The following is a 243793-nucleotide window of genomic DNA, read 5'->3' as shown; positions in this document are numbered from 1 at the left end:
TTAATGTTGTAGTCATGTGAATGTTGAATTAATTTTACAATTTAATAGTTATAATAATTATATTAAGAAAATTAAGCAGTAATGAGTGAGTTTGGATTAAACTCGAATAAGGCTTAAAATCCGAATATTGTGTACGTTGAGTATGATTTTCACATTTATTAACAAAAAACTCAAAAATATTATAAATTAAATGAGTTAAATTTGAACTTATAAAAATCCGATTTATATGGCTCGATTGGCCGGCTTAATCCAACTTAACCATGTTCGTTCTTTCAATAAAAAAGAAAAACTTACCCATATCCAGAGCGCGAGGTTGACCTAAAGCTGTAGGGATCATCCATCAACAAAGAAGTACGACTCCCAAGTCCCAACTCAAAAAAAAAAAAATCAATCGTCTGGTCCGGATGATCTTTCAAAACACCCCAAACCTTATCTCCTGTACACCAATCCCTATCACTCTCCTTTCTTCCCAGCATATCCACAATCCCTTTTCCCAAACCGTATAGTGCGCAGCCGAACAAGCCGCAGTAGGCTAGTGGAATTTCAATTTGCCACTTCCCCCGTTGTGTTTCATTCGGACCAAGAGCCTACTACTGGATGCGGGTATTCTTCTTCTTCTGTTAAATTACGCGCTGCCAATAGCTGGACTCTAACTTCAATGGCAGCCATCATTTCCTGCCACCAATATTCTTTTGTTGCCACATCTCCCCTTAAAAAATCTGTTCACCATAAGCTCTCCTCTACTGCTACTCGCACTAACTTCCACTTTGCTCCCTCTCCTAACAATGCTCCCATTCAACCGCTAAAGCCCTTATGCTGCTCCCAAACCCCACCTCCATTTCGGTCTCCTCCTAAGCAGGCAAGCTCCCCATTTTTGCCCTTTTCTATCTTACTTCGCTTGGTTTATTTGAAAATTCTTCGATTTAGATTTCAAATGTCTGGGTTAACTTTTATGAAAGTTTACATTTTTCCTTTTTTTTTTTTGTTGGGGGGGGGGGGTCTTTGAACAGGAAAACTGGTTCTTCCCATCTCTAAAGGGATGCGCGATCTCTATAGCATTAGCAGTTGGGTTGTTAACTGGGGTGCCAGCATTGGCCAATACTACCAGCAATCCAGCATTGCCAGATGTATCGGTTTTGATCTCTGGACCGCCAATTAAGGACCCCGGGGCGCTCTTGAGGTACGCACTGCCCATTGATAACAAGGCTATTAGGGAAGTTCAGAAGCCGCTTGAAGATATTACAGACAGCCTCAAGCTTGCTGGTGTCAAGGCCCTCGACTCTGTTGAAAGAGTGAGAGAATCTACCATTTTTCCCCCCTCTTAATTAGATCACATTGTTATGGAAATGAATTGTGATCATTTTTGTTGGTATGTGATCTTGTTTATTTGTAGAATGTCAGACAAGCATCTCGGGCTCTCAAGCAGGGTAGAACTGTGATTGTGTCAGGATTAGCAAAATCTAAGGTTGACCATGGCATTGAAATGCTTAACAAACTGGAGGCTGGGATGGAAGAACTTGAACAAATTATTGAGGACAGGAATCGGGATGCTGTATCCCCTAAGCAAACGGAACTGCTCAACTATGTGGGAGGGTGAGTTGGAGAAACTTTTTTGATTTTCTTCATCACTCATGCTTGCTCATTGACTATAAGTTGATACTGGTGTTCTTATTGGTCAATTTTTTGGGTTGTGAACTTTTCTGCATTTACTATACGCTGAAGTACACTTAAGAAATGTGTTGCACCTATAGAATGCTGGCGCTTGCACTAATCTAAGAAATTGAAGGAAAAACATGGACGAATTAAAAAAGTTGCTTTACTCTCAAAGACACAGAATGTGGTCTATATGAGTAGGTGTCATCCACCTTTCTTGATAATAAATCAGGGCCAGGAGAGGGGGTTTTTTTTTTTTTTTAAATTGCCTTTTAGAAACTCTTGGAGTGTGATTGGAACTCCTTGAGTACAGTTTCACCGTTGAATTTTCCCTCAGGCACAATTGTTTGCAATTGCTTGTTGAAAACTGTTGATTTGTTCATTTTATTATCCTGGATGGAACAAACAAACAAATAGATAAAAGACGATGCTTAGAATTTTTCCAGAAAAGAATTGAGAACTCCAACTATTTACTTATCCCAAGAAAAGAAAGGAAAGTGGTCCATCATCAGTTTACACATGCATTTCACATTTTGCACTTTTGTGCTTTAACAGCTGCCTCTAGCGGTTCAGTATTTCCCCTGGATTGGAACATCCATAGCAACGTCTCTCTTTGGGAAAACAAAAATTATATTTATTATTATTATTCCCTTTTGGAAATGGGGCATGAAGCCTTAGAAAAGAAGGTTTAAATTAAAAAATTTTAGAAGCCCTTGTTTGCTTTTAAGCAAATTGACTTGTAAACATAAACTTGGGAAGGAAACGGAAAAGTAAATGTTTAAGGTACAGTATTCTCATTTAAGCCCTTGTCATTGACTGCAGCTGAGATCTTCCTGCGGCATTGGGTTTCTGCAGTGTTGAAGAAGACATGGTAGATGGCTTTCCATATGAAGTACCAGAAGAATATCAGAATATGCCTTTACTGAAAGGGAGAGCAGCTGTGGATATGAAGGTCAAGGTGAAAGACAATCCCAGCCTGGATGAATGCATATTTCGTATTGTTCTGGATGGTTATAATGCCCCAGTAACTGCTGGGAATTTTGTAGACTTGGTAGAGAGGCATTTTTACGATGGCATGGAGATTCAGAGAGGTAAATAAGTTGTAGATAGTAAATTTTTAGTGCCATGTTAAATATTCATGTTGAGGTGATGTTAAAAAAAAATGACATAACAAACAAGGAATTTATGAATCTTTAAGTGCATGTTCACATTCATAGATATACTTCTGTTGGACATTCTGCAGCGGATGGATTTGTAGTTCAAACAGGAGATCCAGAAGGCCCTGCTGATGGTTTCATTGACCCAAGTACAGAAAAGACCCGTACAATACCTCTGGAAATTATGGTGAATGGAGAGAAAGCACCTTTTTATGGAGCCACTCTGGAAGTAAGTTTCTCAATTGCCATCCTTATTCCTCGTGGTCATCACTTCCATATAAAAATGTATTCAAGCTCTCGAACCAAAGATAAGATAATTTATGCATGTAAAATACGAGAAACCGAGGACAAACACAAAAACCTCTCAAAGATTGGTTTCCAGTCTCGTCTTGCTGCAGTTTATTCATCCTCTTTTGTCAGTTATGTGCATATCATTGTTAACAAGTTTGATAATTGTTTTTTTAGTGCGTCTACCCATCTCGACTTGGTTCCAAGTTCCCCTGTTTTGCTGTGGTAAACATTAACTTGCTTTGGAAGAAATTGATAGTTTAAGTATTGTGACTGAGCAGGAATTAGGTCTTTACAAGGCTCAGACTAGGCTTCCTTTCAATGCCTTTGGAACAATGGCGATGGCTAGGGATGTGAGGACTCCACGCGATAAGAATTTATCTTTTAAATATTGAATGTATACTGTAAAATCTCGTTCTAAGTCACTTAACTGTTGGTTACAGGAGTTTGAGGACAATTCTGCTTCAAGCCAAGTATTTTGGCTATTGAAAGAAAGCGAACTAACTCCCAGCAACGCAAACATTCTGGATGGCCGCTATGCAGTATTTGGTTACATAACAGAAAATCAGGATTATTTGGCAGATCTCAAGGTAGGAGACGTTATAGAGTCAATTCAAGTGGTCTCTGGTCTGGATAATCTTGTCAATCCAAGCTACAAGATTGCTGGTTAGATGTCCCTGTTTGTTTGTTTTGGAAGGACAAATAATCCGCAACGGATCGGTCCGGAGTCATTTGGGAAGGACAAAATATTTCACTATGGATCAGTGCGGAGTCACTTGGGAATTTGTTTGATATCCATTTTAGGTCGTTTGTATTCAAATGATTTTGTTGTATTCTTTTAATAATAGAGAGTTAATATTGGAGTACTGCGTATTCAATAATATCAGTACAGATTAGTTTAAAAGCTATGCTGCTGCCTGATGGATACTATCTTCTTCTGTCCGCTTCACAAATGATTGCGATTCATTATGCTTAAAACAAACAGAATTCCACCATGAATTGTATGAATTCATATCTAAGGTTACGGCACATTGATTTCAATGAAATAGTAAACCGCAGAAGTACCATCATATGTTATTCACAGCTCCAAAAGCATGATAGATCAAACTGACTTTAAGAGCATAACATCTCTAAATAATAATGCAACTATACTAAAAAATAATACTATACCAATCTTGTGGAGGTGATATTGCGGTCTTGCAAAGGACCACCCAGATAATTAGAAAAGGGAAGAATAATGCTAAATAAGGCCTACGGAAAGCTTTACAATATCCATGCCAAAACAAAATTCTACTTGCTTTGCAGCTGCTTGATCATCTATAAGCTAAAAGGTCATTGTTGACAGCCCAATCATGTCATCTAATTTCTCCTTCAACGCAATTTTCTCCTCCTATGTTCAATCCAACCTGGAACCTTGGTTGCCAGTTTACAGCTTTCAAACCTGTCACAGTGAAATCAAAATTTTCAAGGCCCTCGATGTTTGCGGAAGCAGAAACAACCGTGAGCTTGATCATGAGGAATCATTCCCCCACCCCTTGATGTGTCAATCGCCTCTATCATGGAAACTGCCTCATCCATCTCAGGCCGCTTGTCAGGATTTGCATCCCAACATCGCTTCATCACATTTGCAAGAGAGCTTGGGCAACACCGAGGTATCTCTGGCCTTAGATTCTGTAGTTGCAGAAAGGAAATATGAGTATTCAACCACAACAAAATCTCAGCAACAGCAACCTTAATAGTTGTTTGCGCACATGTATCTTGAGCAATGATAATTTACGAAATTGTTTGCACACTTCATCCTGAAGTACTCAAACTCAGGCAAGGTAATATTCTTTCCTAAAAGGCTGATAGATTAAGTATTTTCGTAGACAATCTTGTCAATCCATAAAGAGGTCATGGGCAGCTAATTCTTGAACCCGCGTTTCTGATTAAATTTCTATAGAAGCATTTAAACATCTTCCATTAAACAAAATGCGTTAACAAGTGCAAAACCATCTACGAAGTAAAAGTTACTTACCTGGCGCACAACAGCTGAAGTTACTTCTGAGAAGCTGAGATCTGGATATGGCATGTCACAGCAATATATCTCCCAAAGGCAAATGCCAAAACTATACACGTCGCATTTTCTGTTATAGGGGTTACCATTCAGAACCTGGGTTTACAGGATTGGAAGAAATTTGAGTGGTTAGAGGATGTGAAGGTTCAAGCTGACAGAGAGCAACATGATCTTTTGCTATAAAGTGCATGTCAAAGCTACGAAATACATACATGCACTAGAAATATGCACCCTAGCTGGATAATTGGGTTACCTCAGGAGCCATGTAACCAAGGGTTCCAGTCTCACCAGTCATGTCGTTGGGATTTGAAGCCTCAACACGAGCAACCCCAAAGTCAGCTATTTTCACAGTTCGAGTCTTATCAAGGAGCATATTTTCTGTTTTTACATCTCTGTGGACAATCTTTTTGGAGTGAAGATAGCTCAATCTGTAAAAGATTAAGAAAAGTTCAGTTCCAAATCCCGGAGAAACCCAAGTTGCAGTCTCAAGAACATCTCTGAAATTCAACCAAGTTTCTAAATTTGCAAAAAATACCAAATATCATATTCTTAAATAGCATAACAAGAAACAGTAAATTTCACCCGCGTGCAAGATCCAATGCCAGTTGGATAACAACTTTGAAAGCCAGCTTCCTTCTCCGATTCTTAATGAGGTATGATTTCAAAGTTCCTCCAGGAAGATACTCAACAACAACACAGCACATGTTACGTGGCATGCCAACATGACCATTATCTGTCAGTATGGTTAGGTCTGATGCGCCCATGGTGGCTCCTATAAACTGTAGAAGGAATTTTAAATTAATATCAGTCTATATAAACAAAAGATGATAAAAGATAGCAGCATATATACGAGTATCAAGAAGTAAAGTCTTGCTGAGAACTAAACTCTTGAGCTATTAAATAACCAAACAGCAGGAAAAATGAAAAAACAAAAGTGCATGAATAGATAGCTCCTACCTTTGACACGTTAGGATGATCTAGCCTGTGCCAAACAGAAACTTCTTGAGTGAAGGCAGCCCTAAGGGAAGCTATTTCAGCCTCAGTCCTTTGACCCTCTTCTCCCCAGTCAAGAAGCTTTACTGATGATACAAACAAAGGAAGAAGGTAACTTGTATCTCAGCAGAACCTTAAATCACAATCCTACAGGGTGAAAACTCGTCAAACTATGACCTCACCAGCATGGATATTTCATTACATTATTCCGCTTGACATATCAATTTTTGTTGTTATAGTAATTCGTTAAGTTTTCCAAGACAGGGACTTGTAGGCAAAGGGTTGCTTGGGTAGGAGAGCATCTTAAAAAACACGAAAAACAAAATAAAAACGCGATATGCAGATGACGGATATAAACGAGATTACTCCTGATAGACACTAATTCAGCTAAATGGCATGACCTTATGGCACTTAACATGGGCAACTTGGCATGCATATACATACAAGGAGAGGACCAGTCTATAACGAACATGCCAAGCAAGGCCTGAACCAGAAGTGACCGCGCCAATCAGATCAAACAAAATTATACACTTAAAATTCTTGATAGCAAAAAGCAATGGAAAACGCATTACTATTGAAAAAGGCAAAATTGTAATGCAGGTACAAGAAAGGACAGAATTTGCCCAGCCTGAAATGTAACCAAAAGTAGGGCAATCAAACATATTAAGATGAGGTGATCTTATTGAACGCATAAAACTTAGAAATAATTAAAAAGCAAAAAAAAAAAAAAAACAGAGGAAGAAAGTGGGTAGAATGAATAAAAAGAAGAGAATTGCGGGGGACCTGCGACGTCAAGGCCATCATAAATGCCCCGATGAACGGTGCCGAAGGTGCCGCGAGCAATGACGGACTTGATGATGAGCTTGGAGGGGTCGATTTCCCAGTCATACGTGATTGGTACCCCCCTCCCACCATCTTCTCCTTGTCCATTATCATCAGTGTTTTTCTTGTTCTTCTCCATGGTCCACGCCCTGCTGAGATGCCTCTGAAGCTGCTCGTCTATGCTCTTCAGATCTATCTGGTCCGCCCTCACAAACCCCACACCACCATCCCCATCACTGGCATTTCCAGTTCTATTTCCATTTCCCCCCTCATTCATCTTCGCTTCTCTCTCTCTCTCTCTCTCTATGGCACTATGGGTGTGGGGACGGGGAATGGGAATTATTAGTAGCAAGTCCTAGTAGTAGTCTGATTGATTACTGGGTCTGGGAGTAAACTATTAAATACACAATTATTACTAGGATTATGAGAAGCAAGCAGCTAGAGAGAAAAACCGAGGGTAAGTCGGGCGAGACGGGAAAGCGTAGTAAACATCCAGGATCGGAGGGAGAGAGGGTTTAAACTTCAAACGGGACCTGGACTTAGCCCTAGCAGCAGGAGAGTGGAAATTGGAGTACCAGAGTACTTGGCTTTTTGCAGCGGCTGCTGTCGCTTTCATTCCCTCATTCGCTCTTCATCACTCTTTAGAAGCAGTAGGCTAGGCGCTGCCGTCTGTCCTTTAGTACCATCTCTGGCACTTGGGATTTGTGGTTTGGTTTACGGTTGCCTGGTTCCGGCTACTAACCAACTATTTCTACTAGTACTGACTACCGTTATTATCAATCACTATTTAGTTTTTGGACTGATCCTTGTGCAAAATAAATAATGAATACTAACAAATACTAGTAAAAAGTAATGTACACACCCGTCTACCGTATCCCTCGTATACTCTTTGATCAGGTTCTTTTTTTAAATATAAATGAAAAGTTTCGTATTCAAATTTCATATTTACAATCTTTCTTCTCGTATCATCCAACTCATCTCTTTTCCTACGATTAAATTAATTATACTTACTCGATAGAGATTTTTTATTTAAAAAAAATTACCACTAGTACCAAGCAGCCAAAGTAGCCAATAATATCAAATTATCAACTAGTACCAATTAGCCAAAGTCAAGCCCCAGCCCCTCCATGTGGCAACATGGATTACGACGTATGCTCCCAGAGATTTCCTTATTCCCTCTTCTATTCATTTCTTGTTCTTGCTCTCTCCACCTCCTTTCCTCGTCAATTTGTCAAATTTTATATACATGCCGGAATAGTGCTACTAGTGTTTTTTTTTTTAAAAAATTTTTTTGGGTACACAGACCAGCAATATGTAAACTGCCACTGGCAACGCCATTGGAGATTATCGAGTAACATGTAGTTGTATCATATATATATATATGTATTATATCAAACTAATACATCCCAATTAATGAGTTAGTACACAAGATTTATTGTGGGGTGGGGTGTACTTTCTTTACAGAAGGGCCCATTTGGATTGCATTTTCTTGAATTTTTGTAAAAAAAATTACTGTAACGATTTGATGTATGTTAAAAAAATATATAATAGAAAAATGTTATCACGAAAAACAACGCAATTTTTTGACGAAAAAGGTTGTCCAAACGGAGATTTTCCAGAAAAGCACTTGAATGAATTTTGCTAAAGCTAGCTGTAAACAGACTTCCGACTTCGCCGGAATTTTGATCCTAATATTTAATCAGGTCCGTTAAACCTTCTTATCCTTTAGTTTTCTTTTAACGAGTGTGAATTGTCAAAACTACCAGAGGCAAGACACGTCCGAAATGCGGCATATTGTGGGCGGATGTTTGGCGTAAGGATCAAAATGCTGTGCCGTACAATCAATCCTTTATTCTGGTGATGTCTACCGGAATCGCCAATTACATGAAAGGAACAGATCTTGAAGATATATGGTCAGTGAAGGCTGATATTGAATCGCGGCTTGAAACAAGTTTTTGTCTTTGTTCTTGGAAGAAAGAGAAAGTAGTAGTAGTAGAACTTAAGAACAAAGTCTAGTCAACCGACAATAAGTGAATTACCAGATCGCATCATCAATGCCTAACGTAGTTGTAGCTCGACTCAGACTTGCAGCCCTATCTTTGGATCTCGCAGTCATTTCATGCAGAGCCGTGGAACCAACCACCACAAGATACAGAGTGATCCCGCCCCTTTTTTACCATTTTCTGCTTTTGTGTAGGGATCTAGATTGCAACTTACAAGCCATCCAAACAACAGTCTTCACTGTCTCTAAAAAAATTGTACGCAACTATATTTTTGCCAACTCCACGGGGTCTGAAGTGCCTAAAAAACTAGAGCTCATACGATTGCAAGAGAAAAATGCGGGCTGAGCGAGCCAATGTCTTCCCATTAGAGGGCAACTCAAAGCTATAATAGCTTTAGAGAGTATATTAAAATAAATTAGAATAATATGTAGAGACACAAACTCAGTGTTTGAAAGAGTGCAATAATACCCGAAAACACGAAGGGAAGGTTTGATCTAGAAGCATTCCAAGCTAAGCAAGGAATACAGAAAGCTAAGCAAGCCAATGTTTGGATTGTAAGTTATTTGGAATATTTCTACTGTAGTACTTTTTGTGATGTAATGTATGTGAGATAAAAAGGTAATTGGGAAGATAAAAAGGTGTATTGAAAATTGTAATGATGATGTAAGTAAATAAAATTAAAAAAATAATGCTCAATCCAAACAAACCCGCATCCTCCTCCTTTGTACTTCAACAAGTGTGACCACGATTCCACTGTGTCAATATTCTATGTGGTAACAGGCCCAAACAGTAACAAAAGCCGTATAGCCCCATGGCTCCCCTGACATACAAAATGAATACAACTACGAGAAATATTTCCAATGGCTTAGACAATTTTTAAAAAGAAATACAAAGAAGGAAACATTCCCCAGTCCACGATGATATAAAAATGATTTTCTCTATTTCTTGCAATATCATGATTCTATTAATTTGGGCACAAGTAAACTTTTGTTTGAGTGCATATCATCATATAAACTTGAATGCTTGGATGGAATTTTTCTGGCTTGTGTTTTGGTTGAAAAAAGAACTTTCAACTGCTCCTAGACAAAGTGCACACTAGTATCGTTTAGAAAACTTTGCACTATACAACGGTTTCCAATTGCCATTTCAGATTAATCTACTACACCAAATATGACTGACTAAGAGGTTCAAAAGTTACATACTCAAGTCTAGGGGAAGTAGCCCGCATGCAAGCTAAAAAATGTAACAACAATCATCTTCACTCAAGCAACCAAGAGAAGATCAAATATATTTATCACGCAGGATTTAGTGATGCTGACAAAAGCAGTGAGTTGTACAAAAACAACAATAGATTGTACACTACGCTAAAGCTTCTTCACACTGTTATAGTACACTAGCCACAAATATCTGATATCAGGTATACTAGACAACATAGAAATTTTAGCACCACACAGCAGTTTCCATTTGCCATTTCAAGTTAATTCACTGCACCAAATATGACTGACTGAGAGGTTAAAATTTTATATGCTTAAAGCCTAACAGAAGTAGCAAACATGCAAGATCAAACGTGCAACAACAATCATCTTAACCCAAGCATTCAAGAGAAGATCAAATTGATTAATCAAAAAGGATTTAATTATGCTGACAAAAGCAACACAAATAGTTATATAAAAACAAAAATAAATTGTACACTGCACTAAAGCTTCTCCGTGCTGCTATAGTTACACCAGCCACATATATTCAGATATCAGGTATACCAGACAACTCTTGCAGTTGAGATGAGCCAGAATCATTAAAAATAATTTTTTTTTTAAAAAGATTATATCTAGAACTGCAGCACAAAAGTAAACAGAGAAGAATTTACATAACTTAGAATAATTTCAAATGGCAAGGCATAATCCAAAAAATGATCAAAAGATTAGAGAGTGCTAAAAGCTAAGTGGGACAATTCAAGCTTTTCTGCAATGATCTTTCCCATCTGGCTGTACATGGTGGAAGTGTACCATTACAAATTCATTTGAGATTTTTTGGCAAGAATGAGACGTGCAGAAGGGGTTCATGTACATATTTGGGCAAAAGTCTTACAATCAAAAGAACTTAAGAGTAATAAATAGAGGATAAATAACCCAAACCGTAAATGTCATAACCGGACAAGGATAGATAACCCAAACCACATATGTCATATCCGACGTTTTTTCTTCTCTGGTGTTTCGTGCACTTGAGCTTTAGTTCCATAAGTATTTAACTGAAAGTTCTCAAATGCCTCAGAGACAACTCTTACCTACAAAGATATGTAGCAGAAGTTCGTTCAAATTACAGACACTGAAAATCTTCCAGCAAAATTAAAATGTTGGATACGTACCAGTTCTGGCTTTTTGGAGTACACTCTGACTATCATATCCTGATAAGATGTTGGTAACAAGTGGCTGATGCGATCATCAGCAATGGAAAACTTCTCCTCACTCTCATAATCCTGAATACGTTACTATCAGGAAATGCAGTGTGGAAAGCATCAAAGGAGAAATAGGTATAAAATCTGTGACCCAGCATGCTTGAAAAACAACTGAAACATTATTACCTTGAAAAAGTGGATGCTGCAAGAAGGAACACATATTCAGGAAAAATCATCAGTGCTAGAGATAGATTAATAACTCAGGCAGCATAAAAGCCTCATGTATTTCAGAATACCTTTCTAGAGGATTATGCCTCCCACGAGTCAGATCTATTCTAACATTGCTAACAGCAATGTCTTCCTCTCTTAGTATCACCCCACCATTTTTCTACGCCAAAAAAGAAAGGTACACATTCTCAGTATTCAATAAAACAAATTCTGTTCCAGCAAAGAAGCCTGGATATCATCTTTACTGTAGGATATGATATCTAGTACCTGGGAACAGATAATGTCTAGTGCAGTAACATCCTTAAAATGTTCCAATTTATCCTTGGGAACTGCATACTCATTGCAGAACTGTACACAGATTTTAATCAAAAAAAAAAAAAAGAAAGGAAGAAATGAAGCTTAAACTGCACTTTCGAAAACACAATAACTTCTAAAGAGAAACCAAACGATGGGTGAAAAAAAAATAAGCAGATATGTAAATTATAGCTCATTATATAATTCTTTAGCCGTAATCTAGAGCTTCATTACCTGGTACAAGTTTCTTCTTCGAATACGAATGATCAGATCCCTAGATTCCTTTAATTCTTGGTCTGGAGCTGTTTCAATAGTTTTGATTATCGTGTCATCTAACTGCAAACATAAGCATGACAGAGATGCTAAGTCAATTAAGAAGCCTCTACAGGAATAATGACACACATTGGAAAATCATTCTAAACGGGTCTATATACCTTCCAATACTCAGAAGGATCCTGTATATGAGAAGTTATATTTAGGTAATTATTTGCCTGGAGTAGGGCATCCACAACCATTAGCTCAATTGCCTGCAAGTAATCCAAATATTTCAAATGCCCAAAAAAAAAAAAAAAAATAATTTTAAAAAATAAAAATCACATGTCAGACTCTACACCAATCATTTGAGTTCTTTTCAGGTGAACAAATAGGCTGTAGGCACGTAAGAAGACATCTACCAGCACACCTTCACTTTTGCATGAGAATAAACTGTTCGATGCAAATCAGCTCGAGTGGCAAATAATTTGTGGATGGTCAGATCTGCAGATTTTCCATATGGAATTGTCAGTTTATCATAAGGACAGATTTTAACGACAAATCCGAAATGTTTCAAAAGGATATTTACAATCCTTGGCCAGATAGCATATCTCATCACCCAAAACTCTCATTGTTTCCATTAACCTACAAAAGGGAAAAAAAATGGAAGACAAGTTTCAACATTATTGCCTGGTCTGCTTTGCATCAATTCTTTGCAATCATGCTGCTATGTATCTTTTTGGAAGTCAAAACAGAATCAACTATACCTCTGATACAGAAAGCTGCATCCTAGACCACATGCTCGGGAATCACGGACTATGTAATCAAACCTGCCAGCGAACATAGAAGTCTCATAAATACATCAGACACTTGAGAAATTAACAATCTGTAGTATAAGAAATAGCACAAAGAAGATGAGAATTAGCAAAGCACGACTTTCATGAAGATAACGCCAATTCCAAGGAAATAGACTAACTTGTCAACATCAATTCCATTTCGACCATTTGCCACTATGTCATACAAAAACTGCTTTTCCTTTGCACTCTACAGATTGAAAGAAAATAAACATAATTAACTAGAACAAGTTAGATAACTATCAATCTAAGCAATAAAAGGTTATTGCAGGCACCATCAAGAAAATGTGAACTAAACTAAAGAGATTCAACCTTCGGCAAAGCAAATTTGGAACTTGCAAGTATCATCTCCTGTGAATTAATGACAAAATAAACAAATAAATAAGTGCAGCTTCTATATAATAAGAAAATAAATGTCAAGAAACATGCCAATAAGTCAATTGAAGCATCTTTTACATTATGCATGAAAATTAGATTGCTTCAGCAATCATGATCAGGAGAATTTGGAGAAAGAATCTCATGCCAGTCAAAACTCAAAAACTTGATGATCGTCCATCAGAAATGTTGTTTAGTGTATACTAAGGGATACAAAGGTAAATGCTTTTCTTTTGATTCAATAAGTACAGTAGCTGATCAAAAACCACAATATACGAGATATTACTAGCAGTAAAAATTGGCAAAAGCACTGTAAGGCAAAAATTCGTAAAGATCTAGGTTAGATGAATGTCCTAGCAGCTGGTTGGTGACATAAAAGGTAAAAAATTCGCTCAAGTATCTTTCCCTTGACATCTAGTATTTTCAAATTACTATAACCAAGTTTTCGCATAAAATGCTTGTCAACTACAATTTGCAGATGAACATTTATATGAAGTTTCATAAATAAGCTGCCTTAAAAATTTCCTTTAAGCCTTTTACCAAATACAACCTGGGGCCCAAGAACACAAATCATCCCAGCCAAGGAAGAAGGAAATTTGTGAGTAGTAGAAATCCAGAATAATTGATAGGGTGCATTTTAGTGAGATATTTTGCTAATATTGCATAATTGTTTTGACTAAATATTGCACTATTTGGGGGACTACTCAGGTTTTGTGTTAATTACAGGAAGTGATGAAGAAAAAGTGCTGAAAATCAACATTCCAGAAGACTTCCTGACAGTTAGGCGTGCCCACGCCTAACTCCAACCTTCAAGTTTGGAATTCTCAGGATTATTTGCACAAGGGAAGCTTCCTAAAATGAGTGAAGTAGCGGACTTCAATTTTAGAAATCAGTGGAGTCACTCCAAAGGAAAGTAGAAGCTGAAGAAAGTGACTTGTAATAGGATTTGTTATTTAGGAAGTGATTGGTATTTGGATACCAATTAATTAGGAGGAAAACTAGGACTAGGGTGCATTTCTTTCTCTGGTGGGCCTGGCCGTAAAAGGAATCAATTCATTTACCTTTTTGGGTGGCTAGAAATGCAGAGAAGAATTGTACTTCTTTTGGATCTTTGACTTTGCTTGCTTCTTGGCACAACTAGGAGGAAACAAACGAAAAAGCCACAATTGTTGACTTGTTCTAATTCTTTTCCCTTGTTTTGACCGAATTGGAGAGACATCAGACTCTCTTTATGCTTTTGCTAGAGACAACCGAAGGAAACGATATTCCTTGTTCTTTTCTTTCTCTGTTGACCGATTTTGGGAGACAAGAATTGACGGCTTTTCTCAATTGTTATGCATGGCTTGTTCATTTGAGAAAAGCCGTCAAAATAATTGAGAAAAACCGTCAATTCTTGTCTCCCCAAAATCGGTTAACAGAGAAAGAAAAGAACAAGGAATATCGTTTCCTTCGGTTGTCTGTAGCAAAAGTATAAAGAGAGTCTGATGTCTCTCCAATTCGGTCAAAACAAGGGAAAAGAATTAGAACAAGTCAACAATTGTGACTTTTTCGTTTGTTTCCTCCTAGTTGTGCCAAAAAGCAAGCAAAGTCAAAGATCCAAAAGAAGTACAATTCTTCTCTATGTTTCTAGCCACCCAAAAAGGTAAATGAATTGATTCCTTTCGCGACCAGGCCCACCAGAGAAAGAAATGCACCCTAGTCCTAGTTTTCCTCCTAATTAATTGGTATCCAAATACCAATCACTTCCTAAATAACAAATCCTATTACAAGTCACTTTCTTCAGCTTCTACTTTCCTTTGGAGTGACCCCACTGATTTCCAAATTTGTAGCCCGCTACTTCACTCATTTTAGGAAGCTTCCCTTGAACAAATAATCCCGATAATTCCGGACTTGAAGGTTGGAGTTAGGCATGGACACGCCTAACTGTCAGGAAGTCTTCTGGAATGTTGATTTTCAGCACCTTTTTGTCACCACTTCCTGTAATTAACACCAAACACAAAACCTGAGTAGAGTCCCCCAAATAGTGAAATATTTAGTCAAAACAATTATGCAATATTAGCAAAATATTTCACTAAAATGCACCCTATCAATAATCAACCTACCTTGACTCTTTTAATCTTCTCAGGGTCGACTTCAATATGATGTGCATCAACAATATAATCAATCAGATCCCCTGACATTTGTTCATGAGACCTATAATGAAATAATATAACAGAATATTATGTTCAACAAAGCCTGAAAGTGGTCCTAAACATTTTTATCATGTAAGGCTGATTTTAAGAACAATCAGAAACTAGAAAGTTACCGCGAATAGAACATCACAATGTCTTTACTCTCTTGTTAAACTGTCAGTTACTATTTCCGGTCCAGACTAGGAAAGCAACAGCCCGCTAACTAAGAGACTATAGCATCCGAAAGTGAAAACTAAAACTAGACAAATATAAAAATGGTGCGTTCAATGAATATGATTACCATTCAGATCCGTTGAGAACTTTGGGAAGAAACTCGCGTTCAAATAAGTGACTAAAAGGCCCATGGCCAATATCATGTAATAGCCCTACCAATTGAAATGAAGTATCAATAAAGTAGCAATAGACAATCAAAGTAAGGCAAAATGAGTACGTATTCAACACATACTATTTAAATGAATATGTTCGTTACCAGACAAGGACGATAATAATCTAGAAACCATACTTACCAGCAAGTTTCACTGTTTGTAAATCAAAGTTATCAATATCAAGCTCCGAGCCCTACAAAAGGACCATTAACTATGTTAAAAATACTTGATTGCAGGATTAAAGCTTGGTTAAAACAATTACTGGACTATTAGAGATATCATACTTGGTGGCTTTGGAGTCGATGAACAGCCTCACCAGCAAGCTGATAGACTCCGAGTGAATGTTCAAATCTAGAGTGCACTGCTCCTGGATAAACCATGTGTGCCATACCTAAAACATGCGACAAACTTTGACTAAGTAATTTTTAGAGGCATGATTTTAGAACAACCAACCAACGGCTGGTGATGGTTACATGTAGGAGAGCTTACCTAGCTGTTTAAGATCGCGAAGCCTGCAAGTAGACAAGAAAATATCGAGTCAGAATATACCATTCTCATAACAGTCACTTGGATAGCTATGATGAGAAGAAAATGAAACATCAGCACACTGACTTGGAAAAGGGGGAAAAACAAGGAACACAGAATCATATCAATACAGGAAACACACGATTGACATATATTTACAAACTTGCCTTTGAAACTGTTCAGTATCGATAAACTTCAAAACAATCTGCAACAAATCGGAAGGAGTCAAAATTACTCAATGATTTGCAACACATTTACAACACTACTGCGAGATAAAAGTTTTCCAAGCCGCACAAAAGAAAGTACCTATATTTCAAAGACAGTAGTGTACTACTGGCAGAAAGCCTTAAAAAGATAAGGTGATGTTGGCTAAGTAGCACAAATTCCATTCAAATCCATCACTCACTCTAGTTACACAAAGAATCAATTGATTTTAGCACTACAACTGCAGCGGTTAAATTTACTGAGCAATCCACAATTTGTTGTAAATACCAATAAAATCCGGACAAATTTTCACGGAACGAAGTAATTTACCCAAAAATAAAAAAATTTAAAAAAAAAAAACAAATGGGGGGGTGGGAAAAAAGTAGAGGAGATTACCGGATCAAGATAAATGTTGCCGTGGACATTATCGTGAACGTGCTTGGAGAATCTCATATCTTGAGAGGGAAAGAAGTTGTAACTGGGCGATGAGGTGACGCCATCGTTGCAACACGCCCCCATAGTCCTTTCTCTGCTCCTTGCCTGTCTCCGACTCTGACTCCAACAAGTAATGATTGACAGAGGAACAACAAAGCACAAAAATTGATTGTGCCATATGAAATTGATATCGGACGATCAGCGACTCAATAATAGTACTAGTTATAATCATCACTACGCCTTCACAAAAAAAAAAAAAAAAAAAAAAAGTTGCAAGTAACATGCGCAGACCTTTTTTTTTCTTCTTCTTCTTTTTTCGCGAATTGTGGTGCAAAAGAGCTGGAGGGAGAGGAAGTGAGGAGTCAGTGACAGTAGTGGAGTGGACTAACTTCTTCCCTGTATCACTTGATTTGATATTGGAGCAGCTTCTGCATTTTTCCCTAATTTGATTGGATTGCGGGGCGAAAGGCAGAGGAGTAAAGCGAAGTGAAGTGACGTAAAGCAGTGCCGCCAAATGTGTCGTTTGTATTTTTTTTTTTTTCCAACCCAGGGACTAGGAGGTACACAGAGAGTTCTCTAATATCTTTTTTAAATTTTTTAAATGTTTGAATCCAAAAATTCAATTTTTTTAAAAAAATAGTTTAGGTTAAAAACTAATTACTTAGGTGAATAAAATGTGAATAATTAGTCATCTTTAATTAATTGGTAAAAATCATTAATTAGGACTAAATGTGAATGAAAACTTAAACATTTGGAACTGCATTTGTTTACATCTAAACTTTAGGGACTAAAAATGTTTGAAATCTAAATATTCGATACCAAAACTGCGATTCTCTCCTATTTTATTTGCACCAATTGTGGGGTATTTAAACCCACTTTGCCTGAATAATCCTATTTTCCAGGTTTAAACTCTTATGTTCAACTTAGTCATACTTTTCGTAATAAAGGAAAATTGATCCAAAAAGAAAAATGGAAAGTTATTACTAACAGCTACGCTTGTGGAATGTTCAAGGATACGGCAATCATTTTGGGTGCGATACGCTTGTAGAATGTCCTAGGTGTAAGGATGGCAATGGCGGCGAGGGTTTTGGGGCGGGAGCGGGGGAAATTTTTTCCCCCCATTTAAAAACGGGGCGGTATACCCCCGTCCTACCATCTGTTTTAAAAAAAATAAAGATATATATATATACATAACTATATATATATAATATTTAATTTAATTAGTTATAAATTTATAATAATGATATTATTAGTTATATGTATCATTTAATGTATATTAGTATATGTAATATAATTGATATGATCAATTATACTACTAATTATATATGTCTATTAATAAAATTTATTAATTATTTATACTAAATTTATTAATACATTTATATTAAATTCCTAATTACACTTAATACAATATCACTTTTTCTAAAAAAAATATTATAATAATTTAGTAATTGTATTTGTATCAAAAGTGAAAATTTGATTATTTTAGTTATATTTGTTATATCATATTAGATTATATTCAAATAACTTTTATTTAATTATTTTTATGAGTTTCAATTGTGAAGTTATAATGAATAATAATTTAGTGATGTGTTGATATTTTAGTATTTGATTATTTGCTAAAATTTAATTATAATAAAAATTTTTAACCCCCTACGGGGGAAGCGGGGCGGGGCGATTTAATAGGCAACGGGACGTGGGATGGGGGAGGGGAACCCGCCCCATTGCCACCCTTACCTAGGTGTGTAGATAATAAAGGAGGTTTTGTAGGTTGTTAGGTTAAGCGATAAGGAATTTAACACACTGTTGAACTGAGATCTTGGGTTCCAATCGTATAGATAGAGAAAAGAGTTTGACATCCCTTAAGGTTGGTTTCGAGTCCAATCTTGTGCATGGAAAAAATAATGTTGAGAGAATCAAACAGTGCTTGAGTCCTAATTAAGTAATTAGTCGAAATTCAATGCAATCACGCAATATGGGGAGGATTACATAAAAAAAATAAAAAAGTAAAGGAGTGGGTTATTATCTCGAGGGTGGTGTTTCTTTTTTGTTTTTTAATGTTGGGACCGAATAACCTTTAGCACTGAATGTATAAAAAGAAAATTTAAAAGATAACAAAAAAGTGCTAATACCACATAGCTTATTCTATTACATTGTATGTATTGTGTATATAGACATAAATAATTTGAATATTAAAGAATCGAATTTGCTTTAAAAAATTTACTAAATTCCGGATGATTGACAAATGAATATTGAACAAGCTGTTTTAAATACTTCCTTTCCAAACAGAACCTTCATTATTTTAAACTTTGTCACAAATTATGCTAGACTATACTCTTTATTTTACCCTGCATTGAGTGGTAGCTATTCTCTAATAGATTGCTAAAGTGAATATCTAAACTCAATCATTATATTTTAAAGGGTTAGTCTAATTGGAGCTTTTAGAGCACTCATTAATACATCTGATATTCATCTAACTTATCATATATATACGCGTATTAATAATTATTGTCCTCTATTGTATATGTATATTTTTTTTATTTAATCTTGCTTACACTTTCTTATATTTATTTATTTTTTTTAATTAATCTTATATTTTTTTAAAAATATAACACCTGAAATATATTTTAATGAATGCCTTATAGCCCACCACTACACAAAATCGTATTTTAAATATATAAAACATGCAAATATAATGTAGAAAAAGAGGAACTTAAACTCTTACAGTTGTTTAAAATATTTTCTTCTACATTGCCGAATATCTAAATATCACGCAAGGGAGAAATGAGAGGCCAGTATTAAACGAGACTATAATCCTTTAGCAATCATGGTGGTGCTCTCCTCTCTCCAAACGAATCTACACTCTACTACTGCTGCTACTGCTGCCTGCCCAAACCATACCTGCAAGGCCGTCTCGCCGTCTCTCCTTTACTTGCGCCATCTTTACGGAATCCCCACTAGGGCTAGAGCTCCGAACTGCAATGGGGTCTTACTCGTCAAAGCTTACATGGAAGAAAGCAACACTCTCTCTGGTTTTGCCAATAAGGTCATTGGTTCACTCCCCGTGATAGGCCTTGTGGCCAGAATTCTCAGTGACGAAGGAGGCGTTGGCGGTGATATAATTGATTTTGCTGAATTTAGGAGGAGGGTCGGAAACAAGTGTTCCGTTAATGATTCAAGAGCCTTGTATGAATTTCAAGAACGACGAGGCCGAGTATGAATATCTATCAACCGTCGTTTCCCGTTATAACTGTCATAAAATGTCGTTTGCTTTATCTTGTTGCTCTGTCACATGAAAATTTTCCGGTTTCATTTGATTTAGAATCACTTTGTAGTCAGGGGACCCTTTGTATGTGCTGCTATGCTGCTGGTTGGCTGCAGTAGGCGCTGGTCTGCTTAAGTCGGAGGAAATATTGGAAGGGGTAGCTAGGCTGCGGATATCCAATGACATTGAATTTGAAGAGGAAACATTCATAGCGATGATGAATGAAGCAAGGGAGGTCAGTCGGCCTTTCACGCATTTTTTTTTTCTTCCTACTGATGAGTCCTCCTTTTGTCAATGTTCGACATGGTCAATTTTGTACAGCTCTTTTGGAGTCTAAATCCTCGTTAACGCTAGGTTATCTACAATATGATCTTCTCATTAAATGTTGCTTACTCCATAATATTTGTTAATACTAGGTTATCTATAGTATAATTTTCTCATTAAATATTTGCTTGATGTCCAACACCCAGAAACGGGCAAAATTAAGAGCTGCGGCCCCTACAATCCCAATGGAAATTCGAGCTGAGAAAGCTCTTGAAGCTATTTACGTCTGTTGTTTTGGAGGGGATCCAATAGAAGACGACGACGAAAGACTACTGTTTATCATGCTCAATGCTGTCTTTCCCAGCGTTGGGCAGCCAGGGATTGAGAAGATTGTGAAAGACAAGATAAAGAGAGTGGCAGAAGGAAGTGAAGAAATCAAGTTTCCAACGCCTAAACCCTTGTCAAAAGAAGCTGTGCAGATGCAGATGAAGGACTTGCAATTCCTCAAACAGATAAACGAGACACAATAGTCATCTTACCTTGGTAAGATAATGTTGTACAAAAGTCATGCTGCCAATGGATTTGAAAATGACAAACCATGTACTCGGATCAATAAGATTTTGAAGCGCAAGAGATTTTCTTATGTTTTGTACCACAGATAACATCACGCTATTGATGCCCGTCCTTCTGCAATGTAAAGGCGGGAGTCAATTGGTGTTCCACTTTCATTTCATTGCAGAAAATTATGCGATTATCAGAGAAGCTAAGTCAAACTCCATTAGTGGCCCAGGCAAATATGAATGATTTCCTTTCTTGTGAGGAAAGTTGTTTCTTATCAGGAGCATCTACAAATTATGGTGAAGCCCAAAATCATGAAGGAGATCATTCAACAAAATGGCACAGAAGAGAGAACGAAACCAAGAATATAGTGGCACTACAAATGCATAAACCGCTTTCTGTAACAAGTAGGCCAATGATCTAAAAAGCAGTATGTGGTTAATGAGGAAATGAATACAATGATATGCTCCTAAGACTACAAGCAAACAGGAGATGTCGATCTCCTGATGATACAAGCACCTATAATGATTATAGATCACCGCCTTGAACATGAAGACTGCTAATTGCAACCAGCCATATGACTACAGACGGAAATGAGTATGAAACCAGTTGGAAGAACAGCTAAATTTAAAAGCATTGCTGCTAATGAAATTCTCCTTATAAAGGAGCATGTACATCACGAGTCAGCACCTCCTGAAATACACAAATTTAATTTTCACTGGGGAGTTTTACAAGAATCTTATTCTTGCGCTAGAAAACAGAAAAGAAAGAGAGCAATTTTCATTAATATTGTTCCAAGTGTTTGTGAGCTGAATGATTCAAAGGCCCTGCTATAGTGGTGTTGCAAATCCTGTCATGGAAGAAGAAAACAAAGAGTATAACCAAAACCATCAAGCATAACTTGTAATGTCCTGAAATTCTCTCATTTCATGGCATTCATTATATCCACATAGCATAAGTTTGAAGCACAATAGTTTAACATTCCACTGCACTCATTTCATAATAAAGAAACAATATGACAATCAAATGCAATGTTTGAACATGATTACTAATAAATTTGCAGAAACATGCAATGATTCTTCAAAGCTGTCCAAAATCCTTATAACACACACACGCTCTCTCTCTCTCTCTCTACACACAGACACACAATCACACAGTAGCCACAGAGACACACCATATGCACCATGGACCATAAAGTCCTTTTAACTCTGTAAGCCAGATAGACTGAAGAGGCCATTTCTAGATTTTCTCCCGTGTACTGCATAGAGTCAGATTACATTTTTCACACGTTCGACCTTGATATTCCCTTATCAAAGAGGTACAAGGAATCGAATTCCCACATTAAAGCCAACCTTCATTCTTTACACAGTCCTCAAAGAGAGTTTAACAGGGCTATTTACATGAAAATTAATCAACAAATAAACATCAGCAATGAACTGAATGGCTCATAATTGTATGAACCAGGTTCCAAAACAGAGGGCAAAGTTTTACATAGCCATGAACTATTCGAAATTCGGTGACCCTGAATAAAACACTTAGAAGAGTTCTAAAATCAGTCCTCAAAATCCTATCTTATAAAATGTGGCCACCAACCTTGAACAGAAACGCACCCATACTCTGGATCGTTAATAAATTGGAAGGAACATGAAGGGATTAACGACTAAACATCGAGCCTTGGCAAACACCCATTGCATGTGGAAACTAATAAGTCACAGGCAATAAATGATGTAATAGGACCAGGAATGAGTCACTTGGCAATCGCAATTCATCGAGTGATAGGAGCAAGAACAAATAACCATGATGACTCCATGAAGACAAGTGCTGAAAATTTTATATAAAGACACCAAAACAAAAGAAGCTGCAGAAATGCATCGCCCGAAGTAAAAGAGCGAAGTAAGTACCTTCAGAGAGACGACCCCACTGGCCCACTTCTGAAGACAGCATAGATTTTAACAATGCAGAAGCAGTGACGGAGTGCAGAGGCATCAATGACTCACCGCAAGCCAGTTCCATTCGTACCCTGCACCCATCAATGACAACCTATCCTTATTTATCCCCAAAAAAAAAAGAAATATAAAATAGAACATTAAAATGGAAGGTATATTGCTTTAGAAATGGGATTGCAAATAAGAATCAGAAACATAAACGCATTCAAAAATCTACCAAAAAGCATGTTTACAACGTCAAAGGGGTACCTGGACTTAGAGAAGAGGTTGTGGCGACGGGAAAGGCGCGAGGCAGGGGAAGGTAGTCCCCCAATCTTAGTTGTACCAGAGGCAACGGAAGGTAGAGATATTCGAGGGCCAGAACTCAGGAATGCCTTGGCGGAAGATGAAGATTGCTGAAGTAATCTTCTTGCGCAATTGGACGACATTTCCGTTTTGATTTCTGCGATTACTAATCTTTTCTGTAGTACTGCTATTTGTTAAACTTAAACCCCTCCGCTCGCCAAAAACCCTAGCTCATTTCCTCCGCGGTGATGAAAGACACCACCAGCGCTACTGGGATTTTTGGGCCATCGTTTTGGGCCTTGGCCCAAAAATAGTCCTTAAATTTTATTATGAGCCAATTTAGTCATCATCAACTATCTTAATTAAGTTCAAATAGTCCCTTAATTATATTTGCATGGCCAATCCTTATATGGTTTGATCCATCCAATTTCTCAACTTTTTAAGTTGACGATTAGGGGCAAAATAAGAAATTCAATCATTGCCCTCATTGAAAAAATATGAAATAGATATTAGTCAGAAAATTGACAACAAAATTGAATCATGTGAGGACTAAAAAAAATAGAGCTTCTCGTGGAGAAATAAATGAAGCTAATGCCAAAAAAAAAAAAAAAAATCACACAGATCCAACTCACTCCATTAAATGGAAAAAAGAGAAATAAACACAACAAGAGTATGCAAAAAGCTAGAAAAAAAATGTTGGCATTATTATTACCCTTTTAATTAAACAGAAGCTCAATTTTTCTGCTTTTCAAATGATTCCATGTTGTTTTCTCCACAAATATCTGTTTTTATATCATTGTAATAAAGGTTATGGCTAGATTTCCTATTTTGCCCTCAGTTCTCGATCCCAAAAGTAGATAAATTGGGTGGATCAGCAATATAAGGACTAGGGCTGTCAACGGGCCGGGTCCGGGCCGGAATTCATTATTCTGGACCCGGACCCGGACCCGAATTACTATGCCGGATCCGGATCCGACCCGTTTACCCGACGGGTCTTTTTCCTATGTTCCGGATCCGGATCCGGCGGGTCCCGGATCCGGATCCGGGTCTACCCGAACAAATTTACCAAAATTTATAATTTCTAATAAAAATGAGAAAAAAATATATTTGTAAACTAATTTCTAACTAATGCAAAGAAAAAACCAAATAAGAAAAGAAATCAAATTAATTTTATTAAAATACATCACCCTAATCAAATTATATTGATAAATATATATTTTTTAAATTATTAATTCATTTATATCCGGATCCGGGTCTAATACGGGTCGGAATACTATATTCCGTATCCGACCCGTTTTTTTTGTTTGACAAAACGGATCCGGATCCGGATCCGGGAAACGGAATTAAATTCCTATCCATACCCGCAATAATTTCACGGATCCGGTCCGAATCCGGGTCTAGACCCGACCCGTTGACAGGCCTAATAAGGACTGAACTAACCATATAAATTCTTAAGGACTATTTCGGTTTCGTCAAAAAAGTTGAAAGACTAAACTATTTCATAATAAAGTTCAATGACCTTTTTAATTTTAGCCAAATAGTTTAGGGACTAAATTGATGTTTTGCTTCGTACGTTTTGGCACAGTTAATACATGATTTTTGGGGTTGAAAATGAGAGTTTTAAAACCTTAATTCAAAAGAGTAACTGCCATGACCATGAGGGGAAAAAAAAAAAAGATTCACCTCAGCATTCCAAATCTTAGGCCTAGTAAATTCGGAGTTACAGAAAATGCTCACATAATTGAATTCCCATTGGACAAATTCAAAGCAGAAAACAATAAAATAGGCTACCGTTTTCTGCAGAATTATACATAGATTTCAACGAGTCCTTTCTGGTACAGCGAGCATGCTCCGGAACTCCGATATAAAGTTTTGGTGACCGACCTAGAAATATTTATGACCGACTACGTCCAAGAACATCGGCAGGGTACACTACATTGATCTCGTCTACAAAGGATACCCTCCTAATCAATTGAAGGAGGAGAACTATCACTGCCTTTACCGTTGTGCATCAAAATTGCTAACTACATGGTAGCCTGCACTCAGCCAAATGCATCCCTGGCGCAAATTCAGGTATACAAGAACAGATATATTGAGGAGTATAAAAAGGCACACAACAAACTTACAAAATTTAAAATTCATGTATTGCACAAGATTCAGGCCCATGCTATCTGAAAAAACCAAAAAAAAAAAACTTCTTTATCCCAATTCATTATAACGATCAATCACCAAAGGTGCAAGGACACCATTTCATACGACCAGCTGCCCTGATAGCACTCGTGCTATGATCACATTTTCCCCCCTATGCAATTAACCTCACGAGAATCTTCTTCCTAACCAGAAATTCCATTCGCATCACGCAAAACAAAGAGCATTTGGAGAAGAACAACGTATTATCACTTTGCCAACCTCCTAAAACCACAATGTCTGTATCATGCCAGGTTCACTGATTTGATTCCAGCAAGCAAAGGGGATCATATTCGAATCATCATTCCTCTACCACATTGACAAGTTCATATTCAACCAAGGAGAGGTTATTATCTTCTTTGACTACGAAACTGGCTGGTTCAGCTACTTCTACTCGACCCCACTTGTCCACAGCAAGCCTCATCGACCCTTTGAACATGTCAATTTTTGCATTGCGCAAAATTATAGTAGCTCCAACCTTCATCATATCCACTGCAAATAAGAAATATAACCCAAAAAAAAAATATCAACCTCGGACTAAATATCCAATTACACAGAAACTATAATTGAGCATCAATTAAATGAGATACCGACACGGACAAATTAAAAAAAAAAAAAAAAAACAGCTGCAGCTTGCTCTCATGCTTCCCCAGACAACAGAACAAAAACAGAAGAAAGAAAGATAAGCCAACAGCTTTCAAAATCCCAATGAAGTAACAGAGGCTGATACATGAAGTAGGGACCGCTCAGAAGTCACTCTTAACTCTCTCAATTCATAAACAAACCCAAAATCCAACCCCCTGCCGGGCCCCCGGCGGAGACAGGCAGCAGTTGCGCCATTGCTCTAAAGGGCTTTCTAAACATCCTTTACATATTAATAGTGGCATTAGCATAAATTTAAATAACAGTCATCAGTTCTTATCAAAAGATAAATACATTAACAAATCTAACATATGACTACTTGCGTATAGTAAAGGAACAGCAGGTGTTACTTCATTTGTCCTACACTCTCCAGAAACACACAAACTACCCAATTACTCACAAGATTTAAAAACTTTTGCAAATCTATAACGATCACAATAATCAACAAGAAGAAAATTGCCAATAAACAAAATAGAACCTTGCTCATTCCTGGCAGTAAAGACAATTGTCCCAGTTTCATCTCCAACCAAACATTCAGCAATTCGCATTTGGCGCACTTGGGGTCCATCTGGACGGCCCTTTTGTAATACCATCTTAGAACTAACCACTTTGGCAACGAGATTATGACCGTTTGTACCAGGCCGTAGCTGATCTACCTTGGTAAAAACTGGTTTCCTCATAGTTTTATTCTCCGCCATTGTGGAATAAAATCTAAAGGACATGCAAAAAGGAATATACTCGTCAGTTTTTCATTGCAAGATGAACAACAAGATAAGCTCTTAAAGGTAGCCTAAAACCAAAGAGTTTTTTTGGTCCAATTGAGCACAAACCAAAACCATAAACAATTGAAAGGAGGTGCACAGAATTAAAACAAAAACAGAGAGAACTAATGAAATTGATAATCGTTCATGTGACAAAAACAAGAAATTTACAGACAGTTATTAGCTAGAGTAAAATAACAATAATGGAACTGAGTTAGAAAGTAGAAACTCCACTACATGCGATGTCCTGCACCTCATTCGAGTACGTTCCAAAACACATGTCAAAACAGTACCATAATTCTTCCCAGACACTCCTATATTAAGATCACTAATATAACTATATCCCACATGGTAGGTAGCTGCAAAATATTTTTAACCAAATGAAAGAAACATTCAAATCCCAAATGCAATCAAAGAGTCTTAGTTCTCAAACACTGTGCTTGAAGCAAATTCAACATGTTTTTGAACAGTGAGTATGACCACCTAAACAGTATTTAAATAGTCGCTAACTGCAAAACGTTTCTTCTAAGTTCCATCAGTCAATACATGAAATTCCATCAACTTTGATGCATTAAAAAATAAATGATACATCAGTTCCCAAAACCAGAAAATTTTCAAAATAAGCAAATGATTACATACAAGCGAAAAATATGAACGAAGACCCTAATCTTCAGATCGGGACTTCGAGATGTTTTAGCAGTTTGGCACAAGAAATAAAGAATAATTAGTCCATCAAAAATCACCTTGAGAAAGCTGGAAAGAGAGGGAGATATAGACAGAGAGAGAAGGATGCCGGAGATTAGAGGGAGGAGGCGATCTGGCTTCTGATTTTTGTTTCTACTTTCTACTGTTTAATTGCACAAACATCTGGAGCGACCTTGTAAGTCGCTCTTTGAAGGAAAGGTCGTTGGATCTCCGACCGTTGATCTACCGCATCCTCTCAGGCAATCGTGACTGTCCACGTTTTGACCCACTGGATGGGCTGTGGCCTACCCGATTTCTGCATTCTAGTTTGGATCCCATCCTAGCAGATCATCAAACCAAAAATTTTATTATTTAAAAGAAAAAGTAGAAGGGAAGTTCCTCACTCAGAATTAAATTATTAACCCTAAATCCCAGGTAAACCTCAAAAGCCGGCAACTCTTGAGGCCACCTCACTTGGCATGTATCAAAATCAAAGCTGAGGGTGTCGGATTGGGTGGTACTGTATAAAGAATTATGAGTAGAAAATTTTGGATTTAAAACTTTTCATCTACCAAAAAAAGGTTCAACGCTAAGGTTTCAATTGGAAATACACAAATTTGATGAAATACGCCTTAAGTGCAAAAAAAAAAAAAAACAAAAAGGAAACTTGAATTATCAAATGTGGTTATTTTTTGGTTCCTTTTTTTCAGTAGGGGAAGAATAGAATTTAAAAGACTTCACATTAGGACGATTTAAACCTGAGATCTTTAATTTCTGTAGTCTCAACATTAATCATTAGGTCAAGGCCTCAGCCCTTTTATGATTTTGCATGTAAAATTAGCTATAACTCAACTACGATTTTTTTTTCAGTCTGTACTAACCAAAAAATTTGAAACTACAATCACGGAAAAGGAAATATGGTCAAATAACTTCTTTCGAGAAACGAAAATTTGACTAATTAAACCTAATCCCAGAAGTCAACCCAAAAGTCGGCAACTCTTGGATTGCTCCCAGGGACTTAACTATCCAAATCCCAACCCCCCCAAAGCCGATGTGGGATAGAAACCCCGACAAGGGCCAAGCCCATTGGACCGCTGCTACTAAGCGGTGAATACCCCCCACAAGCCCAAAAATGGTCAAATAACACTACTGCAATTTTTTAGTCCCTTTAAGAAAAAATAATAACCTTTTATTAAATGGTTTTTTTTCTTAAGGATAATTAGAATATGCTACATTCTGTCTCAATTTACAGGTGCAAATCCCGCAAAAATCGCACAGAACATAAATTAACTCAATCAATCGAATTTTGTCATCATAGGTTTTATTCTACCTTGCTTTAGTTGTCCATTTGAAGGGTTTAGCAACTGTTTGCTTCGTATTCCAGCTCAAATCCTAAAAGTTATGCGTGGAATACTAATCTTCAATCCTCCTTTTGTAATAGAGCAAACCGAAGACACAAAACTCCATTTTTTAGCACTAGCGCTTACGGGTATGCTTACTAATTTAAAGGGTTTAATCTATTTTAAGAAATTATTAAGGGCTTCTACGCTATAAGATGTGGACCGGAAACACAAAATGGGAAATGGCATCTTCTCTTTCCATGAAACATTTTGAAGCGGCTCAGACATAGGAAGTCGACCAAAAAAAGTCTTCCTTTTCACGAGATCGTAATAAAACCAAAAAAAAAAGAGGCCTGCCCCAACGATGTTTTATCATTTATGAAGCCAATTACCTTCATCTTGCCCAACCAATGGCGTTAACCTACTAGTAGTCCAAAAAAGGCTCTCCTAGCTCTTTTGTGTTGTCAGGATCAAAGTTCGAATCTTGTATCCGATATAATTGAAAGTAGGAAAGGGAGGAAAGGAAAAACCAAAACGTCATTAAATCATCAATCGAGCTATGTGCAGGATTTGAATTCAAGCCAAACAGAGATGGTTTTCACACAAAATTTCTTAGACATCTTTTAGGAATGATCTAGAATAGCCAACCAGATTATTCTGCATGCGTCTTCCTAAGTTGACACTTATTGCACACACCAAACTCCGTGAGCTAATTTTTTATTCAACGATACTGGCTTGCAAGCTCTCCATCCTTGACAATGTAATGTTGTGGAGGGAAATCTTCTCCCTTAAAGTACCTATCCAGCATGTCCTTGACTCCAGCTGCATAGCGTATCTGCAGCATTTTCTCATCATATTAGAGTTATGTAAAAGGCTGGCAAATAAAGATTGAACATGAAACATAGCAGCTGTGTGTGCAAGTATGGGTTTTCCTATGTAACAATTTGAAAGCACTTGACACGTTGGAATCTTGAAAAATATATGTAAAAGATGAATTGAAGTTCCAACTATTATTTGCGAAAAATCAAGCAAAAAGTTGAAGAACAAAGAAGAAAAAATTCAAAACATGGGAGGATACGACACTAGAGGAATAGTACCTGTGCATCAATGGTAGTACCAGAAATATGGGGGGTCATAGCTTGGTTAGGCATGTAACGCCAAGGATGGTCCTTTGGAGCTGGTTGTGGATTCCAAACATCCCCACTGTAACCTAGTCTTGTGAAAAAACAGCGAGAAAGAGCCAGTTAAAGAGGGAGGTTGATAAAAAGTTAACCCTTTTTCCTTCCTAGAAAAAATAAACAACTTAACGCCAACAAATTCAAATGCTCACCCCTGGAAAAGAAAAACAAAAAAAAAAGGAAGAAAGAAAAACAAATCTATTCATTGACCTCTATCAAAGTAAGAAATTTGTTCATTGATTTCTATCAAAGTTGGCGCATCAGACATACGCTATCAGAAAATAAAAGTTACAAGGAAAGTCACATCTTTGTATCATTTGAAGTGATGAGAAAAACTGAATGATAATATCACCTCCAATTTGTCCGCTAGAACAACCATCAACAACTGCTTGTGTGTCCATGATTGCTCCTCGAGCATTGTTTACAATCAAAACTCCCTTCTTTAGCTTAGCGATCCTATCTTTGTCAAACATCCCTCTGATTACAAAAAAAATCATTTTTTTTATGAGTAACCAAAGAAAAGGGTAATGTCCCTGATTGTCAAGCAACAAGATTCGGTGTTTCACAATAAAGTAAGGTACAAGTCCGCCCCATATTAGCTCAAACACAAACAGCGATGGTTTCAAAATATAGAGATTGATTCAAAAGAATTGAGCGGTTCACAATTCTCACAACAATGTAAAGCATGACCACAGCTTACCTAGTTTTCTCTGTAAGAGGCATATTAATAACAATTATGTCACATTTTGGCAGCATCTTATCAAGATCTTCCTCGAATTTGGCTCCAGTTTGATTTTCCAACTCAGGATCCATCTTGATCCGATCATGATAAAGAAGATTACAGTTGAAAGGTTTCAATCTCTGCAGCAAAAGCCTGCCTATACGCCCGGCACCAACAGTTCCTACAGTCTTGCCTTCAAGATCATAAGCTCTGTAAGCAATACCTGCAACATTCCAATCCCCACTTATGACTTGATGGTGTCCAGGCAGGAAATTGCGAACAAGAATGAGGATCCTCATCAATTCGTCTTCAGCAACCGACACAACGTTACTCCCAGTGACCTCTGCAACTGTTAACCCAGCATCTGCTGCAGCTTTCAGATCAACATGATCTGAGCCAATTCCAGCAGTCAGCAAAAGTTGCAGATTTTTGGCCTTCTTAATCCTTTCGGCCGTGACATATGCAGGATGAAATGGGGTAGTTATCAACACATGGAGGTCCGGAATATGTTTCTCAAGTTCTGCAAATGATACATCAGAAATGCCAAAGTAAGTGGTGTCATTTAAACAATGTCAGAAGTCACTACTCTAAAAGCTTATAGGTACTTGTCAGGGAAACAAGCTAACTTGAAGTTGATATTCATAGTCCAGCGCTGCTTTGAATTTTAAATACTAAAACATGAGGGTGAGATCCAGTAACAAATTGTCCTCAAACATGATTGTTGAGAAGTTGAACTAGTGGTACATGTTAGAAAATACAATACTCACCGAGAGAAAAGTACCAAAACCCAATATACCAAATGCCTAATCTACAATCACCAAACAATCTCCACAAAAACAAACGGCCAAGCGATGTACTACTTGGACATGGGGCAATTGCAACACAATTCATTCTCAGGAACCGAAAAACTGTGCGACTTGTAATAGCTAATCAATGGCAACATACATGTTCAAGTTCACTAAGCATTGTGCTCTAACTGAACATACATGTTCATTTACCATATGATACTGAATTCCTTACCACAATGTGGTCCTTCTTTGTCCGAAGTGACTATGTATTGATGGCCCTGTGATTCTAGCCATTGGCGGATACCCAATGCATTTTCTGTGCAGCCAAGAAAATTGGGATTCTTTGCAGCATATTCTTTTGCATCATAGAAAACACCAACAATCTTTTTGCTACCAGGAGAGGCCTGTAATTCAGCGCGAGCTTACTTGTTGAAAGTTTTATTGCATTTAAAATCAATGATTTGATGTACAAGTGAGATTGAGAGTCAATATTGCAAGAGTTTAGCCGTTAGTCGAAGCGTAACAAGCTGAGACAAATTTTGGTTCAGAATTCTTCTTTTTCGACTAAGTTTTTTTGGTACAATAAAATTAAACACCTAAAAAAAAAGGGTTGGGGCCATGAATAGAGGAATAGGAGGTCATGGCCCTCATGGGTTGATGTCCTTAGTTAGGGATTGGAACCCAAACGATGGTAGGAGAAAAAATTCAAGCACTACAATTTAATAGTAGAAGAAAGTAATAAATCACCCTAATTTCGGGTTGTTCTGTCCATGTACCTCAACGTCATCGTTTCGGCGACAAAAATACTAGACGAGCACAAGCCGTTGCAAGTCAGACCCAGATATGGTTTTTAACAAATAAATAAATAGATAAAGGTAGAGTCAAACACCTCACGCAACTATATATGTATGTCTATACCCCAGTTCATTGCCGATGATCGTGATAAGGAGTGAATGTTGTATGATCATAGTAATTAATTAATCACACTTTTCCCCTCCAGGACGGGCTAAGGGATGAGATGAAGACGGGGAAGGTCAGATCAAAGAATTCAGTTGTCAGAAATTGACGACAGAAAAGAAGGTTGTGCTTTTCTTCTTCTTTTTCATTTATTTATTTTTTTTGGGTAAAACTTAATAACAACAAAAAGAAGAGGCGACTTACATGGAGGCGTCTGGTGAGAAGTGATGAAGTTGAATTCCCCGAAGAAGTAAAAGCACGAAGTGCAGAGGCAGCTACACGCTTCATCGCCATCTCTGATCTCTCACTACTCTTACCACTTCACCCCACTCAATACCTCCTTAATTAAAACCAAAATTGCTTGCAGCATGTATCGACCGGATCGAGGCAACTTTTATATTTTCTAGTAAGCGGATCGCCAACTAAGATCTCGTTTGTGTACCTCTGTGACTGGCCAGTGGCTACAGGCTTCTGAGCTGTGAGGGTGAGTGACGAGTCCTCAGTCCTCACTCCATCCATTTTATAGGCGAGTCAACCCTTTCTCTACCATCTATTATGATTATCAGCTCGTCTCTATCCATATTTTATGTAGCAACAAAGTATTATTTAAAATAATTATTGTAATATTTTTTTGATATGATATAATATATGTGAAAAAAATATAATAAAATATATTTATAAAGAAAATAAAATATTATTTAAAATAAATGTGCTATCCAAACACTATTATGGTAGTACGAAGAAAAAGTATAGAGTATCAAATAGACCCAGAAACATAAAGATGAAACAAAATTGTACTTGACTAACAAAGAAGATGAAAAAAAAGGGGAAAAAAACTTGTTTTCTGTTATGATCCTTCTGTTTTTCAAAAATTAATTTTTAAATACTATAAAAATTTTTAAAAAGTACTCTAAAAGATACTCTAAAAAATAGTTTAAAATTTTTTTTAATACTCAAAATATATCTCAAAATATATTTTAAAAATTCTACTACTCTTAAATATTCTAAAATATTTTTCAAAAATATCCCAAAATATACTCTAAAAACTCTGCTGCAGTAAAATTTTTTAAAAACACCCCAAGAAACAGCTAATCCAAACAGATTCTTGACATGCATGGGCATCTGCTGTAGCGTTCTGGTAATTAAAAATTCAAATCACCTTTTTGAGCCTAAGTCAGGTGATCGAGTGAGCTGTGTAGTGCAAGGGACCAACCAGCTAAATTGAAACTCTTGCGTGCCAATCCCGGTTTAGCTTTGAGCAAATCCCCGAAACAATCTTTCAACTATTTCACTAATTCATGTTTAGGCCTCTATCTTAAAAATGGAACCCATGGTCCTCCAACAAAACTTTATGGACCAATTTGGTCCCTATACAGCAAAATAGTCAAGAAAATTCAAATCCATCACCACTTTAGTCCTACTTTTTCTTGACCGCTCCGTCATATAGGAATCAATTTTATCCAAAAATCTTTTATAAAGAACCATTCTGTCCTATTTTTAAGATGGAAAACCAAATGTAAATTAGTTAAAAAGTTAAATGACTATTTGGGAATTTGCTCTGTAGCTTTTAATGAGTTTGGATTCTTTGGAATATTTATTCAATTTTAATTTTTAACTAGGTTGGCAATTTTGCTGATCAAATTTTGGGGTCCATTTACATGATGTGTTTTTTGGTGTTTATATAAAGAAAAATTTATTTAAAACATGTCTCACATTTAATTAAATAAATTTTTTTGTCATTCACTTTTAAAATATGAATTTTACATCCTTTTAGAAAATTTTAGTCTTAATCCAAGTTTTCATCACTGATTAGTTTGAAATAACTATGTGATCCACATGTAATCATTTTTTATGTATAAAAAACTCAAATCCCATTTTTTCAGAGATAAAAATGAATATAAATTTGATCATATTCCATTTTTTAGGAAAAATGAATATAGTTCATGCCAGATTCTATTTTTTTAGGGATAAAAATCAATATGAATTGAATCATTTGTTTAACTATAAATAGGATTTAATCTTTTTTATCTTAAAAATATGACGATATGTAGGTTACATAATAGATTCAAGATAAAAAAGTGGTCGAAATTTTATGTTAGGATCAACATTTATTGATTTAATTTTGTAAGAAATGTAAAGTTATTTATTTTAAAAGTGAATGGTGAAAATATTTACTTAGCAAAATGTAAGGGATGTTTTGACTAATTTTCCCTTATATAAAACTTTATTGTATCTTACTGTAAAATTTATAAATAAAAAAAAAACTTTTGTGTGTTCGAGGGTTTGGAGAAAAGATGTTTTATTTTCTTTTTTCTTTCTTATCATTTTTTCCTCTTTACTTCTTTCTTCCCACACCCTACTACCCCCAACCAGTCCACCTTCCCCTGATTTTTCTCTCTTTCTCTTAGGGGTGGGCAAAATTATCCACAAATCCAAAAAATAGGTATATCCGATCTGATCCTATTCAAAAATTATGGCCACCCAATATGTATTATTTGATCTGATTAAAAGAGGGTCGAGCACCCACTAAAATGTGAGGCGGGTTAAAGTCACGCAATTAAGAATCCGCGAGTACTTGACTCACCCCATATATATTTTTTTTATTATTTTTTATTTTTATGCACATACTATAAAATAATATTTTTAGAACTAAATAAGCAATTTCATTGAACAAATTGCATTACAAATGTGAGAGACTATAGTTTGTTTACAAAATTTATTTGTAGAAGTCGTGATTTTATGTTTTATAAAAAATAATTTAATTAATGTGGAACATATGTTTAAAAATGTGTAATTTATTTCAAACTTTTATTGATTTTGAATTCTTTGAATGTTTCCCTTTTCCTTGTGTTCTCTTAGCTTGTTTGTTTATTAGTACGAGACTTTGTTTGAGAAAAAAATCTTTATTAAATTTTAGATGAATATGTAAAATACAAAATTAAATTAGTATAAATTATTGTTTTTAAAAATTTTAATAATAAGCATGGCAGGGTAGGTACCTGTTGACCCTACCCTTATCCCTAGTTATGTGTGTGTGTGTTTTTTTTTTAATAAATAGATATCTTGAATTCAATATATTTTATTTACAATTTCTCCTACCTCACCAATCAACCAACCCTTCACTCACCCCTAAATGTGATCGAATAAGAATTTCCCAAACTTGTTTTTTCTTGGATAAATACATTTTTAACACAAGGTTTTCTAAAAACTATAAATTCTTCCATTCTTTAATCTAAATACACATATCTATATCTACACCTACACTATATATAAAATGAGAGAGGGCTTTTGATGTAAGCAGAAATCTGCCATTTCATGTATTTCATAAACTATCCTTGATAATTATGTACTATCAATATGGCTTTCTATCAAGCAACATGTATCTCTTTTTATTTTATTTTTCAATTTATTTAGCAAATATCAATTATAGTTATCAATTACTACCAAAATAACTATTTATTTATACGTTTTAGATTGGTGAATTTTCTACATATCTATTGTGAAAATATAAAATCAATTATTCTGAAAAATAATTTCAATAAATATAATAAAAAAATTGTATATTACTTGTACACAAATTGATGTATGCCTTGACCACTAGCATGAATTAATCTTATATATACATTGTCAAGTTTCTATGTATAACAGCTAATCATAATTTAAATTTAAAATCATACATTATTAAAGTATAAAAGATATATATACATATATATATTATATATATGTGTGTGTGTGTGTGTGTGCGCGCGTGTAACCGGGGTTGAACTGGTTAGAGCGGTTCGACAACAGATTGGTTCGCTCAACGTCCCGAGTTTTGAAATCCGATTTAGGAATTAGGGGTTGGGACTTGCGATTGACCTCCGTCTGCACTCTGCAGTGAGAGGCTGAGAAGAGAAGCGAGAGGTAACTGAAAACGAAACAAAAAAGAGAAAGGTAAAGGAAAGGAAACCAACAAAAAGGAAAGTTTTTTTTTTTTGGTTTTAAAGCAGCAGTGAGAAGGAGCAATCGATCGTGAGATGGAATCGTCAAGGAAAGCGAGGGGGACGAAGACTCAAGAAGAGCAATGGATGGTTGAGAACGATGTCGGCCAAATTTATTCATCTGTCAGCAGTATTCCGCCGAATGCCCAATCCGTTTTGTTAGTCCGCCGTTCCCTCTCTGCCAATCTAATCCATTATTGAGTTTTCGGTCTCATGATTATATAGTCATTGTCACTGCTTTTATAGTACCTTTTTCTTTGCATTAGCAACGGTATATCGTGTTTGCTTCAAGGAGCTGACACTTTTGGTATGCTTAATGACTTTTCTTCCTCCATATGCAATAGCTTGGAGATCCGACGGGATAATCACATTCAATATCTCATGCACGGTCTAAACAATCTTGGCCCGTCTTTCTCAACTCTCGATGCCAAGTATTCATTCTACTCTTCTCATTGTTATACAATACACTATATGTTTTTCATCTTCATTCAGAAAATTGGTTGACTGCATACGTGCGGTAAAAAAGTGAGGTAAAGAGTAACTTATGCATTGCAACTATTAGTTATCGCATTTAGTCTCTGATGAAATTTACTTATCCGTTTATTGAGTTTGAAGAGTCGCTGCTGTATAATTCGGTGCTCAAATTATCTATTTGCAGTCGACCTTGGATTTGCTATTGGATCCTTCACTCAATTGCTCTATTGGGAGATTCGTTAGATGAAGAACTGGAGCATAGTACTATCGAGTTTCTTAGTCGTTGCCAGGTTTCTTCTTCTTGCTGCAATGTTATTCTATTTTTGATCTTTTTCGTTTCTTATAATGCGATTGGATTGGAAGCTCATTTAACTTATTGATCTTTGCTTATAGTTTAGATAAACACTTGCTTTAGAATGTTAGTTGACCGTGGCTGTTGGATGGCATTCTCTAGAGTTCAACTGACTTTCTTGGTCTTCACAGCCTTTATCCTCGTAATCTCACTTAAAGGAGCTTTCATCCACCTCCATTGCCTCACCCCCTCGCTGCACCTTGGTTCTTAAAAGAGCTATCTATTTCATTTTTCTCCTTTCTTGGGATTATTTTAGATACTTTGGATGGTGTTGTATTAAAATTCCTAATCTTACTGTTTGCAATTCCACTAATAGTGTCGTTTGAAATTTGCACTTTCACTCATATCCAGCATCCAGTTGACCATGATGACCTAATGTCTAGATGCATTTTTCTCCCTTAAGCTTGAAACGCATTTCAGATGTGTCACAATTTAGGTTTATGCAAGCGAACCCCTATTATTATCTGTGGATATCCTCGTGTATTTTTTTCCCAAAGTGAAAACAATCTAGGTCAGTCAGTACATTATCACTCTTGTACTAAAGACTGATTCTGTTGTTTCATTCCTAGCTTACAAGTTTCTGACCAACAAAAGATAGGATGTCATTTTCTGCCACACAGGGAAAGTGAGAAGGAAATGAAAAGAAAAAAAGTGAATGAATAGATGTACATTACAGAAAGGGAAAAAAAAAAGATAGCCAAGAAAGGGATATCGCCACTTTCTGAACTGAGATATGCAATTTCATCATTACAACTGTGAGCAGTGTCGTACTAGTATATCTGAAAAATTCAGTGAAACACCCTTTATGTTGTCATTTTTGAAATTGTATAACTCGTTGGATGCCTTCAGAATTTCTGTAATATGCACGAGTTTGCAGAGCATAAAACTTAGATCTGGAGAATCTCTATGTATCATAGCTTCTGAGATCTACAAGACTATTTTGTCTTATAGATTGTTACTGAGTTTCACATGCGCTGTTATGCCATAGGATCCGGACGGTGGATATGGTGGTGGACCTGGTCAGGCAAGTTCTTTTTCCTGTATGGCAATGTTTTACCCTTGCCATTGCTATCTTAGTATTATCTTTTTCCTCAACTTGTTCTGGTGATATTGTGGCTTATCATCATTTAAAATAGCTGAACTACTAAGTAAGATTTCCGGATTTGTCGTTTTCGTTTCTCACTCTGTTTGCTTACGTGTCTCTCCAGCTAACCTTTATATGGGGGATATGATGAAACATGTCATTATTCTGAGAATTTTTTACATATTTTCTCCACTAGTACTGTAGACTATAATTGAAACCAGCTGCCTAATACTAGTGAATTAGTTGGAACAGAGTATACTCTAGTTGCCATTGTTTGCGTTGGATGGATATGCTCATTTATCATTTCCCCAGTGAGCCACACATTTTTTGAGATTTTGTTGATCTCCTCATGCTCTCCTATTTCATTGCTACTAAGAATATCAGAGTAGTTTGTAGAAATTTGTCATGTTTGTTTATTCCGTCAAAAGTCCAACAAAGTAGCCAACAATGATTAGTTGTCGGATTCAAAATTTTTGTATTAAGCAATGATAGTTGTTTAATCTAGAATTTTTCTCTTCATAAAGTATTTAGTTGCTTTCTTGCTTATTCTCAGATGCCTCATCTTGCAACAACTTATGCTGCAGTGAACTCACTTATTACCTTGGGTGGTCCCAAGTCTTTGTCATCAATTAATAGGTCTTCCAGAATCTATGCTTGTCATCATTAAATTTTGCTAGTTCCTTTGCTATTGGGAAAAAAATCTCAGTTTGATTGTTTCTTATGTTACAGGGGGAAGTTGCGTGCATTTTTGCTGCGAATGAAGGATGCAAGTGGAGGATTCAGGTTTAACATAATTTATCATACGAGTATATAATGAATCTTGAAATTTTGCGAGGGTGAATTTGAAAAGTTTATTTACAGTTTGGAACATATTTTTCCCCTCAGGAAATCATCTTAGGATATAGGGGAGGAATTTAAACTGCTGCTTAGCCAATCTTAGCTTTTTCTTATTGTTCTTTTTGCCATGCTTTCTGTATGCATGCCTCAGTGCTTCTACTTTATGAGATAGTCATGCAAAAATGAGAAACATTCAAGGAGAACAGAGCATATTTACATGTTAGTTTGTATCGTGCTGAATAAATGCAAGTGAAAAAGGTTCTGGTTTTTCACATGGCCCATTTCAGTCTCATTTACCATTTAGCTAGTGCTTCCATGCTTCACTTGTAGATGTGCTTATGTTGTCTGTTTGATTTTGTTGGTTTTTACACCTTTTTTCACAAGTTGTCTTGTTTCTTTCCCTGCACATTTAGCTTGTTAGTTCTTTCTTGTCTTTTGACTAGCATTCTCTTTCCATCCTCTCCCTCCCTCCCTCCCTCCCTCTCTGATATATAATTGCGGAGGTTTTGGCATTTGTCATTTTTCCTCCAAAAGCAACTTTTCCAACAAAATCAGGACAATTGCTAAAGTTGTATTTAATTTGATTATAATATTTTGCTCACTGCAAAATTATTTCTTATAAGTAGCTTATCCTCAGGATGCATGATGGTGGAGAAGTGGACGTTCGTGCTTGCTACACTGCTATTTCTGTAAGTTTAAGCACTCTCTGAGGTATAGAGTGTACTTATGCCCGTACACTCGCATACAGAAGCCATGTCCTTTATTTCCTTATTGTACTAGGTAGTTGAAGCGTGCAAATGTAAAACCTTGAGGGTAAATAGACTGCTGATTCATTTGGGCTGCCAGTTGATGACAATATCCACTGGCAAATTTTGGGAGATATTCTCTCTCTTGTGAAGTATTCTCATCATGTGGATTGTACATGTTTCATTATCTTATTTAACTTCGTTGCCTTGGACTTATTATTTTCCACTCTTCATGGGTTGCATTTTTTGCATCCAGCTTCAATTGATTCCACCTATATCTTTTGATTCTTTTAGGTTGCCAGTGTTCTGAACATTCTGGATGATGAGCTGACACAAAATGTTGGAGATTACATTTTAAGGTTGGTTTCAAGTATGTCTGCTTATTGTCATTTGCAATTTGTGCCTGCAAATTCATTGTCAGGTTGGCTGGTTCTCCAACTACTGTTTTGGATCTTTTGGAGTTAATGATGAATGCCTGAGTCATATGATGTATAGATGGTACAATTGCTTATAAAGTTCCTTCCAACCTGCATTCTTACTATAGCCCACGCAGTACTGTTGATTATCATGCAAAACCGGAAGCCAAGGTGTGATATCTTGAAGATTTAAATGTATTGTATTAAGCTTGTATATATGGAGGGTCTGCTTTGATGAACATGTTAATATCTTCTTTTTTGTTTTCCATTAATAAATTTAAGTGATCTAGTTGATTTTACCGTTTTCATCCTGCCTCATTGTTCTCCTCTGTGGAGATGTTTGTTCTTTCATAGTCTGTGCATGGCTCTACTTTTGTTGTCTGATTAATACTCTTTCAGCTTTGAGCATACTTTGTAAGCATGGAAAGCTTTTCTGCTATGGTGTGATAACAAGGTTGCTTCAATTTTACTCATTAATTTATGCATTACCGATGGTTTATCTTCATAACAAGGCTGTTTCAGACAATCATGGAATTGTCTTTGCGTTTTGCATCTTGGCTATGTCATGTCTATAGTAAAGTTTACTGGCTTGCAGTAGTCAATGTATGCGTTGCTGATTGAAGAAGTTGAAGAATTTGGATGATGTCATCTTGTAGCATCAGCCAAGTCTTTTGTCCAATCTGTACCCTTGTTAAATCAAGTTTTGTTCGACTTGCTTGGTACTAGTCTTCCTTGATTCAAAGTCATGTTTACATCTGCAGTTGCCAAACTTATGAAGGTGGAATAGCTGGTGAACCAGGTTCTGAGGCTCATGGAGGGTAAAGCTACATTCTCCTGTTATATTAGTTATGTCAATGTCGGTCATATACTAAGTAGATACTCTAGTGCTAAGGTGTGTAAGATCCACTTATGAACATGAAAGATGGATGGCTCCTAACCCAGAGGACTTGGAGATAACACATCCTCATTCTTTTTGAGAAAATTGGAATATGACATGTTGGATGCACTAGATTATTGTGACATGGATAAGTTCAACTATGTATGTTTCCGTGGAAAGTCATGAATGTTTCACTTATGTAGATTAATGGTTAGGTATTGAAGTATGAAATTCTTGTATAATGATTTATAATTGTTTGTCAACTATATTGACATAATTGTCTTAGAAAACTCCTTGGTGTCGTGTTTGATGTTTAAATAACTTTTCTTTTCTTCATCCGCTATACGTAGATTTTATACTAGATCACCAGTATTTTAGGTGCTCACATACTTGATGCAGCCATCCAGGACCTGATTCCCTTTCTTGGGTTGCATTTTAGGTACACATTCTGTGGTTTAGCAGCGATGATTCTGATCAATGAGGTCCATCGGTTGGATTTGCCTTGCTTGATTGTAAGATTCTTTTTTGTTTGAATTTTGCCTCTGAACTTGACTTTTTTCTGTAGGTTTCAGTCTAAAGTCTGGACTATTATCAACATAGATATTCAGTATTTTGTGTTTTACCATGGTGTAGTTTACCATTTTCATGGTGTCTTGAATGTAGGCTCAGGTTGATTAGTTGTGGAACATGCATCTTCTTAACAATATGGAGCTCAATTTTATATGCCTCTTTTCGGGAGTATTTTTGCTAGATGTGTTGCAAATTAATTAATTCTTTTATTACGTGATGGCATTTACAACTGTGCCAGGACTGGGTTGTCTTCAGACAAGGTGTTGAAGGTGGATTTCAAGGGAGAACAAATAAACTGGTTGATGGCTGCTATTCCTTTTGGCAGGTAATTGCCTGCTTGATTTTCTCATTTGAAATTTTTATTTCAACTTATTAAAATGTTTAATACATTACATTGCAGGGAGGAGTTGCTGTCATTGTACAAAAGTTGCATTCAGTTATCTGTGAACAGTTGGGTTTGTCAAAAGTTTTAGACTCTGAGTGCGACTCGGAAAGTTATCATGATTATGAAACATCAGATATATCTGATGTAGAAGAATGCACTGTGGAAACTTCTTGCCCTCTTGGTGGAACTTGCCATCGTAGAAAAGAAGGTACACCATATTTTCATAATGCTACTGTCTTCCATGTAAACAGGTTTGGTTAGTTTATCTTTACTTTCTGCACCTTGCAACCTTTCTTTCATGAACGCTGCCCCAACAAAATGAATTGGGACACTGCTCAGCTTCTTTTGATGGAGCTATACATTTACTACTTGCATCTTTGTGTTTGCTTTGCTGCTGGCAAGATAATTTTTCTTATGCAGTTAGTTTTGCAGACATTGGTGTTGATTTCATCAGCAACAAGAGGGCAATTGCACCTATTTTCAGTAGCATGCATTTGCAGCAATACCTTCTTTTGTGTTCACAGGTACCAAATCCTAGTTTTAACCAGTCACGGTGTTATTTGCTAATAATGTACAAATTCTCTTCTTGTGAAGGCATATTCTTGCCTGTTTCCTAGCCAATTTTGTTTAAATGCAGTTCCTGTCCTCACATTACGTGGTTGATGCAGGAAGGGGCTGGTTTCAGAGATAAACCTGGGAAGCCTAGGGATCATTATCATACATGTTACTGTCTAAGTGGATTATCCGTTTGTCAATATTGCTCATCTGCAGATGCTGATTCTCCACCACTGGCTAGAGATATACTGGGTCCTTACTCTAATTTGTTGGAACAACTTCACCCCTTATATAACCTTGTCTTAGACCGTTACTATGAAGCACATGATTTTTTTTCAAAATTTTAGGCAACTTATCCAATGCTTGATGAGAAAACATGGGCTGTAGCATTTGATGGTGTTCATATGGGCTCTCTCCCGCGTAGCAGTTAGTGTAAAAACATAGTTGTTGGGGCTGACGTTACGCGAGACTTCCTACCACCTCTCAATTTCTTCTGTTATTTATACTACCTCTCTGGTGTCGGGTAGGTTTGGGTCCAAAATTGACCGTTGAAACTTTGTAAATTTAGGCAATTTTGTCGGTGTCCGGTCAGGACGATTTAGTAGCTAAGGATATCACTTAGTTTGTGTAATCTTTATATAAAGTGGGTGATTTCATATTTGATATTTGGAATGTGATGCCATTAGTTACTGAACTAGCTTAAAGAGCTGTACTTGTTTCGACCATATTGGTGCCACCTTTGTATCAGAAACCATTTGGTATTTGTGGTTTCTTAACTTACAACTGGCCTGTTGCATTACATGCCAACTCCTGTATCACCCCGTCCACAGGCAGAGGTACATTTTGCGCCTGGTACTCAAAAGAAAATGTATATTTTAGTTATGGTTTCTTGAAAAGCTTCACTTGTGCCTCCACTGATTTGTGAGAAGTACATGCAGTACCGACTAAATATGCATTGGTGGCTGCGCTGTGTGAATGTTATTAGTGTGTAAGATGTGTCTAGAAAAGAAGGAAAAATTTACTTTTGGCCCCAGTGAGAAATAATTCTGGCTCTGGTGCTGATCCATCCCAAACATTAATGATAATAAGAGTAAAGAAATAGTGCAGGCTTGGATTATTTTTCTTTTGTTTTATTTGTTTATCTATTCCTTTCCTGTGAGAATCATGGGAATAAATACGTGCTTGAACTCGTGTTTAAAGTTGAATTTTCTTTTCCTTCAAAGTTAAAAAGAGAGGTGCAAATATGTTCTTTGCTGGATTTCGATAATTTTTTGGCCCCATGTTCTTGAAAGCAATCCCAGGAATCAAGTATAAGATGGATGATGGAAGCGGTTTGCCTTTTTAGTACTAATTAAGCCACGTAATAAATTGAAAGACTTATTTGGACTGAGGGATTTGATAAAGGATATAAAATTCTCTCAGATTCCTCTAAGTTATTTGGATTATTAGGGAGTTATTTGAATTTATAATGATTGGTGATTTACAAACTCCAAATAAATACCTTCTAAGTCATTCATGCAACGTAAGAGGATTTGAGAAGATTCAGATTCTTCCTTAAAACTTTCAATGTAAGTCTATAATCTAAAAACAGCCAAAAGTAAATCATTGAACTAATTGCAGCTAGCGTATCAATTTTGTGGGCAGTTTTGCAATTATAGCTACTTCACGGTATGTTGGTAGTAGGTAACGGCAAAGAAACTCATTTAATTAAATTTATCCATATTCGCCTATGAATAAATGGGTATGAATATTTTAAATTTTTATATATGGGTATAAATGAGTTACTCAATAATACCTATTTATATCTTAAATTTTTGTATATGGGTATAAAATTGATTACTCAATAATACCCACCCATTAAACCCAATTAACTTATTTAGAATTGTCTTCCCCCAAAACCTCCTTTCTTTCCCAACCCCTTTTTGTTTTTCAAATTTTTCATTTTATCACGATGTTAACTACTTTTATTTCATTATTATTATTATTTGTTAATTTTATTTTATCATTTTATTTTCTCTTAGTTTGTTAACTTGCTTATTTTTCAGCATTATCAATTTATGACAAGTTTTAACCTCTTTTCCTACCTTTTCAAAATGAAATTTTAAATTTACACATGAAAAAAAATGTAAGGGGTTCAAAATTTTGGATTAAGTTTTTATGTTAATTTTTATAGTACTTAATTCAAATTTTTATATTCTTATTGTTCAATTATCAAATAGTACGTAATTTTGCGACATAGAGTACGGACGTAAAAAAAATTAGAAATTAGGCTTATTGAGTATTATAAGTAAATATTTAAAACTAATGATGGGTGCAAAGCGTGGTATAAATAATTTAGTTTGTAAAATAAATTTAAATGAGTTTATAAAAAGTTAAAATAAATGGGTTATAAATGGGTAATTGGGTTATCCAATTCATTTTTTAACTTACCCATTTAGATCCATCTAATCAAATGGGTATAAATGACTTGATTCAGTTATGCCCATTACCCATTTTAATCAATCCAAACCCTTTCAAGTCACCCATTTTAACACCTCTAGTAGTGGGTATGTAAAAAAGGTTCCTGAACACTCATGTGAAGAGTAATAATAATGAAAAATTATATATGGTCCTTTAAGGAACTATTTCCTCATAGTTTTCTATATTATATTTTAAAAGGTAAATGTCATATGCATTATCAATTTATGTAAAAATGCGCGAGCAATACACATAATTTGATTACAAATTTAAATTTCAGGTTTTTCGTAAAGCAAAACAGTAAAATCGCACAAAAAAACTAAAGTCTTGACCCATTTAGCTTTCCGGTCCAATTTTACATCTTCGTTTGGAGGCGAGGTAGAAGCGTCTTTTACTGTAATTTTTTCCTTCAGGTTCAAGAGACTCTTCTTCTAAATAATTTTGTTTTTTTGTTGAAACGATAGGCATACAATTATTTTATACTACAGCCTACGGGGAGGGAAGGATTTAAAAAGGTCAAGAAAAAACAGAAGAGATGTCAAAAAAAACAGAAGGGACTGAACCACCTACCGACTCAGGTGAGTGCACTTGTCTGGAAGCCACTTGAAATGGCTCGCCATATTTTGTGGCCAATGGTGCCTCAGTGGTTTCTTCTAAGTAATACTTTTTTTTTTTTTTTTTGTCATCACTGTGGGTATTCGGGTCTACACCCGACTAATCCCACAGCGCTACAGCAGAGCGGGCCCGACCGATGCTGAAGAAGATAACAACTGGATTGCTGCCCGGGATCGAATCCAGGTGAAACTCACCTAAGGAGGCTACTTCAACCAGCAGACCAACCCAGCGTGTGCTTCTAAGTAATACTTGAAGCATCGAATCTGGTGGTTCTCTATTCCAAATTAAATACTATATATAACAATTTGTGTAGAGCAGTCGGTCCAGTCATAGTCTCTCACACACATACGCCCGCACAGTCAGACACCCGTGGGGATCGAAATCTTTAATTACAAATTTAAATTAGGTAAATACAGGGGGCGGTCGGAACCTGACGGATCAGGTATTTGCAATTGGTCTTCGAAAGCATGAGTGCCAAAACCGTCGTTGTCTTCGGCCTTGGGCTTCCGGGTGGGGTCAGGACTCAGGAGGGCGGTGCTGCGTGTTTTTTCCATTATTCAAAGGTCTTACTCTTCACTCTTCATTCCTTACCGCCTTCGAATTAATCATCTAGCATTCCAATTCCGCGCTACCAAAAGCTAATAATTCCAGATTCACTCCAAATCCTGAACTCACTCGAACACTAGTAGTAGAACAAAACTATGGACAACTCGAGAAAGTCGAGCATCAGCTCCGACAAAGAAGATTTACATGTGGTGGATTCCTCCAATCGTGATAGCGAAGAGTTTAAGCCACCCTCGCTGCCGACAAGGTCTCCGGATTACTCACCCGAGGGATCATCAATTTCCTCGGATCACACATCTCTTACTCATGGGTCCTCCCCAATTCCAACCCCGAGAGAGGACCAAACCTCCCCGCCGCACAGCCCACCTGGAAAATTGCCTCCTAAGCCTCGGCTGCCAGCGCCGGCTATCAATCGCTACGTCGTAGGCGAGCCCTTCTCAGTGTCCAAGATGGCAGATTCAGGTGGGCAAGGAGGAAGGGTGGAGGACGGTCATGAGCAGGTTAAAGCAAGTAGCGGACGCAGGTTTCGACCGTCTCTTTGGATTCCGAGGAGGGCAAAGACAGAGCAATTGATGAAGAAGGCGGCGTTGGGGTTTAGGGCTTTTGGGTTTTTGTTCTCATTGGTTTCCTTTTCCGTCATGGCTGCCGATAGACATGAAGGTTGGGCACTTGATTCATTCGATCGTTACAAGGAATTCAGGTCTCTCAACTAGAATGAGTAGTACTCTCTCTTTTGTTAAATTATATCATTACTTACTAGTTAATATAGCTGGTATGGTCTAGTATCGTATGTGACTCTGTTAGTCTGCTGAAACTTTGTACCATAAAGTAGTAAGAAGCATTGAAAATTTTTTGCAACCAATATATGTCAGGTACTGTATGACAGTGAATGTGATCGCATTTCTGTACTCCGGAGCACAGGCCGTGGATCTGGGCTACCAGTTATGCGCTTCCAAGTCAAGGCTTCTGCACCGTTTTCGACACCCTATTGATTTTGCTCTTGACCAGGCAAGTCCATATCATTTTCATTATTCCCGATGGCTGATCATTTAGTTATTGAACTTTCTCTTGTTTCTTTCTTACTACTTCCAAGAATTCGTTGTTAATGTTTTTGTTGCATGCTTTATAGGAGTTTTTTTTTTTGAGTATCTAGGGAGTCTGATTACTTGTTTTACTAGGCACTGGTTATTTTGCCAAGGTAAATTGGGGGCATTTGAAGGAATGTTAATCAGGGACCACACGGTAGTGGTGATGGTGTTCTCTTCATTTAATGTCCAAATTATGATAATGGTAATCGATTGAGTAGAAGAAAAGGGGACACCTTGGATTGGGTCATTCGTGTGGTTTTGAGGTGGGTGGAAGAAATAATTGTTGCCGTGTTGCAACGTTCAAGGGTCTTTCGTAGGCCTTAGTCCGACCTTAAATGGAGTTTTAGTACTAGTAACCTTGTATTTTTCCTATCGCTTTTATGTGGGTCATAATACACTTGGCTGATATTCCCCCACAGCATTAACAGTGGCTGGAATTGGAAGTTGCTACTTTTTGCCGAGGGTCCATGCTTCTAGTTCTAAAACTATCGCTTTTGCTGGTAGATTCTCTGCTTCGTGAAATTATCTAACACGGGATACTGCATTTTTAAATTCTAAAATGATGGAAACTAGTGACAGGACTAGTTTTATAAGCTTTCAAAAGAGAGAGATCAGCAATAAGCAGAAGGCAAAAGAAGAAGGAAGAACCTGATCTTTTTCTTGCAATGTTTCAAGGGTCCAATGATGCTTTAGTATTTGCACCTTTTCCATGTTTCCGTTGCATGATATAAGTAACCTACTTGCTTTCTGCACTTCCTCATCATGGTGCTCTAATAATATTCTCTTGGTTGTCAACACCGTTTGATTTAGCCTGGTTTAGAACGGCAGACTTTAAACAATTAAAACTTGGGGCAAATTTTCACCTGCATCGGGCAGATTGTTTCTAGGATCTTGTATACAGGAGGACAAAAGAGGCTGCTCTGTAAAGAGTACTTGTACAAACTTTTCAAGTTTTATTTATTCAGCCTTCTGTTATTTACCAGACTCCAAGACAATTACATCAGTCTGATCTGCCGGACCTGCCTTCAATTCGGAAGCTTCTAATCAAAGCTTTAATCTAGAAAGAATAATGATATGTTTTACTAGGCGTTTCTTTCTTTTCCATTTTGTTGGATTAAATGAAACAAGCTGATCTTCCATCTTATTATGGGCCAAAACTTAGTGGCGATAGAAATGGTTTGAAATTTTCAGATGATATCGTATCTTCTAATATCAGCATCATCTTCTGCTGCTACTCGAGTTGAGGACTGGGAATCAAATTGGGGCAAGGACAAATTCCCAGATATGGCAAGCACGGCTGTGTCAATGTCCTTCCTTGCATTTGCGGCCCTAGCTTCCACTGCTCTCATATCTGGCTATGGCCTTTGCACGTCCAGACAGATGTAGTATTTAGTTTTTCTGGATATATGTGATGTTCTTTTATAGTATATACAACCGGGACTAAACTCTTGCTATAAAGGATGCCTGAATTGTGTATATCTAGGTGGATTTTTCTTCCTTACAAATGGTTTTTTTTTTTTTTTATAACGAATAGGACGACTTTAATACAACTCTGATAATACAGTGCTTTTTCGAAGATGTATACCAAATTTTTTTTTTGGCTATTGCTGCCTTGTGAAATATATTTTTGTGTTGATAAATGCAGTTATTTTAGTTGTTGAAGAAATTTTGTGGACAGTTAATATTGTTGGTTCAGAAGGAACCAGCCGTGTTGAAATTGCAGTTTGTAACTCAGCTACTTGAGTTGCGGGCTGAGCTTCGGACACTCGCACCGACTCACAGTCACGGGAGAGGGTTGTGGATGTGGAGCAAGCAATGTCGACCGAGTTCGCCTTCCGTTTCCAATTTCTCAGTCCTCGATCCTTCTTCCTCCTTGAACCCGCCATCTCCGCCACCTCAGCGGCAAAACACTACTCCCAATTTCCCTGAAGTTAAAAAAATCAACGATGAAGATCCCCTTCTTGCAAAATCAAGCCTTCATCTCTCCGAATCATCAATAAATAGCACATACTCTGTCATCTCAAAATTACTCTCTTATGCCTCAGTCTTTCTTCCCTTCCTTCACAAAAGACAGCCCTCTAAGGTAAAGAATTAAAAAATTTAATGTGTGAAATAAAAATTGAATTGTGTGGTACGAAATACTAAGAGAGATTAAACGAAATAAAACTATGTCGCAACAAAAAAAAAAAACCGCATTACATCAAGTAAATGAATGCTTTCGCAATTGTGAAAGAGCATTCAAGCGTAATTATAAATTGCAAATGGCCACACATTCTAGTAGTATGTGTTAAGTAAATAATCATTCACTAGAGCATATTGATACAGAAGTTGGGCTTCCATTCTATTTGACAAATGAGCTTAAGCCCTCAGGCGAGTGGGCACTGGGTGAAACTCTAAACAAGGCAAATTCAAGGCCCAATTCTAGTAGAAGGGCATTGGGTGAAACACAAGCGGAAAAACAAGCAAATTCAAGACCCAATTCTGACACCAGATAAAGAAGTTGAATTTCTATTTCAAAATCAATTGGCAATTAATGGGAGATGCTCAACATCTCAAAAACAAGTTGTTAATTGTTCTTTTACAGCCACAACGAGTCATTAATTCGTGGTTCTGTTACTTCTTGCACAATTGTTCTTTCACAGCCACAAACCAGGCATTAATTCATTTTACTCTCAATTTCTTGTCCAGCCACCGTTTGATGCTCATTCCCCATTTCCACTCAAGATTGATCCGGGGGCGTGGCGCTGGGGAAATTGCACAAAAAGCAATGATAAAGTGAAAAAAATTGATCTGCGAGATCTGAATCTCTTTCCCACTAAGTTTCTGCGGCGTGTAATGAGGCAATCAATACCTTGACAGCGTAAACGAAGGAAGCAGATGAGGGAGGTGAAAGGCACGGGCTAAGAGATTCGTGTCACCATTATTTTATTTTTGCGATAACTTCCCCACTTCAGCTTCTATCTCTGTTAGGTATCTGCTACCTCCGTTCCTGTCCCAAATCGAAACTCTCTCTCAGTTGATTCTGTTCACATACCTTATCGCCTAGCCAATGGCAGTTGATTATTGTTACTCTCAAGTGATTCTTCCCTTTTATCCATCCCACTTCGAAAGATTGTGGGGTAGTTACCCTGGGTTTAAGGTCCTCAGCCGCACTTTCAATTATCAATTGGCTGAATGGTATTGGTTTGTGAGCTCCACCTTAAATTGTGTTCTGCACCAAGATTTCGATTATCTCTGAGTGTTAATCTAACTTTGTTGTGTGTTTTCCAGTAATTTCGATTGTTGAAAAAAAGTGATTCTTCCCTTTTATATTTATTTTGTAATGACAAAATTAGTTAAGCCAAAATGCTCTTCACCATAGCCGGGAAATCTTAAAGAAAGCCAAGATGTTAAATTTTGAAGCAAAAAAAGGATGATTTTGCTTTTACAATTTTTGCAGCAAAGAAGATGCTAGTCGTCTTGATTGCAGGGAAGAGGGATATTTTCTTCTTCCATTCAGGGGTTGGGGTACTTCAACAATTTTTTAGATCAATCATGGGAAGCTGATGGGAAAATATATAGTAGAACCGACTAGAACAGGTGACTGTGATTTTGTGAATTTACATTGCATTAGTGTCTGTCATCAAACCATTACTACTCTCTGCATTACCATCATTTAGATAAACTTGCAGTCCAATCAAACTAAAAAAGATTCTGGCACTGATTTGATAAGGGTACGGATACTCGATCCACTGATTATTAAATTATTAATGAGTCTCTCTCGAAAGAATCTCTGTCTCGATATATAATTATTATTGTTATTATATGGCCAAAAACTTGCACAGACACGTTCGTCTTAAAGCAAGTCGCGCGAAATATAACTACATTAATTATTGCGAGGTGTCGATTTTGTTCACTCAACTTTTTCATTAAGAAAAAATGTTATTGAATTAGTAAATTTGTATCGTTTTAGTCACTTCGTCCGTTTATACTGTTAGGAGAGACGGAAAATAACTTTTTAAGAAACAATTTTATCTACACAACTTTTGTGGAAAAAATTTCGTCTGATAAATGAAGAGACAATAGTGGAGTTTTGAATGTTGGTAAAATTTTTGACAAAATAAACAATGGATGAGAAAAGTTGCAGTATTAATCTAGCAAAATCAAAGTAATCAATGAAAAGAATAAAAAAATCGACCAAAGATGAAGATTAGCAGTAGCCATCAATTTGCAGCCTTCCAAACTTGTGTCCTTGCTAGGCCCCCCAAATCCACATTGATGCATTAACAATTGTCCAGGTTCTAACAAAAACAACAATGACCATTTTTTTCCTATTCTTTCTTCCAAGTTTCTCATTCAGATTTTTTACTTGAACCTCCATTTTCTCAACTTTGTTTTGCAACTTGAGAACTTGCTGCCGCAAAGTTTCATTCTCAATTTCCAACCTATTTACTCTCCTTAAAAGACCAGGTATGACTTGTTTGGAACGCTCACACATTTCATCATCATACCAATTCCAATAACCACAACCATCAATCTATAAAAAAATTGTCCAAATTCTTTTTAGCCGATAAATGTCCAAAAAATTAAACATAAACTTAATTTAACGAATTTCTTACATCTTCACACACTTACCTCGCCTTTAGCACATTCAACATATCTCCTTACCGGGTTCCTATCAATCCATGAAATCTTCAAATTGGTTTTAGTACCACAAGAACAGATCGCGGTTGTTTCCTTGCGTTTTTCTCTCATGAAGCTTAAACACATTCCCAGCAAATTGCAGCTGCTTGTATTGCTCCTCCTACTCCATATTTGAGGACAAATCTATTAGAGGGTAAGGGTTTGTACTTTCTAATTGAACTTGAGAGTTGTTTAACACATTTGAGAGCAATTTATGTTGAAGAGATTTAAGGAAAAGACTGTACAAATGAAATTGCTCCTCAAAAAGTTATTTTCCATCTCTTATGATAGTATAAATATACGGAGTGATTAAAACGATACAAATTTATTAATTCAGTGATATTTTTAGCTAATAAAAATATTTAGTGACTAAAACCTTCATCTCGCAATAGTTTATTGACATTTCGCACAATTTGCTCTTCGTTTTACGGGGAGCGCGAAGCACACAATCTGTCCCCCAAAGGGGAAAAGGAAGAAAAAACAAATTCCCGGTTTGACAAAGTCAGTCGACAACTACAAATTGAAAGCTGCAACTGCAAGACTCATGCATAGTTTGAGGCATTTGCCATCCCCCAAATAACATACATAGAAAGAAAGAAAGAAAGAAATAGTAGCAAGTAGATCTCAGCCAAATTATTCGGCCATGGCAACCGGTACTCCAGTTAACATCCCCTCTAAAATGAAGGCCTGGGTCTATGGCCAACCTCGGTTGATGTTCCTGACGTAAATGATGACCAGGTTTTGATCAAAGTAGTTGCTGCGTCCCTGAATCCAGTCGACTTCAAACGCATGGCTGGATCATTCGAGGCCACTGATTCTCCTCTCCCGGTAAACCTCCTTTTTTTTTTTTTTAGCTTTTTGTTTTAGTCACTAGATAGTCCTTGTGTGGATTTACTGTGTTTTTTTTTATCAGGTAGACTGTTGCGGGATATGATGATGTCGCGGACGTGGTAGTTAGAGTTTTTTTTTTTTTTTTGAAAAGAAGTGGTAGTTAGAGTTGGGATCGAAGTGAAGGAATTCAAGGTCGGGGATGAAGTATATGGAGAAATTCACGAGCATGCCCACCACCCAAAGGATTGTGGGTCACTGGCGGAGTACACTGCAGTGGATGAGAAGGTTTGGGTTTCGCCGAGGCAGCTAGTCTTCCTCTAGCCGTTGAAACAGCGTGCGAGGGCCTTGAAAGCGCTGGCTTTTCAGCTGGTAAATCAATTCTTGTTCTAGGTGGTGCTGAACTTCCAGTACTTTAAAACACCTAGTGAAAATCAGCTCTAATTGGTCAGTTCCAAAGAATTCGTGATAAATGATAATTATTGAGAATCAATCAACAAGAAGTGGTAGCAGTACTGTACTAAGTCATCCTTGGCAGAGACAACCAAAATTTTTTTTTTTTTTTTTACTTTATGTATCAATGAAAATTTCATATTTGGCTGAACCTTCATAGCAATTTTACGTTTGGCTTTTGAGTTATTAGATCAATTAAAAGTAGTTCTGAAGATTGACCTTTGATCAGAACACGACGATAATTCATGCATTGACTGAAACGGTTTCTTGATCCGAGGCAGGTGGCAAAGAATGTGTTTGGTGCATGCAGAGCGGCAGCAACTTGTAGGTGCTGATTTTGGCAATCGACTACAGGAAGAACAAGTATGAAGATTTGCCAGAGAAATTTGATACCGTTGGTAAGAATGAATCCTAAGCAATCAAATCAGTCTCTTGCTCTCTGTTTACTGCAGCACGTAAAAGTTTCTGGTGCTAGTAAATCAAATGAGCAGGTGAGAGTGGCAGGGGTATCGAGGCAGTAAAAGAAGGCGGAAGGGAAGGGCGGTGACAATCTGGCCGGCGGGGCCAGTGGTTCCCTTCCCCCTGCTAGTCATAACGTGTTTGTGGTCACTTCAACCGTCTCCGTCTTAAAGAAACTCAAACCTTTCATAGAGGAGGAGAAGCTGAAGCCGGTGATTGACCCTAAAGGCCCATTTCCCATTGAAGCATTTTCCCATATTCAAAGTGGCAGAGCTACCGGCAAGGCGGTATATATCCAATGCCCTGATCTCACGAATCATTGCCCTCTCCAGTCCCCGGAGTGGACGCATCATAACCTTTTTCACTACACCTATTAAATAGTAAGAAGGATTCTAGATTGCCTTTCTTTCTTTTCTCTTTTAATATGCTGCCACTAGTAGTTTGGTAAGAGACACGTACCGGAATAAATTTTTTTAAAAAAAGATAATCGGCGGTTTCTGCTTGTGCACTAATAATAATATAGAAAAGTAATTGCTAGCTAGTAAGTAGTTCTGTTAAGTACGTGTAATTGCGACCGGTTCAGTAGCCTCCTCTTCAGGAGCAAGGTCCCGTGTTCGACTCTCTTCCCGTATCACGCTGAAATCTTTGGGGCGGGCTCTTCCAGGGGGATTAGTCTGATCAATTGACCAAGATACCACCAGTCGGAAAAAAAAAAAAAGAAAGTACGTGCAATTGCAAGTTTGCTAGTCCTATTTCTTTTTATATTCTGTAGCAAAAACGCCAAAACATTTCCTTTTCAACGTGTCTCTTAACTTTGACTACCTGAAATGGCATTCCTCCATTTCAAGTATTATCCATCACATATGCGGCTCGCAAACTTTTTTTTTTCCCTTTTGCTTCTTTTTTTTTTTTGTTTGTTTTCCATTCCCCCCCCCCCCCCCAACCCCCAAAAAAAAAAAAGAAAAAAGAAACTCCCCTTTAACGGAATGAGTGGGGAGTAGAGTCCGGTTGACTTTTCCAAAGTTAGTAGAATCCGTCAGACGAACAATAGTAGTATAAGTTACGTCATCGTGTTGCTGCACTCTAAGTCTAAGGAAGGAAAACAAAACAAGAATGAGGTGGCAGTAAAAATTTATTATATTGATAAATTGGATCAAGCAGCATGTTACATGATGGATGCTGCATCATCCGATACTATAACAGAGAATATAATGACGGATTAAATGCTAAGTTGTAGTTATTGGTGTGTAGATCAAATTTTGCGGCATGAAGCAAATAACAATCTTCACTTCTTCTATACATAATGCTTCAAGAATTGGTGTGGCTGGTTCTGGAGTCCAAGCACCAGCAATAATAGTCAGACCTTGAGATCTCTAGCAATTTTTCAGGAGTCATCCTCTCGAGCTCGTTCTGTCGCCATGACGCAAAATTGTTGCGGTTCTGGGGGTCGGTAGCAAGAGGGCAGTCCTCCGTATCGTGATTCTGTGATCTCATTCTCATGTAGAGCCTCAGTGTAGCAACGCAGTCTTCATACGGATCTTGCTGGCCCGTTTGAATGTCATAGCTGCCCACCACCACCACCAAAAAGAAAAAAACATTTTCCTTAGCAGAGTCCCCAAAAAAAAAATAAAAAAAAAATCATGATGTTGTTATTCTTGATGTAATGTACTACTAACATCCAGACTTTAATTAAGCTACTTACCCAAGGTATGCTTTTGTCAAATACTTGAGCGAGTTGCTAAGCTTGCTGGTTTTCATAAGTGGTGGATATTTGGCCGTGTCCCTGCCAAAAAAATTTTTTTTCAGAAAAAAAAAAGGAGTTTCATAGGCGTCAAAATTGGTGTTCCTGCAGCAAAGTATATATATATAATTGGTGGGCGGCCCCGTAACTAGCTAACTTGCCTGATCATTATCGGTGGATACTCCATTTCCAAACACTTAAGATCGTGATCCAAACCATGTCCCACAAGGACGCGAGCTCTTCCTCCTCTAGAACGGATGTGCCATATTGGTTCCCCGTTGCATAAATAGTCCTGAATCCTTCTCTGCACTTGTTTCAACGGCATCGCTTCCCTTAGAAATTCTGGTCGCAATCCCGTTGTTTCATACCTGCAGAAGAATTTTTCAAAGTCCGTCTCTAGCTAGAGTGCAAATTCACTTTCTATGTGCCTATGTAGTATGTGAATTTTGACGATCTTTTTGTTGCTCCATTACCTGTAGTTTGTGACGGGAAGCTGTGGCTTGACATATGCATGAAAGATTATCCTTTCGTGCTCATCGATGAGGCAAATTCTTGCACACAGATCTAAAGAACCATCGCTACCGCCTCCAACCATTTTGCAAGCCAGGGCGACCACCTTCGCTCTACTGTTGTCCAGCCTTAATTCATCTTGTATGCCCAAATTTGCCAGACGACACAGAACCCCCTACGTACAAAAAACAAAAAAGTTTTACTATTTGTCGTGGAATGGAAATGCGAATATACACCTGAGTTTAATTGTCGTTCCATACATTGTTCGAACGTGAGAATTGGCATGCTTCCCGGTGATTCCAGAGCGCACTGCGACTGCTCAGGACTGTTAAGCAAAGGTCACATCCCCGGTCCTTGAAAATCCTCTCACATTCTGCTTTCGGGAGCGGCCCTGGTTTTGCAATTCAATCCCGCATGTGTCAGAACCAACCACATCAGATCAAATGGAAAAGGCAGAGAGCCGAAAATGGTTGAATAATTACTGTGTTGGCTAGGACAGAAATGATTTAATTAACCTATAAGATGTTCTCTCAGAGATTCAAATGATCGACAATGTTTCCTGCAAATTCCGCACATGGGTTCATGAACCGAATGATAGGATGTCCTCATGTGTTCCACAAGGTGTTCCATTTTGTTGAACTGCCTATAGCATGCAGCGCATTTGTTCCTGAGAGCATCATCATGAAACGCTAAATTATTGCCTCTCTCTTTTTCATGCACAACATGAACCTTTTCATCTTGATCAGGAGGAAACAATAAATAAAAAAGTATTCAATAGCACGGTAGAGATTTTACCTCAGAGTCTCAGAAGACTCGTGTCTGCTGTCCATACCGAACTGATCTCACGGCTAACAATGCACCAGTGCTTAAGTGGAGAAGAGAGGCAGCAGTTTTCAGCAAGAAAGCTTAAAGGTTACAAGGTATTTATATCAGTTGGAAAGAATATTATTCTTTCCAACCTGAGGATAAAAAGAAAAAGATACCTGGATGGTCAAGACCGCCATTCCCTTCGAGTCACGCCAATCCTGGACCTCAGAGTCTCAGACGATCCCTCCATTCTATCTCTTTTTCTCTTTCTTTCTCACTGTAGAAATTAGAAGTTAGAATTAGAATTAGAATACGCCCTGTATAACTTAACCATGTCACGTTGGCGGGCACATTCGTTGTCATCCAATTTCTGGGGGCCCACATCGAGCAGACACTAGTACTAGAATCTTTATAATGTTAATGAATCACGTCTGCACCAGATTGATCAAGTAATAATTACCAAGTTACTACTACCAGCTACTGGTAGCACCAAGTATGCATGACTGCCCTATGAGAATCAAAGGCATAATAATACTCCATACTTCTGCATGCATGTCCTTTTCTTGGCTGATGTAGCAGAAGAATGTGTTGGACAGTCAGTCGTGGAAACTAAGGACTAATATTATTATTAGTTGGTCTTTTTTTTGACAGAGTGGTGCTGCTCAAATTCTTTCTTGCGTACGGAATAAGTTTAGATAAGGTCAAAAGCTGCAGTATACTGAACAGATTGAGTCTTGAACTGTTGATCGACATAAATTCCAAAAGAGTATTTGGACAGGAGCGATGAACTTGGAATTGAACGGTCAATGAATGTTGATCAGAAAGTGCACACAGGAAATGGGGTTTTACATAAAAAAGTTAAAACTGAGGTTCAAACGGTACAAATCACTTTCGGCAGTGCCGCAAAAGCGGCTGAGGCAGGTGATAAGGGAGGTATTCAAGGCAAGCTGCTAATGAGGAATTGAGAATGGGCAGCTTCTTTACAGCACATTTGTGCACCCACGGTGTTTCTGTGGCAGAATCATTGTTCATTTTCTTTAAAAAAAAAAAGTAGTTTACATTTTTAAGATGAATTAAGAATATACAAAGCCAAGAGGGTTGAAGATCAACGTTCAAAAATTCTAGTGCAATGGCATAGCTCGTTAAATGTTGACTAAAACGTAATGGGCGACCGTTGAAGGCTGAAGGCCACAAGCCTGTTTCAACTTCAAGCATGGGGGAGTGGGACTGGGCAACGCAGAGACAGACAGAGAGTTGCTCATGGTTTTGACTTTGGCTGGGGAAGGTAACAAGTGACAACAAGTAGAACAAGAGTAGAAGATGACCCATATCTTTTTGACTAAGGTGGGCTCAACATATTCCAGCTTTGAAGATACCTTCTGAAAAGATCAATCTTGAGAATATTTCAGGACATGATTGATTCTGTGGTCCATTTCCTAATTTCACTGTTTCCATTAAAATAATTATCTGCTTGGAGAGTACATAATGAGCTCAATTGTAAAATGCATTCTAGACTTTCTTTGAGTTGCAAAGTGCCCCTGAAACTATCAATTCCAACGTTATACGCCCTTGTATTATCAATTTTTCGCGATATACTACAATCAATCTGCTGCTAGGGGAACTTTAATGATGGGGCAAAATGTCCTTGAATTTAGTGAAAAAGTCAGTAATATCCCTGAATGTAGCTAAGTGGCCAAAACGTCCCAGTAAATTATTCACAAACATCCTAGAGAAACAAAAGTGAGTTCTCTTATTAACCCTACCAACTTTCTGAGCAGAACATACAGTTCTTTTTTTTTTTTTTTGAACTTGAACATACAGCTCCTTTGTATGGAAAGTTGTTTGTTTTGAGAAAGTACAGCGTTACAAGCATAACAAATAATCATTTTCCTGGTACTGTATGGCCTATAATGCAATCACGAAGAGAATTTGCGAAAGAAGACATCAATTACTGCTGTTCTTCATGAAGTCGTAGTAATTACATAAAATGGAGGTCTTTACCAGTCTTCCTATCATGGTGATTGTCTGCTAAGGAATCTTTAGCCTTTTGTCTATCTTTTGAACTTTCAGACGTTTTAAAACCTGTCAACTTCCCTCCTTAAACTAATTATATGTGATACCCGTCTTTCCAACCCAAAAAAAAAAAAGTGATACCCGAACCATATGAATCTGTGTATAGTTAGGCGCTGCACCTTACGACCCAGTGATAACATCATGAGGCTAGTTGATGTAAATAAGGTATTACAACAAAAAGTTCAGATTAAAATACGAGAGCTAGCCCAAAGGTAGCTTTTATTCTCTCAATCAGCGGTAAAGGAAAGAAGAGTAAGGAAAGTGATCTCTGTCCATGTCGTGTTGGTCGGTCATATATACATACGTATGGAAGAAGAAGAAATGGAAAACTAACGTATTGTTTGGAGAAAAAGAAGGAAAAGGTATTCTCTTTCTCTCCTCTAAACCAATCCAAACACAAAACACCTAATCTCTCTTATTCCTTTCTTTTCCTCGATCCAAACAATGGTTAAGGTTTAACTTTAGCGGGCAAAAGATCCTGCGAATTGATCTCTAAGATACGTGAAACCTAATACTGTAGTTAATCGTGTTTTTCATTAACGAAATAAACTTATTAAGCACTCAAATGTTTGATGGTGGATTGTTTTTAGAGGAAATAGAAGGACATTAAAAGAATCATTCTATTAAGAATCATCTTCTTTTTCTATAAGGGCAAATTATCCAATTGGCCCTTGAACTCTTTGTTTAGGTAAAAATAAGCCCCTCATCTATTTTTTGCTGACTTTAAGCCCTCGAACTTGTAAAATTGGACACCCGTGATCCTTTTAGCCAGTTTCTCCGGTTTTGCAACCGGAAGGCCAATTCACACGAATGCCAGTGTGCTTTTTCAAAGGGCATTTTTGTCCGCATCTTTTAAGCAAAAAGGGAACAACTTCTCCTTCTTTTTTCCATTTCTGCAAAACCTCTCGAACCTGGGGTGGTAGTGCTGGGCTGGGGTCGAAGAGGTATGGTTTTTGCATGAGGCCCGTGGATCGAGAACCTGGGATTGTCCAGTGAAAGTGGGTCTGATGGGGCTATTGATTCTGAAGTGCATAAGAAGGATGGTGGTGAGCTTAAAAAGTCAGAAAATGGAAAGAGAAAATTTTCACCCATCATATGGGATAGAGATGGAGATGGCAAAAAAGTGACTCGAATTGTTAAGGCGAGGACTTCCCCAGCAGCAGCTGCTCTTCCCCCTCAGCTACCCACGCCTACTTCTGGCACTATGTCACCTGATCGCAATCCTGATAGTCGTCAACATATTTCACCTAGTAAAGATATAGTGGTTCAGAATTCTGGGCTGTCACCGAAAAAGGTTACTGAGGACCTCACTTTTCAAATAAATGTTGCTTCTGACTCTCTAATTGGTTTATCTCCTTCAACTCCTGAGGCAGAGGAAGACGAAGCTCACTGGAGTAAAAATGACGGAGCAGTGACAGTAGATGATGATTACTATATGCCAGCACGTAATATAAAATCCTCTAGCTGGGCAAATGAGGCTGAATCATCAGCTGATGAAGGTGAAATTTCTGATGATGAGGAGATGGTTAAATTGAAGAAGAAAAAGAAGAAATCTATTAATGAATCTACTGACACAAGGGGACAGAGGAAATCAGTAACTCCAGAGCTCGGGGAATTGAGGAGAGAAGGTTCAGTGGGAAATAGGGTCAGGTCTTTTGATGAACGTGTTAGATCTTTTAGTGGAGATAGTGATCCTGATGAATTGGACAGGAATGACTACATGGAGGTTGATGAAGATCGTAGTTATGGTGGAACCAGTGGTAGCAATGCGGATACTGGTTCTGATGAAGAACACAACTAGTGGGGAGATTCCTAAGAGCGGTGGTATTACTCTCCTGCAGAGAATGAGAAAAGAGAAAGCGGCGGCAACGAGGGTTTTGCAGAAATAGAGGGAAGAAGAAGGAGTTGTTCCCTTTTTGCTTAGAAGATGCGGACAAAAATGCCCTTTGAAGAAGCACAATGGCATTCATGTGAATTGGCCTTCCGGTTGCAAAACCGGAGAAACTGGCTAAAAGGACCACGGGTGTCCAATTTTACAAGTTCGAGGGTTTAAAGTCAGCAAAAAATAGATGAGGGGCTTATTTTTACCTAGACAGAAAGTTCAAGGGCCAATTGAATAATTTGCCCTTTCTATAATTTACAAGATCGCTATTTAAAAAGTCATTTATACCTGAGACGTATCCATTCAGTCATTCAAGACTTTTACCAATAGACGTGTGTACTAAACAGTAGTATATGTATTGCTCAAAGTCCCAAAAGCATTCACCATTTCTTATTTTGAAGATTTTCTAACACGAGAGAGACGAGAGAGACGTCAATATTGATAATGAATCATAATATTTTTCAATTATCTTTTAACAGAAGAAAGGTAAAACTTAGGCGCCGAAGGATTAACAGGGATCTGAATCTAGAATCTTTAATTTTAAAATTTTAATATTAATCATTAGACTAAAACCTATCGTCAAATCATGAATATCCGAAGGATACAGTTACTACTAAATAGTCAAGGCAATGGATGATTACAGGAATATACGTACATGAAACCGAAGAGCACGATAAAATAATGGGATAATTTCAGAAATCTTCCTTTAAGTTTTTGACAGTCTCACAATCCTCTCCTGTTTTAGAAACCTCTCCTGTGAGGTCATTGGGGTCCAATTGTTACATCAATCATGGAGAAATGACTTAATTACTCACACAACTTAAGAGATATTTTGCAATTATGTTCACATGATTAGTTAAATTGTCATTAATTAGGTTTAACATAAATAATGACAATTTATAAGTTTTTTAAAAAAATTTCTAATATGCCATTACAAAAGGGAGGGGGCCAAATATAGGCATCTTTTTATGATTGATAATTGATATGTGTGAGTAGAAATAATGATTCAAACTTTAGTGATTTTTGTGAAATAAGAGAAATAGAGCTTCTTTAGGCATACCTAAGGATTTAGGAGACTTGAAGAAAAAATTTGCTCTCAAACTTTTCTCAAATTTTTGGTGATTGTGAAAATCTCAAGGTCAACTTCTAAGATTTTTCTGCTCTTAAATTTTGGAAATTTTTATTATTTGATTGCAGATGTTAAGGTAATTCTTGATGGTCATGCTTAACAGTGACCCTACAAGTGAAAATGAATAGCTTGGATCAAACAAAAAAATGAAAAATATGACATTATGTAGTTTGTATTATGTTCTATATGATTCGCTCCATTTGATGATTAGTATTCAATTATAGTTTTTTTTCTTTTTTTATCCTAATTGTTACTTTTATTGCCATAGAAAATAGGTGTTGTTGTTGTATGAAATATTGGTAAAGATTGTTGGTTGTATACTACTGAATTGAAAAACCTTTTGCTGATGATAATTTTTTTCTTATTTGTGATTATTCAACAAATGATCTTTTTTAAATTGAAATATTCTGTAACAAGATTTACATGCTTTGTTTCTCTTGTAGTGGATTATGCAACTGATGTGTTATAATAGATGTAATAGTGTGATATTACACTTGTAATATGTAGATAAGACTTTGCATTGGTAAATTTGTTGTAGAGTTAAAAAGTTGATCTCTTATTTACACCTTATGAATGCAATAATAGTTACACCTCCTCACAATTGATAAAGTTAAAATAGATATATATTATTCGTAGTAAATTAACAACCTAATGCAAAACTTGAAAGTAGGTATGTAATCAAATTATTTTCTCTCTCGTAATGTCAATTTTATATTATTTTTGTATTCGAATTGGTCTGATTTGTTACTAGCTAATAAGTTTTAGGAGAGGTTTCCCATATTTTAAAAACCTCAAGGGAGGACAGTGAGACTGTCAAAGATCTCAGGGGAAGTTTCTGAAATTATCCGTAAAATAATAAATGCCTTGCTCAACCTCTCTACCAATCCAATATGATGCTTCTTCCGGAGTTTCTACATTCTACTGCACTGAGCTTCATTTCAACTTTCAACTCACGACGCAAAGGGCCAAGAAGCATACCAAAATGACAAGGAGTGAAAAGAAGTATAGAACAACCGGTCTTTGGACTGGTGGCTACCACCCAGCCATTAAGGTTTGGTGGGGAATCTTTGCCTCCCACCAAATGCCACATTTAAAGTGGCTTGGCTTCAAAAAATTCAGGCGGTATGTGTAGTGCACCTGTTTGGTCCGGTGGTGATTCAATCCCCTCCGGGTTATCCCTGGGCCTTCTTACGTCCGCCCTCTCCTCCTAATGTAGAATAAATTTTGGTCCACCCTCTCCGACTTGTACAACAGTTATCGTTTTCGAAAAAAAAAAAAAGTTGGCAACCCTCAAGAAGAAAAGAAGCATAGGATTCGTCAACCCTCAAGGTGGTCAAAAAAGTTGGCAAAGGAAAGATAAAATATGCACCTGCACGAGCGAATTGACATATGTGGAATCATGCAATTTTTGTCTGGCCATTTTTATGCCCATCGATGTTGATCGATAGTACTATTATTAGCACAATTCAGGACCGGTCCATATCACCGTCTTTTCAGTTTCTCTTCTTCTTTTTTTTTTTTTTTTCCTTCTTTTATGGGGGCGTGTTTGGGTCACAGGACCAAGAAAAAGAAGTAGGTAGGAGTCGCAAGCTTCTGGTTTTGGGGATGCCAACGTTGCTGATTCCCCAAGTGGTTGAACATTAGCTTGTGTTCTAGGTTCCAACACACGAGGTTCTTTCTAGTTTCTTAAACTTTTGTGTGTGTGCATCGGATCATGATCTAGGAGGTTCTGCGGGATCCCTGGACCACGTCAAAATCAACAAAAGTCAAATGGGCTATGATCTCTCTAGAGTATGCATGACACGAGACAGTAAAGTTTGTGCTACCTTGCTAATTGGGTGTGGTGGTTAACAAAATCAAACGATGGAGATAATAATTGGTTTGTTTAGATAGAAGATTATTTAAAATGATAATTTATTTTAAAAAATATTATAATATTTTTTGATTTTATAATAATTGAAAAATATATTTATAAAATTAAAAAAAAAAAGCGACTTTCATCAAAAGTAGTCGCATGCTCCCAGGTGTATCATATCTATCTCTAGATCAAGGTTTTGACTATGTTCCTTTTTATTTAACGATAGCAACTCGGGAGTTGAAGTCAAATGGAAGCTTGTAAAGGTCAAAAACTTTTTCGAAAACGGGAAGATGCTCTCGAGATCGAACCGACCGATGATGGAAAAGATTTCCAAATAATGCCAGCAGAGGAACGCTTTATCTTTTTTTTCACTTGAGTCAGAGGACCGTTCACTTCCACAATTCAACTTGGCTTGATCGCGAGAAGAGAAACCAGGAGAAATTACTTTAAAGACTACTACTACTACTACATGCTCATTATTAGAAGTACTATATAGTTAATTACTTTTGCTGCTTGGCTCTCAGGATACAGGAAAAATGGTTTTGATCAGTTTATTGTATATCATCAAATTACTTGCTTATTTCCTTTTTTTTAAATATACTCCCTCCGTCCTACTTTGATAGTCCTGTTTTCCTTTTTCGTCTGTCCCAAATTGTAGTCCACTTTCCAATTGAGGAATGTAGTTGTATTTTAATTTTCCTAAAATACCCTTATTCAATGTAAGTTGTTGTTACTATAAACCTACCCCATTTAATGAGAGTTGATTCTTTTTTTACTATCAATTCAAGTTCCTATAAAGTTGTACTCTAATTAATGTGAGAATATTTTAGGAAAATAGCTACCTAAATTGATTGTTCCAACAAAGTTAACTATTTTTTCTTAAACTGTGTGAAAAAAAAATCAGGACTATCAAAGTGGAACGGAGGGAGTATTATTTAACTTTCTTTTAGCAGAACTTTTTTGCAGTGCCTGGGAATTTTTTTTTTTTTTGAGGAATACTAATATCATTTCTTTTTTTAAAAAAAAAAAAGAAGAAGATCAGAGTATTCTGATGAACATTAATTTGCTCCAATGGGAGTATTAATCATTCTATCTGAGATAATATGTTGAAAAATTTTGAACTTCCTTTTTCATCGAGTGACAAAATGATTTTTGCCAACTTCATATTTTGCATTCAGCTTTGCATCAACTACATGATATATCCTCTGGATCCTAAAGATATTTATAAATTTAATGAATCTGGTGTGTGTGAAACCTCAATAATGCAGATCCGAATCTAGTCATACAATGGATGGCTAGGAAACAGGCCTCGATATCGTGTTTTATTGGTAGGTCATAAGCGTTCTTATAACAATCAATGGGCTCGTACGCACTCGAAACCAACGCAGACTGACTCCTGTAGATTGCCCAGTGTTACTCGTCCAATATCTTCTCGGGCTGGGCTTAAATAAACTTCCATATTGGGTAAAAGAAAAGGGAGAATCGTGCAAAATATCCCTCACATTTTACAAAATAATTTTTTTTGTCTCTCACTTTTAAAAGTATAATTTTAAATCCCTTACAATTTTATATTAGTCAAATTTGGTCCCTATCTAGGTTTCTGACTAATTTTGCCCTTAAAAAATGATCACATGCAAGACACGTGGTGGATTCCAACAAAAAAACTAGTTGATAATCTAGGTAGAGACCAAAATTGACCAAAGTGAATTTGTACGGGACATAAAATTACACTTTCAAAAGTGAGGGGAGAACAAAGTCATTTTACAAAATGTGAGAGACTTTTTGAACGATTTTTCTAAAAGAAAAATAAAACTTTTAGCTTTTGTAAAAGATAAGTACTTAATTTTCGAGCTTTTTATGTGAGAACAAAATGTAAAATTGACGGGACTGGACTAAAAAGAAAGAAAGAAAATTGACTTTTTTTTATTTTTTAAAAAAAAAGAAAAGAAAAAGGACTCGACTGATTAAATTGACACATTCTTTTTTTTTTTTTTTTGGGTAGAAACATGAGAGCTACATTTTGTTTAAATGTCAAAGTCAATTGACACATTCTCTGATAGTTAAGGTTTCATCCGCCCAAATTGTTATCCTCCCTACACGCGCCTAAGCTACCACCATCCCCCGAATTTTCTCTTCTTTTGCCTTTTTTTTGGGGGGGGGGGGGGGGGGGAAATATCATGGTTGGATTAAAACGTACACACTTAATCATTTCCTAACAGTTCAATCAGCGTGGTTACGTGGAGGTTTTAGAACTCTTTCGAGAGTTTGGAAGGTTGTAGCATCTGGTTTGTTGGTTGGAAGGCTTCCATCATGAGCCCATTAGATAGCTCACTCCTAGTATATCATTCACCTAATCTGGCGGATAAACGAAGGTGGGATTTCCCTGTAGTATGAAACGAACAACTTAAAATCCCAAAAGGGCACAAAGTTAAAAAAAAAAAAAAAAAAAGTACAGAAAACTATAAGGCACTTTACCCTTCACTTACCACACCACAAGTGTGTGTGTACGTGTGTATTATTTACTAAATACGGTATAACTAAATATGTATCACATTAAGTGATGAGTGAATAGTTTATCACATAATTTTTGCCTAGAAAATCAAAATGCCACTTAATTAATTCAGATGTTCAATTTTTAATTATCAAACGTGTCTGATGTTAAGGTACGAATCCATTAAATTTAACTAATGAATTGGATTATCAAACACATCTTTTTAAGCTTGCACTAATTTCTGGTCATCGCATATACATTAGTACTTTTCAGTCTCGTTGCAATCAGTTGACATTTTCTATAATCGTTTGGAGCTTTTGATGCCGATAATGATTTGTTCCCATAACCACCAACTCTTTTATTCAATATAATCAATTGACTGGTTGCATAATTAATGGGGAAGCCATGGCAACAACTTTATGGATGATGATCAACTAATCACTAATACGAATCCTAATAGAGTATTACTACTACTCTTAACTCTGCAAATTAGTACAAGTTTCTTCTGCTGCCTAATAGTTCGCACTTTACCTAAAACACAGAATGCAAGGAACCTTGACAACCGAGCAGGTCAGGTCGCTGTACCTTCAGAATATATATGCTGCGGTTTTGATATAATAATGGTACAACTTTTTCTTTTTCTTTTTAATGTAAAGATGATTAATTCTCCCACTAATTGATCTTAATCAATCTCTTGGACTCCAACTAAAACAGCAAAAAAAAAAGTAGATACATACCATCCTCTAGTATATTGTACGTACTGTCCAATGAGTTCTCATTTTAATTATTTTTTTGCATGGTTGCTTCGTTCAACCTTATTTAATCATTTTGCATGGAGGATATCTCCAAAAATTTTCAAGTGAGACAAAAGAGTTCAAGATACTATTCCATGCATGTGCTGTATTCTGCTTTATCCGTCATCAACAAAATACTTTTATAAATCAATAAATAACATACCTTTTGCAAAATGGATTTTTTTTCTCTTGTTATGCCTGTATCAAGTAATTACCAATGTCTAAAAATTGTTAAGTATTTTATAAATATCAATTTTTTTTTTTAAAAAAAGGGTAGTATTTTATAAAGGCCTTATAAATGGCAGTAAAACCACTTAACATTTGGTTCCAAAACTATTTTGTCCCCTAGCTTTTATTTTTGATCACTCCCCAAAAAAAAACCTTCTATCAGTCAAAAATTATGTTTGACCATTACTAATTACTAGCAGTCGAAATCAAAATTACCCTTGTCCTAACATTAGGAAATTGAGTCTTTTTTTTTTTTTTTTTCCTTTCTTTGTTTGGACTTACCTTCATCGTGTTCTGCTGCATTAAGTAATTAAGAGGGTCTGAAAGTTGGTAATAAATATCAAATTTTAATTAAAATAAAAGTAGTATTACTCCCCCCAACCAAAGCATTAGAAGAATCTCCGAGCAAAATAGTAGGATACATGTGTGAAATGATGGTTTCGATTTGGTGCAGTGACATTTCGCCGGTAAACAGGCTCCGCCGATACATTTCGCCGAAAGTATTAGTCCTAGAGACGGCCTAGTGTTTTAAATAAACGTGACATTTCAACGTGTTCCTTATAATGCAGCTGGGCTGGCGTCGATCAACCGCCATAAAGGACGTCATATGGAGGCGAATAAATTTTTACCAGCTGAACGTGACGGATGAAAACGAGTTGCTCTCGCCGTAAACAAACAGGAAGCTGCTTACAGGAATTGTGTCAATTCAATTTGAGTGTTTCGGTAAACTTGAACTTGAACTGGCTTTGTGGCTTGTTGTTTAAGAAACAAGAAGGATATTTTACTTGCAATACAGAAAAGAAAGCTTATATTAGTCGTTTCTTATGTTTAGTCGGCATGTGAAAGGTCGCCTTCATCAATTTGTTTTTGTTTTTCTTGCCAAGAAGAAGAAACTAAGGCCAGCAGCCGCCAACCTCCTCCTCCTCGTGTTCAGTGGAAATTTCACGTGTCCCGTGAATCCCATAAGACCGCTGATGAGGTCAGTCCAACATCACCTTCTATAAATCTTCCGTCTTGACTTCTGTGTTTTAGGAGTGCCAAGCTTTAACTTTTGTTTCATTCCCGTTGTCTTCAGAAAATGCTATATATATATAGCATGTGATGTGAAACTCTTCTTCTTTCTCTTATTAAGGCCCTTTGATGATTCAATTTAACACTTAAGTTTAATGGATTTAAATCTGAACATCATGTTCAGATTGATGATTAAAAATTGAACATCTGAATTAATTAAATGGCACTGAATTTTTTTAGACAAAATTTGTTTCCAAAAGTAAGTGATAAGTGAATAACTTATCACTTAATGTAAATACACAGTCAGTCAAATGTATCAAATTTAGTACTCAACAATTCAATACCTTAATAAATTCAGATTTCAAATTTCAATTTTATCAGACGCACCTTAACTTAACTGTGCAATAGACATTCGCTAGATAAACCTATTTTATCCTATTGCATATCTCATCATTAATTATATTCATCAATTCAAGCTCAATCTAATTACGAAGTCAGAAATTATTAATCGAGATGAAATTGATCTGTCGATTTGTGCTCTAGGCCCACAGTTTCTTTTAAACCATGCACAAATTGCAGTATCGGATAGGTAAATTATGCTCTATATCATTTGCCATTTGAAACTTGTGTTTGCCAAAAAGCAGAATTCACCCATCAACTCTGTGCAATTGAACGTATGCATGAAACGCAGAGAAATATCCATTACAAGCTTTTTGAAGTACCCGGAGATCAATTTGCATTTCCATTATCAAACAAGAAACAAACAAGGGCGATGGCATTATTATTATCTGGTATCTAGTCACGACTTCAGAAAAGAGCAAAAAATCATCTAGTAGTCTTGACTTTCATCCCCGTTTTTAAATCCCATCATCAACTTACTATGTATGGTATGGTCCCCAAATTCCAAAAGCTGGCTTTCCATGCAGCTCATCCTCTACTTGTGCAGCCCTAACTAACCTTCAAAACTACGCCGTCCTAATCATCATCATTATAGAAAGCTCGAACCAAATCCCCCCCGAGAGTCCGTGCCATCGCAGGCATTGATTGCCTAACACGAGATTCATCAGTTGCAATGCTAAAGCATCTAATAATTGGACGCCACGTTATCAAAGCGGATACGTGGCAGCTCCTTATGCACTCCTCCAATCACCGCTCTGTCACTGGAATAACTTCAAACTCATCGCCTTGAAAAGCCGTTAATCGCGCCAAGCTAGAATCGCAAATTCCTTCGCAGCGGAAAACAAATACACTAAATTAAAGATAGCGGGGAAAAAAAACACACACACACAGAGAGCGAGTGTGTGTGTGTGTGTGTGAAAGCAACAAAAACATATACTAGTAGAAACAAGATCGGCGGGCGGGGTGTATATTTTCGCTGTTTTGCGTTGGTAACCGGTGGTGACATTGGTGGCAGATGACAGGTCTCCTTCATGCTTCTACGTTCCAACCTCTCTGCAACCCCACCCATTCATCTTATATAGTATTTATTTATACAATTTCTCCCTTATCTGAAATTTTTCTGGATTTTCCGTTCCATTTACTGATTTCTTAATTATGAACAATAAAGTTTACACATTTACTTGATATTCTATTCTCAATTCTGCCCTCTGTTCCCTCCTTCAACCACCTCTCTTCGTCCCTTCACCTCCTCTGCCCATCAACTTATATATGCTATATATATGTATACATATATAAATCATTAAAACGGAAGCCAAAAAACATAAAGGAGACCATATAAGCATCTGTGACCATTCTCTTTGTTGCTGCGTGTGCCCTGAAAAGAGGAAAACTTAGGACAAAGCGTTCGCCTCTGTGTTGCTTTCTTGGTGGGCTGATAATAAGGTGCTCATTCTCGTTATCTCCTCTCTTTAATTTTCAGCTCTCAATCATTAATGATTTCCGAATCCGGTTTTTTTTTTTTTTTTTTTTGCACTTGCGATCAAATGTGATGACTGCTTGTGCTTCATATTTTGTACGTTAAATGAGATAGTTTTTGTCTAGCTTCTCGTCGTGGGATACTTTGCGGGAGGAAATGTTCTATTATTCCATTCCAAATGTGTTGATCTTTTAATGATCGAAATTGTAATGATACTTTAAAATCGGTTGCTCTGGTTCTCAGGAATACCTTAAAAAACCAAAAGCTTTCTGTTTAATGCATTCCAGCGCCTGGATTGTAATTGGAATTGGATCTCGCCGAATGACCAATGCATCTTATTATATTAATCTTACATGTGCCAGTGCAAATGTTTTTATCCCGTGACGTCAACCTTTTTTCTGTTAATGATGATCGCTGCTCTCGTGCCTTCTTTTTTTTTTTTTTTGTAGAAGGAAGCTGTACGAGCGGGACTTTTCTGGTGTTTTGATGATTCATTTCGTCATGGAGGAAGTAAGTTCCAGAGAATTCACGGGACCCTACGTACCCCATAAAGAAATTTTCGCGCAGACGTCTCCCAGAAGTCCATTGAGTACTCACAGTCCCGAGACTGACTCTATTGATCTAGCCATAGAAGGAGCTGTTGACACATCCATTGAGGAACTTTATAATAATGTCTGCGAGATGCAGAGCTCCGACCAATCGCCATCAAGGCTCAGCTATTTATCATATGGCGAGGAATCAAGAATCGATTCCGAATTGAGGTATCTTGCTGGAGGAGATTATGGAGAGGCGGAGATCACAAAAGAGAAGAACGAAGCAGGGGAAAATAGTTCTGAGGAACTCAAAGGATTTAAAGATGACACAACTGACCAGCCCTTTTCTTCAGGACAAGCCAAAAACTCCGACACACCTAAGAAAGCAGGCTTAAAGAGCAAATCTTTTAATGGCATCCCTCGTGCTGGCACTGGCAGACGTAGTTTGAAGAGTTCAAAGAAGCCAAACGCAATGTCCCCAGCCAAGATTGAAAGGAATTCCCCTTTAGCTGGAGTCAAAAAGCAGAACGGAGCTGAGGATTCATCTGAGGCAGCATACCTTGGGCCATATGTACTTAAACAGGCCAGGGATTTGATTGCATCCGGGGATAATCTTCATAAAGCTCTTGAATTGGCTTTACGAGCCATGAATCTGTTGGAGACATCTGCGAGTGGAAAGCCTAATTTGGAATTCGTGATGTGCTTGCATGTTGTTGCAGCACTGTACTGCAGATTAGGCAGATACAGTGATGCAGTTCCTCTCCTTGAGAAGTCAATTGAAATACCCGTCATGGACTTGGGCCAAAACCACTCGCTTGCCAAATTCGCAGGATGCATGCAACTCGGTGATACATATGCAATGACGGGCCAGATTGAGAACTCAATTCTTTTCTACGCTGCAGGTTTGGAGATCCAGAGACAGGTTCTTGGCGATAAAGATCCTAGATTTGGTGAGACTTGCAGGTATGTAGCTGAAGCCCATGTTCAAGCTATGCAATTTGATGAGGCTGAGAAGCTTTGTCAGATGGCCCTGGAAATCCATAGGGAGAGCATCTCACCTGCTTCTCCTGAAGAAGCAGCTGATAGGAGACTTTTAGGCCTTATTTGTGACTCCAAGAGGGATCACGAAGCTGCTCTTGAGCATTACGTTTTAGCAAGCATGGCCATGGCTGCAAATGGCCAGGAAGCAGATGTAGCTGCCATAGACTGCAACATTGGTGATGCATATTTGTCGCTGGTGCGGTATGATGAGGCCATTTTTTCTTATCAGAAAGCTCTAACTATTTTCAAGTCAACCAAAGGAGATAACCATCCATCAGTTGCTTCGGTCTACGTCCGTTTGGCTGATTTGCACAATAAGATAGGAAAATTCAGCGAATGCAGATCTTATTGTGAAAATGCATTGCGTATTTTCAATAAGCCAATCCCTGGTTCTTCCCCTGAAGAAATTGCGAGTGGCCTGGTTGATGTTTCTGCTATTTATGAATCCATGAGTGAAACTGACCAGGCACTTAAGTTACTCCAAACGGCCATCAAAGTGTACGGGAATGCACCAGGCCAACAAAGCACAATTGCGGGTATTGAAGCCCAGATAGGGGTTTTGTACTATATCCTGGGGAGTTATTCTGACTCTTACAACTCCTTAAAGAACGCAATTACCAAATTTCGTGCTGTTGGAGAGAAGAAAAATGCACTTTTTGGTGTGGCTCTGAACCAAATGGGACTTGCATGCGTGCAACTCTATGCAATAAATGAAGCTGCAGAATTGTTTGAAGAAGCAAGGAGCATCTTGGAGGCTGAATGCGGGCCGTATCATGCTGACACATTGGGGGTCTACAGCAATCTTGCGGGTACTTATGATGCCATGGGCAGGTACGTTCCAACATTAGCAACTTTTTTGCTGGCTATTAACACGTTATCCATCCTTATTCCTGCTTTTATTTCAGCACATCATTGTCCGTACAAGAGGAAATGCCCTTTCTGTTTTTCCTTTCAATTTTTGTTTTTCCCAGAATTTTGAGCCTGGAATTACTTCCCTTCAACCGGTTCTTGAATTATTGTGGCAGGACCGTTGATGCAATTGAGATCTTGGAGTATGTAGTTGGGTTGAGAGAGGAGAGGCTTGGGACAGCAAATCCAGATGTAATTGATGAGAAGCGGAGGCTGGCCGAGTTATTGAGAGAGGCAGGGAAAGTGAGGAACAAGGAATCAAGGTCGCTGGAAACCCTCCTTGATAAACACGGCAGCATTATTACAAAACCCGAGATTACGGTATTGTGAGCTCGCCATTTTGGTTGTGTGTGTATTCCTGTGTTTTGATGTGAAGTCTTTCTTGGAGGGTAAAGAGAAGAGAAGCGTTTTTTTCTTTTTTCTTTTTTTTTTTTTTGGGTTAAGAAGAGGGGAGGGAGAAGATAAATAGGTCTTGGAATGCTTTTCTTCTTTTTAGTCAGTTTGTGTAAATTTGAGAAGAAAAATTTAAGGAATAAGATAAAATGACAGTGATGGAAAATTGGGGAAGTGGAATGTAAACGTTGCTTTGTACTAGTATTCATTTTTTGAGCAGTTGTTGAGATTCTCCTTTGTAATTAAGTTTCTTTCTTTCGTGTAGCTTTTTGTTAAATAAACTAATGGTGGGATTTCATTTTCCTCTTCTGCTGTACCAAACTACCCCATTCCTGTGATGTTGATTGCAGCAATACCTTCAGATACCCAGTTACTAGCTACTATTTGCTGTCTTCAAATGAAGACGCAGTGGATATTTGCAGCAGAAGTTTGGCAGAACAATTTAGCCATTAACGACTCTGCCCACAATTAAAAGAAAATGAAAATAAAACAAACAAATGGCCTGGGAGGACCTTTTAAATAGCACGATGGTTAAATCTTTCATCTGCCAATCAAACCATAAAAAAACAAAGGAGAAATCTTTTTGTTGAAGAAGCCAATCTTGTAACCAAGCTGATTTATTATCAGAAGACCAACATACAGGGCCGTAATATGGAAACATTACCTAAACGCAAAGGAGGATCGAGGGCTCCTATCGTCCCCAGTCTTCTTCAAAAGATTTCTCTTTCATATATATATATATGTATGCTGTAAACATCTGAAATGGACATCGAACTACTTATTTCATGGGTCCAACTTCCATTTTTCACTCCTACGCCATTTCCTCTATCAGGAATCAAGAAACCTTGTTGATCACTCCTGTTCAACTGTCTGTGATGCATACAACCTGAATGGTAATTTCGAAAATTATTTAATTATTTATGTCATGGAACTGTGGCAAGCCTCTCCAACTGAAACTTTCGGGTCCGCTAGAGAGCCATCAAGAACAGTTTTCGCAAGCAGAGCGTTGGCAGCCTCAGAGTAATGTATGCCATCCCAGCTAATATGCTCAGATGGATTAGGACAGGGATTACCGTACACAGTTCCATTTACTATTGCTTTCTCTCCACAACCAATGTGATAACCGTAATAACTGCCACAGCAGAATTGCGAAGGATCCTCAAAACCTGCAATGTCGCACAAACACAGACACGTAAAACAGGCGAGGAGACGCATCACATCCACAAAATGAGCTCCTCAGGCAAGTTCAGTATCAGCAAGAAAGAGTGGGATTTTAGGAACGGCACCTAATTTTTTCGCATTGCTGATTAGCGAGTATTTAGCAGAGTACATGTCCACGTATGTTAATGCTGCTGCTGGAAGTTGGGCCCTGAGCTGGAGAACCTTTCTCCTCAGCTGCTCATTGAACTCCTGAGCTACCTTGTTCTGAGGCTCTACGCACCCTTTCCCGTCCAAATTGCGAGGCTTGGGCAAATAGTATATGACACTATAGGGCAAGCAACCAATTGGGCCTGTATTATGCACCCAAAAGTTTCTTGCCCCTGCCTTGTAAAGTTGCTGAATTATAGATTGGATGAGATGAGGGTCAAAAACCACAAGAAAAAACTCTGCAATCAGAGTAAACTTACATGAATTGCTTCGCCAAGCTTGTCTAGCATACTGGGGATAGATTCTCGGGTTTCTGCTTCTGAGGTATGTTCAAAACCATAGGCAAGGTCATTCTGTCCGATGTCAAATGTGTATAGGGCATCTGAGAAATCTTGGGGCCTAGGAAGTCTGCTCTGGAGAGGTGGGCTTTTTGCTGAATGATCTGATCAAGCAGTGAAAAGAGTTATACGTGTTGCACTTGCATCTATATCAGCAAAAGGGCTTGCATTCGTACTTGATAGTCGTATTCTGTAATACTACTAGTAATTGGTACTCACTGTTGTCACTGAGTTGCTTATAGAGCAAAGTGGTTCGAGATTTGAACTGTAAAAATTGACCGATTTGGAGTTGCAGGTGAAACGGGCTATAGCCACCAGGACGGATGGATGAGCCTCCCGTTGCAAAATTTGCACCGTGTCGAAAATTTGAACCAATCGAGTCGAGATATGCACTCAAGTATGGCAAGCCCAATTCTTCGGCTGCGAATTTTGAAGAATATTAGCGCACAATCTATATGCTGAAGTGAAATCACGTTAGCGTTCCATCTTGAAACTTCCAAGTGTTGCGCAGTTCTTTTTCTCTAGCCTTGATTATTGCTATGTGTTTGTACATACAACAAACTCGTACAGAAAATGAGCAAACAAGCACCGGCAGTAATTAGTTTCGGTGCTTACCCATGAAGTCTATTATGAGGCGACCGTCACAGAACCTGCCTGAAGGTGCTTTGAAGAAAGTTTCACCATTAGGCGGAGCCACCATGTCCAGGGACGCAGACCGTCCTCCTGTGTCAGAATTTGAGTCGCCGAAGTTGTATAATGCTGGGAACTTGCAACTTTTTATCTCTTGCCGGTCAACTCTATCAACATCTCTTGCACCGCCAATTTCTCCATTGGCCATTAATCCCAAAATATTCAGCATCAAGATTAGCTTCCTAAACTCCATGGTTGGCTTGTTAGCAGCACTAAGCAGAAAATTGGACGACGGTCCCAAGAAAGAACACGCACTCGTGAAACGTTTTTAAGACGATGGTATGATGATGCCACATTAATTGGAAAAGAACGAAACTAGTATATAAAAAATGTCAAGGTAGACCCCCCGGACCGGGTCATCACGACTGGTAAAAGTTCCAGAGAGTAAATTTTGGTCCGAGAGAGATTATTGGTGACAAAGTGGAGTCATTTGAACGCTTATGGACCGGGAGGCAAGTAGGACTGTCTCGTGAGGGACAGAAGTCAATGCTGTCGGGGTCCCAGGAACTCAGAAGAACCCCCTCCCATTACGACACTCCGGTCGTTTCTATGGCAGCCATTTCTACCAGTAAAAATGGGTTGTATTGTATGCAGCAATTTTGGTTCGCTCTAATTCATCCTGTTAAACTTTTCCTCATAAAGGCATATCATGGTTGACCACTTGATGTCTTGGTGGCGGTGGGAGGATTAAACCTTCCTCCCACCGACCACTACATGTAACTTGCAACTTTTAGTGATTTCTTTCTATAGTGAATTCGTCAGTTAAATTTTCCTTCTTCTCCCTTCCCCTATAAACATACAAATATTATTGTTGCGATAAAAAAAAATTTTTTACCACTTGATTTTGGGAGGCATTAAGTTAAATAAATGCTCAAGTTTAAAAAAAAAAAATTAGATGCGGCAACAATCTGATACATAACTCGAAATTTAAGTATCGCGAAGGAAATATAGCAGTTTCCATTGCTGACACCTCCAAATTTGCTTTAAATGAGTTGCGTAATGTACAGTTACAGAGAGCACGCAGACCCCATACACAACTAAATATCTCTCTCTCTCTCTCAGGTGTTTGCGTTTGCGACAGGGAAGAAGGGTGCCCGGGGGCAACTCTTGACCGGAATAAAACCTTTTTCCCCCCCTTATTTGAAGGTAAAAAATCAGTGGAAGAAAAACAATAAAAAAAAAACCAGCCTCAGTACTATATATTTTCACATTTGCTAGAATTAAAATTTGGAGTAGCTAGCAGAACTAATGGCATTCTGCATTCACACTATATGGCAGGAAAAATTGGGGTCACTACGTTGAACATACTTGCGGTCTGTGCAATTGCCGAGAGCTCCATGTGCCATTCACCGGGGAACCAGGAAAGATGACTGTTGGCAGTCTTTCGCTTTCCACCACAAACGGAAAATCAACTGTGTAGTGAAGTCCACGACTTTCTTGCCTAGCTAGAGCACTACTCACCACCAGCTTGGCACAACAAAAGAGGTTCCTCATTTCACAAGCTTCGAGCCCTACCATTGTTGGTTCCCAACCATTCTGAAATAAAAATGACTCCCATTCCAACTCCAATTCCCCAATTTTCTTCTCAGCAGTTTTCAGCCTGGTCGTCGAACGAACAATTCCAACATATTTCCACATGATTGACTGCAATTCTTTCCTTACTTCTCTTGTCCTGTAGATTATATTGTTCAATACAGCACTCCCAAGTGCTATGGGCATAACTGGCTTGGGCCACGCATCAGAGGCACTGTGGTCTATATTAGAGCTCTTCATATGATCAACAGAAGGCTGCACAGCTCTTCGTGCAAAAACTAGTGCCTCGAGCAATGAGTTGCTAGCAAGTCGGTTTGCTCCATGTAAACCTGTGCATGCAACCTCACCAGCGACGTAGAGACCTCTCACATTCGTCTCTCCCTGAAGGCCGGCACGAACTCCACCACACATGTAATGTGCAGCAGGAACTACCGGGATTGGTTGTTTTGTTATGTCTAAGCCATGCCGCAGACACTCAGCAGCTATGTTGGGGAAGTGAGCCAAAACCTTTTGTCTAGGTTTGTGACTTATATCAAGAAGCACATACCTGTCAATACGCTTCTTAAGCTGATCATCAATACTTCTTGCCACCACATCCCTTGGGGCAAGCTCTGCACGATCATCATAAAAAGGCATAAACCTTTCCATTCCCAAGTTGTATAGAATGCCTCCATCTCCTCTGACGGCTTCAGTTATCAGAAAGGCATTTTCTCTGGCATTGGTTGGTCTAATGGGAAGGCCTTCATCAGCCAAGGCAGTAGGGTGGAATTGAACAAATCTAGTGACAAATGCAGGAAAATGAAGTTAATGCCGCATCTTGCTATCAAATTAGTCAGCAGCCTTGCAAGCAGAGAAAAGAAAACTGGAAACTACTTGAAGAAATCTCGTAACTAAATGCTAGCAGCCAATCTGACCAGTCAGCAAATACCAGTAAAGGTGGTACAAAAGGCTTCTGGGAACCTAGTTTATAGTAATTTCTGTTTCCACAAGCTCCTGAACTGCAAACTCAGTTGAATTTCACAACTACATTCTTGAGTGCTCTACAAGATTATGTCAAGCTGGTATATCGCTATACTTATAAGAGTGGAACCATCACAACATAATTTGGCAAATTTAAAGGAAGATTCAGCCTAACTTTCAAACAAAGCACAACCTCATTTTAATGAACCAAAGTCATGAATGTAACATAGAACAAGCATGCCTAATTAAGGTGGCCAAAGCATAACTCACTCCATATTAGAAATTACAGCTTGAGCTCGATGCGCCATTGCAATTCCATCACCAGTGGCTACCTGCAGGACCAAATCAGATCACATTAGTTTATCATAACATAACTGAAGGAAGAGAACGTACATGAAAACAGAACATGAAGACTTATAGTCTCATATTTTATAGAGAATTCAGCTAAAAAATTAACATACAAGTTAAAGAGTATATCCCCTAACAGAAGTACTATGCAGTTTTGTTTATAATAAACATTGCCAAGACCCAGAACCCAATTTTAGCTTTAGTTAATATCTTCCCAAGGTATAAGTCATGAAGATGAACTACTTGTCAACATAATTCAACTAAAGAAGAATCTGGATTTCTGTGTTCCCTAGGTACTCTAGCAATTAAAGAAGGTTTCGCATATTTCCATTGAAATACTTCTGCATTACAGTATATTCCTTCTAGTGAGAATAAACCACCATATCCAATCAATTCATGTTTAAAATGATGTGAGGATTAAGAAAATCTAAACTTGAGCTTCATATTTTTTACTAAAATCTCCATGCTACGCAGTCAATAAACCTCAATAAATGCCCCTCTAAAACCTCAAAGAAGTACACAAGCATCATAATTCAAAAACTTGGGAAGTTCAAGGCACAAAAACTTTGAACTCCTGGAACAACTTGTTCTCTTTTTGTCCCATTCAGGATAATAGTTTCCCTACATATATGCAGCACGGCTGGAGAAGTCTAAGGACATCTAGTGATCCAGTAAAAGTGACATCACTGGAGAACTTCGCAGATGTTGAAGAAAATTATCCCAAGAAAGAGAAATTGTAACTGTACCGGAGGATTAGTTGTAGTTGGATAGATATGTCCAGCTCCACCTGATGCGAGCAAAATCACCGTTGAGATAAATCTTACAACCTACAAGGTCAAAAAGTAGGACAAGCACAAGTATCAGCAGCAGTGACCTCCAGCAAAATAGTTCAAAGTTATACCACAAAATCCATATGTTTGACAAGTATAAATTTTCCTACCTCTTGTGTTGCTGTGTTAAAAGTGTCTACTCCATAACAAATTGTGTCAGAACCATCCTGCAATCCAGTATTTGTACACAAATTAAAAAACGTCTGAAGCATTTGTTTTATTTTATAACATTCAATATCTGGACACTTGAACTGTCAGAACCAAGATTATGAGAACAGAAAAAATTCCTTTGCATGCAATGCAGGTTAATCGACTTATAAGTCAACCCACAAAGCAGTTCCACATACTACAATGTGAAAATATAATTTGACAAACAGGCTTGAAAACAAAAGGTGAAATAAACCTGTGAAGTCAACAAATCTACAGCAAAATGATGTTCAAACATAAAAATATTAGGATCCTTGTCAACTGCCTCCAGTAGAGCCCTTTCTATTTCCCTCCCAGTCATATCAGCAGCATGAACAATTCTATGATGAGAGTGGCCACCTTCCCTTGCGAGATGCAAGTTCCCATCCTCTCCATGATCAAAAGAAGCACCCATAGCAATTAATTCTCTGATTCTATCAGGTCCTTCTGTACACACCACCTGCAAAGTGCAGTTAAGCATGAGCCTAACAAGAATTTAACAAGCATACAAAGTCTTTATCTAGTCAATCCAAGATAAAAGACAAGGCAAGCTAAAGCTCAGAGTTTATTCTTATATACTGTTTCATTTGAACAAGCAATGATCAGAAAGAGTATGCAAAGAAAACAGTACATTACTAAATTTTCATGAAAACTGAAATTATGAATTCAGAAAGGCTAATAAACTCGTATGAAGAAGCCAACTAATATAGCCACAAACATTGCACTTACTGGAAATTTTTCCATTTAAGAAACTCACCTTAACAATCTCCTCATCACATAGGTAAGCACCTGCTACAATTGTGTCGTGCATATGACTCTCCACTGAATCTGAAGGACACAATACTGCACTAACTCCACCCTGTGCATAGTTGGTGTTGCTCTCATGGGGCTCAGCCTTCGTTATGACAGAAACTGTACCATGTCTTGCAACTTCAAGAGCATATCGCAGGCCAGCAACTCCGCTGCCAATTACAGCAAAATCAAAGTACTTTGCAGAACCATCTCGGAGAGATGATGAGATTGATGTCCTGCGTGGCTTCCACTTCTGATTGGTATGCAAATGAAGATTCTGAAGTCCATTAATCCAAAAGGCCTTGGAAACCCCGTATGACCTGAAAAATATAATTAAAGAGCATGCATCTGACCTTGAACAGACATGGAAGCACGAAATTTAGACCAAATAGAGCACAATTTCAGGGCATTTGAGTATATAGAAGCACGATTTTCTAAGAACCCATGAAGCTTGCACACATACGAAGAAAGATCTTTTTGCGTGCATCTTGGGACAGCTACACTGGACACCCAGTAAGGTTGTTTGCAACCTTGTCCTCTGTAAAATGTCTCCCCAAAATGCAGCTTGGAGTTACCTGGAGCTATGCTTGTCATCATTTATGCTGTTCTGTTCAACATGATTTTAGCTAGGAATTAGTATTAGGTCGTCCAATGAATAAAGCAACTAGGCTTTCTACATGTTTCCAGCAACTTATATAACTTACAACAGAAGACATACATACAAAATCAGTTTTTACCGGACAACCTCTTCTAAAATAAAATTACACGACGAATTCTGGAAGAAAGGATTCAAATAGAGTTTTCTTTTCTCAAGTACTAAAAATCTCTAGAAATTTAGAATAATAAGCCTCCAAGTTGTTCTTTGGACAATCAATTTAACAGCCTCTAGGTTGTATAATCCATATACCGCGTCAATTCAAGCAACCTATTCCTACATTTTTTCATCAATTTCCCCGGTTTCTATTACCAGAAGGCCAGATCTCGATGTGAAAAAAACAACTAAAAACGACAAAATAAACGAATTCTTAAAGGGTGAAAAATGAAGACTGCAAGTTCAACAAGCAACTAGCAGAAACCAATCTCCTTTCACAAGCAGCTGTCGCTCTTTCTTTCACAAAAACAAATACTACAAGCAATACACCACAGGAAGGAAAATGCAACAAGAGATACTAAAACTATCCTCCATTGTGATTTCTAAAAATCTGGTTAGGACATTAAATCAAACAGTCGGAATATATGCATGCTTGCTTTATACATAGCTGTGACTTACAAGTTGATGTTATGTGAGCAGAATCAGAGGCACCCCTTCAAAAAAAATGCCTGCAGATGAGAATTGGCGATGGCTGGGTGCAACTTCGGTGAGTTTCTTGAGGAAAAGGTAAAAAGAGGAAGAAAGAAGAAAGAAAAACCAAAGGGAGAGAGAAAGCGAAGTTGCAAGGGAGTAATTGGTGGTTGGGTAATTATATTTGGCGGACAAAGGGAGAATAATAAATGAAAAAGAAAGGAGAGGCCAGAAGGCAGAGAAGATGATGAGGGTCGGCCAAGTATGGGAGCATCATGGGGACCCTGGGGAAGAAGCGGGGAATAGAGGACCTGACAGTCTGACACCCACCTACATTCCCGACTCGCCACAGCTGACTTTGCTTGAGGAAGCGTCCTTGAACTTCGCGCCATGCCCTTTTCTTTATTTTTTAAGCCGCCCTTTAGCTCGACAAGAATTAGTTAAATGAATAGCATATATTGTGTTGGATAAATTTTTAAACTCAATTCGAACTTGATTTATCTAATATAAAATTAAAATTTATAGATGAAAATTTTAAATTATTTAAACTCGATTCAAAAGGAATTCATTTGAATTCGACTCAATAAATAAATAAATTTAATTTAAATTTTATTAAAATAATAAAATAAATTTGAACATTTTGATATTTGTATTGATTACGTTGGTTTACACCAAATGTTGGAAAATACTCTCCTCCTCTAAAATAAGATTGGACCAGCCAAAACTTGCGTGTCTTCCTAATGGCCAAAACTTGGGTTTCTTGAATGAAAGTTGATTTATTCTCTATTCCAAAAAATAATAATAATAATAACAACCACAGAAATTCATTGCTCTTCAAGCTCCTGGCTGGAAAAGCGTTAGAAAGCAAGATGATTAATAGTGGATTGAAACTTTAGTCCTCCCGGAAAAGAAAAATAAAAATAAAAATTAGTAATTTGTAGTTCGACATGGTCAAAAAGCAACTAATACTGGGCCATATGAACCAATTTCAAAGATTCACTCCTGAATTTGTCAGAACCTGAGGAACTATTGGCCAATCCATATACAAATTTGTGCTACAGGTTGAGAAACAGTCGGTCGTTGCGGTTAAGATTAACTTCTCTCTAACATGGTTCGAAGACTCGGCCGAGTCGTCAGGCTGCGACGAAACGATACTGAGATACGTGACTCGCTGAGACGTTACTGTGAAGGGTTGAAACGGTCGAGTCTCACCAAGTCCCTCCGAGTCAACTCGAATTTTTATTATTTTTACTAATTTTTTAATTATTTTTGTTTATCATATTTTTTATAATTTTTAGAATATTAAATATTTCAAAAATTTGCGTCTCGTCGAGACCGCGATCGATATGTCGAGACCGATATGAAACGGTCTAGGCCGCGATCGCGACTTTGAACCATGCTCTCTAATGCGCCCAGATTCATATAGCGGTACGTAACTCGGTGCAGATAGACTAAACAGAGATAGGATGGAACTCTTTCATCATGTCCTAAATTTTCAAACCCTTTTTTTTTTCCCCCAAAAAAAGGAGCCTCAAGTAATTGTCGGTGCAACCACCAGCTCTTGGGCTGGTGGCCACCACCAAGCCCTTAAGGCTTTGGTGGGGTGGGAGGTAAGGTTTGAGGCAAGGGTTCAAACCTTACCTCCCACCAAAATGCCACTCTTGTGGCTCTGCTTCAAATCCAGATGGGTGTGTAGTGCACCCGTCTGGTTCGGTGGTGGTTCTGTCCCCATCGGTCCCCATAGGCTCAGTTGAGCCTCCCCGTAGATAGAGTAGGAGTAGGGATGACAATTGACAAAAAAAAAAAAAAAAAAAGTAATTGTCGGTGCAATTGGAATTGAAAACCAAGCAATTGAACGTGGAAGTGGAATGGTGGATGGCTGGGATTCTCCGTCCCTAGCCACAAACAACTGGTGGCACGAAGAGACCCAGGTGGTGTTCATTTTTTCCTCCTAGCACTAGCGCGCGACCCAAATTGAAAGTTGACAGAGACCTTTATTAATTGCTGCTACCATGCACTCCATTAGTGTACCAGTGTAACGGTGGCCCACAAGGAATAATCCCAACCTCTTTTTTTTTTTATAATTTTTCCTCTCCGCGAAATTATTAGGCGGGAGTACCTGCGATTTCCACTTTGGACTAATGTGGTTTGGTCCCATTTTACTGAAAGCTGTGGAGCACATTTTCATAGGTGGTGGGATCTAGGAAATTTGTTGTAGAATCATATTTTATTATATTTTTTTTTTCACAAATATTACTTTTTTGCTCTCATAAAATTCAATAAGTATTAATTGAATAATATAACAAATTTGAAAACTCAAAATGCAAAAAAGTGAGATTTTTTATGAATTTTCTGCTTTTTAAAAATTTTTTATTATATATTATTTTTTGAGATTATTGTATTTATATTTGACTAAATTAATAATTATTGAATGTTAAGGAAACAAAAGAACTCAATATAAGGTTTATGAACGAGAGTTGATAATATAATAAAAAGTGGGACAAAGAGTGATACAAGAACTCGAATGGAAGATTCGTTGCGAATTTATGACTCCAGGCCCCCACGGATGGACTACAAGTCTTTCTACAATGGAAATGCAGAAAAATACGCCAGAAGAAAGTGACTACCCTGTGCCACCTACTGCCACTTGTATATACTAGGAGATGTTCATCGTGCTCGCGCACGGTGGCAAGTTGAAGGTATGCCCAAGTTGAGAGTATAGTAAATATTTATTTCAGAAGGATTTGTTGTACAGAGAACTTATTTATTTTGGTTGAAATTTTTTTTAATCCTGCAGGTTACTTTATATTCAAAGAGATAGTCAGAACATTTAAAATTCCTGGTGTACGCTAAGTATGCAAAGAAAATGAATATGCTATAATTTTAAAATGTCCACATGAGAAGTTAATGCATTTAGTTTCAGTTGGATTGATACATATTTTTCTTCTTCCCCAAAAACGGATGACACTACAGTGAGTCTACGGAGAGGAGAAACTCCAAAGTTCGAGTTCCAAATCACCGTGGTAAAGAAAAATGACATAATCCAAATACTTTTTCTTTTTCTTATCCTATAACTTGTGATATGACAAAATGTTTTCAGGCAGCTGTGTGTTGTGGGCAACTTTTTCCAGTAGTAGATTTTTTTTTTTATTTGTTAAGTTTAAGCTGGTAAAGGAAAAGGAGTTATGGAGAATGGAATAATACGTGAGCAAAAATAGTCCTTATACTACATGCTGAAAAAAGAAACATGGCACAGGGATTTTTCATGATGTAGCCAGTGAACATATATATAGTTGTCCATGCACTTGAAGAGATGTATATTGTCGGCTAGTATTAGTAATTCACTAAAAATCAATAATGTTCCCATTATACATTATTCTTATTTAACCAATAAAATCGCACAGTAGCGGTATTTAATATAACACGACTAGCAGAATTACATGGGTCATTGTCATATCTCGTGCACCAAGCAAAAATTATCTACCAATTTCTTATCTACACACTATAAAGCAAGAAGGGTAAGACAAAAATAGCCAAAACATGCACACTATTGTCAAGTGCTACTATTCAACTTAAATACAATTTCCTGCAGTAATTTAATATAATATACGATTGTAATTAATAAATGGCAGAACTATAGTAATCCGATATAATATATTATTATTAAAATTGCATGGGTTCTTGACATATTCTATAGACTGGGCAAAAGTTATCAAGCAATTTCATTTTTTATCACACTATAATTTAATATAACATATCATCGTAATTAATAAACCACACAATTGATGGTAATTTGATATAGGGAAAATGACATGTTTCATCCCTCACATTTCGCAAAAATATTCTTTTCGTCCCTCACTTTTAAAATGAAGCAAATTCGTCCCTGACATTTAAAAATTAAAGTTATTACATCCCTGAACCTAATTTTCAATTTGAATCAAACCATCCAATAATCCAGTAATAAATTTCAAAATTAGAATTGATAGATCATTTGGTCAACTTCATTGTATTCACATGACATTTATTAAACCAAAAAATAAAAATTATAACGTAAAAGGCCATTCTTTGTCTTGGAATAATAGAGTTTTTTTTTTTATAAATCTTTTCATGCACCGTTAGTATATCCGCTTGCGAATCTAGATGTGTACCATAAATATAAAATTTGGTGTTTAAATTAAAATTAAAATGATATGGCGGTACATAAAACCGTCAGTGTATACAATGATAACGTAGAAAAGATTAATATTTCTTTTTTATATTAATATTAATATTTTTTATATTTTATTTTTAGGTTCATTAAATTTTACATGAATATCAAGTTTAGTTAACCAAGTGATCTACCAATTACACCCCCAAAATTTGTAATCAGGTTGATTGGTGGTTTGATTCAAATTGAAATTTGAGTTCAGGGATGTAATAATTTTAGTTTTTAAACGTCAAGGACGAAATTGCTTCATTTTAAAAGTGAGGGACGAAAAGAATATTTTTGTGAAATGTGAAGGATGAAACTGATCATTTTCCCTTTGATATAATATTATTAGTAAAATTACATGCGCTGTTGACATATTCTATAATTTGGGCAAAATTTGTTAAGCAATTTCCTATTTATCACACTACAATATAAACCCAAGACAAAAAATACCAAAAAGGTGTATATGGGCGGCAAGTTCTAGTAATTTATTTAAGTTATTATCTCTTTTTAATAGGAAGCTAATCATCACTTCCCTGCTTTCAACAGCTCGATAGAAAACATTCTGCCATTCTATAAGGCTCTTAGTAAATATGTAATAATTGCTGCTGGGTTCCAAAGACAAAGAACGTTTGATGTCTTGTTTGGTTCCAAGGACAAGAGACGCATGGCACAGAGTCCTTGCAACAATAGAAAGAATACGACAAAAAGAAAGAACAAATACAAGTACAAACAAACAAAACAACAAAAAAAGAATTCTAGAGCATGGGCAACTCTCACAACCCACACGTGAGGAAGACATGGATGGAGGACAACCATGCTTTGGCACCCTCTTCCCAGTTTATATATATTCTTTAAATGACTATTAGGCCTATTTGATAACTCGCTTTAACACTTAAATTTAAAAAATTCAAATTTTAACATATTCAGACTATTTGATAACTCAAAATTGAACATTTAAATTAATTACTGGATTTTCTAAACAAAACTTATTTCTAAAATTAAGTGATAAGTTATTCACTTATCACTGAATATAATATGCACTCAAATGTATTATATTTAATACTTAATAATTCAATAATTTAATGAATTCAAATTTCAGATTTCAGATTTCAATTTTTAAATTTCAATTTTATCAAAGGCACCCTAAAGGAGCTTGGGTGTGCCTTAGAATCTTGACTAAATTACACAAAAATATTTTTTTTTAATATAAGGATCAAAAGACCACTATAAAACATAGAGAAATTCAAGTTAATTTTAATGGTTTGGCTTTAGATGATCTTGCATGCATTTGTAAAGACTTGTAAAATTTGTGTACTACGTCTTCTATGTAGTGGTGCGTTTGAGTCGAGTCAAAACTCGAGTAGGTAAAATAACTAAACTCGAGATCCAGTTTTTAGAATTCATGTTCGAATTCGAACTCGACTTCAATTTACGTTATTTGAATTTGAACTCGAGTTCGAGTTTAATTAAATATAATCAATTCAAATCAAACTCAATCGAGTCTATTCGAAATCAATCAAGTCTAATCAAACTCACGTAATAAAAATTAATTTTTTACATATAATTTTAAATAAAGGATATTATTGGCATTTCATAATAATAAATATAAAAATTTTAAAATACATATTATAAAAAGCTCGATTAGGTTCGTCGAACTTTCGAGTGTAAAATATTGAAGTTCGAGCTCGACTTGCTACTTCATAGCCGAATTGCTGACTGAATAGTTTACGAGTTTGAGTCAAGTTATTTGGTCAAACATCAGCCCTACTTCTATTTGTATAGGAATGATTTTTTTTTTTTTATCAAATTCAACGATCAAAATCTGTAGAAGAAGATATTTTATCTATTCAAACTGTACAAAAACTAAATTAATTCCTATCAACTTAGTTATTCAAAATTTCATTGAAAAAAATAAAAAAAAGCTTATGCTTTAGTACAGAACATCCTTCCATCCATTAGAACCACAAAACATATTCTATGAAATTAGCACAATAATATTTGATATTTAATGTTTGCTTGGATTTAGTAGTGACTTTATAAATTGATTTGTGATTAGTTTTGAAATAAATATTGTAAGTGATTTGTGATTTACCTTTGCAATTTAATTTGTTTAAGTTTGGAGGTTGATTTGTAGTTGGTTTTGGATTTAGTTTTGAAATGATGCAAACTTCTTACAGTTATATGTAGATAGTCTCGAACCTTATTTTTGTTGGGTCTTTTTTTTTTTTTTCTCCTCCTCTTCCGAGTAGATTCAGGCTGGATATGAGATCCATCGAACCTGATTCCAGGACCGTAAACACAAGATTCGTAGGGTAAACGGATCGGGTTAGGAGCTGGTACATTATAACGGGTTAACTTGTATACAACCCGTTGAAAGGCCTACTCCGCGGGAACCCCCACGTTTTGGGTGTGTAGAAAGCATCTACTTGCAGCGGGACTTTTGGCCCTATTGCCACGTTTTATCAGTTTCTGCTGCTACTGAGAAGAAATGAGTTTCCAAAATTGGGCACGCTTTTTTCTGACGCCACGTTGCTAGTGTAAATCTGCAAAATTGGTCCAGTTGAATTGATCCCGGAGCTGCAGAAGCGGTCGTTGGTTGGTGGCAAGTGGCAACAGAAGATGCGCGGGGTTCGTTAAGACTTGGATTACTACTATTGCTGCCACTGCTAAACACATACTCTTAACACTCGACTCGTCCATCAATTCACGGTCGGAGTCACGATGGGAAACTGGTGGTCGGATACCAAAGAACCACCACCGCCATTGGTGTTGGTTCCGCCGCTCTTCGATTTCCCTCCACTCGCTGCTCGTACTAGGTTTGCTTTTACCCATAATTTATTTTATTTTCTTTAAATGCTGCTCGGTTTTTGCTATTTATAAATATCTGCTCCATGCGTGCAAGCGAAATTGAAGTTCCTCGCCGCAGGTCTTGAATTGATTGTCTAATGTTGGGTATCTATGGATGGGGGATTGTGGGGCAATGCAGGATGCTGGAGTCATCCTACAATTTGTTGTTTGGCAAACTTCCATTGAGGTGTTTGTTTGAGGATTATTTTGAAGAGTCCAAGCATTTTAGCACCAGGATCATGCTTAAGCCCATTGATGATCCTCACGTGGATTTGATTGCTACTGTATCCATTTCCACTTTGTCATTTCATCACTCATTCACAAGTATATTAAACAAGAGATTTGTTTTTGATCCTCATACCATGTTAATGTTGGTGAAAAAAACTTGAAGTTATGTGTGTTGTTATTAATATTAAGCTAATTTCAACTGAAAAAGGATATTTAACCGGTGAAGCCAAGCCTATTTGACACATTTAACAGGTGCGTAATATATCAGAAAATATAACTTTTTTAACGCACTATTTCCTTTAATTTGGGGCTGGCTTGATAATTTGAGAGAATTTATGAAATTCTTCATTTCCCACTCATTTAGTCAAATAGTCAAACACATGGAGTGTCACTGTCACAGAATCGGAGTAGTAGCGCTAGGAAGTGTGATTTGTGGTTCCAGTGCAGTTTGATAACTATACAAAGCAGTGATTCGAGAGTAGTTGGTTCCTTAGCCTGTTTAGGTGATGGGTCCACTTGACCAGAAGCCCGAGGAAAGAATTGTTGGAAATGCCCAGTTTCGATGGCAGAGGTATGGTCTATTTCAGTACTTCTGTTGTTTGCGTTCTGCCATCCACTTTAGATTCATGTATCGTTCATCTTCTTAAATGAAGTTGACGTTCTGCAGTGATGTTGACGATCCTCATACATTCATGGACCTTTCTGTATCAAATTCTGATCCGTAAGGCCAATGTTTTCGTTTCAACTCTTAGTTTGCTTGCCTGTTCAGGGGACTTCCACTTTCTAAGAAACTATTGCGTGCCGTTCATGTAGGACTCTGCTAATTAGGTCGTGTGCATATTATCCTAGAATGGGTTTTGGAGCCTTTGGCATCTTCCCTGTGCTTCTGAAGAAGAGGTACCAAGTTCGTAATGATTTCAACTTAGTTGCTTTGATCCCCATATTCCTGTTGTTATCATGAGAAAGTTGTTGACATTGCAGAGTATCATCGGAAGATCATGGTGTTATGGGTTTGAGATATGGCTCGTCAAATCTTTCAGTTGGAGCTACAGTTATGCCTTTTTCATGTTAGTGATCTCCTGCTGCATCACTGATTTACTTCCGTTGTACTTTTTGGCTCCTTGTGTTCTGGAAGCTGTGAGCTGAATATTTTGGCTTAGCTGCTATAAAATTCCTAATTTCCTTTTTTCTGGTGTATCCACATGGGCTCAAGGGAATGTGGTCTGGACCCTAGTCCTTCATGTTTAGTCCTTTCCCTCTTAACTTGGAATCAGACAACCTCTGTTTCTTGATTTAGATGACTCACAGCTGAACATACTGATTTTTCAACTTATGAATATAAACATGTATTTTGGCAAAATTTCCTACATGGGCCCTAAATGATATTATCTTGTTTATTCTAGTGGGAGATGAGTTTCCAAGAAGTGCTTGGTTGGTAAGCAAGATGGGAAGGTTGATGGCAGGAGTGCAATATGAACCCCAGTGTAAGTTTATTTGAAATTAGAGTCATTGTTTTTCTGGATTAATGCTTGAGGTACAATTTGTCAAGCATAGGGTCATAATAACATGTAAAGATGGTTCCGTGTGGTCTTTGAATGATAGGAACGGAATATCAATCTATCAGAATCTTGATGAAATCTATGCATATGATTTCTCTATAATCTGCTGATTTGACACAGTTGGAAGCAAGGATGCAGCAAGATATAAAAACTTGGCTAATTGGAGCTGTGCTATTGGTTATGGGCTAGGATCAGGCAGCCCTTTGAGTCCATCCTTCAATTTTGGTCTTGAACTAGCTAAAAATTCGCAGGTTTTTGCCTTTCAGCTTTGTGTAATTCTCTTTGTGCCTGTATTTATTTGCATAAAGTACTACTGCTAATCTACTTTTTAATGTATCTTCTAGTGGTATACAAATATTCTTTTCCTGCATATTAGTTTGTACCTTTTTCTGTCACTTACATGATTTTTTTGAAAATACTCACTGCAGTTCATTGCCTCATTCTATCAACATGTGGTAGTCCAAAGACGTGTATGGCTTCTCTTCCTACCCTAACTCTCCTTCCCTTTGCTCTGTTCTGTCTCTCTCTCTCTCTCTCTCTCATATCTTTCTTTTTTTCCTCACTATGTATTTGATCCTCGACAAACTGATATTGATAGATAATGGTATGGTTTGAACAAAGTTTCTATAGTTCTTTGATTCCACGTTCTTGCTTAGACATTTACTTGGAGATTAATTTGGAAGATGATACTGACAGGAAGTAATTTATGCAATGTCATAGGTGAAAAATCCACTTGAAGAAGATGAAGTAGTTGGAATCACTAATTATATTGACTTTGGTTTTGAGTTGCAGACAAGGTATTTTTGAGTAACTAAATGAATTTTGCATTCTAGAATATGTTTGAAGTTCCTAATAGACAGCTCAGGTAGAAGGGGTTTTTCAGTTATTTGTTATTCTTTTTATGCTTAGAGTTGATGATGAGAAGACCTCCAACAGTATCCACGACTCAACTTTTCAAGTTGCTGCATCTTGGCAGGCCAACAAAAACTTTTTGCTTAAGGTAACAACTGCTTGTGTTGTTATGCAATTTGTTTCGGTCACCAAAGTTTTAGGTTTCTAACTGTTTGCATCATCTTTCGCAGGGGAAGGTGGGACCTCTAAGTTCATCTCTAGCTTTAGCTTTTAAGTCATGGTGGAAACCTTCTTTTACTTTCAGCATTTCAGGTACAGCTAAACAAAAGGCATTGTTGATTTGGATCCTTTTCCTCACTCTTACTAATCATATAGTTTTCATAATCTAGGGCACTGGTAAATGTGATATAGAGATAAGATGGTGTAAGATGGCAATTTCATAGTCCTTATAGATCCTCCGCTAGTGATGATCTTTTGTGTCCAAACCTTGTTAAACTGTTGTGCTATATCTTTGTTGGTGTTGACTTTTGTATTTCCTTTGTAGCATCCAATGTTGAAAATTTTTCCTGGATAACAACGTACCACTTTGGTTGGTTGTCTCTTTGGGTTAAACTTTTCTGGTGCTATACTGGGATGTACTCGCTTGCGGTCTGTCTTATTGTACTAAATGCTCTCAGAATCAACTTTTGTTTGCAGTGTTTTAACTCTCAAATTAAATCACTGTCAAAGTCATTATTCATAATCCTCTGCTGTGTACAAGTTCAGAGTCACTTCTCTGATGCTAAAAGAGTCATGTTATTTATGCCGAAGCTGTGAAATTGGGAAGTTATTTGTGCTTGAGGTCTTTTGATTGTTTTCTACACATATAATTTGCACTCTTCATTGGAATATCTACTAGACCGTATATAAGTCCTGTCTCTCAATTGTCAGATAAACTGAACTGTTTCTGAATAGTGTTTCTGTTGGCTGCCAGCAACCAGAGATCGTTCAAAAAGAGAAACAGCCTTTGGTTTTGGCATTCGTGTTGACAGTCTTAGAGAAGCGAGGTTGGTTATCATGTTGATCTTCTTGTCCTTTGTGTTATTTAAAGCCCAATGGCTGAGGGCAGCTGGAAAGTGCATTCTCCTGTTTTACTTGAATTTCTGGCTTTGTAAAAATGGGAAGCATGCTAAATGAGAATGAGTTTCTTAGGAGTTCATACTCCTACAAATACCACGTTTTGCCACTAATTTCAAGTCTCTTGATTTTTCGTCCGGCTGGATCCTTGAGATTTTACTTACACAAGAATAATTTATTTAAGAGAAAAAACCTTGAAATTTTCCTGATAGTTTTCTACTCCTGGGAAATGCAGTTATCAGAGGGCCGATCCAAATTTTGTGATGCTGACACCAAACAAGGAGCATCTGGCGGAGGGCATACACTGGAAAATTGGGAAGAGGCCTGTGCTACAATCTGACGTAAATTCTGGGAATTTTGATGGCATACCCAGGGAACTGAGACCCTTGGGCAAAATTTTGTAATCTGAGGCTTAGGCAGCTATAGCTATTAGTGCTACAGGAGCAGGGGATGCACCGCACGACAGAGTGAACATGACAAACTGAGAGATTTTTTCATATTTTAGAATCACCACAAGTTTCGGACTTTGCAATATCTCTCTCCTCCTTCATACGTTGTAACTTCTCCGGATTATTTTCCTGTGTAATTTTTTTTTTTTTTCAATCAATGCTTCTAAGACTAGAAGCCGAGAATGACAACACTGTAAAACCACCTCTGGAGAAGGAGTGGTACTGCTTGCTTGCGTCTTTACATTTTGCTATGGTGTAGAAGTTTTATCTTTATGTACTAAAAAAAGAAAGAGTCTCTGTCTGGTAGAAATGACGAGAAAAATGCCAATTTGAAGAGTCTGGAAGTGGAAGCGAGAAGGACGTTCTATTCGCTTCTGTCTTGCAGGAGATAGAGAGATTCTACAGGTAATGGTCCTCTGTTAGTTACTGGTGGGGCCCGCTGCAATGGCAATTAATTATTATTATTATTAGTATCAGTACTTCGACGAGTGGACTCGTAATTCCAGTTATTTTAAACTTGACCGTATCCGCTCCTTGAATCTAGTACGCTCCATGATCGTTGAAGGAATGGGCCCCCTGACGAGGAAACAAGGTTGCAGCCTCACTAATGTGGAAAGCACATAGGATATACTCACTCACACGCACATGCTAGTGCTCAAGGCACGCTAGAATGTGTGCTCATTAGCTAATAAAAGAAATTCGTACCATATTTTTAGGCTATATTTGAAATAATTTTCTAGAGAATTAGTTTTATGTCGTAATAGTAAATGTGTAGAAAATTTGCTAAAATAAAATATATAAACAAATAATTATTTAGTAGTAATTTATAACTATAACTAATAGTTGTTAATAAAAATTAAGATTTATTAATTAAGTTGAAAAACAAAATAATAAAAATATACATATTAGCTGGAAGAGGGATACATTGGAAGTTGAAAACGGATAGTTATTAAGGGTAGTTTAAGCAGCAAAAAAAATTATAAAAAAAAGTTTACACCATATGCCTTTCTTCCCTTTTATATAGCATCTTTTTTATGAGCACGTCCTAAGTATGTGCTTATATGGAGAAAATGTATGATTATTTTTTCGTATTAAGCTACATATCATGGTAAATACATGTGCATTTATTTGAAAAATTTATAGTTTTTACTTTAGAGGAAGATATTTAAAATTTATAGTTTTTACTTTAGAGGAAGCTATTTAAAATCATGATGGAGAAAAAAGTGGGGATGTGAGAGAGTTATGATGGAAAGAAAAGTGGGGATGCGAGGGAGTTAGTGTGAAAAAATTATAATTAGATCTGAATGAAAAAAGTGCTTGCTTTATGAAATGTTTTTCGGGAATATATTGGGACCAATTTGCCTTATAATTAAGGATAAATTACGAATTTTAAAAAGTAACATCGTGTGTTTATGGCTTTATACAATACAATATGTTACTCTCCTAGATATATATATTTTTTGATCCCCTGTTTTTTTAGTGTTTTTAAAAAACTAGTTTTTCAAATATAATAAAAATTTTTAAAAAATACTCTAAAAGGTAATCTAAAAATTAGTTTAAATTTTTTTAAAATTTTAAAAAATATTTCAAAATATATTCTAGAAACTCTTATACTCTTAAATATCCCAAAATATTTTCTAAAAATATTCTAAAATATACACAAAAAACTCTGTTACAGCAAAATTTTTCAAAAACACCCTAAAAATAGCTAATTCAAACGATATTAGCCAGAGTACTGCATTAGTATTAGTATTGGTATTATTTTATTATTTATTAATGGAAAATGCTGTAATACTCTACTACTAGAGTATGTGAACCTGAGGTAAGCAAGCAGTCTCTCTCTCTCTCTCTCTCTCTCTCTGCGCAGGGGAATGGCTGCTTCTTCTGCCCATTCATTTGTCACTGCAACGCCCACGAACACCTCGTGGCTTTCGCGCCTTTCAGCTCCTCCCAGCTCCATACTACTCAAATTCACCCTATCTACTAGGGCCCTCTATTATCGGAGAAGCCTGGCCAGTGGTACTGGTACAAGTAGTACTAGTCCTCTCCTTCCAATTGTCTGCGCTCTTGGCAGTAATTCTAGCTCGAGCTCCAGCTACCTCTCTGACGAGTCCGACGAAAAATCGAGCATCAAAAAGCAACTATTGGACTCGCTTTTTGTAGCCTGCGCTTCTCTGGCCTTATCTTGCTCCCTATTTCTCTCCGATGTTGCTCCGGCTTCAGCATTCGTAAGCACAACAACGCCCAAGAAGTTGCAAAGTGATGAGCTGGCTACAGTTCGTCTTTTTCAGGAAAATACACCTTCAGTTGTCTACATCACCAATCTCGCTGCCAAGTAAATGCTGCACCTTCTCCAACTATTGGGATTAGTACTAGAATTTATTTTCATTTACATATCTGTTCGAAATGCAATCTGGGTCATTGATGATTCATGTGCCACAATGAAGGCCTGGAATTGGGTTCTTGAATTGGAAGTGATGATGATGTTATATTTTGGTCAATGCTTTCGTTTGTGGTTTAGTATTCCTTGACAGTTCTAAGGGGTCGATCAGGTTTTGATTGATTAGCACCCATGTGTGTTTCAGGCAGGACGCATTCACACTGGACATATTTGAGGTACCTCAAGGGTCAGGATCGGGCTTTGTGTGGGATAAGCAGGGTCACATTGTCACCAACTTTCATGTGATTCGAGGTGCATCCGATCTCAGGTTAGTTACTTCGCATCAGCACATCCTTGTTTGCTGCTTTGAGTTTGAGGGCTCTTTTCTTCTTTTTGGCTAGACACAATATTGAACGCATGCTGTGGGCTTTACTGTGCTTGTATCTGTAAATAGCTATTTGTTCTATTATCTCAAAGAAGGATATCAGTAAGTGTGAGGATGCCAGAGCATATTTTTGTGACAATCCTGTAATCATTGAAAGCCAAAAGTAGTCGTATCCTCGAAACACTTGAAATTGCAGGCAGATAAAACTTTTTCCGTGACAACTTTTTTCTTCCTCATAGTGTCTTGTTATAATTCAGGGTCACACTGGCAGACCAGAGCACTTACGATGCAAAAATTGTTGGGTACGACCAAGATAAAGATGTCGCTGTGCTGCGGATTAATGCTCCAAAAGACAAGCTGAGACCTATTCCAATTGGTGTGTCTGGTGACTTACTTGTTGGCCAAAAGGTCTTTGCTATTGGTAATCCTGTAAGTATTTTCTCCATTGCTACCAAAGATTCTTGTTCGACCAGATATATTGCTTTCTGCTGGAAATGTTTGTTCTTCTTCAAAGGTAGCTCATAGCTGAATTTCATTATACTTATTGAGCTTAAAAGAGAAGGGGAAAACACTAATTTGTTTTGGCTTACCAATGGAAAGATATCAACTTCCACTTATGCCAGATGTGTTTTTCCTGGTGGTGTGATATTTGTTCAAAATATGGGCATAGATTAGAAGCACAATATGATCAAGGCCTTATAAATGCTGGACACCCATCTTTGGGTCCTGCAGGGCCATGTTACAGCTCTTTAGGTTTCTCTTGTTAACTATTATTCCCTCAACCAGGCAAAACCAAGTTCAGTTCCTAACCCTGCATATAGTGATCATCTTCAGGCTATCTAAATTTTTCACCCACATCCATGTTTAGTTTAATGCACTTTCTTCTAGTTTAACAAAGTGATTTAGTGATTTATATGCTCATACATCTCATTTTGCAGTTCGGCCTTGACCATACACTTACAACTGGTGTCATCAGGTATGCTTGCACTTGTTTCACTTATTCAGAAGTTGATTTTTGTCAAAGTTGAATTCATGTAAGCTTTTCCTTTGGCAGAAAATCGCTGAACCTTTACTGCACGGACATACACTTTTCTTTCTTTATTTCCCTTTTTTTCATTTTGAACAGAAGTAAACGTGGTATGATTTAGCTTCTTAATAAAGAATGTATGCAGGTCTTTTGGGCTCCCATATTTTTAACTGTTGTCCTCTCCTAAAAGATAGGATCTCACTATGTGCAAGGTGTGTGTCGTACCACAATTGAAATTTGAATGGAGTAAGTAAGATAAATGACAGTCGCCTCAAGCTTATCCTTAACATTATTCTAGAGGATTTCCTCATTCTAAGTCTGTGAGATGCATCTGAAGGCCGGGTATTAAATATCAATGACAACAATATTGCATCAATTTCCACAATTATTAATTTGGTACGAGTTATGGGAGTATATGACCTAAGTATTTTCTATCTGGAATAGTTTAGTTAAAGGACACTCATGTTGCATAAGCTTTCTCTAAATTGTTGCAAGTGTTTAAATGTAGTGGGCTTCGAAGAGAAATAAATTCTGCTGCTAGTGGCCGTCCAATTCAGGATGTCATCCAGACAGATGCTGCAATAAATCCTGGTAATAGCGGAGGACCACTTCTTGATAGTTCGGGAAGCCTTATTGGGATAAATACAGCTATATATTCTCCATCTGGTGCATCTTCTGGGGTTGGATTCTCAATTCCTGTTGACACTGTGAGTTCATACTGGTCATTAAGGTCATGAGTTTACAACTAGACGGGTTTACATAGATGTCAAGGTAAAATGTCCAAAAAGCGTATCATTTAGAAGTCACCCATTCACTTATTCAAGGGGAAAAGTTCTGCAGGTTGGTGGCATTGTTGATCAATTGGTGAAGTTTGGGAAAGTCACTAGACCAATTTTAGGAATCAAGTTTGCACCTGATCAGTCTGTAGAACAACTGGGAGTTAGTGGGGTGCTTGTCTTGGATGCTCCTCCAAATGGTCCAGCTGGAAAAGCAGTAAGTGAATTCTTTCCTCTCTTCTCATGCTACTGCTGACTCTGCCTCTCTTTCTGTTATTGGGAGTCTTCTGAGTTTTCCATTTACCCATTTGACAAAAGTTTCTAAATCAAATCAGTGAATTCATTTTTTGTAGGGTCTCCAGCCAACTAAACGTGATTCTTTTGGTAGACTTATCCTGGGAGATATTATAACATCTGTTAACGGGAAAAAGGTCTCTAATGGTAGTGATTTGTACAGAATTCTTGATCAATGTAAAGTGGGCGAAGAGGTAAGTGCAGAGTTATGTTGCCCTCTCTCTCTCTCTCTCTCTGCTGATTGTGGCAGTTTTTTGGACTAAATGATTGCATACACTACTGTGCGCTAAGACTTGGCACTTAATCTGATCCAAGGTTATTGTTGAAGTGCTGCGCGCTGATCACATAGAGAAGATCCCTGTAACCCTCGAACCAAAGCCTGATGATGAGACATGATGTATCAGGACCGCCCCTGAGAATATGTATACCACTAGGAAACTTGATTATCTTATGTGTCTAGTATTTCTGATGTTCAGATATTGTTCATGGCACATTCATATACTGCTATTTTTGTGCTTTTAGTTGCTTCATCAGTCTGGTGGTGCACTGTTCAGGTATGGAGCTACCTTAAGCTACGTTAGCTTGCTGGTGCTCCAGCCACTATTTCCTAAGAATGCATGGAAAGCAGAAGAGAAGTTTTAAAGAGAAACTTCCTGAGCTTCTTTTCCTCCAAGTGGTGTATACTGGTCATAGGGGAGTAGAAGTAGATTTACTTTGTAAAAGCTAACGAAAGCGTTTATCATTACTCTGTGCTGGCCAAAGAAGTTAAAGATATAAGATCAGGAAACAAAAAGGGTATAGGAGAAGGCATGTGGACCGGGATTTGTTGGTTTTAAGATATGTTGCAGTAAACAAGTATCTACAGCTAGACCAAGGCGTTTTTTCTAACTTGCTGCTGGAAGTGAATTATGTAATTTGGGTATGGCTGTCATGTTACGCTTGAACTCCTCAGTCCGCATGGTTTTAACTCGTAAGCGGTTAAGGCAGAACAATTTAAGCTGCTGCTTGAGGACTACCCAAGCATTCTCCAGTTTTATCAGGGAGAGTCTTCCGGGGTCGAAACTAGTAAAAGAGGTGTAGAACATGGGGTCCTGGATCGCTTGCTTGAGGATCTAAATGTCGTGGCTGAGTACTAAGAGCTGGATCATCGAGTTGATCCCGGAGTTAATTTGGCAACTTAGGATGTGTGAATTGGTGCAATTGTCCATTATTATAAGACTATTCATGAATTTTTTTTTCTTTCTTCTTGTTGTCTGTCTGCAATGCAGTCAGATGTAACAATACCATATGATTTCAAAACAAGTACCCTACACCCACACAAGCACAAGATACGCCTCACCGATAACCCTGTATCTGCCCATTTCGCTGTCAAGTTTACTATCAGCATTTCGATTCGTGTATCAGTTGATTTGGAACCACCAGCCTTTGGGTTGTTGGCCACCATCAATGCATTAAAGTTTGGTGGGATGGGAGGTAAGGGTTCAAGACGAGTAGCCTTTGGGTTGTTGGCCACCATCAATGCATTAAAGTTTGGTGGGATGGGAGGTAAGGGTTCAAGACGAGTGCGTAGTACATTCGTTTGGTTCGATGGTGATTCAGTTCCCTCATATTATACTGAGACTTCTTCAGGTCCTCCCCCTCCCTCTAACGTAGGATAATCTATCGTATATAAAAACAAAAAAAAAAAACATAAGTCGATTTGGGTTGTGCCAAAAGTATAGTACCAACATTTGCTGACGGTGAAAAACGTAGCATCCGAAGGACAAGCAAATATGTGTTAGAGCCAAAGCAGGAGTTGCATGATGTATAAGTGGATTTACGCGCATGCATCTCTTCCCGGAGTGGGTTCCGACTGTTGGGTCCCGTACCCAATACCAGTATTAATAAAAACAATTCCGGTTTCCACCTTCCAGAATTGGTTTTCCAAAGATATGATTGCATCAATAATGGGGCATGGTATGTATTATTGGGGCGGCATTGGATTTTACAACTGAATTGGAGATCATATTTCATGCAACTGTTGTTTATATACAGTAGTAGTGGTAGTAATACAAACTACAGAATGAAGAGGACATCGTCTGCAGAATGGCCGTTACTGTCCCTACCTAGTAGAGCTTCCAGTGGAGTACGGTAGCGACGTCCCTTACCTAGCAAATGCAAGGAAACCTTTTTTACTACAAGATAAGATACCGGGGCACTGAAGAATGCAAGTGAATTATAACTATAGATGATGGAAGGGGGCTAGTAGTCCTCTTTATTTTCAAGAAAGGAAACCCTTTTAACTACAGGATAAGATGCTGAGGCACTGAAGATCTGGATTACACATTAGTTATGATTTTGCCCTTTTAGGAGGAAAATACAGCATGGCTTCCGCATGAGGGAACAAAGATGTGGTAACTGATTATGGTTGAGTTCATACAGATACTGATGGAGAAAAGTTGAATTCAAGTCCCCAGAGCTCAAACGATCCTTGAATAAAATCGTAGTAACCACCCTTCACTGCTAGAGTTCTCTTCACCAACCCATCTCTCACAAATGGATATGTTAGCAAGTTTCCAAGCGATACATTCACAGTCTCCTGCACCATGTTCCATTAACATGTTACCCACATGAAGCCATTTTTCTTTCTTTTTTTTTCTTTCAAACAGAAGCAAGTTTAAGTGAAGCCAATATCCATGGTTGCTGCACTAAAATAGTAAATACCTTTTCAGCGAGTACAATCTGCTCAGGTAAAGGTTTGCTGCCATGTTCTGTTTTCACCTTTGCCCTCGCCGGTAAACCAATTTTGACCCAATCTTCAATGAAGTCACTGCAAATTACAATATTTGTTTTGAGTAAGGAATGCACTTTTAGTACACTATTATTCAATTTCTAGTTGATTTTGCGCCCAATTTGCAAAAACCAACAGAGAGGGTGGTGGCGCAAAGTCGCAAACCATGGGGCAGGTGCTTCTCCAACATTAGTTGGAGCTTTCCTGCTCTCTCTTTTACATTGTTTTACGTATACGGTCATCACGTTTTATCCTTTTCTGAACTTGAGAAATGCCACTACTGTTTGAAGTGTTAAAAAGAAGAATGGAAACTTACGTGGAGGTGGTTCCATCTTCTGGAATAGACATCAGGCCCTTAATCCCTCCACAGGCGCTGTGCCCGATGACCACAATATTCTCCACCTGTGGAGTGAAAATTGGTTAATATAAAGAAATGCAGAAAAAGTTGGGAGTGCACATTTGGAGAGTCCAAGGAGAGCATACGAGATCAAACTGTCGACAAGAAGTTGTCATGTCATAGAGTTTGCAAGCTCTCCCTTTTAACTCAAAAAAGAAAAAAAAGAAGAAGAAGAAGAAATGTATAGCTAGACGATGAATTCCAGTTTTTTCACTAAAGTTTTTATACTTTGAGGGGGAGATTCGAAAGAAAGTACGAGTTTTTAAGCTTCACCTTGAGATGCAAAACTGCAAATTCGATTGCAGCCCCAAATTCAGAATGCTTCAACTGTCACCCACCAAAAACAAACAAACAAAATAATTACCGAGTTGGAGATATAAAATTCATGAATTTGTGAATCTCTAAGCGGGGTACATGAAGAACTAGACTTGTTAATTCAGGTAACCTGATCATATGGAGGAACCAAATTTGCAACACTTCGGACGATGAATGCGTCCCCTGGTTGGAGGCTCAAAATGAGTGAGGGGTTAACCCGAGAGTCCGCGCATGCCACGATCATATACTGTTACACAAGTATTCATTTACTCCCAGGTTGAGGAGTAGCTGAAGTATGCAATACTAGCAGAAGTATCCGATAGAAAGATTGATCCTATCCATATATAGTTGTGTACCTTTGGGCTCTGGCCTTTAGCAAGTTGGCCGAACAAGGCTGGATTTGTCCTGGCTCGTACAAAAATGTTACATAAACGCGTGACGCGATCGAATTTCAATTTCTTGAGGTGCAACACTACTAAGGACTTAACGAATGCTAATTATCTGTTCTTACTCATATTTCTCCCTTTTGAACCGAATGAAGCCTGTTTTCAACTTCTCGACTGCATCGAAGGCTTTGGTGTCAGTTGTTTGCAACTCTGCAGTGATTTGCTCAATTTTTGCAGCTGCAACGGGTCCGTACCCTCCCTTTTCGCTGCAAAACAAGTTTAATGCTGTGAGACGTGTACCGTGTTTCTTCTGCCATTCTTTACAAGAGCTACCTTGCTACAACAAGATCAATATTCTGTTTTTGTATTACTCCCGAGTATCCTGTTTTTAGACCCGCCGGGAGGGAGAGAACAGGGGGGGGAAGGGATTGTTCAAGATCAGAACATAGAATAAAAAGTAATTGAGTCCTGCACTTCACACTATTTTGTACTATCAAGAACTTAATAACGAATGGTTGCAGGCGGCTACGTATTCATCTGTACTTGCTTTTTAAAAAAGATCAAATGATCACTATTGAGAAATCATAGGTGGATAATTCTGTCCATGTTTAAAGATGGGCAAACCTGAGAAGCTTCTGAAGTCCGACAATGGCCTTCTCATACTCTTCTTTTGACATACCTTCCCTCTGCAATTTCCCGGTGCAAAAAAAGGTTTATTCTTTTTTTTGTTTCCACAAACAAAAAAAAAAAGGTTTATTCTTTAACTGGTACAAAGAGAAGAGAAAGTTTGAATAGGCAAATGTCAAGGAAGAGACAGAAAGAGTTCAAATTGTCACAAGCTTTAAACCAGTATCATTAACGTGAATCAAGAAACTGCTTTGCAAAAGTTTTTTTGTATGCAGTCGTGACTCGTGAGATGTAGTTATATGTTGCTTTCATACTCAATAACTATCATCTAATGTTTGTTAACCATGACATGATCATGTATGTGGATTTTGGGAGCGCCTAGTTCATGTTAACTGCCATGAAGAAGACAACTCTAAAATGCAGAAACCATTCGTGATTTCAATAGGATAATTTATTGACCCTTCCATTTTGCCATCACCGCCTGGGTAATGGTCCCAAGAAAAATAGGCTATAGAAATTAGCAAGACAATAAAAAAGGTTTGCTTAACTCAGAGTGTGGGAGCCATTCCATAACAGTTGTGAAATGTTTAGTTGACATCAGAAGAATGACGTGTGGGCAGTATTTAGAAACAGAAACATTTTTGTGGAAATTATGTAGATGTACACAGGGCAAGACTGTAGGAAACAAATCTGGTAGTGTTGTTCTGGGCATATTCTGCTGCATATGGGCATTGACATGTAATTCCCATTCCATAAATGATTAGTACTACAATTTGACGTGCATGGCTAATTTCTGCCTAAAAACAAAAAGTTGCCGTACGCATGTTGGTCGTGAAAGAGTACCAAAAGAGGTATCAATTGTGGGTCAGCTTGAAAAAACAACGGTACACCATAATACTGTCGCTTGTTGAAATAGGAACCACAGAGTAGTAGAAGCGTGAAAAGAAAAAGAAAAAAAAAAAAAAGAGTACCAAATTTGGGGTGAAGACGGGAGCTGGTGCAGCAAAAACAGGCTCGTCTCTGATTAGACGAGGCAGTGAAGGTGATGATGATTCAAGCTTGGCAAAAACAGAGGGTCGTAATGTGGATGATGTTTTGAGTGAATTCTGGTGGGCAGAGGCGTTGGCGGAGACAGAGGCGAAGGACCAGCCGTTGATGGAAGCGGTCGACATTGTGCCAATGGTGCTTTCTGTGGTGTGGCTTTATACCTACGTACCTAACCCTCCCCTCCCCTTTCCTTTATGATCAATCAATCACCATGCAATGCATGTCCTCTCTTTCTCTCTCTCTTTGCACTAGCAGCGTGCGTGCATCATACAAAGCCATCGGATAACGAAAGCGAAAGCCGGGGAAACGAGAGCTTCTACGTTTGAGGATGAGGTTTGGACGTTGGAGATTCATTCAATTCTGCTCCCCTTCTGCCTCCACATATACCCGTATTTGCTTAAACTAATCACCCAACAAATCAAATGTCTTGCTGACTTCTGGGGGAAATTTTTAGGCGGGCCTTACTGGCATGAAGATGATCATGACCCCAACATATTCCTATTTCCCGACTACATTGATAATGTACGTTCACAAGGGCTATTTATGAAGTTAATGCCAATGTAAGTTTGTTGGTTTGGCTAGTTTTCATACGGTAATGTTATTTCTTCTTCTGGGAATGGGACATGGGGACTCAGCACAGGTCACACCCACGGGTCACCACTTTCCTATAACAAATTAACGTTTGACCTGCAACATCCTATGGCGATCTAATCCGGGACTAATTAACTTGGGATGCCCATCTGCAAATCATTCTGGACTAGGGAGATCTCATACTCTCACGCAACCTAGAACAATCTTCTGGGAAGCAACAGATCCAGAATCGGGTTAAAATTGAACTAATCACGCACTTGTTCTTTCTTTCTTTCTACTCGTCGTAGATAAGATGGGTCACTTTCTGTACCACGAAATTGAGAACAATTCCGTAGCTAAAAGTGGGGAAAATGATGGTCTCAAGTGAAGAGGTGTGATGACAGGTGTCTGGATTAATCCAGGAGGTGAATGAATGCATGGACACAATTAATGCCTGAGGAGGCATAGAGGGGATGGGCTGAAAATCGAAATCAATTAGTTGGATAAAAACTGAAGAGAATCGAATGGTGCAGGGGAGACGGGTGATGAATGAAGGATCGATGAGGCGGGTGCTGGGATAAGGTCCTATCTGGAAGACATGGTTCCTAGTAGTTCATTTCATGGATGTAAAGGTACTTATCTGCTGCCGCGTATTTTGAGTGGTTTCCTTTAGGAATGCGTCCATTTCTGGCCTGTGATGCGGCTGAGGGTCTGCACCTTTCAGAACTCTGAGGATAGATTAAAAGAGATTTGTTTGCTTTCAAAGAAAAAATAAATAAGGCTTTTTACCCTTCCCTGGAAATAAAGAACATTCATGCTAACAACCCTTCTGGGATATGTGTTTGGTTATCCAGAGCATTCCCTAGACCAAACGGAGCATATATTATGCGCAGACTTAAAAGAATCTTCTTGAATCACAGACAGTTCAGCCATGCTTCTAACGATATATATATATATATATAATTTAAAAAAAAAAAAAAAAAAAAAGAAGAAGAGAGAAATTCAAATAGCTTCTTTCCCAAAAAGGGAAAAAGATAGCACCAAAATCAAAGTGATTGATAATTGGCGTAGTAGCCAAGAAAAGAGATGAGAATGGTTTCTCATCTCGGGCTCGAAACTGTAGTAGGGAGGGAGAAGAATGGATTTCGGAGTATAGGAAAGGAGGCGACTGCAGAATGCAGATGCGAGAAGCTGGAAGCACATTTTAAAAGTGGCATCATATTTATTATCCATTCCCCCGCAAAAGGTGTGAGATTGAGCATGTAAACTTATGGCCACCTCAACATGTCAACATAGTTCTGTCATAATTTCAACATCCATTCGTCATTTCCCCCTCGCCCTCTGCTGCTGCTAGTATAACTCTCTTTCTTCTTCTTCTTCTTCTTTTTTTTTTTTTTTTTTTTTTGGGGGGGTGGGGTGGTGGCGGAAGGGCCGCTTTTTATTTTGATTTACTTTTTAAGAAAGAAACACTTTGACGACACTACAAGTGCGCATTTCCAGGCCCAACCAACAGGAGGAGGTAATTCCTAGGCCCATTTAAAGGGCAAGAGCACAAAAAGAAAATAAAGCCTTATTGCTGAAATGTTACTCGGTCCGGAATACTAGCAATCGACCAAATGGGACAAACATATCAGCAGGAAAATTGCATTGACATTATTCATCATTCTCAAATGCAAGAATATGCTCGAGCCCTTATTGTTGGTCACTTCATATGATTGGCAGCACCGCATCACTCTTGATTTTGATGAAAAGCAGTTCATTCAAATAATCACACTGCAGGTTTTCAAACAGAGTACCAGTAACTAGCTGGATAGAACATAACCATTCTGCAGATTATGGACATGAATGAAGAGATTCAGACCCAGGGGTCTGGTCAAAGCCCCTCCAACTCCTCCGAGTGCTGTACAAGTGACTGCATTTGGCTGAACTATATACATTAACCGGAAAGCTTTTTAAGTGACAGCCATATTCCCCCATGATATTTCGAGATAATAAAACATTTGTTGTCTCTCATGCGTAAAAAGATAAGAATAAAGAAAGAGACATCAGGGTTTCCTGTTACATTTGCTGGATGAAAACTTACGAGCTAAAAGTGAATGACACAGTAGCTATAGATTGTATAACTCTTACTATCAGAACAGAATCTGTAGCCAAACTGTAAGAACCCATCAGACCTGACAGAAACCTTGTGAGAAATCCATTTCAAAACTGCACCAATCCTATTTAAAGTCACACACTTATCTTCCATTTCTTGCTTCACTTTTCCTTTCAAGTAGATTCACCTCTTATCTTGTGAATGACGAATGGAAAAAACTTATAACTCCACATTTGGTACCTTGAAATCTTGCCCCCAACATGGATGCTAAAATATGAAGCGGTCTGCCTTCAAGTGCCATCAAGAGCTATCAGCCTCGTACACTAACTCAAGACCAAAAGAGTAGATTGACCAGCTACTTTGGGGCCAGCTTTATTGGACACACGGAGAATGCAACACATCTAGCAGCTTTAGCGAGCATAAACCGCTCATTTTCAGTCAATGGCCTCTCGATGACCTTCACAATATTTGCATCCTGAAACAAGGGTACAAGCCACGAATTCAGTCTTCCATGTTATGGATCCGTAAAATGAAAATTCCCACCAACACTCACGGTCAATATATAATTGGTTAAAAAAAGTCCATAGATTTTTTGCTTTCTGTATCAGCATCAGCCTCAAATACAGATCCACCAGTCTTAGATTGACCTTAGGGTCTTGATGGCTAACTAACTGAATTTAATAGTTAAATTAGTTAGACACATACAAAATACATGGAAGTGGAAAAACGAAGTCATACTGCTTATAGAATGTCTTCTCCCATTTTCTTATGTGAAAGGTCAATAGTTAGTTTAGGGCACACCTTCTTTTGTTGTTGGGCTGAAGGCCTAACACTGGCAATGTCACCAATGACAATTACATTGTTAACATTCCCTCTCTCATCCCTTTCGGTTGGCGAACTACTTGAATGCCTCCACTGCTCGCTAACTACATATTTGTAGTAGTACCTAAGAGCCAAAAATACATTGAGCTCAGAGCAACAGAAACCAAAAGAATATAAATAAACGGGGACAGAGTGTGTTAATAAATTACAATCCAGAAGGAGAAAATAAATTAAGAAAATTAAGAGACAGAAAATTCCAATATTTAAACTAAATTTATTCAAGCTCCTTGCATTACCAGTTAAGGGTTGGGTTGGGTTGGGTTTGATAGGGAATAACATACTCAAAACAACATGCAATGGTTTGTAAAGGAACTTGTACATTTCTTCCCCAATTTGAAAGTCTAAAATGTAAAAGAATTGTTTTTGATGAGTTCAATTGTTCTCTCAAGCCCATTACTATTTCGAAAGAAACAAGACTCACTTTCCTTGTGGAAGTCTAACTTCAACTTCAAATCTTGGGCCACCTTTATGGACTGCCTTTATTGGTTCTTTCCAGTTTCCAGTAAAATCTCCAACCAAGTAAACATCCTCCCCCTGTTATCAGACACCAACTTAGTCAGAATTTAATGCAATGATGGATAGAAATCCTGCACTAATGGATAAAGATGCTGCAGTTATGGAGTATCATGCTTTCAACAAATGAAAGAAATAAGGGAAAAGCATCAACATGTCTTTCCAGAAATTAGCTGTCCGTAATGGACTATCAAAGTTTGAAACAAAAAGTTCAGTTCTCTATTCTTCACTGCAGGAACCATCATATTGCTATAAGGTAATTTTAAAGTAAGAAATCATTGATCACCTCATGCCCATTCCAGACAAAGGTTACAGCATGGGTTGCAGGTCCATCATGTCTACCACTTTCCACCCTTGCTATTAGATCCCATGTTGCCCAAGCAATTGCTGCCCTGCAACCAAATACATGAAGTTGAGGTTGATGAAACGGGTATGCATTCAATACAAAGTACTATCTTGTAGAAGTAAACCATAAAACGGGGTGTTCTCTGGATTCTTGAGGATGAGGAGAAGATTTCTTTAATCTTAGCATGATAAGGCCTTAAAATAGAGATTTAATCATTAGAAGATGCATAAAAAAGAAAATTAGGAAAGAAGCATTACAGCTTCATCTTTAATCTTAGCATGATAAGGCCTTAAAATAGAGATTTAATCATTAGAAGATGCATAAAAAAGAAAATTAGGAAAGAAGCATTACAGCTGAAGCTGTGCATTTTAAGGTTATGATGCAATAACAAAATGACAGATATTATGCCATTCCAGCCAATGGCCAAAATATATAGCAGATCGGGAACTTGAGGTAGTACATGCCTCAGCTTCGATTTAGTCATCCTTGGATTTTCAGTGACATATACTCTAGGAGATACGTATCAATCTTGAAAAAGATGACATTATGCACATAGAGAAATGAACGGAAACAATGCAAGAACTTTTAAGTACGCTAGAATATCTGCCAATCTAAACTGGTAATAAACTTACAAAGCATGCTCCTTGGTATTAATTAGCCTAAGAAAACTTAAGCTTCACAAACTCTATATCATCAGGCTAACATTGTCATAGAAATGCTCAGAGGCAGTTAATGAGAAGAACCTGTCAGGCTTGCAAGAATGCAGTCCAGTGACGAAGTTGTACGCTGCATGGAGGGAAGTGTCGGTCATCCAATGCAAATATGCAATCACACAAGCAGGGGATCGATCAAAACCAGTAGTACAAGTGACATATACACGATGGTTCTTCTTGAGTAAGCGCAAAAGAAGACCAACACAGAATGGTAGCTTCTTTCTTGTATCAAAAGAATCAACCTCCCTGCATTAGATATTAATTCACATATGCATTGGGCCATCATTGTCTAAAAAATTTAGATGCCTCGTTAAAACTGACTTTCAAAACATAGAATGAGAAACAGTTAATCATGGAAGCATATACTGAAGACTAATTTAACATATCATTCAATCGATCAGTAGTCAAGGAGATGAGTTAAAGAGAAGCCTTATAGATATCAAAGAGTATTAACAAATGCCTGTTCATGTTTACAGATTCATACCAGACACAGCCATAAACCTTCCTATTTCTAGAACAACTTTAATGAATTTTCACATTTTCTTGTAAGAACATTGTGAGTAACATAAATTCTGGTTATGAAGTGAAATGTCAGAGAATAAGAGAAAATTAATTCTCTTGGGCAGTAAATAAAAATTACAGCTATTACCTTATGGGATAGTTGATCATGAGAATATTACAGCGTTGGCATGTCTCATTTATTACTTTTGAACTTATTCCCCAATTTTCTGCTTCAGTTCCACTTTGGAAATTCAGCACAGCAGTGATCCCCTGATTATACAAGTCCAGACTGTTATAAACTATCAAATGGACATCCAACACTGAAAACAGAGGAGGTCTACAGTTAAGTTTAACATCAAAAAACCACCAAGAAAAGACTGACTAATAGAAATCTCTTCAACTTCTTAAACGGGGTAGACATACAATACAAAGGATCTGACATGTGCACTAAATGGGTTATCTGTAAATTGACTGTATATACTCTTTCCATATTTTCTGGTTCAAGAGAAGATCATATGGCTAGTTGTCATTTCTGCAGGATGTGAATCCAAGATCCCTTAACGTTGTAAACTTGCTTTCAACAAGAAGCTGCCCCTCTTATTTTTGAAAAATACGCCTACCATGGCTATCTTACCATCAGATACCTACAGTTGTCTACCAACACTGTTAACGTTTTAAGTTTTCATATTTCGATACTTGCACGGAGAAAAAAAAACGGATTCACTTGGGCCATTGTCATGATGCGCTTTACTGACTGAAAATATATACCTTTTCAAATGATTGAATCATGCGAGTACCTTGTCAAGTAAGGGGCAGAATATAATTTAGTCAATGGTGTAGCACCCCTTACCGCAGTGGTAGCCAAACTCTCAACGTCAGCTTCTGCTTGTATACATGATCCCACATATATTTGCTCTGTGATCTAAACACAAAACACGAAATAAAAGGGTTATTGACATTGAGTATGATGCATAACAAACAGGTCCTAAAGCTTTATCCAAATTGTGAATTATGAATTGAAGCATCATAATTTATAAAGCCAAGTGTTTAACAAACTTTTTTAACATCCTGAAAAAACAATAGACCCTTCTAGCTCCTAGTAACTTAAAAAGTATGACAGATGAATCAAATAGAGCAAAGACAAGCTCAATATTTCACACCTTACTATAACGCATACCAAGAGAATGATTATAGTAAAGCTCCCCGCTTGCTCGGTCCAATGCCATGACATATTCGTCCAATGGGAAACTCCCATGAGCCCATTCACCAGCTGCAGACTCTTCATCAGAGAAAATGGTGACAAGTGGACTTAGTGGTACAGCATGGCCATTGTTCTTCAACATTTGTTGGTAACTAGTTTTGTTTTGATCGCTCAAAATCTTCCATCCACGAGGATTTACATACTTGGACGAGAATGTAACAAACCCAGAATTGCTGCCACCATCAGTAGAGCATCGCAAGTTTGAGGTCAGTATATTTTTGTTCCAAGTGGCAAGAGGCACACGACCTCTATTAAACAAGATATCAAGGTCATTCATCAGAAACAGCCGATGAACCGGGAAAGGGGAGAAGGGCCTTTCAAGCACAAGGCTACAAGTCCCTGACTTCTCTTTCATCATCCTCCTGCAGAAACCAAAAATAATAAAAAATAGTTCATAAACTACAGACTGCTTCTTCCATGGTACATTTAGCATTGCCCTTACTCTTTTAAGTTTTCAACTACACGAATAACCAGCCATCAACTGCTATTCTTTTTTCTAACTGTTTAGAAAGGGATGGTGGGATGGTGAGTACTCTAAGACGGTAGTTCCAAAATACTATCTTTTAGGAAATAAGTTGTAGTAGCGTGCAATGCCTTCTAATCTAAAGGAAGCAAAGCATTGCGATAGTTGTGCTAGTAACGAGCCAGTAGTGCAGTACATAATCATACTCTGTATCACCGAAGTCCTTGATCTCTATAAGCCCCCCTCCAGATGATGATGATGAGGATTCACTCGCCTTCTTCAGAGTATCCCCAACCATTATTATTCTCGACTTCTCAGCATTCCCCTGCTCCTCAGCAATCCAATAAATATGCAAACATTAAAGCAGTTTTACGTAAAAATAGGACGACGGGATAATGAAGATAATGCAAACCAAAGAAAAAGAAGAAGTAAAACAGAAAGGAAGAAATAACTGAGCAAAACAGACCCCTTTCTTGAGAGCGTGGACGAAAATTTTTCCATCAACAGAGAGAGCAAAACGAATGCCGAGGGGCTTCTCAAGAGTCACCATATATTCATTCAAATTCATCCTAAATGCCGAGCCGGAAGTCGAAGACGACGGGGACATTGCGAAGACCCGAAAAGGTGGCCTCTTTCGATCGGAAAATCGACTCTCGGTTGCGCTAATGCTGGAGCTGCTGCCATTACTGCCGGAACACAAACCTTTGCCCCAAAAAGAAGAGTGAATTACTGTCACGTGCAGCTGCTGATATGAGAAGCAGGTGGTGAAGGGTGAATGGTAGGGTCCTCTGCAGTTGGGTATTTGCAGCGAACACATTGGAGCTCTTGTATTTATCCGCTAAACAAGATCGAGAAGATAGTAGTAATTCCCGCTAGCAATGATCAAAAGATTGAATTTTGAAGAAATTAAAAAGAATATATTCCACGATTTTTAAAGAGTAATAATAAACACTGAAATAATTAAGAACGGTTGGTGGAGCGGAGTAAGGATCAGAAGTGACCAGCAACTTTTGCTTTTCTGGAGCCTGGACTGGAGGAAAGAGGCAGAAGCAGAACAAAAGATGAGAGGAGCAAGCAGGATCTAAAGACTTTAAGATCTATGGTATCGTCTTAAGAGGCAGGAGGGGCTTTTTGCCCACGTGTCATATGATTTTCTCTGGGTTCCACTCTACATGGATCCCGAGATTTTTCTTGGATCTCCGGAATAGGAATAATAAGAAATGGAAATATCTCCATGTCGCAGCAAATGCAACGTGCCAATGGCTGACTAATCCACCAAAAGAAGTTCCGGTCCACATTAGCCTTTTTCAGTTGGTTATTTTAACTAATTATATATTCTTATTTTGAATAATTAATCTTTATGATGATATTTTTATTTATTTTTATATTTTGATTTTGGATTTTTAATGGCAAGAAAAGTACAATATATAAGCATTCAAAGAATAGTTTTTGCTAATTCTCATATTCTCTATAGTCAGTTTTTATAATGATAAATTGGTATTAAATCCACATTCTCTCTAATAGCTAGTTTGGGAGGATGGAAATGAAAAGAAAAGAAGGTTTTAAAGGGATAAAAAAGTTTTTCCATTGTTTGGGAGTTAAAATGAGAAGGAAAAGAAAAGAATAGGAAAGATTCCGCCGCCCTCCATCTTTTGGAAAACTTTCCGCCCAACATTGGGCGGAAAGGGAAGGTACGGACAGAAGTTTGAGTAAATTTTTTAATATGACCAAATTACCCTTAAAATCCTATACAAAACATTTTAATACCCGATGAATCCCTCTCACATTTGTTTATAGAAAGGGCATATTTGTAAAATAATTTGTTTAAGTATCTTTTCCTTTCCTTTGCATTCAACTCCCAAACAAAAGAAAATTACTCACTTTCTTTTCTTTTTTAAAACTCCCAAACAACTTGGATAGAAACTTTGATCATTTCTTTTCTTTTCTAACTTATCATTTCTCTTCTTTTCTTTTCATTTCCATCCTCCCAAACTAGCTATAAGTATGTGAAGCTAATATGTGCTTTCACTATTTGCTTATCATTACAAATAAGTATACTAAGACACTAAAATACATACTCACTCACGAAAACAACTCTTATGTTTTTTCTGTTTTAATACTCCCTCCGTCCCACTTTGATAGTTTTGTTTTCCTTTTTCGTCTGTCCCAAATTGTAGTTAACTTTCCAATTGAATAATGTAGTTGTATTTTGTGAGAACCCGTAAAACCCTAATTATTTTCCTAGGGTTTATTTCCTCTTAATTGCATGTTTTCTGCATTTTCTGGCTTAAAAATATTTTCTTAGTGGATTTTATGAGCAATTATAGTTTTAAGATGATTTTTCTAGCATTGGAGAATTTTTAGAAAATTAAGAGTAAATAGTGGATGTGGGACCCACTAGTGCGAAAAGTTTGGAAAAATTCGGCCAATAAGGTTAAGTTTCGGATACTGTTTAAAATTTATCGGGTGTTAAGAGATGAGTAGAGTGTGTGAAGTGATTGATGTGAGAGAGAAAAGAAAGATAGGAATGCATTTAAGGAGGTAACAAGTGTCACCTTCTCATTTGATGCCTTTTAAGAATTACTATTCACAATTTTGACTTTTTTGACCAAAGGTTAAATATCTCAAAAAAATTGCACAAAATTCACCATTTTTGCACCCTTGATGGCCGGCTCTCTCTCTCTCAAAGAAGAAGACAATTTCCTAACTTTCAAGCTTCCATAAGCTTTAATCTTCCATGAACAAAGGCTTAGACTAGATTCTACTCCATAAAACCTTATCTTCTAGTGATAGTAAGTTGTTTGGTGAACTTTGTTTGAAGCTCTAAGGTGGCCAACATCTTCCTCTCTCTTGGTTCTTGGTAAGTGAAGCTTGAAACACCCTACTACCTCTAATAATGCTTATTTTGTGCTTAATGGGGGCATGAGTGAAGGAATATGTGATTTACCCCTTGATTTGGCTTGTTTTGGTGAAGTTTTTAATTTATTGGGAATTTTTCTGGTTTAATTGGATTATGATGGTGTGATTGTTTGTGATGATGGGCAATGGACTATAATGGCTCTAGTGGATGTGAAATGTGGTTAAATGCAATCAATTTTGGATTTGGTGTGAAAATGGAAAGTTAGGGTTCTTAATTCTCCAATTCTGTCCGGTTTTTGATCATAGGGCTAGAGGCCGAATTGGACTTTGCTCAAAACATGAAAGTTGTAGGTATTGATGAGTTTAGTGTGCCTGCAAAATTTCAGGGCAATTGGACAAGTGTAGAGTGAGTTATGCCGTTTTTACTGTTGCTGTTTTTGGTGCACAGAATGTCCGAACTGCGATAGTAATTGCCTGTTTTGACTGGAATTGGTTTGGATTTTGGAGTTGGTGTCTTCTGATGAAATGTAGCTGGATGTCTTAAATAACTTATGCCTTTGGAATTTCGGCATTTAGACTTGTATGGACTGAGATATACCGATTACAGTTTTCTGTGTTTTGCAAATCTGTTTTGGTAATTCTGGTTTGGTATTTGGCACTTTTGACCTAGTTGTGCTAGGATTTGGACTAAGAGGCCTTCTACATTGTTGTAGCCCTGTTTCATAGCTTCGAAACGGTGGGTCTTACACCCCCAACCGATCATTGTAGTGAGAGTTGTGCCATTACCGCATTATGACGTCAAAACCGGTTTTCTTATCAAGGCCAACATTGAAGCCTTTCTTAATTTCTGGTTTGCTTTCATGCTTGTATATGTTTATAAAACCCTATTGGGGTTGTGAATTGGTGTTGTTTATGGCTCGGTATGGTTTCTTGTTTTATGATATTGTGAGCCTATGGAACGGCTCTTGACATGAAATGCTTATATGTGTGTTGTTGGGTTGTGATTGAAGAAAAATAATGAAGCCTTATGGCTGGAAAATTTGGTAAACACAAAGGGCATGCTGCCCGCATTTTTTTCTCGAGATTTAGAAAACTATATTCTCGACTTGAGTAAAGGTTAAGTATTGAACCCTTGAATTTCCATGCATGAAACCCTATTGGGCGATAATTGGTTTGACTTTATGACTCGTTATCGAGTCTTATGGTATTTGTTTACATGTTCTAGGGCGTGACGATAGCTCACGACATTCTCCTGACGGAAGTGCATGAAATAGCACTTAATTGATTGGTGAGTGTACTACTCACTTGTGTGCTATTATATGGCTTTGATATTTGAACTTGAGATGTTGTATGTTAATGGATTGATGTGAGAGTGTACTTTATCACTCTCACTTATTGTTTCACATGTTATTGAAAAGTTATTGGAAAGTTATATGAACTGATATATGAAATGAAATACATGACTTGGTATCGATTGGACAAGTATCCAACGACTACAAATGTTATCATTGAGCTCAACCCCATTGGTAGTTGATTGAATCGAGCCGACAAGGGTTTGGTCGTGACAATTAATGAGCCTTGGGTAAAGTTATAAGGAATCTTGTAGTATGAGAGACTCTTGACTCCGGTATACTCGAGTAATACCACAGTGCAAGTGTTTGGAGTGCGGGCCCGGTAGGGGGATGTTTGGTGGAAGGAATGGGAGAGAAGAGGAGTCTACGGTTGGTTACTCTTCAACATTGACGGAGGGTCAATGAGGTTGGATCAATACTGGAAGCGTGGAAATGGGCTCTTGAGAGCCGTCCGTATCCTTTTATCGATGTGTTTCATTCCTTAATTGTGTACTTGAAATGAAAGGTTATGCTATATGCTCTTAGTTGCTTATGTGGTAGTAACTCACTGGGCTTTAGCTCATCCCGTTCCATTTGTTTTCCTTACAGGAATTATGACAAGTTGAGCTCATGTATATGTATTTTGATTAGCTCCTTGGGAGTGAAAACCCTAAGTGTTTTGATTCACCAATGTTTGGTGTGTAAATGGCTACTTGTTTATGTATGAACTAAATAGCTATTTTGGTATGCCGTTTTGGCTTGACGATGTCGGATTTCCATATGTATATGTTAAATTGATGTTTGGATGAACTTCGGAACGCTTCGGCCTGCATACGGCAGAAGAAAAATTTTTGGCGGAAAGGCTCTGGCCTGAATCCGGCCGGGAATCCGGCCAGAAACTGGCCGGATTGGCGGCCGGATTGTGAAAAGTTTTCGAAAAATTTTGGATTGCTCACTGCCTTGTATCCGGCCGGTAATCCGGCCAGATTCTGGCCGGATTCTGACGTGGTCTGCACTATTCATCTTCGGCGCAAATTTTCATTTTTTTTATTTTGTGTTTTTGACTTGTTTGCGCGCGATGGTAAGTTCCGGAACGTTATAGATCGACGTAAACTGTACCGTAGTCCTGGCGAGAGCTGGGCAGGCAGTCCGCTAACCCCTTTGGTTCGCCTTAGGGGAAAGTGGGGCTGTCACAGGTGGTATCAGAGCCACGTCGCGTGGTCTCTGCGCGAAGTGAGACTGGGCCAAGTGGTGTTGTGGTCCTAATTTCATGAATATGTTTAAGTGCTCGTTTGAGCATAAGTTATGAACCTTGAAGTGTTATAGGTCTTTAATCTTTCTCATGGTATTTAAGGACCCTAGATAAGTATGTCGGACAGGAATTTTGATTTGTAGATGGTTTACTCTTGGGACTGGCCAGCTCGAGATGTGAACTATCTTATTTCGGATTTCCGTGCCCGAGTACCCCAGAATTGAGGTGATGTAAGCTACTAGGTATTTGAACCCTGTGTTTTGGAAACAAGCCTTGTATTTTGGAAACGTGAACAGGCTTTGTCTGACTAAAATGAGCACAAGAGATCAATGGACATCTAGTTTGGATAGTAAGTGACGTGAGAGACCAGACGGGCTGGTACTGGGATGACTTTTCGACTGTATATTACTAAGTCTATATTTGCTTACTTGTTTATCCATCTTTTAATATAACGTGTTATATGCGATATGTTATTGGTATGATAGATTTTGTTATGTTAGTCAATTTATTGCATTCATGCATGGAAGTACCCTTCTGGAAAAAAAAAAAAAAAAAAAAAAACCGCGGACATTTTCATAGCAGTGACACAAAACGAGACCAAGAGTCAAGGAGAAGAAAGGGAGGAAACAATACCTGAACTGAACATGGACCAAGAGTGCTACTTGTATTCAAGACTTTCTTATGACCCATTATTTTGCCGACAGGCTACCATCTGAGGTCCAGCAACTCTGTAAAATGGCACGTAGGGTTGAGATGTATAATGAAATCGGGGGTCTTCGAGACGAAATAGAAGTCCAAAAGAACCTAGTCGCATACTGGGAAGGGCGCTGGAAGCACGAGTATACAGAGAAAATTGAGCTCCTGCACAAAAACTTAGAGTTAAAAAGGAAATATGAAGGGATTTCCGAGGAGGCCCTGGAAAAGGCTCAATGCATCAAGAATGCAAAGGTGCAAGTGAAAGCTTCCCAAATACGGAAAAGGGGTGCAGTGGGTAGCGTGAGTGAGGAACCTAGCGAAGCAATGACACCTTCTAAAGGACAGAAAGTGAACCAGTTATTCGGGCCGCCATGGACAATGGGGGCGGTAGATAAAAGATTTGTCAATGAAAGCCAAACCAGACAGGGGGAGATTTCTCCGAAAAGCAAAAAGATGACTTTCCACTTGACCTGTGACTATTGCGGAAAGGCCAATCACACTGAGAATGATTGTTGGAGAAAGGGGAGGAGATGTCTGCGCTGTGGGAGCATCGAGCATCGAATTGCATATTGCCCGATTAAAGTGCGGAAAAAGAAAAGAACTCAACAACCAACCCATACCGACCCTGCACCGTCAAGTGGAGAAGGGACTGGAATGAAGAACCTCGTTTCTTCTGACTCTGAAGACGGAGAAGGTACAGGCCATTGGTTACTTTAAATTTGAAGGAAAATTTCGAGGACGAAATTCTTTTAAGGGGGGGAGAGTGTGAGAACCCGTAAAACCCTAATTATTTTCCTAGGGTTTATTTCCTCTTAATTGCATGTTTTCTGCATTTTCTGGCTTAAAAATATTTTCTTAGTGGATTTTATGAGCAATTATAGTTTTAAGATGATTTTTCTAGCATTGGAGAATTTTTAGAAAATTAAGAGTAAATAGTGGATGTGGGACCCACTAGTGCGAAAAGTTTGGAAAAATTCGGCCAATAAGGTTAAGTTTCGGATACTGTTTAAAATTTATCGGGTGTTAAGAGATGAGTAGAGTGTGTGAAGTGATTGATGTGAGAGAGAAAAGAAAGATAGGAATGCATTTAAGGAGGTAACAAGTGTCACCTTCTCATTTGATGCCTTTTAAGAATTACTATTCACAATTTTGACTTTTTTGACCAAAGGTTAAATATCTCAAAAAAATTGCACAAAATTCACCATTTTTGCACCCTTGATGGCCGGCTCTCTCTCTCTCAAAGAAGAAGACAATTTCCTAACTTTCAAGCTTCCATAAGCTTTAATCTTCCATGAACAAAGGCTTAGACTAGATTCTACTCCATAAAACCTTATCTTCTAGTGATAGTAAGTTGTTTGGTGAACTTTGTTTGAAGCTCTAAGGTGGCCAACATCTTCCTCTCTCTTGGTTCTTGGTAAGTGAAGCTTGAAACACCCTACTACCTCTAATAATGCTTATTTTGTGCTTAATGGGGGCATGAGTGAAGGAATATGTGATTTACCCCTTGATTTGGCTTGTTTTGGTGAAGTTTTTAATTTATTGGGAATTTTTCTGGTTTAATTGGATTATGATGGTGTGATTGTTTGTGATGATGGGCAATGGACTATAATGGCTCTAGTGGATGTGAAATGTGGTTAAATGCAATCAATTTTGGATTTGGTGTGAAAATGGAAAGTTAGGGTTCTTAATTCTCCAATTCTGTCCGGTTTTTGATCATAGGGCTAGAGGCCGAATTGGACTTTGCTCAAAACATGAAAGTTGTAGGTATTGATGAGTTTAGTGTGCCTGCAAAATTTCAGGGCAATTGGACAAGTGTAGAGTGAGTTATGCCGTTTTTACTGTTGCTGTTTTTGGTGCACAGAATGTCCGAACTGCGATAGTAATTGCCTGTTTTGACTGGAATTGGTTTGGATTTTGGAGTTGGTGTCTTCTGATGAAATGTAGCTGGATGTCTTAAATAACTTATGCCTTTGGAATTTCGGCATTTAGACTTGTATGGACTGAGATATACCGATTACAGTTTTCTGTGTTTTGCAAATCTGTTTTGGTAATTCTGGTTTGGTATTTGGCACTTTTGACCTAGTTGTGCTAGGATTTGGACTGAGAGGCCTTCTACATTGTTGTAGCCCTGTTTCATAGCTTCGAAACGGTGGGTCTTACACCCCCAACCGATCATTGTAGTGAGAGTTGTGCCATTACCGCATTATGACGTCAAAACCGGTTTTCTTATCAAGGCCAACATTGAAGCCTTTCTTAATTTCTGGTTTGCTTTCATGCTTGTATATGTTTATAAAACCCTATTGGGGTTGTGAATTGGTGTTGTTTATGGCTCGGTATGGTTTCTTGTTTTATGATATTGTGAGCCTATGGAACGGCTCTTGACATGAAATGCTTATATGTGTGTTGTTGGGTTGTGATTGAAGAAAAATAATGAAGCCTTATGGCTGGAAAATTTGGTAAACACAAAGGGCATGCTGCCCGCATTTTTTTCTCGAGATTTAGAAAACTATATTCTCGACTTGAGTAAAGGTTAAGTATTGAACCCTTGAATTTCCATGCATGAAACCCTATTGGGCGATAATTGGTTTGACTTTATGACTCGTTATCGAGTCTTATGGTATTTGTTTACATGTTCTAGGGCGTGACGATAGCTCACGACATTCTCCTGACGGAAGTGCATGAAATAGCACTTAATTGATTGGTGAGTGTACTACTCACTTGTGTGCTATTATATGGCTTTGATATTTGAACTTGAGATGTTGTATGTTAATGGATTGATGTGAGAGTGTACTTTATCACTCTCACTTATTGTTTCACATGTTATTGAAAAGTTATTGGAAAGTTATATGAACTGATATATGAAATGAAATACATGACTTGGTATCGATTGGACAAGTATCCAACGACTACAAATGTTATCATTGAGCTCAACCCCATTGGTAGTTGATTGAATCGAGCCGACAAGGGTTTGGTCGTGACAATTAATGAGCCTTGGGTAAAGTTATAAGGAATCTTGTAGTATGAGAGACTCTTGACTCCGGTATACTCGAGTAATACCACAGTGCAAGTGTTTGGAGTGCGGGCCCGGTAGGGGGATGTTTGGTGGAAGGAATGGGAGAGAAGAGGAGTCTACGGTTGGTTACTCTTCAACATTGACGGAGGGTCAATGAGGTTGGATCAATACTGGAAGCGTGGAAATGGGCTCTTGAGAGCCGTCCGTATCCTTTTATCGATGTGTTTCATTCCTTAATTGTGTACTTGAAATGAAAGGTTATGCTATATGCTCTTAGTTGCTTATGTGGTAGTAACTCACTGGGCTTTAGCTCATCCCGTTCCATTTGTTTTCCTTACAGGAATTATGACAAGTTGAGCTCATGTATATGTATTTTGATTAGCTCCTTGGGAGTGAAAACCCTAAGTGTTTTGATTCACCAATGTTTGGTGTGTAAATGGCTACTTGTTTATGTATGAACTAAATAGCTATTTTGGTATGCCGTTTTGGCTTGACGATGTCGGATTTCCATATGTATATGTTAAATTGATGTTTGGATGAACTTCGGAACGCTTCGGCCTGCATACGGCAGAAGAAAAATTTTTGGCGGAAAGGCTCTGGCCTGAATCCGGCCGGGAATCCGGCCAGAAACTGGCCGGATTGGCGGCCGGATTGTGAAAAGTTTTCGAAAAATTTTGGATTGCTCACTGCCTTGTATCCGGCCGGTAATCCGGCCAGATTCTGGCCGGATTCTGACGTGGTCTGCACTATTCATCTTCGGCGCAAATTTTCGTTTTTTTTATTTTGTGTTTTTGACTTGTTTGCGCGCGATGGTAAGTTCCGGAACGTTATAGATCGACGTAAACTGTACCGTAGTCCTGGCGAGAGCTGGGCAGGCAGTCCGCTAACCCCTTTGGTTCGCCTTAGGGGAAAGTGGGGCTGTCACAGGTGGTATCAGAGCCACGTCGCGTGGTCTCTGCGCGAAGTGAGACTGGGCCAAGTGGTGTTGTGGTCCTAATTTCATGAATATGTTTAAGTGCTCGTTTGAGCATAAGTTATGAACCTTGAAGTGTTATAGGTCTTTAATCTTTCTCATGGTATTTAAGGACCCTAGATAAGTATGTCGGACAGGAATTTTGATTTGTAGATGGTTTACTCTTGGGACTGGCCAGCTCGAGATGTGAACTATCTTATTTCGGATTTCCGTGCCCGAGTACCCCAGAATTGAGGTGATGTAAGCTACTAGGTATTTGAACCCTGTGTTTTGGAAACAAGCCTTGTATTTTGGAAACGTGAACAGGCTTTGTCTGACTAAAATGAGCACAAGAGATCAATGGACATCTAGTTTGGATAGTAAGTGACGTGAGAGACCAGACGGGCTGGTACTGGGATGACTTTTCGACTGTATATTACTAAGTCTATATTTGCTTACTTGTTTATCCATCTTTTAATATAACGTGTTATATGCGATATGTTATTGGTATGATAGATTTTGTTATGTTAGTCAATTTATTGCATTCATGCATGGAAGTACCCTTCTGGAAAAAAAAAAAAAAAAAAAAAACCGCGGACATTTTCATAGCAGTGACACAAAACGAGACCAAGAGTCAAGGAGAAGAAAGGGAGGAAACAATACCTGAACTGAACATGGACCAAGAGTGCTACTTGTATTCAAGACTTTCTTATGACCCATTATTTTGCCGACAGGCTACCATCTGAGGTCCAGCAACTCTGTAAAATGGCACGTAGGGTTGAGATGTATAATGAAATCGGGGGTCTTCGAGACGAAATAGAAGTCCAAAAGAACCTAGTCGCATACTGGGAAGGGCGCTGGAAGCACGAGTATACAGAGAAAATTGAGCTCCTGCACAAAAACTTAGAGTTAAAAAGGAAATATGAAGGGATTTCCGAGGAGGCCCTGGAAAAGGCTCAATGCATCAAGAATGCAAAGGTGCAAGTGAAAGCTTCCCAAATACGGAAAAGGGGTGCAGTGGGTAGCGTGAGTGAGGAACCTAGCGAAGCAATGACACCTTCTAAAGGACAGAAAGTGAACCAGTTATTCGGGCCGCCATGGACAATGGGGGCGGTAGATAAAAGATTTGTCAATGAAAGCCAAACCAGACAGGGGGAGATTTCTCCGAAAAGCAAAAAGATGACTTTCCACTTGACCTGTGACTATTGCGGAAAGGCCAATCACACTGAGAATGATTGTTGGAGAAAGGGGAGGAGATGTCTGCGCTGTGGGAGCATCGAGCATCGAATTGCATATTGCCCGATTAAAGTGCGGAAAAAGAAAAGAACTCAACAACCAACCCATACCGACCCTGCACCGTCAAGTGGAGAAGGGACTGGAATGAAGAACCTCGTTTCTTCTGACTCTGAAGACGGAGAAGGTACAGGCCATTGGTTACTTTAAATTTGAAGGAAAATTTCGAGGACGAAATTCTTTTAAGGGGGGGAGAGTGTGAGAACCCGTAAAACCCTAATTATTTTCCTAGGGTTTATTTCCTCTTAATTGCATGTTTTCTGCATTTTCTGGCTTAAAAATATTTTCTTAGTGGATTTTATGAGCAATTATAGTTTTAAGATGATTTTTCTAGCATTGGAGAATTTTTAGAAAATTAAGAGTAAATAGTGGATGTGGGACCCACTAGTGCGAAAAGTTTGGAAAAATTCGGCCAATAAGGTTAAGTTTCGGATACTGTTTAAAATTTATCGGGTGTTAAGAGATGAGTAGAGTGTGTGAAGTGATTGATGTGAGAGAGAAAAGAAAGATAGGAATGCATTTAAGGAGGTAACAAGTGTCACCTTCTCATTTGATGCCTTTTAAGAATTACTATTCACAATTTTGACTTTTTTGACCAAAGGTTAAATATCTCAAAAAAATTGCACAAAATTCACCATTTTTGCACCCTTGATGGCCGGCTCTCTCTCTCTCAAAGAAGAAGACAATTTCCTAACTTTCAAGCTTCCATAAGCTTTAATCTTCCATGAACAAAGGCTTAGACTAGATTCTACTCCATAAAACCTTATCTTCTAGTGATAGTAAGTTGTTTGGTGAACTTTGTTTGAAGCTCTAAGGTGGCCAACATCTTCCTCTCTCTTGGTTCTTGGTAAGTGAAGCTTGAAACACCCTACTACCTCTAATAATGCTTATTTTGTGCTTAATGGGGGCATGAGTGAAGGAATATGTGATTTACCCCTTGATTTGGCTTGTTTTGGTGAAGTTTTTAATTTATTGGGAATTTTTCTGGTTTAATTGGATTATGATGGTGTGATTGTTTGTGATGATGGGCAATGGACTATAATGGCTCTAGTGGATGTGAAATGTGGTTAAATGCAATCAATTTTGGATTTGGTGTGAAAATGGAAAGTTAGGGTTCTTAATTCTCCAATTCTGTCCGGTTTTTGATCATAGGGCTAGAGGCCGAATTGGACTTTGCTCAAAACATGAAAGTTGTAGGTATTGATGAGTTTAGTGTGCCTGCAAAATTTCAGGGCAATTGGACAAGTGTAGAGTGAGTTATGCCGTTTTTACTGTTGCTGTTTTTGGTGCACAGAATGTCCGAACTGCGATAGTAATTGCCTGTTTTGACTGGAATTGGTTTGGATTTTGGAGTTGGTGTCTTCTGATGAAATGTAGCTGGATGTCTTAAATAACTTATGCCTTTGGAATTTCGGCATTTAGACTTGTATGGACTGAGATATACCGATTACAGTTTTCTGTGTTTTGCAAATCTGTTTTGGTAATTCTGGTTTGGTATTTGGCACTTTTGACCTAGTTGTGCTAGGATTTGGACTGAGAGGCCTTCTACATTGTTGTAGCCCTGTTTCATAGCTTCGAAACGGTGGGTCTTACACCCCCAACCGATCATTGTAGTGAGAGTTGTGCCATTACCGCATTATGACGTCAAAACCGGTTTTCTTATCAAGGCCAACATTGAAGCCTTTCTTAATTTCTGGTTTGCTTTCATGCTTGTATATGTTTATAAAACCCTATTGGGGTTGTGAATTGGTGTTGTTTATGGCTCGGTATGGTTTCTTGTTTTATGATATTGTGAGCCTATGGAACGGCTCTTGACATGAAATGCTTATATGTGTGTTGTTGGGTTGTGATTGAAGAAAAATAATGAAGCCTTATGGCTGGAAAATTTGGTAAACACAAAGGGCATGCTGCCCGCATTTTTTTCTCGAGATTTAGAAAACTATATTCTCGACTTGAGTAAAGGTTAAGTATTGAACCCTTGAATTTCCATGCATGAAACCCTATTGGGCGATAATTGGTTTGACTTTATGACTCGTTATCGAGTCTTATGGTATTTGTTTACATGTTCTAGGGCGTGACGATAGCTCACGACATTCTCCTGACGGAAGTGCATGAAATAGCACTTAATTGATTGGTGAGTGTACTACTCACTTGTGTGCTATTATATGGCTTTGATATTTGAACTTGAGATGTTGTATGTTAATGGATTGATGTGAGAGTGTACTTTATCACTCTCACTTATTGTTTCACATGTTATTGAAAAGTTATTGGAAAGTTATATGAACTGATATATGAAATGAAATACATGACTTGGTATCGATTGGACAAGTATCCAACGACTACAAATGTTATCATTGAGCTCAACCCCATTGGTAGTTGATTGAATCGAGCCGACAAGGGTTTGGTCGTGACAATTAATGAGCCTTGGGTAAAGTTATAAGGAATCTTGTAGTATGAGAGACTCTTGACTCCGGTATACTCGAGTAATACCACAGTGCAAGTGTTTGGAGTGCGGGCCCGGTAGGGGGATGTTTGGTGGAAGGAATGGGAGAGAAGAGGAGTCTACGGTTGGTTACTCTTCAACATTGACGGAGGGTCAATGAGGTTGGATCAATACTGGAAGCGTGGAAATGGGCTCTTGAGAGCCGTCCGTATCCTTTTATCGATGTGTTTCATTCCTTAATTGTGTACTTGAAATGAAAGGTTATGCTATATGCTCTTAGTTGCTTATGTGGTAGTAACTCACTGGGCTTTAGCTCATCCCGTTCCATTTGTTTTCCTTACAGGAATTATGACAAGTTGAGCTCATGTATATGTATTTTGATTAGCTCCTTGGGAGTGAAAACCCTAAGTGTTTTGATTCACCAATGTTTGGTGTGTAAATGGCTACTTGTTTATGTATGAACTAAATAGCTATTTTGGTATGCCGTTTTGGCTTGACGATGTCGGATTTCCATATGTATATGTTAAATTGATGTTTGGATGAACTTCGGAACGCTTCGGCCTGCATACGGCAGAAGAAAAATTTTTGGCGGAAAGGCTCTGGCCTGAATCCGGCCGGGAATCCGGCCAGAAACTGGCCGGATTGGCGGCCGGATTGTGAAAAGTTTTCGAAAAATTTTGGATTGCTCACTGCCTTGTATCCGGCCGGTAATCCGGCCAGATTCTGGCCGGATTCTGACGTGGTCTGCACTATTCATCTTCGGCGCAAATTTTCGTTTTTTTTATTTTGTGTTTTTGACTTGTTTGCGCGCGATGGTAAGTTCCGGAACGTTATAGATCGACGTAAACTGTACCGTAGTCCTGGCGAGAGCTGGGCAGGCAGTCCGCTAACCCCTTTGGTTCGCCTTAGGGGAAAGTGGGGCTGTCACAGGTGGTATCAGAGCCACGTCGCGTGGTCTCTGCGCGAAGTGAGACTGGGCCAAGTGGTGTTGTGGTCCTAATTTCATGAATATGTTTAAGTGCTCGTTTGAGCATAAGTTATGAACCTTGAAGTGTTATAGGTCTTTAATCTTTCTCATGGTATTTAAGGACCCTAGATAAGTATGTCGGACAGGAATTTTGATTTGTAGATGGTTTACTCTTGGGACTGGCCAGCTCGAGATGTGAACTATCTTATTTCGGATTTCCGTGCCCGAGTACCCCAGAATTGAGGTGATGTAAGCTACTAGGTATTTGAACCCTGTGTTTTGGAAACAAGCCTTGTATTTTGGAAACGTGAACAGGCTTTGTCTGACTAAAATGAGCACAAGAGATCAATGGACATCTAGTTTGGATAGTAAGTGACGTGAGAGACCAGACGGGCTGGTACTGGGATGACTTTTCGACTGTATATTACTAAGTCTATATTTGCTTACTTGTTTATCCATCTTTTAATATAACGTGTTATATGCGATATGTTATTGGTATGATAGATTTTGTTATGTTAGTCAATTTATTGCATTCATGCATGGAAGTACCCTTCTGGAAAAAAAAAAAAAAAAAAAAAACCGCGGACATTTTCATAGCAGTGACACAAAACGAGACCAAGAGTCAAGGAGAAGAAAGGGAGGAAACAATACCTGAACTGAACATGGACCAAGAGTGCTACTTGTATTCAAGACTTTCTTATGACCCATTATTTTGCCGACAGGCTACCATCTGAGGTCCAGCAACTCTGTAAAATGGCACGTAGGGTTGAGATGTATAATGAAATCGGGGGTCTTCGAGACGAAATAGAAGTCCAAAAGAACCTAGTCGCATACTGGGAAGGGCGCTGGAAGCACGAGTATACAGAGAAAATTGAGCTCCTGCACAAAAACTTAGAGTTAAAAAGGAAATATGAAGGGATTTCCGAGGAGGCCCTGGAAAAGGCTCAATGCATCAAGAATGCAAAGGTGCAAGTGAAAGCTTCCCAAATACGGAAAAGGGGTGCAGTGGGTAGCGTGAGTGAGGAACCTAGCGAAGCAATGACACCTTCTAAAGGACAGAAAGTGAACCAGTTATTCGGGCCGCCATGGACAATGGGGGCGGTAGATAAAAGATTTGTCAATGAAAGCCAAACCAGACAGGGGGAGATTTCTCCGAAAAGCAAAAAGATGACTTTCCACTTGACCTGTGACTATTGCGGAAAGGCCAATCACACTGAGAATGATTGTTGGAGAAAGGGGAGGAGATGTCTGCGCTGTGGGAGCATCGAGCATCGAATTGCATATTGCCCGATTAAAGTGCGGAAAAAGAAAAGAACTCAACAACCAACCCATACCGACCCTGCACCGTCAAGTGGAGAAGGGACTGGAATGAAGAACCTCGTTTCTTCTGACTCTGAAGACGGAGAAGGTACAGGCCATTGGTTACTTTAAATTTGAAGGAAAATTTCGAGGACGAAATTCTTTTAAGGGGGGGAGAGTGTGAGAACCCGTAAAACCCTAATTATTTTCCTAGGGTTTATTTCCTCTTAATTGCATGTTTTCTGCATTTTCTGGCTTAAAAATATTTTCTTAGTGGATTTTATGAGCAATTATAGTTTTAAGATGATTTTTCTAGCATTGGAGAATTTTTAGAAAATTAAGAGTAAATAGTGGATGTGGGACCCACTAGTGCGAAAAGTTTGGAAAAATTCGGCCAATAAGGTTAAGTTTCGGATACTGTTTAAAATTTATCGGGTGTTAAGAGATGAGTAGAGTGTGTGAAGTGATTGATGTGAGAGAGAAAAGAAAGATAGGAATGCATTTAAGGAGGTAACAAGTGTCACCTTCTCATTTGATGCCTTTTAAGAATTACTATTCACAATTTTGACTTTTTTGACCAAAGGTTAAATATCTCAAAAAAATTGCACAAAATTCACCATTTTTGCACCCTTGATGGCCGGCTCTCTCTCTCTCAAAGAAGAAGACAATTTCCTAACTTTCAAGCTTCCATAAGCTTTAATCTTCCATGAACAAAGGCTTAGACTAGATTCTACTCCATAAAACCTTATCTTCTAGTGATAGTAAGTTGTTTGGTGAACTTTGTTTGAAGCTCTAAGGTGGCCAACATCTTCCTCTCTCTTGGTTCTTGGTAAGTGAAGCTTGAAACACCCTACTACCTCTAATAATGCTTATTTTGTGCTTAATGGGGGCATGAGTGAAGGAATATGTGATTTACCCCTTGATTTGGCTTGTTTTGGTGAAGTTTTTAATTTATTGGGAATTTTTCTGGTTTAATTGGATTATGATGGTGTGATTGTTTGTGATGATGGGCAATGGACTATAATGGCTCTAGTGGATGTGAAATGTGGTTAAATGCAATCAATTTTGGATTTGGTGTGAAAATGGAAAGTTAGGGTTCTTAATTCTCCAATTCTGTCCGGTTTTTGATCATAGGGCTAGAGGCCGAATTGGACTTTGCTCAAAACATGAAAGTTGTAGGTATTGATGAGTTTAGTGTGCCTGCAAAATTTCAGGGCAATTGGACAAGTGTAGAGTGAGTTATGCCGTTTTTACTGTTGCTGTTTTTGGTGCACAGAATGTCCGAACTGCGATAGTAATTGCCTGTTTTGACTGGAATTGGTTTGGATTTTGGAGTTGGTGTCTTCTGATGAAATGTAGCTGGATGTCTTAAATAACTTATGCCTTTGGAATTTCGGCATTTAGACTTGTATGGACTGAGATATACCGATTACAGTTTTCTGTGTTTTGCAAATCTGTTTTGGTAATTCTGGTTTGGTATTTGGCACTTTTGACCTAGTTGTGCTAGGATTTGGACTGAGAGGCCTTCTACATTGTTGTAGCCCTGTTTCATAGCTTCGAAACGGTGGGTCTTACACCCCCAACCGATCATTGTAGTGAGAGTTGTGCCATTACCGCATTATGACGTCAAAACCGGTTTTCTTATCAAGGCCAACATTGAAGCCTTTCTTAATTTCTGGTTTGCTTTCATGCTTGTATATGTTTATAAAACCCTATTGGGGTTGTGAATTGGTGTTGTTTATGGCTCGGTATGGTTTCTTGTTTTATGATATTGTGAGCCTATGGAACGGCTCTTGACATGAAATGCTTATATGTGTGTTGTTGGGTTGTGATTGAAGAAAAATAATGAAGCCTTATGGCTGGAAAATTTGGTAAACACAAAGGGCATGCTGCCCGCATTTTTTTCTCGAGATTTAGAAAACTATATTCTCGACTTGAGTAAAGGTTAAGTATTGAACCCTTGAATTTCCATGCATGAAACCCTATTGGGCGATAATTGGTTTGACTTTATGACTCGTTATCGAGTCTTATGGTATTTGTTTACATGTTCTAGGGCGTGACGATAGCTCACGACATTCTCCTGACGGAAGTGCATGAAATAGCACTTAATTGATTGGTGAGTGTACTACTCACTTGTGTGCTATTATATGGCTTTGATATTTGAACTTGAGATGTTGTATGTTAATGGATTGATGTGAGAGTGTACTTTATCACTCTCACTTATTGTTTCACATGTTATTGAAAAGTTATTGGAAAGTTATATGAACTGATATATGAAATGAAATACATGACTTGGTATCGATTGGACAAGTATCCAACGACTACAAATGTTATCATTGAGCTCAACCCCATTGGTAGTTGATTGAATCGAGCCGACAAGGGTTTGGTCGTGACAATTAATGAGCCTTGGGTAAAGTTATAAGGAATCTTGTAGTATGAGAGACTCTTGACTCCGGTATACTCGAGTAATACCACAGTGCAAGTGTTTGGAGTGCGGGCCCGGTAGGGGGATGTTTGGTGGAAGGAATGGGAGAGAAGAGGAGTCTACGGTTGGTTACTCTTCAACATTGACGGAGGGTCAATGAGGTTGGATCAATACTGGAAGCGTGGAAATGGGCTCTTGAGAGCCGTCCGTATCCTTTTATCGATGTGTTTCATTCCTTAATTGTGTACTTGAAATGAAAGGTTATGCTATATGCTCTTAGTTGCTTATGTGGTAGTAACTCACTGGGCTTTAGCTCATCCCGTTCCATTTGTTTTCCTTACAGGAATTATGACAAGTTGAGCTCATGTATATGTATTTTGATTAGCTCCTTGGGAGTGAAAACCCTAAGTGTTTTGATTCACCAATGTTTGGTGTGTAAATGGCTACTTGTTTATGTATGAACTAAATAGCTATTTTGGTATGCCGTTTTGGCTTGACGATGTCGGATTTCCATATGTATATGTTAAATTGATGTTTGGATGAACTTCGGAACGCTTCGGCCTGCATACGGCAGAAGAAAAATTTTTGGCGGAAAGGCTCTGGCCTGAATCCGGCCGGGAATCCGGCCAGAAACTGGCCGGATTGGCGGCCGGATTGTGAAAAGTTTTCGAAAAATTTTGGATTGCTCACTGCCTTGTATCCGGCCGGTAATCCGGCCAGATTCTGGCCGGATTCTGACGTGGTCTGCACTATTCATCTTCGGCGCAAATTTTCGTTTTTTTTATTTTGTGTTTTTGACTTGTTTGCGCGCGATGGTAAGTTCCGGAACGTTATAGATCGACGTAAACTGTACCGTAGTCCTGGCGAGAGCTGGGCAGGCAGTCCGCTAACCCCTTTGGTTCGCCTTAGGGGAAAGTGGGGCTGTCACAGGTGGTATCAGAGCCACGTCGCGTGGTCTCTGCGCGAAGTGAGACTGGGCCAAGTGGTGTTGTGGTCCTAATTTCATGAATATGTTTAAGTGCTCGTTTGAGCATAAGTTATGAACCTTGAAGTGTTATAGGTCTTTAATCTTTCTCATGGTATTTAAGGACCCTAGATAAGTATGTCGGACAGGAATTTTGATTTGTAGATGGTTTACTCTTGGGACTGGCCAGCTCGAGATGTGAACTATCTTATTTCGGATTTCCGTGCCCGAGTACCCCAGAATTGAGGTGATGTAAGCTACTAGGTATTTGAACCCTGTGTTTTGGAAACAAGCCTTGTATTTTGGAAACGTGAACAGGCTTTGTCTGACTAAAATGAGCACAAGAGATCAATGGACATCTAGTTTGGATAGTAAGTGACGTGAGAGACCAGACGGGCTGGTACTGGGATGACTTTTCGACTGTATATTACTAAGTCTATATTTGCTTACTTGTTTATCCATCTTTTAATATAACGTGTTATATGCGATATGTTATTGGTATGATAGATTTTGTTATGTTAGTCAATTTATTGCATTCATGCATGGAAGTACCCTTCTGGAAAAAAAAAAAAAAAAAAAAAACCGCGGACATTTTCATAGCAGTGACACAAAACGAGACCAAGAGTCAAGGAGAAGAAAGGGAGGAAACAATACCTGAACTGAACATGGACCAAGAGTGCTACTTGTATTCAAGACTTTCTTATGACCCATTATTTTGCCGACAGGCTACCATCTGAGGTCCAGCAACTCTGTAAAATGGCACGTAGGGTTGAGATGTATAATGAAATCGGGGGTCTTCGAGACGAAATAGAAGTCCAAAAGAACCTAGTCGCATACTGGGAAGGGCGCTGGAAGCACGAGTATACAGAGAAAATTGAGCTCCTGCACAAAAACTTAGAGTTAAAAAGGAAATATGAAGGGATTTCCGAGGAGGCCCTGGAAAAGGCTCAATGCATCAAGAATGCAAAGGTGCAAGTGAAAGCTTCCCAAATACGGAAAAGGGGTGCAGTGGGTAGCGTGAGTGAGGAACCTAGCGAAGCAATGACACCTTCTAAAGGACAGAAAGTGAACCAGTTATTCGGGCCGCCATGGACAATGGGGGCGGTAGATAAAAGATTTGTCAATGAAAGCCAAACCAGACAGGGGGAGATTTCTCCGAAAAGCAAAAAGATGACTTTCCACTTGACCTGTGACTATTGCGGAAAGGCCAATCACACTGAGAATGATTGTTGGAGAAAGGGGAGGAGATGTCTGCGCTGTGGGAGCATCGAGCATCGAATTGCATATTGCCCGATTAAAGTGCGGAAAAAGAAAAGAACTCAACAACCAACCCATACCGACCCTGCACCGTCAAGTGGAGAAGGGACTGGAATGAAGAACCTCGTTTCTTCTGACTCTGAAGACGGAGAAGGTACAGGCCATTGGTTACTTTAAATTTGAAGGAAAATTTCGAGGACGAAATTCTTTTAAGGGGGGGAGAGTGTGAGAACCCGTAAAACCCTAATTATTTTCCTAGGGTTTATTTCCTCTTAATTGCATGTTTTCTGCATTTTCTGGCTTAAAAATATTTTCTTAGTGGATTTTATGAGCAATTATAGTTTTAAGATGATTTTTCTAGCATTGGAGAATTTTTAGAAAATTAAGAGTAAATAGTGGATGTGGGACCCACTAGTGCGAAAAGTTTGGAAAAATTCGGCCAATAAGGTTAAGTTTCGGATACTGTTTAAAATTTATCGGGTGTTAAGAGATGAGTAGAGTGTGTGAAGTGATTGATGTGAGAGAGAAAAGAAAGATAGGAATGCATTTAAGGAGGTAACAAGTGTCACCTTCTCATTTGATGCCTTTTAAGAATTACTATTCACAATTTTGACTTTTTTGACCAAAGGTTAAATATCTCAAAAAAATTGCACAAAATTCACCATTTTTGCACCCTTGATGGCCGGCTCTCTCTCTCTCAAAGAAGAAGACAATTTCCTAACTTTCAAGCTTCCATAAGCTTTAATCTTCCATGAACAAAGGCTTAGACTAGATTCTACTCCATAAAACCTTATCTTCTAGTGATAGTAAGTTGTTTGGTGAACTTTGTTTGAAGCTCTAAGGTGGCCAACATCTTCCTCTCTCTTGGTTCTTGGTAAGTGAAGCTTGAAACACCCTACTACCTCTAATAATGCTTATTTTGTGCTTAATGGGGGCATGAGTGAAGGAATATGTGATTTACCCCTTGATTTGGCTTGTTTTGGTGAAGTTTTTAATTTATTGGGAATTTTTCTGGTTTAATTGGATTATGATGGTGTGATTGTTTGTGATGATGGGCAATGGACTATAATGGCTCTAGTGGATGTGAAATGTGGTTAAATGCAATCAATTTTGGATTTGGTGTGAAAATGGAAAGTTAGGGTTCTTAATTCTCCAATTCTGTCCGGTTTTTGATCATAGGGCTAGAGGCCGAATTGGACTTTGCTCAAAACATGAAAGTTGTAGGTATTGATGAGTTTAGTGTGCCTGCAAAATTTCAGGGCAATTGGACAAGTGTAGAGTGAGTTATGCCGTTTTTACTGTTGCTGTTTTTGGTGCACAGAATGTCCGAACTGCGATAGTAATTGCCTGTTTTGACTGGAATTGGTTTGGATTTTGGAGTTGGTGTCTTCTGATGAAATGTAGCTGGATGTCTTAAATAACTTATGCCTTTGGAATTTCGGCATTTAGACTTGTATGGACTGAGATATACCGATTACAGTTTTCTGTGTTTTGCAAATCTGTTTTGGTAATTCTGGTTTGGTATTTGGCACTTTTGACCTAGTTGTGCTAGGATTTGGACTGAGAGGCCTTCTACATTGTTGTAGCCCTGTTTCATAGCTTCGAAACGGTGGGTCTTACACCCCCAACCGATCATTGTAGTGAGAGTTGTGCCATTACCGCATTATGACGTCAAAACCGGTTTTCTTATCAAGGCCAACATTGAAGCCTTTCTTAATTTCTGGTTTGCTTTCATGCTTGTATATGTTTATAAAACCCTATTGGGGTTGTGAATTGGTGTTGTTTATGGCTCGGTATGGTTTCTTGTTTTATGATATTGTGAGCCTATGGAACGGCTCTTGACATGAAATGCTTATATGTGTGTTGTTGGGTTGTGATTGAAGAAAAATAATGAAGCCTTATGGCTGGAAAATTTGGTAAACACAAAGGGCATGCTGCCCGCATTTTTTTCTCGAGATTTAGAAAACTATATTCTCGACTTGAGTAAAGGTTAAGTATTGAACCCTTGAATTTCCATGCATGAAACCCTATTGGGCGATAATTGGTTTGACTTTATGACTCGTTATCGAGTCTTATGGTATTTGTTTACATGTTCTAGGGCGTGACGATAGCTCACGACATTCTCCTGACGGAAGTGCATGAAATAGCACTTAATTGATTGGTGAGTGTACTACTCACTTGTGTGCTATTATATGGCTTTGATATTTGAACTTGAGATGTTGTATGTTAATGGATTGATGTGAGAGTGTACTTTATCACTCTCACTTATTGTTTCACATGTTATTGAAAAGTTATTGGAAAGTTATATGAACTGATATATGAAATGAAATACATGACTTGGTATCGATTGGACAAGTATCCAACGACTACAAATGTTATCATTGAGCTCAACCCCATTGGTAGTTGATTGAATCGAGCCGACAAGGGTTTGGTCGTGACAATTAATGAGCCTTGGGTAAAGTTATAAGGAATCTTGTAGTATGAGAGACTCTTGACTCCGGTATACTCGAGTAATACCACAGTGCAAGTGTTTGGAGTGCGGGCCCGGTAGGGGGATGTTTGGTGGAAGGAATGGGAGAGAAGAGGAGTCTACGGTTGGTTACTCTTCAACATTGACGGAGGGTCAATGAGGTTGGATCAATACTGGAAGCGTGGAAATGGGCTCTTGAGAGCCGTCCGTATCCTTTTATCGATGTGTTTCATTCCTTAATTGTGTACTTGAAATGAAAGGTTATGCTATATGCTCTTAGTTGCTTATGTGGTAGTAACTCACTGGGCTTTAGCTCATCCCGTTCCATTTGTTTTCCTTACAGGAATTATGACAAGTTGAGCTCATGTATATGTATTTTGATTAGCTCCTTGGGAGTGAAAACCCTAAGTGTTTTGATTCACCAATGTTTGGTGTGTAAATGGCTACTTGTTTATGTATGAACTAAATAGCTATTTTGGTATGCCGTTTTGGCTTGACGATGTCGGATTTCCATATGTATATGTTAAATTGATGTTTGGATGAACTTCGGAACGCTTCGGCCTGCATACGGCAGAAGAAAAATTTTTGGCGGAAAGGCTCTGGCCTGAATCCGGCCGGGAATCCGGCCAGAAACTGGCCGGATTGGCGGCCGGATTGTGAAAAGTTTTCGAAAAATTTTGGATTGCTCACTGCCTTGTATCCGGCCGGTAATCCGGCCAGATTCTGGCCGGATTCTGACGTGGTCTGCACTATTCATCTTCGGCGCAAATTTTCGTTTTTTTTATTTTGTGTTTTTGACTTGTTTGCGCGCGATGGTAAGTTCCGGAACGTTATAGATCGACGTAAACTGTACCGTAGTCCTGGCGAGAGCTGGGCAGGCAGTCCGCTAACCCCTTTGGTTCGCCTTAGGGGAAAGTGGGGCTGTCACAGGTGGTATCAGAGCCACGTCGCGTGGTCTCTGCGCGAAGTGAGACTGGGCCAAGTGGTGTTGTGGTCCTAATTTCATGAATATGTTTAAGTGCTCGTTTGAGCATAAGTTATGAACCTTGAAGTGTTATAGGTCTTTAATCTTTCTCATGGTATTTAAGGACCCTAGATAAGTATGTCGGACAGGAATTTTGATTTGTAGATGGTTTACTCTTGGGACTGGCCAGCTCGAGATGTGAACTATCTTATTTCGGATTTCCGTGCCCGAGTACCCCAGAATTGAGGTGATGTAAGCTACTAGGTATTTGAACCCTGTGTTTTGGAAACAAGCCTTGTATTTTGGAAACGTGAACAGGCTTTGTCTGACTAAAATGAGCACAAGAGATCAATGGACATCTAGTTTGGATAGTAAGTGACGTGAGAGACCAGACGGGCTGGTACTGGGATGACTTTTCGACTGTATATTACTAAGTCTATATTTGCTTACTTGTTTATCCATCTTTTAATATAACGTGTTATATGCGATATGTTATTGGTATGATAGATTTTGTTATGTTAGTCAATTTATTGCATTCATGCATGGAAGTACCCTTCTGGAAAAAAAAAAAAAAAAAAAAAACCGCGGACATTTTCATAGCAGTGACACAAAACGAGACCAAGAGTCAAGGAGAAGAAAGGGAGGAAACAATACCTGAACTGAACATGGACCAAGAGTGCTACTTGTATTCAAGACTTTCTTATGACCCATTATTTTGCCGACAGGCTACCATCTGAGGTCCAGCAACTCTGTAAAATGGCACGTAGGGTTGAGATGTATAATGAAATCGGGGGTCTTCGAGACGAAATAGAAGTCCAAAAGAACCTAGTCGCATACTGGGAAGGGCGCTGGAAGCACGAGTATACAGAGAAAATTGAGCTCCTGCACAAAAACTTAGAGTTAAAAAGGAAATATGAAGGGATTTCCGAGGAGGCCCTGGAAAAGGCTCAATGCATCAAGAATGCAAAGGTGCAAGTGAAAGCTTCCCAAATACGGAAAAGGGGTGCAGTGGGTAGCGTGAGTGAGGAACCTAGCGAAGCAATGACACCTTCTAAAGGACAGAAAGTGAACCAGTTATTCGGGCCGCCATGGACAATGGGGGCGGTAGATAAAAGATTTGTCAATGAAAGCCAAACCAGACAGGGGGAGATTTCTCCGAAAAGCAAAAAGATGACTTTCCACTTGACCTGTGACTATTGCGGAAAGGCCAATCACACTGAGAATGATTGTTGGAGAAAGGGGAGGAGATGTCTGCGCTGTGGGAGCATCGAGCATCGAATTGCATATTGCCCGATTAAAGTGCGGAAAAAGAAAAGAACTCAACAACCAACCCATACCGACCCTGCACCGTCAAGTGGAGAAGGGACTGGAATGAAGAACCTCGTTTCTTCTGACTCTGAAGACGGAGAAGGTACAGGCCATTGGTTACTTTAAATTTGAAGGAAAATTTCGAGGACGAAATTCTTTTAAGGGGGGGAGAGTGTGAGAACCCGTAAAACCCTAATTATTTTCCTAGGGTTTATTTCCTCTTAATTGCATGTTTTCTGCATTTTCTGGCTTAAAAATATTTTCTTAGTGGATTTTATGAGCAATTATAGTTTTAAGATGATTTTTCTAGCATTGGAGAATTTTTAGAAAATTAAGAGTAAATAGTGGATGTGGGACCCACTAGTGCGAAAAGTTTGGAAAAATTCGGCCAATAAGGTTAAGTTTCGGATACTGTTTAAAATTTATCGGGTGTTAAGAGATGAGTAGAGTGTGTGAAGTGATTGATGTGAGAGAGAAAAGAAAGATAGGAATGCATTTAAGGAGGTAACAAGTGTCACCTTCTCATTTGATGCCTTTTAAGAATTACTATTCACAATTTTGACTTTTTTGACCAAAGGTTAAATATCTCAAAAAAATTGCACAAAATTCACCATTTTTGCACCCTTGATGGCCGGCTCTCTCTCTCTCAAAGAAGAAGACAATTTCCTAACTTTCAAGCTTCCATAAGCTTTAATCTTCCATGAACAAAGGCTTAGACTAGATTCTACTCCATAAAACCTTATCTTCTAGTGATAGTAAGTTGTTTGGTGAACTTTGTTTGAAGCTCTAAGGTGGCCAACATCTTCCTCTCTCTTGGTTCTTGGTAAGTGAAGCTTGAAACACCCTACTACCTCTAATAATGCTTATTTTGTGCTTAATGGGGGCATGAGTGAAGGAATATGTGATTTACCCCTTGATTTGGCTTGTTTTGGTGAAGTTTTTAATTTATTGGGAATTTTTCTGGTTTAATTGGATTATGATGGTGTGATTGTTTGTGATGATGGGAAATGGACTATAATGGCTCTAGTGGATGTGAAATGTGGTTAAATGCAATCAATTTTGGATTTGGTGTGAAAATGGAAAGTTAGGGTTCTTAATTCTCCAATTCTGTCCGGTTTTTGATCATAGGGCTAGAGGCCGAATTGGACTTTGCTCAAAACATGAAAGTTGTAGGTATTGATGAGTTTAGTGTGCCTGCAAAATTTCAGGGCAATTGGACAAGTGTAGAGTGAGTTATGCCGTTTTTACTGTTGCTGTTTTTGGTGCACAGAATGTCCGAACTGCGATAGTAATTGCCTGTTTTGACTGGAATTGGTTTGGATTTTGGAGTTGGTGTCTTCTGATGAAATGTAGCTGGATGTCTTAAATAACTTATGCCTTTGGAATTTCGGCATTTAGACTTGTATGGACTGAGATATACCGATTACAGTTTTCTGTGTTTTGCAAATCTGTTTTGGTAATTCTGGTTTGGTATTTGGCACTTTTGACCTAGTTGTGCTAGGATTTGGACTGAGAGGCCTTCTACATTGTTGTAGCCCTGTTTCATAGCTTCGAAACGGTGGGTCTTACACCCCCAACCGATCATTGTAGTGAGAGTTGTGCCATTACCGCATTATGACGTCAAAACCGGTTTTCTTATCAAGGCCAACATTGAAGCCTTTCTTAATTTCTGGTTTGCTTTCATGCTTGTATATGTTTATAAAACCCTATTGGGGTTGTGAATTGGTGTTGTTTATGGCTCGGTATGGTTTCTTGTTTTATGATATTGTGAGCCTATGGAACGGCTCTTGACATGAAATGCTTATATGTGTGTTGTTGGGTTGTGATTGAAGAAAAATAATGAAGCCTTATGGCTGGAAAATTTGGTAAACACAAAGGGCATGCTGCCCGCATTTTTTTCTCGAGATTTAGAAAACTATATTCTCGACTTGAGTAAAGGTTAAGTATTGAACCCTTGAATTTCCATGCATGAAACCCTATTGGGCGATAATTGGTTTGACTTTATGACTCGTTATCGAGTCTTATGGTATTTGTTTACATGTTCTAGGGCGTGACGATAGCTCACGACATTCTCCTGACGGAAGTGCATGAAATAGCACTTAATTGATTGGTGAGTGTACTACTCACTTGTGTGCTATTATATGGCTTTGATATTTGAACTTGAGATGTTGTATGTTAATGGATTGATGTGAGAGTGTACTTTATCACTCTCACTTATTGTTTCACATGTTATTGAAAAGTTATTGGAAAGTTATATGAACTGATATATGAAATGAAATACATGACTTGGTATCGATTGGACAAGTATCCAACGACTACAAATGTTATCATTGAGCTCAACCCCATTGGTAGTTGATTGAATCGAGCCGACAAGGGTTTGGTCGTGACAATTAATGAGCCTTGGGTAAAGTTATAAGGAATCTTGTAGTATGAGAGACTCTTGACTCCGGTATACTCGAGTAATACCACAGTGCAAGTGTTTGGAGTGCGGGCCCGGTAGGGGGATGTTTGGTGGAAGGAATGGGAGAGAAGAGGAGTCTACGGTTGGTTACTCTTCAACATTGACGGAGGGTCAATGAGGTTGGATCAATACTGGAAGCGTGGAAATGGGCTCTTGAGAGCCGTCCGTATCCTTTTATCGATGTGTTTCATTCCTTAATTGTGTACTTGAAATGAAAGGTTATGCTATATGCTCTTAGTTGCTTATGTGGTAGTAACTCACTGGGCTTTAGCTCATCCCGTTCCATTTGTTTTCCTTACAGGAATTATGACAAGTTGAGCTCATGTATATGTATTTTGATTAGCTCCTTGGGAGTGAAAACCCTAAGTGTTTTGATTCACCAATGTTTGGTGTGTAAATGGCTACTTGTTTATGTATGAACTAAATAGCTATTTTGGTATGCCGTTTTGGCTTGACGATGTCGGATTTCCATATGTATATGTTAAATTGATGTTTGGATGAACTTCGGAACGCTTCGGCCTGCATACGGCAGAAGAAAAATTTTTGGCGGAAAGGCTCTGGCCTGAATCCGGCCGGGAATCCGGCCAGAAACTGGCCGGATTGGCGGCCGGATTGTGAAAAGTTTTCGAAAAATTTTGGATTGCTCACTGCCTTGTATCCGGCCGGTAATCCGGCCAGATTCTGGCCGGATTCTGACGTGGTCTGCACTATTCATCTTCGGCGCAAATTTTCGTTTTTTTTATTTTGTGTTTTTGACTTGTTTGCGCGCGATGGTAAGTTCCGGAACGTTATAGATCGACGTAAACTGTACCGTAGTCCTGGCGAGAGCTGGGCAGGCAGTCCGCTAACCCCTTTGGTTCGCCTTAGGGGAAAGTGGGGCTGTCACAGGTGGTATCAGAGCCACGTCGCGTGGTCTCTGCGCGAAGTGAGACTGGGCCAAGTGGTGTTGTGGTCCTAATTTCATGAATATGTTTAAGTGCTCGTTTGAGCATAAGTTATGAACCTTGAAGTGTTATAGGTCTTTAATCTTTCTCATGGTATTTAAGGACCCTAGATAAGTATGTCGGACAGGAATTTTGATTTGTAGATGGTTTACTCTTGGGACTGGCCAGCTCGAGATGTGAACTATCTTATTTCGGATTTCCGTGCCCGAGTACCCCAGAATTGAGGTGATGTAAGCTACTAGGTATTTGAACCCTGTGTTTTGGAAACAAGCCTTGTATTTTGGAAACGTGAACAGGCTTTGTCTGACTAAAATGAGCACAAGAGATCAATGGACATCTAGTTTGGATAGTAAGTGACGTGAGAGACCAGACGGGCTGGTACTGGGATGACTTTTCGACTGTATATTACTAAGTCTATATTTGCTTACTTGTTTATCCATCTTTTAATATAACGTGTTATATGCGATATGTTATTGGTATGATAGATTTTGTTATGTTAGTCAATTTATTGCATTCATGCATGGAAGTACCCTTCTGGAAAAAAAAAAAAAAAAAAAAACCGCGGACATTTTCATAGCAGTGACACAAAACGAGACCAAGAGTCAAGGAGAAGAAAGGGAGGAAACAATACCTGAACTGAACATGGACCAAGAGTGCTACTTGTATTCAAGACTTTCTTATGACCCATTATTTTGCCGACAGGCTACCATCTGAGGTCCAGCAACTCTGTAAAATGGCACGTAGGGTTGAGATGTATAATGAAATCGGGGGTCTTCGAGACGAAATAGAAGTCCAAAAGAACCTAGTCGCATACTGGGAAGGGCGCTGGAAGCACGAGTATACAGAGAAAATTGAGCTCCTGCACAAAAACTTAGAGTTAAAAAGGAAATATGAAGGGATTTCCGAGGAGGCCCTGGAAAAGGCTCAATGCATCAAGAATGCAAAGGTGCAAGTGAAAGCTTCCCAAATACGGAAAAGGGGTGCAGTGGGTAGCGTGAGTGAGGAACCTAGCGAAGCAATGACACCTTCTAAAGGACAGAAAGTGAACCAGTTATTCGGGCCGCCATGGACAATGGGGGCGGTAGATAAAAGATTTGTCAATGAAAGCCAAACCAGACAGGGGGAGATTTCTCCGAAAAGCAAAAAGATGACTTTCCACTTGACCTGTGACTATTGCGGAAAGGCCAATCACACTGAGAATGATTGTTGGAGAAAGGGGAGGAGATGTCTGCGCTGTGGGAGCATCGAGCATCGAATTGCATATTGCCCGATTAAAGTGCGGAAAAAGAAAAGAACTCAACAACCAACCCATACCGACCCTGCACCGTCAAGTGGAGAAGGGACTGGAATGAAGAACCTCGTTTCTTCTGACTCTGAAGACGGAGAAGGTACAGGCCATTGGTTACTTTAAATTTGAAGGAAAATTTCGAGGACGAAATTCTTTTAAGGGGGGGAGAGTGTGAGAACCCGTAAAACCCTAATTATTTTCCTAGGGTTTATTTCCTCTTAATTGCATGTTTTCTGCATTTTCTGGTTTAAAAATATTTTCTTAGTGGATTTTATGAGCAATTATAGTTTTAAGATGATTTTTCTAGCATTGGAGAATTTTTAGAAAATTAAGAGTAAATAGTGGATGTGGGACCCACTAGTGCGAAAAGTTTGGAAAAATTCGGCCAATAAGGTTAAGTTTCGGATACTGTTTAAAATTTATCGGGTGTTAAGAGATGAGTAGAGTGTGTGAAGTGATTGATGTGAGAGAGAAAAGAAAGATAGGAATGCATTTAAGGAGGTAACAAGTGTCACCTTCTCATTTGATGCCTTTTAAGAATTACTATTCACAATTTTGACTTTTTTGACCAAAGGTTAAATATCTCAAAAAAATTGCACAAAATTCACCATTTTTGCACCCTTGATGGCCGGCTCTCTCTCTCTCAAAGAAGAAGACAATTTCCTAACTTTCAAGCTTCCATAAGCTTTAATCTTCCATGAACAAAGGCTTAGACTAGATTCTACTCCATAAAACCTTATCTTCTAGTGATAGTAAGTTGTTTGGTGAACTTTGTTTGAAGCTCTAAGGTGGCCAACATCTTCCTCTCTCTTGGTTCTTGGTAAGTGAAGCTTGAAACACCCTACTACCTCTAATAATGCTTATTTTGTGCTTAATGGGGGCATGAGTGAAGGAATATGTGATTTACCCCTTGATTTGGCTTGTTTTGGTGAAGTTTTTAATTTATTGGGAATTTTTCTGGTTTAATTGGATTATGATGGTGTGATTGTTTGTGATGATGGGAAATGGACTATAATGGCTCTAGTGGATGTGAAATGTGGTTAAATGCAATCAATTTTGGATTTGGTGTGAAAATGGAAAGTTAGGGTTCTTAATTCTCCAATTCTGTCCGGTTTTTGATCATAGGGCTAGAGGCCGAATTGGACTTTGCTCAAAACATGAAAGTTGTAGGTATTGATGAGTTTAGTGTGCCTGCAAAATTTCAGGGCAATTGGACAAGTGTAGAGTGAGTTATGCCGTTTTTACTGTTGCTGTTTTTGGTGCACAGAATGTCCGAACTGCGATAGTAATTGCCTGTTTTGACTGGAATTGGTTTGGATTTTGGAGTTGGTGTCTTCTGATGAAATGTAGCTGGATGTCTTAAATAACTTATGCCTTTGGAATTTCGGCATTTAGACTTGTATGGACTGAGATATACCGATTACAGTTTTCTGTGTTTTGCAAATCTGTTTTGGTAATTCTGGTTTGGTATTTGGCACTTTTGACCTAGTTGTGCTAGGATTTGGACTGAGAGGCCTTCTACATTGTTGTAGCCCTGTTTCATAGCTTCGAAACGGTGGGTCTTACACCCCCAACCGATCATTGTAGTGAGAGTTGTGCCATTACCGCATTATGACGTCAAAACCGGTTTTCTTATCAAGGCCAACATTGAAGCCTTTCTTAATTTCTGGTTTGCTTTCATGCTTGTATATGTTTATAAAACCCTATTGGGGTTGTGAATTGGTGTTGTTTATGGCTCGGTATGGTTTCTTGTTTTATGATATTGTGAGCCTATGGAACGGCTCTTGACATGAAATGCTTATATGTGTGTTGTTGGGTTGTGATTGAAGAAAAATAATGAAGCCTTATGGCTGGAAAATTTGGTAAACACAAAGGGCATGCTGCCCGCATTTTTTTCTCGAGATTTAGAAAACTATATTCTCGACTTGAGTAAAGGTTAAGTATTGAACCCTTGAATTTCCATGCATGAAACCCTATTGGGCGATAATTGGTTTGACTTTATGACTCGTTATCGAGTCTTATGGTATTTGTTTACATGTTCTAGGGCGTGACGATAGCTCACGACATTCTCCTGACGGAAGTGCATGAAATAGCACTTAATTGATTGGTGAGTGTACTACTCACTTGTGTGCTATTATATGGCTTTGATATTTGAACTTGAGATGTTGTATGTTAATGGATTGATGTGAGAGTGTACTTTATCACTCTCACTTATTGTTTCACATGTTATTGAAAAGTTATTGGAAAGTTATATGAACTGATATATGAAATGAAATACATGACTTGGTATCGATTGGACAAGTATCCAACGACTACAAATGTTATCATTGAGCTCAACCCCATTGGTAGTTGATTGAATCGAGCCGACAAGGGTTTGGTCGTGACAATTAATGAGCCTTGGGTAAAGTTATAAGGAATCTTGTAGTATGAGAGACTCTTGATTCCGGTATACTCGAGTAATACCACAGTGCAAGTGTTTGGAGTGCGGGCCCGGTAGGGGGATGTTTGGTGGAAGGAATGGGAGAGAAGAGGAGTCTACGGTTGGTTACTCTTCAACATTGACGGAGGGTCAATGAGGTTGGATCAAGACTGGAAGCGTGGAAATGGGCTCTTGAGAGCCGTCCGTATCCTTTTATCGATGTGTTTCATTCCTTAATTGTGTACTTGAAATGAAAGGTTATGCTATATGCTCTTAGTTGCTTATGTGGTAGTAACTCACTGGGCTTTAGCTCATCCCGTTCCATTTGTTTTCCTTACAGGAATTATGACAAGTTGAGCTCATGTATATGTATTTTGATTAGCTCCTTGGGAGTGAAAACCCTAAGTGTTTTGATTCACCAATGTTTGGTGTGTAAATGGCTACTTGTTTATGTATGAACTAAATAGCTATTTTGGTATGCCGTTTTGGCTTGACGATGTCGGATTTCCATATGTATATGTTAAATTGATGTTTGGATGAACTTCGGAACGCTTCGGCCTGCATACGGCAGAAGAAAAATTTTTGGCGGAAAGGCTCTGGCCTGAATCCGGCCGGGAATCCGGCCAGAAACTGGCCGGATTGGCGGCCGGATTGTGAAAAGTTTTCGAAAAATTTTGGATTGCTCACTGCCTTGTATCCGGCCGGTAATCCGGCCAGATTCTGGCCGGATTCTGACGTGGTCTGCACTATTCATCTTCGGCGCAAATTTTCGTTTTTTTTATTTTGTGTTTTTGACTTGTTTGCGCGCGATGGTAAGTTCCGGAACGTTATAGATCGACGTAAACTGTACCGTAGTCCTGGCGAGAGCTGGGCAGGCAGTCCGCTAACCCCTTTGGTTCGCCTTAGGGGAAAGTGGGGCTGTCACAGGTGGTATCAGAGCCACGTCGCGTGGTCTCTGCGCGAAGTGAGACTGGGCCAAGTGGTGTTGTGGTCCTAATTTCATGAATATGTTTAAGTGCTCGTTTGAGCATAAGTTATGAACCTTGAAGTGTTATAGGTCTTTAATCTTTCTCATGGTATTTAAGGACCCTAGATAAGTATGTCGGACAGGAATTTTGATTTGTAGATGGTTTACTCTTGGGACTGGCCAGCTCGAGATGTGAACTATCTTATTTCGGATTTCCGTGCCCGAGTACCCCAGAATTGAGGTGATGTAAGCTACTAGGTATTTGAACCCTGTGTTTTGGAAACAAGCCTTGTATTTTGGAAACGTGAACAGGCTTTGTCTGACTAAAATGAGCACAAGAGATCAATGGACATCTAGTTTGGATAGTAAGTGACGTGAGAGACCAGACGGGCTGGTACTGGGATGACTTTTCGACTGTATATTACTAAGTCTATATTTGCTTACTTGTTTATCCATCTTTTAATATAACGTGTTATATGCGATATGTTATTGGTATGATAGATTTTGTTATGTTAGTCAATTTATTGCATTCATGCATGGAAGTACCCTTCTGGAAAAAAAAAAAAAAAAAAAAAACCGCGGACATTTTCATAGCAGTGACACAAAACGAGACCAAGAGTCAAGGAGAAGAAAGGGAGGAAACAATACCTGAACTGAACATGGACCAAGAGTGCTACTTGTATTCAAGACTTTCTTATGACCCATTATTTTGCCGACAGGCTACCATCTGAGGTCCAGCAACTCTGTAAAATGGCACGTAGGGTTGAGATGTATAATGAAATCGGGGGTCTTCGAGACGAAATAGAAGTCCAAAAGAACCTAGTCGCATACTGGGAAGGGCGCTGGAAGCACGAGTATACAGAGAAAATTGAGCTCCTGCACAAAAACTTAGAGTTAAAAAGGAAATATGAATGGATTTCCGAGGAGGCCCTGGAAAAGGCTCAATGCATCAAGAATGCAAAGGTGCAAGTGAAAGCTTCCCAAATACGGAAAAGGGGTGCAGTGGGTAGCGTGAGTGAGGAACCTAGCGAAGCAATGACACCTTCTAAAGGACAGAAAGTGAACCAGTTATTCGGGCCGCCATGGACAATGGGGGCGGTAGATAAAAGATTTGTCAATGAAAGCCAAACCAGACAGGGGGAGATTTCTCCGAAAAGCAAAAAGATGACTTTCCACTTGACCTGTGACTATTGCGGAAAGGCCAATCACACTGAGAATGATTGTTGGAGAAAGGGGAGGAGATGTCTGCGCTGTGGGAGCATCGAGCATCGAATTGCATATTGCCCGATTAAAGTGCGGAAAAAGAAAAGAACTCAACAACCAACCCATACCGACCCTGCACCGTCAAGTGGAGAAGGGACTGGAATGAAGAACCTCGTTTCTTCTGACTCTGAAGACGGAGAAGGTACAGGCCATTGGTTACTTTAAATTTGAAGGAAAATTTCGAGGACGAAATTCTTTTAAGGGGGGGAGAGTGTGAGAACCCGTAAAACCCTAATTATTTTCCTAGGGTTTATTTCCTCTTAATTGCATGTTTTCTGCATTTTCTGGCTTAAAAATATTTTCTTAGTGGATTTTATGAGCAATTATAGTTTTAAGATGATTTTTCTAGCATTGGAGAATTTTTAGAAAATTAAGAGTAAATAGTGGATGTGGGACCCACTAGTGCGAAAAGTTTGGAAAAATTCGGCCAATAAGGTTAAGTTTCGGATACTGTTTAAAATTTATCGGGTGTTAAGAGATGAGTAGAGTGTGTGAAGTGATTGATGTGAGAGAGAAAAGAAAGATAGGAATGCATTTAAGGAGGTAACAAGTGTCACCTTCTCATTTGATGCCTTTTAAGAATTACTATTCACAATTTTGACTTTTTTGACCAAAGGTTAAATATCTCAAAAAAATTGCACAAAATTCACCATTTTTGCACCCTTGATGGCCGGCTCTCTCTCTCTCAAAGAAGAAGACAATTTCCTAACTTTCAAGCTTCCATAAGCTTTAATCTTCCATGAACAAAGGCTTAGACTAGATTCTACTCCATAAAACCTTATGTTCTAGTGATAGTAAGTTGTTTGGTGAACTTTGTTTGAAGCTCTAAGGTGGCCAACATCTTCCTCTCTCTTGGTTCTTGGTAAGTGAAGCTTGAAACACCCTACTACCTCTAATAATGCTTATTTTGTGCTTAATGGGGGCATGAGTGAAGGAATATGTGATTTACCCCTTGATTTGGCTTGTTTTGGTGAAGTTTTTAATTTATTGGGAATTTTTCTGGTTTAATTGGATTATGATGGTGTGATTGTTTGTGATGATGGGAAATGGACTATAATGGCTCTAGTGGATGTGAAATGTGGTTAAATGCAATCAATTTTGGATTTGGTGTGAAAATGGAAAGTTAGGGTTCTTAATTCTCCAATTCTGTCCGGTTTTTGATCATAGGGCTAGAGGCCGAATTGGACTTTGCTCAAAACATGAAAGTTGTAGGTATTGATGAGTTTAGTGTGCCTGCAAAATTTCAGGGCAATTGGACAAGTGTAGAGTGAGTTATGCCGTTTTTACTGTTGCTGTTTTTGGTGCACAGAATGTCCGAACTGCGATAGTAATTGCCTGTTTTGACTGGAATTGGTTTGGATTTTGGAGTTGGTGTCTTCTGATGAAATGTAGCTGGATGTCTTAAATAACTTATGCCTTTGGAATTTCGGCATTTAGACTTGTATGGACTGAGATATACCGATTACAGTTTTCTGTGTTTTGCAAATCTGTTTTGGTAATTCTGGTTTGGTATTTGGCACTTTTGACCTAGTTGTGCTAGGATTTGGACTGAGAGGCCTTCTACATTGTTGTAGCCCTGTTTCATAGCTTCGAAACGGTGGGTCTTACACCCCCAACCGATCATTGTAGTGAGAGTTGTGCCATTACCGCATTATGACGTCAAAACCGGTTTTCTTATCAAGGCCAACATTGAAGCCTTTCTTAATTTCTGGTTTGCTTTCATGCTTGTATATGTTTATAAAACCCTATTGGGGTTGTGAATTGGTGTTGTTTATGGCTCGGTATGGTTTCTTGTTTTATGATATTGTGAGCCTATGGAACGGCTCTTGACATGAAATGCTTATATGTGTGTTGTTGGGTTGTGATTGAAGAAAAATAATGAAGCCTTATGGCTGGAAAATTTGGTAAACACAAAGGGCATGCTGCCCGCATTTTTTTCTCGAGATTTAGAAAACTATATTCTCGACTTGAGTAAAGGTTAAGTATTGAACCCTTGAATTTCCATGCATGAAACCCTATTGGGCGATAATTGGTTTGACTTTATGACTCGTTATCGAGTCTTATGGTATTTGTTTACATGTTCTAGGGCGTGACGATAGCTCACGACATTCTCCTGACGGAAGTGCATGAAATAGCACTTAATTGATTGGTGAGTGTACTACTCACTTGTGTGCTATTATATGGCTTTGATATTTGAACTTGAGATGTTGTATGTTAATGGATTGATGTGAGAGTGTACTTTATCACTCTCACTTATTGTTTCACATGTTATTGAAAAGTTATTGGAAAGTTATATGAACTGATATATGAAATGAAATACATGACTTGGTATCGATTGGACAAGTATCCAACGACTACAAATGTTATCATTGAGCTCAACCCCATTGGTAGTTGATTGAATCGAGCCGACAAGGGTTTGGTCGTGACAATTAATGAGCCTTGGGTAAAGTTATAAGGAATCTTGTAGTATGAGAGACTCTTGATTCCGGTATACTCGAGTAATACCACAGTGCAAGTGTTTGGAGTGCGGGCCCGGTAGGGGGATGTTTGGTGGAAGGAATGGGAGAGAAGAGGAGTCTACGGTTGGTTACTCTTCAACATTGACGGAGGGTCAATGAGGTTGGATCAAGACTGGAAGCGTGGAAATGGGCTCTTGAGAGCCGTCCGTATCCTTTTATCGATGTGTTTCATTCATTAATTGTGTACTTGAAATGAAAGGTTATGCTATATGCTCTTAGTTGCTTATGTGGTAGTAACTCACTGGGCTTTAGCTCATCCCGTTCCATTTGTTTTCCTTACAGGAATTATGACAAGTTGAGCTCATGTATATGTATTTTGATTAGCTCCTTGGGAGTGAAAACCCTAAGTGTTTTGATTCACCAATGTTTGGTGTGTAAATGGCTACTTGTTTATGTATGAACTAAATAGCTATTTTGGTATGCCGTTTTGGCTTGACGATGTCGGATTTCCATATGTATATGTTAAATTGATGTTTGGATGAACTTCGGAACGCTTCGGCCTGCATACGGCAGAAGAAAAATTTTTGGCGGAAAGGCTCTGGCCTGAATCCGGCCGGGAATCCGGCCAGAAACTGGCCGGATTGGCGGCCGGATTGTGAAAAGTTTTCGAAAAATTTTGGATTGCTCACTGCCTTGTATCCGGCCGGTAATCCGGCCAGATTCTGGCCGGATTCTGACGTGGTCTGCACTATTCATCTTCGGCGCAAATTTTCGTTTTTTTTATTTTGTGTTTTTGACTTGTTTGCGCGCGATGGTAAGTTCCGGAACGTTATAGATCGACGTAAACTGTACCGTAGTCCTGGCGAGAGCTGGGCAGGCAGTCCGCTAACCCCTTTGGTTCGCCTTAGGGGAAAGTGGGGCTGTCACAGGTGGTATCAGAGCCACGTCGCGTGGTCTCTGCGCGAAGTGAGACTGGGCCAAGTGGTGTTGTGGTCCTAATTTCATGAATATGTTTAAGTGCTCGTTTGAGCATAAGTTATGAACCTTGAAGTGTTATAGGTCTTTAATCTTTCTCATGGTATTTAAGGACCCTAGATAAGTATGTCGGACAGGAATTTTGATTTGTAGATGGTTTACTCTTGGGACTGGCCAGCTCGAGATGTGAACTATCTTATTTCGGATTTCCGTGCCCGAGTACCCCAGAATTGAGGTGATGTAAGCTACTAGGTATTTGAACCCTGTGTTTTGGAAACAAGCCTTGTATTTTGGAAACGTGAACAGGCTTTGTCTGACTAAAATGAGCACAAGAGATCAATGGACATCTAGTTTGGATAGTAAGTGACGTGAGAGACCAGACGGGCTGGTACTGGGATGACTTTTCGACTGTATATTACTAAGTCTATATTTGCTTACTTGTTTATCCATCTTTTAATATAACGTGTTATATGCGATATGTTATTGGTATGATAGATTTTGTTATGTTAGTCAATTTATTGCATTCATGCATGGAAGTACCCTTCTGGAAAAAAAAAAAAAAAAAAAAAAAACCGCGGACATTTTCATAGCAGTGACACAAAACGAGACCAAGAGTCAAGGAGAAGAAAGGGAGGAAACAATACCTGAACTGAACATGGACCAAGAGTGCTACTTGTATTCAAGACTTTCTTATGACCCATTATTTTGCCGACAGGCTACCATCTGAGGTCCAGCAACTCTGTAAAATGGCACGTAGGGTTGAGATGTATAATGAAATCGGGGGTCTTCGAGACGAAATAGAAGTCCAAAAGAACCTAGTCGCATACTGGGAAGGGCGCTGGAAGCACGAGTATACAGAGAAAATTGAGCTCCTGCACAAAAACTTAGAGTTAAAAAGGAAATATGAAGGGATTTCCGAGGAGGCCCTGGAAAAGGCTCAATGCATCAAGAATGCAAAGGTGCAAGTGAAAGCTTCCCAAATACGGAAAAGGGGTGCAGTGGGTAGCGTGAGTGAGGAACCTAGCGAAGCAATGACACCTTCTAAAGGACAGAAAGTGAACCAGTTATTCGGGCCGCCATGGACAATGGGGGCGGTAGATAAAAGATTTGTCAATGAAAGCCAAACCAGACAGGGGGAGATTTCTCCGAAAAGCAAAAAGATGACTTTCCACTTGACCTGTGACTATTGCGGAAAGGCCAATCACACTGAGAATGATTGTTGGAGAAAGGGGAGGAGATGTCTGCGCTGTGGGAGCATCGAGCATCGAATTGCATATTGCCCGATTAAAGTGCGGAAAAAGAAAAGAACTCAACAACCAACCCATACCGACCCTGCACCGTCAAGTGGAGAAGGGACTGGAATGAAGAACCTCGTTTCTTCTGACTCTGAAGACGGAGAAGGTACAGGCCATTGGTTACTTTAAATTTGAAGGAAAATTTCGAGGACGAAATTCTTTTAAGGGGGGGAGAGTGTGAGAACCCGTAAAACCCTAATTATTTTCCTAGGGTTTATTTCCTCTTAATTGCATGTTTTCTGCATTTTCTGGCTTAAAAATATTTTCTTAGTGGATTTTATGAGCAATTATAGTTTTAAGATGATTTTTCTAACATTGGAGAATTTTTAGAAAATTAAGAGTAAATAGTGGATGTGGGACCCACTAGTGCGAAAAGTTTGGAAAAATTCGGCCAATAAGGTTAAGTTTCGGATACTGTTTAAAATTTATCGGGTGTTAAGAGATGAGTAGAGTGTGTGAAGTGATTGATGTGAGAGAGAAAAGAAAGATAGGAATGCATTTAAGGAGGTAACAAGTGTCACCTTCTCATTTGATGCCTTTTAAGAATTACTATTCACAATTTTGACTTTTTTGACCAAAGGTTAAATATCTCAAAAAAATTGCACAAAATTCACCATTTTTGCACCCTTGATGGCCGGCTCTCTCTCTCTCAAAGAAGAAGACAATTTCCTAACTTTCAAGCTTCCATAAGCTTTAATCTTCCATGAACAAAGGCTTAGACTAGATTCTACTCCATAAAACCTTATCTTCTAGTGATAGTAAGTTGTTTGGTGAACTTTGTTTGAAGCTCTAAGGTGGCCAACATCTTCCTCTCTCTTGGTTCTTGGTAAGTGAAGCTTGAAACACCCTACTACCTCTAATAATGCTTATTTTGTGCTTAATGGGGGCATGAGTGAAGGAATATGTGATTTACCCCTTGATTTGGCTTGTTTTGGTGAAGTTTTTAATTTATTGGGAATTTTTCTGGTTTAATTGGATTATGATGGTGTGATTGTTTGTGATGATGGGCAATGGACTATAATGGCTCTAGTGGATGTGAAATGTGGTTAAATGCAATCAATTTTGGATTTGGTGTGAAAATGGAAAGTTAGGGTTCTTAATTCTCCAATTCTGTCCGGTTTTTGATCATAGGGCTAGAGGCCGAATTGGACTTTGCTCAAAACATGAAAGTTGTAGGTATTGATGAGTTTAGTGTGCCTGCAAAATTTCAGGGCAATTGGACAAGTGTAGAGTGAGTTATGCCGTTTTTACTGTTGCTATTTTTGGTGCACAGAATGTCCGAACTGCGATAGTAATTGCCTGTTTTGACTGGAATTGGTTTGGATTTTGGAGTTGGTGTCTTCTGATGAAATGTAGCTGGATGTCTTAAATAACTTATGCCTTTGGAATTTCGGCATTTAGACTTGTATGGACTGAGATATACCGATTACAGTTTTCTGTGTTTTGCAAATCTGTTTTGGTAATTCTGGTTTGGTATTTGGCACTTTTGACCTAGTTGTGCTAGGATTTGGACTGAGAGGCCTTCTACATTGTTGTAGCCCTGTTTCATAGCTTCGAAACGGTGGGTCTTACACCCCCAACCGATCATTGTAGTGAGAGTTGTGCCATTACCGCATTATGACGTCAAAACCGGTTTTCTTATCAAGGCCAACATTGAAGCCTTTCTTAATTTCTGGTTTGCTTTCATGCTTGTATATGTTTATAAAACCCTATTGGGGTTGTGAATTGGTGTTGTTTATGGCTCGGTATGGTTTCTTGTTTTATGATATTGTGAGCCTATGGAACGGCTCTTGACATGAAATGCTTATATGTGTGTTGTTGGGTTGTGATTGAAGAAAAATAATGAAGCCTTATGGCTGGAAAATTTGGTAAACACAAAGGGCATGCTGCCCGCATTTTTTTCTCGAGATTTAGAAAACTATATTCTCGACTTGAGTAAAGGTTAAGTATTGAACCCTTGAATTTCCATGCATGAAACCCTATTGGGCGATAATTGGTTTGACTTTATGACTCGTTATCGAGTCTTATGGTATTTGTTTACATGTTCTAGGGCGTGACGATAGCTCACGACATTCTCCTGACGGAAGTGCATGAAATAGCACTTAATTGATTGGTGAGTGTACTACTCACTTGTGTGCTATTATATGGCTTTGATATTTGAACTTGAGATGTTGTATGTTAATGGATTGATGTGAGAGTGTACTTTATCACTCTCACTTATTGTTTCACATGTTATTGAAAAGTTATTGGAAAGTTATATGAACTGATATATGAAATGAAATACATGACTTGGTATCGATTGGACAAGTATCCAACGACTACAAATGTTATCATTGAGCTCAACCCCATTGGTAGTTGATTGAATCGAGCCGACAAGGGTTTGGTCGTGACAATTAATGAGCCTTGGGTAAAGTTATAAGGAATCTTGTAGTATGAGAGACTCTTGACTCCGGTATACTCGAGTAATACCACAGTGCAAGTGTTTGGAGTGCGGGCCCGGTAGGGGGATGTTTGGTGGAAGGAATGGGAGAGAAGAGGAGTCTACGGTTGGTTACTCTTCAACATTGACGGAGGGTCAATGAGGTTGGATCAATACTGGAAGCGTGGAAATGGGCTCTTGAGAGCCGTCCGTATCCTTTTATCGATGTGTTTCATTCCTTAATTGTGTACTTGAAATGAAAGGTTATGCTATATGCTCTTAGTTGCTTATGTGGTAGTAACTCACTGGGCTTTAGCTCATCCCGTTCCATTTGTTTTCCTTACAGGAATTATGACAAGTTGAGCTCATGTATATGTATTTTGATTAGCTCCTTGGGAGTGAAAACCCTAAGTGTTTTGATTCACCAATGTTTGGTGTGTAAATGGCTACTTGTTTATGTATGAACTAAATAGCTATTTTGGTATGCCGTTTTGGCTTGACGATGTCGGATTTCCATATGTATATGTTAAATTGATGTTTGGATGAACTTCGGAACGCTTCGGCCTGCATACGGCAGAAGAAAAATTTTTGGCGGAAAGGCTCTGGCCTGAATCCGGCCGGGAATCCGGCCAGAAACTGGCCGGATTGGCGGCCGGATTGTGAAAAGTTTTCGAAAAATTTTGGATTGCTCACTGCCTTGTATCCGGCCGGTAATCCGGCCAGATTCTGGCCGGATTCTGACGTGGTCTGCACTATTCATCTTCGGCGCAAATTTTCGTTTTTTTTATTTTGTGTTTTTGACTTGTTTGCGCGCGATGGTAAGTTCCGGAACGTTATAGATCGACGTAAACTGTACCGTAGTCCTGGCGAGAGCTGGGCAGGCAGTCCGCTAACCCCTTTGGTTCGCCTTAGGGGAAAGTGGGGCTGTCACAGGTGGTATCAGAGCCACGTCGCGTGGTCTCTGCGCGAAGTGAGACTGGGCCAAGTGGTGTTGTGGTCCTAATTTCATGAATATGTTTAAGTGCTCGTTTGAGCATAAGTTATGAACCTTGAAGTGTTATAGGTCTTTAATCTTTCTCATGGTATTTAAGGACCCTAGATAAGTATGTCGGACAGGAATTTTGATTTGTAGATGGTTTACTCTTGGGACTGGCCAGCTCGAGATGTGAACTATCTTATTTCGGATTTCCGTGCCCGAGTACCCCAGAATTGAGGTGATGTAAGCTACTAGGTATTTGAACCCTGTGTTTTGGAAACAAGCCTTGTATTTTGGAAACGTGAACAGGCTTTGTCTGACTAAAATGAGCACAAGAGATCAATGGACATCTAGTTTGGATAGTAAGTGACGTGAGAGACCAGACGGGCTGGTACTGGGATGACTTTTCGACTGTATATTACTAAGTCTATATTTGCTTACTTGTTTATCCATCTTTTAATATAACGTGTTATATGCGATATGTTATTGGTATGATAGATTTTGTTATGTTAGTCAATTTATTGCATTCATGCATGGAAGTACCCTTCTGGAAAAAAAAAAAAAAAAAAAAACCGCGGACATTTTCATAGCAGTGACACAAAACGAGACCAAGAGTCAAGGAGAAGAAAGGGAGGAAACAATACCTGAACTGAACATGGACCAAGAGTGCTACTTGTATTCAAGACTTTCTTATGACCCATTATTTTGCCGACAGGCTACCATCTGAGGTCCAGCAACTCTGTAAAATGGCACGTAGGGTTGAGATGTATAATGAAATCGGGGGTCTTCGAGACGAAATAGAAGTCCAAAAGAACCTAGTCGCATACTGGGAAGGGCGCTGGAAGCACGAGTATACAGAGAAAATTGAGCTCCTGCACAAAAACTTAGAGTTAAAAAGGAAATATGAAGGGATTTCCGAGGAGGCCCTGGAAAAGGCTCAATGCATCAAGAATGCAAAGGTGCAAGTGAAAGCTTCCCAAATACGGAAAAGGGGTGCAGTGGGTAGCGTGAGTGAGGAACCTAGCGAAGCAATGACACCTTCTAAAGGACAGAAAGTGAACCAGTTATTCGGGCCGCCATGGACAATGGGGGCGGTAGATAAAAGATTTGTCAATGAAAGCCAAACCAGACAGGGGGAGATTTCTCCGAAAAGCAAAAAGATGACTTTCCACTTGACCTGTGACTATTGCGGAAAGGCCAATCACACTGAGAATGATTGTTGGAGAAAGGGGAGGAGATGTCTGCGCTGTGGGAGCATCGAGCATCGAATTGCATATTGCCCGATTAAAGTGCGGAAAAAGAAAAGAACTCAACAACCAACCCATACCGACCCTGCACCGTCAAGTGGAGAAGGGACTGGAATGAAGAACCTCGTTTCTTCTGACTCTGAAGACGGAGAAGGTACAGGCCATTGGTTACTTTAAATTTGAAGGAAAATTTCGAGGACGAAATTCTTTTAAGGGGGGGAGAGTGTGAGAACCCGTAAAACCCTAATTATTTTCCTAGGGTTTATTTCCTCTTAATTGCATGTTTTCTGCATTTTCTGGTTTAAAAATATTTTCTTAGTGGATTTTATGAGCAATTATAGTTTTAAGATGATTTTTCTAGCATTGGAGAATTTTTAGAAAATTAAGAGTAAATAGTGGATGTGGGACCCACTAGTGCGAAAAGTTTGGAAAAATTCGGCCAATAAGGTTAAGTTTCGGATACTGTTTAAAATTTATCGGGTGTTAAGAGATGAGTAGAGTGTGTGAAGTGATTGATGTGAGAGAGAAAAGAAAGATAGGAATGCATTTAAGGAGGTAACAAGTGTCACCTTCTCATTTGATGCCTTTTAAGAATTACTATTCACAATTTTGACTTTTTTGACCAAAGGTTAAATATCTCAAAAAAATTGCACAAAATTCACCATTTTTGCACCCTTGATGGCCGGCTCTCTCTCTCTCAAAGAAGAAGACAATTTCCTAACTTTCAAGCTTCCATAAGCTTTAATCTTCCATGAACAAAGGCTTAGACTAGATTCTACTCCATAAAACCTTATCTTCTAGTGATAGTAAGTTGTTTGGTGAACTTTGTTTGAAGCTCTAAGGTGGCCAACATCTTCCTCTCTCTTGGTTCTTGGTAAGTGAAGCTTGAAACACCCTACTACCTCTAATAATGCTTATTTTGTGCTTAATGGGGGCATGAGTGAAGGAATATGTGATTTACCCCTTGATTTGGCTTGTTTTGGTGAAGTTTTTAATTTATTGGGAATTTTTCTGGTTTAATTGGATTATGATGGTGTGATTGTTTGTGATGATGGGAAATGGACTATAATGGCTCTAGTGGATGTGAAATGTGGTTAAATGCAATCAATTTTGGATTTGGTGTGAAAATGGAAAGTTAGGGTTCTTAATTCTCCAATTCTGTCCGGTTTTTGATCATAGGGCTAGAGGCCGAATTGGACTTTGCTCAAAACATGAAAGTTGTAGGTATTGATGAGTTTAGTGTGCCTGCAAAATTTCAGGGCAATTGGACAAGTGTAGAGTGAGTTATGCCGTTTTTACTGTTGCTGTTTTTGGTGCACAGAATGTCCGAACTGCGATAGTAATTGCCTGTTTTGACTGGAATTGGTTTGGATTTTGGAGTTGGTGTCTTCTGATGAAATGTAGCTGGATGTCTTAAATAACTTATGCCTTTGGAATTTCGGCATTTAGACTTGTATGGACTGAGATATACCGATTACAGTTTTCTGTGTTTTGCAAATCTGTTTTGGTAATTCTGGTTTGGTATTTGGCACTTTTGACCTAGTTGTGCTAGGATTTGGACTGAGAGGCCTTCTACATTGTTGTAGCCCTGTTTCATAGCTTCGAAACGGTGGGTCTTACACCCCCAACCGATCATTGTAGTGAGAGTTGTGCCATTACCGCATTATGACGTCAAAACCGGTTTTCTTATCAAGGCCAACATTGAAGCCTTTCTTAATTTCTGGTTTGCTTTCATGCTTGTATATGTTTATAAAACCCTATTGGGGTTGTGAATTGGTGTTGTTTATGGCTCGGTATGGTTTCTTGTTTTATGATATTGTGAGCCTATGGAACGGCTCTTGACATGAAATGCTTATATGTGTGTTGTTGGGTTGTGATTGAAGAAAAATAATGAAGCCTTATGGCTGGAAAATTTGGTAAACACAAAGGGCATGCTGCCCGCATTTTTTTCTCGAGATTTAGAAAACTATATTCTCGACTTGAGTAAAGGTTAAGTATTGAACCCTTGAATTTCCATGCATGAAACCCTATTGGGCGATAATTGGTTTGACTTTATGACTCGTTATCGAGTCTTATGGTATTTGTTTACATGTTCTAGGGCGTGACGATAGCTCACGACATTCTCCTGACGGAAGTGCATGAAATAGCACTTAATTGATTGGTGAGTGTACTACTCACTTGTGTGCTATTATATGGCTTTGATATTTGAACTTGAGATGTTGTATGTTAATGGATTGATGTGAGAGTGTACTTTATCACTCTCACTTATTGTTTCACATGTTATTGAAAAGTTATTGGAAAGTTATATGAACTGATATATGAAATGAAATACATGACTTGGTATCGATTGGACAAGTATCCAACGACTACAAATGTTATCATTGAGCTCAACCCCATTGGTAGTTGATTGAATCGAGCCGACAAGGGTTTGGTCGTGACAATTAATGAGCCTTGGGTAAAGTTATAAGGAATCTTGTAGTATGAGAGACTCTTGATTCCGGTATACTCGAGTAATACCACAGTGCAAGTGTTTGGAGTGCGGGCCCGGTAGGGGGATGTTTGGTGGAAGGAATGGGAGAGAAGAGGAGTCTACGGTTGGTTACTCTTCAACATTGACGGAGGGTCAATGAGGTTGGATCAAGACTGGAAGCGTGGAAATGGGCTCTTGAGAGCCGTCCGTATCCTTTTATCGATGTGTTTCATTCCTTAATTGTGTACTTGAAATGAAAGGTTATGCTATATGCTCTTAGTTGCTTATGTGGTAGTAACTCACTGGGCTTTAGCTCATCCCGTTCCATTTGTTTTCCTTACAGGAATTATGACAAGTTGAGCTCATGTATATGTATTTTGATTAGCTCCTTGGGAGTGAAAACCCTAAGTGTTTTGATTCACCAATGTTTGGTGTGTAAATGGCTACTTGTTTATGTATGAACTAAATAGCTATTTTGGTATGCCGTTTTGGCTTGACGATGTCGGATTTCCATATGTATATGTTAAATTGATGTTTGGATGAACTTCGGAACGCTTCGGCCTGCATACGGCAGAAGAAAAATTTTTGGCGGAAAGGCTCTGGCCTGAATCCGGCCGGGAATCCGGCCAGAAACTGGCCGGATTGGCGGCCGGATTGTGAAAAGTTTTCGAAAAATTTTGGATTGCTCACTGCCTTGTATCCGGCCGGTAATCCGGCCAGATTCTGGCCGGATTCTGACGTGGTCTGCACTATTCATCTTCGGCGCAAATTTTCGTTTTTTTTATTTTGTGTTTTTGACTTGTTTGCGCGCGATGGTAAGTTCCGGAACGTTATAGATCGACGTAAACTGTACCGTAGTCCTGGCGAGAGCTGGGCAGGCAGTCCGCTAACCCCTTTGGTTCGCCTTAGGGGAAAGTGGGGCTGTCACAGGTGGTATCAGAGCCACGTCGCGTGGTCTCTGCGCGAAGTGAGACTGGGCCAAGTGGTGTTGTGGTCCTAATTTCATGAATATGTTTAAGTGCTCGTTTGAGCATAAGTTATGAACCTTGAAGTGTTATAGGTCTTTAATCTTTCTCATGGTATTTAAGGACCCTAGATAAGTATGTCGGACAGGAATTTTGATTTGTAGATGGTTTACTCTTGGGACTGGCCAGCTCGAGATGTGAACTATCTTATTTCGGATTTCCGTGCCCGAGTACCCCAGAATTGAGGTGATGTAAGCTACTAGGTATTTGAACCCTGTGTTTTGGAAACAAGCCTTGTATTTTGGAAACGTGAACAGGCTTTGTCTGACTAAAATGAGCACAAGAGATCAATGGACATCTAGTTTGGATAGTAAGTGACGTGAGAGACCAGACGGGCTGGTACTGGGATGACTTTTCGACTGTATATTACTAAGTCTATATTTGCTTACTTGTTTATCCATCTTTTAATATAACGTGTTATATGCGATATGTTATTGGTATGATAGATTTTGTTATGTTAGTCAATTTATTGCATTCATGCATGGAAGTACCCTTCTGGAAAAAAAAAAAAAAAAAAAAACCGCGGACATTTTCATAGCAGTGACACAAAACGAGACCAAGAGTCAAGGAGAAGAAAGGGAGGAAACAATACCTGAACTGAACATGGACCAAGAGTGCTACTTGTATTCAAGACTTTCTTATGACCCATTATTTTGCCGACAGGCTACCATCTGAGGTCCAGCAACTCTGTAAAATGGCACGTAGGGTTGAGATGTATAATGAAATCGGGGGTCTTCGAGACGAAATAGAAGTCCAAAAGAACCTAGTCGCATACTGGGAAGGGCGCTGGAAGCACGAGTATACAGAGAAAATTGAGCTCCTGCACAAAAACTTAGAGTTAAAAAGGAAATATGAAGGGATTTCCGAGGAGGCCCTGGAAAAGGCTCAATGCATCAAGAATGCAAAGGTGCAAGTGAAAGCTTCCCAAATACGGAAAAGGGGTGCAGTGGGTAGCGTGAGTGAGGAACCTAGCGAAGCAATGACACCTTCTAAAGGACAGAAAGTGAACCAGTTATTCGGGCCGCCATGGACAATGGGGGCGGTAGATAAAAGATTTGTCAATGAAAGCCAAACCAGACAGGGGGAGATTTCTCCGAAAAGCAAAAAGATGACTTTCCACTTGACCTGTGACTATTGCGGAAAGGCCAATCACACTGAGAATGATTGTTGGAGAAAGGGGAGGAGATGTCTGCGCTGTGGGAGCATCGAGCATCGAATTGCATATTGCCCGATTAAAGTGCGGAAAAAGAAAAGAACTCAACAACCAACCCATACCGACCCTGCACCGTCAAGTGGAGAAGGGACTGGAATGAAGAACCTCGTTTCTTCTGACTCTGAAGACGGAGAAGGTACAGGCCATTGGTTACTTTAAATTTGAAGGAAAATTTCGAGGACGAAATTCTTTTAAGGGGGGGAGAGTGTGAGAACCCGTAAAACCCTAATTATTTTCCTAGGGTTTATTTCCTCTTAATTGCATGTTTTCTGCATTTTCTGGCTTAAAAATATTTTCTTAGTGGATTTTATGAGCAATTATAGTTTTAAGATGATTTTTCTAGCATTGGAGAATTTTTAGAAAATTAAGAGTAAATAGTGGATGTGGGACCCACTAGTGCGAAAAGTTTGGAAAAATTCGGCCAATAAGGTTAAGTTTCGGATACTGTTTAAAATTTATCGGGTGTTAAGAGATGAGTAGAGTGTGTGAAGTGATTGATGTGAGAGAGAAAAGAAAGATAGGAATGCATTTAAGGAGGTAACAAGTGTCACCTTCTCATTTGATGCCTTTTAAGAATTACTATTCACAATTTTGACTTTTTTGACCAAAGGTTAAATATCTCAAAAAAATTGCACAAAATTCACCATTTTTGCACCCTTGATGGCCGGCTCTCTCTCTCTCAAAGAAGAAGACAATTTCCTAACTTTCAAGCTTCCATAAGCTTTAATCTTCCATGAACAAAGGCTTAGACTAGATTCTACTCCATAAAACCTTATGTTCTAGTGATAGTAAGTTGTTTGGTGAACTTTGTTTGAAGCTCTAAGGTGGCCAACATCTTCCTCTCTCTTGGTTCTTGGTAAGTGAAGCTTGAAACACCCTACTACCTCTAATAATGCTTATTTTGTGCTTAATGGGGGCATGAGTGAAGGAATATGTGATTTACCCCTTGATTTGGCTTGTTTTGGTGAAGTTTTTAATTTATTGGGAATTTTTCTGGTTTAATTGGATTATGATGGTGTGATTGTTTGTGATGATGGGAAATGGACTATAATGGCTCTAGTGGATGTGAAATGTGGTTAAATGCAATCAATTTTGGATTTGGTGTGAAAATGGAAAGTTAGGGTTCTTAATTCTCCAATTCTGTCCGGTTTTTGATCATAGGGCTAGAGGCCGAATTGGACTTTGCTCAAAACATGAAAGTTGTAGGTATTGATGAGTTTAGTGTGCCTGCAAAATTTCAGGGCAATTGGACAAGTGTAGAGTGAGTTATGCCGTTTTTACTGTTGCTGTTTTTGGTGCACAGAATGTCCGAACTGCGATAGTAATTGCCTGTTTTGACTGGAATTGGTTTGGATTTTGGAGTTGGTGTCTTCTGATGAAATGTAGCTGGATGTCTTAAATAACTTATGCCTTTGGAATTTCGGCATTTAGACTTGTATGGACTGAGATATACCGATTACAGTTTTCTGTGTTTTGCAAATCTGTTTTGGTAATTCTGGTTTGGTATTTGGCACTTTTGACCTAGTTGTGCTAGGATTTGGACTGAGAGGCCTTCTACATTGTTGTAGCCCTGTTTCATAGCTTCGAAACGGTGGGTCTTACACCCCCAACCGATCATTGTAGTGAGAGTTGTGCCATTACCGCATTATGACGTCAAAACCGGTTTTCTTATCAAGGCCAACATTGAAGCCTTTCTTAATTTCTGGTTTGCTTTCATGCTTGTATATGTTTATAAAACCCTATTGGGGTTGTGAATTGGTGTTGTTTATGGCTCGGTATGGTTTCTTGTTTTATGATATTGTGAGCCTATGGAACGGCTCTTGACATGAAATGCTTATATGTGTGTTGTTGGGTTGTGATTGAAGAAAAATAATGAAGCCTTATGGCTGGAAAATTTGGTAAACACAAAGGGCATGCTGCCCGCATTTTTTTCTCGAGATTTAGAAAACTATATTCTCGACTTGAGTAAAGGTTAAGTATTGAACCCTTGAATTTCCATGCATGAAACCCTATTGGGCGATAATTGGTTTGACTTTATGACTCGTTATCGAGTCTTATGGTATTTGTTTACATGTTCTAGGGCGTGACGATAGCTCACGACATTCTCCTGACGGAAGTGCATGAAATAGCACTTAATTGATTGGTGAGTGTACTACTCACTTGTGTGCTATTATATGGCTTTGATATTTGAACTTGAGATGTTGTATGTTAATGGATTGATGTGAGAGTGTACTTTATCACTCTCACTTATTGTTTCACATGTTATTGAAAAGTTATTGGAAAGTTATATGAACTGATATATGAAATGAAATACATGACTTGGTATCGATTGGACAAGTATCCAACGACTACAAATGTTATCATTGAGCTCAACCCCATTGGTAGTTGATTGAATCGAGCCGACAAGGGTTTGGTCGTGACAATTAATGAGCCTTGGGTAAAGTTATAAGGAATCTTGTAGTATGAGAGACTCTTGATTCCGGTATACTCGAGTAATACCACAGTGCAAGTGTTTGGAGTGCGGGCCCGGTAGGGGGATGTTTGGTGGAAGGAATGGGAGAGAAGAGGAGTCTACGGTTGGTTACTCTTCAACATTGACGGAGGGTCAATGAGGTTGGATCAAGACTGGAAGCGTGGAAATGGGCTCTTGAGAGCCGTCCGTATCCTTTTATCGATGTGTTTCATTCCTTAATTGTGTACTTGAAATGAAAGGTTATGCTATATGCTCTTAGTTGCTTATGTGGTAGTAACTCACTGGGCTTTAGCTCATCCCGTTCCATTTGTTTTCCTTACAGGAATTATGACAAGTTGAGCTCATGTATATGTATTTTGATTAGCTCCTTGGGAGTGAAAACCCTAAGTGTTTTGATTCACCAATGTTTGGTGTGTAAATGGCTACTTGTTTATGTATGAACTAAATAGCTATTTTGGTATGCCGTTTTGGCTTGACGATGTCGGATTTCCATATGTATATGTTAAATTGATGTTTGGATGAACTTCGGAACGCTTCGGCCTGCATACGGCAGAAGAAAAATTTTTGGCGGAAAGGCTCTGGCCTGAATCCGGCCGGGAATCCGGCCAGAAACTGGCCGGATTGGCGGCCGGATTGTGAAAAGTTTTCGAAAAATTTTGGATTGCTCACTGCCTTGTATCCGGCCGGTAATCCGGCCAGATTCTGGCCGGATTCTGACGTGGTCTGCACTATTCATCTTCGGCGCAAATTTTCGTTTTTTTTATTTTGTGTTTTTGACTTGTTTGCGCGCGATGGTAAGTTCCGGAACGTTATAGATCGACGTAAACTGTACCGTAGTCCTGGCGAGAGCTGGGCAGGCAGTCCGCTAACCCCTTTGGTTCGCCTTAGGGGAAAGTGGGGCTGTCACAGGTGGTATCAGAGCCACGTCGCGTGGTCTCTGCGCGAAGTGAGACTGGGCCAAGTGGTGTTGTGGTCCTAATTTCATGAATATGTTTAAGTGCTCGTTTGAGCATAAGTTATGAACCTTGAAGTGTTATAGGTCTTTAATCTTTCTCATGGTATTTAAGGACCCTAGATAAGTATGTCGGACAGGAATTTTGATTTGTAGATGGTTTACTCTTGGGACTGGCCAGCTCGAGATGTGAACTATCTTATTTCGGATTTCCGTGCCCGAGTACCCCAGAATTGAGGTGATGTAAGCTACTAGGTATTTGAACCCTGTGTTTTGGAAACAAGCCTTGTATTTTGGAAACGTGAACAGGCTTTGTCTGACTAAAATGAGCACAAGAGATCAATGGACATCTAGTTTGGATAGTAAGTGACGTGAGAGACCAGACGGGCTGGTACTGGGATGACTTTTCGACTGTATATTACTAAGTCTATATTTGCTTACTTGTTTATCCATCTTTTAATATAACGTGTTATATGCGATATGTTATTGGTATGATAGATTTTGTTATGTTAGTCAATTTATTGCATTCATGCATGGAAGTACCCTTCTGGAAAAAAAAAAAAAAAAAAAAAAAACCGCGGACATTTTCATAGCAGTGACACAAAACGAGACCAAGAGTCAAGGAGAAGAAAGGGAGGAAACAATACCTGAACTGAACATGGACCAAGAGTGCTACTTGTATTCAAGACTTTCTTATGACCCATTATTTTGCCGACAGGCTACCATCTGAGGTCCAGCAACTCTGTAAAATGGCACGTAGGGTTGAGATGTATAATGAAATCGGGGGTCTTCGAGACGAAATAGAAGTCCAAAAGAACCTAGTCGCATACTGGGAAGGGCGCTGGAAGCACGAGTATACAGAGAAAATTGAGCTCCTGCACAAAAACTTAGAGTTAAAAAGGAAATATGAAGGGATTTCCGAGGAGGCCCTGGAAAAGGCTCAATGCATCAAGAATGCAAAGGTGCAAGTGAAAGCTTCCCAAATACGGAAAAGGGGTGCAGTGGGTAGCGTGAGTGAGGAACCTAGCGAAGCAATGACACCTTCTAAAGGACAGAAAGTGAACCAGTTATTCGGGCCGCCATGGACAATGGGGGCGGTAGATAAAAGATTTGTCAATGAAAGCCAAACCAGACAGGGGGAGATTTCTCCGAAAAGCAAAAAGATGACTTTCCACTTGACCTGTGACTATTGCGGAAAGGCCAATCACACTGAGAATGATTGTTGGAGAAAGGGGAGGAGATGTCTGCGCTGTGGGAGCATCGAGCATCGAATTGCATATTGCCCGATTAAAGTGCGGAAAAAGAAAAGAACTCAACAACCAACCCATACCGACCCTGCACCGTCAAGTGGAGAAGGGACTGGAATGAAGAACCTCGTTTCTTCTGACTCTGAAGACGGAGAAGGTACAGGCCATTGGTTACTTTAAATTTGAAGGAAAATTTCGAGGACGAAATTCTTTTAAGGGGGGGAGAGTGTGAGAACCCGTAAAACCCTAATTATTTTCCTAGGGTTTATTTCCTCTTAATTGCATGTTTTCTGCATTTTCTGGCTTAAAAATATTTTCTTAGTGGATTTTATGAGCAATTATAGTTTTAAGATGATTTTTCTAGCATTGGAGAATTTTTAGAAAATTAAGAGTAAATAGTGGATGTGGGACCCACTAGTGCGAAAAGTTTGGAAAAATTCGGCCAATAAGGTTAAGTTTCGGATACTGTTTAAAATTTATCGGGTGTTAAGAGATGAGTAGAGTGTGTGAAGTGATTGATGTGAGAGAGAAAAGAAAGATAGGAATGCATTTAAGGAGGTAACAAGTGTCACCTTCTCATTTGATGCCTTTTAAGAATTACTATTCACAATTTTGACTTTTTTGACCAAAGGTTAAATATCTCAAAAAAATTGCACAAAATTCACCATTTTTGCACCCTTGATGGCCGGCTCTCTCTCTCTCAAAGAAGAAGACAATTTCCTAACTTTCAAGCTTCCATAAGCTTTAATCTTCCATGAACAAAGGCTTAGACTAGATTCTACTCCATAAAACCTTATCTTCTAGTGATAGTAAGTTGTTTGGTGAACTTTGTTTGAAGCTCTAAGGTGGCCAACATCTTCCTCTCTCTTGGTTCTTGGTAAGTGAAGCTTGAAACACCCTACTACCTCTAATAATGCTTATTTTGTGCTTAATGGGGGCATGAGTGAAGGAATATGTGATTTACCCCTTGATTTGGCTTGTTTTGGTGAAGTTTTTAATTTATTGGGAATTTTTCTGGTTTAATTGGATTATGATGGTGTGATTGTTTGTGATGATGGGCAATGGACTATAATGGCTCTAGTGGATGTGAAATGTGGTTAAATGCAATCAATTTTGGATTTGGTGTGAAAATGGAAAGTTAGGGTTCTTAATTCTCCAATTCTGTCCGGTTTTTGATCATAGGGCTAGAGGCCGAATTGGACTTTGCTCAAAACATGAAAGTTGTAGGTATTGATGAGTTTAGTGTGCCTGCAAAATTTCAGGGCAATTGGACAAGTGTAGAGTGAGTTATGCCGTTTTTACTGTTGCTGTTTTTGGTGCACAGAATGTCCGAACTGCGATAGTAATTGCCTGTTTTGACTGGAATTGGTTTGGATTTTGGAGTTGGTGTCTTCTGATGAAATGTAGCTGGATGTCTTAAATAACTTATGCCTTTGGAATTTCGGCATTTAGACTTGTATGGACTGAGATATACCGATTACAGTTTTCTGTGTTTTGCAAATCTGTTTTGGTAATTCTGGTTTGGTATTTGGCACTTTTGACCTAGTTGTGCTAGGATTTGGACTGAGAGGCCTTCTACATTGTTGTAGCCCTGTTTCATAGCTTCGAAACGGTGGGTCTTACACCCCCAACCGATCATTGTAGTGAGAGTTGTGCCATTACCGCATTATGACGTCAAAACCGGTTTTCTTATCAAGGCCAACATTGAAGCCTTTCTTAATTTCTGGTTTGCTTTCATGCTTGTATATGTTTATAAAACCCTATTGGGGTTGTGAATTGGTGTTGTTTATGGCTCGGTATGGTTTCTTGTTTTATGATATTGTGAGCCTATGGAACGGCTCTTGACATGAAATGCTTATATGTGTGTTGTTGGGTTGTGATTGAAGAAAAATAATGAAGCCTTATGGCTGGAAAATTTGGTAAACACAAAGGGCATGCTGCCCGCATTTTTTTCTCGAGATTTAGAAAACTATATTCTCGACTTGAGTAAAGGTTAAGTATTGAACCCTTGAATTTCCATGCATGAAACCCTATTGGGCGATAATTGGTTTGACTTTATGACTCGTTATCGAGTCTTATGGTATTTGTTTACATGTTCTAGGGCGTGACGATAGCTCACGACATTCTCCTGACGGAAGTGCATGAAATAGCACTTAATTGATTGGTGAGTGTACTACTCACTTGTGTGCTATTATATGGCTTTGATATTTGAACTTGAGATGTTGTATGTTAATGGATTGATGTGAGAGTGTACTTTATCACTCTCACTTATTGTTTCACATGTTATTGAAAAGTTATTGGAAAGTTATATGAACTGATATATGAAATGAAATACATGACTTGGTATCGATTGGACAAGTATCCAACGACTACAAATGTTATCATTGAGCTCAACCCCATTGGTAGTTGATTGAATCGAGCCGACAAGGGTTTGGTCGTGACAATTAATGAGCCTTGGGTAAAGTTATAAGGAATCTTGTAGTATGAGAGACTCTTGACTCCGGTATACTCGAGTAATACCACAGTGCAAGTGTTTGGAGTGCGGGCCCGGTAGGGGGATGTTTGGTGGAAGGAATGGGAGAGAAGAGGAGTCTACGGTTGGTTACTCTTCAACATTGACGGAGGGTCAATGAGGTTGGATCAATACTGGAAGCGTGGAAATGGGCTCTTGAGAGCCGTCCGTATCCTTTTATCGATGTGTTTCATTCCTTAATTGTGTACTTGAAATGAAAGGTTATGCTATATGCTCTTAGTTGCTTATGTGGTAGTAACTCACTGGGCTTTAGCTCATCCCGTTCCATTTGTTTTCCTTACAGGAATTATGACAAGTTGAGCTCATGTATATGTATTTTGATTAGCTCCTTGGGAGTGAAAACCCTAAGTGTTTTGATTCACCAATGTTTGGTGTGTAAATGGCTACTTGTTTATGTATGAACTAAATAGCTATTTTGGTATGCCGTTTTGGCTTGACGATGTCGGATTTCCATATGTATATGTTAAATTGATGTTTGGATGAACTTCGGAACGCTTCGGCCTGCATACGGCAGAAGAAAAATTTTTGGCGGAAAGGCTCTGGCCTGAATCCGGCCGGGAATCCGGCCAGAAACTGGCCGGATTGGCGGCCGGATTGTGAAAAGTTTTCGAAAAATTTTGGATTGCTCACTGCCTTGTATCCGGCCGGTAATCCGGCCAGATTCTGGCCGGATTCTGACGTGGTCTGCACTATTCATCTTCGGCGCAAATTTTCGTTTTTTTTATTTTGTGTTTTTGACTTGTTTGCGCGCGATGGTAAGTTCCGGAACGTTATAGATCGACGTAAACTGTACCGTAGTCCTGGCGAGAGCTGGGCAGGCAGTCCGCTAACCCCTTTGGTTCGCCTTAGGGGAAAGTGGGGCTGTCACAGGTGGTATCAGAGCCACGTCGCGTGGTCTCTGCGCGAAGTGAGACTGGGCCAAGTGGTGTTGTGGTCCTAATTTCATGAATATGTTTAAGTGCTCGTTTGAGCATAAGTTATGAACCTTGAAGTGTTATAGGTCTTTAATCTTTCTCATGGTATTTAAGGACCCTAGATAAGTATGTCGGACAGGAATTTTGATTTGTAGATGGTTTACTCTTGGGACTGGCCAGCTCGAGATGTGAACTATCTTATTTCGGATTTCCGTGCCCGAGTACCCCAGAATTGAGGTGATGTAAGCTACTAGGTATTTGAACCCTGTGTTTTGGAAACAAGCCTTGTATTTTGGAAACGTGAACAGGCTTTGTCTGACTAAAATGAGCACAAGAGATCAATGGACATCTAGTTTGGATAGTAAGTGACGTGAGAGACCAGACGGGCTGGTACTGGGATGACTTTTCGACTGTATATTACTAAGTCTATATTTGCTTACTTGTTTATCCATCTTTTAATATAACGTGTTATATGCGATATGTTATTGGTATGATAGATTTTGTTATGTTAGTCAATTTATTGCATTCATGCATGGAAGTACCCTTCTGGAAAAAAAAAAAAAAAAAAAAAAAAACCGCGGACATTTTCATAGCAGTGACACAAAACGAGACCAAGAGTCAAGGAGAAGAAAGGGAGGAAACAATACCTGAACTGAACATGGACCAAGAGTGCTACTTGTATTCAAGACTTTCTTATGACCCATTATTTTGCCGACAGGCTACCATCTGAGGTCCAGCAACTCTGTAAAATGGCACGTAGGGTTGAGATGTATAATGAAATCGGGGGTCTTCGAGACGAAATAGAAGTCCAAAAGAACCTAGTCGCATACTGGGAAGGGCGCTGGAAGCACGAGTATACAGAGAAAATTGAGCTCCTGCACAAAAACTTAGAGTTAAAAAGGAAATATGAAGGGATTTCCGAGGAGGCCCTGGAAAAGGCTCAATGCATCAAGAATGCAAAGGTGCAAGTGAAAGCTTCCCAAATACGGAAAAGGGGTGCAGTGGGTAGCGTGAGTGAGGAACCTAGCGAAGCAATGACACCTTCTAAAGGACAGAAAGTGAACCAGTTATTCGGGCCGCCATGGACAATGGGGGCGGTAGATAAAAGATTTGTCAATGAAAGCCAAACCAGACAGGGGGAGATTTCTCCGAAAAGCAAAAAGATGACTTTCCACTTGACCTGTGACTATTGCGGAAAGGCCAATCACACTGAGAATGATTGTTGGAGAAAGGGGAGGAGATGTCTGCGCTGTGGGAGCATCGAGCATCGAATTGCATATTGCCCGATTAAAGTGCGGAAAAAGAAAAGAACTCAACAACCAACCCATACCGACCCTGCACCGTCAAGTGGAGAAGGGACTGGAATGAAGAACCTCGTTTCTTCTGACTCTGAAGACGGAGAAGGTACAGGCCATTGGTTACTTTAAATTTGAAGGAAAATTTCGAGGACGAAATTCTTTTAAGGGGGGGAGAGTGTGAGAACCCGTAAAACCCTAATTATTTTCCTAGGGTTTATTTCCTCTTAATTGCATGTTTTCTGCATTTTCTGGCTTAAAAATATTTTCTTAGTGGATTTTATGAGCAATTATAGTTTTAAGATGATTTTTCTAGCATTGGAGAATTTTTAGAAAATTAAGAGTAAATAGTGGATGTGGGACCCACTAGTGCGAAAAGTTTGGAAAAATTCGGCCAATAAGGTTAAGTTTCGGATACTGTTTAAAATTTATCGGGTGTTAAGAGATGAGTAGAGTGTGTGAAGTGATTGATGTGAGAGAGAAAAGAAAGATAGGAATGCATTTAAGGAGGTAACAAGTGTCACCTTCTCATTTGATGCCTTTTAAGAATTACTATTCACAATTTTGACTTTTTTGACCAAAGGTTAAATATCTCAAAAAAATTGCACAAAATTCACCATTTTTGCACCCTTGATGGCCGGCTCTCTCTCTCTCAAAGAAGAAGACAATTTCCTAACTTTCAAGCTTCCATAAGCTTTAATCTTCCATGAACAAAGGCTTAGACTAGATTCTACTCCATAAAACCTTATCTTCTAGTGATAGTAAGTTGTTTGGTGAACTTTGTTTGAAGCTCTAAGGTGGCCAACATCTTCCTCTCTCTTGGTTCTTGGTAAGTGAAGCTTGAAACACCCTACTACCTCTAATAATGCTTATTTTGTGCTTAATGGGGGCATGAGTGAAGGAATATGTGATTTACCCCTTGATTTGGCTTGTTTTGGTGAAGTTTTTAATTTATTGGGAATTTTTCTGGTTTAATTGGATTATGATGGTGTGATTGTTTGTGATGATGGGCAATGGACTATAATGGCTCTAGTGGATGTGAAATGTGGTTAAATGCAATCAATTTTGGATTTGGTGTGAAAATGGAAAGTTAGGGTTCTTAATTCTCCAATTCTGTCCGGTTTTTGATCATAGGGCTAGAGGCCGAATTGGACTTTGCTCAAAACATGAAAGTTGTAGGTATTGATGAGTTTAGTGTGCCTGCAAAATTTCAGGGCAATTGGACAAGTGTAGAGTGAGTTATGCCGTTTTTACTGTTGCTGTTTTTGGTGCACAGAATGTCCGAACTGCGATAGTAATTGCCTGTTTTGACTGGAATTGGTTTGGATTTTGGAGTTGGTGTCTTCTGATGAAATGTAGCTGGATGTCTTAAATAACTTATGCCTTTGGAATTTCGGCATTTAGACTTGTATGGACTGAGATATACCGATTACAGTTTTCTGTGTTTTGCAAATCTGTTTTGGTAATTCTGGTTTGGTATTTGGCACTTTTGACCTAGTTGTGCTAGGATTTGGACTGAGAGGCCTTCTACATTGTTGTAGCCCTGTTTCATAGCTTCGAAACGGTGGGTCTTACACCCCCAACCGATCATTGTAGTGAGAGTTGTGCCATTACCGCATTATGACGTCAAAACCGGTTTTCTTATCAAGGCCAACATTGAAGCCTTTCTTAATTTCTGGTTTGCTTTCATGCTTGTATATGTTTATAAAACCCTATTGGGGTTGTGAATTGGTGTTGTTTATGGCTCGGTATGGTTTCTTGTTTTATGATATTGTGAGCCTATGGAACGGCTCTTGACATGAAATGCTTATATGTGTGTTGTTGGGTTGTGATTGAAGAAAAATAATGAAGCCTTATGGCTGGAAAATTTGGTAAACACAAAGGGCATGCTGCCCGCATTTTTTTCTCGAGATTTAGAAAACTATATTCTCGACTTGAGTAAAGGTTAAGTATTGAACCCTTGAATTTCCATGCATGAAACCCTATTGGGCGATAATTGGTTTGACTTTATGACTCGTTATCGAGTCTTATGGTATTTGTTTACATGTTCTAGGGCGTGACGATAGCTCACGACATTCTCCTGACGGAAGTGCATGAAATAGCACTTAATTGATTGGTGAGTGTACTACTCACTTGTGTGCTATTATATGGCTTTGATATTTGAACTTGAGATGTTGTATGTTAATGGATTGATGTGAGAGTGTACTTTATCACTCTCACTTATTGTTTCACATGTTATTGAAAAGTTATTGGAAAGTTATATGAACTGATATATGAAATGAAATACATGACTTGGTATCGATTGGACAAGTATCCAACGACTACAAATGTTATCATTGAGCTCAACCCCATTGGTAGTTGATTGAATCGAGCCGACAAGGGTTTGGTCGTGACAATTAATGAGCCTTGGGTAAAGTTATAAGGAATCTTGTAGTATGAGAGACTCTTGACTCCGGTATACTCGAGTAATACCACAGTGCAAGTGTTTGGAGTGCGGGCCCGGTAGGGGGATGTTTGGTGGAAGGAATGGGAGAGAAGAGGAGTCTACGGTTGGTTACTCTTCAACATTGACGGAGGGTCAATGAGGTTGGATCAATACTGGAAGCGTGGAAATGGGCTCTTGAGAGCCGTCCGTATCCTTTTATCGATGTGTTTCATTCCTTAATTGTGTACTTGAAATGAAAGGTTATGCTATATGCTCTTAGTTGCTTATGTGGTAGTAACTCACTGGGCTTTAGCTCATCCCGTTCCATTTGTTTTCCTTACAGGAATTATGACAAGTTGAGCTCATGTATATGTATTTTGATTAGCTCCTTGGGAGTGAAAACCCTAAGTGTTTTGATTCACCAATGTTTGGTGTGTAAATGGCTACTTGTTTATGTATGAACTAAATAGCTATTTTGGTATGCCGTTTTGGCTTGACGATGTCGGATTTCCATATGTATATGTTAAATTGATGTTTGGATGAACTTCGGAACGCTTCGGCCTGCATACGGCAGAAGAAAAATTTTTGGCGGAAAGGCTCTGGCCTGAATCCGGCCGGGAATCCGGCCAGAAACTGGCCGGATTGGCGGCCGGATTGTGAAAAGTTTTCGAAAAATTTTGGATTGCTCACTGCCTTGTATCCGGCCGGTAATCCGGCCAGATTCTGGCCGGATTCTGACGTGGTCTGCACTATTCATCTTCGGCGCAAATTTTCGTTTTTTTTATTTTGTGTTTTTGACTTGTTTGCGCGCGATGGTAAGTTCCGGAACGTTATAGATCGACGTAAACTGTACCGTAGTCCTGGCGAGAGCTGGGCAGGCAGTCCGCTAACCCCTTTGGTTCGCCTTAGGGGAAAGTGGGGCTGTCACAGGTGGTATCAGAGCCACGTCGCGTGGTCTCTGCGCGAAGTGAGACTGGGCCAAGTGGTGTTGTGGTCCTAATTTCATGAATATGTTTAAGTGCTCGTTTGAGCATAAGTTATGAACCTTGAAGTGTTATAGGTCTTTAATCTTTCTCATGGTATTTAAGGACCCTAGATAAGTATGTCGGACAGGAATTTTGATTTGTAGATGGTTTACTCTTGGGACTGGCCAGCTCGAGATGTGAACTATCTTATTTCGGATTTCCGTGCCCGAGTACCCCAGAATTGAGGTGATGTAAGCTACTAGGTATTTGAACCCTGTGTTTTGGAAACAAGCCTTGTATTTTGGAAACGTGAACAGGCTTTGTCTGACTAAAATGAGCACAAGAGATCAATGGACATCTAGTTTGGATAGTAAGTGACGTGAGAGACCAGACGGGCTGGTACTGGGATGACTTTTCGACTGTATATTACTAAGTCTATATTTGCTTACTTGTTTATCCATCTTTTAATATAACGTGTTATATGCGATATGTTATTGGTATGATAGATTTTGTTATGTTAGTCAATTTATTGCATTCATGCATGGAAGTACCCTTCTGGAAAAAAAAAAAAAAAAAAAAAAAACCGCGGACATTTTCATAGCAGTGACACAAAACGAGACCAAGAGTCAAGGAGAAGAAAGGGAGGAAACAATACCTGAACTGAACATGGACCAAGAGTGCTACTTGTATTCAAGACTTTCTTATGACCCATTATTTTGCCGACAGGCTACCATCTGAGGTCCAGCAACTCTGTAAAATGGCACGTAGGGTTGAGATGTATAATGAAATCGGGGGTCTTCGAGACGAAATAGAAGTCCAAAAGAACCTAGTCGCATACTGGGAAGGGCGCTGGAAGCACGAGTATACAGAGAAAATTGAGCTCCTGCACAAAAACTTAGAGTTAAAAAGGAAATATGAAGGGATTTCCGAGGAGGCCCTGGAAAAGGCTCAATGCATCAAGAATGCAAAGGTGCAAGTGAAAGCTTCCCAAATACGGAAAAGGGGTGCAGTGGGTAGCGTGAGTGAGGAACCTAGCGAAGCAATGACACCTTCTAAAGGACAGAAAGTGAACCAGTTATTCGGGCCGCCATGGACAATGGGGGCGGTAGATAAAAGATTTGTCAATGAAAGCCAAACCAGACAGGGGGAGATTTCTCCGAAAAGCAAAAAGATGACTTTCCACTTGACCTGTGACTATTGCGGAAAGGCCAATCACACTGAGAATGATTGTTGGAGAAAGGGGAGGAGATGTCTGCGCTGTGGGAGCATCGAGCATCGAATTGCATATTGCCCGATTAAAGTGCGGAAAAAGAAAAGAACTCAACAACCAACCCATACCGACCCTGCACCGTCAAGTGGAGAAGGGACTGGAATGAAGAACCTCGTTTCTTCTGACTCTGAAGACGGAGAAGGTACAGGCCATTGGTTACTTTAAATTTGAAGGAAAATTTCGAGGACGAAATTCTTTTAAGGGGGGGAGAGTGTGAGAACCCGTAAAACCCTAATTATTTTCCTAGGGTTTATTTCCTCTTAATTGCATGTTTTCTGCATTTTCTGGCTTAAAAATATTTTCTTAGTGGATTTTATGAGCAATTATAGTTTTAAGATGATTTTTCTAGCATTGGAGAATTTTTAGAAAATTAAGAGTAAATAGTGGATGTGGGACCCACTAGTGCGAAAAGTTTGGAAAAATTCGGCCAATAAGGTTAAGTTTCGGATACTGTTTAAAATTTATCGGGTGTTAAGAGATGAGTAGAGTGTGTGAAGTGATTGATGTGAGAGAGAAAAGAAAGATAGGAATGCATTTAAGGAGGTAACAAGTGTCACCTTCTCATTTGATGCCTTTTAAGAATTACTATTCACAATTTTGACTTTTTTGACCAAAGGTTAAATATCTCAAAAAAATTGCACAAAATTCACCATTTTTGCACCCTTGATGGCCGGCTCTCTCTCTCTCAAAGAAGAAGACAATTTCCTAACTTTCAAGCTTCCATAAGCTTTAATCTTCCATGAACAAAGGCTTAGACTAGATTCTACTCCATAAAACCTTATCTTCTAGTGATAGTAAGTTGTTTGGTGAACTTTGTTTGAAGCTCTAAGGTGGCCAACATCTTCCTCTCTCTTGGTTCTTGGTAAGTGAAGCTTGAAACACCCTACTACCTCTAATAATGCTTATTTTGTGCTTAATGGGGGCATGAGTGAAGGAATATGTGATTTACCCCTTGATTTGGCTTGTTTTGGTGAAGTTTTTAATTTATTGGGAATTTTTCTGGTTTAATTGGATTATGATGGTGTGATTGTTTGTGATGATGGGCAATGGACTATAATGGCTCTAGTGGATGTGAAATGTGGTTAAATGCAATCAATTTTGGATTTGGTGTGAAAATGGAAAGTTAGGGTTCTTAATTCTCCAATTCTGTCCGGTTTTTGATCATAGGGCTAGAGGCCGAATTGGACTTTGCTCAAAACATGAAAGTTGTAGGTATTGATGAGTTTAGTGTGCCTGCAAAATTTCAGGGCAATTGGACAAGTGTAGAGTGAGTTATGCCGTTTTTACTGTTGCTGTTTTTGGTGCACAGAATGTCCGAACTGCGATAGTAATTGCCTGTTTTGACTGGAATTGGTTTGGATTTTGGAGTTGGTGTCTTCTGATGAAATGTAGCTGGATGTCTTAAATAACTTATGCCTTTGGAATTTCGGCATTTAGACTTGTATGGACTGAGATATACCGATTACAGTTTTCTGTGTTTTGCAAATCTGTTTTGGTAATTCTGGTTTGGTATTTGGCACTTTTGACCTAGTTGTGCTAGGATTTGGACTGAGAGGCCTTCTACATTGTTGTAGCCCTGTTTCATAGCTTCGAAACGGTGGGTCTTACACCCCCAACCGATCATTGTAGTGAGAGTTGTGCCATTACCGCATTATGACGTCAAAACCGGTTTTCTTATCAAGGCCAACATTGAAGCCTTTCTTAATTTCTGGTTTGCTTTCATGCTTGTATATGTTTATAAAACCCTATTGGGGTTGTGAATTGGTGTTGTTTATGGCTCGGTATGGTTTCTTGTTTTATGATATTGTGAGCCTATGGAACGGCTCTTGACATGAAATGCTTATATGTGTGTTGTTGGGTTGTGATTGAAGAAAAATAATGAAGCCTTATGGCTGGAAAATTTGGTAAACACAAAGGGCATGCTGCCCGCATTTTTTTCTCGAGATTTAGAAAACTATATTCTCGACTTGAGTAAAGGTTAAGTATTGAACCCTTGAATTTCCATGCATGAAACCCTATTGGGCGATAATTGGTTTGACTTTATGACTCGTTATCGAGTCTTATGGTATTTGTTTACATGTTCTAGGGCGTGACGATAGCTCACGACATTCTCCTGACGGAAGTGCATGAAATAGCACTTAATTGATTGGTGAGTGTACTACTCACTTGTGTGCTATTATATGGCTTTGATATTTGAACTTGAGATGTTGTATGTTAATGGATTGATGTGAGAGTGTACTTTATCACTCTCACTTATTGTTTCACATGTTATTGAAAAGTTATTGGAAAGTTATATGAACTGATATATGAAATGAAATACATGACTTGGTATCGATTGGACAAGTATCCAACGACTACAAATGTTATCATTGAGCTCAACCCCATTGGTAGTTGATTGAATCGAGCCGACAAGGGTTTGGTCGTGACAATTAATGAGCCTTGGGTAAAGTTATAAGGAATCTTGTAGTATGAGAGACTCTTGATTCCGGTATACTCGAGTAATACCACAGTGCAAGTGTTTGGAGTGCGGGCCCGGTAGGGGGATGTTTGGTGGAAGGAATGGGAGAGAAGAGGAGTCTACGGTTGGTTACTCTTCAACATTGACGGAGGGTCAATGAGGTTGGATCAAGACTGGAAGCGTGGAAATGGGCTCTTGAGAGCCGTCCGTATCCTTTTATCGATGTGTTTCATTCCTTAATTGTGTACTTGAAATGAAAGGTTATGCTATATGCTCTTAGTTGCTTATGTGGTAGTAACTCACTGGGCTTTAGCTCATCCCGTTCCATTTGTTTTCCTTACAGGAATTATGACAAGTTGAGCTCATGTATATGTATTTTGATTAGCTCCTTGGGAGTGAAAACCCTAAGTGTTTTGATTCACCAATGTTTGGTGTGTAAATGGCTACTTGTTTATGTATGAACTAAATAGCTATTTTGGTATGCCGTTTTGGCTTGACGATGTCGGATTTCCATATGTATATGTTAAATTGATGTTTGGATGAACTTCGGAACGCTTCGGCCTGCATACGGCAGAAGAAAAATTTTTGGCGGAAAGGCTCTGGCCTGAATCCGGCCGGGAATCCGGCCAGAAACTGGCCGGATTGGCGGCCGGATTGTGAAAAGTTTTCGAAAAATTTTGGATTGCTCACTGCCTTGTATCCGGCCGGTAATCCGGCCAGATTCTGGCCGGATTCTGACGTGGTCTGCACTATTCATCTTCGGCGCAAATTTTCGTTTTTTTTATTTTGTGTTTTTGACTTGTTTGCGCGCGATGGTAAGTTCCGGAACGTTATAGATCGACGTAAACTGTACCGTAGTCCTGGCGAGAGCTGGGCAGGCAGTCCGCTAACCCCTTTGGTTCGCCTTAGGGGAAAGTGGGGCTGTCACAGGTGGTATCAGAGCCACGTCGCGTGGTCTCTGCGCGAAGTGAGACTGGGCCAAGTGGTGTTGTGGTCCTAATTTCATGAATATGTTTAAGTGCTCGTTTGAGCATAAGTTATGAACCTTGAAGTGTTATAGGTCTTTAATCTTTCTCATGGTATTTAAGGACCCTAGATAAGTATGTCGGACAGGAATTTTGATTTGTAGATGGTTTACTCTTGGGACTGGCCAGCTCGAGATGTGAACTATCTTATTTCGGATTTCCGTGCCCGAGTACCCCAGAATTGAGGTGATGTAAGCTACTAGGTATTTGAACCCTGTGTTTTGGAAACAAGCCTTGTATTTTGGAAACGTGAACAGGCTTTGTCTGACTAAAATGAGCACAAGAGATCAATGGACATCTAGTTTGGATAGTAAGTGACGTGAGAGACCAGACGGGCTGGTACTGGGATGACTTTTCGACTGTATATTACTAAGTCTATATTTGCTTACTTGTTTATCCATCTTTTAATATAACGTGTTATATGCGATATGTTATTGGTATGATAGATTTTGTTATGTTAGTCAATTTATTGCATTCATGCATGGAAGTACCCTTCTGGAAAAAAAAAAAAAAAAAAAAAAAAACCGCGGACATTTTCATAGCAGTGACACAAAACGAGACCAAGAGTCAAGGAGAAGAAAGGGAGGAAACAATACCTGAACTGAACATGGACCAAGAGTGCTACTTGTATTCAAGACTTTCTTATGACCCATTATTTTGCCGACAGGCTACCATCTGAGGTCCAGCAACTCTGTAAAATGGCACGTAGGGTTGAGATGTATAATGAAATCGGGGGTCTTCGAGACGAAATAGAAGTCCAAAAGAACCTAGTCGCATACTGGGAAGGGCGCTGGAAGCACGAGTATACAGAGAAAATTGAGCTCCTGCACAAAAACTTAGAGTTAAAAAGGAAATATGAATGGATTTCCGAGGAGGCCCTGGAAAAGGCTCAATGCATCAAGAATGCAAAGGTGCAAGTGAAAGCTTCCCAAATACGGAAAAGGGGTGCAGTGGGTAGCGTGAGTGAGGAACCTAGCGAAGCAATGACACCTTCTAAAGGACAGAAAGTGAACCAGTTATTCGGGCCGCCATGGACAATGGGGGCGGTAGATAAAAGATTTGTCAATGAAAGCCAAACCAGACAGGGGGAGATTTCTCCGAAAAGCAAAAAGATGACTTTCCACTTGACCTGTGACTATTGCGGAAAGGCCAATCACACTGAGAATGATTGTTGGAGAAAGGGGAGGAGATGTCTGCGCTGTGGGAGCATCGAGCATCGAATTGCATATTGCCCGATTAAAGTGCGGAAAAAGAAAAGAACTCAACAACCAACCCATACCGACCCTGCACCGTCAAGTGGAGAAGGGACTGGAATGAAGAACCTCGTTTCTTCTGACTCTGAAGACGGAGAAGGTACAGGCCATTGGTTACTTTAAATTTGAAGGAAAATTTCGAGGACGAAATTCTTTTAAGGGGGGGAGAGTGTGAGAACCCGTAAAACCCTAATTATTTTCCTAGGGTTTATTTCCTCTTAATTGCATGTTTTCTGCATTTTCTGGCTTAAAAATATTTTCTTAGTGGATTTTATGAGCAATTATAGTTTTAAGATGATTTTTCTAACATTGGAGAATTTTTAGAAAATTAAGAGTAAATAGTGGATGTGGGACCCACTAGTGCGAAAAGTTTGGAAAAATTCGGCCAATAAGGTTAAGTTTCGGATACTGTTTAAAATTTATCGGGTGTTAAGAGATGAGTAGAGTGTGTGAAGTGATTGATGTGAGAGAGAAAAGAAAGATAGGAATGCATTTAAGGAGGTAACAAGTGTCACCTTCTCATTTGATGCCTTTTAAGAATTACTATTCACAATTTTGACTTTTTTGACCAAAGGTTAAATATCTCAAAAAAATTGCACAAAATTCACCATTTTTGCACCCTTGATGGCCGGCTCTCTCTCTCTCAAAGAAGAAGACAATTTCCTAACTTTCAAGCTTCCATAAGCTTTAATCTTCCATGAACAAAGGCTTAGACTAGATTCTACTCCATAAAACCTTATCTTCTAGTGATAGTAAGTTGTTTGGTGAACTTTGTTTGAAGCTCTAAGGTGGCCAACATCTTCCTCTCTCTTGGTTCTTGGTAAGTGAAGCTTGAAACACCCTACTACCTCTAATAATGCTTATTTTGTGCTTAATGGGGGCATGAGTGAAGGAATATGTGATTTACCCCTTGATTTGGCTTGTTTTGGTGAAGTTTTTAATTTATTGGGAATTTTTCTGGTTTAATTGGATTATGATGGTGTGATTGTTTGTGATGATGGGCAATGGACTATAATGGCTCTAGTGGATGTGAAATGTGGTTAAATGCAATCAATTTTGGATTTGGTGTGAAAATGGAAAGTTAGGGTTCTTAATTCTCCAATTCTGTCCGGTTTTTGATCATAGGGCTAGAGGCCGAATTGGACTTTGCTCAAAACATGAAAGTTGTAGGTATTGATGAGTTTAGTGTGCCTGCAAAATTTCAGGGCAATTGGACAAGTGTAGAGTGAGTTATGCCGTTTTTACTGTTGCTGTTTTTGGTGCACAGAATGTCCGAACTGCGATAGTAATTGCCTGTTTTGACTGGAATTGGTTTGGATTTTGGAGTTGGTGTCTTCTGATGAAATGTAGCTGGATGTCTTAAATAACTTATGCCTTTGGAATTTCGGCATTTAGACTTGTATGGACTGAGATATACCGATTACAGTTTTCTGTGTTTTGCAAATCTGTTTTGGTAATTCTGGTTTGGTATTTGGCACTTTTGACCTAGTTGTGCTAGGATTTGGACTGAGAGGCCTTCTACATTGTTGTAGCCCTGTTTCATAGCTTCGAAACGGTGGGTCTTACACCCCCAACCGATCATTGTAGTGAGAGTTGTGCCATTACCGCATTATGACGTCAAAACCGGTTTTCTTATCAAGGCCAACATTGAAGCCTTTCTTAATTTCTGGTTTGCTTTCATGCTTGTATATGTTTATAAAACCCTATTGGGGTTGTGAATTGGTGTTGTTTATGGCTCGGTATGGTTTCTTGTTTTATGATATTGTGAGCCTATGGAACGGCTCTTGACATGAAATGCTTATATGTGTGTTGTTGGGTTGTGATTGAAGAAAAATAATGAAGCCTTATGGCTGGAAAATTTGGTAAACACAAAGGGCATGCTGCCCGCATTTTTTTCTCGAGATTTAGAAAACTATATTCTCGACTTGAGTAAAGGTTAAGTATTGAACCCTTGAATTTCCATGCATGAAACCCTATTGGGCGATAATTGGTTTGACTTTATGACTCGTTATCGAGTCTTATGGTATTTGTTTACATGTTCTAGGGCGTGACGATAGCTCACGACATTCTCCTGACGGAAGTGCATGAAATAGCACTTAATTGATTGGTGAGTGTACTACTCACTTGTGTGCTATTATATGGCTTTGATATTTGAACTTGAGATGTTGTATGTTAATGGATTGATGTGAGAGTGTACTTTATCACTCTCACTTATTGTTTCACATGTTATTGAAAAGTTATTGGAAAGTTATATGAACTGATATATGAAATGAAATACATGACTTGGTATCGATTGGACAAGTATCCAACGACTACAAATGTTATCATTGAGCTCAACCCCATTGGTAGTTGATTGAATCGAGCCGACAAGGGTTTGGTCGTGACAATTAATGAGCCTTGGGTAAAGTTATAAGGAATCTTGTAGTATGAGAGACTCTTGATTCCGGTATACTCGAGTAATACCACAGTGCAAGTGTTTGGAGTGCGGGCCCGGTAGGGGGATGTTTGGTGGAAGGAATGGGAGAGAAGAGGAGTCTACGGTTGGTTACTCTTCAACATTGACGGAGGGTCAATGAGGTTGGATCAAGACTGGAAGCGTGGAAATGGGCTCTTGAGAGCCGTCCGTATCCTTTTATCGATGTGTTTCATTCCTTAATTGTGTACTTGAAATGAAAGGTTATGCTATATGCTCTTAGTTGCTTATGTGGTAGTAACTCACTGGGCTTTAGCTCATCCCGTTCCATTTGTTTTCCTTACAGGAATTATGACAAGTTGAGCTCATGTATATGTATTTTGATTAGCTCCTTGGGAGTGAAAACCCTAAGTGTTTTGATTCACCAATGTTTGGTGTGTAAATGGCTACTTGTTTATGTATGAACTAAATAGCTATTTTGGTATGCCGTTTTGGCTTGACGATGTCGGATTTCCATATGTATATGTTAAATTGATGTTTGGATGAACTTCGGAACGCTTCGGCCTGCATACGGCAGAAGAAAAATTTTTGGCGGAAAGGCTCTGGCCTGAATCCGGCCGGGAATCCGGCCAGAAACTGGCCGGATTGGCGGCCGGATTGTGAAAAGTTTTCGAAAAATTTTGGATTGCTCACTGCCTTGTATCCGGCCGGTAATCCGGCCAGATTCTGGCCGGATTCTGACGTGGTCTGCACTATTCATCTTCGGCGCAAATTTTCGTTTTTTTTATTTTGTGTTTTTGACTTGTTTGCGCGCGATGGTAAGTTCCGGAACGTTATAGATCGACGTAAACTGTACCGTAGTCCTGGCGAGAGCTGGGCAGGCAGTCCGCTAACCCCTTTGGTTCGCCTTAGGGGAAAGTGGGGCTGTCACAGGTGGTATCAGAGCCACGTCGCGTGGTCTCTGCGCGAAGTGAGACTGGGCCAAGTGGTGTTGTGGTCCTAATTTCATGAATATGTTTAAGTGCTCGTTTGAGCATAAGTTATGAACCTTGAAGTGTTATAGGTCTTTAATCTTTCTCATGGTATTTAAGGACCCTAGATAAGTATGTCGGACAGGAATTTTGATTTGTAGATGGTTTACTCTTGGGACTGGCCAGCTCGAGATGTGAACTATCTTATTTCGGATTTCCGTGCCCGAGTACCCCAGAATTGAGGTGATGTAAGCTACTAGGTATTTGAACCCTGTGTTTTGGAAACAAGCCTTGTATTTTGGAAACGTGAACAGGCTTTGTCTGACTAAAATGAGCACAAGAGATCAATGGACATCTAGTTTGGATAGTAAGTGACGTGAGAGACCAGACGGGCTGGTACTGGGATGACTTTTCGACTGTATATTACTAAGTCTATATTTGCTTACTTGTTTATCCATCTTTTAATATAACGTGTTATATGCGATATGTTATTGGTATGATAGATTTTGTTATGTTAGTCAATTTATTGCATTCATGCATGGAAGTACCCTTCTGGAAAAAAAAAAAAAAAAAAAAAAAAACCGCGGACATTTTCATAGCAGTGACACAAAACGAGACCAAGAGTCAAGGAGAAGAAAGGGAGGAAACAATACCTGAACTGAACATGGACCAAGAGTGCTACTTGTATTCAAGACTTTCTTATGACCCATTATTTTGCCGACAGGCTACCATCTGAGGTCCAGCAACTCTGTAAAATGGCACGTAGGGTTGAGATGTATAATGAAATCGGGGGTCTTCGAGACGAAATAGAAGTCCAAAAGAACCTAGTCGCATACTGGGAAGGGCGCTGGAAGCACGAGTATACAGAGAAAATTGAGCTCCTGCACAAAAACTTAGAGTTAAAAAGGAAATATGAATGGATTTCCGAGGAGGCCCTGGAAAAGGCTCAATGCATCAAGAATGCAAAGGTGCAAGTGAAAGCTTCCCAAATACGGAAAAGGGGTGCAGTGGGTAGCGTGAGTGAGGAACCTAGCGAAGCAATGACACCTTCTAAAGGACAGAAAGTGAACCAGTTATTCGGGCCGCCATGGACAATGGGGGCGGTAGATAAAAGATTTGTCAATGAAAGCCAAACCAGACAGGGGGAGATTTCTCCGAAAAGCAAAAAGATGACTTTCCACTTGACCTGTGACTATTGCGGAAAGGCCAATCACACTGAGAATGATTGTTGGAGAAAGGGGAGGAGATGTCTGCGCTGTGGGAGCATCGAGCATCGAATTGCATATTGCCCGATTAAAGTGCGGAAAAAGAAAAGAACTCAACAACCAACCCATACCGACCCTGCACCGTCAAGTGGAGAAGGGACTGGAATGAAGAACCTCGTTTCTTCTGACTCTGAAGACGGAGAAGGTACAGGCCATTGGTTACTTTAAATTTGAAGGAAAATTTCGAGGACGAAATTCTTTTAAGGGGGGGAGAGTGTGAGAACCCGTAAAACCCTAATTATTTTCCTAGGGTTTATTTCCTCTTAATTGCATGTTTTCTGCATTTTCTGGCTTAAAAATATTTTCTTAGTGGATTTTATGAGCAATTATAGTTTTAAGATGATTTTTCTAACATTGGAGAATTTTTAGAAAATTAAGAGTAAATAGTGGATGTGGGACCCACTAGTGCGAAAAGTTTGGAAAAATTCGGCCAATAAGGTTAAGTTTCGGATACTGTTTAAAATTTATCGGGTGTTAAGAGATGAGTAGAGTGTGTGAAGTGATTGATGTGAGAGAGAAAAGAAAGATAGGAATGCATTTAAGGAGGTAACAAGTGTCACCTTCTCATTTGATGCCTTTTAAGAATTACTATTCACAATTTTGACTTTTTTGACCAAAGGTTAAATATCTCAAAAAAATTGCACAAAATTCACCATTTTTGCACCCTTGATGGCCGGCTCTCTCTCTCTCAAAGAAGAAGACAATTTCCTAACTTTCAAGCTTCCATAAGCTTTAATCTTCCATGAACAAAGGCTTAGACTAGATTCTACTCCATAAAACCTTATCTTCTAGTGATAGTAAGTTGTTTGGTGAACTTTGTTTGAAGCTCTAAGGTGGCCAACATCTTCCTCTCTCTTGGTTCTTGGTAAGTGAAGCTTGAAACACCCTACTACCTCTAATAATGCTTATTTTGTGCTTAATGGGGGCATGAGTGAAGGAATATGTGATTTACCCCTTGATTTGGCTTGTTTTGGTGAAGTTTTTAATTTATTGGGAATTTTTCTGGTTTAATTGGATTATGATGGTGTGATTGTTTGTGATGATGGGCAATGGACTATAATGGCTCTAGTGGATGTGAAATGTGGTTAAATGCAATCAATTTTGGATTTGGTGTGAAAATGGAAAGTTAGGGTTCTTAATTCTCCAATTCTGTCCGGTTTTTGATCATAGGGCTAGAGGCCGAATTGGACTTTGCTCAAAACATGAAAGTTGTAGGTATTGATGAGTTTAGTGTGCCTGCAAAATTTCAGGGCAATTGGACAAGTGTAGAGTGAGTTATGCCGTTTTTACTGTTGCTGTTTTTGGTGCACAGAATGTCCGAACTGCGATAGTAATTGCCTGTTTTGACTGGAATTGGTTTGGATTTTGGAGTTGGTGTCTTCTGATGAAATGTAGCTGGATGTCTTAAATAACTTATGCCTTTGGAATTTCGGCATTTAGACTTGTATGGACTGAGATATACCGATTACAGTTTTCTGTGTTTTGCAAATCTGTTTTGGTAATTCTGGTTTGGTATTTGGCACTTTTGACCTAGTTGTGCTAGGATTTGGACTGAGAGGCCTTCTACATTGTTGTAGCCCTGTTTCATAGCTTCGAAACGGTGGGTCTTACACCCCCAACCGATCATTGTAGTGAGAGTTGTGCCATTACCGCATTATGACGTCAAAACCGGTTTTCTTATCAAGGCCAACATTGAAGCCTTTCTTAATTTCTGGTTTGCTTTCATGCTTGTATATGTTTATAAAACCCTATTGGGGTTGTGAATTGGTGTTGTTTATGGCTCGGTATGGTTTCTTGTTTTATGATATTGTGAGCCTATGGAACGGCTCTTGACATGAAATGCTTATATGTGTGTTGTTGGGTTGTGATTGAAGAAAAATAATGAAGCCTTATGGCTGGAAAATTTGGTAAACACAAAGGGCATGCTGCCCGCATTTTTTTCTCGAGATTTAGAAAACTATATTCTCGACTTGAGTAAAGGTTAAGTATTGAACCCTTGAATTTCCATGCATGAAACCCTATTGGGCGATAATTGGTTTGACTTTATGACTCGTTATCGAGTCTTATGGTATTTGTTTACATGTTCTAGGGCGTGACGATAGCTCACGACATTCTCCTGACGGAAGTGCATGAAATAGCACTTAATTGATTGGTGAGTGTACTACTCACTTGTGTGCTATTATATGGCTTTGATATTTGAACTTGAGATGTTGTATGTTAATGGATTGATGTGAGAGTGTACTTTATCACTCTCACTTATTGTTTCACATGTTATTGAAAAGTTATTGGAAAGTTATATGAACTGATATATGAAATGAAATACATGACTTGGTATCGATTGGACAAGTATCCAACGACTACAAATGTTATCATTGAGCTCAACCCCATTGGTAGTTGATTGAATCGAGCCGACAAGGGTTTGGTCGTGACAATTAATGAGCCTTGGGTAAAGTTATAAGGAATCTTGTAGTATGAGAGACTCTTGATTCCGGTATACTCGAGTAATACCACAGTGCAAGTGTTTGGAGTGCGGGCCCGGTAGGGGGATGTTTGGTGGAAGGAATGGGAGAGAAGAGGAGTCTACGGTTGGTTACTCTTCAACATTGACGGAGGGTCAATGAGGTTGGATCAAGACTGGAAGCGTGGAAATGGGCTCTTGAGAGCCGTCCGTATCCTTTTATCGATGTGTTTCATTCCTTAATTGTGTACTTGAAATGAAAGGTTATGCTATATGCTCTTAGTTGCTTATGTGGTAGTAACTCACTGGGCTTTAGCTCATCCCGTTCCATTTGTTTTCCTTACAGGAATTATGACAAGTTGAGCTCATGTATATGTATTTTGATTAGCTCCTTGGGAGTGAAAACCCTAAGTGTTTTGATTCACCAATGTTTGGTGTGTAAATGGCTACTTGTTTATGTATGAACTAAATAGCTATTTTGGTATGCCGTTTTGGCTTGACGATGTCGGATTTCCATATGTATATGTTAAATTGATGTTTGGATGAACTTCGGAACGCTTCGGCCTGCATACGGCAGAAGAAAAATTTTTGGCGGAAAGGCTCTGGCCTGAATCCGGCCGGGAATCCGGCCAGAAACTGGCCGGATTGGCGGCCGGATTGTGAAAAGTTTTCGAAAAATTTTGGATTGCTCACTGCCTTGTATCCGGCCGGTAATCCGGCCAGATTCTGGCCGGATTCTGACGTGGTCTGCACTATTCATCTTCGGCGCAAATTTTCGTTTTTTTTATTTTGTGTTTTTGACTTGTTTGCGCGCGATGGTAAGTTCCGGAACGTTATAGATCGACGTAAACTGTACCGTAGTCCTGGCGAGAGCTGGGCAGGCAGTCCGCTAACCCCTTTGGTTCGCCTTAGGGGAAAGTGGGGCTGTCACAGGTGGTATCAGAGCCACGTCGCGTGGTCTCTGCGCGAAGTGAGACTGGGCCAAGTGGTGTTGTGGTCCTAATTTCATGAATATGTTTAAGTGCTCGTTTGAGCATAAGTTATGAACCTTGAAGTGTTATAGGTCTTTAATCTTTCTCATGGTATTTAAGGACCCTAGATAAGTATGTCGGACAGGAATTTTGATTTGTAGATGGTTTACTCTTGGGACTGGCCAGCTCGAGATGTGAACTATCTTATTTCGGATTTCCGTGCCCGAGTACCCCAGAATTGAGGTGATGTAAGCTACTAGGTATTTGAACCCTGTGTTTTGGAAACAAGCCTTGTATTTTGGAAACGTGAACAGGCTTTGTCTGACTAAAATGAGCACAAGAGATCAATGGACATCTAGTTTGGATAGTAAGTGACGTGAGAGACCAGACGGGCTGGTACTGGGATGACTTTTCGACTGTATATTACTAAGTCTATATTTGCTTACTTGTTTATCCATCTTTTAATATAACGTGTTATATGCGATATGTTATTGGTATGATAGATTTTGTTATGTTAGTCAATTTATTGCATTCATGCATGGAAGTACCCTTCTGGAAAAAAAAAAAAAAAAAAAAAAAAACCGCGGACATTTTCATAGCAGTGACACAAAACGAGACCAAGAGTCAAGGAGAAGAAAGGGAGGAAACAATACCTGAACTGAACATGGACCAAGAGTGCTACTTGTATTCAAGACTTTCTTATGACCCATTATTTTGCCGACAGGCTACCATCTGAGGTCCAGCAACTCTGTAAAATGGCACGTAGGGTTGAGATGTATAATGAAATCGGGGGTCTTCGAGACGAAATAGAAGTCCAAAAGAACCTAGTCGCATACTGGGAAGGGCGCTGGAAGCACGAGTATACAGAGAAAATTGAGCTCCTGCACAAAAACTTAGAGTTAAAAAGGAAATATGAATGGATTTCCGAGGAGGCCCTGGAAAAGGCTCAATGCATCAAGAATGCAAAGGTGCAAGTGAAAGCTTCCCAAATACGGAAAAGGGGTGCAGTGGGTAGCGTGAGTGAGGAACCTAGCGAAGCAATGACACCTTCTAAAGGACAGAAAGTGAACCAGTTATTCGGGCCGCCATGGACAATGGGGGCGGTAGATAAAAGATTTGTCAATGAAAGCCAAACCAGACAGGGGGAGATTTCTCCGAAAAGCAAAAAGATGACTTTCCACTTGACCTGTGACTATTGCGGAAAGGCCAATCACACTGAGAATGATTGTTGGAGAAAGGGGAGGAGATGTCTGCGCTGTGGGAGCATCGAGCATCGAATTGCATATTGCCCGATTAAAGTGCGGAAAAAGAAAAGAACTCAACAACCAACCCATACCGACCCTGCACCGTCAAGTGGAGAAGGGACTGGAATGAAGAACCTCGTTTCTTCTGACTCTGAAGACGGAGAAGGTACAGGCCATTGGTTACTTTAAATTTGAAGGAAAATTTCGAGGACGAAATTCTTTTAAGGGGGGGAGAGTGTGAGAACCCGTAAAACCCTAATTATTTTCCTAGGGTTTATTTCCTCTTAATTGCATGTTTTCTGCATTTTCTGGCTTAAAAATATTTTCTTAGTGGATTTTATGAGCAATTATAGTTTTAAGATGATTTTTCTAACATTGGAGAATTTTTAGAAAATTAAGAGTAAATAGTGGATGTGGGACCCACTAGTGCGAAAAGTTTGGAAAAATTCGGCCAATAAGGTTAAGTTTCGGATACTGTTTAAAATTTATCGGGTGTTAAGAGATGAGTAGAGTGTGTGAAGTGATTGATGTGAGAGAGAAAAGAAAGATAGGAATGCATTTAAGGAGGTAACAAGTGTCACCTTCTCATTTGATGCCTTTTAAGAATTACTATTCACAATTTTGACTTTTTTGACCAAAGGTTAAATATCTCAAAAAAATTGCACAAAATTCACCATTTTTGCACCCTTGATGGCCGGCTCTCTCTCTCTCAAAGAAGAAGACAATTTCCTAACTTTCAAGCTTCCATAAGCTTTAATCTTCCATGAACAAAGGCTTAGACTAGATTCTACTCCATAAAACCTTATCTTCTAGTGATAGTAAGTTGTTTGGTGAACTTTGTTTGAAGCTCTAAGGTGGCCAACATCTTCCTCTCTCTTGGTTCTTGGTAAGTGAAGCTTGAAACACCCTACTACCTCTAATAATGCTTATTTTGTGCTTAATGGGGGCATGAGTGAAGGAATATGTGATTTACCCCTTGATTTGGCTTGTTTTGGTGAAGTTTTTAATTTATTGGGAATTTTTCTGGTTTAATTGGATTATGATGGTGTGATTGTTTGTGATGATGGGCAATGGACTATAATGGCTCTAGTGGATGTGAAATGTGGTTAAATGCAATCAATTTTGGATTTGGTGTGAAAATGGAAAGTTAGGGTTCTTAATTCTCCAATTCTGTCCGGTTTTTGATCATAGGGCTAGAGGCCGAATTGGACTTTGCTCAAAACATGAAAGTTGTAGGTATTGATGAGTTTAGTGTGCCTGCAAAATTTCAGGGCAATTGGACAAGTGTAGAGTGAGTTATGCCGTTTTTACTGTTGCTGTTTTTGGTGCACAGAATGTCCGAACTGCGATAGTAATTGCCTGTTTTGACTGGAATTGGTTTGGATTTTGGAGTTGGTGTCTTCTGATGAAATGTAGCTGGATGTCTTAAATAACTTATGCCTTTGGAATTTCGGCATTTAGACTTGTATGGACTGAGATATACCGATTACAGTTTTCTGTGTTTTGCAAATCTGTTTTGGTAATTCTGGTTTGGTATTTGGCACTTTTGACCTAGTTGTGCTAGGATTTGGACTGAGAGGCCTTCTACATTGTTGTAGCCCTGTTTCATAGCTTCGAAACGGTGGGTCTTACACCCCCAACCGATCATTGTAGTGAGAGTTGTGCCATTACCGCATTATGACGTCAAAACCGGTTTTCTTATCAAGGCCAACATTGAAGCCTTTCTTAATTTCTGGTTTGCTTTCATGCTTGTATATGTTTATAAAACCCTATTGGGGTTGTGAATTGGTGTTGTTTATGGCTCGGTATGGTTTCTTGTTTTATGATATTGTGAGCCTATGGAACGGCTCTTGACATGAAATGCTTATATGTGTGTTGTTGGGTTGTGATTGAAGAAAAATAATGAAGCCTTATGGCTGGAAAATTTGGTAAACACAAAGGGCATGCTGCCCGCATTTTTTTCTCGAGATTTAGAAAACTATATTCTCGACTTGAGTAAAGGTTAAGTATTGAACCCTTGAATTTCCATGCATGAAACCCTATTGGGCGATAATTGGTTTGACTTTATGACTCGTTATCGAGTCTTATGGTATTTGTTTACATGTTCTAGGGCGTGACGATAGCTCACGACATTCTCCTGACGGAAGTGCATGAAATAGCACTTAATTGATTGGTGAGTGTACTACTCACTTGTGTGCTATTATATGGCTTTGATATTTGAACTTGAGATGTTGTATGTTAATGGATTGATGTGAGAGTGTACTTTATCACTCTCACTTATTGTTTCACATGTTATTGAAAAGTTATTGGAAAGTTATATGAACTGATATATGAAATGAAATACATGACTTGGTATCGATTGGACAAGTATCCAACGACTACAAATGTTATCATTGAGCTCAACCCCATTGGTAGTTGATTGAATCGAGCCGACAAGGGTTTGGTCGTGACAATTAATGAGCCTTGGGTAAAGTTATAAGGAATCTTGTAGTATGAGAGACTCTTGATTCCGGTATACTCGAGTAATACCACAGTGCAAGTGTTTGGAGTGCGGGCCCGGTAGGGGGATGTTTGGTGGAAGGAATGGGAGAGAAGAGGAGTCTACGGTTGGTTACTCTTCAACATTGACGGAGGGTCAATGAGGTTGGATCAAGACTGGAAGCGTGGAAATGGGCTCTTGAGAGCCGTCCGTATCCTTTTATCGATGTGTTTCATTCCTTAATTGTGTACTTGAAATGAAAGGTTATGCTATATGCTCTTAGTTGCTTATGTGGTAGTAACTCACTGGGCTTTAGCTCATCCCGTTCCATTTGTTTTCCTTACAGGAATTATGACAAGTTGAGCTCATGTATATGTATTTTGATTAGCTCCTTGGGAGTGAAAACCCTAAGTGTTTTGATTCACCAATGTTTGGTGTGTAAATGGCTACTTGTTTATGTATGAACTAAATAGCTATTTTGGTATGCCGTTTTGGCTTGACGATGTCGGATTTCCATATGTATATGTTAAATTGATGTTTGGATGAACTTCGGAACGCTTCGGCCTGCATACGGCAGAAGAAAAATTTTTGGCGGAAAGGCTCTGGCCTGAATCCGGCCGGGAATCCGGCCAGAAACTGGCCGGATTGGCGGCCGGATTGTGAAAAGTTTTCGAAAAATTTTGGATTGCTCACTGCCTTGTATCCGGCCGGTAATCCGGCCAGATTCTGGCCGGATTCTGACGTGGTCTGCACTATTCATCTTCGGCGCAAATTTTCGTTTTTTTTATTTTGTGTTTTTGACTTGTTTGCGCGCGATGGTAAGTTCCGGAACGTTATAGATCGACGTAAACTGTACCGTAGTCCTGGCGAGAGCTGGGCAGGCAGTCCGCTAACCCCTTTGGTTCGCCTTAGGGGAAAGTGGGGCTGTCACAGGTGGTATCAGAGCCACGTCGCGTGGTCTCTGCGCGAAGTGAGACTGGGCCAAGTGGTGTTGTGGTCCTAATTTCATGAATATGTTTAAGTGCTCGTTTGAGCATAAGTTATGAACCTTGAAGTGTTATAGGTCTTTAATCTTTCTCATGGTATTTAAGGACCCTAGATAAGTATGTCGGACAGGAATTTTGATTTGTAGATGGTTTACTCTTGGGACTGGCCAGCTCGAGATGTGAACTATCTTATTTCGGATTTCCGTGCCCGAGTACCCCAGAATTGAGGTGATGTAAGCTACTAGGTATTTGAACCCTGTGTTTTGGAAACAAGCCTTGTATTTTGGAAACGTGAACAGGCTTTGTCTGACTAAAATGAGCACAAGAGATCAATGGACATCTAGTTTGGATAGTAAGTGACGTGAGAGACCAGACGGGCTGGTACTGGGATGACTTTTCGACTGTATATTACTAAGTCTATATTTGCTTACTTGTTTATCCATCTTTTAATATAACGTGTTATATGCGATATGTTATTGGTATGATAGATTTTGTTATGTTAGTCAATTTATTGCATTCATGCATGGAAGTACCCTTCTGGAAAAAAAAAAAAAAAAAAAAAAAAACCGCGGACATTTTCATAGCAGTGACACAAAACGAGACCAAGAGTCAAGGAGAAGAAAGGGAGGAAACAATACCTGAACTGAACATGGACCAAGAGTGCTACTTGTATTCAAGACTTTCTTATGACCCATTATTTTGCCGACAGGCTACCATCTGAGGTCCAGCAACTCTGTAAAATGGCACGTAGGGTTGAGATGTATAATGAAATCGGGGGTCTTCGAGACGAAATAGAAGTCCAAAAGAACCTAGTCGCATACTGGGAAGGGCGCTGGAAGCACGAGTATACAGAGAAAATTGAGCTCCTGCACAAAAACTTAGAGTTAAAAAGGAAATATGAATGGATTTCCGAGGAGGCCCTGGAAAAGGCTCAATGCATCAAGAATGCAAAGGTGCAAGTGAAAGCTTCCCAAATACGGAAAAGGGGTGCAGTGGGTAGCGTGAGTGAGGAACCTAGCGAAGCAATGACACCTTCTAAAGGACAGAAAGTGAACCAGTTATTCGGGCCGCCATGGACAATGGGGGCGGTAGATAAAAGATTTGTCAATGAAAGCCAAACCAGACAGGGGGAGATTTCTCCGAAAAGCAAAAAGATGACTTTCCACTTGACCTGTGACTATTGCGGAAAGGCCAATCACACTGAGAATGATTGTTGGAGAAAGGGGAGGAGATGTCTGCGCTGTGGGAGCATCGAGCATCGAATTGCATATTGCCCGATTAAAGTGCGGAAAAAGAAAAGAACTCAACAACCAACCCATACCGACCCTGCACCGTCAAGTGGAGAAGGGACTGGAATGAAGAACCTCGTTTCTTCTGACTCTGAAGACGGAGAAGGTACAGGCCATTGGTTACTTTAAATTTGAAGGAAAATTTCGAGGACGAAATTCTTTTAAGGGGGGGAGAGTGTGAGAACCCGTAAAACCCTAATTATTTTCCTAGGGTTTATTTCCTCTTAATTGCATGTTTTCTGCATTTTCTGGCTTAAAAATATTTTCTTAGTGGATTTTATGAGCAATTATAGTTTTAAGATGATTTTTCTAGCATTGGAGAATTTTTAGAAAATTAAGAGTAAATAGTGGATGTGGGACCCACTAGTGCGAAAAGTTTGGAAAAATTCGGCCAATAAGGTTAAGTTTCGGATACTGTTTAAAATTTATCGGGTGTTAAGAGATGAGTAGAGTGTGTGAAGTGATTGATGTGAGAGAGAAAAGAAAGATAGGAATGCATTTAAGGAGGTAACAAGTGTCACCTTCTCATTTGATGCCTTTTAAGAATTACTATTCACAATTTTGACTTTTTTGACCAAAGGTTAAATATCTCAAAAAAATTGCACAAAATTCACCATTTTTGCACCCTTGATGGCCGGCTCTCTCTCTCTCAAAGAAGAAGACAATTTCCTAACTTTCAAGCTTCCATAAGCTTTAATCTTCCATGAACAAAGGCTTAGACTAGATTCTACTCCATAAAACCTTATCTTCTAGTGATAGTAAGTTGTTTGGTGAACTTTGTTTGAAGCTCTAAGGTGGCCAACATCTTCCTCTCTCTTGGTTCTTGGTAAGTGAAGCTTGAAACACCCTACTACCTCTAATAATGCTTATTTTGTGCTTAATGGGGGCATGAGTGAAGGAATATGTGATTTACCCCTTGATTTGGCTTGTTTTGGTGAAGTTTTTAATTTATTGGGAATTTTTCTGGTTTAATTGGATTATGATGGTGTGATTGTTTGTGATGATGGGCAATGGACTATAATGGCTCTAGTGGATGTGAAATGTGGTTAAATGCAATCAATTTTGGATTTGGTGTGAAAATGGAAAGTTAGGGTTCTTAATTCTCCAATTCTGTCCGGTTTTTGATCATAGGGCTAGAGGCCGAATTGGACTTTGCTCAAAACATGAAAGTTGTAGGTATTGATGAGTTTAGTGTGCCTGCAAAATTTCAGGGCAATTGGACAAGTGTAGAGTGAGTTATGCCGTTTTTACTGTTGCTGTTTTTGGTGCACAGAATGTCCGAACTGCGATAGTAATTGCCTGTTTTGACTGGAATTGGTTTGGATTTTGGAGTTGGTGTCTTCTGATGAAATGTAGCTGGATGTCTTAAATAACTTATGCCTTTGGAATTTCGGCATTTAGACTTGTATGGACTGAGATATACCGATTACAGTTTTCTGTGTTTTGCAAATCTGTTTTGGTAATTCTGGTTTGGTATTTGGCACTTTTGACCTAGTTGTGCTAGGATTTGGACTGAGAGGCCTTCTACATTGTTGTAGCCCTGTTTCATAGCTTCGAAACGGTGGGTCTTACACCCCCAACCGATCATTGTAGTGAGAGTTGTGCCATTACCGCATTATGACGTCAAAACCGGTTTTCTTATCAAGGCCAACATTGAAGCCTTTCTTAATTTCTGGTTTGCTTTCATGCTTGTATATGTTTATAAAACCCTATTGGGGTTGTGAATTGGTGTTGTTTATGGCTCGGTATGGTTTCTTGTTTTATGATATTGTGAGCCTATGGAACGGCTCTTGACATGAAATGCTTATATGTGTGTTGTTGGGTTGTGATTGAAGAAAAATAATGAAGCCTTATGGCTGGAAAATTTGGTAAACACAAAGGGCATGCTGCCCGCATTTTTTTCTCGAGATTTAGAAAACTATATTCTCGACTTGAGTAAAGGTTAAGTATTGAACCCTTGAATTTCCATGCATGAAACCCTATTGGGCGATAATTGGTTTGACTTTATGACTCGTTATCGAGTCTTATGGTATTTGTTTACATGTTCTAGGGCGTGACGATAGCTCACGACATTCTCCTGACGGAAGTGCATGAAATAGCACTTAATTGATTGGTGAGTGTACTACTCACTTGTGTGCTATTATATGGCTTTGATATTTGAACTTGAGATGTTGTATGTTAATGGATTGATGTGAGAGTGTACTTTATCACTCTCACTTATTGTTTCACATGTTATTGAAAAGTTATTGGAAAGTTATATGAACTGATATATGAAATGAAATACATGACTTGGTATCGATTGGACAAGTATCCAACGACTACAAATGTTATCATTGAGCTCAACCCCATTGGTAGTTGATTGAATCGAGCCGACAAGGGTTTGGTCGTGACAATTAATGAGCCTTGGGTAAAGTTATAAGGAATCTTGTAGTATGAGAGACTCTTGATTCCGGTATACTCGAGTAATACCACAGTGCAAGTGTTTGGAGTGCGGGCCCGGTAGGGGGATGTTTGGTGGAAGGAATGGGAGAGAAGAGGAGTCTACGGTTGGTTACTCTTCAACATTGACGGAGGGTCAATGAGGTTGGATCAAGACTGGAAGCGTGGAAATGGGCTCTTGAGAGCCGTCCGTATCCTTTTATCGATGTGTTTCATTCCTTAATTGTGTACTTGAAATGAAAGGTTATGCTATATGCTCTTAGTTGCTTATGTGGTAGTAACTCACTGGGCTTTAGCTCATCCCGTTCCATTTGTTTTCCTTACAGGAATTATGACAAGTTGAGCTCATGTATATGTATTTTGATTAGCTCCTTGGGAGTGAAAACCCTAAGTGTTTTGATTCACCAATGTTTGGTGTGTAAATGGCTACTTGTTTATGTATGAACTAAATAGCTATTTTGGTATGCCGTTTTGGCTTGACGATGTCGGATTTCCATATGTATATGTTAAATTGATGTTTGGATGAACTTCGGAACGCTTCGGCCTGCATACGGCAGAAGAAAAATTTTTGGCGGAAAGGCTCTGGCCTGAATCCGGCCGGGAATCCGGCCAGAAACTGGCCGGATTGGCGGCCGGATTGTGAAAAGTTTTCGAAAAATTTTGGATTGCTCACTGCCTTGTATCCGGCCGGTAATCCGGCCAGATTCTGGCCGGATTCTGACGTGGTCTGCACTATTCATCTTCGGCGCAAATTTTCGTTTTTTTTATTTTGTGTTTTTGACTTGTTTGCGCGCGATGGTAAGTTCCGGAACGTTATAGATCGACGTAAACTGTACCGTAGTCCTGGCGAGAGCTGGGCAGGCAGTCCGCTAACCCCTTTGGTTCGCCTTAGGGGAAAGTGGGGCTGTCACAGGTGGTATCAGAGCCACGTCGCGTGGTCTCTGCGCGAAGTGAGACTGGGCCAAGTGGTGTTGTGGTCCTAATTTCATGAATATGTTTAAGTGCTCGTTTGAGCATAAGTTATGAACCTTGAAGTGTTATAGGTCTTTAATCTTTCTCATGGTATTTAAGGACCCTAGATAAGTATGTCGGACAGGAATTTTGATTTGTAGATGGTTTACTCTTGGGACTGGCCAGCTCGAGATGTGAACTATCTTATTTCGGATTTCCGTGCCCGAGTACCCCAGAATTGAGGTGATGTAAGCTACTAGGTATTTGAACCCTGTGTTTTGGAAACAAGCCTTGTATTTTGGAAACGTGAACAGGCTTTGTCTGACTAAAATGAGCACAAGAGATCAATGGACATCTAGTTTGGATAGTAAGTGACGTGAGAGACCAGACGGGCTGGTACTGGGATGACTTTTCGACTGTATATTACTAAGTCTATATTTGCTTACTTGTTTATCCATCTTTTAATATAACGTGTTATATGCGATATGTTATTGGTATGATAGATTTTGTTATGTTAGTCAATTTATTGCATTCATGCATGGAAGTACCCTTCTGGAAAAAAAAAAAAAAAAAAAAAAAAACCGCGGACATTTTCATAGCAGTGACACAAAACGAGACCAAGAGTCAAGGAGAAGAAAGGGAGGAAACAATACCTGAACTGAACATGGACCAAGAGTGCTACTTGTATTCAAGACTTTCTTATGACCCATTATTTTGCCGACAGGCTACCATCTGAGGTCCAGCAACTCTGTAAAATGGCACGTAGGGTTGAGATGTATAATGAAATCGGGGGTCTTCGAGACGAAATAGAAGTCCAAAAGAACCTAGTCGCATACTGGGAAGGGCGCTGGAAGCACGAGTATACAGAGAAAATTGAGCTCCTGCACAAAAACTTAGAGTTAAAAAGGAAATATGAATGGATTTCCGAGGAGGCCCTGGAAAAGGCTCAATGCATCAAGAATGCAAAGGTGCAAGTGAAAGCTTCCCAAATACGGAAAAGGGGTGCAGTGGGTAGCGTGAGTGAGGAACCTAGCGAAGCAATGACACCTTCTAAAGGACAGAAAGTGAACCAGTTATTCGGGCCGCCATGGACAATGGGGGCGGTAGATAAAAGATTTGTCAATGAAAGCCAAACCAGACAGGGGGAGATTTCTCCGAAAAGCAAAAAGATGACTTTCCACTTGACCTGTGACTATTGCGGAAAGGCCAATCACACTGAGAATGATTGTTGGAGAAAGGGGAGGAGATGTCTGCGCTGTGGGAGCATCGAGCATCGAATTGCATATTGCCCGATTAAAGTGCGGAAAAAGAAAAGAACTCAACAACCAACCCATACCGACCCTGCACCGTCAAGTGGAGAAGGGACTGGAATGAAGAACCTCGTTTCTTCTGACTCTGAAGACGGAGAAGGTACAGGCCATTGGTTACTTTAAATTTGAAGGAAAATTTCGAGGACGAAATTCTTTTAAGGGGGGGAGAGTGTGAGAACCCGTAAAACCCTAATTATTTTCCTAGGGTTTATTTCCTCTTAATTGCATGTTTTCTGCATTTTCTGGCTTAAAAATATTTTCTTAGTGGATTTTATGAGCAATTATAGTTTTAAGATGATTTTTCTAGCATTGGAGAATTTTTAGAAAATTAAGAGTAAATAGTGGATGTGGGACCCACTAGTGCGAAAAGTTTGGAAAAATTCGGCCAATAAGGTTAAGTTTCGGATACTGTTTAAAATTTATCGGGTGTTAAGAGATGAGTAGAGTGTGTGAAGTGATTGATGTGAGAGAGAAAAGAAAGATAGGAATGCATTTAAGGAGGTAACAAGTGTCACCTTCTCATTTGATGCCTTTTAAGAATTACTATTCACAATTTTGACTTTTTTGACCAAAGGTTAAATATCTCAAAAAAATTGCACAAAATTCACCATTTTTGCACCCTTGATGGCCGGCTCTCTCTCTCTCAAAGAAGAAGACAATTTCCTAACTTTCAAGCTTCCATAAGCTTTAATCTTCCATGAACAAAGGCTTAGACTAGATTCTACTCCATAAAACCTTATCTTCTAGTGATAGTAAGTTGTTTGGTGAACTTTGTTTGAAGCTCTAAGGTGGCCAACATCTTCCTCTCTCTTGGTTCTTGGTAAGTGAAGCTTGAAACACCCTACTACCTCTAATAATGCTTATTTTGTGCTTAATGGGGGCATGAGTGAAGGAATATGTGATTTACCCCTTGATTTGGCTTGTTTTGGTGAAGTTTTTAATTTATTGGGAATTTTTCTGGTTTAATTGGATTATGATGGTGTGATTGTTTGTGATGATGGGCAATGGACTATAATGGCTCTAGTGGATGTGAAATGTGGTTAAATGCAATCAATTTTGGATTTGGTGTGAAAATGGAAAGTTAGGGTTCTTAATTCTCCAATTCTGTCCGGTTTTTGATCATAGGGCTAGAGGCCGAATTGGACTTTGCTCAAAACATGAAAGTTGTAGGTATTGATGAGTTTAGTGTGCCTGCAAAATTTCAGGGCAATTGGACAAGTGTAGAGTGAGTTATGCCGTTTTTACTGTTGCTGTTTTTGGTGCACAGAATGTCCGAACTGCGATAGTAATTGCCTGTTTTGACTGGAATTGGTTTGGATTTTGGAGTTGGTGTCTTCTGATGAAATGTAGCTGGATGTCTTAAATAACTTATGCCTTTGGAATTTCGGCATTTAGACTTGTATGGACTGAGATATACCGATTACAGTTTTCTGTGTTTTGCAAATCTGTTTTGGTAATTCTGGTTTGGTATTTGGCACTTTTGACCTAGTTGTGCTAGGATTTGGACTGAGAGGCCTTCTACATTGTTGTAGCCCTGTTTCATAGCTTCGAAACGGTGGGTCTTACACCCCCAACCGATCATTGTAGTGAGAGTTGTGCCATTACCGCATTATGACGTCAAAACCGGTTTTCTTATCAAGGCCAACATTGAAGCCTTTCTTAATTTCTGGTTTGCTTTCATGCTTGTATATGTTTATAAAACCCTATTGGGGTTGTGAATTGGTGTTGTTTATGGCTCGGTATGGTTTCTTGTTTTATGATATTGTGAGCCTATGGAACGGCTCTTGACATGAAATGCTTATATGTGTGTTGTTGGGTTGTGATTGAAGAAAAATAATGAAGCCTTATGGCTGGAAAATTTGGTAAACACAAAGGGCATGCTGCCCGCATTTTTTTCTCGAGATTTAGAAAACTATATTCTCGACTTGAGTAAAGGTTAAGTATTGAACCCTTGAATTTCCATGCATGAAACCCTATTGGGCGATAATTGGTTTGACTTTATGACTCGTTATCGAGTCTTATGGTATTTGTTTACATGTTCTAGGGCGTGACGATAGCTCACGACATTCTCCTGACGGAAGTGCATGAAATAGCACTTAATTGATTGGTGAGTGTACTACTCACTTGTGTGCTATTATATGGCTTTGATATTTGAACTTGAGATGTTGTATGTTAATGGATTGATGTGAGAGTGTACTTTATCACTCTCACTTATTGTTTCACATGTTATTGAAAAGTTATTGGAAAGTTATATGAACTGATATATGAAATGAAATACATGACTTGGTATCGATTGGACAAGTATCCAACGACTACAAATGTTATCATTGAGCTCAACCCCATTGGTAGTTGATTGAATCGAGCCGACAAGGGTTTGGTCGTGACAATTAATGAGCCTTGGGTAAAGTTATAAGGAATCTTGTAGTATGAGAGACTCTTGATTCCGGTATACTCGAGTAATACCACAGTGCAAGTGTTTGGAGTGCGGGCCCGGTAGGGGGATGTTTGGTGGAAGGAATGGGAGAGAAGAGGAGTCTACGGTTGGTTACTCTTCAACATTGACGGAGGGTCAATGAGGTTGGATCAAGACTGGAAGCGTGGAAATGGGCTCTTGAGAGCCGTCCGTATCCTTTTATCGATGTGTTTCATTCCTTAATTGTGTACTTGAAATGAAAGGTTATGCTATATGCTCTTAGTTGCTTATGTGGTAGTAACTCACTGGGCTTTAGCTCATCCCGTTCCATTTGTTTTCCTTACAGGAATTATGACAAGTTGAGCTCATGTATATGTATTTTGATTAGCTCCTTGGGAGTGAAAACCCTAAGTGTTTTGATTCACCAATGTTTGGTGTGTAAATGGCTACTTGTTTATGTATGAACTAAATAGCTATTTTGGTATGCCGTTTTGGCTTGACGATGTCGGATTTCCATATGTATATGTTAAATTGATGTTTGGATGAACTTCGGAACGCTTCGGCCTGCATACGGCAGAAGAAAAATTTTTGGCGGAAAGGCTCTGGCCTGAATCCGGCCGGGAATCCGGCCAGAAACTGGCCGGATTGGCGGCCGGATTGTGAAAAGTTTTCGAAAAATTTTGGATTGCTCACTGCCTTGTATCCGGCCGGTAATCCGGCCAGATTCTGGCCGGATTCTGACGTGGTCTGCACTATTCATCTTCGGCGCAAATTTTCGTTTTTTTTATTTTGTGTTTTTGACTTGTTTGCGCGCGATGGTAAGTTCCGGAACGTTATAGATCGACGTAAACTGTACCGTAGTCCTGGCGAGAGCTGGGCAGGCAGTCCGCTAACCCCTTTGGTTCGCCTTAGGGGAAAGTGGGGCTGTCACAGGTGGTATCAGAGCCACGTCGCGTGGTCTCTGCGCGAAGTGAGACTGGGCCAAGTGGTGTTGTGGTCCTAATTTCATGAATATGTTTAAGTGCTCGTTTGAGCATAAGTTATGAACCTTGAAGTGTTATAGGTCTTTAATCTTTCTCATGGTATTTAAGGACCCTAGATAAGTATGTCGGACAGGAATTTTGATTTGTAGATGGTTTACTCTTGGGACTGGCCAGCTCGAGATGTGAACTATCTTATTTCGGATTTCCGTGCCCGAGTACCCCAGAATTGAGGTGATGTAAGCTACTAGGTATTTGAACCCTGTGTTTTGGAAACAAGCCTTGTATTTTGGAAACGTGAACAGGCTTTGTCTGACTAAAATGAGCACAAGAGATCAATGGACATCTAGTTTGGATAGTAAGTGACGTGAGAGACCAGACGGGCTGGTACTGGGATGACTTTTCGACTGTATATTACTAAGTCTATATTTGCTTACTTGTTTATCCATCTTTTAATATAACGTGTTATATGCGATATGTTATTGGTATGATAGATTTTGTTATGTTAGTCAATTTATTGCATTCATGCATGGAAGTACCCTTCTGGAAAAAAAAAAAAAAAAAAAAAAAACCGCGGACATTTTCATAGCAGTGACACAAAACGAGACCAAGAGTCAAGGAGAAGAAAGGGAGGAAACAATACCTGAACTGAACATGGACCAAGAGTGCTACTTGTATTCAAGACTTTCTTATGACCCATTATTTTGCCGACAGGCTACCATCTGAGGTCCAGCAACTCTGTAAAATGGCACGTAGGGTTGAGATGTATAATGAAATCGGGGGTCTTCGAGACGAAATAGAAGTCCAAAAGAACCTAGTCGCATACTGGGAAGGGCGCTGGAAGCACGAGTATACAGAGAAAATTGAGCTCCTGCACAAAAACTTAGAGTTAAAAAGGAAATATGAATGGATTTCCGAGGAGGCCCTGGAAAAGGCTCAATGCATCAAGAATGCAAAGGTGCAAGTGAAAGCTTCCCAAATACGGAAAAGGGGTGCAGTGGGTAGCGTGAGTGAGGAACCTAGCGAAGCAATGACACCTTCTAAAGGACAGAAAGTGAACCAGTTATTCGGGCCGCCATGGACAATGGGGGCGGTAGATAAAAGATTTGTCAATGAAAGCCAAACCAGACAGGGGGAGATTTCTCCGAAAAGCAAAAAGATGACTTTCCACTTGACCTGTGACTATTGCGGAAAGGCCAATCACACTGAGAATGATTGTTGGAGAAAGGGGAGGAGATGTCTGCGCTGTGGGAGCATCGAGCATCGAATTGCATATTGCCCGATTAAAGTGCGGAAAAAGAAAAGAACTCAACAACCAACCCATACCGACCCTGCACCGTCAAGTGGAGAAGGGACTGGAATGAAGAACCTCGTTTCTTCTGACTCTGAAGACGGAGAAGGTACAGGCCATTGGTTACTTTAAATTTGAAGGAAAATTTCGAGGACGAAATTCTTTTAAGGGGGGGAGAGTGTGAGAACCCGTAAAACCCTAATTATTTTCCTAGGGTTTATTTCCTCTTAATTGCATGTTTTCTGCATTTTCTGGCTTAAAAATATTTTCTTAGTGGATTTTATGAGCAATTATAGTTTTAAGATGATTTTTCTAGCATTGGAGAATTTTTAGAAAATTAAGAGTAAATAGTGGATGTGGGACCCACTAGTGCGAAAAGTTTGGAAAAATTCGGCCAATAAGGTTAAGTTTCGGATACTGTTTAAAATTTATCGGGTGTTAAGAGATGAGTAGAGTGTGTGAAGTGATTGATGTGAGAGAGAAAAGAAAGATAGGAATGCATTTAAGGAGGTAACAAGTGTCACCTTCTCATTTGATGCCTTTTAAGAATTACTATTCACAATTTTGACTTTTTTGACCAAAGGTTAAATATCTCAAAAAAATTGCACAAAATTCACCATTTTTGCACCCTTGATGGCCGGCTCTCTCTCTCTCAAAGAAGAAGACAATTTCCTAACTTTCAAGCTTCCATAAGCTTTAATCTTCCATGAACAAAGGCTTAGACTAGATTCTACTCCATAAAACCTTATCTTCTAGTGATAGTAAGTTGTTTGGTGAACTTTGTTTGAAGCTCTAAGGTGGCCAACATCTTCCTCTCTCTTGGTTCTTGGTAAGTGAAGCTTGAAACACCCTACTACCTCTAATAATGCTTATTTTGTGCTTAATGGGGGCATGAGTGAAGGAATATGTGATTTACCCCTTGATTTGGCTTGTTTTGGTGAAGTTTTTAATTTATTGGGAATTTTTCTGGTTTAATTGGATTATGATGGTGTGATTGTTTGTGATGATGGGCAATGGACTATAATGGCTCTAGTGGATGTGAAATGTGGTTAAATGCAATCAATTTTGGATTTGGTGTGAAAATGGAAAGTTAGGGTTCTTAATTCTCCAATTCTGTCCGGTTTTTGATCATAGGGCTAGAGGCCGAATTGGACTTTGCTCAAAACATGAAAGTTGTAGGTATTGATGAGTTTAGTGTGCCTGCAAAATTTCAGGGCAATTGGACAAGTGTAGAGTGAGTTATGCCGTTTTTACTGTTGCTGTTTTTGGTGCACAGAATGTCCGAACTGCGATAGTAATTGCCTGTTTTGACTGGAATTGGTTTGGATTTTGGAGTTGGTGTCTTCTGATGAAATGTAGCTGGATGTCTTAAATAACTTATGCCTTTGGAATTTCGGCATTTAGACTTGTATGGACTGAGATATACCGATTACAGTTTTCTGTGTTTTGCAAATCTGTTTTGGTAATTCTGGTTTGGTATTTGGCACTTTTGACCTAGTTGTGCTAGGATTTGGACTGAGAGGCCTTCTACATTGTTGTAGCCCTGTTTCATAGCTTCGAAACGGTGGGTCTTACACCCCCAACCGATCATTGTAGTGAGAGTTGTGCCATTACCGCATTATGACGTCAAAACCGGTTTTCTTATCAAGGCCAACATTGAAGCCTTTCTTAATTTCTGGTTTGCTTTCATGCTTGTATATGTTTATAAAACCCTATTGGGGTTGTGAATTGGTGTTGTTTATGGCTCGGTATGGTTTCTTGTTTTATGATATTGTGAGCCTATGGAACGGCTCTTGACATGAAATGCTTATATGTGTGTTGTTGGGTTGTGATTGAAGAAAAATAATGAAGCCTTATGGCTGGAAAATTTGGTAAACACAAAGGGCATGCTGCCCGCATTTTTTTCTCGAGATTTAGAAAACTATATTCTCGACTTGAGTAAAGGTTAAGTATTGAACCCTTGAATTTCCATGCATGAAACCCTATTGGGCGATAATTGGTTTGACTTTATGACTCGTTATCGAGTCTTATGGTATTTGTTTACATGTTCTAGGGCGTGACGATAGCTCACGACATTCTCCTGACGGAAGTGCATGAAATAGCACTTAATTGATTGGTGAGTGTACTACTCACTTGTGTGCTATTATATGGCTTTGATATTTGAACTTGAGATGTTGTATGTTAATGGATTGATGTGAGAGTGTACTTTATCACTCTCACTTATTGTTTCACATGTTATTGAAAAGTTATTGGAAAGTTATATGAACTGATATATGAAATGAAATACATGACTTGGTATCGATTGGACAAGTATCCAACGACTACAAATGTTATCATTGAGCTCAACCCCATTGGTAGTTGATTGAATCGAGCCGACAAGGGTTTGGTCGTGACAATTAATGAGCCTTGGGTAAAGTTATAAGGAATCTTGTAGTATGAGAGACTCTTGATTCCGGTATACTCGAGTAATACCACAGTGCAAGTGTTTGGAGTGCGGGCCCGGTAGGGGGATGTTTGGTGGAAGGAATGGGAGAGAAGAGGAGTCTACGGTTGGTTACTCTTCAACATTGACGGAGGGTCAATGAGGTTGGATCAAGACTGGAAGCGTGGAAATGGGCTCTTGAGAGCCGTCCGTATCCTTTTATCGATGTGTTTCATTCCTTAATTGTGTACTTGAAATGAAAGGTTATGCTATATGCTCTTAGTTGCTTATGTGGTAGTAACTCACTGGGCTTTAGCTCATCCCGTTCCATTTGTTTTCCTTACAGGAATTATGACAAGTTGAGCTCATGTATATGTATTTTGATTAGCTCCTTGGGAGTGAAAACCCTAAGTGTTTTGATTCACCAATGTTTGGTGTGTAAATGGCTACTTGTTTATGTATGAACTAAATAGCTATTTTGGTATGCCGTTTTGGCTTGACGATGTCGGATTTCCATATGTATATGTTAAATTGATGTTTGGATGAACTTCGGAACGCTTCGGCCTGCATACGGCAGAAGAAAAATTTTTGGCGGAAAGGCTCTGGCCTGAATCCGGCCGGGAATCCGGCCAGAAACTGGCCGGATTGGCGGCCGGATTGTGAAAAGTTTTCGAAAAATTTTGGATTGCTCACTGCCTTGTATCCGGCCGGTAATCCGGCCAGATTCTGGCCGGATTCTGACGTGGTCTGCACTATTCATCTTCGGCGCAAATTTTCGTTTTTTTTATTTTGTGTTTTTGACTTGTTTGCGCGCGATGGTAAGTTCCGGAACGTTATAGATCGACGTAAACTGTACCGTAGTCCTGGCGAGAGCTGGGCAGGCAGTCCGCTAACCCCTTTGGTTCGCCTTAGGGGAAAGTGGGGCTGTCACAGGTGGTATCAGAGCCACGTCGCGTGGTCTCTGCGCGAAGTGAGACTGGGCCAAGTGGTGTTGTGGTCCTAATTTCATGAATATGTTTAAGTGCTCGTTTGAGCATAAGTTATGAACCTTGAAGTGTTATAGGTCTTTAATCTTTCTCATGGTATTTAAGGACCCTAGATAAGTATGTCGGACAGGAATTTTGATTTGTAGATGGTTTACTCTTGGGACTGGCCAGCTCGAGATGTGAACTATCTTATTTCGGATTTCCGTGCCCGAGTACCCCAGAATTGAGGTGATGTAAGCTACTAGGTATTTGAACCCTGTGTTTTGGAAACAAGCCTTGTATTTTGGAAACGTGAACAGGCTTTGTCTGACTAAAATGAGCACAAGAGATCAATGGACATCTAGTTTGGATAGTAAGTGACGTGAGAGACCAGACGGGCTGGTACTGGGATGACTTTTCGACTGTATATTACTAAGTCTATATTTGCTTACTTGTTTATCCATCTTTTAATATAACGTGTTATATGCGATATGTTATTGGTATGATAGATTTTGTTATGTTAGTCAATTTATTGCATTCATGCATGGAAGTACCCTTCTGGAAAAAAAAAAAAAAAAAAAAAAAACCGCGGACATTTTCATAGCAGTGACACAAAACGAGACCAAGAGTCAAGGAGAAGAAAGGGAGGAAACAATACCTGAACTGAACATGGACCAAGAGTGCTACTTGTATTCAAGACTTTCTTATGACCCATTATTTTGCCGACAGGCTACCATCTGAGGTCCAGCAACTCTGTAAAATGGCACGTAGGGTTGAGATGTATAATGAAATCGGGGGTCTTCGAGACGAAATAGAAGTCCAAAAGAACCTAGTCGCATACTGGGAAGGGCGCTGGAAGCACGAGTATACAGAGAAAATTGAGCTCCTGCACAAAAACTTAGAGTTAAAAAGGAAATATGAATGGATTTCCGAGGAGGCCCTGGAAAAGGCTCAATGCATCAAGAATGCAAAGGTGCAAGTGAAAGCTTCCCAAATACGGAAAAGGGGTGCAGTGGGTAGCGTGAGTGAGGAACCTAGCGAAGCAATGACACCTTCTAAAGGACAGAAAGTGAACCAGTTATTCGGGCCGCCATGGACAATGGGGGCGGTAGATAAAAGATTTGTCAATGAAAGCCAAACCAGACAGGGGGAGATTTCTCCGAAAAGCAAAAAGATGACTTTCCACTTGACCTGTGACTATTGCGGAAAGGCCAATCACACTGAGAATGATTGTTGGAGAAAGGGGAGGAGATGTCTGCGCTGTGGGAGCATCGAGCATCGAATTGCATATTGCCCGATTAAAGTGCGGAAAAAGAAAAGAACTCAACAACCAACCCATACCGACCCTGCACCGTCAAGTGGAGAAGGGACTGGAATGAAGAACCTCGTTTCTTCTGACTCTGAAGACGGAGAAGGTACAGGCCATTGGTTACTTTAAATTTGAAGGAAAATTTCGAGGACGAAATTCTTTTAAGGGGGGGAGAGTGTGAGAACCCGTAAAACCCTAATTATTTTCCTAGGGTTTATTTCCTCTTAATTGCATGTTTTCTGCATTTTCTGGCTTAAAAATATTTTCTTAGTGGATTTTATGAGCAATTATAGTTTTAAGATGATTTTTCTAGCATTGGAGAATTTTTAGAAAATTAAGAGTAAATAGTGGATGTGGGACCCACTAGTGCGAAAAGTTTGGAAAAATTCGGCCAATAAGGTTAAGTTTCGGATACTGTTTAAAATTTATCGGGTGTTAAGAGATGAGTAGAGTGTGTGAAGTGATTGATGTGAGAGAGAAAAGAAAGATAGGAATGCATTTAAGGAGGTAACAAGTGTCACCTTCTCATTTGATGCCTTTTAAGAATTACTATTCACAATTTTGACTTTTTTGACCAAAGGTTAAATATCTCAAAAAAATTGCACAAAATTCACCATTTTTGCACCCTTGATGGCCGGCTCTCTCTCTCTCAAAGAAGAAGACAATTTCCTAACTTTCAAGCTTCCATAAGCTTTAATCTTCCATGAACAAAGGCTTAGACTAGATTCTACTCCATAAAACCTTATCTTCTAGTGATAGTAAGTTGTTTGGTGAACTTTGTTTGAAGCTCTAAGGTGGCCAACATCTTCCTCTCTCCTGGTTCTTGGTAAGTGAAGCTTGAAACACCCTACTACCTCTAATAATGCTTATTTTGTGCTTAATGGGGGCATGAGTGAAGGAATATGTGATTTACCCCTTGATTTGGCTTGTTTTGGTGAAGTTTTTAATTTATTGGGAATTTTTCTGGTTTAATTGGATTATGATGGTGTGATTGTTTGTGATGATGGGCAATGGACTATAATGGCTCTAGTGGATGTGAAATGTGGTTAAATGCAATCAATTTTGGATTTGGTGTGAAAATGGAAAGTTAGGGTTCTTAATTCTCCAATTCTGTCCGGTTTTTGATCATAGGGCTAGAGGCCGAATTGGACTTTGCTCAAAACATGAAAGTTGTAGGTATTGATGAGTTTAGTGTGCCTGCAAAATTTCAGGGCAATTGGACAAGTGTAGAGTGAGTTATGCCGTTTTTACTGTTGCTGTTTTTGGTGCACAGAATGTCCGAACTGCGATAGTAATTGCCTGTTTTGACTGGAATTGGTTTGGATTTTGGAGTTGGTGTCTTCTGATGAAATGTAGCTGGATGTCTTAAATAACTTATGCCTTTGGAATTTCGGCATTTAGACTTGTATGGACTGAGATATACCGATTACAGTTTTCTGTGTTTTGCAAATCTGTTTTGGTAATTCTGGTTTGGTATTTGGCACTTTTGACCTAGTTGTGCTAGGATTTGGACTGAGAGGCCTTCTACATTGTTGTAGCCCTGTTTCATAGCTTCGAAACGGTGGGTCTTACACCCCCAACCGATCATTGTAGTGAGAGTTGTGCCATTACCGCATTATGACGTCAAAACCGGTTTTCTTATCAAGGCCAACATTGAAGCCTTTCTTAATTTCTGGTTTGCTTTCATGCTTGTATATGTTTATAAAACCCTATTGGGGTTGTGAATTGGTGTTGTTTATGGCTCGGTATGGTTTCTTGTTTTATGATATTGTGAGCCTATGGAACGGCTCTTGACATGAAATGCTTATATGTGTGTTGTTGGGTTGTGATTGAAGAAAAATAATGAAGCCTTATGGCTGGAAAATTTGGTAAACACAAAGGGCATGCTGCCCGCATTTTTTTCTCGAGATTTAGAAAACTATATTCTCGACTTGAGTAAAGGTTAAGTATTGAACCCTTGAATTTCCATGCATGAAACCCTATTGGGCGATAATTGGTTTGACTTTATGACTCGTTATCGAGTCTTATGGTATTTGTTTACATGTTCTAGGGCGTGACGATAGCTCACGACATTCTCCTGACGGAAGTGCATGAAATAGCACTTAATTGATTGGTGAGTGTACTACTCACTTGTGTGCTATTATATGGCTTTGATATTTGAACTTGAGATGTTGTATGTTAATGGATTGATGTGAGAGTGTACTTTATCACTCTCACTTATTGTTTCACATGTTATTGAAAAGTTATTGGAAAGTTATATGAACTGATATATGAAATGAAATACATGACTTGGTATCGATTGGACAAGTATCCAACGACTACAAATGTTATCATTGAGCTCAACCCCATTGGTAGTTGATTGAATCGAGCCGACAAGGGTTTGGTCGTGACAATTAATGAGCCTTGGGTAAAGTTATAAGGAATCTTGTAGTATGAGAGACTCTTGATTCCGGTATACTCGAGTAATACCACAGTGCAAGTGTTTGGAGTACGGGCCCGGTAGGGGGATGTTTGGTGGAAGGAATGGGAGAGAAGAGGAGTCTACGGTTGGTTACTCTTCAACATTGACGGAGGGTCAATGAGGTTGGATCAAGACTGGAAGCGTGGAAATGGGCTCTTGAGAGCCGTCCGTATCCTTTTATCGATGTGTTTCATTCCTTAATTGTGTACTTGAAATGAAAGGTTATGCTATATGCTCTTAGTTGCTTATGTGGTAGTAACTCACTGGGCTTTAGCTCATCCCGTTCCATTTGTTTTCCTTACAGGAATTATGACAAGTTGAGCTCATGTATATGTATTTTGATTAGCTCCTTGGGAGTGAAAACCCTAAGTGTTTTGATTCACCAATGTTTGGTGTGTAAATGGCTACTTGTTTATGTATGAACTAAATAGCTATTTTGGTATGCCGTTTTGGCTTGACGATGTCGGATTTCCATATGTATATGTTAAATTGATGTTTGGATGAACTTCGGAACGCTTCGGCCTGCATACGGCAGAAGAAAAATTTTTGGCGGAAAGGCTCTGGCCTGAATCCGGCCGGGAATCCGGCCAGAAACTGGCCGGATTGGCGGCCGGATTGTGAAAAGTTTTCGAAAAATTTTGGATTGCTCACTGCCTTGTATCCGGCCGGTAATCCGGCCAGATTCTGGCCGGATTCTGACGTGGTCTGCACTATTCATCTTCGGCGCAAATTTTCGTTTTTTTTATTTTGTGTTTTTGACTTGTTTGCGCGCGATGGTAAGTTCCGGAACGTTATAGATCGACGTAAACTGTACCGTAGTCCTGGCGAGAGCTGGGCAGGCAGTCCGCTAACCCCTTTGGTTCGCCTTAGGGGAAAGTGGGGCTGTCACAGGTGGTATCAGAGCCACGTCGCGTGGTCTCTGCGCGAAGTGAGACTGGGCCAAGTGGTGTTGTGGTCCTAATTTCATGAATATGTTTAAGTGCTCGTTTGAGCATAAGTTATGAACCTTGAAGTGTTATAGGTCTTTAATCTTTCTCATGGTATTTAAGGACCCTAGATAAGTATGTCGGACAGGAATTTTGATTTGTAGATGGTTTACTCTTGGGACTGGCCAGCTCGAGATGTGAACTATCTTATTTCGGATTTCCGTGCCCGAGTACCCCAGAATTGAGGTGATGTAAGCTACTAGGTATTTGAACCCTGTGTTTTGGAAACAAGCCTTGTATTTTGGAAACGTGAACAGGCTTTGTCTGACTAAAATGAGCACAAGAGATCAATGGACATCTAGTTTGGATAGTAAGTGACGTGAGAGACCAGACGGGCTGGTACTGGGATGACTTTTCGACTGTATATTACTAAGTCTATATTTGCTTACTTGTTTATCCATCTTTTAATATAACGTGTTATATGCGATATGTTATTGGTATGATAGATTTTGTTATGTTAGTCAATTTATTGCATTCATGCATGGAAGTACCCTTCTGGAAAAAAAAAAAAAAAAAAAAAAACCGCGGACATTTTCATAGCAGTGACACAAAACGAGACCAAGAGTCAAGGAGAAGAAAGGGAGGAAACAATACCTGAACTGAACATGGACCAAGAGTGCTACTTGTATTCAAGACTTTCTTATGACCCATTATTTTGCCGACAGGCTACCATCTGAGGTCCAGCAACTCTGTAAAATGGCACGTAGGGTTGAGATGTATAATGAAATCGGGGGTCTTCGAGACGAAATAGAAGTCCAAAAGAACCTAGTCGCATACTGGGAAGGGCGCTGGAAGCACGAGTATACAGAGAAAATTGAGCTCCTGCACAAAAACTTAGAGTTAAAAAGGAAATATGAATGGATTTCCGAGGAGGCCCTGGAAAAGGCTCAATGCATCAAGAATGCAAAGGTGCAAGTGAAAGCTTCCCAAATACGGAAAAGGGGTGCAGTGGGTAGCGTGAGTGAGGAACCTAGCGAAGCAATGACACCTTCTAAAGGACAGAAAGTGAACCAGTTATTCGGGCCGCCATGGACAATGGGGGCGGTAGATAAAAGATTTGTCAATGAAAGCCAAACCAGACAGGGGGAGATTTCTCCGAAAAGCAAAAAGATGACTTTCCACTTGACCTGTGACTATTGCGGAAAGGCCAATCACACTGAGAATGATTGTTGGAGAAAGGGGAGGAGATGTCTGCGCTGTGGGAGCATCGAGCATCGAATTGCATATTGCCCGATTAAAGTGCGGAAAAAGAAAAGAACTCAACAACCAACCCATACCGACCCTGCACCGTCAAGTGGAGAAGGGACTGGAATGAAGAACCTCGTTTCTTCTGACTCTGAAGACGGAGAAGGTACAGGCCATTGGTTACTTTAAATTTGAAGGAAAATTTCGAGGACGAAATTCTTTTAAGGGGGGGAGAGTGTGAGAACCCGTAAAACCCTAATTATTTTCCTAGGGTTTATTTCCTCTTAATTGCATGTTTTCTGCATTTTCTGGCTTAAAAATATTTTCTTAGTGGATTTTATGAGCAATTATAGTTTTAAGATGATTTTTCTAGCATTGGAGAATTTTTAGAAAATTAAGAGTAAATAGTGGATGTGGGACCCACTAGTGCGAAAAGTTTGGAAAAATTCGGCCAATAAGGTTAAGTTTCGGATACTGTTTAAAATTTATCGGGTGTTAAGAGATGAGTAGAGTGTGTGAAGTGATTGATGTGAGAGAGAAAAGAAAGATAGGAATGCATTTAAGGAGGTAACAAGTGTCACCTTCTCATTTGATGCCTTTTAAGAATTACTATTCACAATTTTGACTTTTTTGACCAAAGGTTAAATATCTCAAAAAAATTGCACAAAATTCACCATTTTTGCACCCTTGATGGCCGGCTCTCTCTCTCTCAAAGAAGAAGACAATTTCCTAACTTTCAAGCTTCCATAAGCTTTAATCTTCCATGAACAAAGGCTTAGACTAGATTCTACTCCATAAAACCTTATCTTCTAGTGATAGTAAGTTGTTTGGTGAACTTTGTTTGAAGCTCTAAGGTGGCCAACATCTTCCTCTCTCCTGGTTCTTGGTAAGTGAAGCTTGAAACACCCTACTACCTCTAATAATGCTTATTTTGTGCTTAATGGGGGCATGAGTGAAGGAATATGTGATTTACCCCTTGATTTGGCTTGTTTTGGTGAAGTTTTTAATTTATTGGGAATTTTTCTGGTTTAATTGGATTATGATGGTGTGATTGTTTGTGATGATGGGCAATGGACTATAATGGCTCTAGTGGATGTGAAATGTGGTTAAATGCAATCAATTTTGGATTTGGTGTGAAAATGGAAAGTTAGGGTTCTTAATTCTCCAATTCTGTCCGGTTTTTGATCATAGGGCTAGAGGCCGAATTGGACTTTGCTCAAAACATGAAAGTTGTAGGTATTGATGAGTTTAGTGTGCCTGCAAAATTTCAGGGCAATTGGACAAGTGTAGAGTGAGTTATGCCGTTTTTACTGTTGCTGTTTTTGGTGCACAGAATGTCCGAACTGCGATAGTAATTGCCTGTTTTGACTGGAATTGGTTTGGATTTTGGAGTTGGTGTCTTCTGATGAAATGTAGCTGGATGTCTTAAATAACTTATGCCTTTGGAATTTCGGCATTTAGACTTGTATGGACTGAGATATACCGATTACAGTTTTCTGTGTTTTGCAAATCTGTTTTGGTAATTCTGGTTTGGTATTTGGCACTTTTGACCTAGTTGTGCTAGGATTTGGACTGAGAGGCCTTCTACATTGTTGTAGCCCTGTTTCATAGCTTCGAAACGGTGGGTCTTACACCCCCAACCGATCATTGTAGTGAGAGTTGTGCCATTACCGCATTATGACGTCAAAACCGGTTTTCTTATCAAGGCCAACATTGAAGCCTTTCTTAATTTCTGGTTTGCTTTCATGCTTGTATATGTTTATAAAACCCTATTGGGGTTGTGAATTGGTGTTGTTTATGGCTCGGTATGGTTTCTTGTTTTATGATATTGTGAGCCTATGGAACGGCTCTTGACATGAAATGCTTATATGTGTGTTGTTGGGTTGTGATTGAAGAAAAATAATGAAGCCTTATGGCTGGAAAATTTGGTAAACACAAAGGGCATGCTGCCCGCATTTTTTTCTCGAGATTTAGAAAACTATATTCTCGACTTGAGTAAAGGTTAAGTATTGAACCCTTGAATTTCCATGCATGAAACCCTATTGGGCGATAATTGGTTTGACTTTATGACTCGTTATCGAGTCTTATGGTATTTGTTTACATGTTCTAGGGCGTGACGATAGCTCACGACATTCTCCTGACGGAAGTGCATGAAATAGCACTTAATTGATTGGTGAGTGTACTACTCACTTGTGTGCTATTATATGGCTTTGATATTTGAACTTGAGATGTTGTATGTTAATGGATTGATGTGAGAGTGTACTTTATCACTCTCACTTATTGTTTCACATGTTATTGAAAAGTTATTGGAAAGTTATATGAACTGATATATGAAATGAAATACATGACTTGGTATCGATTGGACAAGTATCCAACGACTACAAATGTTATCATTGAGCTCAACCCCATTGGTAGTTGATTGAATCGAGCCGACAAGGGTTTGGTCGTGACAATTAATGAGCCTTGGGTAAAGTTATAAGGAATCTTGTAGTATGAGAGACTCTTGATTCCGGTATACTCGAGTAATACCACAGTGCAAGTGTTTGGAGTACGGGCCCGGTAGGGGGATGTTTGGTGGAAGGAATGGGAGAGAAGAGGAGTCTACGGTTGGTTACTCTTCAACATTGACGGAGGGTCAATGAGGTTGGATCAAGACTGGAAGCGTGGAAATGGGCTCTTGAGAGCCGTCCGTATCCTTTTATCGATGTGTTTCATTCCTTAATTGTGTACTTGAAATGAAAGGTTATGCTATATGCTCTTAGTTGCTTATGTGGTAGTAACTCACTGGGCTTTAGCTCATCCCGTTCCATTTGTTTTCCTTACAGGAATTATGACAAGTTGAGCTCATGTATATGTATTTTGATTAGCTCCTTGGGAGTGAAAACCCTAAGTGTTTTGATTCACCAATGTTTGGTGTGTAAATGGCTACTTGTTTATGTATGAACTAAATAGCTATTTTGGTATGCCGTTTTGGCTTGACGATGTCGGATTTCCATATGTATATGTTAAATTGATGTTTGGATGAACTTCGGAACGCTTCGGCCTGCATACGGCAGAAGAAAAATTTTTGGCGGAAAGGCTCTGGCCTGAATCCGGCCGGGAATCCGGCCAGAAACTGGCCGGATTGGCGGCCGGATTGTGAAAAGTTTTCGAAAAATTTTGGATTGCTCACTGCCTTGTATCCGGCCGGTAATCCGGCCAGATTCTGGCCGGATTCTGACGTGGTCTGCACTATTCATCTTCGGCGCAAATTTTCGTTTTTTTTATTTTGTGTTTTTGACTTGTTTGCGCGCGATGGTAAGTTCCGGAACGTTATAGATCGACGTAAACTGTACCGTAGTCCTGGCGAGAGCTGGGCAGGCAGTCCGCTAACCCCTTTGGTTCGCCTTAGGGGAAAGTGGGGCTGTCACAGGTGGTATCAGAGCCACGTCGCGTGGTCTCTGCGCGAAGTGAGACTGGGCCAAGTGGTGTTGTGGTCCTAATTTCATGAATATGTTTAAGTGCTCGTTTGAGCATAAGTTATGAACCTTGAAGTGTTATAGGTCTTTAATCTTTCTCATGGTATTTAAGGACCCTAGATAAGTATGTCGGACAGGAATTTTGATTTGTAGATGGTTTACTCTTGGGACTGGCCAGCTCGAGATGTGAACTATCTTATTTCGGATTTCCGTGCCCGAGTACCCCAGAATTGAGGTGATGTAAGCTACTAGGTATTTGAACCCTGTGTTTTGGAAACAAGCCTTGTATTTTGGAAACGTGAACAGGCTTTGTCTGACTAAAATGAGCACAAGAGATCAATGGACATCTAGTTTGGATAGTAAGTGACGTGAGAGACCAGACGGGCTGGTACTGGGATGACTTTTCGACTGTATATTACTAAGTCTATATTTGCTTACTTGTTTATCCATCTTTTAATATAACGTGTTATATGCGATATGTTATTGGTATGATAGATTTTGTTATGTTAGTCAATTTATTGCATTCATGCATGGAAGTACCCTTCTGGAAAAAAAAAAAAAAAAAAAAAAAACCGCGGACATTTTCATAGCAGTGACACAAAACGAGACCAAGAGTCAAGGAGAAGAAAGGGAGGAAACAATACCTGAACTGAACATGGACCAAGAGTGCTACTTGTATTCAAGACTTTCTTATGACCCATTATTTTGCCGACAGGCTACCATCTGAGGTCCAGCAACTCTGTAAAATGGCACGTAGGGTTGAGATGTATAATGAAATCGGGGGTCTTCGAGACGAAATAGAAGTCCAAAAGAACCTAGTCGCATACTGGGAAGGGCGCTGGAAGCACGAGTATACAGAGAAAATTGAGCTCCTGCACAAAAACTTAGAGTTAAAAAGGAAATATGAATGGATTTCCGAGGAGGCCCTGGAAAAGGCTCAATGCATCAAGAATGCAAAGGTGCAAGTGAAAGCTTCCCAAATACGGAAAAGGGGTGCAGTGGGTAGCGTGAGTGAGGAACCTAGCGAAGCAATGACACCTTCTAAAGGACAGAAAGTGAACCAGTTATTCGGGCCGCCATGGACAATGGGGGCGGTAGATAAAAGATTTGTCAATGAAAGCCAAACCAGACAGGGGGAGATTTCTCCGAAAAGCAAAAAGATGACTTTCCACTTGACCTGTGACTATTGCGGAAAGGCCAATCACACTGAGAATGATTGTTGGAGAAAGGGGAGGAGATGTCTGCGCTGTGGGAGCATCGAGCATCGAATTGCATATTGCCCGATTAAAGTGCGGAAAAAGAAAAGAACTCAACAACCAACCCATACCGACCCTGCACCGTCAAGTGGAGAAGGGACTGGAATGAAGAACCTCGTTTCTTCTGACTCTGAAGACGGAGAAGGTACAGGCCATTGGTTACTTTAAATTTGAAGGAAAATTTCGAGGACGAAATTCTTTTAAGGGGGGGAGAGTGTGAGAACCCGTAAAACCCTAATTATTTTCCTAGGGTTTATTTCCTCTTAATTGCATGTTTTCTGCATTTTCTGGCTTAAAAATATTTTCTTAGTGGATTTTATGAGCAATTATAGTTTTAAGATGATTTTTCTAGCATTGGAGAATTTTTAGAAAATTAAGAGTAAATAGTGGATGTGGGACCCACTAGTGCGAAAAGTTTGGAAAAATTCGGCCAATAAGGTTAAGTTTCGGATACTGTTTAAAATTTATCGGGTGTTAAGAGATGAGTAGAGTGTGTGAAGTGATTGATGTGAGAGAGAAAAGAAAGATAGGAATGCATTTAAGGAGGTAACAAGTGTCACCTTCTCATTTGATGCCTTTTAAGAATTACTATTCACAATTTTGACTTTTTTGACCAAAGGTTAAATATCTCAAAAAAATTGCACAAAATTCACCATTTTTGCACCCTTGATGGCCGGCTCTCTCTCTCTCAAAGAAGAAGACAATTTCCTAACTTTCAAGCTTCCATAAGCTTTAATCTTCCATGAACAAAGGCTTAGACTAGATTCTACTCCATAAAACCTTATCTTCTAGTGATAGTAAGTTGTTTGGTGAACTTTGTTTGAAGCTCTAAGGTGGCCAACATCTTCCTCTCTCCTGGTTCTTGGTAAGTGAAGCTTGAAACACCCTACTACCTCTAATAATGCTTATTTTGTGCTTAATGGGGGCATGAGTGAAGGAATATGTGATTTACCCCTTGATTTGGCTTGTTTTGGTGAAGTTTTTAATTTATTGGGAATTTTTCTGGTTTAATTGGATTATGATGGTGTGATTGTTTGTGATGATGGGCAATGGACTATAATGGCTCTAGTGGATGTGAAATGTGGTTAAATGCAATCAATTTTGGATTTGGTGTGAAAATGGAAAGTTAGGGTTCTTAATTCTCCAATTCTGTCCGGTTTTTGATCATAGGGCTAGAGGCCGAATTGGACTTTGCTCAAAACATGAAAGTTGTAGGTATTGATGAGTTTAGTGTGCCTGCAAAATTTCAGGGCAATTGGACAAGTGTAGAGTGAGTTATGCCGTTTTTACTGTTGCTGTTTTTGGTGCACAGAATGTCCGAACTGCGATAGTAATTGCCTGTTTTGACTGGAATTGGTTTGGATTTTGGAGTTGGTGTCTTCTGATGAAATGTAGCTGGATGTCTTAAATAACTTATGCCTTTGGAATTTCGGCATTTAGACTTGTATGGACTGAGATATACCGATTACAGTTTTCTGTGTTTTGCAAATCTGTTTTGGTAATTCTGGTTTGGTATTTGGCACTTTTGACCTAGTTGTGCTAGGATTTGGACTGAGAGGCCTTCTACATTGTTGTAGCCCTGTTTCATAGCTTCGAAACGGTGGGTCTTACACCCCCAACCGATCATTGTAGTGAGAGTTGTGCCATTACCGCATTATGACGTCAAAACCGGTTTTCTTATCAAGGCCAACATTGAAGCCTTTCTTAATTTCTGGTTTGCTTTCATGCTTGTATATGTTTATAAAACCCTATTGGGGTTGTGAATTGGTGTTGTTTATGGCTCGGTATGGTTTCTTGTTTTATGATATTGTGAGCCTATGGAACGGCTCTTGACATGAAATGCTTATATGTGTGTTGTTGGGTTGTGATTGAAGAAAAATAATGAAGCCTTATGGCTGGAAAATTTGGTAAACACAAAGGGCATGCTGCCCGCATTTTTTTCTCGAGATTTAGAAAACTATATTCTCGACTTGAGTAAAGGTTAAGTATTGAACCCTTGAATTTCCATGCATGAAACCCTATTGGGCGATAATTGGTTTGACTTTATGACTCGTTATCGAGTCTTATGGTATTTGTTTACATGTTCTAGGGCGTGACGATAGCTCACGACATTCTCCTGACGGAAGTGCATGAAATAGCACTTAATTGATTGGTGAGTGTACTACTCACTTGTGTGCTATTATATGGCTTTGATATTTGAACTTGAGATGTTGTATGTTAATGGATTGATGTGAGAGTGTACTTTATCACTCTCACTTATTGTTTCACATGTTATTGAAAAGTTATTGGAAAGTTATATGAACTGATATATGAAATGAAATACATGACTTGGTATCGATTGGACAAGTATCCAACGACTACAAATGTTATCATTGAGCTCAACCCCATTGGTAGTTGATTGAATCGAGCCGACAAGGGTTTGGTCGTGACAATTAATGAGCCTTGGGTAAAGTTATAAGGAATCTTGTAGTATGAGAGACTCTTGATTCCGGTATACTCGAGTAATACCACAGTGCAAGTGTTTGGAGTACGGGCCCGGTAGGGGGATGTTTGGTGGAAGGAATGGGAGAGAAGAGGAGTCTACGGTTGGTTACTCTTCAACATTGACGGAGGGTCAATGAGGTTGGATCAAGACTGGAAGCGTGGAAATGGGCTCTTGAGAGCCGTCCGTATCCTTTTATCGATGTGTTTCATTCCTTAATTGTGTACTTGAAATGAAAGGTTATGCTATATGCTCTTAGTTGCTTATGTGGTAGTAACTCACTGGGCTTTAGCTCATCCCGTTCCATTTGTTTTCCTTACAGGAATTATGACAAGTTGAGCTCATGTATATGTATTTTGATTAGCTCCTTGGGAGTGAAAACCCTAAGTGTTTTGATTCACCAATGTTTGGTGTGTAAATGGCTACTTGTTTATGTATGAACTAAATAGCTATTTTGGTATGCCGTTTTGGCTTGACGATGTCGGATTTCCATATGTATATGTTAAATTGATGTTTGGATGAACTTCGGAACGCTTCGGCCTGCATACGGCAGAAGAAAAATTTTTGGCGGAAAGGCTCTGGCCTGAATCCGGCCGGGAATCCGGCCAGAAACTGGCCGGATTGGCGGCCGGATTGTGAAAAGTTTTCGAAAAATTTTGGATTGCTCACTGCCTTGTATCCGGCCGGTAATCCGGCCAGATTCTGGCCGGATTCTGACGTGGTCTGCACTATTCATCTTCGGCGCAAATTTTCGTTTTTTTTATTTTGTGTTTTTGACTTGTTTGCGCGCGATGGTAAGTTCCGGAACGTTATAGATCGACGTAAACTGTACCGTAGTCCTGGCGAGAGCTGGGCAGGCAGTCCGCTAACCCCTTTGGTTCGCCTTAGGGGAAAGTGGGGCTGTCACAGGTGGTATCAGAGCCACGTCGCGTGGTCTCTGCGCGAAGTGAGACTGGGCCAAGTGGTGTTGTGGTCCTAATTTCATGAATATGTTTAAGTGCTCGTTTGAGCATAAGTTATGAACCTTGAAGTGTTATAGGTCTTTAATCTTTCTCATGGTATTTAAGGACCCTAGATAAGTATGTCGGACAGGAATTTTGATTTGTAGATGGTTTACTCTTGGGACTGGCCAGCTCGAGATGTGAACTATCTTATTTCGGATTTCCGTGCCCGAGTACCCCAGAATTGAGGTGATGTAAGCTACTAGGTATTTGAACCCTGTGTTTTGGAAACAAGCCTTGTATTTTGGAAACGTGAACAGGCTTTGTCTGACTAAAATGAGCACAAGAGATCAATGGACATCTAGTTTGGATAGTAAGTGACGTGAGAGACCAGACGGGCTGGTACTGGGATGACTTTTCGACTGTATATTACTAAGTCTATATTTGCTTACTTGTTTATCCATCTTTTAATATAACGTGTTATATGCGATATGTTATTGGTATGATAGATTTTGTTATGTTAGTCAATTTATTGCATTCATGCATGGAAGTACCCTTCTGGAAAAAAAAAAAAAAAAAAAAAAAACCGCGGACATTTTCATAGCAGTGACACAAAACGAGACCAAGAGTCAAGGAGAAGAAAGGGAGGAAACAATACCTGAACTGAACATGGACCAAGAGTGCTACTTGTATTCAAGACTTTCTTATGACCCATTATTTTGCCGACAGGCTACCATCTGAGGTCCAGCAACTCTGTAAAATGGCACGTAGGGTTGAGATGTATAATGAAATCGGGGGTCTTCGAGACGAAATAGAAGTCCAAAAGAACCTAGTCGCATACTGGGAAGGGCGCTGGAAGCACGAGTATACAGAGAAAATTGAGCTCCTGCACAAAAACTTAGAGTTAAAAAGGAAATATGAATGGATTTCCGAGGAGGCCCTGGAAAAGGCTCAATGCATCAAGAATGCAAAGGTGCAAGTGAAAGCTTCCCAAATACGGAAAAGGGGTGCAGTGGGTAGCGTGAGTGAGGAACCTAGCGAAGCAATGACACCTTCTAAAGGACAGAAAGTGAACCAGTTATTCGGGCCGCCATGGACAATGGGGGCGGTAGATAAAAGATTTGTCAATGAAAGCCAAACCAGACAGGGGGAGATTTCTCCGAAAAGCAAAAAGATGACTTTCCACTTGACCTGTGACTATTGCGGAAAGGCCAATCACACTGAGAATGATTGTTGGAGAAAGGGGAGGAGATGTCTGCGCTGTGGGAGCATCGAGCATCGAATTGCATATTGCCCGATTAAAGTGCGGAAAAAGAAAAGAACTCAACAACCAACCCATACCGACCCTGCACCGTCAAGTGGAGAAGGGACTGGAATGAAGAACCTCGTTTCTTCTGACTCTGAAGACGGAGAAGGTACAGGCCATTGGTTACTTTAAATTTGAAGGAAAATTTCGAGGACGAAATTCTTTTAAGGGGGGGAGAGTGTGAGAACCCGTAAAACCCTAATTATTTTCCTAGGGTTTATTTCCTCTTAATTGCATGTTTTCTGCATTTTCTGGCTTAAAAATATTTTCTTAGTGGATTTTATGAGCAATTATAGTTTTAAGATGATTTTTCTAGCATTGGAGAATTTTTAGAAAATTAAGAGTAAATAGTGGATGTGGGACCCACTAGTGCGAAAAGTTTGGAAAAATTCGGCCAATAAGGTTAAGTTTCGGATACTGTTTAAAATTTATCGGGTGTTAAGAGATGAGTAGAGTGTGTGAAGTGATTGATGTGAGAGAGAAAAGAAAGATAGGAATGCATTTAAGGAGGTAACAAGTGTCACCTTCTCATTTGATGCCTTTTAAGAATTACTATTCACAATTTTGACTTTTTTGACCAAAGGTTAAATATCTCAAAAAAATTGCACAAAATTCACCATTTTTGCACCCTTGATGGCCGGCTCTCTCTCTCTCAAAGAAGAAGACAATTTCCTAACTTTCAAGCTTCCATAAGCTTTAATCTTCCATGAACAAAGGCTTAGACTAGATTCTACTCCATAAAACCTTATCTTCTAGTGATAGTAAGTTGTTTGGTGAACTTTGTTTGAAGCTCTAAGGTGGCCAACATCTTCCTCTCTCCTGGTTCTTGGTAAGTGAAGCTTGAAACACCCTACTACCTCTAATAATGCTTATTTTGTGCTTAATGGGGGCATGAGTGAAGGAATATGTGATTTACCCCTTGATTTGGCTTGTTTTGGTGAAGTTTTTAATTTATTGGGAATTTTTCTGGTTTAATTGGATTATGATGGTGTGATTGTTTGTGATGATGGGCAATGGACTATAATGGCTCTAGTGGATGTGAAATGTGGTTAAATGCAATCAATTTTGGATTTGGTGTGAAAATGGAAAGTTAGGGTTCTTAATTCTCCAATTCTGTCCGGTTTTTGATCATAGGGCTAGAGGCCGAATTGGACTTTGCTCAAAACATGAAAGTTGTAGGTATTGATGAGTTTAGTGTGCCTGCAAAATTTCAGGGCAATTGGACAAGTGTAGAGTGAGTTATGCCGTTTTTACTGTTGCTGTTTTTGGTGCACAGAATGTCCGAACTGCGATAGTAATTGCCTGTTTTGACTGGAATTGGTTTGGATTTTGGAGTTGGTGTCTTCTGATGAAATGTAGCTGGATGTCTTAAATAACTTATGCCTTTGGAATTTCGGCATTTAGACTTGTATGGACTGAGATATACCGATTACAGTTTTCTGTGTTTTGCAAATCTGTTTTGGTAATTCTGGTTTGGTATTTGGCACTTTTGACCTAGTTGTGCTAGGATTTGGACTGAGAGGCCTTCTACATTGTTGTAGCCCTGTTTCATAGCTTCGAAACGGTGGGTCTTACACCCCCAACCGATCATTGTAGTGAGAGTTGTGCCATTACCGCATTATGACGTCAAAACCGGTTTTCTTATCAAGGCCAACATTGAAGCCTTTCTTAATTTCTGGTTTGCTTTCATGCTTGTATATGTTTATAAAACCCTATTGGGGTTGTGAATTGGTGTTGTTTATGGCTCGGTATGGTTTCTTGTTTTATGATATTGTGAGCCTATGGAACGGCTCTTGACATGAAATGCTTATATGTGTGTTGTTGGGTTGTGATTGAAGAAAAATAATGAAGCCTTATGGCTGGAAAATTTGGTAAACACAAAGGGCATGCTGCCCGCATTTTTTTCTCGAGATTTAGAAAACTATATTCTCGACTTGAGTAAAGGTTAAGTATTGAACCCTTGAATTTCCATGCATGAAACCCTATTGGGCGATAATTGGTTTGACTTTATGACTCGTTATCGAGTCTTATGGTATTTGTTTACATGTTCTAGGGCGTGACGATAGCTCACGACATTCTCCTGACGGAAGTGCATGAAATAGCACTTAATTGATTGGTGAGTGTACTACTCACTTGTGTGCTATTATATGGCTTTGATATTTGAACTTGAGATGTTGTATGTTAATGGATTGATGTGAGAGTGTACTTTATCACTCTCACTTATTGTTTCACATGTTATTGAAAAGTTATTGGAAAGTTATATGAACTGATATATGAAATGAAATACATGACTTGGTATCGATTGGACAAGTATCCAACGACTACAAATGTTATCATTGAGCTCAACCCCATTGGTAGTTGATTGAATCGAGCCGACAAGGGTTTGGTCGTGACAATTAATGAGCCTTGGGTAAAGTTATAAGGAATCTTGTAGTATGAGAGACTCTTGATTCCGGTATACTCGAGTAATACCACAGTGCAAGTGTTTGGAGTACGGGCCCGGTAGGGGGATGTTTGGTGGAAGGAATGGGAGAGAAGAGGAGTCTACGGTTGGTTACTCTTCAACATTGACGGAGGGTCAATGAGGTTGGATCAAGACTGGAAGCGTGGAAATGGGCTCTTGAGAGCCGTCCGTATCCTTTTATCGATGTGTTTCATTCCTTAATTGTGTACTTGAAATGAAAGGTTATGCTATATGCTCTTAGTTGCTTATGTGGTAGTAACTCACTGGGCTTTAGCTCATCCCGTTCCATTTGTTTTCCTTACAGGAATTATGACAAGTTGAGCTCATGTATATGTATTTTGATTAGCTCCTTGGGAGTGAAAACCCTAAGTGTTTTGATTCACCAATGTTTGGTGTGTAAATGGCTACTTGTTTATGTATGAACTAAATAGCTATTTTGGTATGCCGTTTTGGCTTGACGATGTCGGATTTCCATATGTATATGTTAAATTGATGTTTGGATGAACTTCGGAACGCTTCGGCCTGCATACGGCAGAAGAAAAATTTTTGGCGGAAAGGCTCTGGCCTGAATCCGGCCGGGAATCCGGCCAGAAACTGGCCGGATTGGCGGCCGGATTGTGAAAAGTTTTCGAAAAATTTTGGATTGCTCACTGCCTTGTATCCGGCCGGTAATCCGGCCAGATTCTGGCCGGATTCTGACGTGGTCTGCACTATTCATCTTCGGCGCAAATTTTCGTTTTTTTTATTTTGTGTTTTTGACTTGTTTGCGCGCGATGGTAAGTTCCGGAACGTTATAGATCGACGTAAACTGTACCGTAGTCCTGGCGAGAGCTGGGCAGGCAGTCCGCTAACCCCTTTGGTTCGCCTTAGGGGAAAGTGGGGCTGTCACAGGTGGTATCAGAGCCACGTCGCGTGGTCTCTGCGCGAAGTGAGACTGGGCCAAGTGGTGTTGTGGTCCTAATTTCATGAATATGTTTAAGTGCTCGTTTGAGCATAAGTTATGAACCTTGAAGTGTTATAGGTCTTTAATCTTTCTCATGGTATTTAAGGACCCTAGATAAGTATGTCGGACAGGAATTTTGATTTGTAGATGGTTTACTCTTGGGACTGGCCAGCTCGAGATGTGAACTATCTTATTTCGGATTTCCGTGCCCGAGTACCCCAGAATTGAGGTGATGTAAGCTACTAGGTATTTGAACCCTGTGTTTTGGAAACAAGCCTTGTATTTTGGAAACGTGAACAGGCTTTGTCTGACTAAAATGAGCACAAGAGATCAATGGACATCTAGTTTGGATAGTAAGTGACGTGAGAGACCAGACGGGCTGGTACTGGGATGACTTTTCGACTGTATATTACTAAGTCTATATTTGCTTACTTGTTTATCCATCTTTTAATATAACGTGTTATATGCGATATGTTATTGGTATGATAGATTTTGTTATGTTAGTCAATTTATTGCATTCATGCATGGAAGTACCCTTCTGGAAAAAAAAAAAAAAAAAAAAAAAACCGCGGACATTTTCATAGCAGTGACACAAAACGAGACCAAGAGTCAAGGAGAAGAAAGGGAGGAAACAATACCTGAACTGAACATGGACCAAGAGTGCTACTTGTATTCAAGACTTTCTTATGACCCATTATTTTGCCGACAGGCTACCATCTGAGGTCCAGCAACTCTGTAAAATGGCACGTAGGGTTGAGATGTATAATGAAATCGGGGGTCTTCGAGACGAAATAGAAGTCCAAAAGAACCTAGTCGCATACTGGGAAGGGCGCTGGAAGCACGAGTATACAGAGAAAATTGAGCTCCTGCACAAAAACTTAGAGTTAAAAAGGAAATATGAATGGATTTCCGAGGAGGCCCTGGAAAAGGCTCAATGCATCAAGAATGCAAAGGTGCAAGTGAAAGCTTCCCAAATACGGAAAAGGGGTGCAGTGGGTAGCGTGAGTGAGGAACCTAGCGAAGCAATGACACCTTCTAAAGGACAGAAAGTGAACCAGTTATTCGGGCCGCCATGGACAATGGGGGCGGTAGATAAAAGATTTGTCAATGAAAGCCAAACCAGACAGGGGGAGATTTCTCCGAAAAGCAAAAAGATGACTTTCCACTTGACCTGTGACTATTGCGGAAAGGCCAATCACACTGAGAATGATTGTTGGAGAAAGGGGAGGAGATGTCTGCGCTGTGGGAGCATCGAGCATCGAATTGCATATTGCCCGATTAAAGTGCGGAAAAAGAAAAGAACTCAACAACCAACCCATACCGACCCTGCACCGTCAAGTGGAGAAGGGACTGGAATGAAGAACCTCGTTTCTTCTGACTCTGAAGACGGAGAAGGTACAGGCCATTGGTTACTTTAAATTTGAAGGAAAATTTCGAGGACGAAATTCTTTTAAGGGGGGGAGAGTGTGAGAACCCGTAAAACCCTAATTATTTTCCTAGGGTTTATTTCCTCTTAATTGCATGTTTTCTGCATTTTCTGGCTTAAAAATATTTTCTTAGTGGATTTTATGAGCAATTATAGTTTTAAGATGATTTTTCTAGCATTGGAGAATTTTTAGAAAATTAAGAGTAAATAGTGGATGTGGGACCCACTAGTGCGAAAAGTTTGGAAAAATTCGGCCAATAAGGTTAAGTTTCGGATACTGTTTAAAATTTATCGGGTGTTAAGAGATGAGTAGAGTGTGTGAAGTGATTGATGTGAGAGAGAAAAGAAAGATAGGAATGCATTTAAGGAGGTAACAAGTGTCACCTTCTCATTTGATGCCTTTTAAGAATTACTATTCACAATTTTGACTTTTTTGACCAAAGGTTAAATATCTCAAAAAAATTGCACAAAATTCACCATTTTTGCACCCTTGATGGCCGGCTCTCTCTCTCTCAAAGAAGAAGACAATTTCCTAACTTTCAAGCTTCCATAAGCTTTAATCTTCCATGAACAAAGGCTTAGACTAGATTCTACTCCATAAAACCTTATCTTCTAGTGATAGTAAGTTGTTTGGTGAACTTTGTTTGAAGCTCTAAGGTGGCCAACATCTTCCTCTCTCCTGGTTCTTGGTAAGTGAAGCTTGAAACACCCTACTACCTCTAATAATGCTTATTTTGTGCTTAATGGGGGCATGAGTGAAGGAATATGTGATTTACCCCTTGATTTGGCTTGTTTTGGTGAAGTTTTTAATTTATTGGGAATTTTTCTGGTTTAATTGGATTATGATGGTGTGATTGTTTGTGATGATGGGCAATGGACTATAATGGCTCTAGTGGATGTGAAATGTGGTTAAATGCAATCAATTTTGGATTTGGTGTGAAAATGGAAAGTTAGGGTTCTTAATTCTCCAATTCTGTCCGGTTTTTGATCATAGGGCTAGAGGCCGAATTGGACTTTGCTCAAAACATGAAAGTTGTAGGTATTGATGAGTTTAGTGTGCCTGCAAAATTTCAGGGCAATTGGACAAGTGTAGAGTGAGTTATGCCGTTTTTACTGTTGCTGTTTTTGGTGCACAGAATGTCCGAACTGCGATAGTAATTGCCTGTTTTGACTGGAATTGGTTTGGATTTTGGAGTTGGTGTCTTCTGATGAAATGTAGCTGGATGTCTTAAATAACTTATGCCTTTGGAATTTCGGCATTTAGACTTGTATGGACTGAGATATACCGATTACAGTTTTCTGTGTTTTGCAAATCTGTTTTGGTAATTCTGGTTTGGTATTTGGCACTTTTGACCTAGTTGTGCTAGGATTTGGACTGAGAGGCCTTCTACATTGTTGTAGCCCTGTTTCATAGCTTCGAAACGGTGGGTCTTACACCCCCAACCGATCATTGTAGTGAGAGTTGTGCCATTACCGCATTATGACGTCAAAACCGGTTTTCTTATCAAGGCCAACATTGAAGCCTTTCTTAATTTCTGGTTTGCTTTCATGCTTGTATATGTTTATAAAACCCTATTGGGGTTGTGAATTGGTGTTGTTTATGGCTCGGTATGGTTTCTTGTTTTATGATATTGTGAGCCTATGGAACGGCTCTTGACATGAAATGCTTATATGTGTGTTGTTGGGTTGTGATTGAAGAAAAATAATGAAGCCTTATGGCTGGAAAATTTGGTAAACACAAAGGGCATGCTGCCCGCATTTTTTTCTCGAGATTTAGAAAACTATATTCTCGACTTGAGTAAAGGTTAAGTATTGAACCCTTGAATTTCCATGCATGAAACCCTATTGGGCGATAATTGGTTTGACTTTATGACTCGTTATCGAGTCTTATGGTATTTGTTTACATGTTCTAGGGCGTGACGATAGCTCACGACATTCTCCTGACGGAAGTGCATGAAATAGCACTTAATTGATTGGTGAGTGTACTACTCACTTGTGTGCTATTATATGGCTTTGATATTTGAACTTGAGATGTTGTATGTTAATGGATTGATGTGAGAGTGTACTTTATCACTCTCACTTATTGTTTCACATGTTATTGAAAAGTTATTGGAAAGTTATATGAACTGATATATGAAATGAAATACATGACTTGGTATCGATTGGACAAGTATCCAACGACTACAAATGTTATCATTGAGCTCAACCCCATTGGTAGTTGATTGAATCGAGCCGACAAGGGTTTGGTCGTGACAATTAATGAGCCTTGGGTAAAGTTATAAGGAATCTTGTAGTATGAGAGACTCTTGATTCCGGTATACTCGAGTAATACCACAGTGCAAGTGTTTGGAGTGCGGGCCCGGTAGGGGGATGTTTGGTGGAAGGAATGGGAGAGAAGAGGAGTCTACGGTTGGTTACTCTTCAACATTGACGGAGGGTCAATGAGGTTGGATCAAGACTGGAAGCGTGGAAATGGGCTCTTGAGAGCCGTCCGTATCCTTTTATCGATGTGTTTCATTCCTTAATTGTGTACTTGAAATGAAAGGTTATGCTATATGCTCTTAGTTGCTTATGTGGTAGTAACTCACTGGGCTTTAGCTCATCCCGTTCCATTTGTTTTCCTTACAGGAATTATGACAAGTTGAGCTCATGTATATGTATTTTGATTAGCTCCTTGGGAGTGAAAACCCTAAGTGTTTTGATTCACCAATGTTTGGTGTGTAAATGGCTACTTGTTTATGTATGAACTAAATAGCTATTTTGGTATGCCGTTTTGGCTTGACGATGTCGGATTTCCATATGTATATGTTAAATTGATGTTTGGATGAACTTCGGAACGCTTCGGCCTGCATACGGCAGAAGAAAAATTTTTGGCGGAAAGGCTCTGGCCTGAATCCGGCCGGGAATCCGGCCAGAAACTGGCCGGATTGGCGGCCGGATTGTGAAAAGTTTTCGAAAAATTTTGGATTGCTCACTGCCTTGTATCCGGCCGGTAATCCGGCCAGATTCTGGCCGGATTCTGACGTGGTCTGCACTATTCATCTTCGGCGCAAATTTTCGTTTTTTTTATTTTGTGTTTTTGACTTGTTTGCGCGCGATGGTAAGTTCCGGAACGTTATAGATCGACGTAAACTGTACCGTAGTCCTGGCGAGAGCTGGGCAGGCAGTCCGCTAACCCCTTTGGTTCGCCTTAGGGGAAAGTGGGGCTGTCACAGGTGGTATCAGAGCCACGTCGCGTGGTCTCTGCGCGAAGTGAGACTGGGCCAAGTGGTGTTGTGGTCCTAATTTCATGAATATGTTTAAGTGCTCGTTTGAGCATAAGTTATGAACCTTGAAGTGTTATAGGTCTTTAATCTTTCTCATGGTATTTAAGGACCCTAGATAAGTATGTCGGACAGGAATTTTGATTTGTAGATGGTTTACTCTTGGGACTGGCCAGCTCGAGATGTGAACTATCTTATTTCGGATTTCCGTGCCCGAGTACCCCAGAATTGAGGTGATGTAAGCTACTAGGTATTTGAACCCTGTGTTTTGGAAACAAGCCTTGTATTTTGGAAACGTGAACAGGCTTTGTCTGACTAAAATGAGCACAAGAGATCAATGGACATCTAGTTTGGATAGTAAGTGACGTGAGAGACCAGACGGGCTGGTACTGGGATGACTTTTCGACTGTATATTACTAAGTCTATATTTGCTTACTTGTTTATCCATCTTTTAATATAACGTGTTATATGCGATATGTTATTGGTATGATAGATTTTGTTATGTTAGTCAATTTATTGCATTCATGCATGGAAGTACCCTTCTGGAAAAAAAAAAAAAAAAAAAAAAAACCGCGGACATTTTCATAGCAGTGACACAAAACGAGACCAAGAGTCAAGGAGAAGAAAGGGAGGAAACAATACCTGAACTGAACATGGACCAAGAGTGCTACTTGTATTCAAGACTTTCTTATGACCCATTATTTTGCCGACAGGCTACCATCTGAGGTCCAGCAACTCTGTAAAATGGCACGTAGGGTTGAGATGTATAATGAAATCGGGGGTCTTCGAGACGAAATAGAAGTCCAAAAGAACCTAGTCGCATACTGGGAAGGGCGCTGGAAGCACGAGTATACAGAGAAAATTGAGCTCCTGCACAAAAACTTAGAGTTAAAAAGGAAATATGAATGGATTTCCGAGGAGGCCCTGGAAAAGGCTCAATGCATCAAGAATGCAAAGGTGCAAGTGAAAGCTTCCCAAATACGGAAAAGGGGTGCAGTGGGTAGCGTGAGTGAGGAACCTAGCGAAGCAATGACACCTTCTAAAGGACAGAAAGTGAACCAGTTATTCGGGCCGCCATGGACAATGGGGGCGGTAGATAAAAGATTTGTCAATGAAAGCCAAACCAGACAGGGGGAGATTTCTCCGAAAAGCAAAAAGATGACTTTCCACTTGACCTGTGACTATTGCGGAAAGGCCAATCACACTGAGAATGATTGTTGGAGAAAGGGGAGGAGATGTCTGCGCTGTGGGAGCATCGAGCATCGAATTGCATATTGCCCGATTAAAGTGCGGAAAAAGAAAAGAACTCAACAACCAACCCATACCGACCCTGCACCGTCAAGTGGAGAAGGGACTGGAATGAAGAACCTCGTTTCTTCTGACTCTGAAGACGGAGAAGGTACAGGCCATTGGTTACTTTAAATTTGAAGGAAAATTTCGAGGACGAAATTCTTTTAAGGGGGGGAGAGTGTGAGAACCCGTAAAACCCTAATTATTTTCCTAGGGTTTATTTCCTCTTAATTGCATGTTTTCTGCATTTTCTGGCTTAAAAATATTTTCTTAGTGGATTTTATGAGCAATTATAGTTTTAAGATGATTTTTCTAGCATTGGAGAATTTTTAGAAAATTAAGAGTAAATAGTGGATGTGGGACCCACTAGTGCGAAAAGTTTGGAAAAATTCGGCCAATAAGGTTAAGTTTCGGATACTGTTTAAAATTTATCGGGTGTTAAGAGATGAGTAGAGTGTGTGAAGTGATTGATGTGAGAGAGAAAAGAAAGATAGGAATGCATTTAAGGAGGTAACAAGTGTCACCTTCTCATTTGATGCCTTTTAAGAATTACTATTCACAATTTTGACTTTTTTGACCAAAGGTTAAATATCTCAAAAAAATTGCACAAAATTCACCATTTTTGCACCCTTGATGGCCGGCTCTCTCTCTCTCAAAGAAGAAGACAATTTCCTAACTTTCAAGCTTCCATAAGCTTTAATCTTCCATGAACAAAGGCTTAGACTAGATTCTACTCCATAAAACCTTATCTTCTAGTGATAGTAAGTTGTTTGGTGAACTTTGTTTGAAGCTCTAAGGTGGCCAACATCTTCCTCTCTCTTGGTTCTTGGTAAGTGAAGCTTGAAACACCCTACTACCTCTAATAATGCTTATTTTGTGCTTAATGGGGGCATGAGTGAAGGAATATGTGATTTACCCCTTGATTTGGCTTGTTTTGGTGAAGTTTTTAATTTATTGGGAATTTTTCTGGTTTAATTGGATTATGATGGTGTGATTGTTTGTGATGATGGGCAATGGACTATAATGGCTCTAGTGGATGTGAAATGTGGTTAAATGCAATCAATTTTGGATTTGGTGTGAAAATGGAAAGTTAGGGTTCTTAATTCTCCAATTCTGTCCGGTTTTTGATCATAGGGCTAGAGGCCGAATTGGACTTTGCTCAAAACATGAAAGTTGTAGGTATTGATGAGTTTAGTGTGCCTGCAAAATTTCAGGGCAATTGGACAAGTGTAGAGTGAGTTATGCCGTTTTTACTGTTGCTGTTTTTGGTGCACAGAATGTCCGAACTGCGATAGTAATTGCCTGTTTTGACTGGAATTGGTTTGGATTTTGGAGTTGGTGTCTTCTGATGAAATGTAGCTGGATGTCTTAAATAACTTATGCCTTTGGAATTTCGGCATTTAGACTTGTATGGACTGAGATATACCGATTACAGTTTTCTGTGTTTTGCAAATCTGTTTTGGTAATTCTGGTTTGGTATTTGGCACTTTTGACCTAGTTGTGCTAGGATTTGGACTGAGAGGCCTTCTACATTGTTGTAGCCCTGTTTCATAGCTTCGAAACGGTGGGTCTTACACCCCCAACCGATCATTGTAGTGAGAGTTGTGCCATTACCGCATTATGACGTCAAAACCGGTTTTCTTATCAAGGCCAACATTGAAGCCTTTCTTAATTTCTGGTTTGCTTTCATGCTTGTATATGTTTATAAAACCCTATTGGGGTTGTGAATTGGTGTTGTTTATGGCTCGGTATGGTTTCTTGTTTTATGATATTGTGAGCCTATGGAACGGCTCTTGACATGAAATGCTTATATGTGTGTTGTTGGGTTGTGATTGAAGAAAAATAATGAAGCCTTATGGCTGGAAAATTTGGTAAACACAAAGGGCATGCTGCCCGCATTTTTTTCTCGAGATTTAGAAAACTATATTCTCGACTTGAGTAAAGGTTAAGTATTGAACCCTTGAATTTCCATGCATGAAACCCTATTGGGCGATAATTGGTTTGACTTTATGACTCGTTATCGAGTCTTATGGTATTTGTTTACATGTTCTAGGGCGTGACGATAGCTCACGACATTCTCCTGACGGAAGTGCATGAAATAGCACTTAATTGATTGGTGAGTGTACTACTCACTTGTGTGCTATTATATGGCTTTGATATTTGAACTTGAGATGTTGTATGTTAATGGATTGATGTGAGAGTGTACTTTATCACTCTCACTTATTGTTTCACATGTTATTGAAAAGTTATTGGAAAGTTATATGAACTGATATATGAAATGAAATACATGACTTGGTATCGATTGGACAAGTATCCAACGACTACAAATGTTATCATTGAGCTCAACCCCATTGGTAGTTGATTGAATCGAGCCGACAAGGGTTTGGTCGTGACAATTAATGAGCCTTGGGTAAAGTTATAAGGAATCTTGTAGTATGAGAGACTCTTGACTCCGGTATACTCGAGTAATACCACAGTGCAAGTGTTTGGAGTGCGGGCCCGGTAGGGGGATGTTTGGTGGAAGGAATGGGAGAGAAGAGGAGTCTACGGTTGGTTACTCTTCAACATTGACGGAGGGTCAATGAGGTTGGATCAATACTGGAAGCGTGGAAATGGGCTCTTGAGAGCCGTCCGTATCCTTTTATCGATGTGTTTCATTCCTTAATTGTGTACTTGAAATGAAAGGTTATGCTATATGCTCTTAGTTGCTTATGTGGTAGTAACTCACTGGGCTTTAGCTCATCCCGTTCCATTTGTTTTCCTTACAGGAATTATGACAAGTTGAGCTCATGTATATGTATTTTGATTAGCTCCTTGGGAGTGAAAACCCTAAGTGTTTTGATTCACCAATGTTTGGTGTGTAAATGGCTACTTGTTTATGTATGAACTAAATAGCTATTTTGGTATGCCGTTTTGGCTTGACGATGTCGGATTTCCATATGTATATGTTAAATTGATGTTTGGATGAACTTCGGAACGCTTCGGCCTGCATACGGCAGAAGAAAAATTTTTGGCGGAAAGGCTCTGGCCTGAATCCGGCCGGGAATCCGGCCAGAAACTGGCCGGATTGGCGGCCGGATTGTGAAAAGTTTTCGAAAAATTTTGGATTGCTCACTGCCTTGTATCCGGCCGGTAATCCGGCCAGATTCTGGCCGGATTCTGACGTGGTCTGCACTATTCATCTTCGGCGCAAATTTTCGTTTTTTTTATTTTGTGTTTTTGACTTGTTTGCGCGCGATGGTAAGTTCCGGAACGTTATAGATCGACGTAAACTGTACCGTAGTCCTGGCGAGAGCTGGGCAGGCAGTCCGCTAACCCCTTTGGTTCGCCTTAGGGGAAAGTGGGGCTGTCACAGGTGGTATCAGAGCCACGTCGCGTGGTCTCTGCGCGAAGTGAGACTGGGCCAAGTGGTGTTGTGGTCCTAATTTCATGAATATGTTTAAGTGCTCGTTTGAGCATAAGTTATGAACCTTGAAGTGTTATAGGTCTTTAATCTTTCTCATGGTATTTAAGGACCCTAGATAAGTATGTCGGACAGGAATTTTGATTTGTAGATGGTTTACTCTTGGGACTGGCCAGCTCGAGATGTGAACTATCTTATTTCGGATTTCCGTGCCCGAGTACCCCAGAATTGAGGTGATGTAAGCTACTAGGTATTTGAACCCTGTGTTTTGGAAACAAGCCTTGTATTTTGGAAACGTGAACAGGCTTTGTCTGACTAAAATGAGCACAAGAGATCAATGGACATCTAGTTTGGATAGTAAGTGACGTGAGAGACCAGACGGGCTGGTACTGGGATGACTTTTCGACTGTATATTACTAAGTCTATATTTGCTTACTTGTTTATCCATCTTTTAATATAACGTGTTATATGCGATATGTTATTGGTATGATAGATTTTGTTATGTTAGTCAATTTATTGCATTCATGCATGGAAGTACCCTTCTGGAAAAAAAAAAAAAAAAAAAAAAAACCGCGGACATTTTCATAGCAGTGACACAAAACGAGACCAAGAGTCAAGGAGAAGAAAGGGAGGAAACAATACCTGAACTGAACATGGACCAAGAGTGCTACTTGTATTCAAGACTTTCTTATGACCCATTATTTTGCCGACAGGCTACCATCTGAGGTCCAGCAACTCTGTAAAATGGCACGTAGGGTTGAGATGTATAATGAAATCGGGGGTCTTCGAGACGAAATAGAAGTCCAAAAGAACCTAGTCGCATACTGGGAAGGGCGCTGGAAGCACGAGTATACAGAGAAAATTGAGCTCCTGCACAAAAACTTAGAGTTAAAAAGGAAATATGAAGGGATTTCCGAGGAGGCCCTGGAAAAGGCTCAATGCATCAAGAATGCAAAGGTGCAAGTGAAAGCTTCCCAAATACGGAAAAGGGGTGCAGTGGGTAGCGTGAGTGAGGAACCTAGCGAAGCAATGACACCTTCTAAAGGACAGAAAGTGAACCAGTTATTCGGGCCGCCATGGACAATGGGGGCGGTAGATAAAAGATTTGTCAATGAAAGCCAAACCAGACAGGGGGAGATTTCTCCGAAAAGCAAAAAGATGACTTTCCACTTGACCTGTGACTATTGCGGAAAGGCCAATCACACTGAGAATGATTGTTGGAGAAAGGGGAGGAGATGTCTGCGCTGTGGGAGCATCGAGCATCGAATTGCATATTGCCCGATTAAAGTGCGGAAAAAGAAAAGAACTCAACAACCAACCCATACCGACCCTGCACCGTCAAGTGGAGAAGGGACTGGAATGAAGAACCTCGTTTCTTCTGACTCTGAAGACGGAGAAGGTACAGGCCATTGGTTACTTTAAATTTGAAGGAAAATTTCGAGGACGAAATTCTTTTAAGGGGGGGAGAGTGTGAGAACCCGTAAAACCCTAATTATTTTCCTAGGGTTTATTTCCTCTTAATTGCATGTTTTCTGCATTTTCTGGCTTAAAAATATTTTCTTAGTGGATTTTATGAGCAATTATAGTTTTAAGATGATTTTTCTAGCATTGGAGAATTTTTAGAAAATTAAGAGTAAATAGTGGATGTGGGACCCACTAGTGCGAAAAGTTTGGAAAAATTCGGCCAATAAGGTTAAGTTTCGGATACTGTTTAAAATTTATCGGGTGTTAAGAGATGAGTAGAGTGTGTGAAGTGATTGATGTGAGAGAGAAAAGAAAGATAGGAATGCATTTAAGGAGGTAACAAGTGTCACCTTCTCATTTGATGCCTTTTAAGAATTACTATTCACAATTTTGACTTTTTTGACCAAAGGTTAAATATCTCAAAAAAATTGCACAAAATTCACCATTTTTGCACCCTTGATGGCCGGCTCTCTCTCTCTCAAAGAAGAAGACAATTTCCTAACTTTCAAGCTTCCATAAGCTTTAATCTTCCATGAACAAAGGCTTAGACTAGATTCTACTCCATAAAACCTTATCTTCTAGTGATAGTAAGTTGTTTGGTGAACTTTGTTTGAAGCTCTAAGGTGGCCAACATCTTCCTCTCTCTTGGTTCTTGGTAAGTGAAGCTTGAAACACCCTACTACCTCTAATAATGCTTATTTTGTGCTTAATGGGGGCATGAGTGAAGGAATATGTGATTTACCCCTTGATTTGGCTTGTTTTGGTGAAGTTTTTAATTTATTGGGAATTTTTCTGGTTTAATTGGATTATGATGGTGTGATTGTTTGTGATGATGGGAAATGGACTATAAACTATATTCTCGACTTGAGTAAAGGTTAAGTATTGAACCCTTGAATTTCCATGCATGAAACCCTATTGGGCGATAATTGGTTTGACTTTATGACTCGTTATCGAGTCTTATGGTATTTGTTTACATGTTCTAGGGCGTGACGATAGCTCACGACATTCTCCTGACGGAAGTGCATGAAATAGCACTTAATTGATTGGTGAGTGTACTACTCACTTGTGTGCTATTATATGGCTTTGATATTTGAACTTGAGATGTTGTATGTTAATGGATTGATGTGAGAGTGTACTTTATCACTCTCACTTATTGTTTCACATGTTATTGAAAAGTTATTGGAAAGTTATATGAACTGATATATGAAATGAAATACATGACTTGGTATCGATTGGACAAGTATCCAACGACTACAAATGTTATCATTGAGCTCAACCCCATTGGTAGTTGATTGAATCGAGCCGACAAGGGTTTGGTCGTGACAATTAATGAGCCTTGGGTAAAGTTATAAGGAATCTTGTAGTATGAGAGACTCTTGATTCCGGTATACTCGAGTAATACCACAGTGCAAGTGTTTGGAGTGCGGGCCCGGTAGGGGGATGTTTGGTGGAAGGAATGGGAGAGAAGAGGAGTCTACGGTTGGTTACTCTTCAACATTGACGGAGGGTCAATGAGGTTGGATCAAGACTGGAAGCGTGGAAATGGGCTCTTGAGAGCCGTCCGTATCCTTTTATCGATGTGTTTCATTCCTTAATTGTGTACTTGAAATGAAAGGTTATGCTATATGCTCTTAGTTGCTTATGTGGTAGTAACTCACTGGGCTTTAGCTCATCCCGTTCCATTTGTTTTCCTTACAGGAATTATGACAAGTTGAGCTCATGTATATGTATTTTGATTAGCTCCTTGGGAGTGAAAACCCTAAGTGTTTTGATTCACCAATGTTTGGTGTGTAAATGGCTACTTGTTTATGTATGAACTAAATAGCTATTTTGGTATGCCGTTTTGGCTTGACGATGTCGGATTTCCATATGTATATGTTAAATTGATGTTTGGATGAACTTCGGAACGCTTCGGCCTGCATACGGCAGAAGAAAAATTTTTGGCGGAAAGGCTCTGGCCTGAATCCGGCCGGGAATCCAGCCAGAAACTGGCCGGATTGGCGGCCGGATTGTGAAAAGTTTTCGAAAAATTTTGGATTGCTCACTGCCTTGTATCCGGCCGAGAATCCGGCCGGTAATCCGGCCAGATTCTGGCCGGATTCTGACGTGGTCTGCACTATTCATCTTCGGCGCAAATTTTCGTTTTTTTTATTTTGTGTTTTTGACTTGTTTGCGCGCGATGGTAAGTTCCGGAACGTTATAGATCGACGTAAACTGTACCGTAGTCCTGGCGAGAGCTGGGCAGGCAGTCCGCTAACCCCTTTGGTTCGCCTTAGGGGAAAGTGGGGCTGTCACATATTTTAATTTTCCTAAAATACCCTTATTCAATGTAAGTTGTTCTTAACAAAGGGAAAGGAAAGGAATTTGAACAAAACATGTGTAAGATTCATTAGATCCTCATTAAACACGTGCCTCATCAATTTTAATGATATTAGATCAAAACCTCTTCAACTAACTAACTGTTATGTCTTATGATTTGTCCCACAAAGATAGGCCTACTTCTATTTTCATGCAAATAAAAAAAATGAAAATTTAAGTGGTTAACATATTCATTTACTTGACTAAAATACTCTTCCATTAATATTAGTTTGGAATATTTTTTAAAATTTCATGGTATACCCTTCCATTAATACTAGTTTACATTTATGTTTTCAACTAAAACACTTGACTAGTAGAGTAGTATATTTGTGTATAATGGTAAACTGATAAATTATCTATTATTCTGAAAAAAGAAATGAATCTATAATTTAGAATAAATAGAAAATTAAAGTAAATTTATCTTTATAAAATGAAGGAAGTATTTATTATTGCAATGCAAGTAGAAATGAGTTTGGGAAAAGTTGAATTGAATAGTAAAAAATGAAAAATTGTAACTAACAGATAGTGTCTATAATGTCCAAAACCTATTATTTACGAAAACTCATCCTTACCCTGCATGCCCAGTGACAAAAGCAAGAGCTTTGCAAGAATGAATTAAATCACATAAAAAAAAAGTGTTACTGTAATTTTTTATTTTAATTATCTCAAATAATCTACTATACAAACACGCTCCATGTTAAGCTTTCTACCAAAGCCCCGTTACGTTAGGTGCAAGTAAAATTAACATCGAGAAAGTCAAAATTAAGCTAAACAATATCCATAGATATCTCTTTTCTTTTCCTCAATTCTCAATCTAAAATCCATAGACATTCCCTAGCAGCATGACTTCAAGTACTACGCACGTCTACTCAACAATCTGTAATCTGCCATACAATTTTTCGGACTTTTTAACTATTGAAGTCACCATCAAGTTAAATTTTGTTCCTTTTTTTTTTATTTTGACTAACCAGTTTGATTTGAATATGTGCATAATCTAGAATTCAAACTACCACCAAAAATTTATTCTTTTTGGATCAACCAAACTACACCTAACAATTTTTTGTTTTATTTTCGTAAAAAAGAATTACAATTAATAATGGACAAGATGATCGATCCATTCTAGAAGATCTTAAGTTAGTTGAGCGATTAGACATTTTCTCTTTTTTTTTTTCTTAAATTATTGCAATTTGTTCATCCAGCACATCATTTGTGTCTTTGATGCCCATTTCTGGTTTCCTTCTAGTTAGTCTTTCCCGGTTTCCCCCACCAAAGGGATCCAGGTAGACCATTTAATCGCTAACAATTTTTTTTTAATTAATGTAAAGTAGCACCTCGGTAAAAAAACAAAAAAAAAATTTGCCAATGATGACTTCGTAAAAAAAAAAATGCACATAAGATTGGCATAAATCCTTGACATTGAGCCTGTAACCCCGACGGCAGAACAGCCGATCGTTTAAAAGATAATACTACTACTACATTAAAAAAAAAAAAAGTTAATACTAATAGGCAAAAGTTACTATGTACTAGCTTTACTAATGGGCAATATACACAGAACAAATGATAATTAAAGAATATCTGCGTGGAATGGAGTTTTGAATTGTTGACGGAACATAAACCACTCAGAAAATTAATTACTCCTACTATTATTCAATTAACCAAGGCAGTCCTCTAGAACTAGAAGGTCGGGAACGTCCGGCCTACAGCGTTGACATTGGCAAAGAACCCCACGAGGTCTCGGCGGTAGGGCAAATATGATTTCTTCTTGTCACCTTGTTTAATCGCTCTGTTTCGTACATAAAACGCCTCGTGAGCCGACGGCGATGCCACTCCGCCTTTCGCCTTCGATTTCTTCCCCGCCTTAGCAGCTTGGGCGGCGGCTGCGGAAGTTTGTTTTGCTTTAGGATGTTGAGCTTTGTCGATCTTCGTTGTTTCTCTGTTATGTCTGGGAGTCAAAAAGACAAAACCGTCCTTGCCATCGCTATTGCTTCGCCGGAGCAAATCCAGAAGCTTCCACCTCTTGGACTCGGATCCAGTTGAGTGGCTCTTCTTCTTACCCCAACTCGGCGACGATTCGACTATTTTAGGCCTCCAAACACAGTAGCTTCCGGGCGGTATTCTGTCCATCTCGTCGGCTTCCGAAGAAGACGACGACGACGGAGGCTCGCATTCTTCCCTGTCTTGAATGAACAAACTCCTGAGCGGGATTCGAATTTCAGTCTCAACCGCATCAGACGACGATTGCTTGGCATCAGTATCACCGTCATTCCCCAAGAGATGGCGGTCGAAAATGGGGAAAATCGGCCGAGTTTGACCGTCATAAAACACTTCGGGCTCGTCATCAGAATCACGCACCAAAGAGAACTCGAAATCATCTTCACCGCCGTCGTCGTCGTCATCCTCACGGAGGACGCTCAAATTCTCTTGTGTGAGATCAGACTGTCTCTTGAACTCATCGGTGACTCGAGCAGCGATATCAGCTAACCTATCCGACGAATAGCTGCTGAAAGTTGGGCAAGCAGAAAGGTCCTCTTGAATTTCACCCATAGTTTTGGAGGTCATGAGGACGTAGGATTACTGGTATGATACTAGGAGTAGATCTTTTGATTGAGTGTAAGATAAACGTGAGTAGAGAGTAGGAGAACTTCGGGCGTGGGCCTATATATATATATATACTCCATATGAGACGACAAAGGGGTATTTTCAATTTTGGAGGTGTGAGTTTGGGGAAGGAGGGCGAAGTTTTACCCCTAGTTGACATTCTCCACGCTCCGCCCCTTTCTGGTTTTGAAAAATAGTTTTTAGTTAAGGCAAGTGCTTTCCGTGATTCACAAGACTCACGCGTAAGCACACTCGTGGACCTGATCTCCCCAACATAAAATGGAACGGTAAACTCAGCTTCCGCGTTTATTCCAGCGCGGTGATGGTTGAAGAGGAAAATGTAAAAAGGTAAGGCCATGCTTGGATTGCTTGTTTCCGTCGGAAAATATTGTCGTTTTTCGTGATCACATTTCTCTATCATTTTTTTTCCTTACATATATTAAATCGCTACAGTAATTTTTCCAGAAAAAATGACGAAAAATGCAATCCAAACACAACCTAAGCGTAAAAAATGGTACATGAGATTGAGATGCTGGTTCATCACCTACGATTTAGGATGCTTCCATCATCCCTGATGTATAAGTATCTAACTATTTTGACAAATTAATGGTTTGGAACGGAAAATAATAAACGCCACCTTTTTTGGCCACATATTAAAGTCATGACATAACTAACACGGTCTTCCGCTTCAAATTTTTTTTTTTTTCATGTGAGGTCCCATGCTGCAAAATTTTTTAAATTCTAGGTCTCCTTGTATTATTAAAACTAGTTTTATATTATTTTATTCGTGCGTTGAATTATGTATAACATTGTACATGAAAATAAATTTTTTTAAAAAATGATACAGCAAGGAAAAGAGCTTCAACAATAATATAGTATATAACATTGAAACCTATAGTACAAGCTAAACAGCTACCTTTGTCATCCATATTATCGCTTTAAAAAATAAAGAAGCAACAGAAAAATGCATACTTTGATTGAGAAACTGAAAACGGGTTCTTCTAGATTAAAATCTTGACCTAATTGAATTCCATTTACGGATCGCGGCATTCTAGAGAAAGCCGAAATTCCATTCTGGTAAATCCGAAATTTCAATGCAATTGAACATTGTAGACTGAGACTAGACGTTGGATTTTCATCGACCAATAGAGCTAGCTAACTAAGAAGTTGTGAACTGGGTATTACGCTAGTAATTTTGTCTGGCGATTGGACTGGAAATTAATCAGGAAAAACAAAAAAGTTGATCATATAAGAGTCGCCAATACATAGGACCAGGTTAAAAAATTTTACAGGTTCCACGTGGAATTTGGAAACCTTACAGCTCTGCATTGGACGAATTTGGGAGGCTTCCAAATGAGTGTGCATGTATTACACATGCATCATCTACATTAATAAACAATCCAAAAAATAAAAAAAATAAATTAGTCTGCGTCTTAGTAATCGAGATGTTTATCCTGGACGAAATGAGCCCCAGATTCACAGCATTTTCGCCGTCTTTTAGATGCTTCTATTGTATGGACGCAACGAAGAAACGAAAGCATCAAAATGTTCGGCTGAGCGAACGATAAAGCAATATGGACAGGCAGTATCTGCTCTCATTTGGACTTTTTTATTTTCCTGCAAATCAAAAGTCAGTTTCAAACTATATATCCTTACTGGCTGTGGAAAAGTAACTTCATGCTCCGTTTGACAACTGAGTTTTTTTTGTGTTTGTTTAAAACTTTACTGTAACTTATCGTAGAAGTTTTTAAAAAAATTTTTGAAATATGTTTTTTTTTTTGAATATTTTAAAGTATATAATTTAAAAACTTTGAAAATTTTTTTGAGGTTACTATAACTAAAATTTTTTAAAAAACCTGTAGCAGAGAAACTTGTCTTCCAAACGGGGCGGCCTAACTAAGACCTTAAGACACATTTTCCCGTTTTATGAAAAATCCAAAATCTGCTGCTCGAAAAACGTGGAAGCGTGGACTTTCTAGAACCCTTGCGCAGAAGGTTATAACCATCCTGGAGATTATGTCCAAGTTGACATTTATGTCCAGTGACGGGGCTACATAATCTGGCCAAATAAAAAAGTTCCATGTAATTTTAATGTACCCTGTGCTCATGTTTCTTGTTACTGCATTACAGAGTCTTTAACAGGTGGAAGATTGTGACTTTACGGTTAAAACGCTTAATGACCTGCATATTTCTCCGATTTTTATTTTTCCCTCTCTCGGTGTTTAATGGATTTTTTTTTTGGAGTGTTTTTCAAAAACTAGTTTTTCAAATACAATAAAAGTTACAATAAAGTACTCTAAAAGATAATCTAAAAATTAGTTTAAATTTTTTTAAAATTTTACCAAATATCTCATAATAAAGTGCCAATAAAAAAATTTCAAAATATTTTCTAAAAATATTTCAAAATATAATCTAAAAACTCTGCTATAACATAGTTTTTCAAAAACATCCCAAAAAACAGCTAATCCAAACGGAGCCATTGTCTGGTACACTCAAAATTGCAACATAAATGCATTCGCTTACACATATCACTATCTTTTTTATAAATTATATACTATCTTCTTAACTTAATTTTATGCTCAGAAAAATCAACACCAGTGCCCCTTTTATTGATTATTCAGCATGATTAACGAATGTTCATTTGAGTTTATTCACAATAGTTTCATTAACTTTGAAACCCATTCCTAACCTTGATTCCTCTAACCAAACGACCCCTAAATAGCTCGCCCAAACTTAAAGTTAACACTGTTACGTGTTCGCGGCTGGGCTACTTGCCTTGACTGAATCCATTTTTCAGCCCATTGGGTCAATCATTTTTTGGTTTGTATATTGTGGTGAAATTTTGGTTGCTATGATAAACAATTTTTCAATTAAACTTTCTTGCACTAACGTTTAGAAATGTTTACATATTACAAAAGGAAAAATTACTTTCTAAAGAATATTAATAATAGTTATAATTCACTTTTCTTTCCTTGACTTTCTCTTGAGGCTTTGATAGGTGCAAGTAGATGATAATGACAATTTCAATCTTATTGTACGAACAAGAAGATATGCTATCAAAAGACTTGGAAAATGTAATACAATATCCTATTATATATGCTAATTATATGGTATCAAGGAAGAAAAGGAAAAAAAAGCAATTGATTTTTTTTTTTTGGGCAAAAAAATAAAAGTTTATGAGAGAAGCCTTACTTCATTTCGAGGCCATGCATGCCAGGCGCACTAAGTTGTGCATCTCATAAGACTATCAATGGTGTCATATTAATCAAAACTCGACCCGTTTCTGGAAAAAATACTTACTATACCTTATGTTTAATGGAGCAAAGTTGGACCTAAATTTTTTAGATTCAAATTAAATGTGGATCGAGTTTGAATTTTAATATATTAGGACTCAATTAAAGACAGGCTCGTGTACGTGTATAATTATATATAATTACATATATTATAACATGAAATATTAATAATTGATAAATACTAAACATATATTATATATAATTATGTATTTAATTATAAACTTGGGATAAACCTGAATCTCATATTAAAGTATAAGTTGAGTATGAACCTTCTAATATGGGCCTAAACCTGAAATTTTGAAAATTCGAAAACTGTTTTGGATTGTGAGGTTTTTTTTGAAAAACTAGTTATAATACCACATCTTAAAAACACCCTAATAGTACCTCAAAAACACTCTAAATACGTCTCAAATACACCTGATGAACACACAAAATGAAAAAAAAAAAAAAAAAGAATTTACTACCTCTTTTTTCTTCCAACTTTCGCCCATCACGCGCCACCATCACCCGTCCTCCCTCTCACTCTATTCTTCCCCTCTTTCCTTTCCCCTGTTCTTTCCCCCCGTCGGTCATTCCTCTTTATTCCTCTTCCCTTCCCTTATTTTCCCCTGCACCCCCATCCTCTCCCTACTATTGTATTTGGTTGCAACCAGATCTTTCTCTCTGTTCTTCTACTATT

General features: G+C 39.0%; 18 protein-coding genes across 29 annotated transcripts; 7 read left to right on the top strand and 11 right to left on the bottom strand.

Moving 5' to 3' along the window:
- Positions 1 to 324: 324 nt before the first annotated feature.
- On the top strand, positions 325 to 4006 carry LOC113722815 (peptidyl-prolyl cis-trans isomerase CYP38, chloroplastic-like). 2 transcript variants are annotated; one of them, XM_027246038.2, is made up of 7 exons: positions 326 to 859; positions 1011 to 1292; positions 1394 to 1593; positions 2509 to 2744; positions 2897 to 3039; positions 3380 to 3451; positions 3542 to 4006. In XM_027246038.2, the coding sequence occupies exons 1-7, from the start codon at positions 659 to 661 to the stop codon at positions 3767 to 3769; spliced, it is 1362 nt and encodes a 453-aa protein (XP_027101839.2). In that variant the 5' UTR covers positions 326 to 658; the 3' UTR covers positions 3770 to 4006. The 2 variants fall into 2 exon arrangements, with proteins under 2 accessions (XP_071914795.1, XP_027101839.2); XM_072058694.1 differs by lacking the exon at positions 3380 to 3451 and having other exon boundaries at positions 325 to 859.
- Positions 4007 to 4085: 79 nt separating this feature from the next.
- Positions 4086 to 7723, bottom strand: LOC113722816 (serine/threonine-protein kinase 52-like). Its single transcript, XM_072058695.1, has 6 exons — positions 6931 to 7723; positions 6112 to 6233; positions 5737 to 5933; positions 5408 to 5582; positions 5116 to 5250; positions 4086 to 4769 (listed from the first exon to the last, which is right to left on the bottom strand). Exons 1-6 carry the CDS (start codon positions 7244 to 7246, stop codon positions 4563 to 4565), a joined length of 1152 nt encoding a protein of 383 aa, XP_071914796.1. The 5' UTR covers positions 7247 to 7723; the 3' UTR covers positions 4086 to 4562.
- Positions 7724 to 10912: 3189 nt separating this feature from the next.
- On the bottom strand, positions 10913 to 17624 carry LOC113723058 (uncharacterized). The gene is made up of 20 exons (XM_027246321.2): positions 17380 to 17624; positions 17050 to 17205; positions 16617 to 16654; positions 16414 to 16436; positions 16209 to 16315; positions 16066 to 16117; positions 15840 to 15924; positions 15470 to 15560; positions 13305 to 13343; positions 13115 to 13182; positions 12906 to 12968; positions 12728 to 12783; positions 12569 to 12642; positions 12321 to 12413; positions 12121 to 12222; positions 11860 to 11940; positions 11661 to 11752; positions 11551 to 11566; positions 11335 to 11445; positions 10913 to 11253 (listed from the first exon to the last, which is right to left on the bottom strand). Exons 2-20 carry the CDS (start codon positions 17170 to 17172, stop codon positions 11152 to 11154), a joined length of 1416 nt encoding a protein of 471 aa, XP_027102122.2. The 5' UTR covers positions 17173 to 17205; positions 17380 to 17624; the 3' UTR covers positions 10913 to 11151.
- Positions 17625 to 19848: 2224 nt separating this feature from the next.
- On the top strand, positions 19849 to 21257 carry LOC113723052 (photosystem I assembly factor PSA3, chloroplastic-like). Its single transcript, XM_027246314.2, has 3 exons — positions 19849 to 20299; positions 20421 to 20585; positions 20821 to 21257. Exons 1-3 carry the CDS (start codon positions 19913 to 19915, stop codon positions 21142 to 21144), a joined length of 876 nt encoding a protein of 291 aa, XP_027102115.1. The 5' UTR covers positions 19849 to 19912; the 3' UTR covers positions 21145 to 21257.
- On the bottom strand, positions 21093 to 23675 carry LOC113723053 (uncharacterized). Of its 3 annotated transcripts, none has more exons than XM_072059688.1 (3): positions 23368 to 23675; positions 23074 to 23192; positions 21093 to 21301 (listed from the first exon to the last, which is right to left on the bottom strand). In XM_072059688.1, exons 1-3 carry the CDS (start codon positions 23544 to 23546, stop codon positions 21279 to 21281), a joined length of 321 nt encoding a protein of 106 aa, XP_071915789.1. In that variant the 5' UTR covers positions 23547 to 23675; the 3' UTR covers positions 21093 to 21278. The 3 variants fall into 3 exon arrangements, with proteins under 3 accessions (XP_071915789.1, XP_071915791.1, XP_071915790.1); XM_072059690.1 differs by lacking the exon at positions 21093 to 21301 and adding an exon at positions 21522 to 21865 and having other exon boundaries at positions 23368 to 23674; XM_072059689.1 differs by lacking the exon at positions 21093 to 21301 and adding an exon at positions 21522 to 22022 and having other exon boundaries at positions 23368 to 23672.
- A 1802-nt stretch (positions 23676 to 25477) lies between these two features.
- Positions 25478 to 27891, bottom strand: LOC113722830 (uncharacterized protein At4g28440-like). The gene is made up of 3 exons (XM_072059626.1): positions 27737 to 27891; positions 26711 to 26943; positions 25478 to 26082 (listed from the first exon to the last, which is right to left on the bottom strand). Exons 2-3 carry the CDS (start codon positions 26928 to 26930, stop codon positions 25892 to 25894), a joined length of 411 nt encoding a protein of 136 aa, XP_071915727.1. The 5' UTR covers positions 26931 to 26943; positions 27737 to 27891; the 3' UTR covers positions 25478 to 25891.
- A 1644-nt stretch (positions 27892 to 29535) lies between these two features.
- Positions 29536 to 33154, bottom strand: LOC113722988 (formate dehydrogenase, mitochondrial). Its single transcript, XM_072059291.1, has 6 exons — positions 32866 to 33154; positions 31937 to 32108; positions 30896 to 31436; positions 30548 to 30672; positions 30115 to 30227; positions 29536 to 29852 (listed from the first exon to the last, which is right to left on the bottom strand). Exons 1-6 carry the CDS (start codon positions 32953 to 32955, stop codon positions 29739 to 29741), a joined length of 1155 nt encoding a protein of 384 aa, XP_071915392.1. The 5' UTR covers positions 32956 to 33154; the 3' UTR covers positions 29536 to 29738.
- A 3330-nt stretch (positions 33155 to 36484) lies between these two features.
- Positions 36485 to 43634, top strand: LOC113723054 (protein farnesyltransferase subunit beta-like). Of its 2 annotated transcripts, none has more exons than XM_072059215.1 (14): positions 36485 to 36799; positions 36986 to 37072; positions 37300 to 37405; positions 38456 to 38491; positions 39105 to 39187; positions 39281 to 39334; positions 40026 to 40077; positions 40429 to 40493; positions 41312 to 41368; positions 41867 to 41939; positions 42236 to 42322; positions 42398 to 42590; positions 42815 to 42906; positions 43051 to 43634. In XM_072059215.1, exons 1-14 carry the CDS (start codon positions 36678 to 36680, stop codon positions 43282 to 43284), a joined length of 1341 nt encoding a protein of 446 aa, XP_071915316.1. In that variant the 5' UTR covers positions 36485 to 36677; the 3' UTR covers positions 43285 to 43634. The 2 variants fall into 2 exon arrangements, with proteins under 2 accessions (XP_071915316.1, XP_071915315.1); XM_072059214.1 differs by having other exon boundaries at positions 36517 to 36799; positions 42803 to 42906; positions 43051 to 43478.
- Positions 43635 to 46083: 2449 nt separating this feature from the next.
- Positions 46084 to 49265, top strand: LOC113723017 (CASP-like protein 4A1). Of its 4 annotated transcripts, none has more exons than XM_072059137.1 (3): positions 46084 to 47273; positions 47446 to 47581; positions 48645 to 48942. In XM_072059137.1, exons 1-3 carry the CDS (start codon positions 46711 to 46713, stop codon positions 48720 to 48722), a joined length of 777 nt encoding a protein of 258 aa, XP_071915238.1. In that variant the 5' UTR covers positions 46084 to 46710; the 3' UTR covers positions 48723 to 48942. The 4 variants fall into 4 exon arrangements, with proteins under 4 accessions (XP_071915238.1, XP_071915237.1, XP_071915239.1 ...); XM_072059136.1 differs by having other exon boundaries at positions 46085 to 47273; positions 48878 to 49265; XM_072059138.1 differs by lacking the exon at positions 48645 to 48942 and adding an exon at positions 47752 to 48127 and having other exon boundaries at positions 46088 to 47273.
- A 5912-nt stretch (positions 49266 to 55177) lies between these two features.
- LOC113722825 (RNA exonuclease 4-like) lies at positions 55178 to 57144 on the bottom strand. The gene is made up of 7 exons (XM_027246048.2): positions 57110 to 57144; positions 56830 to 56981; positions 56575 to 56705; positions 56278 to 56489; positions 55966 to 56172; positions 55766 to 55846; positions 55178 to 55627 (listed from the first exon to the last, which is right to left on the bottom strand). Exons 1-7 carry the CDS (start codon positions 57142 to 57144, stop codon positions 55372 to 55374), a joined length of 1074 nt encoding a protein of 357 aa, XP_027101849.1. The 3' UTR covers positions 55178 to 55371.
- Positions 57145 to 69764: 12620 nt separating this feature from the next.
- LOC113723107 (protein KINESIN LIGHT CHAIN-RELATED 2-like) lies at positions 69765 to 73645 on the top strand. Of its 2 annotated transcripts, none has more exons than XM_072058870.1 (3): positions 69765 to 70429; positions 70916 to 72868; positions 73063 to 73645. In XM_072058870.1, exons 2-3 carry the CDS (start codon positions 70950 to 70952, stop codon positions 73274 to 73276), a joined length of 2133 nt encoding a protein of 710 aa, XP_071914971.1. In that variant the 5' UTR covers positions 69765 to 70429; positions 70916 to 70949; the 3' UTR covers positions 73277 to 73645. The 2 variants fall into 2 exon arrangements, with proteins under 2 accessions (XP_071914971.1, XP_071914970.1); XM_072058869.1 differs by having other exon boundaries at positions 69768 to 70429; positions 70913 to 72868.
- Positions 73646 to 73919: 274 nt separating this feature from the next.
- On the bottom strand, positions 73920 to 76274 carry LOC113722814 (GDSL esterase/lipase At3g27950-like). Its single transcript, XM_027246037.2, has 5 exons — positions 75661 to 76274; positions 75265 to 75465; positions 74968 to 75149; positions 74626 to 74896; positions 73920 to 74505 (listed from the first exon to the last, which is right to left on the bottom strand). The coding sequence occupies exons 1-5, from the start codon at positions 75926 to 75928 to the stop codon at positions 74258 to 74260; spliced, it is 1170 nt and encodes a 389-aa protein (XP_027101838.2). The 5' UTR covers positions 75929 to 76274; the 3' UTR covers positions 73920 to 74257.
- Positions 76275 to 76907: 633 nt separating this feature from the next.
- LOC113723060 (L-aspartate oxidase 2-a, chloroplastic-like) lies at positions 76908 to 82008 on the bottom strand. 2 transcript variants are annotated; one of them, XM_027246322.2, is made up of 8 exons: positions 81655 to 82008; positions 80848 to 80991; positions 80350 to 80704; positions 79810 to 80052; positions 79517 to 79573; positions 79323 to 79403; positions 78499 to 78560; positions 76908 to 78046 (listed from the first exon to the last, which is right to left on the bottom strand). In XM_027246322.2, exons 2-8 carry the CDS (start codon positions 80979 to 80981, stop codon positions 77029 to 77031), a joined length of 1950 nt encoding a protein of 649 aa, XP_027102123.2. In that variant the 5' UTR covers positions 80982 to 80991; positions 81655 to 82008; the 3' UTR covers positions 76908 to 77028. The 2 variants fall into 2 exon arrangements, with proteins under 2 accessions (XP_027102123.2, XP_071914972.1); XM_072058871.1 differs by having other exon boundaries at positions 80848 to 80986.
- A 5644-nt stretch (positions 82009 to 87652) lies between these two features.
- On the top strand, positions 87653 to 93155 carry LOC113722821 (uncharacterized). 2 transcript variants are annotated; one of them, XM_072059901.1, is made up of 14 exons: positions 87653 to 88674; positions 88785 to 88989; positions 89437 to 89504; positions 89601 to 89654; positions 89747 to 89830; positions 89915 to 90000; positions 90337 to 90417; positions 90613 to 90743; positions 90921 to 90962; positions 91213 to 91289; positions 91402 to 91492; positions 91575 to 91656; positions 92318 to 92390; positions 92696 to 93155. In XM_072059901.1, the coding sequence occupies exons 2-14, from the start codon at positions 88804 to 88806 to the stop codon at positions 92862 to 92864; spliced, it is 1224 nt and encodes a 407-aa protein (XP_071916002.1). In that variant the 5' UTR covers positions 87653 to 88674; positions 88785 to 88803; the 3' UTR covers positions 92865 to 93155. The 2 variants fall into 2 exon arrangements, with proteins under 2 accessions (XP_071916002.1, XP_027101843.2); XM_027246042.2 differs by having other exon boundaries at positions 87654 to 88674; positions 88845 to 88989.
- Positions 93156 to 94727: 1572 nt separating this feature from the next.
- On the top strand, positions 94728 to 98444 carry LOC113723022 (protease Do-like 1, chloroplastic). The gene is made up of 8 exons (XM_027246287.2): positions 94728 to 95244; positions 95495 to 95617; positions 95932 to 96103; positions 96613 to 96650; positions 97210 to 97408; positions 97542 to 97694; positions 97831 to 97965; positions 98087 to 98444. Exons 1-8 carry the CDS (start codon positions 94781 to 94783, stop codon positions 98165 to 98167), a joined length of 1365 nt encoding a protein of 454 aa, XP_027102088.2. The 5' UTR covers positions 94728 to 94780; the 3' UTR covers positions 98168 to 98444.
- Positions 98445 to 99778: 1334 nt separating this feature from the next.
- On the bottom strand, positions 99779 to 103492 carry LOC113722796 (carbonic anhydrase 2-like). Its single transcript, XM_027246020.2, has 10 exons — positions 103238 to 103492; positions 102264 to 102325; positions 101765 to 101905; positions 101610 to 101658; positions 101384 to 101500; positions 101212 to 101265; positions 100858 to 100943; positions 100475 to 100580; positions 100191 to 100349; positions 99779 to 99918 (listed from the first exon to the last, which is right to left on the bottom strand). The coding sequence occupies exons 1-10, from the start codon at positions 103436 to 103438 to the stop codon at positions 99877 to 99879; spliced, it is 1017 nt and encodes a 338-aa protein (XP_027101821.2). The 5' UTR covers positions 103439 to 103492; the 3' UTR covers positions 99779 to 99876.
- Positions 103493 to 105676: 2184 nt separating this feature from the next.
- Positions 105677 to 111876, bottom strand: LOC113720196 (phosphoglucan phosphatase LSF1, chloroplastic-like). Of its 2 annotated transcripts, none has more exons than XM_027245135.2 (10): positions 111124 to 111876; positions 110864 to 110982; positions 110094 to 110556; positions 109784 to 109855; positions 109082 to 109203; positions 108463 to 108678; positions 107660 to 107765; positions 107282 to 107394; positions 106780 to 106924; positions 105677 to 106453 (listed from the first exon to the last, which is right to left on the bottom strand). In XM_027245135.2, exons 1-10 carry the CDS (start codon positions 111472 to 111474, stop codon positions 106334 to 106336), a joined length of 1827 nt encoding a protein of 608 aa, XP_027100936.1. In that variant the 5' UTR covers positions 111475 to 111876; the 3' UTR covers positions 105677 to 106333. The 2 variants fall into 2 exon arrangements, with proteins under 2 accessions (XP_027100936.1, XP_027100937.1); XM_027245136.2 differs by having other exon boundaries at positions 110854 to 110982; positions 111124 to 111162.
- Positions 111877 to 238897: 127021 nt separating this feature from the next.
- Positions 238898 to 239767, bottom strand: LOC140011074 (uncharacterized). The gene has a single exon (XM_072059182.1). It carries the CDS (start codon positions 239765 to 239767, stop codon positions 238898 to 238900), a length of 870 nt encoding a protein of 289 aa, XP_071915283.1.
- Positions 239768 to 243793: the final 4026 nt, after the last annotated feature.

The sequence above is a fragment of the Coffea arabica genome, chromosome 7e (genome assembly GCF_036785885.1).
Source record: "Coffea arabica cultivar ET-39 chromosome 7e, Coffea Arabica ET-39 HiFi, whole genome shotgun sequence".
In the NCBI taxonomy this organism is placed as follows: Eukaryota; Viridiplantae; Streptophyta; class Magnoliopsida; order Gentianales; family Rubiaceae; genus Coffea; species Coffea arabica.
The sequence above is the reverse complement of the archived record's forward strand: the minus strand, read 5'-3'. Positions and strand labels throughout refer to the sequence as shown.

What these genes read in the sequence shown, in the direction of transcription:
- LOC113722815 (XM_027246038.2), top strand. Translation starts at nt 659, where the DNA reads ATGGCAGCCATCATTTCCTGCCACCAATATTCTTTTGTTGCCACATCT. An exon ending in TTCGGTCTCCTCCTAAGCAG is followed by an intron (nt 860 to 1,010) that starts GCAAGCTCCCCA and finishes GTCTTTGAACAG; the next exon opens with GAAAACTGGTTCTTCCCATC. An exon ending in CCCTCGACTCTGTTGAAAGA is followed by an intron (nt 1,293 to 1,393) that starts GTGAGAGAATCT and finishes GTTTATTTGTAG; the next exon opens with AATGTCAGACAAGCATCTCG.
- LOC113722816 (XM_072058695.1), bottom strand. Translation starts at nt 7,246, where the DNA reads ATGAATGAGGGGGGAAATGGAAATAGAACTGGAAATGCCAGTGATGGG. An exon ending in TGATGGCCTTGACGTCGCAG is followed by an intron (nt 6,234 to 6,930) that starts GTCCCCCGCAAT and finishes TTGTATCATCAG; the next exon opens with TAAAGCTTCTTGACTGGGGA. An exon ending in CTTCAGCTGTTGTGCGCCAG is followed by an intron (nt 4,770 to 5,115) that starts GTAAGTAACTTT and finishes CTGCAACTACAG; the next exon opens with AATCTAAGGCCAGAGATACC.
- LOC113723058 (XM_027246321.2), bottom strand. Translation starts at nt 17,172, where the DNA reads ATGGGGGCGTGTTGCAACGATGGCGTCACCTCATCGCCCAGTTACAAC. An exon ending in TCGCGATCTTAAACAGCTAG is followed by an intron (nt 16,316 to 16,413) that starts GTAAGCTCTCCT and finishes CGCATGTTTTAG; the next exon opens with GTATGGCACACATGGTTTAT. An exon ending in ACTCCAAAAAGCCAGAACTG is followed by an intron (nt 11,254 to 11,334) that starts GTACGTATCCAA and finishes ATATCTTTGTAG; the next exon opens with GTAAGAGTTGTCTCTGAGGC.
- LOC113723052 (XM_027246314.2), top strand. Translation starts at nt 19,913, where the DNA reads ATGGTGGTGCTCTCCTCTCTCCAAACGAATCTACACTCTACTACTGCT. An exon ending in TTCAAGAACGACGAGGCCGA is followed by an intron (nt 20,300 to 20,420) that starts GTATGAATATCT and finishes ATCACTTTGTAG; the next exon opens with TCAGGGGACCCTTTGTATGT. An exon ending in TGATGAATGAAGCAAGGGAG is followed by an intron (nt 20,586 to 20,820) that starts GTCAGTCGGCCT and finishes TCCAACACCCAG; the next exon opens with AAACGGGCAAAATTAAGAGC.
- LOC113723053 (XM_072059688.1), bottom strand. Translation starts at nt 23,546, where the DNA reads ATGTCGTCCAATTGCGCAAGAAGATTACTTCAGCAATCTTCATCTTCC. An exon ending in AACCTCTTCTCTAAGTCCAG is followed by an intron (nt 23,193 to 23,367) that starts GTACCCCTTTGA and finishes TGATGGGTGCAG; the next exon opens with GGTACGAATGGAACTGGCTT. An exon ending in GTGGGGTCGTCTCTCTGAAG is followed by an intron (nt 21,302 to 23,073) that starts GTACTTACTTCG and finishes TTTACATTGCAG; the next exon opens with AAGGACGGGCATCAATAGCG.
- LOC113722830 (XM_072059626.1), bottom strand. Translation starts at nt 26,930, where the DNA reads ATGGCGGAGAATAAAACTATGAGGAAACCAGTTTTTACCAAGGTAGAT. An exon ending in TACTGCCAGGAATGAGCAAG is followed by an intron (nt 26,083 to 26,710) that starts GTTCTATTTTGT and finishes TCTTATTTGCAG; the next exon opens with TGGATATGATGAAGGTTGGA.
- LOC113722988 (XM_072059291.1), bottom strand. Translation starts at nt 32,955, where the DNA reads ATGGCGATGAAGCGTGTAGCTGCCTCTGCACTTCGTGCTTTTACTTCT. An exon ending in CAAAGAAGGACCACATTGTG is followed by an intron (nt 31,437 to 31,936) that starts GTAAGGAATTCA and finishes TATCATTTGCAG; the next exon opens with AACTTGAGAAACATATTCCG. An exon ending in GTACTACCATTGATGCACAG is followed by an intron (nt 29,853 to 30,114) that starts GTACTATTCCTC and finishes AAAATGCTGCAG; the next exon opens with ATACGCTATGCAGCTGGAGT.
- LOC113723054 (XM_072059214.1), top strand. Translation starts at nt 36,678, where the DNA reads ATGGAATCGTCAAGGAAAGCGAGGGGGACGAAGACTCAAGAAGAGCAA. An exon ending in AGTTTCTTAGTCGTTGCCAG is followed by an intron (nt 37,406 to 38,455) that starts GTTTCTTCTTCT and finishes GTTATGCCATAG; the next exon opens with GATCCGGACGGTGGATATGG. An exon ending in TCTTTGTCATCAATTAATAG is followed by an intron (nt 39,188 to 39,280) that starts GTCTTCCAGAAT and finishes CTTATGTTACAG; the next exon opens with GGGGAAGTTGCGTGCATTTT.
- LOC113723017 (XM_027246284.2), top strand. Translation starts at nt 46,711, where the DNA reads ATGGACAACTCGAGAAAGTCGAGCATCAGCTCCGACAAAGAAGATTTA. An exon ending in GATCGTTACAAGGAATTCAG is followed by an intron (nt 47,274 to 47,445) that starts GTCTCTCAACTA and finishes AATATATGTCAG; the next exon opens with GTACTGTATGACAGTGAATG. An exon ending in TTGATTTTGCTCTTGACCAG is followed by an intron (nt 47,582 to 48,852) that starts GCAAGTCCATAT and finishes TGAAATTTTCAG; the next exon opens with ATGATATCGTATCTTCTAAT.
- LOC113722825 (XM_027246048.2), bottom strand. Translation starts at nt 57,144, where the DNA reads ATGGACAGCAGACACGAGTCTTCTGAGACTCTGAG. An exon ending in GAGTCTTCTGAGACTCTGAG is followed by an intron (nt 56,982 to 57,109) that starts GTAAAATCTCTA and finishes TGATGCTCTCAG; the next exon opens with GAACAAATGCGCTGCATGCT. An exon ending in TATCCACCGATAATGATCAG is followed by an intron (nt 55,847 to 55,965) that starts GCAAGTTAGCTA and finishes TTTTTTTGGCAG; the next exon opens with GGACACGGCCAAATATCCAC.
- LOC113723107 (XM_072058870.1), top strand. Translation starts at nt 70,950, where the DNA reads ATGATTCATTTCGTCATGGAGGAAGTAAGTTCCAGAGAATTCACGGGA. An exon ending in ACTTATGATGCCATGGGCAG is followed by an intron (nt 72,869 to 73,062) that starts GTACGTTCCAAC and finishes TTATTGTGGCAG; the next exon opens with GACCGTTGATGCAATTGAGA.
- LOC113722814 (XM_027246037.2), bottom strand. Translation starts at nt 75,928, where the DNA reads ATGGAGTTTAGGAAGCTAATCTTGATGCTGAATATTTTGGGATTAATG. An exon ending in TAAGCAACTCAGTGACAACA is followed by an intron (nt 75,150 to 75,264) that starts GTGAGTACCAAT and finishes CTGCTTGATCAG; the next exon opens with ATCATTCAGCAAAAAGCCCA. An exon ending in AGCTTGGCGAAGCAATTCAT is followed by an intron (nt 74,897 to 74,967) that starts GTAAGTTTACTC and finishes TCTATAATTCAG; the next exon opens with CAACTTTACAAGGCAGGGGC.
- LOC113723060 (XM_027246322.2), bottom strand. Translation starts at nt 80,981, where the DNA reads ATGATGACAAGCATAGCTCCAGGTAACTCCAAGCTGCATTTTGGGGAG. An exon ending in TAGATTTGTTGACTTCACAG is followed by an intron (nt 79,574 to 79,809) that starts GTTTATTTCACC and finishes ACTGGATTGCAG; the next exon opens with GATGGTTCTGACACAATTTG. An exon ending in CAACTACAACTAATCCTCCG is followed by an intron (nt 78,561 to 79,322) that starts GTACAGTTACAA and finishes TTGGTCCTGCAG; the next exon opens with GTAGCCACTGGTGATGGAAT.
- LOC113722821 (XM_027246042.2), top strand. Translation starts at nt 88,580, where the DNA reads ATGGGAAACTGGTGGTCGGATACCAAAGAACCACCACCGCCATTGGTG. An exon ending in GCCCAGTTTCGATGGCAGAG is followed by an intron (nt 89,505 to 89,600) that starts GTATGGTCTATT and finishes GACGTTCTGCAG; the next exon opens with TGATGTTGACGATCCTCATA. An exon ending in TCTGTATCAAATTCTGATCC is followed by an intron (nt 89,655 to 89,746) that starts GTAAGGCCAATG and finishes CCGTTCATGTAG; the next exon opens with GACTCTGCTAATTAGGTCGT.
- LOC113723022 (XM_027246287.2), top strand. Translation starts at nt 94,781, where the DNA reads ATGGCTGCTTCTTCTGCCCATTCATTTGTCACTGCAACGCCCACGAAC. An exon ending in ATCACCAATCTCGCTGCCAA is followed by an intron (nt 95,245 to 95,494) that starts GTAAATGCTGCA and finishes TGTGTGTTTCAG; the next exon opens with GCAGGACGCATTCACACTGG. An exon ending in ATGGTCCAGCTGGAAAAGCA is followed by an intron (nt 97,695 to 97,830) that starts GTAAGTGAATTC and finishes CATTTTTTGTAG; the next exon opens with GGTCTCCAGCCAACTAAACG.
- LOC113722796 (XM_027246020.2), bottom strand. Translation starts at nt 103,438, where the DNA reads ATGTCGACCGCTTCCATCAACGGCTGGTCCTTCGCCTCTGTCTCCGCC. An exon ending in CCGTCTTCACCCCAAATTTG is followed by an intron (nt 102,326 to 103,237) that starts GTACTCTTTTTT and finishes GGGAAATTGCAG; the next exon opens with AGGGAAGGTATGTCAAAAGA. An exon ending in GAAGATGGAACCACCTCCAC is followed by an intron (nt 100,581 to 100,857) that starts GTAAGTTTCCAT and finishes TGTAATTTGCAG; the next exon opens with TGACTTCATTGAAGATTGGG.
- LOC113720196 (XM_027245135.2), bottom strand. Translation starts at nt 111,474, where the DNA reads ATGTGTTCGCTGCAAATACCCAACTGCAGAGGACCCTACCATTCACCC. An exon ending in TTGGTATGCGTTATAGTAAG is followed by an intron (nt 109,856 to 110,093) that starts GTGTGAAATATT and finishes TTTTGTGTTTAG; the next exon opens with ATCACAGAGCAAATATATGT. An exon ending in GTTAGACTTCCACAAGGAAA is followed by an intron (nt 106,925 to 107,281) that starts GTGAGTCTTGTT and finishes TTTGGCTCTTAG; the next exon opens with GTACTACTACAAATATGTAG.
- LOC140011074 (XM_072059182.1), bottom strand. Translation starts at nt 239,767, where the DNA reads ATGGGTGAAATTCAAGAGGACCTTTCTGCTTGCCCAACTTTCAGCAGC.